General features: G+C 41.6%; 30 protein-coding genes, 2 long non-coding RNA genes and 1 pseudogene across 48 annotated transcripts; 17 read left to right on the forward strand and 16 right to left on the reverse strand.

The window, feature by feature from the left end:
- Nucleotides 1-13377: 13377 nt before the first annotated feature.
- drl (derailed) lies at nucleotides 13378-32346 on the reverse strand. Its single transcript, XM_017178346.2, has 4 exons — nucleotides 31886-32346; nucleotides 14920-16255; nucleotides 14501-14797; nucleotides 13378-14321 (listed from the first exon to the last, which is right to left on the reverse strand). Exons 1-4 carry the CDS (start codon nucleotides 31989-31991, stop codon nucleotides 14210-14212), a joined length of 1851 nt encoding a protein of 616 aa, XP_017033835.1. The 5' UTR covers nucleotides 31992-32346; the 3' UTR covers nucleotides 13378-14209.
- Nucleotides 32347-33430: 1084 nt separating this feature from the next.
- Nucleotides 33431-35695, reverse strand: LOC108082664 (uncharacterized). Its single transcript, XM_041776160.2, has one exon. The coding sequence runs from the start codon at nucleotides 35693-35695 to the stop codon at nucleotides 33431-33433; it is 2265 nt and encodes a 754-aa protein (XP_041632094.1).
- A 215-nt stretch (nucleotides 35696-35910) lies between these two features.
- Nucleotides 35911-39791, reverse strand: pigeon (protein). Of its 3 annotated transcripts, XM_017178345.2 has the most exons (9): nucleotides 39634-39791; nucleotides 39161-39574; nucleotides 38797-39101; nucleotides 37562-38740; nucleotides 37269-37501; nucleotides 36998-37212; nucleotides 36707-36934; nucleotides 36509-36636; nucleotides 36256-36396 (listed from the first exon to the last, which is right to left on the reverse strand). In XM_017178345.2, the coding sequence occupies exons 1-9, from the start codon at nucleotides 39695-39697 to the stop codon at nucleotides 36391-36393; spliced, it is 2772 nt and encodes a 923-aa protein (XP_017033834.1). In that variant the 5' UTR covers nucleotides 39698-39791; the 3' UTR covers nucleotides 36256-36390. The 3 variants fall into 3 exon arrangements, with proteins under 3 accessions (XP_017033833.1, XP_017033834.1, XP_070140308.1); XM_017178344.3 differs by lacking the exon at nucleotides 36509-36636 and having other exon boundaries at nucleotides 35911-36396; XM_070284207.1 differs by lacking the exon at nucleotides 36256-36396 and having other exon boundaries at nucleotides 36469-36636.
- A 1177-nt stretch (nucleotides 39792-40968) lies between these two features.
- On the forward strand, nucleotides 40969-41627 carry LOC108082728 (male-specific sperm protein Mst87F). Its single transcript, XM_017178236.3, has 3 exons — nucleotides 40969-41123; nucleotides 41182-41259; nucleotides 41318-41627. Exon 3 carries the CDS (start codon nucleotides 41321-41323, stop codon nucleotides 41462-41464), a length of 144 nt encoding a protein of 47 aa, XP_017033725.1. The 5' UTR covers nucleotides 40969-41123; nucleotides 41182-41259; nucleotides 41318-41320; the 3' UTR covers nucleotides 41465-41627.
- Nucleotides 41628-41767: 140 nt separating this feature from the next.
- LOC108082726 (uncharacterized) lies at nucleotides 41768-42711 on the forward strand. The gene is made up of 3 exons (XM_017178234.3): nucleotides 41768-41910; nucleotides 42064-42415; nucleotides 42464-42711. Exon 3 carries the CDS (start codon nucleotides 42517-42519, stop codon nucleotides 42655-42657), a length of 141 nt encoding a protein of 46 aa, XP_017033723.1. The 5' UTR covers nucleotides 41768-41910; nucleotides 42064-42415; nucleotides 42464-42516; the 3' UTR covers nucleotides 42658-42711.
- Nucleotides 42712-42802: 91 nt separating this feature from the next.
- On the forward strand, nucleotides 42803-44738 carry LOC108082873 (zinc finger protein weckle). The gene is made up of 3 exons (XM_017178451.3): nucleotides 42803-43105; nucleotides 43167-44545; nucleotides 44607-44738. Exons 1-3 carry the CDS (start codon nucleotides 42959-42961, stop codon nucleotides 44635-44637), a joined length of 1557 nt encoding a protein of 518 aa, XP_017033940.1. The 5' UTR covers nucleotides 42803-42958; the 3' UTR covers nucleotides 44638-44738.
- A 158-nt stretch (nucleotides 44739-44896) lies between these two features.
- Nucleotides 44897-46069, reverse strand: LOC108082874 (serine protease inhibitor 42Dd-like; annotated as a pseudogene).
- Nucleotides 46070-47096: 1027 nt separating this feature from the next.
- brat (brain tumor) lies at nucleotides 47097-86828 on the reverse strand. 6 transcript variants are annotated; one of them, XM_017178256.3, is made up of 5 exons: nucleotides 86344-86828; nucleotides 75362-75422; nucleotides 61030-61321; nucleotides 55473-58680; nucleotides 48166-48871 (listed from the first exon to the last, which is right to left on the reverse strand). In XM_017178256.3, exons 4-5 carry the CDS (start codon nucleotides 58627-58629, stop codon nucleotides 48786-48788), a joined length of 3243 nt encoding a protein of 1080 aa, XP_017033745.1. In that variant the 5' UTR covers nucleotides 58630-58680; nucleotides 61030-61321; nucleotides 75362-75422; nucleotides 86344-86828; the 3' UTR covers nucleotides 48166-48785. The 6 variants fall into 6 exon arrangements, with proteins under 6 accessions (XP_070144821.1, XP_017033745.1, XP_070144820.1 ...); XM_070288719.1 differs by lacking the exon at nucleotides 86344-86828 and adding an exon at nucleotides 79099-79114; XM_070288720.1 differs by lacking the exons at nucleotides 48166-48871; nucleotides 75362-75422; nucleotides 86344-86828 and adding exons at nucleotides 47097-47927; nucleotides 68363-68642.
- On the forward strand, nucleotides 69816-71419 carry LOC108082749 (uncharacterized). Its single transcript, XR_001771002.3, has 2 exons — nucleotides 69816-70763; nucleotides 70827-71419. It is a non-coding gene; the product is annotated as an uncharacterized lncRNA (long non-coding RNA).
- On the forward strand, nucleotides 85535-85989 carry LOC138929282 (uncharacterized). Its single transcript, XR_011445701.1, has 2 exons — nucleotides 85535-85777; nucleotides 85834-85989. It is a non-coding gene; the product is annotated as an uncharacterized lncRNA (long non-coding RNA).
- Nucleotides 86829-87033: 205 nt separating the features above from the next.
- Polr1D (RNA polymerases I and III subunit AC2 l(2)37Cg) lies at nucleotides 87034-87551 on the forward strand. The gene is made up of 2 exons (XM_017178265.2): nucleotides 87034-87168; nucleotides 87226-87551. Exons 1-2 carry the CDS (start codon nucleotides 87151-87153, stop codon nucleotides 87526-87528), a joined length of 321 nt encoding a protein of 106 aa, XP_017033754.1. The 5' UTR covers nucleotides 87034-87150; the 3' UTR covers nucleotides 87529-87551.
- Nucleotides 87478-88290, reverse strand: DCTN6-p27 (dynactin subunit 6). Its single transcript, XM_017178264.2, has 2 exons — nucleotides 88160-88290; nucleotides 87478-88087 (listed from the first exon to the last, which is right to left on the reverse strand). The coding sequence occupies exons 1-2, from the start codon at nucleotides 88174-88176 to the stop codon at nucleotides 87547-87549; spliced, it is 558 nt and encodes a 185-aa protein (XP_017033753.1). The 5' UTR covers nucleotides 88177-88290; the 3' UTR covers nucleotides 87478-87546.
- Nucleotides 88291-88461: 171 nt separating this feature from the next.
- Nucleotides 88462-90536, forward strand: AsnRS (asparagine--tRNA ligase). Its single transcript, XM_017178406.3, has 2 exons — nucleotides 88462-88620; nucleotides 88732-90536. The coding sequence occupies exons 1-2, from the start codon at nucleotides 88587-88589 to the stop codon at nucleotides 90372-90374; spliced, it is 1677 nt and encodes a 558-aa protein (XP_017033895.1). The 5' UTR covers nucleotides 88462-88586; the 3' UTR covers nucleotides 90375-90536.
- Nucleotides 90537-90544: 8 nt separating this feature from the next.
- l(2)37Cd (general transcription factor IIIC subunit l(2)37Cd) lies at nucleotides 90545-92333 on the reverse strand. The gene is made up of 3 exons (XM_017178407.2): nucleotides 92202-92333; nucleotides 91810-92141; nucleotides 90545-91753 (listed from the first exon to the last, which is right to left on the reverse strand). Exons 1-3 carry the CDS (start codon nucleotides 92319-92321, stop codon nucleotides 90763-90765), a joined length of 1443 nt encoding a protein of 480 aa, XP_017033896.1. The 5' UTR covers nucleotides 92322-92333; the 3' UTR covers nucleotides 90545-90762.
- Nucleotides 92334-92492: 159 nt separating this feature from the next.
- On the forward strand, nucleotides 92493-95425 carry l(2)37Cb (lethal (2) 37Cb). The gene is made up of 4 exons (XM_017178442.2): nucleotides 92493-92890; nucleotides 92950-93086; nucleotides 93147-94716; nucleotides 94771-95425. The coding sequence occupies exons 1-4, from the start codon at nucleotides 92541-92543 to the stop codon at nucleotides 95396-95398; spliced, it is 2685 nt and encodes an 894-aa protein (XP_017033931.1). The 5' UTR covers nucleotides 92493-92540; the 3' UTR covers nucleotides 95399-95425.
- Nucleotides 95426-95709: 284 nt separating this feature from the next.
- Nucleotides 95710-97346, forward strand: Phb1 (prohibitin l(2)37Cc). Its single transcript, XM_017178174.2, has 3 exons — nucleotides 95710-95839; nucleotides 96049-96485; nucleotides 96569-97346. Exons 2-3 carry the CDS (start codon nucleotides 96054-96056, stop codon nucleotides 96965-96967), a joined length of 831 nt encoding a protein of 276 aa, XP_017033663.1. The 5' UTR covers nucleotides 95710-95839; nucleotides 96049-96053; the 3' UTR covers nucleotides 96968-97346.
- Nucleotides 97347-99053: 1707 nt separating this feature from the next.
- Ddc (aromatic-L-amino-acid decarboxylase) lies at nucleotides 99054-103090 on the forward strand. Of its 3 annotated transcripts, XM_017178243.3 has the most exons (4): nucleotides 99054-99233; nucleotides 100018-100161; nucleotides 100232-100317; nucleotides 101286-103090. In XM_017178243.3, exons 2-4 carry the CDS (start codon nucleotides 100063-100065, stop codon nucleotides 102631-102633), a joined length of 1533 nt encoding a protein of 510 aa, XP_017033732.1. In that variant the 5' UTR covers nucleotides 99054-99233; nucleotides 100018-100062; the 3' UTR covers nucleotides 102634-103090. The 3 variants fall into 3 exon arrangements, with proteins under 3 accessions (XP_017033732.1, XP_017033733.1, XP_017033734.1); XM_017178244.3 differs by lacking the exon at nucleotides 100018-100161 and having other exon boundaries at nucleotides 99055-99233; XM_017178245.3 differs by lacking the exon at nucleotides 100018-100161 and having other exon boundaries at nucleotides 99055-99216.
- Nucleotides 103091-103636: 546 nt separating this feature from the next.
- On the reverse strand, nucleotides 103637-105533 carry LOC108082877 (protein anon-37Cs). The gene is made up of 2 exons (XM_017178458.3): nucleotides 105402-105533; nucleotides 103637-105320 (listed from the first exon to the last, which is right to left on the reverse strand). Exons 1-2 carry the CDS (start codon nucleotides 105407-105409, stop codon nucleotides 103796-103798), a joined length of 1533 nt encoding a protein of 510 aa, XP_017033947.1. The 5' UTR covers nucleotides 105410-105533; the 3' UTR covers nucleotides 103637-103795.
- A 445-nt stretch (nucleotides 105534-105978) lies between these two features.
- Nucleotides 105979-125981, reverse strand: amd (alpha methyl dopa-resistant). 3 transcript variants are annotated; one of them, XM_017178172.3, is made up of 3 exons: nucleotides 109551-109731; nucleotides 109242-109476; nucleotides 105979-107237 (listed from the first exon to the last, which is right to left on the reverse strand). In XM_017178172.3, exons 1-3 carry the CDS (start codon nucleotides 109628-109630, stop codon nucleotides 106032-106034), a joined length of 1521 nt encoding a protein of 506 aa, XP_017033661.1. In that variant the 5' UTR covers nucleotides 109631-109731; the 3' UTR covers nucleotides 105979-106031. The 3 variants fall into 3 exon arrangements, with proteins under 3 accessions (XP_017033661.1, XP_070142973.1, XP_017033660.1); XM_070286872.1 differs by lacking the exons at nucleotides 109242-109476; nucleotides 109551-109731 and adding an exon at nucleotides 125907-125981; XM_017178171.3 differs by lacking the exons at nucleotides 109242-109476; nucleotides 109551-109731 and adding an exon at nucleotides 107720-108174.
- On the forward strand, nucleotides 112829-142456 carry Lim3 (Lim3 homeobox protein). Of its 4 annotated transcripts, XM_070286859.1 has the most exons (8): nucleotides 112829-112844; nucleotides 113757-114164; nucleotides 139862-140036; nucleotides 140159-140361; nucleotides 140430-140622; nucleotides 140685-140836; nucleotides 141173-141367; nucleotides 141438-142456. In XM_070286859.1, the coding sequence occupies exons 2-8, from the start codon at nucleotides 113825-113827 to the stop codon at nucleotides 141749-141751; spliced, it is 1572 nt and encodes a 523-aa protein (XP_070142960.1). In that variant the 5' UTR covers nucleotides 112829-112844; nucleotides 113757-113824; the 3' UTR covers nucleotides 141752-142456. The 4 variants fall into 4 exon arrangements, with proteins under 4 accessions (XP_070142960.1, XP_017033914.1, XP_017033916.1 ...); XM_017178425.3 differs by lacking the exon at nucleotides 112829-112844 and having other exon boundaries at nucleotides 113738-114164; XM_017178427.3 differs by lacking the exons at nucleotides 112829-112844; nucleotides 113757-114164 and adding an exon at nucleotides 138345-138453.
- Nucleotides 116964-117633, reverse strand: LOC108082852 (uncharacterized). The gene has a single exon (XM_017178428.3). The coding sequence runs from the start codon at nucleotides 117631-117633 to the stop codon at nucleotides 117109-117111; it is 525 nt and encodes a 174-aa protein (XP_017033917.1). The 3' UTR covers nucleotides 116964-117108.
- On the reverse strand, nucleotides 117647-117996 carry LOC108082853 (uncharacterized). The gene is made up of 2 exons (XM_017178429.3): nucleotides 117886-117996; nucleotides 117647-117829 (listed from the first exon to the last, which is right to left on the reverse strand). The coding sequence occupies exon 2, from the start codon at nucleotides 117827-117829 to the stop codon at nucleotides 117647-117649; it is 183 nt and encodes a 60-aa protein (XP_017033918.1). The 5' UTR covers nucleotides 117886-117996.
- LOC138928809 (RING-box protein 1-like) lies at nucleotides 125913-126694 on the forward strand. Its single transcript, XM_070286875.1, has 2 exons — nucleotides 125913-126469; nucleotides 126539-126694. Exon 1 carries the CDS (start codon nucleotides 125971-125973, stop codon nucleotides 126466-126468), a length of 498 nt encoding a protein of 165 aa, XP_070142976.1. The 5' UTR covers nucleotides 125913-125970; the 3' UTR covers nucleotide 126469; nucleotides 126539-126694.
- A 45-nt stretch (nucleotides 142457-142501) lies between the features above and the next one.
- LOC108082663 (apoptosis-inducing factor 3) lies at nucleotides 142502-144416 on the forward strand. The gene has a single exon (XM_017178161.3). It carries the CDS (start codon nucleotides 142643-142645, stop codon nucleotides 144194-144196), a length of 1554 nt encoding a protein of 517 aa, XP_017033650.2. The 5' UTR covers nucleotides 142502-142642; the 3' UTR covers nucleotides 144197-144416.
- A 935-nt stretch (nucleotides 144417-145351) lies between these two features.
- LOC108082731 (uncharacterized) lies at nucleotides 145352-145955 on the forward strand. Its single transcript, XM_017178237.3, has one exon. The coding sequence runs from the start codon at nucleotides 145507-145509 to the stop codon at nucleotides 145798-145800; it is 294 nt and encodes a 97-aa protein (XP_017033726.1). The 5' UTR covers nucleotides 145352-145506; the 3' UTR covers nucleotides 145801-145955.
- Nucleotides 145956-146900: 945 nt separating this feature from the next.
- LOC108082710 (chymotrypsin-like protease CTRL-1) lies at nucleotides 146901-151759 on the forward strand. The gene is made up of 6 exons (XM_017178217.3): nucleotides 146901-147103; nucleotides 147645-148019; nucleotides 148089-148197; nucleotides 148270-148454; nucleotides 150731-151032; nucleotides 151531-151759. Exons 1-6 carry the CDS (start codon nucleotides 147031-147033, stop codon nucleotides 151642-151644), a joined length of 1158 nt encoding a protein of 385 aa, XP_017033706.1. The 5' UTR covers nucleotides 146901-147030; the 3' UTR covers nucleotides 151645-151759.
- Nucleotides 151760-152842: 1083 nt separating this feature from the next.
- LOC108082829 (uncharacterized) lies at nucleotides 152843-157943 on the reverse strand. Its single transcript, XM_017178389.3, has 2 exons — nucleotides 157625-157943; nucleotides 152843-153080 (listed from the first exon to the last, which is right to left on the reverse strand). The coding sequence occupies exon 1, from the start codon at nucleotides 157883-157885 to the stop codon at nucleotides 157637-157639; it is 249 nt and encodes an 82-aa protein (XP_017033878.1). The 5' UTR covers nucleotides 157886-157943; the 3' UTR covers nucleotides 152843-153080; nucleotides 157625-157636.
- LOC108082828 (insulin receptor) lies at nucleotides 152845-157630 on the forward strand. 2 transcript variants are annotated; one of them, XM_070289036.1, is made up of 8 exons: nucleotides 152845-152968; nucleotides 153829-154795; nucleotides 154863-154943; nucleotides 154998-155158; nucleotides 155223-155351; nucleotides 155406-155759; nucleotides 155819-156122; nucleotides 156176-157630. In XM_070289036.1, exons 2-8 carry the CDS (start codon nucleotides 154436-154438, stop codon nucleotides 157601-157603), a joined length of 2817 nt encoding a protein of 938 aa, XP_070145137.1. In that variant the 5' UTR covers nucleotides 152845-152968; nucleotides 153829-154435; the 3' UTR covers nucleotides 157604-157630. The 2 variants fall into 2 exon arrangements, with proteins under 2 accessions (XP_070145137.1, XP_017033877.1); XM_017178388.3 differs by lacking the exon at nucleotides 152845-152968 and having other exon boundaries at nucleotides 153827-154795.
- A 378-nt stretch (nucleotides 157944-158321) lies between the features above and the next one.
- On the reverse strand, nucleotides 158322-159846 carry Dus4 (Dihydrouridine synthase 4). Its single transcript, XM_017178198.3, has one exon. The coding sequence runs from the start codon at nucleotides 159595-159597 to the stop codon at nucleotides 158407-158409; it is 1191 nt and encodes a 396-aa protein (XP_017033687.1). The 5' UTR covers nucleotides 159598-159846; the 3' UTR covers nucleotides 158322-158406.
- Nucleotides 159847-160339: 493 nt separating this feature from the next.
- On the reverse strand, nucleotides 160340-163728 carry Phlpp (PH domain leucine-rich repeat protein phosphatase). The gene is made up of 5 exons (XM_017178233.3): nucleotides 163362-163728; nucleotides 163120-163273; nucleotides 162267-163063; nucleotides 161592-162206; nucleotides 160340-161534 (listed from the first exon to the last, which is right to left on the reverse strand). Exons 1-5 carry the CDS (start codon nucleotides 163644-163646, stop codon nucleotides 160443-160445), a joined length of 2943 nt encoding a protein of 980 aa, XP_017033722.2. The 5' UTR covers nucleotides 163647-163728; the 3' UTR covers nucleotides 160340-160442.
- Nucleotides 163729-165537: 1809 nt separating this feature from the next.
- On the reverse strand, nucleotides 165538-168963 carry LOC108082822 (putative uncharacterized protein DDB_G0271606). 2 transcript variants are annotated; one of them, XM_070286660.1, is made up of 4 exons: nucleotides 167436-168963; nucleotides 166921-167376; nucleotides 166237-166851; nucleotides 165895-166181 (listed from the first exon to the last, which is right to left on the reverse strand). In XM_070286660.1, the coding sequence occupies exons 1-4, from the start codon at nucleotides 168159-168161 to the stop codon at nucleotides 166044-166046; spliced, it is 1935 nt and encodes a 644-aa protein (XP_070142761.1). In that variant the 5' UTR covers nucleotides 168162-168963; the 3' UTR covers nucleotides 165895-166043. The 2 variants fall into 2 exon arrangements, with proteins under 2 accessions (XP_017033871.1, XP_070142761.1); XM_017178382.3 differs by having other exon boundaries at nucleotides 165538-166851; nucleotides 167436-168962.
- Nucleotides 168964-180193: 11230 nt separating this feature from the next.
- Nucleotides 180194-181171, reverse strand: LOC108082662 (uncharacterized). The gene has a single exon (XM_017178160.3). The coding sequence runs from the start codon at nucleotides 181083-181085 to the stop codon at nucleotides 180249-180251; it is 837 nt and encodes a 278-aa protein (XP_017033649.1). The 5' UTR covers nucleotides 181086-181171; the 3' UTR covers nucleotides 180194-180248.
- Nucleotides 181172-192934: 11763 nt separating this feature from the next.
- DIP-zeta (Dpr-interacting protein zeta) lies at nucleotides 192935-211451 on the forward strand. Its single transcript, XM_017178173.3, has 9 exons — nucleotides 192935-193422; nucleotides 196808-196914; nucleotides 198510-198726; nucleotides 199890-200048; nucleotides 200122-200250; nucleotides 204210-204360; nucleotides 204451-204593; nucleotides 209926-210057; nucleotides 210203-211451. Exons 1-9 carry the CDS (start codon nucleotides 193107-193109, stop codon nucleotides 210439-210441), a joined length of 1593 nt encoding a protein of 530 aa, XP_017033662.1. The 5' UTR covers nucleotides 192935-193106; the 3' UTR covers nucleotides 210442-211451.
- The last annotated feature ends 17442 nt before the right edge of the window (nucleotides 211452-228893 follow it).

The following is a 228893-nucleotide window of genomic DNA, read 5'->3' on the forward strand; positions in this document are numbered from 1 at the left end:
GCGTTTATTAACCCATTGATAGCCGGGCGTCCCAACGAATTTATGCGTCTGGGCTCCCGAGCAAACCATTTAGGAGGGTTGATGGATCTAAGGGGGTTGCATGTATCTGACGGGTTATCGTTATACCCCGAGCAGGCGGGGCCAGTGACAAATAAATGTCATATTAATGTCAGAAACCCACAAGCAGAATTGATTCGTTGCGGTGCCTGGACCCCAATTTCAGACCCCGATTCCCGACCGTCCTTCTATTCAAATCTTTGCACTGCCCAACTCAAGGCACAGGCCACGTCGCAGGGGATATTTTTCGTTTAGAGATGGAAACGTGAAATAAAAGGTAAGGAAATTTTGTAAACTAATATTTTTAAATAGGTTCAAGGTCTGAAATTAAATGATACATAATCAAATATTTATTTTAATTTAATCAAAGCTAAAATTTTGTATTTCAAAATAATAATAATTATATATTAGTATCTATAAGTGTGTAAAATAAAATTGTACACAAAGTTTTATAGGCTCATTGACTATTAGTAACCATATATAAAACCCTTTAACCTATTTCCAATTATAAATATATTAAATATTAAATTAAACATTTCTCCAAAGGATTCCAGCCTTAATCGTGTCACGCAAACATCCCCAAAAAACCCCCAAGTATGTGTTCATCCCGCTTCAACAACTTCATGCGTGGCTCGAACGGCAGGCGTTTTATTTCAAGAATGTCTGCGATAAGCCAGCATTATGGCTTTGGGATAGCCTGAATGGACAGGGGCTCCGGTTGTTCCGACTGTGAGTGGCTTAGTGCAGTTGTAGTTATCGCAACACAAATTGTTCTCAGATATTAAGAGGGAAATTATGGGATAATGGGAGTAAACGGTCTCGAATGGGAATTGGAAACGTCTTCATTCTGCCGGCGATGATTCGGATTACCCATTGTTCATTTTTGAATTATCCTCACCGGCTTCGACGCAACTTGTGTGGCTTCGGCTACCTCAGTTCGAGTTGCCGAATTTCTCAATAAGCAAAACAATGGGTTACCCGAGGCCCATTGAACGCCTGCCAATTTCACGTTAATAATACCCGTAAAACGAGCCAATCCCCTAATGAAGCTGTCCGGACCGAAACTCACCTGCCCGGTGCCCGGTTACTGTGATTCTGGAAAAAAAAAGGAGAGAGTAACTAAACCGTGACCAGGATGACCGGGTCGGACCCTATTGTGTTTTTTGGGTGAACGCGTGTGGTCGAACTGTCGGTCTGCTCCAGACAAAAGGAAAGCAAACAGCGTAACAGACAATAAATAAACAATAGATTTGTATGGGTAAACTGCTACCTTGTGTTCGTCCTCCTCCTTCTCCTTCTCCTCTGACTTTTCCCTTTCCAGGACATGCGTTTTAAATTTGTCGCCTGCATAAATTTTCCGCCCGCCTTCGATTATTCCTTCGCATTCATTGTTGTCCTTTCTTGAGTGCGTGTTTGGCCTAACAAATTTCCAGCTAATGCCTATTTCCTTTCCTAGGCTCGCTCCTATCCTATCCAATATCCAATATTGTGTAAACAAATGATGGCTGTAGGTGTCGCCTTACAATTTCCTCTGTCATACCATCCTTTTTCTCTCAAGTGAGTGTGTATATGTGTGTCGCATAGATCATGTCTCGGCAGCAACGGCAGCCTGTTGGATTTGGTTCCGCCCATTTCTTTTGTACCCTGTAACTTAAAATTTCAGGATATATATTGGTATATTGGTGAATATTCAAGTTAGGTGCAAGATTTTTAATTAATTAGTTTTATTATTAATTGAATTTGTATTACATTATTTTTATAGATTTTTATTTTCAAGAAACAAAATTATTATTGTACTTCGAGAGGGATTTCCCAGCGCTCTCGCACCAATATATTTTATTTATAATATGAAAGGTATAGCTGGATTGAGATACAAATAAAATTTTCAGGGAATGGCGGTAATAGGTACCTCCTATTCGGTTCACTCGCTATCCCCAAGGCTGCACTCCCATCTATATCCCAGTGCGTCTCACTGGGTTGACAGTTGCCAGCAGCTGTTCAGACCATTATCATTCAGTGTTTATCTGTCTCCGAATGCGGGCGAACCTATTGACACAATTGTTTTTGCCCAGGAGAGACCAGGGGTTGGACCTTCTTCCTGGAGTCCGTTTGACAGTCGCACAATTTGCGCCGCCATTCATTGCCCAGCCATTGTCTCTCCCTGGGCTATTTTTAATTATTTGTATTATGTTTCAGTTGTTTACGCTGATGCATTTCGAGAGTGTAGCCATAATAACCTCAACCTCTCGATGTCCCCATCAATTTCTCCTCGTTAGCGGCGACCGATAATGTGCCTTTCGGATCGTTCAGGAAAGATAGATATACGAACGGAACGGCAGCTTTTCCAATATTTGTCGATGGTCTGAGTTCGGTTTCACTTACATGGTGGTCTGCCTATAAAGTACTTATACTTATAGGGGATCTCTAATGCGGTTTTTGTGTTAGGTCAGTTGGGTCAAACACTTTCCCAAATGACTTTCGCCTCGACTTTTGCCGCCCGAAACCTTGGATTTCAATTATCTAAACTCCCCCGTACCATCCATCCATCATGATGCCCCGGCTCTCGGGGGTTCCTGAGCCACGTTAATACCTTCAAAATTGCCAACCGACGCGACGGGGGAAAGAATTACGCTTTATTACCAGATAATTTCATTATTTAGCCAAAACATAATCAAATGTGCCCATATCCATCACCGCATCTACCCCTACACACACACACCACACACACACAATTAATTTCATAAGCTTATAAAAACGTGCTAAGGCAAGGGCGAAAAAAAAATCACACAAAAAAATATATATACCTAGCGGATCAGATAAACCAGGAGGTGCCGCAGGGAGGGATTCTGGGGGGGGTGGGGATTTTGGGAAGACCGAAAAACCGAAGAGAAATTATACATAATCCCGCCGTGCAATCAGCGTGTAAATTATATGGGACGAAGGCTGTGAGCCAAAGTACCGCAAAACTTGCTAGCGGTCCTGAAAATAAAGTAATGCGAAATAATCCTCGCCGTGTTATCGCACACACACCCGTACACACAAACACACACAAAGGGAAGTCCTGCCTCCTGCCCAGCACGACACTCGCCGTGTGCCACACAAAAGCCTAATATCATCGGCGAAGGCTGTGGCGGAAAACTGGAAAATGCAAAGTGGAAAACGTTAAGCGGAAAGCGCAGCCAGGACACGGAGACAGGATATTTACACAGCGTACAATATTTGCTCAATGTATGTATGTGGATGTTTGTGTCTCTATGCCTCCTTGGCCACGTATGTTTAATTCGAGACTGGCAATAGATTTGCACAGTGCCTAACGTAATTGTAAGGTTATAAAATATCAAGGCTTTAGCTTAATGTAAAAATATAAATAATAAACTAGTTAAAAACCAACAAATTTGTATAATTAATAGCTTATTTTTGTTATTTATTTATTTTTTGAAAATGGGAAAAAATCAAAAGCATTACATAAAATCATATTGCCCAAAAAATAATTTAATTTAAAGGTTTAAAATAGTATTAATATTAAATTTAACATGTTATTTTTTAGTATTTAATACTTTAATCTTCGCTTTATATTTGCGAAACGCTGTGTATGCCCGTACATATTGAATACATTGTATCCTCTTACCCAAAAAGGGGATGATATATGGAATATCCGATGCTCTGGCTTCGGTGAAAGGCGATCCGATGTGGGCGGAGTCCGATAACAGGCAAAGATATTTATTGAGTACCAAGTTTAATTGGTGGTTAGAAATGGTTTATCTTCAGTGAAATGGCGCAACCAAAATGGATCGAATTAAAACAATTTAAGTGGAAGAGAGATCTTGTGTGAGATAAATAAATCTATTTTCAATGAGGCTTCAATTGGGAATTACGTAAGCTTAATTTAATGAATTTCTTAATGGCATTGGCTTTCAAAGGAAAAATATTGATTAATTAATGAGAATTAACAAACATGGTATTACATTTAGTAATTATTTAAGTAATTACTTAAAAACTACTGCATTAAAAAACCCTTTCAATTCGTTCGAATTATATATTACATTCTCGTTTCACAGCTATTTTTATTAAACTCTCACATAAAGGATATAAATAAAGAGTTCATTGCATTGATTTTTCCAAAGGATCCTCCTCATTATCCGGTTAAGTATAGCAGCTCCTTCAATAGGCGTCTGTTTTTCCACTGAGCCCTGAATTGTAATATTTTCTCTTTCATACATACTCCCTTTTTACTTTTATTTGCCTGCTGCTAAATCAGTTTATAATGGTTTTAATGAAAATTTTTATCTTTTGTTGCCACACACACACACACACACACACACAAATTGAAGCCTGTGCCAGGCGATGAAAAGCCGCATTGTCATCAATTTTGCCTTTGAAAAGGGAAAAACACCGGGGAGTGGATGGAAAATGCTGGCTGACAAGGCAATCTCCTTTGGCAGGGCCGTGGCTGTGGCTCCCGCTTTTATGGCTCTATAGTTTATGTTATGAAGCAATTTTTAATTTATGCACAATTTTGTTTAGTCGCCCCGTAAATGATTTGGATAAGGTCCCTGGAAGGGCCAACAAGTAGGTCATTGTCACTAAATAGTGCGGCAGCACAGGCAATTGCCCAGGGGTAGAACCTCGGGCAGAACACACAAAAAATATATATGTATATAAACCCTAGACAGCCCTTTAAATCCGATTATGTGCGCATGCAACAATTTGGTGACCCTTCTGTGGACCCAAATTGGATTAACGCTTCAGTGGGAATTTATTTCGGGGGAAAAAATGAGCCATGCACCGAATCCTTTCCAATCAATTGTTCACAACGGCCCCTGGCAAAGTCTCGGGTTACGGCCCTGCGCTGTCTGAAATTCGAGCCTGAGTAATTCTTCAACACATCTCCAGATACAAGATTCGAGATACAAGATACTCGAGCTCGTAGCTACAGAGCCCCGAAATGTCCGTGTTCATTCGAGCTCGCAAAATCTGCTCATAATTCGTGGAAGTAACATGTTAATTGAGTTATCAATACGCACACACACCTCTCAATGGTTTCGTTAGTTCCCTTTAAAATTGATCTCCCATTCGAGTGTTGTTTTCCGCACTCGTTGCGATTGAATTACACGGCCTGACAGCCGCATTTTCTATCGCCACTGATTGATTTATCGGATCGTACTTCCTTTCTTACGCGGACAAAAGGTTAAGCGGGAATATCTCCCGGCTGTGACCCATAACATATTTTTATTGGGATATATTCCTGGCATGCCAAGGCCAGTCAACCGCAGAGCATGAATATATTATGCCGCACAAAAAGCATTCTGTGCGGTGAAGTCAAGCATGGAGGCGTGCAACTCCCAACTCCCAACTTCCTACCAGGCTCCCTACCAATCTATCTGTTTATCCATCTATGCAAAAGAAATAACTCGTGTACCGCAGCATTTTATTGATAAACTTCTGGCCAAGGTCCCCTCAGCCCAGCCCTCTCCACTTCCCCCCTTGGCCCAGAGGCACACTTCAATGAGCACAAACCAGCTCCACTCGGAACATGTCTGCCAGACGAAGGACTCCACACTTTTTCCTTCCTCATTGCAGGCCAGAAAAGCCAGACCAAGAAAAGCCAGTTGCCAGAGCAGTTGTCGCAAAAAGTGGAAATAAAATAAAATATAAATCCGTGTCTGCTGAATGCAAATTTAAATCAGTGAAACCAGCAATCTAGTTTCAGCCAAAAATGTTCCACAAATATTGGTAATATTTACTAAAAAATATTACTTTATAATCAAAGAAAGGTGATAGATGATTAGATTGTTTTAGAACACTTTATAAATTGACTTATTTGTAGAAGCCAGTAAAGAAGAATTCTCAAAAATTGAATAGAAAATCTTTCATCAACAATTCAAACGACAATTCTTCTACCACTGAGTAATTGCTTTTCAAGATTGATTTAAATTTCCCGTTTCGAATTTCAAATAATATTAGTTTAGTTGAAAGGGTGCCAAAATGGAATTGCCCGTAAATTTGCAAATGGAAATAGTTAGATCGCTTAGTTATTTTTTATATTTCAGAGATGCACCGTAAATTTCTCCTCAATAAGTGCCAGGCTGGAACTTTATGGCACTTGGAGCAGCTGGAGAGGAGCCAACGGAAGACACCTTTTTGGGAAATTGAAACGGACGTGAGCCAAAAAGTGCAACATCGAAATAAACACGGCTGGCGAGTGTGCGGCGGGGCAGAGGCAGAAATGATTAACTGCCGGAGTGCAGGCCTGGTGAGAACGAGTAATGCGAATAATGTTGTCGCAGTTGGGTGGCAGCAGAAGAAAAATGAATTTAAATCAATAAAAAATAAAATACACACACACACACACAAGGCGGTAAATGTATCTCAAGGAGGTCCCCTGGCTGCCACCTCTCCACCTGGCCGAGAAAAACTAATGAGCAATGCCTACACGTTTGTGGCCCAAAGCCAGAGGCGAGTGGCAAGTGGCAGGTGGCAGTACCAGAACCAGTACGTGAGCCAGTTCGTTCTACTCGACTCCTCGGAGTGTTTAATTTATGCGCCGCATATGTCGCCACCCGGCAGAGACTTTCCAGGTATGCGCACATATAAACTCGCAGAAGAACGCCTCGCTCCTCCATTGCCGGGCACGTAGTCCGGACCGAAACTAGACCATACCGGAATCAACGGGCCTTGGCCAAAATTTAATTAAATTGCCGTTGTGAGCGGCACCATTTCAAGTATTATTGTTTGTTATTTGCGCTTCTCCTGGCCAACCCCCTGGCCATAAACAAGTTGCCAGAATGAATGGCAAACTTGCTCCGTTTGTTCAGATTACGAGGAGTGTGAAAAAGTTTGGTGAAAAGAGTTATAAAGCTTATATTACATTAAGCTGGAAAGTTGAAAATCATATCCATATCGTGGGCGAAACTATTAAAATTAATTAGTTGTTCTGCAGTGTGTTATTTTTACAATTAAATTTCTTTTTTCAACAAGCTATACTTATCGTTATAGCTGTTTTACAAAATTTAATTTCTTGTATCACTTGTAAAGTTGAATTTATAATGTCTTAAAAGTAATCGTGAAAGAAGTCCCATAAAGAGATTGGCACGAGTAATTCCTTTAAAACCTTCTCTGCCTTCGAAGGCTTCAGGTGAGTCCATGGACAACTTAGTCAAGTTTACCCTACGGATTTCCACAAATTAAAAAGCCAAACAGTCGTAGCCGTTGGCATACTCCCCATATCCTGTCCAGGGACTGAATAGGATGCAATGGGGAATTTAATCCGTTTGATACTCCACAAGCAGACTGTACGACAAAACATTTATGCAGGACGACGGCGGCAATCGAAGATGGAACCCAGACCGAGGCAGGAGCACCATTAATCTCCGACCACATTCAATAATCTGGCCTGAACGGGCCAGGATGGATGGGAGAAATGGAGAGCTGTGGAGCACAGAGATAGTGGGCACGCCAGTCATGCATGGCACTTAACCCCTTGGTGGCCCCCATCACAGCAGAAGATGGGGCGCTTTAAATTATGCCAATGATTTGTTGCATAAAACCAAGTGGCAAGTGGCAATATGGCAGCCAGTGGATGGCCCAAAAACGAATCTCCCAGCCGACAAATTGTGCAACTGCAGTCAGCCAAATCCGAAAGCCAAAGCCGAAGCTGTTGCCATTGCCGTAGCCAAAAGCAGCGCCAGAGCCAAAGCCAGAGTCAGAGCCAGAGTCATAGCCAAGTCAAGTAGAGCTAAGCTCCGCCCCACACCCCTTTTCTGGCTGTGCTGATTTTGGCAGCAAGTGGCATGGCCACATTTGTCGGTTGAATGGAGCTGCACCGCCCACCGTCCTTGTTTCGAGTCTGCATAATTTTTATACCAAGCCTTGGCAGCGCTTCCACTGCTTTCCCTTCGAGTATGAGCAGCTGCCTGCCGGAGTCTGTGTAGTCCAAAACTGAAGCTCGGCTTCAGTTCCGGGTATTTCTGCATCCTTCTTGCCTCAAAACATCCTCCCAGCATCGGTAATGGCCAAGCGGCAGCCGCATTGCATTGACAATGGCAAATGATTAAGTTGCTTATTCGACAAATTGATGTAGCGTTCGCTGCATCCCAAAGAGGGAAATATCTGTGTGTGTGGCCGGTTCTGGGAGTCTGTATATTCCCAATATAATGGCTTTAATGGCTATTGTTTCAAGCTGATGCCAAAGGGGAGCAGTCTGGGCGAAACAAGTGCCAAGAACGGGGAGTTAGGAAAGCGAGAAGTGTCAAAAAATCAGTTTGCAAGATAAACCAAGCTTACTGGCTACAGGAATAAGTGGAAATTATGTATGAGATACAATATCTATGAGAAACAAGCTAGGGATGACAGGATAGTATATGGATATAAATCGATATTTTTTTAATTCTGTTTGATATGTTATGAACTGTACTTGTAGAAAAGAAAAATTTGTTTAAATATTAACAATACAAAAATTAGGTTGTATGCCAAAACCCCCGTACATTTTCTTAGTGCTCAAAGACTTTATTAGCCACTTGATGAACTCGCATAAAATCGTACAACCCAGCTGAAAGTGACAACAATTCCAACGAAATTACTTCAGTTCGACAGCTCTTGATTAGCCAAGTTTATAAATCACATGAGCGAAATGGAACTCTTAAAACACAGATGCCTCGTTGGGGCAATCAATTGCTGCTGCCCCAAACCAATCTCAAGTTCGGCGGGTGTTTTATGGGCCCTGACTGCAGAATTTAGCGTCAACACAAATAACCAGAAGTAACCCGACTCACTTGACTCTGGCAGCCAACCCGATCATAGTCGTCCGGCCGCCATACTGGCAACAATTAATCACACCCCGGGTCCGGCATATGTGGGAAATTTTCGGCTAACTCGCAGTCCAAACCGAGAGAGGAAATTGAGGTGGAAGCTGGAAAACAGTTTGCGATGAATAATGACAATTGGCAGAAAGTCAAAGGCAAAGTCAAAGGCGCCAAGTGACGAAAGGCGGCGGTGGAAAATGATAAATGAATGCAGGTGGCGACGTTTTTTTTTCGGGAAGGGGAGTGAAAACAGAGAAGGCAGGAAGGCTAATCGATTGACAACGTCGGCGAAAAAGTGGGGAAAAGTTTTTAATGAATTTTCAAAAAGGCGTTATAATCAAAAGGAAGAGCGCTGCTACATCCTAGCCGAACTCCGTCAGCCACTCGATTTCAAAGACAGTCTGCGACTGGAGGCACGCCCGAGTAATTCAATAAAACTTTGCGACAAATGAAGCGGTAAGGGGGAAACGGGATGCGGTTCCTGTAGACCAGCTCAGCTACGTCTGAAGTTGGGTAACCGTAACTCCAATCAAGCGATGGCTGGCAAATGAAAATCATTTCCTTCCATGTCATTATTATGTATTTTAAGCCAACTCGCGATGGATTTCACTTTCCTGCACACGGAGAGAAATGTATACAAGTTTTAAAGTGATATTGGGGAATTATATTCCAAATAACTTGTAAAACGATGTGAGAAATGTGGTAGGGAAATAGATTACTTCATCCAAAAGCTTAAATTTTATTTATAATATACTTATATTTAATAATTCTAATTGATATCGAATGATTCACAGAAAAATCCTTTCAAATTTAGAAAAAATGTAATGGCTAATTTTTGAAAAATTGTTCTTTGTGTGTCCACTGGCTTTGACTCATCGACACAACTCCAACTCCACAACAGATACACCCACAGATACAGATACATCTACGGATGCAAAGATATTCAAAGCTGAGATATAACGCACCGCCCTTCGTTACACCACCGAGCAAACGAAATTTTCCTTTGGCGTTTGTCTGGCGTTGTATTCTTTCCGTTTCCGCTTCCTTGGCCGTTTGCAGTTTTGTTGCTGACGCTGCTCCTCGGTCCCGGGTCCCCTTTGGTCTCGCCTTATCCTGGAACTTCTTTCCCATTTCCCCATTTCGCATTTGCCAGCGACGGCGGCAATTTGGAGAATTTTTCACATAAAAAATAATAAGAAAAGTTGTATGCTAATGTTGTTCTCTGTTCTGAACGTCAGACGCGCTTTTCGTCCTTTCTGGTCCTCCTTCACGCCGCTGAGCGTATTGAAAAAGAAGAAAAGAAATTGAAAAACAATTTTTGCATTTGGCATTTTCACAGCGGGCGGGAAAAGTGGATGGGGTTTCAAGTGGAGAAAGTGGCTTAAGCAGCTCCCAGCTTAAAACTTAAGAACTGAACTATGGGCATTCTTTAACCATAGAAAAGATGGGGCATTCTAAATTTTTCTATGTTTATTAATATGTATTAAAGTTACTGACCAAAATACTGATCACCTTGTTACCCCCTTTAAAATCCCTACCCCTTTTATTTTGTTTTTCACCGTAAAAGAAAATAACCCCAAGCTTAAATCGCTTTCATCCAAAGCAACTCCCTTCCACCAGTAATTTACGAATTAAATCTTTAAAAGCAATACCAAGCGGCGAACTTCATCAACTTTTTAATTAGTTTTGCAATCGAAAGCAAAAAAAAAAATAAAACTTTTCCAAGCTAACCGAGCTGATGCAACAATCATAGGATTCGTACCAGAAGCTGGGCAAACTTTGCCTTATAATTTCAAAGGTAAATATTTATTTTTGAGCTAATGCCTCGTGGCCATAATCAACAGCTTGAAAATGCCCACCGAACCGCACTGAACCAAACTGGACCGCGTCGCGCTTTCGACAAAGTAATCAATTTTTGAGGACAGGCCAAACCCCGACCGACTTTCAAAAAGTTTTGATGCAGTTAGGCAAAGCCATCAACAGGACGAGCTCTCGTCCTGCCTCTGAATCAGTGCAGCCAGTGAAATTGGGTAAATTATTAAAGAATATATAATCACAAAAGTTAAAAAATTATTTATATTAATAGATATAAAATATATTTCCTTTAATTCGAAACTCCAAGAATTTAATTAACTTAAAGGAATTCCAAAAGAAGTGTCTTGTTATTAATTAAATACTTATACTTTAGGTACAAATTTTGGTATAATATTATTTTCCTTTAAAACGAAATAAACTAAATTATAAAAATTTTAAAATATTAAACTGTCTGCTTTGTTTTGTCGATTAAATACTCTTTTCCTTTACTTGTAATACGAATTAGCCGCATTTGAACTTGGCTATTCGTTGGCATCAAATATCGGCAACACTGACAGCTCCTCGTCAACCCAACCCCCTCCAGCTGCTTCACCGCAAAGTTCAGACATCACCTGGCGCAGGGGGCGGAGAAAGGAGTGGCACTCGCAGGAGCAGGATCTGGGACTCGGGGGCGGCACAGGAGATGGCTCCCCAAATGGCTCCCAACTGACTCCACTCTCGCTGACTGACGACCAACTGTCGTCCCACTCTCACTCACTCTTGATTTCCCGCTTTTCCCACTTTTCTCAGTCGGCGTCTGTTGCTGGTGTTTTATGGCATTGGTGTTTTAGGGGGAAGGGACACCCAGGCGCTGCCGCTGCTCTGCCAAAAGTTTTAGCGCTAAAAAATTGAAATGCTGCCTCACGTGCCACCAAATTTTTTATATTTGTTGATTTTTGGCTTAGAGTGTTGACCGAAAACAAAGTTCCAGTTGGCTTTTGTTTTTCAATTTTCAGTTTTTTTTTTTCAGGTTTTTTTCCGCACTCACTTTTCCGTTGGCTTCCTTTTTTTTCGCCCATTTCGGGGATTCGGTTTCACTGCGACCTCTTTGGCGATTTGGTTGTGTTCAGTTATTTGTGCCCCACCATTTTGTTCGTTTTTTTTAATAACTAAATATCCTTTGTACGCCCTAGCCCTGGGACTCTAGTTTAATTTGATTGAAACGCAACTATTCGAGCTCACTGTTTTTTGAGCCCTTTGATTGGGCTTTTCCTTTGACTCCATAAATCTTTTGCTGACCGCATTGCGACTTTTATGGATATTAAGTGACCGGGAGGAAATTCGCCAAAAAGTCAAAAGGATGCTCTTTTCATCGATGTCACGAGTTCACCGCTCTCTCATCGATATCACTTCAAAGTTTTGAACTTTCAGGAGTTTTTCTGTACGCCAGATTGGCCACAAAGTGAAACATAGAAAAGGGTATGGCTCTTACAGTTTTGGTGAACTTTATTACAGTTTTAAATAACTCTTTGATTGGATTTCCATAGGTTCATTATGTTCGTTTTTTTATGGTATATTAAAGATTGTTAATCATTATGAAATCTCTTAAACTTTGCTCTCTGCATTTCCTGTAAGACTTTAATTTATTAACCATTCAAATGTAAATACCAATTCCATTAGGACGTTTCTTAAATAATTTAAAGCATGCAATATGTAAACCTGACCATATTTCTTACTCCTCTGCTCTTAAAATGAGCTCTGAATTTATGCATAAACCTGGAGATTTGTGACTCTGTATAAGCCACTCTCCTGCTAAACCTCGTGTCCTTGGTGGCCTCGTACTTATTAGCTTTCGATTTGCGTAGTGGCTTTAGCTAAATGCTATGGCTGCGGGCACGTGCCGAAAGAGCAGACCGCTTTGAGCGCTTTTTAAAGGATCTCGCCGGGTAGATAGGGACATTAGGGGGCAGGACGAAAACTAGTCTTTGCTCGTTGATGGTGTGACGGGCATATTAAAAAGGGACGCTGCCAACATCGTGTCCCCAGCATGACGTGCCAAAAACTAAGTAGTGTCAGCATGGCAATCAAAAGGCATGCCGTGACCTGAGCCTTCCCCCGCCCCTCCTCAACGTGTGCAGGTGTGCGGACAAGGACTTTGCCTATGTAAAGTAGTTGCTGCCTAAAGAAGAAAATGATCAGGTTGATATGCTGAAACAAATAGTTTAAATGGTTACGTAAACAAAAAAAAAACTTTTTCAAATTACCTTTTTGTTGAGAAATTTTACTTACTTTAGTTAGGACTTTTTAAAGAGTTTGCCTTAAATCAGCTCTTGCCAGGAAGATGAATAGTTTCCACTGTGGAGGTACCACTGTAGCCAGAGGTAGAGGGACAGCCCGCTCTCAAATAGGCAGTTGGCATTACATGCCTTTTGTGTTGCAAAGAGATTGGTTCGGTTGCGTTGGGCTGGGCTAGGTTCACTTGGGGTTGGGGTGTGGGCTGGGGTTTTTGGTTTGGTTTCGTGAAATAGGGACGTGCGGGGGTAGTAACCAAACAACACATTGCTCTTAGAGTGCGTTGTTTTAGGCTAAGTGACGGGCGTGGTCGAGGCTCAATGAGAATGCTTTCCTTAGGCCATGGAGAGTGTTTCGCTCGTTCCATTTCCCCTTGCCCCACTTGAGTAGAAAAAGTCAGCATATAGTTTTGTTTTTTAAATATTATGCACGGACGTTTATTGAAATCGTTTTTCTTTTGTGTCTTTGCCATAGAAATCATAAGAGTAACTTAAGAACTAATGCAAACTGCTTAAGTATATTACACAAAAACTTACAACTCGAGACTGCAAGGGGCAATAACTTAGGGTTAGGGGTTCTGGTTTGGGGATCGCTTGTGCTCTAACATTAGATAAATATTTCGAGTTCGTACTAGCACTACGGTCTTAGACATTTACATACACGCGAATACATTTACATAGATATATGTTCCGGTATTGGTATTGGTATCCCATTATAATGACAAACTTGCAACGCTCTCATTGAAACTACGATTTTGTTGTGGACCTATCCTAGTACGGGCTTACTTCGGAATTCCGGGTTTTCTGTATGTGCTTTAGCAATGATTACCATATCAATATTTTCTAGTCTCTTGCAACGCAGTTGAAATTTTTTTTACTGGGCTTCTGCTCTGCTTAGCGAGAGAAAGTGTATCTTAACAGGGAAATTCAATTGGTGTATAGTTCTGTTGCGTAATCCTAGTTCTTGCATTGAAATGTCACATGTCCTTACTAACTAACCTACAGCTAAGAGTTATTTAGAGGAGAGTTCGGATGGAGAGTCTTTCGAACAACTGTGTCACCTTTGTCCTCTCCATCCAACTCCTGGCTCACTTGCTTACGGTTGGGTATCTCTCCAGTAAGATGGCTGCTAGTCCCTATATATATCTAAGCGCTACCTTTTAAATATGTCTTTGGGAACAGAGTGGACGAGGTGGTCTGCTGGAAAATCTTGCGACGCCGCCTCTTGTTGTATTTACAGGTCTTGGCATGCTTCAGCACCGCTGGTTAAACATATCTGGTGATCTGAGTGTGGAACTCCGATAGGCAGATCTGCAGCTGGCTGAACGAGGGTCGTTCGGCCGGCATCGAGGCCCAGCAATAAGCCATAATAGTGAATCTAAAAATGGGAAAAACAAATAAAGGAAATTACAAAAAAAGTCTTGCAAAAAGCAATTTAAATTATAGTACTAATATTACAGAAAACATGGATTAAAGTTTATACCACTAAGTCTACTAATTCTGCTTTTGATTTTTTAGTTCAATTAAAGTTTTATAATAATCATTTCTTGTACTTACAGCTCATCGGGGCAGTTGAAGGGCTGGGCCAGCCGATAGCCATCCTTTAGATAGTGCTCCATTTCGTAGGGATCGATCTCAGCGTAGGGCAGCTTGCCCAAAGTGCACATCTCCCACATAAGGACCCCAAAGGACCAGACGTCGCTGCCCTCGTTGTAATGCGACTTTTGCAAGGCCTCCAGCGAGAGCCACTTGATGGGTCGGTACTCCCCATCGCCCAGCGAGTTGTAGTCGCCCGGGAAGAGGTCCCGACTCAAGGCGCTATCTGTGAGCTTTACGCGCAGCTGATCATCGATTCTGTAGAAACAAATATTTAGAGATATAGATTAAATGAGGGTTCATAACACATCTTATGTTAAATAAACTAATGGTGGTCCAATGTCCATTACTAATTAAAAAACTTCCAAATAAATACTTACACACAGTTCCTGGCCGCAATGTCCTTGTGGATAACCCCGTGGTTGTGCAAATGCTCCATGGCCATGGCCAGCTGTGAGGCCATCAGTACTGTCTGAATGGTGGTCACGCTCCTGGCATATGACGGATCCTGCAGGAAGCTCTTCAGATTCCTCACACTTCCGGTGGCGGCATAGAGCACGAAGGGCGTGGCATAGTCCTCAATAGAGATGCCGAGAACAGAGAGAACGTTCGGGTGTGAGGCCTCGTACAGCATCATGGACTCCTGGAGCAGGAGATTTACTTGCAACTGGCTGGCGTGCTGGGCCACGGTCTTGACCAGTACCTCCTGGCAGTCATTGTAAGTGCCGCGATAGATGCGCCCAAAGTTTCCCTCCTGGACGAGGCAGGAGAGCCGGACCCGGCACTTCTGGACTGTAAGCTCCTGGAGACGGCGGTTGAACTCCTCAGGCTCATGCTCATATTCGCGAAAGGGCCGCGTCAGAGTCGCGTATGTGGGTGTAATGGTCGAGGGGCAGACGTAGATCGAGTTGTGGGCAGTCGAGGATATTGTGGGAAGTCGCTGGAAGCTAGAGGTCTTGATCAGGTGCACTCCATTCGAGGGATGTCGCTTGGAGGGACCCTTGGCACAGTAGGCTATCAGTATGAGGGTGGAGACCAGCACCAGAGCCAGTATACCGCCAACGATAAGGGTGATCACACCACTAGCCGGCGGCACAAGATTCTCCCTCAGCATGGGATCAAAGTCCCGTTTGGAGCCTCCGGAATTGCCACGACCCACATTCACCGGCGCCTCCGTGATCACCGGGCGCTTCTTGTCCTTCTCCCGTTCCGGTGACAGGTGTCCATTGGCCACCACATGCTCTTCATTGCGATCCACATAGTGGATGTCGCTGTTGTGTCCTCCCAACGCCGGCTGTAGCACATCCAGATCATCGTCATCGTACTCCTCGTGGGCACTGTCCTGCTCCTCCCGCAAGCATATCTTCTTGCGCTTGAATATCAGGTTCGTGTTGTTATTGGTTGCCCGGTCCAGGATCACCTCAACGTTAATGGTTACGGTAACCTCGGCATTTCTGGTTCCTGAGCATTTCAGAGCAATGCCCCAGGTCTGCGGCTCCATTGGCACATCCCCAATACGGGAGATATTCAACTGGGGCCGTGGCAGCACCTCCGTGTCCGAGGTGGCTATGTTGATGCTGTAGGGCAATGGATGCTCCACCAGCGACTGCCAGGTGAAGGTTACATCGCTGATGTTAGCCGGCACGGGCACGGCAAAGTTCAGGGCGTAGTCATTGATGGCTCCCTCACGCACGTAATATAACTCAGCAGAGACGCCTGGAAAGGATTTAGAAAAAGGAAAATATTTATTAAATAAGATTATAGAAAAAACTGCTAAAAAGTATTATTACAATATTATTTTATAAAATATTTTATAGTATTATTTTTGTTATTTAAGCTTTTAGCTTCTGGCAGGTGTCTAGGCAGTTGAGACTTTCTTTTTCTTTAGTGTTAGTATTCATATTTAAATAAATATCATAAATATTTATTTTCAGTGCTTTGCTTGTTGCACATCAGCGCCTGAACCCGTGCTAATCCCATCCAGTCACTGGCAAAATTAATGATTTATTTGTGGGCCAAGTGAATCGGAGAAAAACTTTTAGCTCAGTCACTCGACCCGGCTGCGTAATCAATCAACAGGGATAACAGTTTTCTTCTGCTTGGCGAGGGCGTGGAAAATTGATTTTCGCCAAAGTGGATCGGGCACAGGACTCGGGCAATATCTGTCCGTCGAGACACTTTAGTGACATATTGAAAGAGTTAAATGGCATGCTGCGCGCTCCGAAAGTGATTGTCAATTTTCAGAGCGCCCCCATCGTCCTTTTTATCGGAGACAATCAACAAATAAGTTGGCTAACAAATAAAAGGAGTGATGGACGAGGACCTTCAAGATCTCAGGTTCTAAGGTTCCACCTTAAAGTAGAGAATACTTCTACCTAATTTTTCTTTGAGTAAATAGTAAGGGCACCCACGTCACACCTCCTGGCACCTGTCCGGGATACCTTTCCCTGTCTTATCTGCAAATTGATCTGATAGTTTTGACAGGTCGTGTTTGTGTGTGCAACCTGCAACTGTTACCTGTCCGGCAAATGCATTTTTAATTAAATTAGCCATACGATTACGGAGGAGGGTTGCCCCTTCACATAATGCCTTTGCATCTGCAAGGCGCCTCCGTGGGATACACAATAAATCAATCACATTATTAAAACCGAACAGAACGCAGAACAGGAAACAGGGAATAGGGAAGAGAGAGAGAGAGAGAGACCCCTGGCCAAGACACGCGACTCCCTAGGAATGGTGGATAGGTGGAGGCGTGGCCGAGTGGGCAGGTTAAATGTTCATGCTTAATTAATGCTGATGTAGTTGCTGGGCGCGTTGCATGTTGCTGCTGCAGCGTGTGTTTATTTTAGATTTTTATCGCTCCCGTCGTCTCCCGTCCGCCGCAGTTACATTTCATACTTGTACATTTTATTTTAATTTATGCCACTTATTCCTCGCTCTATTCATGCCACCGGGAGCCGGAGGAGAGCATAAAGCGGTCCGCATTATAAACACATATATATCGTACCAATTAGTGGGGCAAACCCCCAGACAGCCCCTCCGCCGCGTCGCCCCTTCGCACGCTTCGTTTGCACTCGGAAAATGTAATTAGTAAGAGCAGAGACGGCTTGCAGGAATTCGAGGTCTAGGGGTAGATATGAAAAACTGTCGCATAATGAACCCGGCTAAGCCAGATAGAGAGCTTGCGATACCTGGGCCGCTGCATTGCGGGGGTCAAAGGGTTTAATGGGCCTCAGACATGTGAGTTGCAGCTCATTAAACAGAAAAAGAACTGCAAACTGGAGATGTTAACTGAAATAAATGTGGCGATAAGTGGTTGGAATTATGAGAGCGCTGAAGTTTACTGGCTTCCTCCTAATTATATTTAAAAAAAATGTAATGGTAAGACTGTCAGAATTAAATTAAATAAATCATAAAAGAATGTGACTTATAGTTACTACTCTATGCTACAGTATTTTTACCCACAATACCTATTAGACTTCAACATTTCCGCGGTTAAATATAATTTTCCATGATATATAAAAGAAAAACATTGTTGCTAAACATAATTTCCCAACTAAACTGCAGTCTCCTACACCCACAGCTCTTTCCGCTTTTAATTTCACTCAGTCACCCATTCTAACATTCAACTTTGAAAACAATTACAATTAAAATTCCGCAGATGTAAAACTTTTGCTCCCTCCCCCAGCCCTTAACACAATTATAGACAAGTAATAGCAATTTACTTTGAGCTACCCATCCGTTCCCCAACCCCAGAAGCTACCCTCGCAACGCGTTTTGCATTTCAACTTGGTCTGATGCTAATTAGAGCTGATTGCCCAACAAATGAAGTCGATACCGGGGATGCTACGGATGCCGGAATGCCAGGTGCCTTGAAGGAAAATCGATTTCGCCAACATCAATTCACGGCGAAGGAAATACCGGGGTACTTCCCGATGAAACTTCCACTTGAAGTGCCAGTGACACATAAATTCAGCGCGCTTCGTGAAAAGTAAAAGTTTTTCAAGCTTTGCGAAAATAGTTCCGCCGTTGCGGGAAAATAGCAAGTGGAAAGAAAAGCAATCGCTTTTACTCGCTGGGTGTTGATAAGAGAAATGAAAATACGGAAAAATTGTTGAATAGAAAGAAGAACAGGAATTTTCAGAGGATGCTGAAAAAGAGTTTGAATTCCTCTTAGCTTTTTGCATATTTTTGTAAGCTTTATGAATTTTTGGGAAACTACTAAAGTTAAATTCAGGCTTTATATTCCAATATTTCTTTAAGAAAATTTTCCAATGTACCCGTTTTATTTCTGTGCAAATTCAACTCTTTAAGCCCCCATTTTGTTGGCCAAACGAAAGCGATTTGAATTCATGGCACGACATCTATTTAATTTCAATTACAACCCTAAAAATGCCATAGCAAACGCATCAACCGAAAAGGAAAATTCTGCCACACACACACACTGGGAGCTCTCGGGTAGGAAAAGAAAAAAAAAAAAAGAAGTGAAATGCCAGTTTTTTGCGTTACCAACTGAATATTTTCCCCTGCGCCTCCCTTTTCCTTTCAGCAACCCGTCCAGATCCTAATTTATGCAAACCCAAGGCAGACATGAGCGAGATTTCCAGCCAAAGCCCCGAACCCAGACACAGAGACGGAGACCAGATCACACACATAGTGGGTAGTTTGGATATCATTTTATGCTTTCTTAACATATTTTTTGCCCTTGTTGGTGGCTCGCCCACATTGCGTCACTCGCTGGCTGCGGCGTATTGGGTCCGGGGGATTTCGCAGGCCATAAATCCGGAATTGTCTTTTGACACATGAATATGTTGTGCATTAAAGCAGACCCAGACGGAGGACGATGGCCCAAAAGACACCCCCGCGCCGAAAGTCAGACGACATTTTTATTACGATCTGGGGAGCGAGTTATCCGCTGGATGGCCCGCGGCTGATGATGACATTCGGTTGGGCACTGGCCTAGAAGCTGATGCTGATTTAGGGTCATTACCGCGGGGTCTTGGGTTTGGGGAAGGGCTTGTGTCGACATCTAATGGGCTTTGCCATTGCCATTTCCATTTCCCATCTGCATACGAAACCAGAGAGGCCAGAGTTGGTCTAAGCCAGAGGCAGGCCATCATAACCCAGGCGGATTCAATTTGCTGGCCTCCTTTGAAATCGGGAACATTGCCGAGGCTGGGAACCCCCAACTGCCCATTGTCGTCCCTAACATGCAACTTGCAATTCGCAAAATTATATGTTGGTCGACGAGGCTGATTAAATCTGCAGCCAATCGAGAGCTGACTCGAGAAGCTGAGACTCAATCTTCCCATAAAAGGTTAAGAGAAGTCTCAAAGAAGGTTACACTGATCAAAAAAATGAAAAATTACCGAAGCCAAATAATTAAAACATTAATCCCTATGAGCTTCTAATTTAGAACCTTCCTAAAGATTTCTAAACTTTTCCTAAAATTTGACTTTAAACTTACTAAAATTATATAGTTTAGTTCCCGATAGTTTCTCCAGGTGTAAAAACGACTCAGCAAAAGGTAATTTTTATGCCCAAATGATCATGATTCGTGCTCGACTACGTTGGCCAGACATTTGGCCAAGTCTTGTCTGGCCAAACAACTTTACTTTGCGCGGCTCCGATCCACGGAGCGTCAGAGTGTAAGACAAACAAGCCGAAGGACATGTGAAGTGACTACGTCTGACAGCCAGCCCAGGCAGCCTCCCTCCGATTCCCCGCAGCTCGCAGGGGAACCAACTGTGTGGCAACTTCATCCAGCATCCAGTAGCTGCCAAGTCTTTCTATTTGTATTTCATCGCCCCGGTCGAGCAGCTGCAATTTATTTGCCTTGGTCTTTTGGTCTTTAGTCTTTGGGCTTCGGTCGGATTCTGCTCCGGACTCTTTGGTCGTAGCTCTTCTTTTAGTTATGGCCTGCCCGCAGCACTGACGCAATCATCAAGGCCCCAGCCGAGCCCCGGTCGTGTGTTTTCCTATACATTATCACCTCGGCACAGCCTCTTCATCGATGTGGCGAATGCCCTCTTCTGGTCAAGACCATAAATTCCGCGCAGAAAGACGGCCAGTGATGCATAAATTATGTTGCCAACTGTTGTTGCTGGACTTCTATGACAAAGTCCATAAAAAAAACGCATTACATTTATGGAGTTCTTTGTGAGATGGGAATGTAATGTGGTCAGTCTTCCCTCAAACCTTTGTTAACTGATTCTGGTTCTTCAATTAAGAATGTAAATGCTGTGTTGCAGAACAGATCGTAACTATAGTTACAAAGGAATACATAAACAGTCTAAAACGATTTCCTATTTTCTCATTAAGGATCCGAGAGCTAAAAAATGTAATTTGCTAAGCTAAAAGTTATTTCAAGGTATGCATCATTGGCTTTACCTAGAAAAAAGCTCATTAACTGTTTTTAACCAGGTATTTTTACTAGAAAATAAAAAGGATTCCAAGCTATTAACTTGACCATTAAGAGCTCTTACCAAACTGCAAACCTAAAACATTAATTGTTTGTTTTTACAAACAGAAATAATTACCTCTCCTGACTAAAACCCATTTAGGCCAAACCGCTCAATTATTCAACCACTAATCTGTAATTAATCTAATACCTAAGCTACTTCCCCGATACCTAGGAGCAACCCGTAAGAACCGCAAATGTAAAGTCGATATCTGGCATAAAAACAAGGAAATCCCACCCATCGAAGGCGTGAACGGGGAGTGAAGTGCACTGAGCGGAGGAGGTCTTATTGACTCATAAAAAATCAAAGGGAGCATTAACAGGAGAGCTCTTAAATTTAATGTGATTATCTGGAGAAGTTAATGTGATTATTATCCGAGCGATAGCAACCGACACCTGGCAAAGACAACGGGGAAACCAGGTAGATGTGGTAACAACACCCACCTACACATCCATCAGTCCTGCCTGCGGCAGTGTCCTTCCCCTGACAGTGATTTCAGCCACAGTGTTGCCCATTAACTTGCCACTGGTGCCAAGTTTTCTTTCAATTTCACCAGGTTAGCACTGGGGAAAATATTTTTTAAATCAAACTAATGCACCTTTTTATATTAAGGATTTGGGGTTTATATATATTTTTTCTAATTAAAAATCGAAACTAGTGTAAAGTTTGGAGTCTCCTTTGCTTAAAAGCATCAAGTATTTGCGGAATTTTAAAGCCATAGAAAGTCTTGAGTTAATTTTTTCAGTGTTTAGACTAGCTTTTGAGTCGAGCAGCATTGCGTGACGTAATGAAATTTTTATCACCTCTGGCTGAGGGATCTCCTCCGTCTCATTCTGTATCTGTATATCGGTGTCTAGGCGCTGTCATAAAATTTATGGTAAGTCATAAAGCGAGGGCGGTCCACCCGCAACCGAATGGGATGGTTAGAACTGCCCATGGGTTGGGTTCGGGTGAATGGATGCCTGGGGTTTCTCGAGTTCCTTGCGTTTCTGGGGCAGGTGCCGCCACCACCTGGTCGATCTGGGGGGTTGGAGCAGTTGGAGCAGTTGGAAGCCCTGGCCTGCGGTTTACGGTTCGGCCTGCTCTGGTCAGCTTCTAATGTGCGTTGTGGATTTGGATATGCATGCCAGCCAGCCAGCCTCCGTGGCCATGGGTGGTCCCAGTCAAAAGACAAACCCGCAAAGTCGCATGTGTGTGTGTTAAGTAAACAGAAACTTCCTGTGCTGAAATTTCTGCCGGAGCTTGGGAATTTATGAACAATTTTTGACAAGGCAGTCGAGGAGCAGTTTGGCCAACAGCGGAGCCTCCTCGGGGCATCGTTGCCAGCGAACCGAGCCCGAGCCCGAGCCCAGCCCAAACAAACACACACAAAGGGACGAAAGTGGAGGGAAACGCACATATTTTTCAATAGCACCCTGGGGATGCGGTAATTTATGACTCTGACCGAGTGAGAGGAGCTGCTGCTGGCCCGAAGCTTGCCGCCGCCGCCCGTAGTATTGACTTTTTTACTCGAGCAGCTGCCGGCAGTCAAAACACGAAAAGTAGAAAAAACACACACAGAAAGAACGAGCAGAAGGCACAAGGAAGAGCAGATTAGCATTGTTGCACTGGCGTGGCCACTGAAGTGGACATTGTCACCCAACCTTCCTGCCCAGCGAGGCACCCACTTCCACCCGCCGAAAGTTTTCAGCTTTTGTTTGTGTCAAGTGCGGGTGAGAACGAGTGTTTTTGGGTCAAGCAAATATACATATATGTGTATATATATTTGGGTCCTGTTTCCATTCGCCGTTGAAAAGTGGTTAAGGCTTTATCATCTTGTAAACGTGACGATGCAGAAGGCAGGAAAATAAAACGAAAACCCACCCAACAAAAAAAGGGTAGACTTTGCCACACACGAGGAACAAAGCTTTCGTTCGCTCTTTGCCACTACTTTTCAGCATTTTCCTCTGCGGTTTGCTTTACTCTCATCAGCTCTGGCGGATGAGTGGAATTCAGGAAAAAAAAATCTGTTAAGATCTCTATAATTAACACAGCTTAGCGGTGAGATAATTGGATGTGAGGGTGTTTAAGTAATTTACAGCAAGTTAAAAGCATATTTATTCAAAAGGTTAAATACTACAGAGGAAGTTGTAATGAAATTTACACCAGCTATGGCTACATAATATAGTATTTTCTACTAAATTAACTCCACTTACATCTTAATTATAAAAGAAGTTTATCAGATTTCTTAGTATTCATAAAAATGTATTCCTCAATGGTTTGTTTTCAACAATTAACTATGAAAATCATCTTTCGTTACGTTAAATTATCAAAAAACAAATAAATAAAAACCGTGTCACATTCATTCACAAAATCGTATGCTACTTTTCCGCTCACTTAATAGATTTTCATTTGAATTCATTCACTCATTTATTCATTGGTCGCCACCCTTGGTTTTTCCCATCATTTAAATATGTTAATGATAATGTTGCTAATGCCCATTATGTGTGCCTTTCTTCCCTCTCACAGCCCCAAGTCAGCAGCTGGAACTACCAGGCATTTCACGCCCCACACCCAAACGAGTCCAACAATAACAAACCGAAGTTGGGAGCATAAATATTATAAAAGAAGAGGGAACAGACATGATAATAACCGCGACAAATTCACGGAAGAACGCAAAGCGAATTGCATTCGCCGTGGAACGAATCAGCCGAGTGCCCGGCAAACCTCCCCTCGCTTCCACAATTCTCCCTCTGGGTAAATGAAATTTATAAATATTCTATATCATCGCTTAATTAAACTTAAAATAAACCGCAAAATAATCAGGATTCACTGGCGGCTGGCTCTTCACGTGCCATGTGGAGTTTCCATCGGGCGTGACAGGAAAATTGCCAAGGCAGATGGAAAAGGCATACAAAAAATGAGCAACTCTTCACCGTCGGCGTGTCGTCAGATTGCAGACATAAATTATATAGGGGAGAGACTGATGGTCAGATGGTTATTTTGATTAGCGCGAAATTGTTGGAAAACATTTGGCCCCGGCTTGTATGAGCTCCCCATCCATCCACCGTTGACAAGGCAGATCGAAAAAATCAAAGAAAATTGGGTCAATCGAACGCAACTGGCATCTCGCAATGTTTGCTGCTAAGAGTGTTTCTCTGAGTTCTGGAACTTGGTTTTGGGAACGCATCTGCCGAAAAGTTTGCCTGGGATTTCTGGAAAATAATTTCAAAAGTTGAAGCTCACTTCAAAAGTTTTGGTTAAGGCATTCAACTTTGCACATAAAATTGTTTTATTCAGGTTTTAAGTTTTGATTGTGTGGAGTATTAAGCATAAATAAAAACAGAGACATTCTAATGTGGCAATTTAGTTTGAGAAGCTCTAAAATATTTTAAAATCTGTACATATAGTATACTCTGTTCTTTTAAGTGTTACTTATGATTTACATTATTTACCATATATTTTTTTTTAATAACCCCCAACTTGGCAATGCATTAAGTAGCCATAATCGCCTTATTTTTTGGGTGCACTCAGAGGGGACTCATCCCCTTCTTCCCCACTGTTGCTTTCATCTTTTGCTTGCTCCCCCATAGAAACTCATTATGGAACCCCACATGCGCCTCGCTTTTGCGGCACTTAAGTGCTCCAAAAATGCCTAATTGCCAGAGCCATGTTATCAGGACTCGGTTATATGTACGTTATATGTGTGTGTGCCAGATATAGTTTATTTTCGAAGAGAGAAAGTCCCCCAGGCTGGCTATCTTTTCCCTGTGCGTGGGAAGCTGCTGCTGCTAGTGCAACTTGTGCGGGCGTGTGAAATTTCCCAATGAACTGCACTTGTGGCTATATCTACTTATGGATTTTTTTCTTGGCTGGCAGCATATACATAATTGTGCGTAAAGTAATTAGCATTTTGGTTAATCGATTGCCTGACAGACTCATATTACGCGGTGTGAAATTGTGCCACGAAATCAAGAGGAAAATCGAATGGCACGAACTCCCTATTCTTGTTTTCTCATCGGTGGTCCTATCAGATTCGATTCCCACAATCAATTCCAATATCAAATGTATGCCCAACACGCGCCGTCGTTTTTTCACTCTTCCTGCTTGGTGTCCTGAATGTAAAAGGAGTAGCTCTGAGGAACAATGAAAAAATTAAATACAAAATAATAAAAAATAATGTACGGGCTCATTACGAGAGTCATGTTGAGAGGTGGTGCTGGTGGTGGTGGTGGGTAATGAAGGAAGCACCCGCCCGGAATTCGCCGGCAATAAAAATATGAGCCGCTAACGGGTCTAGGGTACAGTGGAACCAAAGCTAGATGGCATAAATAAATATTCAAATATTGAAACTACAGCTAAGGACCCTAAAATTATTTCCAAAAATATATATCTAAACATTTCTGTGGCACCCCTAAAATCATTATTTCTAAACAGAATATACTTTGCATTGAAATCATTAGAGGCCTGTTCTATTTTCAGTAAATGCCAATAGACCTTGGTTAATCAAAGACCACTGTGCGAGTGCCACCATTGGGAATGTCAGCCTGCAGCTCGCCTGCAGGCAATGGCTCCTGGCTCCTGCCTCTTGGAACACCCCTCACCTCAGCCCGGCAAGCGGTGGCAAATAAAGCACTCAACGCGGGTAGCTGGCAGGGATGAAAGGAGGTCTCTGTCTCACCAGGGGTGGCATGCCTGTCTGCTGAGGGACTGAACTGGGTTTTGGGCCGGCTCTCGGTGGATGGGAGGGGCAACAGGAGTGGAATCCACGGCGTGCTCAAGTGCCGGAGCCCGCCTGCTTTCCATTCAGTGCCGGCGTTTTCTCTGCGATCCTGCCTCGGATTTCGCTTCCGGGCACAGTCCTCCTCCCGTTTGTTTGCATACGCAGCGCGCTGGCAGGACGAGGGTCAGGGACATCAACCTGGGGGATGCATGATGAGGGGGAGCTGCTGTTTGCACAACGCATTTCTGGTCCATTAAGTAGCGACGTTGTTGCAGAAGGAGAGAGGTAGAAGGCAGTAGTAGTAACCCTCCGCCCGGGCCGTTTGTCATTGTTGTGTGCGACTTTTCTCACTTTGGGAAAACGGAGGAGGACGAGGGATAGATGCATAAGTATCCATGAGATACAATTGCTTTTGGCTAGCACGCGTCTCGCTGGCTTGCCTTTGTTTATTCAGACATTTTATTTGCAGCTTAGCCGATGCATTTGCAGGACAACCCTCCGCTAATCACCCATTATGATTGTGGGAAAACGAGATTTTCCCTCAGCTTTGGCTTAATTACCAGCGGCGTTTATTTATTTTATTATTTTTTGCTAGCCCCAGGATCATTTTGTTATTTTTTCTTAAGCCGCTAAGATGATTTGGGCATTTTCCCAAGGCTTGAGGAGATTTATCCTTAAAAGAGAATTTCATTTTCACACGACACTTAAATTGCTTTTGGGAGAAATTTTTGAGAAATTACTTGGGATTTTTAAACTAAGTCTTACATGTTTAATTGAAATTTAAAATACTTTTTCTACACTAAACTTTATAAGCTATGAAATATATTCTACTAACATTTATCAAGGATTATCCCCGGCATAACTTAATTTTATTTTCATGCGAGAATAAGTACATGACGGCCATTTTCCCAAGGATAACTATAAATACAAGAGTCTTTATTTCTGATTTAATCCTCACACGCAATCGTAATTCCTTTCATGGACCTACTTCCCCTGTCCACATGTGGTAACAAAACGAAACCAACCATTATATCCGCCTTTTAATGGACGCAACAATTTGTCTAAGCAGATAATTGCCCAGAAAAAAATAAAACCGAAATTATGAAGTTCAACGTAAATGGGGAAAAGCTCAAGTCAATTGGAAGTTATGCAACTCATTCAGGGGCGGGAATGGAAATGGATATGAGAGACCTCACCCATTTCGTGTCTGGCCACCACCAATCATGCAAAAATCCAAAAAAGCAACCGAAAAAGAACCTCTCCAAGAAGACAAAAAACATAAACAATTGAAACTGATTAAATTAATTTGATAACAAGTCCGGACTGACTGACAGACCGAGCATTGAAGCACTTTAGATACGAGTCCGGTTTCCTCCGAGGGGGTGAAAATAACTCCTCCCAAGAATTGATATGCGGAGCACTTTGGGGAATTCTCTGCGAAGTGTGCGTGTGTGCGTTTATTGCTAAATTGGAATGTGAAATATGATTTTAATTTAAATAAATTTAGTTTAATTGAAAGCCGAGCAAATGGGCTGGCCCAAAGCAATTACAGATAGTTTAAATCGCTTCCGTTTTTTTGTTGACCTTTTTGGGTTCAGATAATGGTTATAAATTTCAAAGATTGCCTTGGTCACTCGGATATGTTAAAGTTATGGTTTTATGTTTATTTTTAATAATTGGCTTTTAAGCTAAGCTAAAAGCCATTAATCAAACAAACTGATCAAAATCTACTAGATAAACACTAAACTAAAATAAACATGAAAAATGTATACTAATAAACAGGATTCTCGTCTTGGCCTGACCAACTTCTGTATAAGCTCCATGAAAAACTTTTTTAATAATAACCGACTGTAGAAGTTTTTGCCATGTTGGTAGAAATTGCCAAAATAAATCAAATATAGCATACACTTTTCTTTTTTTGGCAACTGGTGACTATGAAGTTTGCATTGCCAATAAATGGCAAAAAATGGAAGTGCAGCTGAAAGAGTGTTTTCCTTTTATTACCACTTTATCCGATTAAATTGAAACTATTTTTGGACATAACATACGAGTGTATTCAAATGGACAAGCAGGAGAATACAGTACATATAGTAGCTTTTATAGGGGAAGTGATGTTATGTATGTATTATGAACACCTTATTTTCTTGTATTACAAATCTCATTACAACTTTCGAATTGCTGAACTTCTATTGCTTCTGAGGTTTCCTTGGCGTGCGTGTGCCAGTTAAGGTGTGAAAGCTTGTGTTGTTTATGTTTACGTGGTTATTATTGTCACACCCCGTGACGCATGAACAACAACATCCGTATCCGCAAATCATTTAGTTATTTAATTAAGCGCAAGTGCAGGCGTCAATAGCGGGGGCGTGGTCACCTAACCATAACCGATTTTTTGGTTTTGTTGTTTGAAAATATTTACGCAACACTCGGAGGAGGGTGGTGGCAGTGAAAGCCACTGAAGGGCCGATGACTTGCAATTGCAGTTTGCCAGAGGGGATGGAGATTGAAATGCAGGGCTGAAGATGTGGGTGCCGTTCCCATCGTTAAGCCAGTGAGGCGAACTGGATTATGAGTGGCAACTGAGATTTGGCCAGCCAGCGAAACGTTGCATGTGACACTCGCAATGCTGCCGTTGCCACTTTGGGCTACATCATCATCGGTGCAACAGCATGGGCTTTGCTGCCCTCCTATGTCTGCTGTTCATTTGCCAATTATGTAGCCAGACGCGACAACTTGGCAGCAGAATGAATTCGTACACTTAACGAGAATATAGTAACCCATTTTCCTAATAAACTTTAGAAATTAAATGTAAGACCAAATTTAAATTGAAGTCAAATTGTGCTACATAATAATAAATAATATTTTTTTTATATTTTTCTATTTAAAGATATATTTTTTTGATAATTTAAATATTGAATATAATATTGATTACAAATTGTTTACTATTTAAACATAATCAAAAGAAAAATTAAGGTTTAATCAGAGTCGATCATGGTCGCCACCTAACTAAGTTACATTAAAGTGACTCCTTCAAAACAGATCAAATCTTTTAAATTACTTACTTAAAGTTTATAAACAAATATGCTCTATTGGCCTTTAGTTTCAACAAAGTTTAAGGCTTCTAATAACAATAACTTATATCTTTCAAATTTCAATTTTATGTATTTGAATTGTAAATTGTATATAAAATACATTCTATATTTCCCTATTCCTAACTGAATACAAACTATTTGTTAAGTTTCTCTCTGTGCAGACAGGTGGCAGGGAACAAAGAGCCCAGATTCGGGGGCCGAGAGTAGATCCTTGTTTATGTTGTCGTGGCAAGTTGGCAACACATGCCGCACGCTCGAGCACATCTAATGGCTTCGATTCCAACTGCAACATTAATTATGCCGAGGGTGAAATATTTTTGGCCACGCACACAAGAGATTTAGCTTAAGTTCTGAGCCCCGTGGTGATGCTTCTACTGATGCTGCTGGGCCCCCCTAATTGAGTTCACATTACTTGCCGAAAATATGTTTTGTATTTCGGCCAAATGTTCGCATGCTTTTATTAGGCAAACGTGAGTTGGCAACAATTTCCATTGTGCGCCGGAAAATCATGTTCAGTTGTACAATGATGAATCTTTTGGCCGCGCCAGTTGAAAGTGTCAAACCATTTAGAGAGATGGGGTTGAGATTAGCAAGTGTTGATAGACAGACCCGAAACGTGACTGGCGAATGTCGATGGGTTAGACGTGGACCTGGACCTGGGGATCTGTTCAGACAGCTGCCAGGGATACACAAAGTTGGGAAAAGTTACGCCAGGATTATTGAGCAAGGTGTGAAGGAAACTTTTTGGGGGCTGTAAAATGGTGGCAGGAGTACTGTGAACGACTTTTTTGGGTGGCTTACAATATGGTTTTAATAGGTTGTGTAGGTTTAAGGATAGGTAAGTTAAATCTTAAAAGTCTAGAAAAAAAAATCATAAAAATATAGTTTTATCCCGGATTTTACCTAAGAAATAAACCAGGCTCGTTTTAACTTTACTGATGATCCCATAACTCGCTTCTTTGCTAAATTAAGACTCTTTTAATTATCTAATGGTGTCCCCAAATTATTTTCCTACACACCTGCAAAATTGTTTCAACTGTCTTTCAACCGGAGTGACCCCTTCGGTCACTCATTGCAACCGCAAAATCCATCAACTGTACCGACTTTACATATCCGCTCATTTCACTAACGAGCTGGGGCCACAGGACCAAAACCGAGACCTCCGCCCCCTCTTGATCCGCACCTGACATGGTTTACATAGAGCTCAGCAATTTGGGACGCACCAAGGAGAGGGGATTGGGGGGGGGGTCTGGTATAACCTAACGAACAGTGAATGCCATGCCGCAGCTGCAAGTGCATAAAACTCTTCTTCGGGCTGGATCTCCTGCTGCCGGGTTGGGTTGACAATTTAATTGATGTGCACTCACACAAAGGCTTTTGAAGCGACCGCTAAAAAAATATATGTATAAAAAAAAGTGACACCTACCCGACGTTGCGAACACATAGTGAAGGACCGAAAGTAGGTCAGGCATGCAACCCGCTGTCAGCGCTAAATAATTGGAGAGTGGGTATCGTCGGCAAACCCACCCACCCAATCCCAATTCCAGTCGGAAACCCCAAAAACCCGACACCCCCAACTCGAAACCCCAATCCCGAAGCCCCGAGAGCTCAGGCAACCGCAATTGGAGGAGCTGGCAGGCACCGCTTAATGGGTTTTAATTCTGATTTCGTTTGACACGCGGCTGCCACAACTAATAAATTTCCCGGGGCCATGTCAAGTGGAAAGCCTCAACTGGCCATCGCCCATCCTCCCACTGGCCATAGCACCTTTGATTGATTGTCTGCTGGCGCTCGACGGATGATAAGCGGGCCAAGAAGCCAGGTCCGCGTCCTGAAGCCAAATCAAACATGAATTACGACGAGTGGCAACGGATGATAAGCGGCCAGATAAGCGCCTGATTAGCCCCTGCTGCAGTTGCAGCACCTTCGTACAAATATTTACCCAGTTATTCACAAGTGACGCGATGCAATCTGCGGACCTGCTCCGCCTCCTGCTGCCCATCAATCACCCAGGCCTGTTTGCACACACTCGCACACACGCGAGTGTTGTAAATTTAACAACATAATTTTTGATAATTTTTCCATATCTCCCATATACAACCCGTTCACCCAGAGCAAACAAACACTTTGCATGTGTTTTACGACTCCACATGGATTTGTCCCCACTTGGCCGGTCGGTGGGTCGCCTCACCCCATTCCGGGCTATCCCTTCGGCTACTGATTTATTTTTTATATGCACTGGGTTGTAAATTCTTTGTTCGGGCCCTGTGACACATTGTAAAACAATTTTCCTCACTTTTATTAGCCTGGCAATCTTTTCTGCGGGATTTGTGGGTGTTTTCTTGGTAGAAAAAATATCTTGACTTGGGCTTGACTTGAGATACATAAGAATTTTTTGGTAAAGGAATAAATTGGTGAAAATAGGATAAAATCTTCATTGGTTTATGCTGGAAAAGCATGTATATCTAAGCCAATTTGGTTATTTGAGTGGAAATTCGGCTTTTATATGGAGATAAAGGCGCACACGAGTTCCGAAACGAACACAAACTTCACTTGATACAAGAGAATATATATTTTTAAAATTCAAAGAAAATATTTGTTGTGCTCTCTTGACTTTTATTTTTTGTCTTATTGACCTCGTTAGAAAATATTTGCGTCTTAAAAGATTATTTTGAGTAATCGTGGCCTATGGCTTGAGCAAAAATTTAAATAAAACCAATATTGTGTGAGCAAATAAAAATAGCAATATAATCTCTGACCGAGCTGCTTGTCAGAAAGCAGTATCAGCTTCTCAAATTGAACCTTGTTGTTCTGGGCCAGAAAGCAATTAGCAGCATGTATTATTTACAAAGCAGTAAATAAATCAGGAAAATCTGTCTTCACTCGCCCCAAAGCCATGGTGGAAAACATAAAAGAAACCCACAAAAGATGTATGTATATTTTTCCACAAAACTTGGCTTTGTGTAAATCAAATTTGGTTTTAAGCTCTGCCAGAAATTGGTGAGTTAATTGACAAACAATCTGACGACGACTGGCGAAAAGGGAGAAGGGATTTCCCCGAAAATAAGCCTGGAATAATTGCGTGAAAACTCACCGATTAAACGCAACACCTCGTGCAAGTTCAGGAAGATGTTTAGGTGGGCCTGGCCACTGGCGACCAGGGCCAGAAGTAATCCAATTGTCAGGCAGTTGGGGCCCATCTTCGGATCGGGATGTCCTTTTAGGTAGCTCTAGGGTCTTGGAGTTTATTTTGTTTATTTATTTGAAGCCTTTAAGAGTTTCTCCTTGGCACTGGCAAAAACTTAAACTTTTGGCTGTTCACTTTGCGATTTTAATTTAAAATTTTATGCGGCTTGCATTTCCGAATCCCGCAGATTATTACAACAATTATTTGTCAGAGCATTTGGCACTGTGCCTTATTCTGGCCGTTCTGGGTAACTCGGGCGCACGGAGTTCCCAATACGAGTCGAGCCGAATCAGAGTCTCTCCCGTTTCCTCGCACTTTTCCGCTGCGGATTCACGTTGATGCGCACACCGTGACGATTTCCCAACGACTGTTTCCCAACGACTGTTCAAATTGACTGAGCGCGGCAAAACATCCCGTTAGTGCTGGCAAAAATCGTTTTTCCACTATCGATTTTTCGATGTTTTTTCGGACGATGGTTTCATTGTATATGCTATATGAAAACCATCGATAAAAAAAAATAGCTCGAGTTTAATCGAAAACTTCAAAAAACGGTTCCCAATTTAATGCCAAATTATTTTAAGTTTTTTTACAAAATTCAAAACGATTAGTAAATTTTTCTAGACGCACTCTAAATTTAAATATCTATTTTTCAAATGCTTTAGCTATTCCTCTTTATTTCGGGAAAATCGGCAATGAAATACTATTTAATTTAATTTAAAAAATCAATTTTTTCTTTAAATCCTTAAAATTTGTTATATTTTTAGTTTCTATTTATATTATTTCACAAAATATCCCGCTTTTTAGGTTTCGAAACCCGCCAGATCTAGTGGGAAAATAGCTAAATTAACAACACTGCTGCGCGTATAACAGTTCATCTGGCCTTGGAGGGGAAATCCCCAAACCGTTGCGGTTTGAAGGCGCTTTGACTTTCTCTCTTCAACGAACACAGGTTCGCAGGGGAAATTTTATTAGAATTTACTTAAATTAATAATTTTGTTAAAATAAAACAAGCATACTTAAGGTTTTGTAAACTTAAATTAGTTAAGTTAGTAAATAAGCTAGTCTTCTCTGGAAATTAATAAATTTTAAAAATTATAAACGCATAAAAATATACTTGTGACTTTAGTACAGTTTTTATCCATTAAATATGGTGATATCTAAATGAAACCAATTTTATTTATAAATATTGATAGATTTCCAACTAAATGAATAATTTTATTCTTGTATATCATTTCACTAGTTTAACACAATAAAAAAACTACACAAAGAACTCCGTTGAAAAGCTCCGCATAACTCTGCAACATTAGCTTTATTGAAACAAAATGTTAAGGAAATCAAGCACACTAAATAATTAATAATTTAGGTTTTTTACATAGATATTCTTAAAGCTTTGAAATAACTAAACCAAAAAAACAACCTTATAAGGGGCACAGATGTGAGCTCCCGACCGATTCAGTTTAAGATGCACTCGCACATCCGCTGGCTAATGCGCCGGCGCAATTCCTCAACGCGGCGTAGGAGTTGTATGTCCTGGCGGTCCGTAAGAATCTTTTGCAGATCCTGCACCGCCTCCAGACACTCGCAGTGCTGGGCGAGACGTGGACTTTGGCAGAAGCTATTGTCGTAGCTGATGGGGTCGCATTTGTGCAGAGGAGCGGGAAGGTTCTCTCGACAGCATTTGCTGATGTACTCCCGGTGGCACATCTGACGATAGTAGTCCCGAAGCTTTCGCTTTTGGTCCGCCCGCTTCATGTCCTGGATGAAGGGGGCTTCCGGCTCGCCGCGACCGCGGTCTATTAGGTCACAGATCTCGCACGGGCATCCTTGGGGCGGGCATCTAGGGTCCTGGCACTTTTTCGGATTTTTAATCTTGTCATTTTTCTTGGTCTTGTCCTTTTTCGTGTTTGGTCGTTTTTTTACATTCTTAACCTTGTCCTTGATCCTACTAATGGAATCTTTGGGAATCCTTATCACGTGGGGAACCTCATTAGAACCATCCAAGTCGGCATTTGTTTTCCTTTGACCAGTGGGCCTTCGCGAATCCTGCTCTATTTTTGAATGTTGTTCGACTTTGCTCACTCTCTCATTATCCCGGTCAGATAACCCGGTGCTAGGTACTTCGCTGTCCCGTTCGAATTTGTTCAGGTCATCAGTCTGCTTTTTCTTTTCTTTCTGCTTTTTGTCTTTATTCCGGCTCTCACGTTTTATCTTCCAGTCTTCATTTCCATCTCTATCATCCGAGCTTTTAGTTTTGCCATCTTCGGTCACCTTGTCCTTGTCCTCGTTCTTGTTCTTCTCCTTGTCCTTGTCCTTGTCCTTGGCCGAATTCTTATCCTTGTTCTTTTCTTTATCCATATCCATATCCTTGTTCTTATCCTTGTTTTTATCCTTGTTCTTATCCTTGTTCTTTTCCTTGTCCATATCCTTCTTATCCTTGTCCATATCCTTGTCCTTGTTGTTGTCCATATCCCTGTCCATATCCTTGTGCTTGTTCTTGTCCTTGTTCTTGTCCTTCTTGTTCTTGTTCTTTTCCTTATCCTTGTCCAGATCCATATCCATATTCTTGTCCTTATCCTTGTCCATATCCATGTCCATATCCTTGCCCTTATCCATGTACTTGATTTTGTCCTTGTTTCCATACTTATTTTCGTCCTTGTATTCAGTTCCTCGGGTTCCCCCCCCAGTGCCGCCACAATCACCACCATGCCAATCGCCACCGCCTTGCCCATCGTCGTCACCTGACTTCTTTGTCAGGCAGCAGCTCTCATACATCTTCAAGAGCGGATCAGGCAAGGGATCCTGCTCGAAGCAATTAAGAAATCTTTCGTACAACTGATCGTAGTCCTTGGGTTCGCGACTCCTTATCTCTCTCTGGTTGCACAGCCATTGCCGAAACTCTGCGTTATAGGGCCGGGGATCAAGCTTGTACTTGGCCCACTCGTACTGGGAGCAAGCATTCTGCTCTCCATCGCAATCCGGGGGGCAGTACCAGTGACGGCGTCGTAGTCCGTGAGGCCTCTTTTTGGGAGATCGTTCCATGTCAAGGGCTTGGGATATGGAGACCCTCACATTTTCGTGCTCTGCTACATCAAAGGGATCGTGGGGATCGGGGCAGAAGATCGACTCCAAGACCTTAAGAGGATTCAGCCTCCGCTGAACCATGGGCATCTGCCGCATCTCCCTCTGCAGAGCCCGACGATTGAGGATGAAGTGCTGGCCCATCTGGCCGGAAACAGAGTTCTTCACATGGGTATTTCTTTTCGGAGGCGGCTTGGTAGAACGACGCTTGGTGGCGTCAACGCTTGCCTTGTCCAGGCTAGCCATCAGCACCTGGTTAAACCTCACCGACTCCGGGTGACTAGTAGGCGAGCCGACGCCATAGAAACCCAACGTATTCTTACCCGAAATTTGCTGCCACTGGAGCACTACGTCGTCCTGTTTCACTTCAAAAGGTCGCCCACAACCGTCCGCCTCGATGGAGTCGGCCAACCAGGCGAAGGCCTTGGTCTTGCTGGGATCGCAGGGTGGCACATGCGGACGGATCGAGGGGTAGGTCTCCGCCCGATGGAAGCGATAGTCCTGGCAGTTACCCCGCCTCATTGCCTCCCTGGGCGTGGGCAAAGTCTCGTCTGCCCGGGAATACTGAGAGCTGATTGCGTCATCTTCCTTCAGGCATACAGAACTGTGTTGCCTCACGAATCTCTGGCTCGAACTCATGTGTGATTACCTACTCTGACTTTTTTACTTACGAAATTTAATAATTTATATGTTTGCCCTAAGAGCTCTGTCGACAGAATGACATTTCCCAAACGGACTAGTTCCGGTGAAGTGCCTTGTCGAGCTAAGGCTTTGCGATGATCAGGAAGAAGCTCGCGAGTGGGTAAACATTTCAATTTTGTATATATAAATTAAATATTTTATTAAATGCAAACTTCATGTTTTTCTTTTTATTATTTTAATAACTCGTTTATGGTAAATACAAGCTGCCAGTGTTTTTGACAAATAAATAAATAAATAATAAACAAATATGTACGACACAGATACATAAATTCGTGATATAAACTATAAGACATGGAATGCATAAATTCATTGACATATAAATAATAATAGGAACGAACGTTAAACATAAAATTATTGATTTAAGCTGCACGGAAAACAAGACTTAGAATAGTAACACAAGCGTAACTGCATGTGGGGTCCAATACTTGATATTTTGACACTATACTTTGGCCTTTAGTTAATACCCTTTCAATTACTGTCATGACTGCTATAAGCACGTTAGCCCTCCACCTTGAGGAGATCAATGGAGCTCAAGGTGGTCTCAATAAGCAAATTATAGTCCAATTCGTTTAGACTGGCCTTGGCCGTCAGCAGGTCCAGAAAGGAGTCCAACGGCGTCAGGGCTTCGGCAGTTAAGTCTGTCAAAGAGAATTGTAAGAAAACTGTAAGAATTGTGCTTAGCGAAATAACGAATAATGATTCGTGCAAACGGGACTAGGACACTGGCAAACACTGATCAGCGTTGCTTACCAGTCGGCGATGATTCGATCTACCAAGCAACACATAGCTCGCCATGCTCAGGAAGGCCGTGGTTAAAATAATAAAGAGAAAAACCAAAAGCAGCGAATGGCAGACCACAGTGTTGGGTTTGCCCAAAGCTGAACGAAATGATGTGGGTGAAAAAATATATGCAAATGAAATGAACAAGAATTCAAGTGGAAATCTCACCGCTCCTGGCATTGTTTCGGGATTGGTTTGCACAAGCCGATGGCCGCTGCTGCTGGTTGGCTTCCAGAAGCTGCTGACCGGACAGAATGTTGGCTGCATGCTCCCTGCCACGGATCATGAGGCTATCCGGATGCTGCCAACATTTTAGCAGACGCTGGGCCCGCTGCTTGGGCAGAGCCGACAGCAGGGAAAGCTTACGTTCGATGCCCAAAGGAGAGTCCTCGATATCTTCACAAAACATGTAAGAAAACAATTATAAAATCAACTTGGAAAACAAACTAAGAAACCCACCAAAAACAATGGCCTTCATGACGTCCACCTGCAGCTCGAACACATGGTTCTCCACATACTGAAGGAACATGTTGTAGCCCAGGGCCCGATAGCCCAGGTAAGTGAAGAACGAGGAGAAGCCCTCGGGCAGGGGAAAGGCTATCGATTCCACTGCCAGGCAGTATCTCTCCAGGATAAGAAACAGCGAGTGCTGTTGGCTAGCAGGCATTTTGTCTCTGCAAATATTTCCAAAAATAAAATAAAGTCAAACCCAGAACCAAGTCAAACTCACATCAACTGGAAGCCACGCAGCGTTTCCATGCGAGCATCCAGGCCCGCCGCCCGGCACACGAGAGAGCATAGAGCACGGGACAGCTCCAGCTGCGAGGAAACGAACTGGGAAGCCACCGCATGCACGTGAGCCGGAGCCTGGGAGCGCTCAAAGAAGGTCTCCTTCAGCCAACGGAAGCCTGTGTGCGGTTTGGAGGAATGCTTCACCAAATGCACGCTCAGCTCCCGCAAATACTATAAATATTTTACAATTTAAATGGAAATAGATAATGAGAATAATCTCGGTTAAGTTACCACCGAAATGACGTGCTCCTGCTTGCTGGCCGTGCAGCCCTCCAGCTCAATGAAGGGTAGAACTTCGTTGCTAAAGGGAAACGCACTGCCGCTGCTGTAGTCTCCAAAGCCACCGCCAGTGCCGGCGTCTGGGGAAAGGGGCGTGGTGCACCGGGACAGAGCCTCCGGTTGATAGCAGGCCAGGCTAAACATGAGCTTCTCAGTCACCTGCTCTCCACTAAAACGCGGCTGTTCCTGCTTTGCAGACTCGTTGAGCAGATCCCACAGCCGTGTCCAGATATCCGTGCGGTAGGGTGACAGTCGCTGCTGCGGCGAGAGAAGCATCATGCTGGTGTTGTGCAGGGTTTCATGCGAGAGGCCCACACTTATGTCAGCCACCCGGGCCTGAATGGGTCGCGAGGCGATGGCTGTGGTCAGTGGCAATAGCCTCATCAGCGGCTTGGCCTCCTCCGGCAGACCGCGAACTGCAGCCGCATAGCTGCCAGCCACAAGGGCCTCCTTTAGCAGGGCCACCGTGTCCAGGGAAAGCGGACGTTCCAGTATACTATTCAGCAGCTCGGCCAGCACGTCCATGTCGTTCGAGTGCAGCAGAAAGTAGTGGATTATGCTGATTCTGTTGTCCAGTGAGCTGTCATTGCGAAACGCCTCGATCAAATGCGACTTGGGCACAGTTAAAGAGACCAAATCCAAGGTGGCCACATCGTAGGCCAGGGCTCCCCACTTCCGCAAAGGAACCAGCTGGGTGATATCGGGACTCCGGTTGCTGTGGGCGGCACACACGATGTGACAATTCGGTTCGTGCTGCAGTCCCACGTCCAGCAAATGGACAAAAAAGGCCGACGACACCAGCAAGTGATGCTGTCCGTGCAGAGCAAAAGTGGGCTTCAACAGCCGAGCCTTCTGCCACGGCACCCCGGGCATAACGCAGTGCACCACGCAGCCGTGATGCAGCAGGGTCACCGAGTAGGCGAAATGCACGTCCTTCTGCTCCGACTGCATCGGCTGGTAAAGGTAGTAGTGGCAGACGAAGAACATGCCCGAAGAACTGTCAGCCAGAATGATAAGATTCAGGGAGCTGTCGTGAACACGCAACGGTACCGCATCATCGTCGTAGCTAGGGGTTTCCTCCTCCCTCGAGCCACCAGCGGGAAGCTTGGGCAGATTGAGAGGTATATTTAGCTGAAAAGGAGGAAAAGGATAACCTCAAAGCTTAAATACAAATCAGGGAAACCTACCACCGTCTCCGTGGGCTGCTTTTCGTTGAACTGAAAGGCCGACAGTGTGGGACTTAGAATCGGAGCCGCCTGCTCGCCACCCGCCTCCTCCCTTTCATCCAGCAGGCTGAGGCTTTTGGCCTTTGGCTTCAGATGTATGTAGTAGAGGGCCTGACACTCGGGATCCCACTGAGCCCAGCTGAAGTTCCTGGCCAGAGTTTCGAATGTCAGGATGCTGGTGTCTAGGCGCCAGGCACTGCCCTCGCCGGCACCAGTCGAAGATGTGGTCGAACTCTGCTTTACCACACAGCTGTACTGCCTGATGGCTGTAAAGCGATATTCATTCCATAAAATTCGTAGGAAAAAGAATCTGCTGGATACCTACACTCTTCGTGGGTGAGCACTAGCAACTTGTCCTGCCAGCAGGTGCGCGTGGCACTCTCCACGCGCCACAGAAACTGCGTCATAATTTGCCGAGGCGTAGGCTCCGCATTTATGGGCGTAACAGTGCCGCCCTCCGAACTGCGCACCTCCACAACAAAGGCCTGGTAAAGATTACCCTCGGTCTTCTCCACAAAGGACAAAAGGGTGACGCTGCTATTGACGCTCGCCTGGATGATTTCACAGCATTTGGGCAGGGTCCAGAGCAAGCGGAGCTGCTTTTTGGTGGCATGGAAGTGCCCAATGCAGGTCTCCTTGCGCACCTTCTCCTCCGCATCCTCCACATACTCAAATATCCAGGATGTGAGCATAGAGCCATCTTGCTCCTGCCCCAAAATGCGCCACTCGTTTGCCTTTTCTGTTCAATGGAAAAACTTTTTACATTATTGTATTGAACAGCTGGAATGGCTTACTCACCCTTGTAGCCTTGGGTGGCCAACAGACCGCAGAAGTTGGCCGCCAAGTTCTCCTGGCGCAGCATTTTGAGTTTTATTTATAATTCGTACAATAACATTTAATATTCTAGTTTTTCAATCTTCCAATTGGAACTTTTGTTGCCAGTGTGAACGTTGCACACTCAAAGAGGTTGCTACCGAAAATACTAAAATAAGACAATGGTATGATAAGAAATCGATAAATCGGTAGCTTTAATTTTAAAATAAACGTATTTTTTTGTTAATTTTATAAAATGTCTAATAAATACGGGGCACAGCGAAGATTGTTGCTCTTTTTGGGGGTATACCGATGCAGAGAAACTATGACTTTAATCCAAACTGCAGACTAAATTACCTGATGAGACAACACAGATCTTAAACTTCAGGAAGAAAACTATGTATTTTTATACCCCTAAAGGGTATTATAATTTCAGTCAGAAGTTTGCAACGCAGTGAAGGAGACGTTTCCGACCCTATAAAGTATATATATTCTTGATCAGCATCAACAGGGGAATTATTCTAGATATGCCTGGAAAAAATCGATTTTTTGGCCATTTTTGCAAAATTTTATAAGGGGTTACATCATTAAAATTTTTGATTTTGATAAAAAATTGATTTTTAAAAATGTTTAAATGAATTATGCAGATTTATTAACTGTAGAAAATCATGCACAGAACAGTTTTCCGATTTAAAATTAATGCTCTTTTGGCCGTGTTATGATATTTTTAATTTAAAAAAAAAAATTAAGAAGTTTTTTAATATAAAAAATCCGATTTCATAATACAAAATAATATTTTTCCAAGTCAAGGAATCATTTCCGACCCCATAAACCATATATATTCTTGATCAGCATCAACAGGGGAATCTTTCTAGACATGTCCGGAAGAAATCGAATTTTTTGCCATTTTTGCGAAATTTGATAAGGGGTAACATCATTAAAATTAGCAAAAATGGCCAAAAATTTTGATATCTTAAAATTTTAAATTTGGTATGCAGTTTTTTTAAATTAATAAAAACTAACACAAGACCGCTTTCCGAATCGAAATTAATGCATTTTTGGCTTTGTTATGATATATTTTAATTGTTACCTGCAAGGGTACATATATTTGGCTGGCCAAAGTTAGCTTTCTTTCTTGTTAAGGTTTCAAAAGCTGCTGATCGAAATCCTTAATCGAAAAACCTTACGAAGATGCCCTCTTAAGGATCCTATAATTTCATGTTCAAAGCTTTAGATATCTCACAGTAAAGCACTTCGAAAGCTGGTTTATTATACAAGAAATTTTCTGATTACCCCAAGTAGGCCCTGATATTCATTTAATACCAGTAAATTTTAAATGTCCTAGTTATCTACTTTATATATTCACTCGTTTTACAAAATTCGTTGTGTTAACACCTCTAGAAATAGTTATTGTCCAAAATTTATCGTTACTATTTTGTTTGTTGTAAAATCCTATTTCTGTAACTGAGTTCAACGTGAGTTTAGCTAGCTTAATAATTATAATAATAATAATTAACTATACTTTTCTTACAGCTTTTAAGATTGACTTTTTTAGAACGAAAAAAGGATAAATAAAATTAGGACCCCTAAAAAAGCTAAACCTTAACTAAGGTAAGCAAAACGTCTATCCTGCTTATAAAACTGTATTCAGAGGTTTGATTTTGTTCAGAACATGTGCTGCGGACCTTGTGGACCTCGTTGCTGCGACCCGTGCGGCGGCGCCTACAACTGTTGCGTAGAAATGTGCTGCGAACCCTGCACTCCAGCCTATCTTCAATGTACTATTATGCCATGCGGCCCCAGAGGTTGCTGCTAAGTCATAAATATGGAGCTGCCAAATAGGAAATATTGAGATAAGATCGATGCTCCTTCTGTACAAATTTATAATGGGTTTATATTCGAACTTCTCAACGACCTGCAACAAAATAGTAATATAAACATCGAGAAAAATACAACGAATAAAAAAACGAGTTCTTAAACATTTTCGTATAATATTATTTAAAGACATGACCAAAATCTGCCACCAATTCTAAAAATATTCAACATTTTTTACAAACACTTGTTATGAATGTACGAATCTATTCCAAAGGAACATCTTAAATTATTAGATTTTTTTAGTTAAAATATTTTCCTAACTGAGTTGGCTTTGCTTTCAATTTCGAGGATGTAGTTGAACTCGTTCTATTCCATAATCAGTTTGTTCCCAAGCCTTGTCCTGTAAGGTGTGTTTATCGTCGACTTTTCCGTATAAATATTTTAAATGTGAGTTTATTTAAAAAAAAATGTACATGATTGAAAACCCAACAAAATGGTCTCTCAATATTTTGCAAATACTGCTCCGGTGCATTTACTAACATTTTCAGAGTACACTACAGTTTTTGGACTCGTGTAATATCAGATATTTCGTCTTTCCAGCCACCATGTGTTGCCCTAGCCGCTATTACCGCTCCACTCCCTGCGTCCAGTGCTGTCTAATTGACTGCAGCTACTGCTGTCCTACATCGCAGTGCGGAGGTCCTTACTGTGTTACCGCCTATTCACCAATGCTAGGCAATATTGAATGTCGATGGCAAAAAAACACCTTAACGGGACAGAATCCATCTAGTAATCCCTGAATTCCAGTGCCTGCCAAAATCTTTCAAGTTGCCCAATGACAACGGGAGAAATCATCAGTCTGACTTTGAGTCTCGTCATGAACACGACACAAAAATCATAAATCATCATCAAAATCATTCCAATAGTATAAACTTTTTGGAAATAGGTTGAGGTAAGTGAGGAATTTTATTATTTTAATAATTTAACATTTCTTCTTTAGTTCTTTCGGGTACTCCTTGTCGAACGCAGCCGTCAAATTTTACGAACTCCAAGATGTGCTGCAATCCAGGAGGCTGCTGCAATCTACCCGCATGCATCCAATGCACCAACTTTTGCTACAACTGCTGGACAGGCACTGCAACAATGCCGTGTTGCCGCTGCAGCGGCAGCTGCTGTTGCGGTCCGCGGTGCTGAAGGCTTTAGGTGAACAAAACATAGTGGAACAATAAATGTAAAAAAAAAAAAACAGCACAAAGGTTTTTTATTTTATTTATTATACAGAAAAAGAAAAATTAATACCGTTAGAAAGTTTTTTAACGGAAAATACTACCACGCGCATTGCCTAGTATTTTATTTGAACAAAAAATACTATTTGACGACAATCGAATATTATCGATAGTCCACCGAAACAACAAACAGAATTTAGACGCTAATCTCGCTAAAAAAGTAAACAATTCCTGGACGATGCGATAAGACAACTGGAAACCGTCTAACTATGGCGGAGGACAGCCACTGGCTAAGCTGGTGCCGGCTGTGCGCCAAGGACGATGCCAGGAGGAACGTGAAGGTGCAAATGAGCGACCAGACGGGAACCTGGGACAACGTCCTGGTAATGGCCATTCGAAAGTACTTCGAAGTGCATGTAAGTAGTTATCTGGTTTAAGGAGATGCTGAAGATGACGCTACGCCACTTTCTATCTCAGATGCGGATGGAGGATGAGCTGAGCAGTGTGCTGTGCACCGAGTGCTACACACTGATAAGCGAACTAATTGATTTTTCGGAACATGTGACCAAGGTGCAGGCCATCTTCGAGGTGCTGCGACGCACGGAAAAGGAGCCGGACAAGCGCCTGGATGTGGCAGCTCTGCGACAGCAGTACGGACTTGATGAGGATGACTGGACGCACATTATCAAGCCAATGGCAGTGCCGGAAATGGACGACGTTTCAGAGTTTGGGAAACGAAAGCTAGTATTACAGGAGGAATCTCAACCACAAGGAGCAAGGGAAGAACTCATAATGATAAGAGATGCAGACTCCTCACAGCGGGCTCAAACCAAAGACACTTTAGAAGGCGATGTGCCCAAGCAGGAATTTATTGACATGGATCCCATTTTGCTGGAGAACAACTATACAAATCAGTTGGGAATGGATGATGTGCTGATTGAGGTGCCGCAGCATGGGGAATCTCGAATGTACATCACCTCCACCTACTCGGGTTCCAGCGAAGAGGAGGAGGAGGAGGAGGATGTCAAGCCAGACCTGATGGCAGCTGATCCCGAATTCCTGCCACTTACACCCAATGAAATCTCTAGTCTCGTCTCTTTGGCCAAACCGCTAACGGCCGATAACGAAGTAATCGCTGATGAGAGCGGCAAACGCAGACGCATGAGTTGCGAGAGATGCGGCAAGGTCTACAAGAATCGCGCCTCGTATGAGAAGCACAGGGAAGGCGAGTGCCGCAGAATCGAGCGAAGGGTAAAAGTGGACAAGGCAACAACCGCCAACACCACCTGTGATCTATGCAACAAGACCCTCTCCTCTGCCACAGCCTTAAAGCTGCACAAGGAGGGCATGCACAACAATGTAAAGCCCTTCATATGCGATAGCTGCGGCAAGCAGCTGAAGACAATCACGGCCCTAAATGAACACAAGCTGGTGCATACGGACAATCGGCCGTTCGAGTGCAGCATCTGCAAGGCCAGATTTAAGAATCGATCTCGACTGAAGGCCCACAACCAGATCCATGCGGAGCCCAGCTTCGTATGCAACATCTGCGGCAAGAAGCTACAGACGCGTCGCACCTGGAACATGCACAAGGTGGTGCACAGCGAGGAGCGTCGGCTGAAGTGCGACGTCTGCGGAGCACTATTCAAGCGCTCGAAGACACTCAAGACGCACTTACTCAGCCACACGGGCCTACGGCCATATGTGTGCAACTATTGCGGAAAGTCTTTTGCATGCAATGCCAACTGTCGATCCCACAAAGTGAAGAAGCATCCTGTGGAAATGCAGCAAGAGGATGCCGCTGGCCACTTGCCGTCACGTTTGAGTATACCCACGCTGGAAGAGCTGCGAGTGATGTGAGTAGTAAAGTCTTTACAAAAGTCCATTCATTTTATTGATTTCTTGTTTTGTTTGCAGGACTAAAAAACTACCAAAATCATCAGAATAGGATAAGCCTAGAATAACAAAATCAATAAATAAATACAAAAAGAAAACAAGAAACTATTTTGGTTGAAATTCCAGTTTGGGGACAGGGAAATATCAATAGCTCTTTAATCGGATTGTTTTCTATCCACATACATATGTACTCGCCATTAGTAACCTACAGGCTTTACTACGTGTCCTTGAAAATAGACTGTATTTTCGTCACGAATTATGTAAGCAAACGGATGATCAGCTATGAAATCAATTATTATTTCTCGAGGTTCCTTAGATAGCTGCCGAGACACTGGTATTAAAACCGCTAGATATTAAGAAAATGTATAATATATATATATTTAACAGAAAAGCAAACCCTTACCTGTGACAGCTGCTGCCTCTGCGCCCTCTTCATTTACCTCTATGAAGGCTTTTTGCAAGACTTTATTAATTTTGATGTTTGATTTAAGCACAAGCGAATGGCCAACTGCAGGTACGAGAACAATACTTAAATCCCTTGATAACAAGGATAAAAATATACCAACCATTTTAAGGTAATCCGTTAGTTCCTTTTCAAACTCAATTTTGAACTTTGGCAGCTTGACATACACTTTCCTTTCGAACAAAGGTCTTGAGAAGCCTATTATCTTATCCTCCAATTCGCTAAGACCATCCACCTTGTTCGGGAGAAAGATGAGCATTGACATGGTGGAGTTTCGATATGGCAATTCGATCACTTTGGCATCTCAGTCATACAGGTAAGCAGCTTTAAATGTTCCCAACTGGGACATCATCTGGGCAGGTGAGCGCTCCTCTTTGGATACTTGATACTTCTTTTTTGATTCTGCTTTTATCAAACTTGTACTGCCATTGGCCTTTGAAGTAAATGGCATTCAGGAGCAAGGCTTTTAGACCACGATTCATGTCACTGGAGGTAACTATTTCCCTGATTTTGCCACGAGTCTGATCCGACACCCACTGGTTGACCTTCCCGGCTGCACTTTGAGCATTGCTAAGACTGATGGTCACAGCTTCTGCCTTGAAGGAGTCTCTCAATACTTCATTATACTCTGGCACCAGACTATATTCATCATTGACGTATATCCGGTTAGCCAGTTCAAGAATCGCATCCTTTTCCCGCCCTAGGAGGTCATTAAGGAGTTCCTTGTACTTGCTGGCCACCTGCTTTTTCTCCCCCGTTAGGTTCAGGGCGGTTCGTAGTTCGTCTGCTGTTGTCCCTTCAGCTCCCATGTACGCCATGGCCATAGCTATCTTAACGGAGAGCGGAGAGGAAATTAGATTCTTCTGCGCATTATCCTTGGCTAAGAGTCGATAGAAGTCTTCCGTGAACCGGCCAGCCACTGACTGATATGAGACCTGGGAAGAAGGTATTAAATGGATTGATATGGATCCTCTTGATTTAAGACTCACCAAAGTATTTCATTGGAAACTTTGTTTCAAACACACTGCAGATTGTCGGGCGGGACTCTATATATACCCTTTGTTTTAACCTAATTTGATATGGAAATTGGACATGGAACACTTTCGGAGATGAACTAATTCGTGTTTTCAATTTCAAAGGTAAGAAAAAGTTTTGAAGCTATTGGACTCTAAGGTACAATTGTCTTTTTATACCCTTGCGGGGTATTATAATTGAAGTAAGAAGTTTGCAACGCAGTAAAGGAGATATCTAAAGTATATATTATCTTGATCAGCATCAAAAGCCGAGTCGATCTAGCCATGTCCGTCTGTCCGTTCCCAAACCCTATATCATATAGCTGCCATAGGAACGATAGGAATATTAATAGAAAGAAATTAAAGCTTCGTTGTTTTTCAACGTATTTTCATCTACTCTGAGCTATGAGCTTTCTCTTATTTTATTTTGTATTAAAAAGCCTACCTTTTCTTTAATATTATATGGCTTAGTTTTTTACTCACCTTTAAGATATACAAATATCTTTATGAATATGTTTAAATATTGAATATTGAAAGCCATTTAGTTTATTTAAAAACAAAATAATTTTATTGTGGTTTAATGGAAATAGAAATTCTTACAATACAATTGTTGTTGTTGCTGGTTGTTCTTGGTTGGTTTATTAATAATGTTACACAACATTTTTTAAATGTTAATTAATACCGTATATTAATATAATAATTTCATGTTGTTTTTGTTTTCTTCATTTTTTTAATTACTTCGAAAATTGTGGCCCCTAAGCATTAAAAAGACTTTCATGTTGTTGTTAAATACTCAAATTCACGCCGATGTTGTTGACATTTGCAATGGAGTTATTGAGTAGAAATTCTTGTAGTGTTGTTCTAGAACTCGTCACTCGATCAAATTGCAGCTTTTAACGAATTATCATGCATTTATTTTATTATTTTTTTTTAAGTTTTTCCACATGTATAAAAATATTTATATATAATTTAATGTAAGTTTTTTTTGGTTTTGTTTTGTTTTGTTTTCCCTTACACATTACATTAATGAGTTGTTTTTTATTTTGTTTGCCTTACTTTTTTATATATGTATAAAATGCGCATACAGTTGGAATCTTAGATTATAATAATAGTTAATGAGTTAATAACGTTCACATTCAATTACATCGTATTCGATTTAGTTACGATTAAGTTTATATTTTATTTGAGTTTTCATTATTTGTTCTTCTTGACCAAAAACAAAAAGTAAACACCGTTGGAAAATATAAAATATTCAAGTTAAATGCTTTTCCTCTTTTGTATTACATTTAATTGTGCTTGATTCCTGGGTAGGATTGGTTGATTGCGTGAATGACTGATCGACTGACTGACTGACTGACTGACTGATCGATTGACTGACTGAGTGAGTTTAATGCAGGGTGTATGAGGAGGAGCTGAGCTGAGCTATCCTGGCAGTAAGTTGGGTCAGTTACGAACTTTAACCAAATGTTGTAATTGTTCAGTATCATCAGTACCAGTTTCTGTCTGTGTGTGTGTGTGTGGTTAAATCTTTGTATGCATATTAGAAACAGTATATAGCATATAGTATGCATTTGGTGGGCGTGTATATATGTTATTTTATTTCTTACGTTTTTCTTTTTTATTTTTCTTTTTTCATTTCAACACAAAAAGTTAACAATTTTCCCGTTTCGAAACAGCTGAGAGAATGCCTGACGCGACAAAGTCTACAATGTATTATTTGTAATTATTTTATATACTTATGTAAAGACTAAAAATGCCAACCCTCAATGATATACATGATTTGCTTGTCAGTCCATATTTTCCACATTTTCCTTCCTTATCATCCGTTGCTTTAACATTTTCGTTTTCTTTGTAAGTACTTCTTAACTGTAAAACAAAATTTGAGCGAAATATACGAGTTGTAACCGAGAACGTGTGTGGCATGGTGTAAACAATTAACCATAATAGATAAAACATAATATTTTAGCAGATATTAAATGTTTGTTTTCATATGACAATATAATACATATACGGTATATGAAAGCCATTTAAGCAAAACCCTGTATACACTTGTTTTTTTTTTTATTTAGTTTTAAATTCAAACTGCGGGAGACTTTAAAATCAAATATATAAATCGTTAGCTAAAACATAAATATATATATGTGTATATAAAGAAAACTTAATTATAACGACATTTAACATTAGATTGGTGTTCTTTTTCGGTTTAGTTCATATTTGTTTTCGTTTCGTTTTGGTTTCGTTTAATATTAATTATTATAAAAATACATATATGTATGCATGATGACTAGATGATGATTCCATGATTCGGCTTAGTTGCACTATATAGCTTTATAAATATCTAAAATCTAGATGCGAATGCGTGATTATGAGTAAGATGAGCTAACATTATGCATATTTCCAAATGATTTAGCAACATTCTTTTCTTCTTTGTTTATGTATTGTGTTTTTGTTTTTAATGTGCGGTTCGACCGTAGAGACTCATTTACACTAATTGCAAATATATATTCGTATTTATATAAATTTTTTTTGAGTCCCAAAATTGATTTAAAATAATTGCGTAACGTAAACGTGTTTCATTTCCATATCCTTACATAAGAAAATGAATGGCATGGCATACAATCCTTAATTAATTACCACTTATTTTCTCCAACAACAAATTTCAACACAACTTAACACAATTAAATGGGGAATGTTTTGTTATTAATAATAATAATAATCTCTCTTTTAAATGAAATGTTGCTGTATTCTGTCTGCCAAGTAGCTCTTGTTGTCACTGCTGCTGCTGCTGCTGTTGTGTAATTTGTGCATTACTGTAAGAGATAAAAATAAAAATTAAACAAATTAAAAAAGGGGGAATTTATAATTTAGAAAATAATATATTATAATTGAAAATTTTGAGACATACTTGTGGTAGAGTAATTTTTCTAAGCCAAAAGAACAGGAATAAAAAAGAAATGTGTTAATTTGTAAAAATATGTCATAATTTTATAAACTTCTTATTTAGTTATTGCATTATACATTGCCCATTTGGTTCTCATTTAAAGTTAGATTAACTTTCTTTCTTAAAATGTTTCACTTAAATACATTTTTTTTTAGTTTTCTTTTTTTTTTGCGTGCTTCTGCTTTATTTTTAGTATTATTTTTTAATATGTTGCTTTGCTTCAAAAATTACAAAATGCTTGGGATATGAATTGTGTATGTAATTTTTGGTTTATATTAGGTAATCTTCAATAGGAAGAATAAGCAGCTAACAACAAACATTTAATTATTATGCCTTATAGTTTGTATACGCACTTTAATTATAGATTAAATTTACGGATGTATATAAATATTATATTTTGCACCTAGAAAAGTTAGCGAAAATATTCATTATATTCTTCTTCTCGTTCTTCCTTTTTTTTTTCTTATATTTTTTTCTTGCATTTTTAGTGTTTTATATCGTTTTAGTCAATAAAGAAGTGAAAAATCAGTTGTTCAGCCTAAATCAGTTAGTTAGTTTTAATTTCTCAGTTTAAACAAGTGCAGAGATAAAAGCGGAAACGGAAAATCTTTTCAGAAAAATTCCCTAAACGAGTCTCATATTCATTTTATTTCACAAGAGTTTTTATTTTGTTAAGTTTCACGTTTACGTTTTCGAAGCAGTCTAAGATTTTGTTGTTTTTGAGTGTTAAAAAACTGTTGAGTTCACTACTATATATATTTTGTTTTCTTTTTTAAACACACACATAAATATATATATTCATATATATACTCGTAGATATATATATATATAAGTATTAGCAGAAGTAGCCTAACGTGTAAAATGTATTACAGATGGAGAGGTCCAGGACTTAATCCGGGGCTTCAACTTCAACTCGTCTCGTTTTATATAATAGTAGCAACATTATAAATATAAATATTCATATATATATATGTATGTATATGTGTATAATTTGTTGTGTAAATCTTCTTTTTTTTTCAATTCGTGTATAAAATCAGTCATAGTCATTAATTATTTTGTTTGGTATTTATCATTTATGTTTAGTTGTGTTTCTTGGATTGCTACTTGAATATTCGGTGAAGTTCCTAAACCAAAGCAGTTAATGGTTACAGAAATGATGAATTGATCTTGTTCATGTTTTTGTTCCTCAATTTCTAGTCTAGATAATCATGTTATCAATTCCTTACTCCTAATGAGAAACAAGGAAAACCATACGGGGGGTGGGGGGGGTGATGGAACGAAATCGTTTTACGCAAATTCTTAGTTAGGTTACATACCAATTACATACACTCAAACAGACACTACTCAAGCATGCATATTAAATGTATTCCTATATATACGCTCCTCGTGTTCTTATTCCCTTAAAACATGTGGTTGAAGTAAGCACTACCAAGAATTAAAATCCTACTTATTGAAAGCCGATTTCGATCGAGCTGCGATCGCTTTGCACTAGATGCTAACCGAAACATAGACGACACAGACACACTCAGTTGTTGAGATTATTCAATTGGATGCATATATCTATATGTTATGTTCATAATAATTTAGTGGTTCAAGCATTTCTTTTGGAGCTTTCCTTTTTTTTTACTGCATAATTTCTAATAATACTTAAAAACACTTCTACGAAGCCAGTTTGAATTTTAATTTACTTTTTGGATTTGGTTTTAGTTTTAGTTTTGGTTTTGGTTTGCTTTCATTAGTTCGCTGCCCTTTTGAGAGATATTGAATTCAAACTGCCGCCAATCTCTACTAGAACTTGTACAAAATTTAAATTCCATACAAATACGCTTAACAATGCCGCCAAATGACCTTTGATTTATGTTGTTTTTTTTTTTTGTTTTCTTTGTTTTTGGTTTGGTTTTTGTGTTCCGTTCCTTAATAACATTTATCAAAAATATAAACTACAATTAAAATGATTTTTAGATATGGCATACAAACACCAAATATGTCTGTATATATACATATATATATATCCTAACATCTAGGTCTGTTCTGTTCTGTAACTTGTGCCTGACAGTCTCTTAACCAACCCCAAAAAGAGAGAGGAGCCAATCCGTAGATGGATTGGCCTCGATTCGATTTCGCTTCGATTCCGTTCAACATTCATAGAGAGCTCCTAACAATCATAAAAAATAATAGTGGCAATAATATATATATGGATAATATGTATGGATGTATATGTGGTGTTTTCCAACACTAGCATGCATTGCCATTTATTATACAACACTTACGCTTAACATTACTCAAAATATGACTTTTCTAAATGATTCTTTTTTATCCTTTCCTCCTCTATCGTTTTCTTTTCTTGCGTTTTCCTTTTTTCTGGTGGTTTTTACTTAACTTTTGAATTTTTCCCTTTCCTTTCAGATTTTTCCCTTCCGTTTTGGCGTCCTTTTTTCGGGTAAAACTAGACTTTGCCCAAAAAAATAATCACAAATGGCGACACACGCGAAATGCCCAACTACATATACTATATCGGCAATATTAACATACATAAATCGGTCATATATATATATATATATATATATAGAGCAAGATATCAGAGGGCCTTGACGCTTGTCTGGTTATATAGAGGATTAGAGCACAGTTAATTGGCGGTATAAATCGTTTACATATCGATCTGGAATATCGAAAATAAAAACTGCTAATTATTTAGTAAGTTTTGATAGCTCACACTGTGCTTTAGTTACACAATTTATCTTGTATAAATATTTTATATATTTCTCTTTCTCTGGGATTACGTGCCAAAGAGACTATTTTTCTTTTTATTTATTTATTTTTTTTTGTTTTGTTTTGTTTTGCTCCTTATCCGAGATTTTTAAATATACAGAAATATATATTTAAAAAAATTGTTGTCGGTTTTCCTTATTTTCTTTTCTTTTTTGCACAGTCTATTAGATTCTCAATTCATCAATTTGTTTATCAACATACATTCACATATATATTTATATCCATATAAAGATTAAATAGTTTACCACTAGTACAATAGGGGTGCGTCAGAGACGGACAGAGAAATGGGGTCGGGGGTCAGAAGGGCGGAAAGAAAGGGGCTACGGAAGCGGGACAGTCGGCATCATAGGGTTAATAAACATCGCATCTGTGTTCAAACCAATAATGTACAAATCTAAAAGTGCTAAGAACGGAAAATATAATCAAATCGAACAAATAATAAATAAATTAAACAAATTGTTGGGTTTTCTTTTATCGGAATATGTATAAAAATCTTTAATTGTTTCTCAGTTTCTCAGTTTGTGGCATTTGTTTTGGGTGTGTTGTGTTTTTCGTGTAGGGTTTTACAACAGTTTTTTTTTTTGTTTGTTTTTAAGCAGAGATTGCTTGGCTATTGTTAATGCATATATTTTATATTACTTTATATTCTTTCTTGTGTCCCACTTTTCGTGTTTGTAGTTTGCAGTTTGTTGTATAACATTTTAAAACGTAATAATAAAGATATAATAATAGTTGATAAACATAAAAACAAATTTATGCAAGCACAAAATACAAATAAAAGTCCTTGTCAGAAACGCGGCTTGTGCAAGCTAAAATGCTAATAATAAATATATAATTAAATAGTATGCATTAGGCCATAATAAATACCATCAATTAGCAGTTTCATTTATGTTTTAGGTGTTTTTTTTTTTTTTGTTTTGTTTCAACAATTTATATAAAAAATTTTCAACAGTTTTTATTCTTTTTTTTAGTGTTTGTATTTTGTTTTGTAATTTTTTTTTTTTTTGGTTGTCAAAGAGTTTGTTTTTCTCTCACACAGAAAACGTACAATACTTTTGTTTTTAACCCATTTGTCGTTGTTACAGCTACCATTATACATCGATACATATCAGCTTTAAAATACAATAATAAGTCAAATTCAAGTCAATGAAATTTTACAACAAGAAAGAACTAAAAAATATATTCTCGTATATTTAATAATCTCACTTAAGTAGATACACACAAATAAAAATAATTATATTATAGTACAATCGAAATAATAATAATAATAATAATAAAAATATAAACCAAAGTTTCAAGTTACACAAAGCAAAGCGTTTTTTCAAAACAAACAAAGAGGAAACTATGCTAGTTAAATACTACGTTTTGTTTTTAATACAATATTCGTAAAATTATATTCAAGAATTCTAATACCTGCTTATGCGTGTGGGTGTGGTTAATGAGGGAGGGCGGGGGTAAGGGAGTTTGGGGATACTTCGCGTCGCGTTTCAAGCTCAAAACTAACGAAAAATAGTGATTATTACTTTAAAAAAATTACAAAATAAACATTTTTTAAATGCTGTTCCTGTTAATGTTGCGTTTGTAGTCTCAAAAAGTTGTTTGTTTTACCTTCGCCTTAAATAGTACACACTAAATATTCACTTTAGATATTTAACTTGTCACATCTTCATCCCTCTTTCAACTAACGTTTAACTTAGAGAACACTTTCGTTTAGGTTTGCATTGTTTTTGAGGCTCGGCAAACATAAATGCTTTCATAATCTGAATTATTGCAAGCAACAACAAAGTCTAGCTAAAATACAGTGCGGAACATCATCCTTCCGCACTGCCTGGCCTTCTTTTTATTAAATATTAATATTACTTTCGAAGAAACCAAGAGAGAGAGAAAAACAAAACAATGAAGCGAATGGTCGTCTTGGCTTGGCTTGGCATGGTTTTCTTCATTTTTATAACTATTAAATTATTTTGAGATTTTTGCATTACTTGTTTAAGTGTTTATCATAATTTAATGTATATTTATAAATACATATATGCGTATGTATAGAGACATAGACATATTTAATTGTATAATTATAATAGTTATAAATGTTTTAAGTCTTCTGCACTGATTGCCAACTTTCAGTTAAGTGTTATTTTGTTTAATCCTTAATTTGATTTATCTATGCACACGCTCACGTTCGCTAATCGATTAAAATTAAAAACAGTCGCATGTGTTGGTGTGCACATAACTATTCATTTTCGTCTTCATTTCTTGTTAATATTTATTTAAATTCCATTTGACAACAAATCATTTATCAGGCCAAACAACAAATTTGTCGAAATAATAGGGTTTAAAAAAAAAAATTCCTAAACAAAAAATAGCTTTAACAGTTATGAACATAAATGTGTTATTTTAACTACTTTCAGTGCATTGTTTTGTTGCAGTTGTTGGTCTTGTTGAATTAAAATTAAGAAACGGTGTGTTGATGGTTTTTGTTTTAATAAAATTCTTTTTTCGTTTTCGTTTTGTGGGGGGTGTGTGGTTGTACAATAATATAATAAAACAATAAAAACATAAAAACTAAGCGAGTATAAAAATTTGTGAATTGTTGTTTGTGTGTCGCGGTTGGGTTCGGTTTTGTTTTGTTTTTGTTTTGGGTTCGGTTTTGATTTCGTATAAAAGTAGCAAACATGTCTTAGCGGATATAATTAAGGTCTACAATATAAATAATCAGTAATCAATAGGTTTCTTGTATAATCAAAAATAATTTATAAACGTAAAAAACAGTTATAATAATATATATGTATGTATCAAAATGTGTTTATGCAATCAAAAATAATAATAACAAACAATTTGCGCAATCATATATAGGTATATCTAAGAATTACAATCAATTATTACTTATTTAATGCTCGATACGCGGCTTGTTCCTCATTTGGGGTTGTTAATTGTTAAATTTAGATTATATAAAGTTTACTTTTTGTTAATTTGTTTTAACTTTCGCAGTTATTGCAACAAAGTTAAAAAGTGGAGGGATTTCTTCTTGTATTATTATGATTATTATTATTTTTGTTATAGGTAAGTAGTGTCATTTATTTTGTTTTTTTTTTCTTTCAAAACGAATGCGGGAGAGAGACTTGCACGCGAGAGAGATGGGAGATGGGGGCGGAAAAAAAAAGTTGCTCAGTTTGGAGTCCGATTTATAAAATGAACGTGAAAATTCACACAGAGATATCCGTATATATATATATATTTATCGTAAAACAAATACACAAAAAAATATAAAAACTAAGCCTTAAACAGCGTAAATATACATATATATATATAAAAAATCAAAACAAAATTCAACAATAATTTAAATAGATAATTAATAAAAAGCAATCCAACAGTGTGCGTGTGTAAGTCGTTAGGCTATGAGACGACGACAGTACGACAGTTTCAGAGGAGAATAAGGGGCATATATATGTAGATTTCGATTCGGTTTCAGTTTCTTAATCTCTTCCTGTTTCTCTTCTCAGATTTCGATTCAGTTTAAGCTTTAGATTTAGTTTTTAGAATTATAGCTGGGGGGAGACCGCGCAAGTCAGACTATTGAGAGAACTAGGCTTAGAGCAGAGAGGTGAGAGAGCCGGACGACACCTGACAGTACTCTCCCCTGTTCCGGACTCCCATCCATGGAGTGTGTTTGTGTGTGTTGTATGTGTGTTTGTGTGTTTACATACCCACTGGCGCCAGTTGGACATAGCGATAGATGTAGAGCCGGTAGTCTTTGCTGGCCAGCACCACACTGCCATCGTCCATTAACGCCACATCGAAGCACTGGGCATGCTTCACCTTCGACTCGAGCGCCGAGATCAGCTGCCCTTCCTGCGTGAAAATCGTCAAATTGAAGTTGTTGTGGTTGTCCGCTATCAGGATCTCGCCGTTCGAATTGATTCCGACTCCGATGGGGTAATTGGTGATGCCCTCGCCGCCAATTTGCCTTAGGTATTGGCCCTCGTAGTTGAAAACCTTGACACAATGGGCCCGATTGTCGCTAATGAAGATCTCCTGCTTGTCGTTGACCACCACACCGTTGGGGAACTCCAGATGCTTGGAGCAGCCAAACTTGTGCAGCACATTGCCATTCTGGTCGAAGATGATCACGCGCATCACCTTGCACTCCACCACGATAATGCGTCCCTTGTTGTCCACAGTCACGCCGCGCGGATGCTGCAAAATGGTGGCTCCAAACTTCCGCACAAACTGTCCATACTGGTTGTAAATCTGGATCTGGTGCGTCGGTGAGCGTTCGGTAACGATAATGTCCCCGGAGTTGCGAACCACGGCCACTCGGTTCGGATACAGCAACTGAGAGTCGCGTTTGCCGCACTCGCCGAACTGGAACTTGAAGCGTCCCTCCTTGTCGAAGATCTGGATGCGATGATTGTTCGTATCCGCCACAATGATGTCGTTTTGAGCATTCACCGCCACACCGCTGGGCTCTGTAAACTGTCCCTCCATGACGCCGAACTCACCAAACTTGCAGTGATATATCATCTTCTGGCGCTTGATCTGCGACTTTGGCGGGTAAATGGTAGCCGACAGCAGCTTGTTGGTCAAGTCTAGGAGCGATTCAGAGCTAACGGCACTGCCACCGCCACTCACCACGGTACCGCCTCCCACCGACGACAGACTGGCAAAGGCATCGGCCACGGATGAGCTGCCTGCTCCTCCGCCATTAGTCACAGACGAAAAGAGATTATCGCTGCCGCCATTGCTCCACTTCTCGTAGGGATTATAGTGTGCCACGGTGCTGTTGGTGCCAGTTCCATTGCTTCCGTTGTAGCCACCGCCTCCGCGCTTGGGCATTAGCTCACCAAAGTGCTGCTCTACGGCCAAAGCGTTGCTGCGATCTCGGCCGCTTAAAAGGAGGCTTCCATTGCTAAAGGCTCCGGCGCCTGAACCACCAACAGTAGAGCTGCTGCTGTCTAGCAGACTGCTGCCACTCAATCCCAGACCGAGGCCATGGAGTGAGGATTGCGCCTGCAATTGCTGATGATGGTGCGACGACGCCTGGTGATGATTGTGATGGCCGCCGTGATGATGCGACTGCTGATGGTGACCGCCATGGTGGCCACTGCCCGCGCTGCTGGCGCTGCTGTTACTTGCGCTCTGTGTGGGCCTAGCGATTGGTGGCTGCTTTCCGTGACCGTTGCTGGGGAGGCTTAGGCCGGCATGGCCTCCATCTGAGCTGCTGGCCCGGATATAGCCAAAGGTGTTACGGACGCCAGCTTGAATCGACTGATAGTTGGACATAAACTCCATTTCGAAGGGCAGCTGCATCTCCTGGATGCCCGTTTGCAGTTGCTGCTCCAGGGACTTGCGCAGGAGCAGAGCTTCCGCCAGCAGTGATGACGGTGGAGCAGGACTCCGCTCCACAGCCTCGCAGGTGGCCAGACCCTTGTCGATCAGATCGCGGGAACGCTGCTGCCACGCACTGTTGCTGTTCACCTTGGCCGAGTACAGGGACTCCAGCTCCTTGAGCAACTCCGTCTTGCGCTCATCCAGCATGGAGGCAAAGAACTGATGCGTCTCGTTCAGCTCGTTATGCGCCTTCTGATACTGCAGCTTCACCTTGGTAAGATTCTGATCCGAGTTTCCGGCAATGCCCACAATCTCGCCAATCTTGCCGCGCATATCGGCGAGCAGTGTCTGCAAGGCTGTCTCATTGGCCGAGGTTCCCGCGGTGGAGGCTGGTGTCAATCCCGGAGACTGCACATTCTCAAGTTCGTGCAGCCCGGTTGAGTGCTCCAGGACAATGCACTCCTTGCAGACCAGAATGCAGCAGGTGCGACAGCTAAACTTCAGCAGCTCCTGCTTGTGGCGCGGACAAAAAAGTTGCCTTTGCTGCTGCTGTTGTTGTTGTGGGTGCAGTGAGCCGTAGAGTGAGTTCTCCTCTCGCTGTTGCTCCTGGGAATTCGCCTGGGCGGCAGCGGCTAGCACAATCTTCGAGAGCTGTGACATGGGCTGCGCCGGCAGCAGCTGTTGCTGCTGCTGCTGCTGTTGTTGCTGTGAATCGAGCTGCTGCTGCTGTTGCTGCAGCATCATGGTCAGAGAGCTGGCGTACTTGAACTCATTGGAGGCCGGATTGTTGCTCGGCGATCCAACGGAACCCAGTGGTGAGCCAGCGGTGGTGCTGGCCTCAAAGCCCTTGATCAAGCACACATTGTGGCCGTTGAAACAGTGCATAAATTCGTGAGCAGTCACACAATTGGCGCACAGATAGCTCTGGCAATCGAAGCACTTGGCCACCGCATCGCTGCACTTGCTCTTGCAGGCGGTGCAACGTGGCGGGGATCCATTGGCGGATGTGTTGCTGGATGAGCTGCTGCTTCCGTTGCTGGCACTACTGTTGCTTCCCTTGCCTGCTCCCACGACCAGGCTGCTGATTCCAGAGTTGCTGTTGCCATTGCTATTGCCCTGCAGATTGCTACCAATCACGCCGGGCCCGTTGCTTGTAGTTCCATTGTTGGTGCTGATCACACTGCTGCTGGTGCTGCCGCAGCCACTGAGACCGCTGGTCGAGGAGCTGCTGGACGATGATGAGGACGATGACGACGAGGATGACGATGAGCAGGATGAGGAGCTAGCCGAGGAGCTGGACGAGACCGAGGCCGAGATGGGATGATGGCCATTGATCACCGTCACCTCTGACCGGGACTTGACGCTGCTTCCGCCCGTGTACTCGTCGCTGCAGATTGCCGAATCGCTGGCCGGTGGCGATGAGCCGCTCAGCGTGAGCGGGGAGTCTGATAGGTAGCCGGCGTGTTCATACGATTCAATCGAGTTCGCCCCGCCCCGCATCGAGTCTAGTGATGGTGTCGGCGAGGACGCCATCTTAGCGCTGTAATTGCCGTCGGTGGCCCCGTTTACCTTTAGGAGTAACAGCTGCAAAGAAACACGGCAAGCGCAAAGAATAAAATTGAGAAAAATTAATTATTAACGAGTGCTAATGTGTGTACACGGAAGGAAGATTGTACTATGGTCGCTGCTCTTCATTTAAACGTGCGGTCGTTATCCGAGTACCTCCGACAAGGAGTTTACGATGACTTCATTTATAATACTTTAAAAGCTTTGCTAGGATGCCACAAAAAACGCTGGCGTACAAAACTAAATTAGATTGAATTGGACTCCTCATATATTTTATCCTTTTTAATAATTTTAATTGTACGACAACTTTGGAAAAGTCAGGGATATTCACCATAGCTTAGCATTTAAAATACATTTCTCTACATATTATTATAGCTTTGCTTTTATTCTATGCCTTTTCCCTTGAATGAGTATGAGTCACCTGAGGTCCTTCCTTGTCTCTCTTTATTTAATCCTCATGACTCAGCCGCATTTGGCATTTCCATGGCCCCAACAACAAAAAACAAATATATTCCACAGGCAGCCCCTTTTTCTTAGTCACGGCCTGCCCTCTCTTTGTTATCATAATTTGTAGTTAATTGCCTCCATCCCATCAGCGGTCGAACACTCTAATCCCCCAAAGCTTGACAGCTGTGACCCGTCTTTTATTAAACATCCTCGAAGACGGTTGAAAGGTATGTGTAAGCATGTCTTTTCTCCATCTAAAGGGGATCGAATCCAACTAGGAAACACGCCCCCACGGAATGCTTTTTAACACAATTCCAATTTCTTACGCCACAATGAAGCGAAGCTGTACTCTGGGATGAAAGAACTTTGGCCGCGAGGGGAATCCCCTGCCACACATACCCGTCGCCTTCCCCCTAATTTCCCCCCTATATCCTGCCTTCAGAGACGAAGTCGGAGACGGACACAAATGCAATAAACGCACGCACAGACAGACGGACAACTTCGCCACTTCACAGAGCCCCTCGTCATAATTTTACTCCCCCTTTTTGCTTCCTTCGCGGTTCGCTGCCTTGGACAGACGAAGAGAAGGGAACGGAGCAGGAGCAGAAATGGCGGCTAGGAAAGTAACAGGAGTTGGAAAGCGAACAGGGCAAAGGCCGTTGAAATATGAGGGCAACAGAAGGGGAGTTGTACAACAAACCCCTGTCGCAAAAAAAGTAAACAAAACGATAAAGGCAACAAACTTCGGTAAGACGAAGGATATACATCCTTGCACTTTTGTTACAAGTAATTGAACAAAAGCGCGTTGCCAAGGCAGCATTAAACATTTTTATAGAAAGCATAAATCATGTGACAGATATTGCATTTTTAAGTTATGTTGTGTCTCCTCAAATTGGAATTGTGTCAAAAAGAAAGCTATTAAATATTAAAACGGAATTGAAAAAAATTAAAGACTTGAAAGATTGGATTGATATTCCTTTCATTACAAGTTTGAGCAAAGTAGAAGAACTCTTCTATGTAAGTTAGGGTATCGAATATTCAGGAACTTCTTCCAGAGTTCTAGACCAAGCGAAATTTCCGTCAACAAGAAAATCAACGTAAAAGGCAATTGAAGTGAAAGCAAAGAGAGCCAGCGAAACGAAACGAAATACAAAATCAACCCCGAAAAATGCGCCCAAGGGGGAGTTTTATATGCGAAAGGGATGTGGCCCTGAGAAGGGGAAAGGGAAATGGAGTCCTGCAACTGTCTAGACTGGATGTACATTTATCATGCGCACACACACACACACACACCACACACCGGCACAGTCGGCATACATATACAGTGATCCCTAGAAACTTCCTTTCTTTTGTCTTTGTTTCTTTGATCTTTGTTTCTTAAAATCGAATAGTTCAAAGATCTAAGATATCAAGTTCCTGTATGTTGCAATCAAATTTGATTTTTAGATGCCAATTCTAATGCTTGCAAAAATCCCCATCCTTATGTTCGTTCCACATTTCATTCCGATATTTATAAATATTAATCATTTTTCAACGAATTAAATCCATTTAGGGTTTAATTTGTATTATTAATACATTTTGTGAAATAATTTAGGTAAACAAGGATTATAATAATTTACACTCCAAATCTAAGAGTTGGTTTTAAACAATTATTGGAGGCAAATTGTATGTTAATAGCCTCTAATAAATGTTTTCATTTGCATATTTCATATATTGGAAATGGAATTTAAACTTTCCTTTTCAATATTCCTGTTAAAAGCTTACTATTTTCAGAAAGAATTAATCTAAATCCATTTTCCCTATATCCATTAGGCAACTGTTAATCCAAGATACGCGAAAATACACATTTTCCGGTACGGATTCTCATTTTCAGGAGCGACCACTGTACAATGTGATAAACGGAGATAAGCCAACACTTACCTTTACTTTTTTGTTGTTATTTTGTTGTAGAAATTTCTATATATATTCCAGTTGGTAACGTCGTTTCCTGGTTGTTGTTTTTGCTTTCTTGTTGCTATAGTTTGTTGCTCTCGTCCTTCCTCTCTCTCGCTCTCTACCTGTCTCTGTCTCTGTCTTGAGCGCAGTCTATATGATAAAGTGTGTGGTATGTTGATGGTTGTTGTTGGTCTTGTTCTTGCAGTAACACGTTGAAACAAATTTGTGTAGCATACTTTCAAGAGCTGCCCAGTTATTGCGTCGCGCGCACAAAAGGCTGCAATAGAAAAGAGAATGCCGTTATTGTTATTGTTATTATTAGAAAGGATAATTAAATGCTAAGCAAGGTGACGTCTGCGTGCGTACGTGTTTTCAGTTTTCCTTGCGTCCTTGCTATAACGGAAAAAAATGCTTCGCTATTTATGTACAATTGCGTGACGTGAATGCGAGGTAGCTCCCTGCAAAACTAACTCTGCGCATAATGCAGCGACCCGGGTAAAGCTCACATCTCAGATCCCAGCAGTCACTCCGACAGCGACGCCGGCAGAGGCGGCGGCAGACTAGCGAGAGAGAGCGCCAAAATGTCCTGGGAATTCGCTCTGCTCCACTCACAACAACAACAGCAACCAGGGGGAGTCACTAGCTTGCACAAGTGCAACGCTGCGGCTGCTGTCTGTCTGTGGTTTTCCTCTTTTTTCCCCATAATAACTAATAAACTCTAGAGAAAGCACGGTAAAACCCCGCCAGAAAATCAGGGAAAAATCAATACATCCTATTTACATTTACAAAAAGAGAGACAGGAACAGTGAGAGAGCTCGCGCAAAGAGAGTGCTCTTTTTGCCGAACTGTTGAATGCCGGCTGCAAAAGCAACAATAAAACTGCACCCCCTCACCACACCACCCCCCACAAAAATGTTTAGCCACCCCTAAAACAATATGGCGGCCAGTCACCCACAGCAAAACAAATAAAAGCAACAACAACAGAAAAGAATACGGAAAACCTCCCCAGAAAGAGCAACAAACGGTTTATTTGCGCGCGCTACAGGTTGCGTGAGAGGCAGAAAGGCACGAAAGAGAGAGCACAGCAAGCAGGAAGCGATAACCGATAACTTTGGCCTGCGCATGTTTTTTCCCCGATTTGGGCAACGACCGCAGCCAAAAGCAATAAAAACAAAGCGATGTGCTCTCCCACACACAAACACGTACCTCCCATCTCTTTCTCCTCGCTCTATCTCTGTTCTATGTTGCCGCAGAACTTTCGAGGAGAAGAAGAAGCTATGCTAGAAATGACGTTGCAGCTCATCAACATAACTGCATAGCGAAAAATTTCTGTATACCGGCAGACACGGTAGCCGGAAAGAGACAGAGTTGGAGCCAGAAGAGCGAAGATATGCGGAAAATGGCCAGACGACACACACACACAATAGACAGATTTACACATGTAAAGTAGCGGTAATTTTCGTTTCCTTTTGCCAACTGTTGCGAATCGAGGGGGATGTCAGAAAAGTATAAAAATATGGTAAAAAAAAAAGAAGCGTTGCGGAGATCTTCAAAAGGTATCGATCACTCACTCACTAACGTTAGCACTTTTTCCGCTCACACCTGACACTCGCACACACACAGCCAAAAACATAACCGTGTACAGGCGAAGAAACTGACTCATAAACAAACCACCGGTAATTTCGACAAATTAGTTAATAAACACGAGAATAGCACAAAAACGTCACCGGTTAAAGAGGAAGAGAAACAAGAAATATGCACTATGGAATCTACAAATACCCTACAACAAAAGACATGTTATTTCAGCTTGACGATCAACATAGTAAATGTTTTGTTTAAGCTAAAAATTAATTATGGGATATTTATATAACACATACATAGATATGTATGCTAAAAATAACTTATTACAACAATCGAAACTAAAACTCCAACGATAAGAAATATCTTTAAATAAGAGTAAAATCATAATTCTTACAATATAGTAGATAGAATTGAAATTTGTCTGAAATTTTGGGTACCACTGATCAAAACAAAGTGATGTTTCATAAATTTAAGCCCTGAGAAAGGTATTGAAACCATAAATAATCTTAGTATTGTAGAATTTCTGATGAAGAAATAGAGGGGATAGCTTCTCCTCCTTCCTCTATTGGGTCATAAGTTGATAATGAGTGAATTGTCTATCGATTAGATTACCCAATTTGTGAGATACATAGTTGACGGAAGGCAGACGACCAGGCCAGGCCAACAGGAATACGGGCCAAATCAAACTGACAGTTGGATTGTATATCATGACGAGATTAATATCATTTGGGGCCACAGGCCATCTGAATCGTAGAAATATTGTGTCGTCTCCTCGCTTTTCCGCTTTTCTGGCGGGCGACTGTGCATAGAGTGTGCCATAGCTCAAAGTCGGTGCCATATGTTTTACTTTGCATTTTTCTTTTGGAGGGGCCACAAATTCCAGAGTGCTTGTAAAAGTGTTTAAAAATAGAGAGCAGGCTAATAATCAGAAATGCGAGTGCAGTGCACTGAGGGCGGCGAGCCGCACCCCTTTTTGCTCTACGCCCCCTTCCATCTTTTGTAATTAAGCACAGCGAAGAGGCGCACAAGAAGCAACGAAGGAGGAAAGCAAAACAAAAGGGAGCTGAGAATAGACCAGAACCAGAAAAGAACGGAGCAGAAGAACCGACCCATGTGAGAAGTGGAACAAACTGCGCCACAGGCATTACTAATGCAAAACAATTTGTACAAGATTATAAATTTCATGGCTCAGGAGAAGTGGAAGAAAAACAAAGCGGAGCGGCGGCGTCGATGGCGATGATTATTATGAAGGAAATAATGATCAGAAACAAGAGCGCGGGCAGCAGCACCAAGTTCAAGCCAAAAGCTAGTGTGGGTGAAAAAATAATAAGGGGGGTGCGAGCCATTGCACTACACTACAGTCGTACATCGCAAAGACGCATATAATTCATGTGATTTCCTAATGAGTTCAATATTATTTTAGAAATGGTTTCTACAAGACGCAAACCCTAACTCTAAAGAATATGCCAGCGCTGACGGTGTTTTGTGTTTGTTACCTTGCCTTATGTATGTATTTTCACGTTTTACCATTTTTCTTAGACAAGTACCACTGTAATTCCATAAAATGCAAATCAAGCCAGCAACAAAAATAACGTGGAATATGGCAAAGAGGAAGGGGCGCGTTCGTTCTGGTTGTGCAGCAAAATAAACAAGCGTTCCATTTTCATGCATTCCCCTGCGGTCTGTTTTTTGGGGTTGCAACTGCGGAATCGTTGAAGCAGCGGCTGCAGCAGAGTTCAATGGTACCCAAAGGCAGATTCACAATGGTGGTACGAAAAATTGGCAATGCAAAAAAAGTTTGGTTAATCATTACTAGATTGTATTAAATTATAGTATTTTGTTAGATAAATTTTCAAGTTTACTTAAAAAACACGCTATAAAGCAATAGCTACATTTTGAGATACATTCTTCTTATTTATCCTTTAAATCTAATAATTTGCCCTCTGTCGTATCCACAGGATACAGAATCCACGAAAATGCATGGCAAATATACCAGAAGACCAGCACAAAGAGCATGGCCATAAGACAGAACAAAGCAAACTACGCTTACCTGTTCTGTCCACACACATACACACCTAAATTCACATTCTTCTCAGAGGTACCACAACAACAACAACAAAAACGCTGACAGTTGGAAGATAAAATATCCATCCCGAACCCAAGGCCCAAACACAATTTCAATCCTCATCCCATCAGCAAAATCCCAGGTTCCAAACTCCAAGCTCCATGTACCATCGCTTCTCCACAACTTAATCGCAGACAAAGGCACCGCCAGCCAACATCACGACCGATTGTTGTTCTTGTTGTCTCGGTTCGATGCAAATTAAAATACAGTAGATATTGGCAGAGGGCAACAACGAAAGATCCAAGCTAAGGATGGCAATGCATTGTCTGAGAGAAATTAATGAAAATCATATACCAACATAATTTTGTGGTATCTACTATATAAAATAACATTTTGAGGAAACCTTATTATTACCATTTTCTACCAAATTAAATATCTGAATTCGTTTTATAATTGGATATGCTTAGCAAATATCCACTGTAATCCGTAGCAGAATTCGTCGAATTCTGCGACGTTTGCTCCTCCCGTTTTTTTTTTTTTTTTTTCTCAGACGGTGCCAGCTATGCGTCAGCAGCAGCCGGGCAGCGCCGCGACCCCCAAAGCAGCTGCTGGTGAATGAAATTGACTCGACGCATTTTATTGAAGACAATGGGCGAAAAAAGAAGGAAAGGAAAAGGAAATCTGCGACTGCGACAAGCACAAGGGAGTTTTATTGTTGCAGAGGAGAGATGAAGACCTGGAAGAAGAATAAGGACAGCAGAAGAGCAGCAGCAGCAGCATCCAATTTAGCAGACAACAACGATGTGCCCCGAGATCCCAGACGCCGTGCATCTCTCCTCCTTCTACCTCACCCCACTCCCCGCTCTCCTTCGGGTCGTTCTCCCACGACTAGTTCCGACTCTTTCCCACTCCCGTCAAAGGCCCCGCAGGTCAACGTCGTCGTTGCAGTTCTTGTATTTTATTATTTTTTTTTTTTTTCTTATTTCTTCTTTGTTGTCTCTTTTTTTCTGCACAACATTTTTCTTTCTTACTGCGCTTTGTAGTGTCTGTGGTTCGTTAGCTGCTGGCCCCCTCCCTCGCTCGAGTGCATTGGCATTAATGGGTGCGAGAGAAAGGGAGATAGCGAGTGTCTGCGTGTCCTGGGCTCTACACTGGTGGTCGGAAATAGCAAGGCAACCTTGCACGCAGGTACAGTGTCGGCTGGGAAATATTCCATATAGAGTTTAAGATACAAAAATTGTATTCTCCAACCACGTTTTTGTGTACACCTTAATTGAGCTATCGACTTTAAAATAAGTCTGCAACAGAAAATCTTAGCAGAAATCTAACTAAAAGATTTTTATTTACTATGAAAAACATAAATTTGCGCTATCTCCTAGGGGCTGCAACACCACCACATCATCCAATCAAGTGGAACGTGTTCGCTCGCCTCGTTTGCGTGTTAAGTTCCGATAAATATTTACTATCTTCTTTACATTTTCAATTAGAGTTGTACCAATTTCGGGTTCCCCTCGTTATCTATTACGTGGTGGCAAAGCGACGCTCTGCGATAGTGCAGACATATACAGAACACAAAATATACATAATGGGTACAGCAAGAAGCGCTGGCAAAGATTGGCGGGAACTGGCAAGCGAACGACCCCGACCGAGTTCTAGAAATCTCGGAAAAGAACAGTGTCGCCACGGGCAGGAAATGCATTCTACACAAGAGTTTTCTTTCCGAGTTACGGGAGATGGCCCAAATCGGCCCTGATGAAAGGATCGTTGACTGGAATTATCATTTATCCGTTCTCTACTCTGGCTAGCGAACTTATCTGAATTGCAAATCACGGAAATGGTACATCACAGCAGCACAGATACAGTAAACTCCCTGTTGTTAAACCTTTAATCTTTAGTTTTCAAGGACTAACATATGTACATAAAATGTTCTCAACTGAATCATATTGCAATCTCAATAGTTTTTATAACAAAAATATAAATAATTATATCTCAAACTAATGTAATCTTGCCTTGAACAAGTGGTATACCACCTTTAAACAGGTATTTCACAAGTTTGGCTCAAAACAACTTAAGAATTTCTGGCTTTTTTGTGCATTAATTATAAACATGTTTTCCAAATTTAACAAGAAACCATTGGCTCGCAAACAATACAAACAATAATAATACTTAGAATCCCTGCTAAACGAAATCAGTCCCGTTTAGTTTGAGTACTAGGGAACCTTTGACTTTGGGTTAATCGCTAGTCTTTTCTATCATGTTCTCGCTTTCCGGGGCCCACTGCAATCGGTTCTACATAAAGCACAGCCAGCTGCGACAGCTTTTAATCAGAGATCTGCTGGCGTCGCCAAATCGAGCGTGAAACAAGACACATGGAATATATAGCGTTCGACAGACATGTTATGCTGTATTTCTTCTTTCCGTTCTGTACGTTTGTTTTATGTTTGCACTCACACAGAGATAGGAACAAATTTAAAACACGTTTTTAGCGTTCTCGTATTTTTTTTAGTTGGGTTCGGCGCACACACTCACGCAGTTTGTTTATTAATGAGGAACCCCAAGCGTGGCTCACACGTCGATCAGCCTGTCAGTCAGTCTACACAGTGATTAAATTTAGAGAACATTGCCGTAATAATTTTTTGTTTAAAATACACACGAGAAACAAGAAAACCAACTCGTTATTTTATTCTTCCGCATCGACAAGGCAGCAACAACAATAACAAATAACGATATCAACAACAAAACCCAATGGCGGGGAATTGTTGAAACAGTTGGGTCGCAATAAATAGGCTCGACTCTCGGATTTTATTTTTATACATTTTCTTTATTGTGGACGCGGGAAGGTCGCGTTTCGAGTTGAAGGAAGTGCGCACCCCTCGGGCTTAAAAGGTTGTTAAACTATTTCATTATCAGACGATTTTGAATAATAAAAATTTAAATTACTTTTCAAGTTAAATTATTAGACTATATACAATATGTATATAATAATTAAATAATTAAAGAAGAAAAACTCCCATTTGTTATTATAATTTTAAGGTAAACGGTAAACATTCTAATCTTGTTTTTGGGGATGAAAACTTAAATATTCCATGGATAAATATTGCCGGTATCAATTTAGGTGGACGCGAGTGTTGAAAGCGCAGGGGGCGCAAAACAAAATAAGGAATGAGATAATAATAACAAAATGCGTACAAACGTTAAAAAGTTAATGCAAACAACAACACAGCGCGCCCCGTCAAAAAGAACAAACACACACGCACTGAATGGTAGAAGGAAGACGGAACGCGAAGAAGGAAGGCGGCAAGAAAATGTTTTGTTGCATTGCAACAAACAGAAACAATGCAAGTGATGCGTCGCAAGAAGACAGAGAGCGGAGACGGGCGACTGAGAGCGAGAAAGAATTCGTAGACAAAAGCAATGAAGAAGCGCAGCAGGAAAAGGCAACACTCACTCACATTCACACACACAGATACAGCCACGCACTCACGTACGCGATTCTAAACAAGTTGATGAACTCTACGGCGGCTGCGACGCCAACGTCAGCGTCAGCATCGGGGGAAGAAGAAGCAGAACTAAAGCAGAACCAAACAATTTGTTTCTTTCGTTTTTGTTGGCTTTTTTTATATGTATAATAATCTTATTTGATCGGTTCTCTGTACTCGGTTGCATACGTACATAGGCTAGGTATGTGTATGTTATTGTTGCACTTAGATTTACTTATTATTCCACTAGTATTAATACTTTTATTGCTTTTTCGCACAGTTCACTCGCACGCACGTACACAGGCAGGGACGCTCTTGTATTTTCTCTGAGCTCGACGAAAAATTTACGCGATTGATCGTCTTTCCGTGTTTATCCGGCTTAAAATTCGCAAACAGCTTATAGCCTTAAATATAGCATATGTATTTTAAGCTAATGTAACAAGAACAAACGTGCGTCCGGTCGAAAAATTGCGGAAAAATTTTTTTCGAATGGCCCGCTTGCACTTGTATTTATAGGTTTCACTCAAAGCGGAACGTTCCGTTCTTGTGAATGCTCTCTTCTCTCGAACGTCTCTCTCGCTCTCGTGGCGGGTTGTCAAAGAGAGAGTCGAGAACTGAATGAGAATGAAACCGACGAAGAATTTTTACAAGACATGTCGAACGCGGAACGAGGAACCGGGAACGGACGGAACTGGTACGAACGCCAAGCCGACAACAAAAAAACTCACCCAACCAGTTATCGCCAGCGGGAGAGACAAAGAACCAGCCAGAGAGAGAGGGTGGGAGCGCCAGAGAGTGGTAGAGAGGCGGCGGAGGCGAAATCTAGTTTTGGCTGCAGAACGACGCCAGAGGAATGGAATGGAATGGCAATTGGAACTGAGTGCAGACATATTTATGAACATTTGGATGTACATACAGACATACCCACGGCTAGGCTACGCCAGCTGCGCTGCCCGCAATGAGACTGACCTCTGACAACCTCCTACACACTCAAACGTACATACGGACATATGTATGTACATACATATTGTATATACAACCAGAGTACAGAACATAAATTGCGAGAGGGAGCAGTGCACTCCAAGTATTCCGGTCTCTGCATGTGTAAGTGTGGGAGTGAGTTACAGAAGAAGAGAACCGAAAAAAGGGCTGCACAGAGAGGAGGAGAAGGAAATGGTAAATGCAGAAAATAACACTGGTCGTGGGGTAATTTGTTCGGGCTTTTTGTTGTCGTTTTGAAGTAAAAACCCCATGCATAGAACGGTTGCACGCAGCGAGTCAAAAGATTATCGTTAGCATTTATTTTCGGCTCTGTTTCGCAATAACTGATTATTCGGAAGAATTAGCATAAATTCAAATTTAAAACAGTGTCAAAATTGAATGGAAACTGAACTGGAAGCTTTAATTACAGGTCCCAGTCATTGGAGTAATAAACACGGCCGGATGGGAAGTGCTCAGGGATTCATCCGAAATTCGAAATCTTTAAAAATTTCCAATGAATGGTGAATGACGAATTTGAAATTTGATTTATAGCTTAAAAATACTTCAATATGTTCTGAAATAGTACATTTTAAAATAGTTTTTCTTAGTAGTGAGATTAATCTTTTGTCCAACAATTGATCAATTTAAATGAACAGAAGAAACAAACACAACATTTTTACACTGTAAAGTGTGGCTAGAGAGCCCCAACACGCTGAACTGCTATTTATCTGCTCCAGAGAAAGGAAGAACCCAGCAGTCACACACACACCTGTCTTGTGCACGAATATAAGCGAGTTTAAGCTCTTTATGGTCATTACCAACCTGGCAAGTACAACAATAAGCGACTAGTTTACAACTGACTTTGCCGCTTCCACCGCTGATGCAATAGGTGGTGAGAGGGAGGGAGAAAGGAGCGACGTCGGGAACGGGAATGGAAATGGGAATGTAAAAGTCTGCGCGGGCTTGCGTCATGTGCGTTTCTTCAACTCTTCGATCGACAGCGCGCGGCTCAAAGAACAGCGTGGAATGGCAAAACCGCCGTTTGGCGTCTCTGCCGCGTCGCAGTCAAAGTCGACGTCGACGTCGGACTACGTCCGGAGAACAACAAAACCAGTCTAGAAACGCGCACGCCGCTCAACTCTATAATTATGCTGCCGTTCGAGTGGATACATACGTCAAATATATACAAACATACGTACATATGTATACGCCTGGCACAAAGGGCCTTAAACTTTGCTTAAAGTCAAGGTCAGTGATTTCTTGTTCGCCAATTGCGATAATATCGTAGCAGAGGCTGCGTGACTCACGCACCGCCCACCTACCGAAAAAGAGGAGGTGTCTCGGATTAAGTTCGATCCAATTAAGTGAAATCTCTTTGACTCTGGTATCTACATGAAGAGCTTGAATAGTTTTCTTGTATACCCTATGGGAGCTTAAAGTAACAGGAGGCCGGACTTCCTGTCAAGCCTTTTCGGCTCCGCAAGGTACTAAACTAGCAGATACCTTTAAACTGCCTATAAAGGATGCATATCTATTTCCAAAAAACTTATTCATTTTGGCCTAGTTGAATAACTCAACATATACATTATTTTGAAATCTGGATCTAGCAAATGGTATTTCTTAAAAAATTTGTATTCCTGGTACTCTTTATCGCATCCAAATATATGGATTAACAGGTATCCAAAAGTGGCGCTGTACACTTTAGTGCCCTCCAGATTAGCCCCGCCAAAATTCCAAGAACTGACGGGTTCAAGTGGACGGGATCTGGGAAGCGTGCGATGGGATGCTGCTGTGGCAGGGAAACAAGTGGGATTGTGGAATAAGGCACACAGACAGAAATGTATGCCTCCTCCCCATGTGATCGATATGTCCATGTAGCCAGCTTCTCCATCCCGCCGTCTCCGTAGCCACATCTTTTGTCCTTGCCGGCGGTTCATGAACCTTCGACTTTACTCCTCTGACGAACGACGTGCTTAAAGTAGCAAAAAAGATACGGCCGCAAAAAAAATCCAGAAAATACGACACAAGACAGCAAAAGGAAAAAAACAAAACAAGCAAAAACAGCCAAAAGCCAATGGCAAAGACAAAAGGAAAAAAAAAAGGAAAAAACAATTACGCCAAGCGTTGAAATATTTTTTGCTACAGCCGAACTTCTCCAACTGGAATACATCTGCCACACAAGACGTCAAAGTAACAAAAAGGCATAAAAATGCAGCCAAGTAGTAAGAACTATGTATTTATAATTTTAAATAAATTAACTTGAAGATAACTTAATGGCTTTTTTAGACGCTTTCATTTAAGAACCATGCATATGTTCATATATACACATGGATTGGCACATAAAAACCTTTAGTTTGGTAGTAAAAATCTATGACAGAATATGACAGTTGTAAAATACTTACAAGTAAAAAAATCATAAAAATTTAAAACGCATACATAAATATGAACAAATGTTTTTTTTTAAAGTATTTTTTTTTAATGAGTTTTTAACATTGGATTCTATAGTTGGGACCCTGGCCTATTGACACTTTTCTTATTGTAAATCCTTGAGGGCTTTCATTATTTATTATTATGATATAGCATTTTTTAATTTAGATATCAATCAATAATTTGAAAGTATTCTAAATTAAGATTTTGAGTTTTAAAAAGAAATTAAAAGAACGAGGTAAAGGGGGTAGGGTTTTTCATAAGCAGCCCGCCTTATAAGCTGACCGACCTCAGCAGCCTCAACTACTTTATTGCCGTATTGACAGACAATTCAATCGAGCGGGTTTCAATAATAATCACCCCAACGCAGCTAATTTCAATGTGCCACAAGAGCAAGAGGAACAACAAACGGAACGAGCGATCCCTTTTTAGCAGCTGTCGTACACAACAACTACAAACGCCGCCAGATGTTTCCCTTGATCGAAAGGGAAGAGGGGGAAGCCCAACCCATAAACCATAAAATACGGCCAGCGATCACATATTTGTTATGGCTCTTTCAATAATTTTGGGCTGGAAAAAAATGTGACACTTGAAACCGGAAATTAGCAGGAGCTGTGCAGCTGTCGTTCCCTCTCTTTCCCGCTCTCTTGCTCTCTCTCTTATTTTAAGACCAGGTGATGAGAGAAAGAGAGTAGTTAAGTCTTAATTGGAAGCAGGAAATACTCATCTCTGGTCATACTTGTCAGTTCTTATGTCACTAATGGATCCACGCGTTAGCTCTATAAACAGTTAGTTACACCTCTTAGTTCCGGAACACGGGCAATTTGAGAATGTTGTAATCAAGCCCTCTTAAGCAAGAAAGAAACGGAGAATTCTAAAGAACAGATTAAAACTAATTCTTTCGTAAGCTGTTGCTGTTTTCCTAGCCCAGATACCCAAGACAATTGTCTTGACTGAAGACTCGCAAACTCAATTCAGATTCTTTGCAAAAACTTTGAGTTTTGTTAACTCTAGCTGATTTTAAAATCTGAAATATGCTTTAAAATAAACTTTAAACAAGAAAGGAAGCTAACTTCGGCACGCCGAAGTTTGTATACCCTTGCAGATTGGTTTTGAGGTTTATATTATAGATTTAAATGCTGAAAACACTCACAAAACAGAGTTTCATTACATGTTACCTATACTTATTATGTTTAAAGTTTGACAGTTACAGTTTTACATTTTCTCTACATCTACCGATCGGTTTATATGGCAGCTATATGATATAGTTGTCCGATTTTTATGAAATTTATACCATAATTCTAGAATAATAAAAAAAGCTTATATCTCAGAGTAGATAAACATACGTTGAAAAACAACGAAGCTATAATTTTTTTTCCTATTTATTTCTCGACCGTTCCTATGGCAGCTATATCATATAGTCGTCCGATTTTCATAAAATTTTTACCAAAATTCTGAAATAATATAAAACGGCCATATCTAAAAAATGGTGCAAAAATGTTGAAAAACAGCAAAGGTATAATTTTTTTTCGAAAAATATATCGAACATTTGTATGGCAGCTATATGATATAGTCGTCCGATCCGGCCCGTTCCGACATATATAGCAGTGAGAGCATATAGAAGACTATATGCAAAGTTTCATTCAGATAGCTTTAAAACTGAGGGACTAGTTTGCGTAGAAACAGACAGACAGACAGACGGACAGACGGACAGACAGACAGACGGACAGACGGACAGACAGACAGACGGACAGACGGACATGGCTAGATCGACTCGGCTGTTGATGCTGATCAAGAATATATATACTTTATAGGGTCGGAAATGTCTCCTTCACTGCGTTGCAAACTTCTGACTGAAATTATAATACCCTGCAAGGGTATAAAAATTTCCTATTAACATAATAAATAACATAAGTATACAGTTTCTTAATTGAATAATTGTTAGCCCTACGAAGCTATTAACAAAATGGGAAAGTAGTGGGAAACTATAATAGTAAAGCTTTAATTCATTCCTGTATCTCAAATTGCTCAATTTACGTTTACAACTTAATGCCAAGAACAATAAGCAAATAAAGTGAATGTCTAAAAATGTTGGTATTTTATTTACACTTTCTGATAAGTTTATGTATTTCGGTGGAATGGAAGTCCGTAACTGGAGACACATGTGCCCGCATGAGCTTGGGGGATCCGCTTGGATCCCCTATTGAAGGTTCGAGGTCGGTCGTTCTCAGTTTTCAACGCCCACCATATCCCCTTACATTAAAGCTAATGAGGGCACTTTATTGAACTCTCTTCTGCCGTCTCCGACCCTTTTTCGTAATTTCTTTGTGTGAGTCTTCTTCTTAGGTGTCTTCCCGCTGTGAGTGTCTCAGTTTCTTTTTTTGTTCTTTTATTTTATTTTTTTGTTTCAGCACTGACCTCATAATTCGCATTAAACTAATAAGCGAAGAAGACGCCCCCTCATCCACGAGCAGGAAATTTCAATCAGCTCGTTGAAATCCGAACTTTAGTTGAGCTTTTTTTTTGTGCTCTTCCCCGTTTTCTCATGTTTTCAGCTTTGGTTCTTGGAAAACTCACGAGGTTTGGTTAAAATGTTGCGAAAATATTGTTGCAAAGGGTCACAGACTGTTAACTAGAAAGGAATTTCGAAACTGAAACGAGAACGAAACGCTATATGGTCGATGGCTGCCTTAGAGATACAGGGTTACAAATTTGGAAGAGTTTGGGTTGAAGACCCAAATTTTTTTAATCACCCCCAGTTTGAAATCACAGTTCGAGATTTGATTATACTTTAAAGGTTTGTTATTTGTTATCTCTTAAACTGTTTGCAACATTTTGTTGTTTCTATAGAAAGTAAAGTTTTCAAGATCATGATTCTTAACGCGAAAAACGCAGTATAGCCTTGATATAAAAGGTAGATAGATAGTTAAATACAGACAGCCTTAAAGAGACATTAGTTTGGACACAATAAATATATAAAACGTTAACAGACATGGAAAAACAACAACGGCAAAAGTCAACGAACGGCTAAAAAATTCACGAACTTGAAAAAGTGTGTAGCTTTAACGCTAACGCTGACGTTGCCGTCGACGCTGGCAGAACTTTGATGTCAATAAACCAACTAACCGGCGACCTGCGGACCATGAATAGACACAAAACAAAAAAAAGAGAATAACTTGTTGCTCGCACGGCAACAAAAAACTCATATTAATATATGTATAACCAAAAAGTGAAATAAAATCAGTGATGCCATCAAGAAATCTCTGGATAAATGTCCTGTTGCGAGAGAGAGTGCTTTACTATTGGGGGGGCCAAAGGCCCGGCGCGGAAGTGGGCTTAAAGCGAAAGAGAATAATAATAACAGCATTAGCACATGTTTCGCATTCGGTATGTAGGGTCCGGGTCTTCCTCTGACGGGATCCCGCCCGCATGGCATATAAATCAGAAAAAAAAGAAGAGCTACTCCAGACATCAGGCGCGTACGTGAGATATGATGAATAAGCCCAACGTCCGACCCGTTCTTCTTCTGTTCCCTCTACTATCACTCATTCCGCCTCCACACATCCGCACTTCAGTTCATCCAGAGCTGCTCCTCTTCACATGCTGGCAGGTATTGGGTTTCTAGTACGAAGGACACACGACAGAGAGGAGAGATGCCGAAGCGGTCTCAAGATAGATTTATTGTCTATGCGGATGTGTACAACAAAAAAAAAGGGACCTGAATACTAGATTTTAACGAAACCTTGAATACCCTTTCAGGCATTAGATATATGGTCTAACTTACCCCTTATCTTTCAAATATCAGTCGTTAGATTTGGACCATTTGTCAAGTAAATTGTGATTTTCTGAAAAGATATTTAAAGGAAAGAAAATAGGTTTAGTTGCTGTATTTTTAATATGATAGTTTATATTTATTATATTATTTTCGGGGTTTTGTAAGCCCTTAGTTGTTATGAGTCCCTAAATACGAAGCAATCCTGGATATTTCCGGTAAATATATTTATTTCTTAAATTAGATCAAATCAATTTAATATTACTATTGAAATTATTATTATTATTATTTTTCCCATAGGATTCTTAAGATAAAGTAATTATAATCGATTTCAGACTCCAATTGCTTTCTTTTATAGACGACCACCAAATTGTTGGCCAGATAATGGAGCCATTTGCTAGGGTATAAAAGCCCTTAAGTACACGCATTATTTCTAACATGTCCTCTCGATCTCTCCCTCTTTTTTTTTTTTTTTGTTTGCCATGAGAAACACTTTACGTTAATTATGCACTACACACAAAAAAGGAGCTTCCCTGCGGGGGATGCCCAATGGGATGTTAGAGGTTGTGGTGGGAGTTGGGTGGTTGGGGGCCGCATTTAAGAGCTTTGTCATTGCGGTATGCTGAGGTGGGATCTCCTATGAGTGGGGTGCGGGTGGGTGGGTCTGATGTAATTGATGAACGCTGTTAATTATGGCCGGCTTTAACTGTCACTTTTTTTGGAAAATTTCTCAGCACGAGTGGTTTAATGAAAGGTGCTGGTAAATTGGGGGACACAAAATTGTGACCAAAACTTCCTGTACATCCTCATAGTTGTATTTCAATTTTGTATAGATACAGATGAGGATAATATGAACATAACTATAAAATCTTAAAAAAAAAATAAAAAACTAAAGATAATCCACCTCTGAGTGTAATTCTGGGTAATTTCAGCAAATTGGACTTCATATCATCCACTGTGGAAATGATTGACCTGTGAGGGTAATCACTCCTCCAAAGCTTTTGCCTGCTTTTTCTGGTTTTTCTTCTGTTCGATTCGGTTCGGTTCAATGCCACAGAGCTCGTGTTCCAGTTACCATTTCGTTCCACAGTTCGCGATCTTCACACGCGCGATATTGGGGGAGTTGAGGGCTGCTGTGGAGGGGAGGTTGCCCGTGTGTAGGGGGATGATGGCTGGGAGGTAGAGATAGGTTAGCTAAGCGTCTGTTTCTGTTCTTTTGTTTCAAACTCGTTTATTGGCTCTACCTAGGCAAGCATTTCAACTTTCAAAAAGAGCCAAAGTCAGCGCCAGGTTATAGTACACAGCACAGCTACAGATACAGATACAGGTACAGAACTAAAGAGCCACAGAGGTGTGTATATAGTATGGTGGCTTAGACCCCGTGACTCCGACTCCAGCAAAGTCATTTTTGTTGGCCAAAATTTTGCTTTGTTTTGCACTCAACGGCGCCCCTTCTTTATTATTATCTGTCTCTCCTTTTAACAGCTCTTGTTTATTTGCTTTTCGAAACTTTTTGTTCTTTTGGCGCATTTTCTTCTTGGTTATTTGCCTTGGTTCTTGGCGGTTGGCTGTTGCCTCTTGGCACCCATTCACCCCGCACAGCCTCTTCTGTCTTTCTAATGGCTTTGTTACCTTCATTTTGGGGTCGGTCTTCGTCGGTTGGTCTCTGTTCTTTCACCTTTTTCGGGCAGTGGAAACTTTTTTTTGGCAGAAGGTCAACGTTCATAATTGCCTGTGTGATACACTCTTAAAGCCAACGAACCGCGTGCTTTTCGACCGACCGGCGAACTTCTTCTTGCACCACGCCAAATTGCGATATTAGATGCGGCAAATTATTATAGTAGTACAGTCAAAGTTGGCTAACATGGAACCACACTTAGATACTAAAGAAGAGATCGTTATTTTGAAATACGTTTAAGATCTCGAAACAAATAAAGTTATCCTAAATAACATGTTCTTATGAACATGTGAAAACTTTGTTACCGTTTTGTAAGCAAAAGCAGCAGGTTATTTATACAGTCTGTTTATATTTCAAAACATATCTTACAATATCCAAATTATTTTTTTCTAAACGTTATATTGGTTCTAATTATTTAAAAACTGCACTTAAAACTTATTCAATACTATCAGTACTCTAAAATAACCAAAGAACCATTAGATACCCTGGAAAATATACATGATGAGTGAGTTGTAAAGGTTCACAACTGTATGTATTTCTCTGCTGGTCCAACGGAAATGGCACTTTTGGGTCGGTCTTAGAGCTTTGCTTGCTTTTAAAGATTTCCCCGTACATTTCTTGCCTTTTCAATTCGCACACCCCTTGATTATTTCTTTAATCAGATGTGGGAAGTTCTGTGAACCGAGCCCGACCTCTGTTTCTTTCTCCCAGGGGCTTTGAGGACCGTTTCCTCTGTCGATTCGAGTGGGTTATTCCCCACTAATTTCCCCAAAGAACTTGTGACGGAGACGACAATTCTCGGGAGGGCATTACTCTGGGCACTCGCAGGGTTTGGGGTTAAATCGGTCAAAGGTTCCGCCAGATTACCGATGGGGCCAAGCCCCAGAAACATTAGTTGCCCAAATTGAAACAATTAAATTATTCCATAATTATATGGAAAGACTTTGCTAGAGGTGACGGAGGGCAGGGCAGGAAGGGAACTCAAACAGAGAGCCACGCCTGCAGAAACATCAAATATCATTAAACAACTTTATGGGTTGATTTTCAGTTTAGTTTTTTTTTTCTTTTGTACTTAAATGAAGGGGGACGAGCATCCAAGACTGAAACAAACATAAACAAAAGTTTCCTTGTATGCACTTCTATAATATTCTGTTACTATTTTCTTGAAAATCAATATTTAAAGAATGTTTAATGATAATGACATGTATTTCTGAGCAAAATACACTTTTCATTCACCGAAGCTGTAAATTAAACAACGAAATAATGGAGTGAACAAATGGTATAACCAGTATGTGAACACCTTGGTAAAAATCCTGATAATTAATAAACAAGATTAAAGAGAAATTTATAAACTAAGTGACCGAACGAATGAATAAATTAGTGAATAACTAACAAAACCCGAAGAAAATAAATGAATGAACGAATGAATGAATAAATTAGTGAATAACTAACAATAAGCGAACTGAGTAAACGACCGAATGACTACATGCGAAAAACTGACAATCTTTTAATGTTTATTCAATGTAGAAACAAACTTTTTATTGTTTTTAATCATTTAATATCGACAGAAGTTTGATGTAGAAGACGAAGTGGATACACCTCCAACCTTACTGTAAGTTCATTAAAAATTATCAGCCAAAGCCACAGACTTTTTCATTTTTTTACGAGTGTAATCAGATATGGACAATAACAACAACAACGACAATAGTGACCAATCATCGACAACAACATCCACAAAAGGCAGCGGCAGATGACGGAGAAGAAGCAGAATCAGAAGCAGAGAAGAACGTCGACTGCGGCGTTGGCGTACGAACATTGACCTTCATTAAGTAAGAAGAAGCAGCAGAAGAAAAAGAGGTAGAAGGCAGCCACAAATCTTTGAGCTTGCTCACTCGCTCACACTCAGATTGTTGTTGCTTTTGCTGCTGCTGGTGCTTTGACCATCAATCAGTCAATCACTACGACTCTCCTGCTTACACGCATGTAGTTTCCTTCCAGCCTGTTTCTCTCCCCCTCTCTCTTTCTAAACATCTATCGCTTACTCACGGCTTGCAACGGTAAATTTGCTTACGTTTTTCTGGTTTAATAAACACAATATTATTTAACACTGACATTTTACAACCAAGGAACACAAACACGAAATGCAAACTTATTTACACTTGAGAAAATTAAGTTCAAGTTGTTGCAAAAACGATTAAAAATTAGTACATTTTAAGATAAAATCTTAGTGCCATTAAAAATAAGGATTCAAATATATTCAAAACCCAAACGGGAAAATGAAATATAAGTTAAAATTGTATTTTTGTGCTAGATTGACTTACAACAATCTCTTAACACAGTTTTATATAGTCTTTTTTTTTATAATTTCTGCTACCTGGATTGCATATAATCCAAAATTTGTTCCCAGTGCTTGCTGGATTTGCTGCCGACGCCTACTGCTCTACCGCTGCTTTGGACGAGGGGAGTTGGGTAGCGGGGGCACATTCACTTCTCGTTTTGAGCTGAATCACCATAAACCAAAAGCCACGAGTTGCGGGCCAGCGAAAGAATAAATAATAAGTGTCTTTTGGAGCGGGCCAGCGAGGGGAGAGCGAGCGAGGGAGACGGACAGATGGGAGCAGAGCAGGCCAGGCGGCAAGAATATCTAATAAGAAATCAGCAAAAAGAAAAAAAATCAAACAAAAAAATCCGAGTCTGAAAAACGTGTTTTTCTGTTCTTCGCTGTGTTATTCCTTATTTTTATTTTATTTTTATTCCCCATTTTGTTTTATTTATTCTTTTCGTTGCAGAGGGGCTGGCTGGCTGTTGGCAACGGAGGCGGGCGGGGGGAGCTTAGCTGAACGGAACGGTCAACCGAAGCTCTAAGCGCGACGCCAAAGTACATTGTGAAATCATTTCTATTTCTAAACAACAACAAGCGGAAGCAACAATAAAAACCACAAAGAATTGATAGCAGGCTACAGTGGTCGATCGGAAATTCTCGGTTAGCGGAACCCGGAATTGCAATTACAAACTAAAAACCATTATGCAAAGTTTAAGTGCATGGTGGTAATTGCAAGAATTCTCAACTGGTTCGAGTTATAATATTATAAGCAGGGGGTTCGACCACTTAGAATTAGGGAAAATAATAATAATTTTATATATTTCTGTTATATTATATTTTTGAACTAAATTTAAAAACAATTAGACCGTTAAAACTGGAAGAGTTCCCAAAAACAGTTTTTCGTTTTGGACAGTTCACTGTACATGTGTGCAACTGGCTGGGCTTTGCCCCCTCATTCCCCATTGTCAAATCCATCTTGTTCCACCTCCAAAAGGCATTTTTTGCTTTGTTTTATCAGCAATTTCAGTTTCAGCTGAACTATAGTCTGAATATTTCTACATACAATGTTTCAATATGGATTCGAGTCGACGGTCTGTGACTGTTGTTATTTTTTCGTGTTGTTCTTCTTCGCCCGCCCTGTTTCTTCTGGCTCGCTGTTGTTATTGTTGTTAGATTAATTTGCTTTAACAGCTGTCTTGTCGTCTGGTCTGTGAACACACACACACACATACCATACCCCACACAACCCAAACAAAGTCAAAGACAGTTCCAAAGACTCCGAAAGCAAGCAGCGTGTGAACTTTTAGCGCAGAGGAGCGATTAGCAAGCCAAGTGCAAGAAGACTGAGAGTGAAAGACTGCAAAGAACTGAACATGAAGGCAAGAAGGAAGATAACTCTAAATTCGAACAGTAAGAACTGGCTATGCCAAGATTTGTAGTATAAGATGGATAGGTTAAGCATTTTACCTAATAAATCTGGTGTTTAAATAACTTGCTGCTCTTTTTTTTCAAAAACAATCTTTAAGTAATCTGGCACATTTTCGAAATACTTATGGATACATTTTTGTTAATCTGACAATTCATGATTTTTAATTAAGCTATAAATAAAAAATAATAAAATCTTAAATACCATTATTAAGTACTGATTATATTTTGTATACAATTTGTAACCTTATTTTATGATTGAGTTATCAAAATTATATTTATTTTCTAGTAATCTATTTCTGGTAATCTCTTTAGGTTTTAAAAAATATACTAAGCTGGGCATTCGCACAGTGTACGTTTCACACTATAGAGCAGCAACGAACCAGAAAAACAAATAAATTTAAACAGAAAACACACATGCTGTTTTTTATATTCCAAGAAAAACAAGAACCACACCCAAAATAATCACGTAGGGTGGGGAATGTAATAAAACAATTTTATATTCCACGCCCCCCCAAAGGTAAGATAACACTAAAACAAAAGCTTGAGGGGGACGGCCCTCTCTTTATATAGAGCGTGCAATTAAAGGTGATTCTTGACTTTATGGCGACATAAACCTGTAATCGAAGAGGTCTACACAGTGAATAGAAATACCAACTATATCCATTTGAAATTGGTCTTATACCTAAACAATTTCCATTTTCAGATATAACATTAAAAAGCTAACGAATTTCTGATATATTTTATTATTAACCATATCTAATTTTATAAAACAAATGTTATTCATATCTTAAATATATTTATGCCAAAGAAAGGACCTTTTTGTTAGTTTTATTATTTTTTACTGTGCACTTACTTGCGCGCCCCCACTGCAGAATACATATTTTAATATATAGAATCGTAAAAAAATATTATACAAAAATTCATAAAACTGCCTATAAAGGTGTAGGAATGAAAAAGCGAACGAACGAGGGGAAATCCAGGGAGTTAAATCCATCCATTGCACAGCTATAGTCACCCTCAATTCCCATTCAACATATGAAAATCAAATCAGCGAGGGTTGCCATTGTACTTATACAAACAGATGTGCGTGAGGGTGCACACGTGAGTGTGTGTGTGTGTGTGCGATGTAGGGGAGGAAAATGTTTGTATGGGGAAAGGAAGGGGAAGAGAGGGCTTCCGTCTGTCTGGGGTCAATGCACAAAAATGCGTAGAACGTGCTAGTGTCCGCCGGTTCTCAAAAACGGGGGGGTTGAGCTCTGCTCTGGAAAATCGTTCACTTTTCGCACTCACCAATACATGTGTACAGTACGTGTGATGCTGGGGGCTGGCCCAAAAGTTTGTTGACCCCAAACGCGAACAGACAGCAATGCGTAGATGAACGTACCTATATATATTGCGTACAGTGAACGCTCTCCAATCGCCTCTCTATTTGATTACTTTGGCGAGGTGAATACCCTTGCTTTAGAGAATACATATTGTTTTGAATTCAGCATGGAAATAAATCTGCTATTAGACATTTTCAAAAGAGTTTGGATCGCAATATAAACCATTTGATATTAATAACAAAATATAATATAATATGTATAATATTAATCAAAGTTCATGACAATTTAGTATTACAAATCACTAAACTATCCACACTTCGAGGAAGCACTGTATTTGATGTGCTCGATTTTCGGGGTAAGATGCGTTCCCCTTTCCGTTTGCCACACCCCCAGAGGGTTGATTAGCGCCGCCCGCCATGCACCCACCACCACCCATGTGAACCTTGCGCTACCTTCCTTTCTTCCTTCCTTCCTGGGCATTAATAATATGGCTGACATGACTATTTATTTATTTGCAAGACACTTTCCCTAATGCCGCTCTGTCGAGTCGAGGGGGTGGCCAGACAGACGTAGACGTAGTCGTGCCACCCCCCAAAAGGGGATCAAAGTCAGACGCATACAAAGCGCTATATAAGTTCCATACAAGTCCAACCACCCTTGCCAAAAATAATGAAGAAAGGACGAGGGCGAGGACGATGACGAGGACGCGAAAGGGAAATGCAAGTTGTAAGAGAAATAAAAACAAAATAAATACGAGCGGCAGCTGTAAAGTTCAACAATAAAAGTGGGAAGCAACAGAGCAAAAAAAGTGAAACGAAAATGAAATGAAACTAGGCACAGGGCACACAGGGGATGTTAGTCCTTGGAGGACTCGCAGCAACCACCACCAATGCACGGCAGTGAACTCAACACCCATCAGCAATATGGACGATGGCAACAGACGGCATCGGACACATTTTACGGGCCCTCAACAGCGTATTATGCAAATCTCCTCGAGCGTAGAGCGAACCAAAATTACAAATAATATGCGATACGAAAATGAATAAAACAAAAGCATAGATTTTAAATGAAAGCCAGGAAGAACTCCAGTGTTTTGGTGTGTTTTTTCTTAAAATGCATCTAAACCTACTGAGATCTATGGGAAATTCGAACTGCTAAATGTAAGGCTTGCCCTTAATTCTATGCATATTTTCTAGGTAAAGTTGTAGTTTTATAAATCTGAAAAGATGAATTTCTATTTGTCTTACCTCAGGATTTTTAAAATGTATTTTTATTTATTTACATTTGTTTTTTCCTTTTAAAGGAGTGAATATTTAAATTGCAAAAGGGATATACAAATGCATAAAGCAGACTGTCCCGATTGGCAATCAATGTGCCGAACAAGCCGCAGAGTCCTGGGAACTTGAATTTTGAACTGCAGCTACCTTTGTCCTTTTTTTATGACATTGCGAAATGTCGATATCCTCTGTGGAAGGCAAAGGCAGCGAGGAAACACGAACCGAAGAGGAAACTTGCGATAAACTCAACGTGTATAGTGCAGGTACCATGAACTGCCTGCCTCTCTGCCGATGACGCTGCTGCTGCGTCTGGGCTGCGATCACGCACGCACACCAAGAACAGGGGGGATGGAGGAAATCGAGAATAAGAGTGGGAAAGAAAGAGAGCAAGGAGACGACTTCCTTGCTCTTCTTAGTTGTCTGGCCACCATCTCTCATTCGCTTGGTTTTTTATGTTGATTTTGGGAATTCTAAAAATGCTTGCAGTACCATCCTTCGTCTCCTTTAGCCTGTTTGTTCTCCTTCTCCTTCCATCCGGCGGCAGATGACAGGTTTTCTGGTCTTTCTTCCCACCTCCTGCTTCGTTGTGTTCCCCACCCCCTATATTCGTTCGCTGCACAGGATGCTGGCCTGGCACGTTGTCGTGTCCGTTCTCCGCTCTATGCTCTCCATCTCCATCTCCGTCTTGTGCCATTGCCATTTCGCCTTTCTTGTCTGCTTCTGAACCCGGATCCCTCGGGCCCCCTTACCCGTGCTCTTCTTCCTCTTGACCCCCCTTCTGCTGTCTGCGTATTTTATTTATTTTATTTAGTTTGTGTGGCTTTCGATGTCTGCAAGCATCCTTGGAAATATTCCGCACAGTGGTACCTCGAAAAGACTACTTGCCTCAGAAATGCATCCAACGTGAGTCACCCGAGAAACTGCCTTTTTGTAAGCTTGTTGGTTATTTTTTTCGAAATATCTCAGCTGATCTTTTAGAAATCGGCTTTAGGTGATATGTATCATTGTCCTCATAAAAAAACAGCCACAAAAACATGACAGAAATCGTTTCTTCTTTCACCAGTGCTCACTGTATCAACTGCCTGTTGTCATCATGGCCTCTTGCAACATCCTGGCAAGTATTTCGTATATAAAATAGATTTTTGCAATATTCATGTCCCCAGGTGAAGGATATATCACTCCGGGGAGAGCTCATCGTATGTCTCACATTTATTTGCACGTGCAAATATGGCTTTTGTGCAGGTTTCGCTGGCTTTACAAGACTTACAAGAATACAATATTACCCACGGGTGCGGAGTGCGGAAATTGTTTACGAATCAGTTTCGCGAGTAAATGCTAGGGAAGTTCTTTTCCATATGTACATAATTACATATACATAGGTGTACTGAACACAGTACCAGCCAAATTAATAGGACTGATGTATTAAACAAATTTTCTTCATTTTAAAGTAGTAAATAAAATAATAATGCATTTTCTATAATTTCGAGAGACAACATAACCTGCAGTAAAAAATAAACCTTGAAATTTAAAAGAATACAAAATTAAAGACATGGTAAAAATTAAAAAAGGAGAACCCCCAGCAACTATTATGGTAAAATGGCTTAAACAACCACATAATTTCATTACTGCTATTATTTTGACCGCAGCTGTTCGCCTATTTGCCCATGAGTGTTCTGTTTGTGTGTGTTTATTTGCACGGGCCAAATGAGAACCCCTGTATCGTGTTCCCAGAACCATTTCGCACTTCTTTTATTCTTTTTTTTTTTTTTTTTGCGACGATCGTGACGCTTAAATGCAGTTCCTTTGTTGTAACCACCACAAAGCCAAATAATTGCAGGAGCAAAAAAAAAGAATAGAGTCAGCTAAGGAGAGGGAAAGGGCAAAAGGAAGCGAGAGCGAACCCCTTTTTTGGCCAGGAGAGAGCAGCTGCCTCCGCTGGCTCTGTCTCACACACACTCACGTGGACGTCAGACGAACGCCGGCAGGCAAATATACATACATTCAAACATATTTATGCGCAGCACTGCAGCTATGTAAAAGCAACAACAAGAAAAGGGCGAATGGGGGAAACGAAATGGGAACGGAACACAGCCTAGACCAAATTGCAACAACTGCAAATTGGGGGGAACGCATGGCGCCAAACGAAACGTGAGACAAGCGTGCACCCAGGCACACACACTAACAAGCAGATTATTACAACACAAGCTTTTTGGCGTGGGCGCGCGGAGGGGAAACGCATGAGATAACGGAACATGCTGCCGCATTAGTCACCACCAAACAACAGATGTGAACGGGATGTACCACCTAACAAATGAGTGCAAAGGAGCCAGCAGGATGCCGTGTTGGGGAGAGAGAAACAAGCAATACGGCTTAGCAACCAGTGGAAATCTCATTACAGTGAATATCGGCTAAAAGCAATGAAATAATTATGTATTAACAATTGTTTACTCCAGCTTGGCTCAGAAAAGAATTCATTGTTTTCAGAATAGAAGCCCTAAAAGAACACATTACATTTTGAAAGGAGCTCCATGTACACATGTATGTATGTACAAATGTAAATATGTAAATTTTAAATGTCAGAAAAATAAAAAATATTATGAATTTTTCAATTGTTTATATAATAATGCTTAGTGTATCATCGAAAACGGCTAAAGAGAACAGAAAAGGCAAAGTGGAGCTGCAAAGCTTAAAGCCTGCCTCTGTGAACTGGTATTATTTTTTCGAACACTTCCGCCTTTGTCTGCGCCGGCAGAGAAGTTGACGTCTCGGCTGCCTGCTTTGCGCTTGTGTGCGTGCAACAGTACGCCGCTCCATGAATTTGCATAATTTCGGGACTGACAAGGGGGCGTGGCAGTCATTGCCAAATAAGAGAATTCATTGAAATGACACTTAGTGTCGATCGTTAAATAATGCATACTTATTTATAAGGTATTATTAATAAGCACATTGTGCATTAAACAAACCTGTATTGCAGTTTATTCCTGTCGCGCGCTCGATGCAAAAGAAATGGAAAAAAGCTGAAGTGCCGTTTCTTGGCTGTATGCGTTTTCGGGGTGTCCGTGTTTTTGGAGCAACTTCACGTTCAATGCATTGCAAAAATAATTGTTTGCCGTTGCATTTTTTTTTTTGTTTTTGTGCTGCCGCCGCTGTCGGTGTCGTTCTTCTTTTTCTTTTCGCTCTCCACTTCGCCTCTTTTTGCCGCCTTTTCTGCTGATGCTTTCAAACAATTCGCGCACACACCACACACATACACTCAAAAGCGGCACACTCTGCGTGCGATGCAATTATGCTAATGCGGCTGTTTGCGACACTTCGCTTGGCCTACAACTACGGTTAGCTGATTTCGTTGCTAGCCTGGCCCCCAATATATTGGCCGCAAAATGAATTAACAAACAATATAAATTCACAAACGCAAGCTGCGGCTTTTTTGCTCAAAACGCGTCAGAACTAGAGGCGGAAGTAGGGGCGAGCTTGCAATCGAATAATCGATATTTACGGATTCTATAATCATCGATATATCTTCTGGGAATCGAAAGCAAAACTTATATTATTTTTTAATGTAAGCTGTAAATATAAAATGACTACTTTAAATATATATATAATATATTTAAACTAATCAAATATAGGTTTCTTAATTTGTATTTAAAAGAATGGTTTTTATTGGATTTGGATGTAATCGATGTGTTCTCTGAAATATCGATTCACTTCCATCTTTAAGAGTCAGCACGTTTTTTTGTAAACAAACGGAAAAACCTTTTTAAAAACTTAAAATGGGCGCACTTGCAGAGGTTAGTAACTGATATTATCATTCGTATAGCGTTCGTTAACCGCAAGATTATCCCTAGTTGGCTGGGGACGAGAAGAATGGCGAGGGATCCCGCACGTTTGTGTTCTCCAACGAGGGTCACACATTGGGCAATGCGTTGAAGACCATAATTGCCCGGTACCCGGAGGTGGACTTTTGCGGGTACACCATTCCGCATCCCACCGAGCAGAAGCTGCACTTCCGCATCCAAGCCCGCCGAGACCGGGCCGTCGATATACTCAAGCGGGGGCTGGAGGATCTAGAGGCGTTGTGCGATCACACAATGGTCACATTCGAGAAGGAGATGAAGGACTTTAATGCTACGAAAGAGGAGAATACATGATGGGCCAGAGGCTATAAACTAGACGACACTGCGTGCCTTTTTGGGATCGTAATTGGGCTTGCGAAGATGGTGGTAGTTGGGCAGGACCTTGCGCAAGAAGTCGATCTGGAGTGTCTGCGATCCTTGCTTGTCGATGGCCTCTCGCTGCAGGGCCTGCTCCCCATAGACAATTGTGTTCTCCGACAAGCGCTGGCTGGTGAGCATCTTGATTCCGGCACCAACCACACAGCCACTAGTCACGGTGACTCCGCGGCCCACGAAGCATTTGCTCTCGAATACATTCTTGTCGCCTATCCGAGCTGCCTCCACATTGCAGCCTACCTCGAAGACGTTGTGCGTGCCAATGCTGAGGATATTGTTAGCATCCCAGCTGGCCCCAGGCTCCAGGCGATGAGCTATGGTGGCATACTCCTCGATAATGCAGTTTTCCCCTATTATTATGGGACCCGCATCAGCGATGACTGTCGCACTTGGGTGGACAACGCAGCCAGAGGAGAAGGTGATGTCACCCCGCAGGTTGCTCTCCTCGCAAACTACCGACTTGGGGAAGATTTTGATCCTAAGGGACGGGGTTCAGGGATATATTAGGTGTCAATGAAGTTCCGATATGGAATGGATTAATTAAATTTACCTGTTTTCCGAAGGCATTTTCTGGATTTCTATCTTGTTTACCTTTTCCTCAGAGCTTGAATAGTGCTAAAAATTACCACGAATATCAATTGATAGTGCTGGAAAGCTCTAGAGATTTCCGATATTTTATAGCTAGATAGAAATAATTATTTCCAATTTTATCGAATTTCTCATAAAAAATCAAATTTTAATATTTATGAATATTTCTTACCTGGTTTTATTATTTTAAATCTTAATTAATATTCAAAATTATAACTTTAAAATATTTAAATCGTTATAATTGGCAACCCGGTGTTATCGGACTATCGAATATCCGGCAGCGGTATCGGTATTTTGTACGGAACGTCAAGCTGATGCAATTTTGTGCAGCTTTTACGGAGATAATAAAGCCCAGTTCTTGGTAAAATATTATTCATTCAGCAAACAAGATGTCCGCCGACCAGTTGGCTGAGTTAACCTTAGGTAAGTGCCCCTTTTTGTCGAAATCCGGGAGAAACTATTCGTCCACGTTGTCAGGCCAGCCAAAATTATCGATCTATAATGTGAAATATGTATATTTATGGCCATGTGCAGGTTCTATCTTCACTTCCGAAAAGAAGGGAAGCGATGATGCAGGCGATGGCAGCGAGTCCAAGCCCTTCAAGACCATCCTGCAGGCGATGCGGAGTGCTGGTAAGGAGCCGTTCCCCACCATTTACGTGGACAGCAAGGACCCGAATGCGGCAGAGCCTTTCGAGCCGGCTGCCAAGTCGCAGCTAAAGAAGATCCAAAAGCTGTTCGTGCGTGAGTCCCAAAAGAATGCCGAGAAGCAGCAGCGAGAGGCTGAAGATGCGGTGAAGCGCCAGCAAAATCTGGAGGAGGCACGTAAAGTGAAAATCGCCGAGGATCCCAGTTGGCCGGTGGCGCGCAAGATTCGCATCCTCGAAGGCACCGCCAATCGCGGCTCCCGCGTCAAAATCTATGGCTGGGTGCATCGGCTACGTCGCCAGGGCAAGTCTCTCATCTTCATTACACTTCGCGACGGCACTGGCTTCCTGCAGTGCGTGCTGAACGATCAGCTCTGCCAGACGTACGATGCCCTGGTCCTCAGCACGGAGAGCAGTGTGGTTCTGTTTGGCACTTTGAAGTTGGTGCCGGAGGGCAAGACGGCTCCTGGCGGCCACGAACTTAACGTGGACTACTGGGAGGTGATTGGATTGGCTCCGCCCGGTGGCGCTGACGCCATTCTCAACGAGGAAGCCCAGCCAGATGTGCAGCTGGACAACCGGCACATCATGATTCGTGGCGAGAACACCTCCAAGGTGCTAAAGATGCGTTCCGTAGTGACGCAGGCATTCCGGGCTCATTACGAGGCCCGGGGCTATAACGAGGTGACGCCACCAACTTTGGTGCAAACCCAAGTGGAGGGCGGCTCCACCCTCTTCAAGCTGAAGTATTTCGGCGAAGAGGCCTACCTCACGCAGAGCTCGCAGCTGTATCTGGAGACGTGTCTGCCGGCCCTGGGCGATGTCTTCACCATTTCCCAGAGCTATCGGGCGGAGCAGAGCCGCACGCGTCGCCATCTGGCTGAGTATTCGCACGTCGAGGCCGAGTGCCCCTTCATCACGTTCGATGACCTCCTGGACCGCCTGGAGGATTTGGTGTGCGATGTGGTGGATCGCGTGCTGAAGTCCCCTTGGGGCTACTTGGTGAAGGAGCTCAACCCTGATTTCAAGCCGCCGCAGAAGCCATTCCGTCGCATGAACTATGTCGATGCGATCAAGTGGCTAAAGGAGAACAATGTGACCAAAGACGATGGCACCTTCTACGAGTTCGGCGAGGACATACCCGAGGCCCCGGAGCGCAAGATGACCGATACCATTAACGAGCCCATCATGCTGTGCCGTTTCCCGGCCGAGATCAAGTCCTTCTACATGTCACGCTGCGAAGAGGATCAGCGATTGACCGAAAGCGTGGACGTTCTGTTGCCAAATGTGGGTGAGATTGTGGGCGGATCGATGAGGATACACGACAGCGAGGAGCTGCTCAAGGGCTACCAGCGCGAGGGCATTGATCCCAAGCCCTACTACTGGTACACGGATCAGCGCATCTACGGAACTTTGCCCCATGGTGGCTATGGATTGGGCTTGGAGCGCTTCCTTTGCTGGCTGCTCAACCGGTATCACATTCGCGAGGTCTGTTTGTACCCTCGTTTCCTCGACAGATGCAAGCCTTAAGGGGGACACAGGGAGACGAGCTTTTTCTGCCAGCATTTACACGAAATTTATATCGTAAATATAACAACTCGTTTTAATACTTTTTAGCTTCTGCTCATGAAATGAAACTTAATACAATTTATTTGTATGAATATGCAAAAATAAAGGCCGCGCCTAAGCTTATATTGAATTGAATTTATTTTATCTTACATATGTTTCCTTTTGCATTTCGAATTTGGAATTTATATCAAGAAAAAACGCACAGCAAAGGGAAAGTAAACTCGAAGGGTTTCTTCAAAAACCTTTTAAAAGGAGGCTTTAATAAATGCTTAAAATATAAATTATAAATTCACTTAAATTAACCTTTAAATATCTAAACCAACGAGCCAACTTTCGGTCGCGAATCACCTCAGCTGGTGATATTATCCAAGAGCTGTTCAATATCGGTATCTGGGTACTGCTCGGTCTGCGATTCATCTTGCTCCATGTCCTCTTCTTGCGTGTCTTCCTCCTCTTCGACATCGGCCTCGTCCTCCTCCTCGGCGGCATCGGTCTGGGGAACCGCTTCCACCTCGGCTGTCAGATGCTCCTTGCGGTAGTGACTGCGCAGCAGTTCGCTAATGGTGCTGCACACAATTTGCCGCACTTGGGCATCGAATCCAGGCGGCAGCCAACCGGTTCTCTCATTGCACACGGCTCCTGTTAGAGGCGTAGGTATCTTTTCCAACATTTCCTGAATCCTTGCCATCCGGACATCAGAGTAACGCAGCATGCACTGCCGGGAGCGCGGCAACTTGTGCTCGTCAAAATAGGGATAATCAATGTCCTGGACCAAGTCGGAGGAGCCGTCCTCGGAAGGTCCAGACGAAGCGTTAGCCGCCTTTCGCTGCTTCACAAACTTCTTGGAGTAAACGAATTCCGAGAGGCCAGTGCTGAATCTCAGTCGGAAATCGAATGTCTGGTAGTAGCGACTGTTGAAATCCTTGCGTGGATCGTAGCCAAAGCGTACATACATCGTTCGCCACGGTCCATTGCTGAAGTAATAGGCCAGCGAAGGCGTTATGCACTTCAGCTTGTCATTGGTCAGTCCAGACTCATATTGCAGCGCAATCCGTGTCCAAATGGGGCAGTCATCGAAGAGTTTCTTGACGCAGGCCAGCTGCTCATCGGACACGTACTTCACCTTAAGTCGCTTGAGATTCTGTGAGTCTGCCTGGGTGGGAAAGCTGTCCACCATGTTGAAGGAGATAACGCCCTGGTTATCATAGGTGGCCTTTGACTGCACACCGAGGACCTCCTGCTGGCCATCCTCCTGACTGTCGGTGCGATAGGATCCTGGGTAGACCACGTCAACGTGCGTGAACAATTCTGGGAGGGACAGGAGCTGACTATGGCGGCGTCTGCAGGGTGATAATAATTATTCGTTAATAATTACAAGTACTATATGTTTAACTACTTGAAAAAGTCCAGATCGGCGCTGTCTCTGGGCATCAATTGATCGAGGGCGTATGTGAGCTCCAGGGCAGCGTTGGCACTGTCACTCCTCGGCGTCGACCAGAGGGGCAGGTACTGAAAGTCACACAGGGAATCGAAGGTAAACACTCTGCTGCAGTGGCCCAAAACACGCACAAAGTATTCCGGCGGACGCTGTCTGTCCTTTTTGTGACGTCTGACGGTTATGGAAAGCAGGACACCGGTTTTCTCGCTACAATCACCAAAGGCGGGTTTGTTGTAGGGATTCTCCGGATGGAAACGCAGTGGCAACCGCTTGACCTCATCGCCCAGAACCTGGAATGGGATAGATTCTGAAGGAGACTATGGATATACCATCGATAATCCAATGCTTACCTTGGATATGTTGATTATGCCGCCTAGCGTGGCCAGCATACGGTCGGGATTGACCACTTTTCCAGGATATTCAATCAATTCAAACTCTTTTTGAGGATTAAAACTCAACTGGCGCGACATGGTCCTAAATTGAGATGGTATTTCATAAAAATAACAAAGCCATATGTATCGATTATCGGGTAAAAAATCGATTAGTATAGCTAATAAATTGCTGAGTTGTTTACATTTTACCCATATGTAAATAAAATAGCCAAACTCCCATCGCTGAATATTATCGCTTATCGATAAACAGCCGGTGATTTCCTCTTCTTCCCTCATTCGGTTTGTTTATGAATAAAAATGTCGAGTAAAAACAGAAAACGGACGGCCAGCAGCAGCAGCAGCGCCGAGGAGCCGGACAGCGAGGAAGAGTCACGCCTGAAGGATCTCCAAGAGCGCGACGAGTTTGCCAACAGGCTCAAGCAGCGCGATGAGGATCGCACCAGAAAAGTGGTGGACTCCACTGGCGGGCGTAAGGCCATCGAGGAGGCCACCAAGCGTTTGAAGCTGGAGCATGAGGACCGGGACAAGATTGTGCCCCACCTGCGTCTGCAGTCGCGTCGCCAGTATCTGGAGAAGCGCAAGGACGACAAGGTGGCGGAACTGGAGGCAGACATCCTGGACGATGAATACCTGTTCGATGAGAGCGTGTAGGATAAAAATTAAGATTAATAGCAGTTAAGAGTGACTAATGAGGCATTCATTGCAGGTTAACCAAGCGGGAGAAGGAGGAGCGACAGTACAAGAAGCAGCTGCTGAACATTGCCAAGGAGCATGAGAAGGCCCGGGAACTGGAGCGCGTGCAGCGCTATCGTATGCCGCAGGACTTGAAGAAGGGCGAGAGATGTGAGTAAATGATCTACACCTAATCTTCTCTAAATCCTAATTTCCTTCGCCTACTTTCAGCGGAATATGTGGAAGTGGATGACTTTGAGAAGCAACCAAACTCGGAACAAAAGAAATGGGAGGCCGAGCAGTTGGCCTCGGCACGCTTTCAGTTCGGTGCCAAGGATGCCAAGGCTGAGGAGGAGTACGAGCTGCTGCTAGACGACCAGATTGACTTTATCCAAGCCTTGACTCTGGACGGAAGTCGCGAAAAGTCCACCAGTCGGCAGCCAGAATTAACAGAGAAAGAGCGCAAGCGTTTGACTTTGGAGGAAACGAAAAGATCCCTGCCTGTGTATCCCTTCAAGGACGATCTGATAGCCGCCGTCAAGGAGCACCAGGTGCTTATCATCGAAGGTGAAACCGGATCGGGCAAGACCACCCAGGTGCCTCAATATCTGGTCGAAGCGGGCTTCACCAAGGACAAGAAGATGATCGGATGCACCCAGCCTCGTCGAGTGGCCGCCATGTCGGTGGCGGCGCGTGTGGCCGAGGAAATGGGCGTTAAGCTGGGCAACGAGGTGGGCTACAGCATTCGCTTCGAGGACTGCACCTCGGATCGCACCATTCTCAAATACATGACGGACGGCACCTTGCATAGGGAGTTCCTTTCGGAGCCCGATCTCGCCTCCTACAGTGTGATGATCATCGACGAGGCCCACGAGCGAACGCTTCACACGGACATTCTGTTTGGCCTGGTCAAGGATATTGCTCGCTTTAGGCCAGAACTGAAGCTGCTTATCTCGAGTGCCACCTTGGATGCGGATAAGTTCTCGGCCTTCTTCGATGATGCACCCATCTTCCGGATACCTGGACGTCGTTATCCTGTTGATATTTTCTATACCAAGGCCCCGGAGGCGGACTACATCGATGCCTGCTGTGTTTCGGTCCTGCAAATCCATGCCACCCAGCCTTTGGGCGATATTCTGGTGTTCCTTACCGGCCAGGATGAGATCGAGACCTGCCAGGAGGTTCTACAGGATCGCGTTAAGCGACTGGGTTCCAAGATCCGTGAACTCATTGTCATTCCCGTCTACGCGAATCTGCCCAGTGACATGCAGGCCAAGATCTTTGAGCCCACGCCACCCAATGCCCGCAAGGTGATCCTGGCCACGAATATAGCAGAAACCTCGCTAACCATCGATAATATCATCTATGTGATTGATCCCGGCTTTGCCAAGCAGAATAACTTTAATTCCAGGACGGGAATGGAGTCTCTGATGGTGGTTCCTATATCAAAAGCCTCGGCCAATCAGCGAGCGGGCCGAGCGGGACGTACTGCTCCGGGCAAGTGCTTTCGGCTGTACACTGCTTGGGCATACAAGCACGAACTGGAGGACAACACGGTGCCGGAGATACAGCGCATCAATCTGGGCAATGCTGTGCTCATGCTGAAAGCTTTGGGAATCAACGACCTCATACACTTTGACTTTCTGGATCCCCCGCCGCACGAGACGCTCGTTCTGGCTCTGGAGCAGCTGTACGCCTTGGGCGCTCTGAATCACCACGGGGAGCTGACCAAGTTGGGCCGCCGAATGGCCGAGTTTCCGGTGGATCCAATGATGGGCAAAATGCTGCTGGCAAGCGAAAAGTAAGTGTTACTTTTTAATCGAAAATCCAATCTTAATCCCCACTTCCATTTCAGATACAAATGCTCCGAGGAGATGGTCACCATTGCCGCCATGCTCTCCGTGAATAGCGCCATCTTCTACAGGCCCAAGGACAAGATCATCCATGCGGACACAGCGCGAAAGAATTTCAATCACATGCACGGAGACCATTTGAGTCTGCTCCAGGTGTACAATCAATGGGCGGAGACGGACTACAGCACCCAGTGGTGCTACGAGAACTTCATCCAATATCGGTCCATGAAGCGGGCACGGGATGTCCGTGAGCAGCTCGTGGGCCTGATGCAGCGCGTCGAAATCGATATGGTCAGCTGCCTGCCGGAGACGATTAACGTTCGTAAGGCGGCCACTGCCGGCTACTTCTACCACGTGGCACGCCTGTCCAAGGGGGGCCACTACAAGACCATAAAGCACAACCAGACGGTAATGATTCACCCGAACTCGTCGCTCTTCGAGGAGCTGCCGCGATGGGTGCTCTACCACGAGCTCGTATTTACGTCCAAGGAGTATATGCGCCAGGTGATCGAGATCGAGAGCAAGTGGCTGCTGGAGGTGGCGCCGCACTACTACAAGGCCAAGGAGCTGGAGGATTCCACCAACAAGAAGATGCCCAAGGGCGCGGGGCGGGCCGAGATGACGCAGTAGTTTGGGGGAATTTCCAAAAACCTTAGTTTTGTACAAATTAAAATGCAATTAAAACTAAGTTGTAAAAGATTTTATTTTTAAACTTGAAATCAATTCAAAAAGTCCGCCAAGTTTACTATCGACTTTACGATAACATAAAGTTGGGGTACAGTGGCGACATCTATAAATATTATTAAAATTAATAAAATTATAAAAACACACTTATTATGTTTATAATTTATTCACAGTATTTATACATTTTCAACAAGAATATATCTTAATATATAAATATTTTAATATCTAGAAAAACTCAACTATCGATAATGTGATAACTTTATTGTACCTGTCAACTCAACTATCGAGTTATCGGTCTGCCGTGCGGTTGAATTTCGTGTTTTGTTCGTTTCGAAGGGCAAAATTGCACAATATTCTGATTTAATTTAACTCAAACAGCTTTAATTAGTAAGTGTTTAAGCGCACAGATTGGGTTTTACAAGAAATCCCTTTCAATTACACCGAAAATCATGTAAACATCACGTTGTCGGGCAGCAATGACGTTCTAACCTAAAAATCTGACGAAATTGCTTAATCCAGTCGGCTTTTTATTTATGTGTAGAAGTCTATTGAAGACACCAACTGATTAATTCCATTTGTTTTTTATTTAACCACAGACACAATGGCTGCTCAATTCTTCAATCGCATCGGCCAGCTTGGTCTTGGAGTGGCGGTGCTGGGAGGCGTCGTGAACTCGGCGTTATATAATGTGGAAGGCGGACACCGGGCGGTGATCTTCGATCGCTTCACCGGCATCAAGGAGAGTGTGGTCGGCGAGGGCACACACTTCTTCATTCCGTGGGTGCAGCGGCCCATCATCTTTGACATTCGCTCCCAGCCCCGCAATGTTCCAGTCATTACGGGCAGCAAGGATCTGCAGAATGTCAACATTACGCTGCGTATCCTGTACCGACCCATTCCCGACCAGCTGCCCAAGATCTACACTATTTTGGGCCAGGACTACGACGAGCGTGTGTTGCCCTCTATTGCGCCCGAGGTGCTGAAGGCTGTGGTTGCCCAGTTCGATGCCGGCGAGCTGATTACCCAGCGTGAGGTGGGTTTAAGTTCAGAGAGTTGCCTGAAGGCATAATTTTTGGACTCATATTAACATACATTTCTTGATTTTTCAATTTACAGATGGTATCCCAGCGCGTTTCCCAGGAATTGACTGTGCGCGCCAAGCAGTTCGGCTTCATTCTGGACGACATCTCGCTCACACACTTGACCTTCGGACGGGAATTCACGCAGGCTGTGGAGATGAAGCAGGTGGCCCAACAGGAGGCGGAGAAGGCTCGCTTTGTCGTGGAGAAGGCCGAGCAGCAGAAGCTGGCCTCCATCATTTCAGCGGAGGGTGATGCCGCTGCCGCCGATCTGTTGGCCAAGTCATTCGGCGAGGCCGGCGATGGTCTGGTGGAGCTGCGTCGTATCGAGGCCGCCGAGGATATTGCCTACCAGCTATCGAGGTCCCGCGGTGTTGCCTACTTGCCCAGCGGACAGAGCACGTTGCTCAACCTGCCGTCGACCATTGCACAGTAGCTGGGTGCATCACCTAGTTCCGTTAAGTTGTAACTACCTACATATAGCATTTAACTAAGTACTTTTCGATTCTTGTTTCTGCTGAAATATGCACTTCGACTGACTGAGATTGTGGAGAAAATGAAGCGAAACAACCAAAATTTGTCCCCTGTAAACGGTTCTATTTCATTCTCTTCCCGATCGGGGTCGATCCTCGGTCCTCTGTGCGTGCTCCGCTTGCGGCTCAACGTTTGTTGTACCCTCCGTTGTCTGGGTCGTTCGGGGGCGCGCTTCCAACTGATTTGGTCCCTAAGATCTGGATCTCTGGCTAACCAGTGTGTGTGGAACACAAAGAACAAATTTGATTGTGAACCGTAAACAATAAAATTTAAACCACAAATTCATTCGTTTTTAATTTGGGTTTTTTTTATTTTAAAGTTGGAATTATATTTAAAATCTTTGTTTTTAATATCTTAGGAATATTGTGTCAAAGTTTTACATTAATTATAGCAATGTTCACCAAGTTATTGATCAGAGGTCGTTTGAAAAGTGCCCTATGGGAAGTCGCTGTACTCAAAATCTACTCGACCAATTAGTTTGAAATTTTGGAACATAACATCTTTAATTTATTTTACAACTATAATAACTAAACTACAAAGATTACATTTCAACGTACGAATATCTAGAATAACGCTTAATATAAATATACTTATGTAAAAAGGATACATTCTCCAATTAATGTAACTCCCTTGGCATTTATGTATATTTTATACAATTTAACTAAAACCCACTGATTGTTTCCCTTATCTCAACTCATTTTCACTTCTTTAGCCTGGTTATGCAATTCCCACTTGAGGGCGCCATGAATGCCAAAGTCGCCTTTATTCTCTAGCAACTTCAAGTCAGCCATAAATCAAATAGTAGTATTTCTTTTGCCTCAATCCCAGACTCCAGCCACCCGTAAAGGAGCATAATGGGGGTAGAAAGGGAGTGGGAGTGAACGGGCGGTGCACCCAACGCACTAAAATCGAAAGCAGAGCCGTTGGCATGGCATATAAATCTGTTGATTCAGTCAAGTGATTTGCCAAAGTGGCTTCGTTGAAATGTTGTCAGGCACACACACACACCGACTGCCTGCCTTCCAGCTCAGCAACAGTTGGCCCTAACCCGCAGGTCACCCCACAAGCCCCATACCACACATCCCTTATTCGAAATGCTCCTCAACCTAGCCCACACTCACTTCCTCCCCTAGCACAATAGGAAAGCCAGAGTGAGAGGCTGAAGAGGATGGATTTTTTTGACGTCACTATGCCATGAGCGGATCAGGGGGTCGCCAAAAGCCACATGACGTTTGATGCTCTGAAAACCTGTTCCGCAGATGCGCGTAAAGCGTGCCATTCGCTTACGTTTGATTTCTTGTTTCTTCTATGAATTTTAAATTTGTTTGTTTATCTTTTTTTGCGTACGATCTCGAGGAAATCCCGGCTGGTGATGACTCACGATGGGGGATTCCTGGCATTGTCGTCCAGGTTTTCTTTCTCTCAAAATGAGAGCAGAGTTGGACATAACGTGAGCAGAATATGATCAGTAAGCTTCTGGGAAATGAAGATTTTTTTGTTAAATAAATATTTTTAAATAATTTAATAATTTATATTTTGTTTGTAAATTTAAAATATGATATAGAAACATTGCTTATTCATAAAAAAAAATGTAATCCCAAAGAAGTAAGCAAATTAATTCGTCTCACAAATATTTCCATTTAGTTTTAAATCTTTTACTTCTTTTTTCTTTATTTAATAACATTGTAAGATAGTTAAATTACTTTTTAAATTTATTTTTAAAGGACTAATTGATTGATTAATTCCACAATTAAACCTTTGGCTGTATTTTCCTGCTACTGAGTCACGCCGAAATTAATGTATGTTTCAAAAAGAGTAACAAAATCACCGCACAGAACGTAAAGAACACAAATCAAGTGCAGAATATACATACATAATATATATTTTTACAGCCCGCAAGGTGGAGTTCAGCGGCAGAGCGGCTTGAACCGGTCCTGCGACAGCGGCAGCGCCCGCTGGCCGAGCTTTAAAAGCCTTGGCCAAAAGCGAGTGGCGCTCAGTTAAGAGGCGAATGCCGAGCACAGCACAGCAGCTCCATCAGATCGAACAGATATAGCTGACGTTATACATATAGAGCGAACTCTAAGTTGGGCAAAGATTTAGTTCGGAACGGAAACAAAGCTCGGCGACAAGTGCAAATAATTAAAAGCAGTTAAGTAAAGTGCACGGTGAGTGGCATGTGTGTGTGTCTAAGATTTAAATACCTAAAGTGCTTGGGCAACATAATGAGTGCATGGCAGAGATTCATTTTCGGGGCTAACGCGGCGTATACGTAATGCGCGAACCTGGCATACATCTAAAACTAGGCATCTAACCTTGCCTTGCTTTAATCCACTGTATTTTTTAAGTTTCGGCATTCTTTAGTGGCTTACTTTTTGGGTCTTAGTATCTGAAAGTTTGTGTATTATTCAAAAAAAAAAAAATGTGTGTATTTGCTGGCCACGCCACCAGTTGCCAGTCTCAATGTCAACTTGTTTACGTTGTTAAAAGTGAATTGAGAAAAATAATCTAAAGTTAATTAATGCAAAATGTTAATGGCAATATTCTAATTATCATACAAATTTACTGTGTGATCAAACGAAGAAGTTATCGAGACTAATCTTAATTGTAATTAGTAGCTAAAAGTAAAAGGAATTTTGAAAAATTAACTACTAATAGAGGGTTTTATTTACGAACATAAACCTTTTAAGAGAGGCACTCAAGCAAAACCAAAAAGGCATAAATAAAAGCTTTGGTAATAGCAAATTAATATAGTTAAACCCTTAGTTTTTATATCATAAAAACTTAAAAAGAACAATATTATTCATTATTATCTTATTACAAAATGAATACACAGTTTTTTATTAGTTTTAGCTCAGTGTAAACATCACACTCTGAAATTCGCAGCTGCCCCTGATTAATATTATCTCTTAGTTACTGATAGACTGCTTTTGTGTCATTCTCCCATTAAAGATTTCGATTTCATTCCATTACTAATTATATTTGGACTAACACAACATGAGCAAATTACCCATTAATAACACTAACCAACCAAAGCAAACTAACGGTAATGGTAAAGCTAACAATATGGAAGATAAACTGGATCCCAAGGTCTCGGTATGTCTATAGCTTGTGTCTAAACAATACAAATATCAATCCTGACCTCTTCTTACCCTTTCCCTTTAAGATCGATATGGAGGCACCAGAGTTTAAAGATTTCGCCAAGACAATGGTGGATTTTATTGCCGAATATTTGGAGAACATACGCGAAAGGTAAGTCAGCGAGAACGAGTGTCTCAATTAGCTTGAATTTAATTTAATTTGTAGCAGTGTCGATACATATAGGTTTTATTTATAAGCAACCTGTGTTGCTTGACCTCAGCTGCGTTTTGTTTTCGATTTGAAAGTTCGTTCTGTTCGATTCCGGGCAAGTGAATGACATTTTGCACACGTTTGGAGCATTAGTCATGGGAAAGCCGCCACACGATCGGAAAGGGAACTTTGCTTTATATATAGTACTTAAAGGCAGTTTAAGCGACCTTCTCAATTGCATACTCTATTTCAAAACACTTTCACAGTTTTTGTTATTTTTTTTGTGCGGTTTTTTAGCTCTTACTCTTGAGCCTACGGCTAATTAATCATTACGGCATTAAAAAGGTTTATAATTGTTGGCGTGTCAAGGTCGATTTTTATGTAGATATAATTGCTTATAAGCCTTGGGGCAAAAGCGACAGGTTGCGCATTGTTCTTGTGCGGTTTTTAAAACTTATTTTAGGTTTCTTTAGCCTTGATAAAATTATTAATAAATTTTAAAAGACTTTTCTTTGGGGTTATTAAAATTTTAAAACTCTTTTAACCTGCAAATTATTCTTAGTCATTTTATAATTATTTATTATACAACTCTTTTTTTTTAGAGTAGATAGATAGTAACAATAATCTTTTATTTTGAGCCCCACATAATTTTTCTTATTGTTTAAATCACATATATTGAAAGGAAATGCGTCAGCAACCATCGCCGGCTTCTATGTCTGTTATTCTTCTCTTGACGACACTTTTCAACACATTTATATATTTATATTGATTTTTTATTGCCACAAGGCAACAAGTTGGGGAGGGCAGGATGCTGAGCTTCTTCCTTCCGCCCATTCCCTACTGCCTTTGTGTGATAACGAAGTTTCACAATCAATTAGCTAGAAGCTTTTCATGCAATCAGAGACCTAATAAGATTATTCTCGTTTCAGACGCGTTCTGCCTGAAGTAAAGCCCGGCTATCTAAAGCCCCTCATCCCGGATGCCGCTCCTGAGAAACCAGAGAAATGGCAGGATGTGATGCAGGACATCGAGAGGGTCATTATGCCGGGGGTTACCCACTGGCACAGCCCCAAGTTCCATGCCTACTTCCCCACGGCCAACTCCTATCCGGCCATTGTGGCTGACATGCTGAGCGGAGCCATTGCCTGCATTGGATTCACTTGGATTGCCAGTCCCGCCTGCACAGAACTGGAGGTGGTCATGATGGACTGGCTGGGCAAGATGCTGGATCTACCAGCTGAGTTCCTGGCCTGCTCCGGTGGCAAAGGAGGCGGAGTTATTCAGGGAACGGCCAGCGAGTCCACCTTGGTGGCTCTTCTGGGAGCCAAGGCCAAGAAGGTGCAGGAGGTCAAGGCTCAGCATCCGGAGTGGGACGAGCACACTATCGTTGGAAAGCTTGTGGGTTACTGCTCCGATCAGGCACACTCCTCCGTGGAGCGTGCTGGTCTCCTGGGAGGCGTGCGACTGCGATCGGTGCCCTCGGATAACCACAGGATGCGCGGGGATGCCCTGGAAAAGGCCATAAAGCAGGATTTGGCCGATGGTTTGATTCCTTTCTATGCAGTGGTCACCCTGGGCACCACGAACTCGTGTGCTTTCGATTACCTAGACGAGTGTGGACCCGTGGGAAACAAGCACAATGTGTGGATCCATGTGGATGCCGCCTATGCCGGCTCCGCGTTCATTTGTCCAGAGTACCGCCACTTGATGAAGGGCATTGAAACTGCGGATTCCTTCAATTTCAATCCGCACAAATGGATGCTGGTGAACTTTGACTGCTCGGCCATGTGGCTGAAGGATCCCAGCTGGGTGGTGAACGCCTTCAATGTGGATCCCCTCTACTTGAAGCACGACATGCAGGGATCTGCTCCGGACTATCGCCACTGGCAGATTCCCCTGGGACGTCGGTTTCGTGCCCTCAAGCTCTGGTTTGTCCTGCGCCTTTACGGTGTGGAGAATCTGCAGGCGCATATCCGCAGGCACTGCAACTTTGCCAAGCAGTTTGGAGATCTCTGTGTGGCCGACTCGAGGTTCGAACTGGCGGCAGAGGTCAACATGGGCTTGGTGTGCTTCCGGCTGAAGGGCAGCAATGAGAACAACGAGGCTCTATTGAAGAGGATCAACGGACGTGGCAATATCCATATGGTTCCGGCCAAAATCAAGGACGTGTACTTCCTACGCATGGCAGTGTGCTCGCGCTTCACCAAGTCCGAGGATATGGAGTACTCGTGGAAGGAAGTCAGTGCTGCTGCCGATGAAATGGAAAAGGAGCAGTAAAATGGAGATTATAAAGTTCTGTTCCGGCTTATTTCGAATTTACAGACCAGCATTAATTCATTGTTATTTTAATATTTTAATTTAATGAGTTATCACCAAAATCATGGCTAAGAATGTATTAGCTCCTTCATCTCTCAAAATCTTGTTGATTATGTTTTGCCTCTGATCTTGAAATTGTTTGTCCATCTATTTTATAAAATTCGTTTTCATTTTAAAATCTTAAATTTGGATATTTAAAGCCGGAATAGAACACATTACCTTTGACCAATCGCGACATGTTTAGGGAATTTACATAAATCGCAAGAAAAAGATGGAAGGCCTGTCTTCCATCGCCACATTATAGTTATAGTGTCCTATTCCATGTGTATTGATGTTGTTGTTAATGTTTTTATTGTTAACATGCTACTTGTAATTACCAAAATAAATGCTTAAATATATGAAACATATTATAAATATATATTTCGACTAGAGAGTTCTTATTTCGTTACATATTTATTTCTAATCAATTTCATTTTCGGTGAGATAACTTTTAGGTCAAGAAATTAAATCAGCATATATAAAATGTGTGAAATTTTACATAAAATTGCAATAGTTTTTGCACAGTGTAAACTAAAGTGGCGTTTACCACTATCTGAGCTCCGTAACTGACTGATTAGGATTATTATCTCAAAGTTCTAAGTCGGAGCAGTATAAATACTGATAAAGTGCCTGCAAACGTTTCACTTGTAGTTTTGTAATCCCCCCCAAAGGTTCGCATTCAGTCGCTTGCAAATTAATTTCGGTCTAGGAAAACATGAGCAAATTACCCAATAATAACACCAAAGCTAACAATGTGGACGATAAACTGAATCCCAACGTCTCGGTATGTCCATAGCTATTTCTAATTAATACAGAAATCAATAATTTCCCGCTGTTTACCCTTTCAAGATTGCCATGGAGGCACCAGAATTTAAAGATTTTGCCGAGACAATGGTGTATTTTATAACCGAATATATGGAGAATATACGCGAGAGGTAAGTTATTTTTTATTGTTAACATGCTACGCCTAATTAAAAAAGAATTAACTGCTTAGATATATACAATAATTTTTAACTATAAATTTTGACTAGTGTGTTTCTATTTGTAGGTTCTTTGTACCATTTTTGTGTAAATTTTGAGAGATTCATTTCCATTCAAGATGTACGCTGCTCCTGTAATAATCGATGATGCGTTGCGCTTCTCGAATACCACTGGACCGGGCTGCATCGATAGTGCCAAAGCCTTGGACAGCAGTGGCATCCCCGGCAAAGAGCAGGCTCGGTGATTGCTCCCCCAGCGGTGCCGCCAGTCGCTGGACATCGCGTGCACTGCTGTTCGTGGAGAAGTATGGACGTCCGCCTAGGTAGCATGCCGAAGTACTCCAGCTGGAGCGAAGTAGGGCTTCGGGATAGGGAACCAATTGGTTGCTTATACAGCGTTTCAGCAACGTGGTAATCTGTTCCAGCAGCTTGTCATCCGAAAGCTTCTCGATTTCCTCGTAGTACCCGCCACCCACTTGCACCTCCAGGACATGCTGGCTGTTGGGCACCTGGCTGATCTCCACCACCTGTTGCGTCCAATTACGCTCTACTTGAGGTTCAGTGGAGCGACTTGGGTGTGCCCCTAGTGGTCGCAGGCTTGTCTTGAGCCACTGTTTAATTGGATTCTTGTATGAAAGATAGATCTTCAGGGGATTTCCAAAGCCCAGATTGCGTATGGCCAGCATTTTGTCTAGCGGCAACGTCGGCCGGAACAGTATTCCTGCAAAGCTCTTGAGCACGCCCAGGGGCAGGGTGCAAATAATGTGATCCGCATTATAAAGACTACCATCCAGGCAGCCCACGCCCTTGAGTTGCGACGGTGTCCACTGTATCTGTCCCACAGGCTTGCCCGTCTGCAGCTGCTCCTTGTCCAGCTGTTGTGTGAGCTCCTCCACGATGTTATCCAGTCCTGTGGGCACGTATAGGGGGCACTTTTCCGGCTGCACTGGACACTTGGTTATGTGCTCAATGTTCACGTATTCCAGGCAACATCCGAGGACGCTGCCGAACTCCTTGAATAGCGACTGAAAGATCTCACGCGCCGCCTGTTGCTCCTCCGGTTGCTGGAATGTGGCGGCAATTATCCGATTGCTTTCTGCCCTAAAGTAGCTCATTACGTTGTCTAGGGCCTGCATGTCTTCGCCGCGTTTAACTCGGTCCGAGACCTTAAAGCCGCGACATAGCTGCCGGAACAGGGTGTCGATGAGTTCGGCTATGGCTGGCTTAATGGCTTGGCCTCCATCCTGCTCCATGTGGACGTAGGTGGGCCGCTCGGGCTGCTTTATCTGCTTGCCTAGACCCTCGGTGTTGCGCAACAGCTCGTACATAGAATCCTGCGACCCGTCGATTTTCACCCACTTGGCACCCAGCTCGCAGAAGGTGTCGCCGAATCGCTGGGAGTTAATTCTGCCGCCGTAACGCTCGGTAGCCTCCAAGACGATGGTGCGTCGGAATCCATGCGACAGCAGGTGCTGGGCGGCAGAGAGACCGGATATTCCGGCCCCTATGACCACTATCCGGGCACTTTGCCGCGCTGCTTCCAGATCCGGGCTGTATACATGGGCGCCGGAGTCCGCCTGGAGCACAGTTGCATTGTATAAACTGCGTTTGGTGGCTAGTTTATAACTGCTGGTAACGAGAGGAGAATTCAGTAGGTGGCGCATTGTGGCACATCCGAGCTGCCCGGCCGGTTGATGCAACGCCACTTACCACTGCATGGCAAGCGGTAAACGGAGGAATTAAGAAATCCAAAGTGTTTTCAAAATTTTGTCGAATTTGGTTTGTTTTGTTTTGTGAACACTAGAGACGGCACACTACGTTTCGATTATTGACCTTGCTGTGCTATCGATATATCAAAACGGGATTTCTGGAAGATGCAGCCACACTAAAACGCAAAATTTAAAAGCATGTGAATTTGACTTTTGGAAAACTTAGAATAAATAAATTAAGGTAAATTAAATAATAAAAAAAATGGAAATAATGTTTAAATAATGTTTAGACTAACATCTATAAAACACACATTTCTTAATTTTGCATTAAGCTGCCTAAAAATATTCTACAAAAAGATGCACAATTTTGCATAGCAAGTAAATTCGTAAAATATTTTATTGCATACTTTTGGGCATACTTTATTAATAAAGGCCTGAGATACCTGGTTATCTCTTTATCTTTTATATCTGCGATTGAGGCAGTCCAGTCTTTTATCAAATAAAAGAAAATAAAAATTCATATTTCTTTCACTTTTTATTTATAAACACATGGTAATCTTAACTACTACAATGCACTCTAAGGACATCCTAAACATAAATATGAAGTTAAATTTCAAGTAAAGGGGTCATCTCACTGAGACTTCTCGTGATCGTTCAGATGGATTTTAAAATGTTGCGTCAGATCGGCCACATTTCCCGTCTTGCGAGCGGCCAGTGATTGCTCCGTCAGCAGGGCCGTTAGCTGGGACTCGATCTCCGTCCAGGCAAACTCAATATCGGAGGGCTTTGAGTCCATGCCGCACACAACGAACCTGAGGAACTGGCGACCGGCATGCTCCGCCTTGACCATGTAGATCTTCTTGCGCTCCATGAGCCTGTGCAGGAGTTGGGCCGTTATCTCGTTGTCACCCTTTGGGCGGAAGCAGACCAAGCCCAGGGCTCGAGGAGCCACCAGCTCGAAGCGAGAGTCCTTGGTCACCAGCTCCTCGAATTGTTTGGCCAGCTCAATGTGTTTGCGCACATGATTCCTCAAGCCCTCGGCTCCCAGAGTGCGGAATGTGATCCAGACCTTGAGGGCTCGGAAGCGGCGACCCAGAGGGATTTGCCAGTGCCTGAAGTCGGGGATCTGGGACTGACCCTCGTGTTTGTGCTTCAGGTAAATGCGGTCCACATTGAAGCTGTCCACCACCTTGTTGGCGTCCCGCAGCCACATGGCCGAGCAGTCAAAGTTCACCAGCATGAACTTGTGCAGGTTGAAGTTCAGCGAATCCACCCGATCCAAACCCTTTCGGAGATCGGAGCATTCCTCCAGGGCGAACGCCCCACCAGCATAGGCGGCATCGACATGGAGCCATACCTTGAATTCCTCGCAGACTGTGGACAAGGTCTCGATGTCGTCGTAGGCACAGGTGCCCGTGGTGCCCAGGGTGGCAATGCAGATGACAGGAATCCTTCCCGATGCCACATCCTCCTCGATGGCCTTCTTTAGGGTCTCTCCCCTAAGTACCAGATCCTCTCCAGCTGGCAGGAGCCTGATAGGCATGGCGGCCAGGACTCCGGCCTTCTCGATGCAACTGTTGCTCTGATCCGAGGAGTAGGCCACCAGGCGGCCTCGAACCTCGCTCTCGCTCAATTCCGGATGTGACTCCCTATAGCTAACCACCGCCTGTTCGCGGGCAGCAAGAACGGCCACCAGAACTGCCTCGCTAGCAGATCCCTGGATTACACCGCCACCGGGACCCTCGCTGGCATGCAGGAAGTGCTCTGGCAGCTTCAAGAATTTGGCCAGCCAATCCATGACCACCACTTCCAGTTCTGTGCATGCAGGACTGCAGATCTGCGAAGGAGGGAATGGTGAGATGCCTTTTTAGATTTTGAAAAGTATTTTAAGCTAAAGAGAATGTTACTTTGTGATAATCAATAGTTAAATATCCCTTTTTGCAATATTATTTGTATATAAATCTAAAGACGTTTTCCCCTAATAATAAGCCATTAACAACTCAATTATTTGTATCTTGAACCCCAATCGATAGCTTATACAATAAATGTGCATTGTTAAGATTTGATTGCCGCACAAAAGAATTAATTATGGTAATCTCTGTTCCGGCAAAATAATATGGGGTGTAAACTCGCGATTTCTTGTATGGAAAACTCTTATGAAGGTGCCTGCATCGCAACCTGTTTGTCGAGTTCTTGGTTTCACTTTCACCCAACGCTTACAATGGGACAATGGCCCATTCAGCTGGCCAAAACAATGGATCAGCAGTCAGCGGCCAGATTTCACCGCCAGATACATGGGGGGGACAGGTGACAACATACCCAGCTGAATCCAATGATGCCGAACCCGCTGGCCAGCATCTCACCCACTATGGAGGGATAGGAGGTGCTGGTGGGGTAATAGGCATGCATTTGCGGCGACTGCCAGTGGGTAATGCCTGGCTTGATCACGCGATCGATGTCGCTGAGGACCGTTTTCCATGACTCCCCCTGTTCGGGCATTTGGTTGGGCAGCAGGTCCAGGAGGTATCCCGGCTCCACGGAGGGCAGTACTTCATTGTCACGGATATTCTCTAGATAGTCGGCCACAAAATCAATTGCCGCCTTGCCAAATTCCCGAAACTCCTTGGCATCCATTTCGCTGACACACTGCCTCGAAAGCCGTTTCTATTTGCACTTTTTACGTTCTGTTTGTTTTCGCTTTATTTCTCCGCTTTCGGTTTATTTATTTGTCCAGTTCGATTTCCAATCGCTCCGTTGACTCTTCTCTGCGTAGCCTGAAGTTCACTCTGAAACCGATCGGCGATGGTGACCGGCTTTTTATAGTCGGACGACTCCTCTGGTCAGCCTCCAGTGCTGGCATGCTAGCTGTTTTTCCCGTCAAATATAGTTATGGGTCTTGTATAAAATATAATATATTATGATTCTACAGAATATTTGGCAGGAGATTACAATATACGGCTCGAAAATCTTTCTTATTATTATTCCAAATTTCAGCTTGGCATATTTCTAATTAAATAGTAAGAATAAAATAAGTTCTATTGATTTTTGCTACTACAGAATTATAAATTTAACTTTAGAGTCTATAACATTATAATATTTTCTCCCTTTAACAAACAAACATCTCTGATTACCCCCTCATTGGGTCGCTCCGAGAATCGCTGAGATTAGGGAACGAATTGGAAGCTTGTTTAGTTTTATGATGATCGTATAACACCGGCTATTTATATGATTAAAGAAAACAATTACTTGGCAATTTTCTTAATCATCATTAATTGTTCTTATCTCTGTTCTAGGAGGTAAGTTCGATCGATAAGTATTTCTTATCCAACGCATCGATCGCCCATCGATCGATCGTGTTACCAAGGAAGAAACTATTCCCTCAGTTGTGCTTAGGTTTTCGCTCTTAACTCTAAGCTTTCTCAGTCTTTTGTAAAGCTTTCTCTCTTAACAAACGCTTTCATTATTTACTTAACATTCATATCGGTTCAATCAACCAATCAGGTAGATCGTTATTGGGAAGGCGAGTTCTTGTTGTAAAAACGATTTTAAATGGACTGCTAATGAACCATAATTATAGAGTTTCATTCATTCTTACATATATCATTATATTGTTGGATTACTTAACGGAAGAAAAGATCACAATCTTTTTGGGCTTTTATCTTTCAACTCAACTTAAGACTTAATCTTCTGTTAGGTTTAAATGTACTTTAAAGTTGATAATACTATTATAACTATTTGGTGTATTTGATGTTATAAGACACATAGGTATCCTTTAACCCATATTTGTGTAATTCTGCTGTATGAGAGTTTTGATAATAAACAGATTTTGTTTTTAACTTACCCAACTGAATCCCAGGACTCCGATGCCCGCAATCAATAATTCACCAATAATGGATCCCGCCGAGGAGGATGATGGGTAGAAGGCATTGAAGTAGGGCGACTGCCAGTGAGTCAAACCCGGCAGGATAATGCTCTCCAGATCCTTGAGCACTTCCCGCCAGTGTTCCGGCTGTTCGGGAATCTCCTTGGGCAATTGATTGACCACCGCATAGGGAACGGCGTTGGGCAGGACATTTCTATAAAAATTGACAGGGAGTCAGGCTAAAGACTCAAGGCTTAAATTATCATTTTATCCTCGCCACACACACACCTCTCACGAATGCTGCTCAGGTAGTTGATGATAAACTCAATCGAGGCGTGACCGAACTCGCGAAACTCGTCAAAGTCCATGGCAAAATGGACGATCCTGGTTAATCAAAGTCTACTACACACTATTTTTAGTCAGGGATTTTTGATAGTTAGCCGCTCTCGGTGGGTTCCGCACTTGTTCACCGCTGACAATCGAATCTACAAATGAGCTAGCTGCGATTTAACCAAGCCTCAATGAGCCCCGAATCTCACGACGTCGCGTAGGCCCCCCGAAAATACGTCTTGGGGGGAAAACAACAGCAATAGCAACAAAAATCCGGCTATGTGTGAAAATGTGCAGTGGCAGCAAGTTTTTTGTCTTTTGGTCTGTGAGTGGCCCATTGCCGAGATTTATGTTTATATAACTACTACCGACTGAACGACGACATCGACATCGTGCGAGACGCCACTGAGCTGAGAAATGTCGAAGAAGAAAATTTAAATAAACTGCCTGTTAATTGTCAAATGTTGTCCAAACATTGGCCATCATGGAACTAAAACTATTCATTTTATCGCCCTGCTTACTAATTCCCTTACTTGTCCCTTACTTACTGTCAATCCGGTTCCATATCGTCGCGTCATCGGCAGTTAAGTGCCCCAGGTCGGGCTCATTTGGCAAAATACTTGATGTGGTTAACTATTAACGGCCACATTAGATGGCCACAACAAAGCGCTGACACAATTTGAAAGTCAAAGTCGATTTTGTAACCGCGGAAGTGCAGCTCTGCGGAGCGATCGCATTCGGATTGGATTGTATCTGCATTCGTTGGGTGCATTTCATCAGCCATTCCCCATTCCAGATGCGTTTCAGGGTCACGATGCTGACTAACGGCATGGCCCAATTTTATATATTTTTTATAACGTGGTACTTGGGGGTTCAAGGGTATAATGTTTTTGTGTTGTTGGTCATTGCATATCGTCAAAGGAACCTGAGGCAAACTCTAAATTTTAAGTCACTGAAAGCTGATGAAAGATAAGGATACTCTGTATATAATTTGGAAGAAGGTTATATCTATAAAACAATAACTAACATCTTAAATGGATTCTTGAAATATTGTTAAAGCATATAAAATATCATATTTATTAATGGGTATGTTTTGGTTGTAACTCTCCGTTCAAATAGATTATGACTTATTTTATTAGGTGAATTTTAACTTCTCTGGGAAGGGGAGGTAAGGCAGCTTTGGTTACCCTGTAGTAGGAGCCTGTTTGACTTTTACGATTAAATAATTCTTATAAATATATTGGGAGCAAAAGTCAAAGAATAAATTTAAAAGGTTTTCGACTAAATAATTATCATAAATTTCGTTCTATTCACTTCAATGTTTCAATGATTAATAAATAGTTTATAGGAGCTTTCTATTATATTGATTTATTCTTTATATTATAATTTTTATTTATTATTATGTGTTTCAAAAAATCGACAAACTTATCAAGCGACCCATGCAATCCAGCTGTTCGCGCTGCCACTCCGTCCTTCCCTCGGAAAACCCAACCCATAAACGACCTTCTTCTAGTGACCACTTCTTTTTTGGCGGTGGGGTGTGTATGCGCCATGGGGAATGGGTTCCGTTTTCGGTTCCCGGATGAAACGGGGTTGGGGATCTCGGGGTTCAAAGTGTTTGGCAAAGTATTTGGCGCGCTCTAAGCGGCTCATAAATAAATGCGAAAACAAAATCGTTTTTGCAGACGCAACGCATTTAAGGGGTTTTGCCATGGGTTGTATGTATGTATGTATGTGGGGGGTGTGTACTATAGATAAACCGAGGTCTGAGAGCTTCAGACAGACACAGACGACGACACCACCCTATATGCAGATACAGCGAACGCATGGACACAGGGTGACTCGTGTCCGGGTGGGCTTTTCTCGTTCGTGTGTGTGCCTGTGTGAGGAGGCACTGCGTCGGCGCTGGAACGATTTGAACCCTAGAAATAGATGTCACCCACCCACTTTAATGGCGACAGGCTGGGGCGATAAGATAACGGGCACTGCCTGCGCATGCCCGGACCACGGACACGTTGTTGTTGCTGTCTCTATCAACGATTTCCAATGTTTTCAATATAAAGGGGCGGCGCTTGTTTTCCCCTGGAAAGCCAAAGGCGTTGTTGCTGTTGCTGCCCCTCTCTCTGCCCGCCTGCTTTTTTGATGACCGCGCGTATTGACTTGGATTTTTGAGTTAAGTTTCTCATATTTGTTCGCCTCTGTCGGCGCTGCAGTCACTGCCGGCGTCGCAGCCGACTTTTAAGTGCTGTTTACTGTTGTTTTGGGGCCACGAAGGTGTCGCTCGACGTTGGTTGGCTTTTTGTTCTTGTTCCTCTGTTCTATCTTTCTATCTTTTTTCCTTCTCCGTGTGCAGTTTTGCAGCTTGAAATTCTTGAGGCAGAGGGAAACAGAAAAGTTCCCATTTTTCGGGGCAAAGTTTTTACGTTTTACAAATATTGTAATGCTCATGGAATTTTCGGGTTGTGGGGGGGAATGTATGGAAAGATATGCGCATGGCCAAAAAAACAAGCATAAAAATGTCGTCTCTGCTGTCGCTGCTGGCGTTGTCGCCTTGTTGCCATTGTTGTCCTGCCATTCAGGGCTGGCTGTATGCATTTTACCATATCATTTGTGTCACATTAAGATCAATTGGTAAACACACGCACACAGGCTGCCATCAGCACACACACACACAAACGCCCAGACAAATACCCACACGGTCATAGAACACCCATATGGCCAGCGAAAAGGCAAGCGCGGCGTAAAAAGTATCGTAAAAAGCTCATAGTCCAACGGCAGCGGCGGCAACAAAAGCGTCAAAAAGTGCGCAAAAAAAAAGTAAACGAAAGAAAACACACGGCGACGAAGAAAATAAATAAAGATGCAGCGCGGCAAATAGAAGAATCCAGGCCCAGCAACAACAAACAGCAAACAACGCAGCGGGAAACCACTGTCAGCCGCCTGCCAGTGTGGCCATGCCCTGTGTTGTCGCTGGTACTGGTACCGTTAGCCGTTGGCCTTTCGTCGCTCGTCGCTTCCGTTAGCCATGCCGTCGCCATTTTGTCGTTCGCTCGCATTTGCCGTCGTCATTTCCGTTGTAATTGCCGTCGCTAAAATGGCGTTCGCATAAAATCGCGTACGGGTTCGTGTGCAACCGAAACGAAATCTAGATAAAAGCAAAGCCAACGAAAACGAATTAATTTTTATTGAAATACTAATATTGAGTATTGAAAGTGCAGCGCGTTTCAGTGCCGTTCGACTCTGCCGTTCTGTGTAAAAATTATTTTTTATTATTATTAATATTTTGAACTGGGTAGAAATGTCAGCTACATTGATAACACAATAAATTAAAGGGTATTTGCAAGGATTGGCAAATGAATATCAATATTGAATATGTTTAAAATGAAATACAAATGGCTTTAATTCAGAAATTTGTATTTAAAGCATGCTAAAACCTAAGATAACATTATTATTTACATAAAATAGCAATATGGATTATAACAATGCTTGGTAATCAGCAATTTCAAAGCAAGCAGATATTCTTACAGAAATGTTTTGTAAATGTTGTTTAGAAACACAAAGTATAAAAGCAGTAAAGTAAATTTATAAACGTAAATATTTGTGCATACTTGAATGTGAAATTAATTTGAACTATATCTTTTTTTAAATTCCTTATTGCAACCAAAATCCTTATAAAAAAAAACATAAAGAAACATGAAGCAACTTTGCTATTTATTTTTATATTGATTTTTAATAAAAAAAACCACAAAATATTTCTATAATTAGACGATGAATAAATATGCGCTCATCATACTATAAATACTTCCATTGATCAGTTAGCATATACCCCCGACTTACATAAAGCTCAGCTGACTCTCTTGGTGTCCCCCGTGTCGCAAACAGATTCAAATGGCTCAAGTCCCTGGCTACTTTAACTGATATAGAGCAGCCGAATGAGCTAGCGATCCAACGATCCAACGAACCAAACCGAATAGAAAAAAAACGAAAGCCCCAAGAAACCGTCGCGATAAGGAGAAACATTCAGCGGGTTCCGCCGTTGAGCACGAGCCAATGCCAGTTATCGAGCAGACAGCGATCCCGACTAGCGTCTCCGGCTCGTTTAACGGCTAACGGGACGCGAGTGCGGAAAACTAACCAAGAAACACGGTTTCTGCTCTCTTTTAGGGCTAATATAAAAGGCTAAAACAAATATAACTCATACGCCGCGTGTACAAACCAACGGCCCCTTAGCAATGATGCAAACCCTGAAACCACCGCCGCCACTACATCATCACCACCAACTACAGCACCAGCACCAGCATCCGCAGCAGCCACATCAACATCAGCAGCATCCGCAGGTGCAACATCCGCAGCAGCAACAGCACCTGACAGTCATGGATAATCATCAGCCACATCCGCCGCATATCCATCAGCAGCAGCAGCAGCAGCAGCAACAATTGCCGCCCACGCCGCAGGCATCGCACCTGGTCGGTGGTGGGCAGCTTCCGCACCACAATCACCTGGCTGTCGACCAGGATGACCCAAATCCCGAACTGGTGCTCGCCTTAATTTCCAGGAACCGGGCGCTCGAGGGTAAGTGGCCAAGTCATGCCATCTTTGATTCAGCCTTGTCCAACGGAGCTTTTGTCTAAGAGTTTTACTGCAGTGAGAAAAAAAGGCCATAACAAGTCTTAGTTTGAAGGTGAATTTAGAACATTTTTATATATTTAAAATATTTTGAAGACTATTTTAATTTAAAATTAAACACAATTTCTGTGGCTCTGATGAAAGTCTTAAGAATTCTCCATCATCATTTGGAAAAAACCTTTTTAAAAGAGTGGGAAGAAGAGGAGAAATATGTCACTTTTGTTGCTTTTTGGGTTGTCACATTTTAGTTTTGACCTTTTTTCTCTCTGTGGGCCGCGCTTTAATTATGCAAAGTTTTTGTTTTCCGCTCGCTCTTTGTTTTTATGAACCGCAAAAAGGTCATGCGATGAAGATGGGTTGAGGTTGTAGGGTTCATGTAAGGCTCTTGCGGTCGGCCTGGCTTTAGCATTTCCATTCTCGTTTCCGGCAGCTTAAGTGTTTTTCAATTAAATACGAAAGCTTTCCCGGTGGCCCGCCACCATCTTCATATCTTAACATCTCCGAGGAGCTCATTTCGAATGCCCTTTTAGGAGGGCTCAATGTGGCGGCTTCTTGGTTTCCCGCTCTCCTTTTTTATGCACTCGCTTGAAATGTATGGTCCAAAGGGACGATAATATATAACTTGAAAACTACCGAAGAAAGTTTTCTGCAAGAAAATATGCTGAACAACTTTGTAAGGAGGATGATTTATTAGTGCTGGGTTTTTCGGTTGGTCAAAGGGATTTCGTTTGTCGGAACTGCTTGAAACCGACCAAGGGAGATCCCGGCATGTCACATTTATGATTTCGTTTCATGTCCTCCGACCGCCCCCCACACACACATGCTCGTGTATCCCCACTCGAAAATCCCTCGCTAAATCAATCGAGAATCCCCGGACTAAAAGCCAGTCCAGAAAGTTGACAACTGACTGCGGATTGTAGTCTTGTGGAGAAGATGACATCTCGGACGGAGACACGCGCCGCTGACGATGACAAAAGCCGTAACCAAATCCGAAGGCGAAACTGTTGACAAACTCCGAATGTCGCCGGCATTGTTGCTAATGCATTGGGAATACCCTCAACCAGAAGAGGCGGTACGATGCACGTGCTCGGAGTCCGCTGTCCAAAGTACAAAATCCCAGAGTCGATGTCGAGTTGTGGCATTGAAAAGAGCAGGCTCAGCTGATTTGTCCATTACCCGGGGACTCAAGTGCGGCGGGATTTAGTTTTTGAGCACGCGTAATTACAAACAAATAAATGACGGAAACGGAGTTGGAGACACGGAGGTCCGTGCCCGAAACCGCATGTGCTGGGACTCTCGGAGCGCCTTCGCCACGTGTCACTAATATGCGCTGCATTTCTGGTAAAGTGCGTGTGGACTTGGAGAAAAATTGATAACTAGAAAAGATTGTTACTAAATAAAATTGAGAAAAAGAACTTCAAAAATATATAAATTAAATTAAAATTTAATTAAATTACTTATGAATATATAAAAATTATAAATGCTATATAAAAGATTTAGAAACCTCTCTTAAAATCTCTATTTTTACATACTCTTTAAAACTAAAAGTAGACTTTACTGACTCCTGACCTTGTCAAATAAGATATTGTATTTTATTTTTTAATTTTTATTTTGTAAAAACATAATGTTTTTCCCAGTGTACTTATGACAATTCTCTAGTTTTATTCGGAATTCGGTTCTCAGTGCAAGCAGGCGAGGTTTGGGCTGGTGTAGCGTGGCAGCTCGATGTCCCAGCGGACTCGGGTGACGTGTGCCGGGCGACGTGCAAAAACGAGCAGAAAAATTGAATTATGCGCTTGCGGTGCTTCCTCTCCCTTTTCCCTCTGTCTTCGTCCTGGCAGATCCTGCCCTGCCTTGCCCCGAAGCCAAAGTCCCACCCCTTCCAGCGCCTCGTTTTGGGCAATCGACAAATATTTTGTTATTTGCACATAAACATATTTATCGAGTTTGGGTTTGGTTTTCTTTTCGACTGCTTCAAGTGCGTGCGGAAAGGGGTTGGTAGGGGGGGGGGGGCTGAGGGCTGCACCCACGGGTGTTTTGTTTCACCCGTTCGCCTGTCAAAAATTGTGTAAATATATTTATCATTTCCACTTGCCCACGGACCCGGTGCACTTAGCGCTGAGCAAACAGTCGACCCAAAAGAACTCGTCCTCCCCGACCCATTCCCGGCGCACTTGCCGCTCAACCGCCGTGCTGGCCGCGTGTCCTTCGTTAGCAGTCCTTGTGTGGCTTTCCTATTAACGGGCCTACAAGCCCGAACCACCCCATTTGCCCACTCCATGCTAGCTTAAGCGTATCCGTTTTTGGTTTGTTGTTTCCTTCCTTCTTTCCTTCCTTCCCCTGTATCCGGATCCGGATCGGCAGTGGGAATGGGGTTCGGCAATTGTTGCCTTTAGCTTATGTAATTTGTCATAATGTCAACAGGCGCAGATCACGCAGGAAGAGCAAACACTTCACTTCACTCGAGAACTGATTGTTCATTGAAATGACTGAGGAAAGTTATTAAGTTCCCTCCAGTCATATAACTTTAGGAAGGTCCAAAAATCCCTTTGAAGATTCTATAAATATTTACATAATATCATATCAAAATGTCATAGGTCGGTGAAATTTTAATAATTTTTTATGAAGACAAATGTCACAAATTAATAAAAAAAAAATGGTTAAAAAGTTAAAAAATACTCCGTTTTTTTGTAATACTCCATTAATATTCGTAAATTTATTTAAGTTGCTTAAAAATTAATAGTATATGCATATAGACTCCCTCAAACTACAAGAGGGTTTTTATTGATAAATCTTGAAGTATTTATTGCTTATTACCGTGTGTTTTAAAATCAAGCATTCGAGTTCTCTCAATATGGTCACTGGAAATTTTGAATATCCTTCGAACCGACTACATGTAGTTATAGGCAATAATATAGATGGCTTGATTGTTCCATCCTCCGATATGGAACATGGCATTGGCCAGCAATTCTTGCAAGTCCCGGCGAACGGACTGGATCTCCTCTCCAGACGAAGAGGGGTTAACTTCCACGTGAACCTCGCGCAGAAAATTTGTGGGAGGTGGTCCGTAAAGGGTCTGAATGCTGCCAAAAGAGCTGCTGCTGCCTGAAGTTAGAGGTTCGTATCCAAAGGCGGTCGGGTAATTGCTCTCGGTGGTGAATCCAGAAGTCTGAGACTCCACTGTCGAGAGATGGGCACTGCCAGTGGTTCCTATGGATCTTGTTCTTGAATCCCTTGATTCCAAGGTCTCACTTGAGTGTTCCTGGATCTCCTGAACCGAATCCCCGGATATATTTGTGTTGTCTTGGGAATTGGTTTCGGTTTGCGAATTATTCTTTTTCTGGTTTTCTCCTTTCTTATGATTTGGATTGGGTTTTTCCTCGGGGTTTCCGTTTCCTTCCGGAGACGCTTCCATTGTGGGAAACTTACTAATCCAGTTCTAGGTCGTAAAGTTTAGAAAGAGTTATTTCCGAAGAAGACTTCAAATCAAATTCAGTGCTGGTTCCAATGTCGTCAGTAAAATCGGTTTGCGTAGAGGAATTGAAAGTCCTAAAGATTTTGGCCAGATCGCGTCGGAAGACGTTATAGGCAACCAAGTTGATATCTGACATCTGAGCAGAAATGATTAGTTCTGAACAGTGAAAAAGATTTGAAATTATTTGCTTACCTTAAATATATTTTGAAATTGAAAGTCAGTCCGAAATAAGTTTAATGCTAAGAAGACTAGGCTTGAAATAGAAAAGGTAGCAGACTTTATTGGCAAGGCTACTATAATGAAAACTTAAAACGGATCAAAATCAATAATAAATCTAATCCTATGAGAAACCTCTCTAGTTTCTATGCTCCTAACTCAAGAAACTTGTTTAGTATGCTTTTTCCAGTACTTTTTTTTCGGAATGAGCATTTCCCGTTGAGCATTTATGTCGTATTCACATTCTGGAAGAATGAGTCCCGCCTTCCTTTTGGGTTCTAAGGCGAAGGCTCAGACCCAGGCCCAGAGAAGGCCTTCTCCTCTGGGGACATCAATATCTTATGCCTTTTCGGTGACCCCAATACCATTGGAGTCCGCTGTCTGTTGAGCACGCTTTCAGCATTTTTCATTGCTTGAAAAAAAAAACAGAAGAGGCAGAAAAGTCCTGAAGGGAAGGTAAAATTGTGGGCTTAAGCCCGCGCGCAGGTCTGGCAAACAAAGGCTGCTGGTCCAGAGCCAAGTTGAGAAATCAGTTGATTTTGTTATTTTTCCCGGGTTATTGTTGGCTGTTTCCCTTCCTTTCGTGGCGTTCACATAAATCATTTTTTCGCCATTTTTCCGGACTCTGAGTGAAAACGTGGGGTTGGGCTTTGTACATTTTCCCCATCCTCATCCGCCTCCTTCTTCTCCTGCATATTTCATGGCATTCTGGGTCTGCGCTTAGCATCGACGACAGCTTTTTGACTAGCCAACTGCCGGCTGGCAGGTAAGCCAAGCGACCACCTCACCACCCACATTACTTTACCTACACAATCCCCCACTTTTTCACCGCCCCCCCCCCCACATTTCCGGGGGTTCTTTATTTTTCCTTCGGTGTGTGTGTTTTTTTGGCTACGCTTGGTGCTCCCCTTGGAGGGCTCTTTTTTATCGGGGGGGTTGAAGGCGAATGTTCAAGTTATGTTAAGTAAATAATGGGGCGTTCATATGACGCTGGAAATGTGTGGGCGTGGGTTTCTTTTTGTTTTCTCTCCTTTGCTTTCCACTCTCCTGGGGGAATGTGGGGGATGTACACAACAGCCATACTTATGTGTGTTTTTGCAGTCAACTGTTTACTTTTATATTTCTTCGCTGCTTAATAAAATAAAATAGGAATTCCACTTGCTAAAAAATAAACAGTACGAAAATGGTCGGGGATGTCAGCTGAGAATAGGATAGACATCTCTGTGGATGCCGTGACTTTAATTGGTCGCCAGAACTTGAGGTAATATAACTTTTTTTTTGGGTTAAGAAAACATTTTAAATGTTATATAATTTTGAAAATTAAATTTAAAGGATTAAATAACAACTGTTGTTTTTAGGCTAAAAATGCTATGCATCTAAATTCTATGAATCTCTCTCTTAACTTAAATCAGGTATATGTTAAACCTTGCATTTACCTTTAGTGACAGATAGAAAGACCATATTTTATATAGCTCTATTATAATATTATATAATTATACAAATTATATTTATCTGCAGTTCCATTACAACTTCTTGTACTCCTAAATTAAGGAGATTTCTTATTAATGTTTTTAAGGAATACAAGAAAAATAATTTTGCAAAAATTTAAGTTACAAGTCCTTTAATTTTGTCACTTGATTTGGCCAACGAAAATATTTTATTTTGCCAAAGGCAAATAACAACTTTTTTTCGCTACTTTCAAGTAAATATGTAAGTAAATTCATAGGTACAGACGAATATGTATATGTTTATTTATATAGTATGATATTTCTCCCCCCCCCCCCTCCCCCCCCCCCCTCGAGTGTGTTTGCCGAGTGCCTGTGGCGGCCCCCAAAAAGACAACATTGCGTTGTTGCAGTGCTGTTTGTAACTGAAGTGAACTGAATATACTCATATTTGTGCAGCACACTTTGAGGAGCCGCAGTGCCGTTTTCGCCCCTTCTCCGGGCAACCCCAACGCCAGCCACAATTTCCACAATTTTCCAGCCACTCCCCATTTGGCAGCTGGCAAAAGCTGTCTCAATGTTGCTCTGGCTTCTATAAAAAACAATATCCCGCAGCGAACTTTATTAAATTACACGATTTTGACAGTTAAGCAACAGCCTGCCCCCTCTAGTCTCCCCCGGAACTACCCCGAAATTCTGCTTCCCTCTCTGTACCGTGGAAATCATAATTTTTCTTATTTTATGTAATATGCTCGAAGCTGCCAACAAGCCGGAGAGGAAGGACCAAGGCAGCGCATCCATATTTGTATCCTCGATGCCGAAGGTCTGTCTAGCAACGTGTTGGGGTTCAGGAGCTCCATGGTATTCCTTAGGGGCCGGTTTAGGCAAATACAAGGCGAAAATGCTGGCAATAACAAAGTGTACAGAGATACGAATTCTTATTTTTATTTAATTCCCATACCCTTGAAGAGAGTTTTATGATTTTCATGAAACTCTAAAAGCGCTTCAGGGTTTCTTAGTTTTATAGAAGGCGGAGAAATGTAAAATAATACAAGAATAAAATAAGAAATTGGGAAGAGTAAAAATATCTTAGGGATTTTTTTTAAATAAATACATACATACATATATTTTTAAAGATTTTTAACAGTTTTTAACAGGGACATGAGCAATTCCAATTCCAAAAAATTTCACATCCTTATAAGTTCTATATTATTCTTAAAGATATATTGCATTCTAGAAGCCTTAAATAGTTTAGTTTATTATAATTTAAAATCTATATATATTTCAAGACTTTTTAAAAGGGTATTTTAACGTTCATCTAACAAATAATCTTATTCTTTGAGGCCGCTTTAATTTTTAACCAAATTCAAAAATCCTGGCAATGGCAACCGAGTTGATGGAACATTTGTGTGCTGTTGCCCCCGGGGCAGATGGAAACGTAAGGGGCATTCCGGGGAAACGGTTAGCTACTTTTTGCTTTTATCATTCCGCAATTAGCGCGCCCATGTCCGCTCCCGCTTATCATCCGCTCTGGACTCCGGACTCCGGAGCAGTAGCTGCGGTGCTGGCGGGGTATGAGGCGAAAATCTCTGTGCTCTGTGCTGCCGGGGTGTAAATATTTGAACGGCATTTCAGTCGATACCTTGAATGTTGATAAGGCTTCTCGGCGCAGTATCTAAGTATCTGGGTATCTGGGTATCTATAAATACGCAAGGTAGGCATTCTTAGCGTTTTCTATTTCCATTCGCCTGTATCTGTATCTTCTTCTTTGGGCCGTGTTCCGTGCTCCTCCAGTGGTTATCGGAGTCTGGTACAAGATTCGCCCATTGAGAAGGCAACACATTTTGTTGACACTCTGTTCGCTCTATGTTACAAGGCACTGGTTACTCTGTACTCAGGTGCAAACAACCACACCGAATGTACCAATTGATAACGCTGGAGGAGTACATGAAACCGAAACCGTGTTCCGAAACCAGAACGAGTACCTTGTTTTGCTCACCGATATGTTTTTTTTATCAGAAGGGTATGGAAAGGAAAGGGAAGCGGTGAAGTGATTTTTATGGCTTTATTGGTATTGAAAGTCTTTCGGGGATCACTCAAAGCAGGCAGCGTTAAATGAGCCCTATTAACATGAATCCGCGGGATAATGCGGAAATTTTTCTTTTCATTCCATCCACCCCCAACCAGTGCCAACTCACACTCACCCTTCCTTCTCCAGTCCCAGTTGTAGTACCCATTCAGCCACCCCTTTTTATGTTGGTCCTTTATGCTCTTATTTTATCAGTGATTATTTTCCACGTCGCTATGCTCTTTGTCTCGATTCCGGATCTTTTGTCCGGAGCATATCTAAACAGGTGGTCCCAGCAGGTGGCTATAAAGCCAGCTCGGAAGCCCGAATCCAGATCCCTTTGTCTGCGGTGCGGCCACCACCCATCTCTCCGCTGCGGCTCCTGTCCATTTATGCAGTATTTACCTTTCAATCAAGCCAGGATGTAGTTGTTTGGATTTATGATTTCATCTTTTTGTGTGTGTTTTCCTTGGCCAGCCAAGTCAACCGCATATTATTAGCAGTCGAAAAAGGGAGATAACAGCTTCGATGGCAGTCTTACATGTTCTTTGTTAATATCTCATGTTATTGTTTATTAAATAATCAATATTTATAGCTTTTTATGTAGTTAACAAATGGTCTTATCAGGTATATATTCATGTAAGATTTTGAATATTTTTTTTGCAATAGTTTTGAGATTGTTCAATGCCAATATTTGTTGAATAATCAGTATTTACATTTTAATTTTATTACTTTTGAAGTTTTTTTTTGAATATCTAATAAACTATAACAATAATGCCTTTTTTAATATTCTTAACTTACTAAGAGGTATGAAAAAACTCAATTCAAAAATAACTAAAAACACTTGAAAAGCAGCGTGATAAAAACGTGATGTCAATTATTTATAATTATATGCATTTCTAAGTTTTCAATTTTGTTGCCAAGTGAATGTTCGGTCGACTGAGTCACGATCTAACGATCGAGTAAGCCACTAATTTTAGCTAAAATAATCTTTTGGGTTTTTCGCTAGTGGAAGATAATCAATTGACAGACAATGCTAAACAATCGAGGAGTGTTATTATTCGAACTATTTTTAAGTTTTATTCACGCGGACTCCACTTTTGTGAGTGATGGAAGTGTTGTCATTATAAAGCAATCTAATTCCCGATATGTCATTTTCAACAATAATAGCCGCCGATTAGTTAACTTATCACTCACACCAAGGAGAGCCCAATTCCGCCGCAATCAAAGTATCAAGAGAAATCTTTGCTGGTCGATAAATAAAATAAAAAAGATTCGAAGAAGTTATATATTTGGGATGAGCCTTGTGTTCACAAGTCGCAAAGGTCGACGGGTATAGACACCAAAGCAGATTTGTTTTGATTTTGGAAACCAAACAGTTGGAAGTCGATCCTATGAGTGCGGCCACTTATAGGGGCTTATCGGGTTTACTGGAAGATAAGGAAAGTTTTGCCTAACCCTTGCCGATCACCTATCACGACAGATAAGTGTCACTCGAGGAACAAGTATTGGAGAGCTATAGGAAAGTGTTTCGACTTATGGGCATCCGCTAGATGAGTTTATGACTTTATAAGGGATGAATACCGCGTTCAATATCATATTGAAACTTGCATAAATTTGTATTTATCGAAATTTAAAATATCGAAAAATGTACGATATAATTTAAAAATATTGATGTAATTGAAATTATGGAAAAAAATTGGAAAAATTATATTTAATTGATTAGTTATTCTCCGATTATATTAATCTTATATATACAACATAATATCGATTAATTTCACACTTATCGCAAACTATCAGATATCGATTATAATTTCGGTTCCGCGTTAAACATCGTTGCATTATCGGTACACCGAAGTTTTCTGGCATTGTTTATTTTAAAAATAGCAATAGAAAGAATCAAATTTTTACTAGATATAAAATTGTTTAAAAATAGATATAAAATATCTAGTTAACTTGTAAGATTATAATATTACATATATACCTATGTTACTTTTTTTTGAATGGGTATAAAGACAATCAAAGTTTAACAGCCTTCACATAGAGCAGTTCCTCCAGACCTTCTTCAGTGGTCTGTTTGTCCGGACATCTAAAAGTGCCGCTGAAGGTTCTTCTCCGGGTTCTGGGCCTGTGCATGGGTTCCGATTCAGTTTGCCGTAATATTTACACAGATTGCTGAACTACTTTCCAGCGAAGTCAGTGAGCACTTGAAGGTGTCAAGCAACTGTTGTATAACTAGCGATGGCCTAACCCGCCGATGAGTGCTCCGAGTTGGGTAAAGCTGGCCCCGGGGCACACCGACTATCTCTTTGGGGATCGGAGAGGAGGCAATGCGGCTTGCGATCCACTCCAGAGCCTGAGCTCTTTCGAGTGGCCCCTATAAATGTGTGGCACTGATTGCGCCTCGAGTAGCTGATTAGGGCAATTCAACGGCAGCATAAGGCCCATAGAGCGCAAACACTGCCTACTTGGATTTAAGTCCAATATAATCGTTTATTAAATCTAGAGTAAAGTTATTTGTGCGCTTTGAAGTCACCGCAGTGCAGTGCAGTCGCTATCCGATGTTTGTCTGGAGCCGGATTGCAGTTGACCCAGTAATACCATCTAGGGGAAGGGCAATCAAAGCTCCCGATAAGCGGGCCCCCTCTAGCAGCCAAATCACAAGCTGGCAAATAGATAAATGGGTTTATTTCCCAAACACATGACACCCGGACTTCGATTGCGATTGCGAATGCGACCTGACCATTGACTCGAGCGTATGTCGCAAATTATGTGATGCTTGCTGAAAGCGTTCACTGAACAAAATGATTTTATTGCATGAGCCTTCGCTCTTAGCCGTAGCTGGATCCTTAGCCTTAGCCACTTGAAACCGTTTGCCCATATGTTGCCATTTGTGACAAAACTGCACCAGACACGCCATTTCCGTGAGGGGTGGCATGTGATGGAACCAGAAAGTCGTACACTGAGAACAGTAACTTTTAAGCTTCACAGATTTTAAAAACAAATATTTCTGAGACTTGAAAAAGTACAAAAGATTTTGTAGAACAAATAAATATGTCCTCTTTTAATTTCAGAATTTTTATATATTAAAACCTTTTAAAACATATTTTTTACTATATTCATTGAGGGTACAAAATATTCTTAAAAATTCTAAACCGTTTACTTTTAAATAAAGATGGCAAAAACATTCTAAATATCTAAATTTCAAATCAATTTTGGTTTTAAGTGTAAAATCGGGGCGGGGTGGGATAGTTAAGCGGGAAGGAAGATGCTGGTGCTGCTGTCGTTTGTTGTCGTTAATGCCCAATGGGTGGCAAATTGTTTTTTATTATCGCTCGGGCCGTGGCTGTGTCCGTGGCCAGACAAACTGGTTGTGCTTGGGCCGAGTCGAGCCGGGGGTTGGGTTCCATTTCCCGACAAAGGAGTAAAGCGTAAACGAGTCCCCTTCTCCCTTGCCGATTGCGTGAATAAAACTTTAATGGAACGACACAAATCCCTGTTTGTTGTCTCGACCCTCGCCCCACGTCTTTGGTGTCTCTAATGCAAAGTAATTGAGTGCGAAAATGCCGTCAGTTTTGTCGGAGGTTTTGTGGCTGGTGCTTGAATTTTTGATACTTTATGTCCCCGGGACATCCCTACGGCTATGAGCAGGCATAAAGAATGCACTCCAAGTGCATCCCGCTCCCCAGTTGCGCGCCGCCACATTTGGGAATAGCAACGAGACTCGAAATAAAAACAAGAATACGGAGGAGTGAACTCCAAATGGTCAAACTACAAGGCACAGTGAACACGGGTAAAAGTTGGGACCGGAAACAAATTTTTAACAGCTTCATTGATTTAAAATAATGTTTACTTTACTTAGTATAGAGATTAGAAATTATATATAACATAAATATAATACTATCAACTTTATAAAATATCAAAAGTTTTGTTAATTTTTTAAACCAATTTAGGTCCTTAAATACCAAGAAAATGAATTATATATATTTTATTTCGTTATTTAACCTGAGAATCAGATATACTGTGCACAAGTGCAAGGATTGGTGAGGAGGTGGTGACGTTGTGCTGACCTCCGGGGAGACATGCAGCTGGGTCACGCGTTGTGGGCGTGTCAGGACATTCCGACTCCACTGTCACATGGAGCTCACGTAAATTGGTGATTGCAGCGCGTCCATTGCACGTCCCCATTTTTGCTTGCCGAATCACAACTGGAAACTGGCAGCTAAGTTGAGTTTATGGCTTCAGTCGAGGATGGGCGTAGTCCTGCGGACGTGACCATGCAGTTACGACAGGCAAAAGGGGGCACAGATTGAAAGCTTGGTCCTGAAATTTTTTGTTTTCTTTTGGGGTTTATGTGCATAATTTGAAATTAAATTTAAAGCCTTTAATTTTCTATTTTCGCAATTTGTTTCTTTTCTTATATAATTCTGCGGGAGTGACACTGATTATGGTCACTTTTGTATACGAACACATTAAGAACATACCCGAGAATGTGATTATATCGAGCGGTGGAATGGCACTATTATTTTTGACACTCCAGCCTTGAGTATGATAATTTGTTCAACATCCTTTGGTCACATTGTCAAGTGGCACGTCTTAACTTTTGCATTTCAACGCTATAAATCTATAAAGAAAATAAAGATAGACATAAAAATGAGTCTTATGAAAACTGACGAGGAGGCTTACGCGGAGGCCTACGAGGAGCCTCAGGAGGAGCTTTCCGAAGAACCCTCCAGTATTAATGAAAATTCCAAGACGATTTTTAAAGTCAAGAGATGGGACGCTGTGGCCATGTGGCAATGGAATGTTGAAGTAGACAACTGCTCCATTTGCCGGAACCAGAATATGGAGCTGTGCATCGAGTGCCAGGCTTTCGAGTTGCAGGGCACCAGACAAGAGTGCCTATTAGCCTGGGGCAACTGCAACCATGCCTTCCACTTCCATTGCATTTCTCGCTGGCTTAAGTCGCGCCGAGTATGCCCGCTGGACAACAAAATGTGGGAGTATCAAAAGGTTGGACCAGTTTCGGTGCCCAAGGGATCTTAAAGTAAGGCCATAAATCATATTTTTAAATCTCTGAATAAAAATTAATTGCATAATACCTTCATATAAATAGAACCCCCGCATAAAAGGCAAGCCATGTGCCATGGATCATCTCATATGCCGAATGCTGGTATATAAAATATCTTGAATAATACATAGTTGACACGTTTAGAAGGAAAGGCATTTTACACCTGAATAAACCAGAAAAAATAAATAACCTACCATTTATCATTGGGCCAAAGCGCGTTGCTTTAAATAAGTCTTTTACTTTAAAATTTAATGTTTTTAATGCTTTATGCAGTTACCTAGGGCTACCCATTTTCGTTTTAGGAATTTTGGTCAAGGCAATTTATAAATTAAAATAAATAAATTAAGATTTAGGCCTTACTCTTAAAATTAAAGAGTTAATTTACAGCTTTAAACCATTTTTTAGCATTCAATTTAAGTATTAAAATATAAACAAAAAGTAATAGCTTTTTAAGGCATTGAATGTGAAGCTGTAAAAAGTGAAATGTTCTTTAAATTCCTGTGGAAATTGAATCCACAGTCCCACAATATCCACACAGATTTAAACTTCCTTCTCCACATCCATACAAGCGAACACCAGCGCACCCGCAGGATGTGCACACACAGTTTCCATTCCTGGCCCCTTTATAAATATGGCGACGTCCATTTTTGTGGCTGATAATTCAACAACACAGCAGGCGGGCAGGCTGAAATAGCTCTTTACTCCCTGCTCCCCGTGCTCCCTTGCTCTGGCCATGGAGTTACTCCATCCTCCCCCACGCAGAGCGTAGCCAACCATTTTCTGCGCCATCTTGGCTTCATCAAACGCACACAAAAGACCATAAAGGCAAAGCCAAGATAATGGCTGCACAGCACAGCACAGCACGGAACGGAACGACGGAGTAGAGCTCTCGGAGCAGGCAAATAAAATGGGCACCGAAACGAAGTCGTTAGAGCAGACGAACGGAGCAGCATCTCCCAACCATCTCTAACCTCCAACAATGCCGGGGCTGGGTGAGAGACCCAACCCATAGAATCATAGAATCCCACCCACGCCTAGGACGTTTTGTGCCAGCTTCAAAGGAGGAAATCACCCCAAGTGTGTATTTTTATAGAGACCGCAATAAACCTTTTTCTTCTGCCATTTCCACTGTTGCTCCCGCTTTTGGCTCTGGTTCCATTTCAGTTTGAATCTAAGTACACTTGGAAAGGAAGTTTGTGACTTGTACAAGTTTTTGGGAACCCACAAAATCGGAAAAAAAAAGTTTTATGTTGAACATTTCCCTATGAGGCATACTTAGAAAATTATTTGAATTTCAGCCTCTTACCAAGTCACTTAATATTTTAGCCTTTTTCTTAAAATATATATAGGATAATGATCTGTTGATTCCTTTAAGTGAAACTTTAGGAAAGCCCTAAATTTAGTTATATATAAAATCCGAAAAATGTCCTTATACTATATTAATTTAAATTGAAGTGTAGAAAGTGGTTGTGGTGGTTCCACATCATCCCCGAGCTCCTGGCAGCTTGATGAAGTTGCAGTTGAGACACAATACAGACTGGACGAAGACTACGAGTGGCGGTCGTCCATAAACATAAAGGCGGCTCAACGAGGCGGAGGCGAACCCGATTGATGATGAGTCCCGAGCTTGGGAGCACTCAAAATTCGAAAGCAAGGACCCGGCCATGTCTTACCCCAAGCAGCTAAGCCCGGCCAACATCGGACATGGGCTTGGCATGTCGTCGTCGTTGTCGCCTATTCCTATTCCTATATATTTTTTTTTTTCGCTCTGTAAACCTTTTTTGTGACGTTTTATAGCTACGGTCAAGGGTGCTGGTGGTCGCTTGGACAGCTTGCAGCTCGGACTTGACGCTTCAATGGCTGCCAACGAGAGCGCACGCCTTTTGTTTGTTAACAAAAAAAAAACACAAAAAAGAATATCAGCCAGAGAACAAAATGCTTTTTGCAAAGTAGCCGAAAGCCAAGCGTGCTACAAAAGGCAAAAAAGAGAAATGAATAGGAAAAAAAAAACTGAAAAAAGAATGAAAAATACGGAAAATAGGAAAATGTGTGCGGCGAGTGGATCCCATTGTTTAATGGCCGTCAGATGGAATGTGCGCCATAAATTGAAAAGTTATTGTGTTGCACGGCCCGCAGAGCTGCCTGCCACGCCCTCTTCTCTCGAACCAGCCCCTCTTCCCACCCAAATGCTCCCGTTTTCCTCGTTCCAATTGTCCTGACAAGCAGTTTTTGTGTTAAAATTGTTGAACCAACATATTTGACAGTTAATTTTTGGTTAAAGCAAGAAATTTTCTGAATGCCGGTTTTGTGGGTTTTTTGTTTTCGTACTGAGAGTAATTCAGGCGTATTTTTAAATAAGGATTCGTAATGACCTTTGACTTTATAGCCGTCAATATGAGTTAACCTTTGGTTTGACTATTTTTAATGGCAGATTTCCGAGCTCCCAATGAAATTTAAAATGTTCCAGTTTAAGTAGAAAGAATTATTACTTATTGTTTCCTCTTAACAAAAAGAAATCAAATAAAACAAAAAGAAGGACAGAATAGAACCCTTTTGAAACCAGAATTAACAAATTGCATAAATGCTTAAGAAAAGCCCTAACAAGCTAAGGCCCTCCCTAGGATCCTTTTCATAATGGCTTAGGAGCAGGTATATAAAACAAATGCATAAAGTAAATTATAATAGACATAATAAAAAACGTGCTGAAAGGCAAGGCAAACATGTCGCAGCGCTTTGTTGCCAATTACTTTGAATGCCCCACGGCCGAGAATGGCGGAGGAAATGGGGGCAAGGCCGTAAGTGCTCACGGCCCGGAATTAAAAGCAAACGCATTAAAAGGTGCCCAAAAAGACTTTCACCTTGGCAAATGGCGACAAAACAGGCGACAAAATGGCCCAGCTGCAGATGGTCTCGCTTTGCTCTGCCCTTCTCTTGGGGGTTTGAGTGGGGTCCTGCGTTTCCCGTGACTTAATATTGCATGAGCTGATGGTGGCTGTTAGCCGGTAGGTAACCGGAGAGCATTGCGACCACACGACACCGGCAACATTTTTAATTATGAAACATTAAAAGTGGCAAAGCCAAAGTGCAACACGCCGTCGGTTGAGGCATGGCACGCGCTAATGGAGGGGATTCCGGATACCGGATTCCGGAACGGTAACGATGCCTCCGAGTTGGGGGTGAAGTCAGAGTGGGTCTGGGTAGAGCGGCAGAAGGAGGAGGAGGAGGAGGCCATTGCTATTAACTTAAACGCCTCTTTGCCGGTTAATGGAAATGAACCTGGTAGTCGTTGTAGTTGCCGGAGACCGGCAGTTATATGGTTAAGACACCGTTGGGGTGCCGGGCTCACGCACTGCACAGAGAGAAAAACTTGGGGAATGTGGAATTAGATGTTGGTATATATTTTTTGTAAACATTTAACAAAGGTTTACGAAAAATGTTATAAGAAGAATAAATAAAATAAAGTATTTTATTATTAATAATCTAATAATATATTTATTATTATTAATTTTTTGTACTGCATTTTGTGTTAACGTGGAGGCCACCTTAGCCACATCCCAACTTCGGATTGAGTTACCTTTTCCACCTTAATTGCAGGCACGTGTGAGCCGCTTTTAACGTGGCTAACAAGTCAAGTGCGTGGCTCGCACCTACGAACCAAGCCCTGTTCACTTTGGCTAAAGTCTGCCGTGAAAAGTTAAAGGGAAACTTAAGTCGCGCCTAAGCCGCACGCGCTTAAGCGGAGTTTCCACGCGGCTAGAATTTCCATATGTCGATGATAACTAGCCGGGTCTTGGAGTTGGAGTTGGGTTGGGCTGGGCCCAGGCGCGTGGCCTGTGTGATGAGTCCACTTAGCCAGTTGAGGGTTGCTCGCTGAACTGACTCATCTCTGGTTACCAGAGGTCTGAAGTATCTTTTTTTTATTGCTGCGCTATCGATGGCTGAGCCAGGTTCCAACCCTCGCTCCCTCCGGGTTAAGTGATTCCCATCTCGGAGCAGACACATGCAACAGTTTTGAGGGCTACTGGAAACCGTCTGACTCTGAGGCCCTTCCTCGGGGGTTGCTGGGAAAATTGATTAAGGTCATTATGCAGTTGGGTAGACGGCTTTCGGATCGACTGACACTTAATCCCAGCGGCATAATCAGCAACATATTGCAGCAAAAAGCTTCGCCATGAAAAGTGGCAAGTTTTTGTTTTCACCGAAATTTTTAGCACCCTCGTGTGGAGAGGGCTGCGAAAGGTTAAGCACCAAGCCGTTCTTTTTATGACTTACCCATTTTAGTTTCACAATAAACTTGCCTGCCTGTCTTCACCTGGCGAGCGAGATAGAGGAGAGTCCTGAAAACCAGTTTTCCACTGGTCTGGGCGCTCCCTTTTGGCGGAATCCGGATTATTCATGAGGTCAGTGGGTGGCCAGTGGGAGCTGTGTGTGTGTGTGTATGTGTATTGAGCGAGGGAAGAAGAGGACCCGGAGTATTCGATGTCTAGAGAACACTCATTGCTGACAGGCGACATAAATGACCGTAGCAACAAGTGCCGACAAACCAAAAACCTGTCCAATTTCCTACCACGAAGCAAACCCGAGCTCAGTCCTAGTACGCCCCTTAAATGCTGCAAATGTTTTTATTACATTAAAAGCATTAACATTAACGGTATGTAGAGCAAAGTACCCCCCGTTAACCAGTCCAGAATTTATCGGGGTGACACTCAACCATCGCCAATATGTCATCAATGCGGGGCAGAACTCGAGAGCCGAGCTGCTACGCTTTGTTAACACCCAACAACTCTGGGGGGTGGCATGTCCTTTGGCAGAACGGCAATGAATATTTTTCGGATATGGGCTCTTATTCGGGGTCTGTGCAAACAAACAGCGGGATTTTGTCATAAACGAGAGCTCAACGGCGGTCGACTCGGAAATTCCTTTCTTATTTGTGCATCCGATTGTGGATTAAGGATTAAGTTCGCAACTTTGAAAAATATAAATAGAATTTTACATAAAATATAGGTTTAATTTATTATTATATGTTAATAATGTTATTAGCTGTATATTTATAGTTGAAAGTTTTCGATTTTATAAAATTTTCGCTCTTAGTTTATCATAGATTTAAGGATATTTCCGTGTAGACCTTCAACTTATTTTATACTTATAAATATATTTTTTCTAAAAGGAAATCCAACTTAATTATAAGAGGAAACCTCAACTGTTTATCCTTGTTAAAAGTTAAAAAATTGTCTCAATAAGCTAGTATTATTCTTTAAAAAATTGCTCAAGAATATCGATATCTCAGCGTAAAGCACGATATGTTTCGATACATAAAACTTTACCATATTTTCGATAAAACTCTAAACGCTATAATTATTTTGATATGCTTTATATCAACCTTACTTGAGATGTGTTTATTAAATAAATAATCTTTATTTTGAGGACCTGCCCACTGTGCCAACTCCCTCGCTGTTCCATCCGCTGAAAACTTGACTTTGTCAATGAGGCAGCGCTGCCAGGATCCAGAGTTAGTCTCGATTCGTGCCTGGGCTGGTCCTTTTGTCCGCCACCCTTCGTTTCGTTTCGTTTCGTCCTTATTTAACTTTGTCGAATTGATTTCGTTAGGGCGATAACAACAACAACACCACCACCACCAACAACAACAACAAGGATAAGGAATCGTTGGAGGAAAGCAGCAACACCCTTGAACAAGAGCATTTTCCTTTCGCGCTGAGCTAGCTGCTGCTGCTGGTGATGTTTCCATTTGTACAAAATAGAGCACTTAACGGGGAAAACTGCAAACAAATTATTGCACTTGCTGTCACCAGAGAGAGTGACTCTGACTCCCCTCGTGCTGTGTGTGCCCCGCCCACTGGCACATCCGCATCCGCATTCACCGCCCCCGACCCCGGACAATATCCATCCATATCCATTGCTGGCGCTGCATACACTTAAAGGATTACAAGCGGATCTGTCGCTTGTTTGCCGCTAAATGGACGCATTTACCCGCCGCCAAAGGAATTAAGGAGTGGGAGGAGTGCCCAGTGGGCGGTTGGGCGAGAGTACACAATAGCCGGCGCTTTTTATGGCCAATGAATAGATGAATGAATGCATGACAAACTGACTGGTTGACGGACTGGCTCACTGACTGACTGAATGAGTGCGGCTGTGGAAACGGATGCGGATGCGGAGGCTAAGGCGAAGTTACTTAATGGATTTGGTTAAGTGCTGCATTGACATTTTGATAAATGCTTTGGAACAGATGCGTTGCCAGTCGCGTTTCAAGGAGCCCCGGGAAAGCTTAAAAGGGGGCGTTGCCATCGCGGCGCGCCCATCTCCTTTTGTCCTGGACACCGTCGCTGCCTTATGATAAATAGTTTTTCGCCTGGCAGCCCAAGGAAAAGTCATCCCCCGACCAGCGACTGGGCTTCTTTTTTCAGACAAATCCATTGACCGGAAAAGTATTCTCCTAGGGGGAAGAGTTATTTACCATAGTTCTCTAATATATATTCATTTTATTGCGGTAGGATCTTAAGTGAATTCAGGACAATACACTTGATTTGCATTTGTAATATCAATAACTAATAATGAGAACAAATAAATAAATCAATGTCAATGACATGGGAAATCCTGGGACAGTTAAAAACTATTCAAGTATCTAATAGAATCACCTAATTTGATTACAAAAATAATATTACAAAATTATAATTAATTTGTATACATTTTATTTTACATTATCCCCCTACTTAATTGCTTAATTTGTCTTTAATTGAATGTTTTCATGGTTATTTACCCAAAGTACCTCTGAGCTTAATAAAGTAAAACTCTTTCCAAGGAACTCTTACCATCAGAAATGACTTTCTTTGCGACTTCAGAGTAACTTTTGTAACTTTTTAATGGCCTCTCTTGTCCAAGTTCCGTTTTATTTTTGAACCCACAGACAAAGGACTCATTGCTCTGACCCCAAATCAACCCTGACCAAAGTTAAGTGTCAATTTTTTTGTACATTGTTTACCCTCAAATGGCAAAACTTTTTGTTTCGTAATTTTATTTTCGAGTGCCTCCTAATTAGATAATATGCGGCTGTCGCGACGTTCGTGTCCTTCTGCCTGGAAATCGAGTCCTGCCAGATGACGTCGGGGGCTTTCCTCTATGGAAAGTGACGACGCGTGCAGTGGCTCATTCAACGAATTATGGCTAAAGCCAAACCCATTCCAACTTGGTTTTTGTTGTGTTTTTTTACGATAATGGTAGGGCTATACTCTTAAATATGACTAGTTTAACATTAAGTCGGACAACGGGATCCTAATATCTTAACTTTTAGTTACATATTCATTGAATTTCAATATTTTGAATACTCATTCGTCCATTAATTTTTCTAAAAAAACATTTATTTTAAATGCCACCATAATTTATGTTAAGACAGGTTGTTATTTAGTATAAACCGCTTGTAAGTAGTTCGGCTCTTCTGCTCCTAGTAAATTCCATAGAAGAGTATGTTGAAAAACGAAAAGTAAAAAAAGGGAAAGCCAAAAAGGCAGGCGTGTAAAAAGGACGACGCCACCACGAACAATTTGAATCCTAATGGATGCGTGCGCCGCGGCAAACGACTGCCACGCACGCGATGAAGGCACAGCTGGCGGGGAAAGGCTCGGTGTCCCGGTGTCCCGGCCTGCTTTTTTTTTCTTGGCCCGAGCTGTGAGGGCGGTGTAAAGTTCACGTGTGCCCACTTACCCATCCCACGTTGCGATGCCGTTTTATTAATGCTTTTGGAGTGCTTTCAATATTTTATCGCGCATTTTGCTCTATGACTTGGGTCTGTTCAGTGTTTCCTGGCAGGACGATATCCATCGGTTCTGGTCTGTTTTTTACCCCTTTCGGAGTGCATCGGTCGTTGCGTAATAACTTTTAGTTGGTCACTTTGCGAGGGAGTAGCCTGGCCTGGCCTGGCCTGGCGAGGGAGTAAGCCTTTCAGGGGGCACATAAATAGTTGCCCAACGCCCGCCCACACTTCCACTATTATGATTATGACTTTGAGCTGCGCACTCTTTATCTAAATGGGTCTTTTGTTTGTCATGCGCGGGGGTCTAATGGATGGACGAGGTGAAGCTATATCGTCCTCGAGTGCGGTCCTAGCACGCTGATTACGGTCATTTGCTGTTTGGAGTTCTCGAGCTGCAATTGGTGAGCATTCGCAGTGGCACTCGCACCTCCTGCCCATGGGGCAGAGGGGCTCAATTAAGTTGTCAATCCAATTATATACTTCCTGATGATCCGAACAGATGTCAGCACTGGCCAGGAATCGATCTACGACTTGAACTGGGGGTGTGGGGCTAATGGAATTTTGGGGAGGTTATTGGCTTCTGTTTAAGTGGCTTATGTGTATATTAGCGGTTTGCGAGATTCAATTTTCAATAACTAAAAGCTATTATTAGTATTTTTTATTGGATATTTCATATTATAAAGTACATATAATAATTTAAAACTTACTTAATTGAACAATTTGTAATGCATTAAATAATAAGATAATCTTAATGAAGATCCTTATATGGTTAATATAGTCAAATTGCTAATAGAAACCCTTTCTAAAACAATGAAAACAAAACACATTTCACTTTGAAAAATATTTTAGATAGCTATTAATACTTTTCCCACTGCAGCTGGACGCATATGGCTCAAAGCTTCTATAGATAGCTAAACTACAAATATTTTTATATATATATGTTTATAAAGTAAACCCTAATAATACGAAATACTAAGCTACAAAGAAATAAAGTGGTGGTAACGCTTTTAAGTTTTAACGTCAAAGCAACACGACAAGCTAAAGTCACTAAGGGATTTTGAGCCAACGCGTTGCACTGGAAAGTACGGGGAAGGGAGAGTAACTCCACTAACTAATATTAAATATAAGCTTAAATGTGGGGAAAATACAAATGTAGCAATTATGTAATTTTCAAATATTTAATTTACATAAATTCACATTGAAGCACTTTGTCTTTAGTTTCGTCGGAAATGTGGAGTGCGTAACCATTTGGTCCTCATTCCTGGTCGCACGCATTCTTGAGCATCCTGTCTCTGTCTCTGCATGCTTAATACCTGCCGTTATCCCAGCCAGATCGAGGGTGTGTGCCGTGTCTGCATTAAAAATAGCTGCTTTCGAGCTCTGCGAGACGTAATCCCAGCTTTGGCTGCCTTTTGCCCGTTGCCAACATATTTAAGCTCCACTCCGGAGACCGGGTCCTGTTGTCCTGCTGCCCAGATAATGCTTAGCGACACAGTCCCTCCAACGTACATACGTACACTTTATACATATAAACATACATATGTATATATGATTGTGCATATAGCTGTCTGCCTGCCTGCGTATCGCTCAATTTGCCTTCGATTGCGGAGCCGCCATTTTACCCATGGCAGCCATTCAAAAAATCCCCTTTTCTTTTCGCTCTTTTTGTTGGCTGGGGGCCATTGTGAATCTTGTTGTCGATTCTGACAACGTCGCTGCCGGCTATGAATTTGGCTTGGTTTTCTTTTACTTGAAAAACACAATTGTGTGTGCCGCAGTTCCTTGGGTTGTTTTCAATTTGGTTTTGCAAAAGCCCGCAGAAGTAGACTACAAATATGCGCAAAAATATAATGCCGGGCATCTGGAATAAATTACACAGCACTTATAAGGAATAAGGACAGAAAAGAAGATGGATAATCGATTTTACCTCATAAAAACTAGACCTTTCACATACATAAATAAAAGGGGAAATTAAATTCTAAAATTGAAGAACAAAAATTTTAGGTAATGTGATTTAAATGGGGCAGACCTATTTCCACTCTTAACATTTTCCTGATTAAAATTATATACTTCAATGTATGACCGCAACGAAGATTCAACCTTAAAACCCTACATAACTTTAAACAAGGAAAAAAAAGAGAGAATTTCAGCCAGCCTGTCAAGTCAAATTACAAAGAAGAGACTTTAAAATCCCAAAAGTCCGGTCTCCGGATGTCGAATGCGAGGGTGTGTGTAGGGGCTCTGATTGTGTCGAGTGTATGTGTGTAGGTGTCGGTCTCTTTGGCTACGCACATTTTGGCTTTTGGAAAATGGCCGAAACCAAGAAGACCGAGAGCGCCGACCACTTGGCAGCTCATAAGTGTGCGTCTTGCTTCTCCAAACCAACTGACGGACGCCCCAAAAGCGTTTTGGGGTGTAGCTGCACTGGGAAAAATATGTCAAGGGTATGGAGAGTGTTTTTAATCTGTTGAATATAAATATTACCAGTGATGAAGTCTTCTTTATTAAAGTTAATGTGTAAAATAATTTATAATATAATTTTACAGGGTACAAAAGTTATTTAAAAATACAATTTTTTACCAAAATTATTAAGCTACTTTTGTAAATATGTCTTCGATGCTGGAACTGTCCTAAGGTATTTAAATTTTAAGAGTTTAAGAATAATAATTTAGAGTTTTTGATTCACTAAGTTCCAAGTTTAACCCAAAAAGCGTTGAGATATGTTCGAAGGTCTTTCATAAAATACATTTTGTTTTAAAAACTTTGTATTTGCATCATAATTTGTTGAAATTTAGTATTCATTTGCGATACCATTTCTCTGAGTGGGCGGAGTGCGGGGCAGGTGCGCAGACGTTGCTTTGGATCAGCCGGTCGGACCCGAGTCACTCAGTCAGCAATTTAACGGCTTTAAGGTCATTTTCACAGTTACGAAACAATGGCACAACAATAAGCAATGGCAGCCAAGTGCATAAGCACACACATGTACGAATGTATGTATGTAGTTGTGGCCAGGATATGGGAGGAAAGAAGAAGAGGCAGTTGGAGAACTGCAGCGCAGAACAATACAAATACAAATACAAATATATATATTTATGGGTATTTTTAGTACACTCCAACCCAAAACGAGAGAGAGCTGAAAGATAGAGACGGGCCGAGTTCGAGTAGGAAAGAGAGAGGGAATGAGGGCTAGAAAGAGAGAGCATAGAGTGTGCGAGAGAGAGGGAGGGAAAAAAGCGAAGCTGAAAAGAGCTTTTTCAAGAGACCACTCCCCGAAAACTGCAGGCGACGTCGACGCACACAAAACAACCAATCCCAGGCACAAACACACAAAAAACCCAAAAGAAAACCCCCCACACACACACACACACTCTCGCGAATATGGCAAAGTGTTACAATGCAATTTCCCCGCCGCTATTGTCGTTTATATTGTTGTTGTTGTTGTTGTTGGGCGACCAACCCAAACTTGATTGTTGGAAACAAGTAGAAGAAAACACAACAACAACAAAAACAAGAAAGGGCAGCCTGGAAAACTGGCACAGCCGAAAGCAACAACAATTGGCACAGGGTGCAGCAGCTGAATCGGCTTTCCAATTGGAAGTCCACTTGGCTTTCTAAGGGTTGGGTTGTTGCCCATTCCAACTGTGATTATGTCAGCAGCATGGTGTGCGTGTGTGTGTGTGTGTGCCACCCCCTTCCTACCCGCCGATGAGCAGTGGCATCGGGTGCCGTTAGTCGTCAGTTGCTTTCCAAGCGTCGAAGTTGCCGCTCGGCTTTTTTCCCGGTCATTCGTGCAGCAAAAATTCTGTGATAACGGTAACAAGCCAACCAACAACCAAAAAAAAAAACCAAATAAATAAAATAAATATGATAAAAAATTAATAAGCAGAGCGAAAATCTAGAGAAAGAGAAATACCGTTAACTGAAAATATCGACCGACGGGCGGGTTATCAAAACCGAAATGTGGATTAAATCAACAAAAATCAAAATGTGAATGGTGCAAAGTGGTGATGGCTGAAAGCTTCTTTAAATAAGGATAGCGAAACATCGGCATTTACTAACCAAATATCGCAAAGAATCCAACGCAGCATGGAACTCCTTAAGCTAATGATGTTCAAGAGCGACTTTCTGTCCAACGGCAAATGTGATGATCGCGTACCGCCAATTAATTTGAGTCAATTGCCAGAGTTTTTGCTGTGTAAGTTGCATTTCCCTTATCTGACAGAAAGGATAATGATTGGGGGCCATTGTAACATATAACATGGGATTTTATCCTGTCAGAGGTTCCGGAAAATCGGTCAAAAAATATCTGTGAATCTATCTTCATTCTAGGCAAATATTGCTTGATTACTAAAATCTATTTCCAAATTAATTTTAGGGAAATTTGTCAGAAATGTCTAAGGCAATCATTTTTATTTGCCTGTGCAAATAGTAATGAGTTTAAATAATTGAACATCAAATAAATATGCGTTGAATAAATATAATTGACATTATGAACGTTATGTTCATTCTATTTACAAATTCTTAATGTTAAAATATTCTTGTTTATGCTCTAAATAAACAGTTTTTGTATAGCAAGAAGACAGATTTGTTTAAAAGAATACAATGGGTGTTCTAAAAATGAAAATAAAAAGAAACTTTTAGACTTTTGAGGCCTTGAAAGTATGTTTTCTACAATAAATAATAACATATTTTCAACAAGAAAAAAAGCTGCCTTTACAAATCACATTTTACAAACATAAAATAGCTTTGTTTACATATTACATTGTTTAACTTTTGAAATTAGCCACTTGGTATTGCCAAGCGTGGAAGACTTTTAGGCGATTACAGACAAAAAGTATTTACCATAAAATATTCAAAGGCCATTTAATATAATTCTAATACTTTGTATTTTTTTAACAACAGTATAAGTATTTTACACAGTATAAGTATTTTTTTATAATATTTTTTTATTTACGGGGACAGAACAATGCAGTGCTAAAATCTATATAGACAGATTAGTATTACTTTTAGCTCTACATCTATAGATATAAAAATGTATATGTATGTGCGTGATAAAATCCTTTAAAAAGTGAAAGATACTATTTAAGCTGATGTTACAGACAGCTGGACTAATTTGGTATAGGTAACTTTAAAGTTTACACAGTGTGAGACAGTTCTTTAATTGTTTAAAATTTATATGGTTTATATGAAGATATAGGAAAAAGGCAATTATGCGAATGGAATTTCGAATAATTATATAAGTAATTTATGTAATTATGTAATTTTCATATGTTTAATGGGCTTTCGGTTTCCCAATCATCTAGCTAAATAGCTTAGAGTTCACAATGAAAATCAAGTCATAATCTAGTTAATAATGTTGTCTATAAAGTTACTTTTTAAATAGATGACAAAAGCATTTTCAAATTAGGTTCAAATAGCTCAATTAATATTTGACTTGATTTGTTTTAGTCAGTTCCAAAAATATTGAGGAAAAGAAAACCTTTGAAAAAGAATGATTGCGAGTCAAATAGGTAAAAAAAAGAAACAACTATTCCTGGACTAACGCTGATACGAATAAAAATACACATACACTCTAATTAATTGATACTTATCCTGTCTTACAGCTACGATCCCTAAGTGCGGCGGCTGCCACGAGCTTATCCTGGACCGCTTCATCCTCAAAGTGCTAGAGAGGACGTGGCACGCCAAGTGCCTGCAGTGCAGCGAGTGCCATGGCCAGCTGAACGACAAGTGCTTTGCGCGGAACGGCCAACTCTTTTGCAAGGAAGACTTCTTCAAGTAAGTAAATTTCTCAAATGAAAGGCCAGGCAAAGACTGGACCAACTGGGTGTGGTTAAGCCGGCTTGGTTTAATGAAAAATCTCCTTCCATGTCGCATTTGCCAATGTTTGGGTCGAACAGACGTTACGGTACAAAGTGTTCCGCTTGTGATATGGGCATCCCGCCCACGCAGGTGGTGCGGCGGGCCCAGGACAATGTCTATCATCTGCAGTGCTTCCTGTGCGCCATGTGCTCCCGCACCCTGAACACCGGCGACGAGTTCTACCTGATGGAGGACCGCAAGCTCATATGCAAGCGCGACTACGAGGAGGCCAAGGCGAAGGGTGGGTGTCTCTTCTTAAATTTCTTTCCTCCGAACCCCATTAACCTTGAGGTGTCCACCACATTGCAGGTCTCTATTTGGACGGCTCCTTGGACGGCGATCAGCCGAACAAGCGACCCCGCACCACGATCACCGCCAAGCAGCTGGAGACCCTGAAGACCGCCTACAACAACAGCCCCAAGCCCGCCCGCCATGTACGTGAGCAACTCTCGCAGGACACTGGCCTGGACATGCGTGTGGTGCAGGTCTGGTTCCAGAACAGGTGCGTCGGGTGCTTTGGCTTTATAGTTTTCTTTGTTACTAATTTGACTTTTCCCTATGCAGGCGGGCCAAGGAGAAACGACTGAAAAAGGATGCTGGCCGCACGCGTTGGAGCCAGTACTTCCGCTCGATGAAGGGCAACTGCTCGCCGCGCACCGACAAATTCCTGGACAAGGATGAGCTGAAGGTGGACTACGACAGTTTCAGTCATCATGGTGAGTTTTTTATTCTTATTATGTTTCGAGAAGGAAATATTTACTAGGATCCTACGAGATGTGGGGTTTATGTAAACTATAGATAAGCAAAAAGAGCAACCGAAGTCCTTCCGGAATTCACGTAAGCTCATGGAAGCGAGTAGATCTTTTCTGCTTTTCTTAGAACCCTAAAAACTTGAGAAAGAAAAATACAATTTATGAAATCGGAAATATAATATAAAATATTATATATTATAATATTCATAGTTCGATACTCACTCTGTAAACCAGTATTTTAACGGTGCTAAACCTTAGTGCTTCTTAAGAAAGCTAACTAATTTTACTCTTCCTTGACAGATCTAAGCAACGACAGCTACAGTACCGTCAATTTGGGTCTCGATGAAGGCGCCTCGCCACACAGCATTCGCGGTTCCTACATGCACGGCAGCTCCAGTCCATCGCAGTTTCCGCCGAGCAGTCGCTCGCCTCCGCCAGTTGGCCAGGGTCACACGTTCGGCTCCTATCCGGACAACATTGTGTACACCAATATAGGTGAGTTAAGACCGGGGGGAAAGCAAATTAAAAGTGATGAAAGATAACATCCTTTTCATTTCATCCTTAGATCATGCTGTGGCCTCCAATCTGCATGCCAGCAAGACGCACCATCGCCTGCATAGTAGCAACAATGTCTCGGATCTGAGCAATGACTCCAGTCCCGATCAGGGCTATCCTGATTTTCCGCCCAGCCCCGATTCCTGGCTTGGCGATTCCGGCAGCACTAACAATACCAGCGCCAACAACAACAACAGCACTAATAATGCGAACAACAACAGCAGCAACAACAACAGCAGCAGTGGGGGCGGCGGTGGGGGAAGTGGCAGTGTGAGCCTTAGTGCCGCTGCACCCAATGCTTCAGCGGCAGGTGTACATTACTGATACTCAAATCTGCTTTTGCGTTACTTCGAGATGCAATCGCGTAGCCTGCTGCTTGCCGCAACTGCTGCACAGCAGCATCAGCATCAATCGTCGCCATCTTGAAAGCTTGCGGCAGCTATAGCAAAGCTTACACACTTTGAGACATGTGGCAATGCTGCACACAAACACACACACACACACAACAAACACCCCCTATCGTTTAGGAAATAAGCGTTTTTTGTTTATTTTTAGTGAGAAGAAATCCCCAAAAAACACAATTTGCTCAAAATCCTTGATTTTTACTTCGGTAGCTTGAGATATATACACCCGACACGGCTTGAATGTTACTATCCTTGAACGATATAAACATCACTATCATTTACATTTGTATCCCCTATACTTTAATGTAAATATTGTATATTTGTGTATAGTGAATGGAAACTAAAACTGAATTTTAAATTAATTTAAGTCTGTATAGCGTAAAACAAATGCGGGGTAAACGAGAGCACAACATTGGTTAAGCCCTTGCCCAAAAACAAAAAACCAAAAAACAAAAAAATAACAAAAAAACAAACCAGTTATTTATTGCTTTATATAGGAATACAACCAAATTGCATAGGAGAAATATCAATTACGAAAACGTGATGTCGTATTTATATCTAACAAAAAACCAAAAAATATTTCAACCAAATAGAAATGTCAGTAATGAAGCAACTACGTAAAATGATAAAACGAAATGCGATGAAATAAATTACTATTTGACACATAAGAATAAAAGAAAACAACAAATTGTTAACCAGAAATGTTTATTAATTTATTATTATTTATCACAAAATTACTTCCTTTCCACAAGAAAATGACTATGCGGATCCAGTGGTCGTGTGCCACATTTCCGAGTTGCCGGAGAACGAGATGCGTGAGGTGGACTTCGATGAGCATACTCACATGCTCCTGGTCAATCAAAATGGACGCCTTCGGGCGCTCGGCGGTAGATGTCCGCATCGTGGAGCTCCCCTGCACAAGGGAGTACTTTCCAATGGCCGCGTGCGATGTCCCTGGCATGGCGCTTGCTTCGACCTGGAAACGGGCGACATAGAGAACTTTCCCGGCCTAGACTCTTTGCCCTGTCACCGGATGGCCGTTGACAGCAAGGGGCAGGTGCTGGTGCGTGCCAAGCGATCCCAATTGAGTAAGACCTCGAGAATCAAAGAGATGGCAGTGAGGCAGTGCCGGGATCAGAGATGCTTTGTTGTGGTGGGGGGAGGTCCCTCGGGAGCGGTCTGTGTGGAGAATCTGCGGCAGGAGGGCTTCACCGGTCGCCTAATCCTTGTCTGCCGCGAGAGATACCTGCCCTACGACCGAGTAGAAGTCATGAACTTCCAAGCCAAGAGCATGGATCAGTTGTGCTTTCGCGACGAAAAGTTCTACCGGGACCACGACATAGAGGTACGTCGAGGCGTTTCCGCCAAAAAGCTAGACACTCTACGTAAAGAGCTTCACTGCAGCAATGGAAAGGTTTTGCAATATGACAAGATCTACCTGGCTACTGGTTACTCTGCCGTAAGGCCAGATATACCCGGCGTGGAGCTTGGTAATGTGAAAACTATTCGAGACATTTGCGACGCCAGAAGCATCTTTAATATGGTTAACACTAAAACCCGCGTGGTCTGCTTGGGTTCTAGTTTTATGGCCGTGGAGGCAGCCGCCCATCTGGTCTCCAGGGCAGGCAGTGTTACTCTTGTGGCGCGACAAAATGTCCCATTCAAAACTCATCTGGGAGAACAAATTGGAAGAAGGATTCTGCAGCTTCTTGAGGATAATGGAGTCCATTTGCGCATGAATAGTGACATTGCCCGCATCTTGGAAAACCCCCTGGGCCAGGTGAAGAAAGTAGAGCTGGTGGACAGGTCCCGGATACCGTGCGACCTGCTTATTCTGGGCACTGGATGCCAGTGCAACACGGAATTTCTGATTGACTCTGGCGTATCAGTCAATCCTAATGGCTCTGTGAACGTCAACGATTTTCTGGAGACAAATGTAAGGCATGTGTATGCCGGTGGCGATATCGCCAACGCTTATATCCTGGGTGGGTATAAGGATCGTGTAAACATAAGTCACTATGGCTTGGCCCAATACCATGGACGCGTTGCTGCCATGAATATGTGTGGCCACATCAAAAAGGTGGAAGAGATACCCTTTTTTTATACCATCATCTTTGGCAAAGCGTTCAGATCCGCGGGTTATGGTGATTACCGGGAGGTCATTATCGACGGCAGTCTAGAGGATCTGCAGTTCGTGGCCTACTTTGTGGACAATAAGGATGTGGTGACGGCCGTGGCCTCCTGTGGCCGAGATTCGGTTGTGGCCAAGTTCGCTGAGCTAATTTCACAGGGTAAAGGACTATGGCTGTGCCAAATCGCTGATCCCAAAAAACGGAATAAATGGTTGTCTTTAATAACGCCTTAGTACTAATACTGCTAAGACCTTTAGAAAGTAGTTCAAATAATAATAATTTAGTTAGTTAATTGTGAAATTTTTATAATTTGCAAGCGTAATAATTAGATTTTAGTACCAAAACCTGGCGTCATGAACAATAGCAGTATAACAGTTCGGCTCAAGCTCAAATCTGTTAAATAAAGCTTCCTATATATTAAGTAAAGCTTTATAAAAGCCCTGAAAATAAACTATAACGTTTATCTTATAAAATTACTTAGCTTTTGAAATGTAAATAATTTGTTATATTTTTTTTCGATTTACGATAAGTATAAGTTATTGGATTTTTTATTATTTTCCAGAGCTCTTTAACCCATTTATTATATAGTAATCATATATGGTAGATAGCTCAATAACCTTATAAACTTTTTTGATATTGATGATACCTAATAGTCCTTGATTAATATAAGGAACAGTGTATCCTAATAAAATATTTCTTTATAATTTTTAAGTAAACTCGTAAAATACATATGTACTATGTATAATGCCATCATTCCTCTGTTTTTTGTTTAACTGACCCCAAACAATTAATTTTTTTTTTGGGGTGACATACAGTATAGAAGGTAATTCCCTATGTGTGATTGCTATTAAAATTTTTAGCAATTTACTGACAGTTTAAACACGTTAATAGCCACATCAAAACGGCTATAAGTGTCAAATAACGGTACAGCTTTATTGTTGGTGTTTTGTTTTGCACACAGCATATACCATATGTGAACTTTTTATGTTACAAAATGGGTTTACTTCCGCCAGTATTGAAATCTATTCTTTTGTTAAATGTTTAATGGGTTAACAGTTTAACGGTTAAATTATGTAATATGCGTTGTAAAGTGATCTAAATAGAAACAAAAACCCAGCTAATCAAGTACCTTTTATTTATGAAATGGAATATAGTTAACCAGCAATGATATGAACTTATTGTGTTTAACTGTAGTTCGATTTTGCATTAAATATCGCTAAAAACTTAAAAATATATTATCATATTGGAAATCTTTATCTATAGATGTAAACCCATATTAAAATAATTTTAAATATAAGGATATTAAGTCCAATTTTTTATTTACTTGGTGAAATAATTCATTTTGCTCATAAACAAATATTTTTTGCAAGAATATATTCGTATACCTTTACAGATATTTTTGGCTTTGCTCTTTCTGACAAATTTTCGGAATGTCTAGCTATATTATCTATTAGACTCGGTTAAAACTAAATTAAAAAAACGCCAACAGAATCCAAAAATATAAATATAAAAGGGGAGCTGTACGGACTACCATCTGGAAAGCATGTGCCCCAAGGAACCTGTGGACAGCAGTCTCCTGCCCGACTGTCGCATAGCCAACAGAGTGCTCCTCTTCACGCTGCTGCAAACTCTCCAGGCGGAGGAGCGGCGAATGGAGGAGGTGGACGTCCAGCTGCGAGATCGCTACGATGTGTTCCGTCAGGTGCTGGCCAACTATCCGGTGCCCGTTGAAGAAGACTCCGTTGTCATAACTGCCGGAGGCGATTCATCCGGAAACGAGATCTTCGAGGCCAGCCTGGAAAGTGATTCCAGAAGGATCCCCAACAGAGTCAACTAAATGGTTTGGATGAGTGCTCGTTATGCCAAAAGTACTAAGTAAATAAATAAGAAAGTGAAATTAACTAAAGTTCGTCGCGTGGATATGTATGAGCAACGAAAGTAAAACTTGACCATTAAACGGCAAGCAATAAAAAAAGAAAATTCAACATAAAATTACAAAACAATTTAGCGGCCACAGATGCCGACAAACATACATATGTATATACATTGTACATATTAAGCAATTTAATGTGCGTTTGTTGCGCTTGTTTTCCTGCTTAAAAAACTGGAACCAGTTGGCCGTTTGCCCAGTGAAATGTGAGAGCGCTTATCAAATCTAAATGATCACATTTAACATATTTTATTACAAAAAAAGAGGAAAGAATTAAAAAACGAACGCTAATCTCACTTAAATAATAACATAAAACACAAAAGGGAGGAAAGTTTCAGCCAACTGGAGTTACCAATTACCTACCAAAAGCTATTTATGGCTTAAATTTTAAATAGCTTTTGGTAGGAAATTAGGTTATTTGATAAACATTTTAGAGAAGACTATGTGACAAAACTTTAAAAATTTTGTTTTTATATTTTTTAGGAAATTTTGAATAGGTTATTTATTGGAATTATAGTTATCCAAAACTTTTTTGGATCGAAACTTTGAATTTGATTCGTGAAAGTAATTATAATTAATAATTCATCTCTTAGCTTAAATTTCTTTATTATTTCACATTATTATAACAGCTCACTTGCAGCGCGTTTTAAAGTCATTAAAGTCTACACAACTCCACCCTTTTGCCACCGAAACTCACATTTTCCCAAATGACCAACCAGTAATGGCTAAAACCGAGCACATATTGCAATGAGATCGCTGTCAGCGGACGGACAGATCTGCATGTTCTGCTATCACAAGCCATGGAAATGTGTATCTGCCACACAAATGAACAAATTATAGTATAACCTGGAAATGGTTGCGAATTGAGACCGAGCCGTCATAAAAATCAGTTAATAACCGCAACAGCAGTACATAGGGAAGTGTCACAGTGTGTGTGAGCTGAACCTCTCCGCATGTATATTTTTTAATTTTCATTTTCATTTGGCCAGATCGTTGGGGTATCGTTTCATTTAGTTGACAGAGCTTAGTTCAGCTGCGCGGTTCGAATCGACGGAAACTGAAAGTTCTTGGCTTTTATAATCGAAAGTGAAAAAAAAGTGATCAAGTGCACGCAAAGTGATCAAGTCCTGCGAAACAATGAGAGCACTGCCTATATTTTGTCTGATTTCTCAACTTTTGGCCATAGCTCAAACGGAATCCGGTGAATTCGGTAGGAAATGAGTGAAGAAAGTGTTCAGTTAAGGATCTAAAATTCAAAGGCAATTCAATAAACCACTTAACGCCCATACTTTTGAAAAATATATATAAAATAGCAATGTTTCTGGTGTTTTCTTGATATTAATTTAAGAACTTTTTAAATTGTTAAAATATTTTAACTTAAAATTCGTATAAAGGAATTTTATTTCTTAATGTGATAATTGATATCATGTATGGGTATGGAATACAAACTTAAAGACGTCCTTTATACATATATTTATATGTTTATACATATATATAAATTTATTTTACAACCAAAGCCTCGCTTAGGCACAATCCTTAAGGTCGTAAACACTTCTATATTCATGATTCTCGATTAAATAGTATATATTGTATTAAAACTAGAGCGCAAACTATAAAATATTATACTGGGAACCATCAGCTAAGAGTTTTAAGATCCCAACTATGTGGTTAAGTGGCTACTTAAGAAACCTGAAAAACACCTTAATTTAAGGATGTCTCCTAATAATTAGTGTAATTTAAAAATGTCCTAGAGAAACTACTGATTCCTGGATCGTATGCAAAACCGGGAGCAAGTAGAGCAGTGCAGGGTAATCAAACAAGTGGACACTCTGTGGCTGCACGCTCCTACTACGATGGTGGACACTCCGCAGGACAGACCAGCTGCTCCGTGGGCACAGAGTGCACTCCTCTGCACGATTGTACGGCCCTGATCTATGAGGTGGCTCGGAGCTGCTACTATGGCGACAAATCGCTATACTGCGGCGGGACTAGCGAGGAACTGCCTTACGTGTGCTGTCCCAGCAGTCCGCTGGAGAAGAACCAGGTGTGCGGAAAGTCACTAGTTCAGGGACATTTTTACAAGGGTTTGGGTTCGTATCCGTTCGTTGCCAGAATCGGATTTAAACGTAAGTTTTAATTATTTAATATTAATATTTATTACAAGATTAAGTGATCTCCAATTCCCTTATATCCAGATGTCAACACCGGAGCCTTTGCCTATCCGTGTGCTGGGGCCGTCATAGCCCGGCGTGTCATCCTCACTGCCGCTCACTGTGCCCTGGCCAAGGCCGATGGCCACCGACTGTAAGTGGGTCACCTAGAGCCGCTTATCGGACATGCAGCTATCGATCGACTTTCTCCCCTGGACTCTTGCAGGTCATCGGTGCGCGTGGGTGAGTACGACACGTCCAGCGATCCGGACTGTGCCAATACCGGATTCTGTGCCCCTCGCTCCGTGAACCATGCCATTAGCCACGTGATTGTGCATCCCGACTACAAGCAGGGCCAGTACCATCATGATATCGCCCTGCTGGTGCTCAAAACGCCGCTAAACTACTCGGGTGAGTTGGCTGGGGAGGATCTGATCGAACCTGGGGGACTCGGGGCGGTTACGCTTGGCGGTGTTGGCGTTAATTAAAAATCGTTTTGTTCTGTCATCTTTCCATCTGCTCCACTCGCTCCAAGTTCACAAATGTCAACTGTGACACACGGTGTGTCGCATGCCGCTAATTCTAGGTTGGGGATCCCAACATGTCGTTTAATTGGGCGGCGTTGGGCTTTGGTGCGTGTTTACTGTACCAGCTAATGAGCTGAGCACCGCCTGGTCAGTGGATTCACTTTGATTTTTCGCTTTTCGGATGCAGTTCAATGATCATGAACTTTGGAATTATGATATGCAATTAGTGGAGAGGGGATCTAAAAATAATGCTAAAAATATATAACTTAAAATTTTTAAAATATTATTAACATGATGATATTTATAATATTAACATAATAATATTTAAGAATTTACCTGCCTTTAAGTTATATATTTTCAGTAAACGGAAAGTGAATCCATTATGTTAATAATATTTAATAAAAATAAAGCAAACAAGAAAGAAAGCTAACTTTGGCCAGCCAAAGTTTGTATACCCTTGCAGGTAACAATTAAAATATATCATGACTAAGCCAAAAATGCATTAATTTCGATTCGGAAAGCAGTTTTGTGTTAGTTTTTATTAATTTAAAAAAACTGCATACCAAATTTAAAATTTTAAGAAATCCAAATTTTTGGCCATTTTTGCAAATTTTATCAAATTTCGCAAAAATGGCCAAAAAATCGATTTCTTCCGGACATGTCTAGAAAGATTCGCATGTTAATGCTGATCAAGAATATATATTGTTTATGGGGTCGGAAATGATTCCTTGACTTAGAAAAATATTATTTTGTATTATAAAATCGGATTTTTTATATTAAAAAACTTCTTGATTTTTTTAAAATTAAAAATATCATAACTCGGCCAAAAGAGCATTAATTTTAAATCGGTAAACTATTCTGTGCAAGATTTTCTACAGCTAATAAATCTGCATACTTCATTTAAAAATTTAAAAAATTCAATTTTTTATCAATACAAAAATTTTAATGATGTAACCCCTTATAAAATTTTTCAAAAATGGCCAAAAAATCAATTTCTTCCTGACATATCTAGAAAGATTCCCCTGTTGATGCTGATCAAGAATATATATACTTTATAGGGTCGGAAACGTCTCCTTCACTGCGTTGCAAACTTTTGACTGAAATTATAATACCCTGCAAGGTATAGAATTGATTGATACAATTGATAGAACTGGATTCTGTTTTTTGTTTGTTTACTATTTCTGATTTCTGTCAACAAGGATAAATATTGTTGTTTTGCACAGTCGGTCTATCTATTTTGACATGAAATATAAAATTTAGCATAAAAAATTCCCCCTAATATTCTTTATAATAATATTAAATGGATAAAACCTTTGAAAGTTCATAAAATAATCTTATTTATCCAACTATTCCTTCCGTCATTATTTAAGCCACTGTCCGTTGACTTTCCTTCTTGTTATTCGTAAATTATTGGTTGCCGATCTTGTAGATTGAAATTAACTGAAACGTGCTTTTGATGGCCCTTTCGAACAAATTGAATTTTAAAGCGTAAGCCCCAATTGCAGCACCTCTCGCACAAACCAGAACAAATAAGGGTGATTGCAAGGCAGGACCAAATTGCAATTTGGCCAGATCGTAAACAACACATTATTTTGGTATCCGAAAGGAGGCGTTGCCCAGTTAGCTGGCCAACTTGTTGCTACTTCTTATTATTGCTTTATAATGTCCAATAAAAGACAGCGGTCCGGCATAAATCACTGGGTCAGGCAAGGGCGTTGCCAGGAGGGTGCCTTAAACCGGGTAACAATTACCAGACTTTAACCCGTCTCCCTCTGAATTATAGTTCAATTACGAGTATTATTTTATTTGTTGAATTTTTGTGGAGATTTCCATGTCAAAGAAGATAAAAATAAATTACGAAGTAAAGAGGCCTTTTAAATAAGTTTATAATCTATTAGAGAATCAAACTATTTATAGTCTAGTTAATTATGTATCAAATTTTAATAGAAATAAGTTTAAACTACTGTTACTTCCAAAGGTTATATGACCAAGCAATCTTATATAAAAAAGCCTTTCAAATAGGCCCCCTTCTTGACCATCTTTCGTACGCCCTTTTGGGAGCCTTGCAACAATGTTGCAGTTTTGCCAGGTAGCGATCAAAAGTCAATCTAAAGATTAATGGCCACAAACACACACCCATTTCCACTTTCGCACCGCCAGTGGCCACACAACCGATCTGCCTGCAAAAGACACGCGCCAATTTGGTGGTGGGCAAGCGTGCCACCATCGCCGGCTGGGGCAAGATGTCCACGTCGAGCGTCCGGCAGCCGGAGATGTCGCATCTGGACGTACCGCTCACCAGCTGGGACTTGTGTCTGCGCAACTACGGATCCACTGGCGCCCTGGAATCCCCAAATTCGATTGAGGGCCAGTGGATGTGCGCTGGAGGAGAGGGCAAGGATGTTTGTCAAGGATTCGGCGGTGCTCCGCTTTTCATCCAGGAAAATGGGATTTTCTCACAGGTAAAGCCATAATTGAAATATAATTATTTAAGATATATATTTTTAAATAATACTAGACTTTTATTATGTTAACTCAAAATATCTGGAAATATTTGTGTAAAAAAAATTGAATTTAGATCGCAATATTCTTGTATAATCGCTTTGCAAATTCATTACACAGAAAAAAATGCAGACTCCCTTTTATTTTATTATCATAATTTTTTTTTTAGCTTAAGGTTGAATTGTGGTAATTAAATATTTTATTACTAATTTAAACGAAACATTTTTAAATGTAGTTTCAGTTTAAAAAGAGAACTAATTAAAAAAAAAAGGGACTATAAAATCATATTAATATTTTTAGGAATTCCTATTCTGTAAAAATTTTTAAATTTGCATTATATTTTACATTAAACAAAATATTTAAAATGTATTTCTATAGTTAAAACATTACAAAAACAAACAAAAACATATTACAAAATCAAGTGATTTTCAAGATAATGACACCTCTTTACCCAACAGATCGGCATTATGTCCTTTGGATCGGATAACTGCGGTGGCTTGCGTATCCCAAGTGTCTATACCTCCGTGGCCCATTTTGCCGAGTGGATACATGACAACACACCGCCGGAATAGGCTTATTTCTCTAAGCTTATTCAATAATCCTAACTTAAAATTAAAATTTGCATTATATAAAAAAAAAAACAAAGATACAATTATGCAGAGCTAATATACGACATTTACCTAAGAACATGTGCCCTCTTCTCTGAAACAGTTTTCAGTGATCGTGATATATCTTGATCTGAGCAGACACGCATCCAATAATTTAATTGAATTAATTGAACTCTGACACGAACCACTCGAAGGCGCTTGGGAAATATGAAAATATCTTTTACATAAAAAAATAAAATGACAAACAGAAAAGCGATCGGAGCCGCACTCTACCGAAAGAATCGTTGACTATTCACTAAGTATAGATGGGATTAGGGATTAAAGAAAAGGGAACAAAACAATTAAAATTAGTTGTGTCAAGTTTTAAATTCAATTTATTCCATTATTTAAATTTAAAATACTTTTCTAATATAAAAAAGAAAATAACTTACCATTTAAAAACTAAAATTTCGCCACTGATTTTGTGACCTTTATTTAAAGCTTCTCATTCCTGGTTCGCAATTCGATAAACTTAATCGCTTCTTGGACTGCGTGATTCTGTGTCTGAAGGGAACTTGATTTCCAGAGTGTTGCCTACCTGAGTGCCGGTACCGGTGCCGGTGCCATGTGGCTAATTGGAGTCAGCTGTTTTTATGAGCCACCTTGATCAGCTGGTGGTTTGGCAGGAGTCTTGGCAGCCTAAGAACTGAGCCATACAAATTGAATGGATGCACTGAGAGAAAGCAGCGCGACATATGAGGCGGCAAATGTAATTGCTTGTTGCATAAGCCGCCTTGGTGACACATTAATTTGTTCACATTCCCGCTGAAATCAAACGCTCGCCTAATCAATTTACGGCCGGTCGCTCGCAGATGCTGAAAAGGCACCGCCTGGGGCAGTGTATCACCCAATCGGCGATATTCCAGGGCCAGAGGCTGAAGGCAGAAGCCACTAAATGAAAAATCAATTTGTTTGCTCTCCACACAGTCCCCAGACGGTCAGTCGGCATTCGATCGTCGCGAGTTAAACATCGTCGAGCGCGGCAATCGCATCAATCCCAATCCGCCGGGGCGAAACATTCTTCGAACATTCTCCGCAAACTGTTCAAAATTTTAATTGTATATCGCCGGACGCCGTGTGTGTGGCCAGCCGGAATCCTTCGAAAATTTGAAATGCCTTTAAATATTTTTTTGGTGCTTTCTTATATTTAACAGTCTGGCTGGTTTGAGATTGGCACTAATTAACAATAGTGCCCAATTAGTTACATTTAATATACAGTAGTGAATCACTCTTGGGATTCAATGTGTCGGTACGGCTTATATAAGAAGAGTTACAATTAACTACATGGTCATAAATATGTTTTGCGTTAAACTTATGTGGTACATCCAGTGAGGTAGTGACGAAGAAGGGGTTTACATCCTCTGAAAAATAAGGGAAAAATAGAGAATGTTATTTAGCGTTTTACAAAATGTATGAATAAACAAGGAAGATTGCAATTTTAAATGAATCATAACTAAGCCAAAAGTGCATTACCTTTAATTCGAAAAGCTTTTCTGTATTGGTTTCTATTATAATAACCTAGCTTATAGGGTTGAAAATTTTGCAAAAAAATTTATTTGATATCTTGGACTGTTTTAATGATAAAACTTTGAAAACTCAAGCAAATTTTCTGGAATTTGTTGTTTTTATTTTTATATATTATTATATATTGCCGAAAATTCATATTTTTCATGTATGTATCTTAAAACTCGATTATTAAATATATTAAATGCAAATAAGTTGAAAAATAACTTATTAATGTCAAAATTACTATTTTCCTACTTGTTTTCTAAGTGTTCCAATTGCAGCTATACAGTCGACAAAATTTTATATAAATAATATTTTCATTTTGAAAGAAAAAGAGAAAAAACTGGTATATTTCAATGGTTCAAAAATGTAAAATAAAACTGCAGTTATAATTTTTTTTTATTAATTTTTGCTATAGATGCTGATCATGAATAAATATTTATATAAATAGGGTCCATGTCTACCTTACTGCTGTGCAAACTTCTTCTTAAAGTTATTATAACCTTTTCAAAACATAAATCTAGATCGAAGGTGACTAATTATTTTCGATTGCAGTCTGTAGGCAGTACTTTCAATGTAGATATGTGGTATTTATTTGAACAGCTTCGAGAGCATAATCATCGTTAAGCGATATCTGATCTGATTATATGGCAACCCTCGCGAAGTGAATGTGTGCCAAAAGAGAATAAAACAGAGGCCGCCCTCCGCGAGGCCAATCTAGCGCCAATAAAAAATTAAAATATAAACAAATAATAACGGGCCCGAAAAGTAATTGTTTTTAATGTGCGTAATGTGCTGCTTGGTGCGCGGGTGAGCGTGATAAACTGTTTGTTTACGCCTAAGCTACAGACAGACAGACAAGCAAATAAGCAAAATCCGAAGAAGTGGGCCCAAGAATTAGCAAAGCAAGAAAAAGGCAGGCAAACCCTTCGGACTCGTGCGAGTGCGATTTTTCGCCCACGATTGCGAGAGCCGAAAAGGCCGCGCGAAAAGCGAGCGAGTCATAAACATTCGTGGGCTAATCAGATGGCCAGCGGATCGAGCAGCTAATTAGCCGCCGCACCGCGAATGCTATAGCTGTGAGCGGCCGATCGGCGGATCAGCAAAAGCTAAGCAATATGTTGGTCTGCAGTCAGAAGCAGTAAAGAGAGCTAAAAGCAAAAAATAAAAATTAATTTCGGAGTATTTTCGGAGTTGCAGCTTTAGCAACATGTTGCCAAGCGCTAGCCTCATGTTGGTGGCCCTGCTTGGGGCCATAGCCGAGGCAAAGCCAGAGCACGAGTGCACCAGCATTGACATCCGCAACGATTGCAAGAATATGCATCAACTGGACAACTGCACAGTGGTCACGGGATACCTTATGATCACGTTGATCACCTCCGATGTGCCATGCAACTACTCGCAGTACACGTTTCCCCTGCTGACCGAGGTCACCGAGTTTGTTGTCTTTACGGGAGTGCGTGGCTTGACCAACATTACGGATATGTTTCCGCATCTCACCATTATCCGTGGCCGTCGGCTGTTTCTCAACTATGCCCTGGGTGTGACTAGCATGCCTGACCTGGAGCAGGTGAGTGGCAGCAGAGTCTCCAAAATCAGGCTTTCTTATATTAAAATTCGTTGCTTTTCTTTCTAAGTTGGCCTTCCCGCAATTGATGGCTATACAAAATGGACAAGTGTTTATTGGCAACTGTCCCAAGCTGTGCAATACAGACCGGGTAGGCGTTATATTATTTATTTTCCATCTAATGTTGATTAGAATTTAACCACAGGTCAACTGGGATCTGCTTACCCTGAGCACTGGCGACAACCAAATTATTGCCACGGGCAGCAACTGCAGTTCCCCGGTCTGCACCGGCTGTGCCTCCTCCCACTGCTGGTCGAACCTGTACTGCCAGCGATCCCTAAACGAAAACATTGCCAATCCCAAGGCGTAAGTCCTTACAAAGCAATTCTAACTAAAACAAAGTGTTAACAGCTTCTTAAATCATCCTTAGCAACATAAACTCCTGTCATGAGGAGTGTTTCGGGGGCTGTAGTAATCACTCAACGTCCGCCGCCGATTGTACTGTCTGTCGCGGACTAAGCGATGCCGGAACTTGTGTTAAGAGCTGCCCCAAGGACAAGTAAATAGTCCTGACATCCTTAAAGTTTCTTCACTAACTTCGTCTTCTTTGCAGGTACGTCCTGGAGCATCACCAGCGTTGCTACTCCAAAAGAGACTGCACATTAAAGCACAAATACTACATCTATGGATCGCAGTGCGTGGCCTTCTGTCCCAGCGGCTACAGGGCCAACAGCCAGTTTGAGTGCGTGGAGTGTGGCCCAGAGGAGGCTTGTATTAGCTTTTGCACCCCGGAGTCTCCGGCGAATGCGTTTACCATATACAACATAGCCGACGCCGAGAAGGTGCGCGGCTGCCAGATATTTAACGCCAGCCTGATCATTACCATACGCCAAAAGGTGAACGAATCGCAGCTAATCCAGAGCTTCACCAGCATCCGGGAGATACGTGGTTACCTTAAAGTTTATCGGTGAGGATTATCCAATCTTAAATTCATTTTTACAAGAGATAGATACTCTTTTTTCACAGCTCTTCTGAGCTGCGAAGCTTGAAGTTCCTCAGTAACCTGGTTCGCATTTATGGAGATCCCATGGAGAGTCACCGTTATTCCATTGTACTCTATGACAACAGAAGATTGTCCGAGCTGTGGGACCCGGCCCACAAGATGGAGCTCGGGGATGGCGGCATGTTTATTAATCGCAACAATAAACTATGCAATCGCCTGATGCTTGGCTTCCAAAGGGCGGTGAGCCACGACAGGGCCTTGGACTCCCTCCAGACTAACGACCAGGAAGTACTGTGCAGTCCCTCAAAGCTGCAGTTAAATGTGCAGGTAACTAACATACTTCAACCAGTTTAACTAATCCTAAGCAAAATCTCTTCTAGAAACGCACCTATCGAACTGTTAACCTGAGCTGGCTAAAGTCACAGACCAGCCAGAGACTAGAAATCATCCACCGGCCGCTGCCCCCAGGAAAACTTTATCACGAGGAGAGCGAACTAGAGGCGCCCGTGTGCACGCGCATCAATTGGAAGCGTCGCTTGCTCTTCCCCGACGAGCTTCAAGAGAACGGCACCCACTACCTCTTCGAGTTGGACTCCCTGGAACCGGACACGCGGTACGCCTGTCTGCTGCGTACTTTCAGCGACGACAACTTGCACGAGGCGCGTAGTGATTTGACCTACGTCCAGACGGAACGCGACATTCCAAAGCCACCAGTGCTGCAGTTGCTCAAAAAGACGGACAATTCGCTGAGTGTGCGGATGGCTGGCCAGGACCATGACAGCTTCCTTCTCACAGTGCTCGAACTGGCCGACGATCAGGCGTACATAGAGCAGCGAAATTACTGCCACCAGCCTTCGTACGTTTGGCAGGACATGGACAGTGCCCAGTGGCTGGCGTTCGAGGACTACGACGACTGCTGTGCCCACAAGGAGGAGCAAGCGGAGGACGCACGCTTCATAGCGGACATGCGGGAGCAATATCGCTGCACGCTGGACAATCGCAAGCAGTGCCGCGAACTGGACTTGGCCGAGGCAACCTTACCGCAGTTTCGTCTGCCGGGCAACACCTCGGAGTATGATCTGCGCCAGCTGCATCGCTATCGGTTATACGCCATGCAGTTGCAGGCGTGCAACGAGCTAGGATGCAGCTCCTATACGGCGCTCCACGAGCGCACCAACTACACCATGGGGGCGGATCAGCTCACCCATCTGCAGGCCTGCTACGTTCAGGAGACACAGAAGTACATCATACGCTTCCAGGAGCCCCTGCAGCCCAACGGTCTGGTGGTCAACTATGTGATCCACTATCGGAACAACTTTACCCAGACGCACACTGGATGCGTGACGAGGCAGGAGCACGCCAACGCCGGCTATGTGTTCGCGGAACACTTGAACATCACATACACAGACTGTGCCGTTCGAGTTCACTCCCTGGCCGGGAATGCAATAACGCCCTACGTGCCCATTACTCAGTGTACGGATGAGGAGCAGCAGCTGGCCCACAGCCGGCCGGCCAAGGAACTGGTCACCGACATCACCTATGTGCCAGTGACGGCAGTGCATGCCCGCGGCATTAGTATATTCCTAATTTGTTTCCTCTTCGGCTGCGGTGCAACTCTGGTCTGGGTCCTTTACAAGCGGCGTTGCTGGCAAAAGTGGCCGGGACTGCGGCGCTATATGCCCATCCGGGAGCAGTGGCTGCGCGAGCGTCAGCAGCCTGAGGACCGAGAAATTCTGGTCGATGGCTTTGAAACGGTTCGTTTCCAGAACAACAACATTAACGGCAATGCTGACGATTATCCCATGTAAACGATAATAAATGTAACTTACCACAAATGGGTCCTAGGTGGCCGATGTGCTGGGCTTGGGGGAGAGTGAAGAGGTTTTGGCCTCCGACTCGGACTCTGTGCTGCTGGTTAGCACAAGTCCTCCGCTGGAGGACATCGCTAGTACTTCGCTGTCGGAGGTTGGTGTAGGAGTTCGCGGCGACAGCAGCTGCTTGCGGCTCCTCAGGCGCTCCAGCTTGGCTTCCTCATACTCCTTGAGCTCGGACAGCTTCAGTTGGATCGTCTGTAGTTCACGGCGTCTCATTTTTCTTCGTTTTTCGTAAAATTTGTTTGCAACTAGGGGTGGAAGTGGTTATTGGGATGGCACAAGCGGGCGGATTTCGACCGCAACATCTATCGATTGTTAATCGATATCGGGAAGCGAATAAAAGGGGGATTCTTTGTAGCCTTAAAAATATCGCATCAACGTTTTTTCTGATGCTGCTGCAAATTTTATAATGTGAAATCAGTAAAGGGAATATTAATTTCATTATAATCAAGACATTGTATTATTTTTATTAATCTCTGAAGAAAAGTTTTAAAATAAGAAAATTCCTTAATCACTGTAAAAATTATGGTATTTCACCAATGTTCAATATTTGACTTATTTTAAAGTTATTATATTCATGTTGAAATTATCGTAATATTTAAAAAAATATTAAATCAAGTTTTACCCCCCAAATCGTATAACAAATATCAAATCTAATAATCAATCTTTGTTTATTTTTTTAAACGTCTATTGTACATATTTACATACATAGCTTAGCAATAAAGTTATTTAAAAATTCACTCCTCTTCGCCAAATAGACCCCCTAGTTCCAGATCTTCTCCCCCGGTCCCCGTCAACTGGTGTGCCCTGAATTCTGTAAAGAATTTGCCGTCACTCTTGGCGCTCCATGCCAGCTCGTCCGTCTCGGCAGCAATGTGGCGGGCGTGCTTGGGCGGAGTGAAGTGCGTGTAGGAGCAATCCGTATAGTTTGCCGCCGCTGGGAAAGCCTTCCCAGGTCGCACATCGTAGTGTTCCTCAAGGAAGTTTACCACCTGCTCCTTGGTGCTTAAACTGTTGAATCGGACCCGGAGCTCTCGTCTCATTTCGCCGCTCCACATGAAGGTTAGGTGGTGGTGGAAGCACTGGAACAGCAGGTTATCTCCGGCAGATGCAGCAATGTCTAGCCACTGCTGCACAGAGCTAACAGGCGTTGTCCTGGCCAGCGGATAGGCACTGTTGAAGAGCGCTGGATTAGCGAGGAGTCCACGGGCGGCCATAACGCCAGCAGCTCCCGTCTGGGCATGCAGCTCGCAGGCATCCGCCCAGCTCTCCACATTGCCGTTGACAATTAGTGGGATCTGCAGGGATTGGCGCACCTCAGCCATGGCAGGGATGTTTAGTGTGTCCTTCGAGTGCTTCTGGGCCGGCGTCCGGCCGTGCAGGGTGAGAAAGGTAACGCCTGCGTGCTCCAGTTGGCGACCCAGTTCAATGGTGCGTTGCAGGGAATCATCGCCGGCTAGCAGGCGCATCTTGACCGAGACACTGAAATCGGCGGGCAGAGTTCGCCGCACTTGCTGGACCACGTCGCGCACTAGCTCAGGCTGGCGCAGCAGGCCGCAGCCATAGCCCTTGGCCATCGCCCAACCCTGCGGGCAACCACAGTTCAGATCGATGCCGTCCACGTAGGGATAGATGAGCTGGGCGGACGTCACGAACTCCGAGGCATCCTTGGCAGCGAACTGGGCAATGACTGGCTGGTCGTCGGCTCCAGTGGAGAACTCGTTCTGGCGGGCCTTTTCGCTGTTGTTGATGGAGTCCGAGATCATCATGGGTGTGAATGCCAGCTGGACTCCGTTGAGCCGGACCAGGCGCCGGAACTCCAGCTTGCTGTAGCGCACCATTGGGGCGCTCACTCGCAGGAAATCCGGCTTGGCCTCCGCAAACAGCGTGGCGATGTCGTGGTGTGGCCTATGTTGTGGCAGGTGCATGTCTGTATTTGCTTCTTTTTAATTATTCACAAATGGAAACTATTATTTACAAACAACCCAAAAAGAAAACATATGGGATCGATTTGTTATCGATTGACGATGACGATGACGGTATAGGTCAGGGATTCGAAATAGCCGTTGAAATTTAAAAAATCCTGATTGGAGAAAAGCGTTTAGGGGTGCTTGGAAAAAGCTGATATTTCTGCAAAGAAAAGTTATTTCCAAGGGTATGAAAGTTAAGTTAAAAATAATTTAATGTGAATTTAAATACTGCTGTTACTACTGTCATGATATTAATATTTGTTTACAAATTTAAAATGTATGCCGCATACGTTTAATGGAAGTGTTTATAAATTTAACAATTTAAATTTTTAATAAGAATCTTCTTTTATTAAAGCTTTTATTGTAAAATATAATAGCTTAAAATAATTAAATCTAATAATAAAATCTGAAGTCGGCAATCATCCATAATCTGTATAGCTTTGCAGTTCTTTCAAAATGTATAAGTAAATTAATCAATTTGGCCAGATAAAATTTCAACAGATAAAATATTAAAAGGCCAATATTTGAATTTAATTATATAAACTTTAAAAACAACAGAGTAAAGCGAATAATCAAGGTAATTCCTTAGAGAAATATCTGCAAATATTCTAAGATTTATATAAGATTTATATTTATATAAGCTGATTCATATATTTCTTTTTGTAAACTGATTACTAACATGTCTAGATAGACTTGTCTGGTGATCCTAACATGCCCTGTTTACTTCGTTTTAATATTAGTTTCTTATAAAGATTATGTTAACTATTACCTCAAAAGAGGAAATCCTTATTAAAATAGAAAAACTAGAGTTCCGTGGTAGCCACTCCCCAGTATTTCCGCATGCGGCTCTCATGCTCGTTGAACTCATCCTCGTCGTGTTCCTCCTCATCCAGGATGTTCCGATCCCGCTCTTGAGTCACAGCAAAGTCGTACTCAAAATTGTAGGGCATCAGGCGTTGCAGGGATCCGAAGTAGGCGGAATGGGGTCCTCCTCCTCGCTTGGAAGAGCTTCCGGAGAACTTTCGTGCCTTGGCATCAAACAAGTTGTATCCATAGCTGTGTGCCTGCTGAAAGGAGAGGGCACTGCCAAAATGTCCAGGGACCGGCTGCTTGATGTGTGGAAAAGATCCCAGAGGGACGGAGTTGGGTGTGGAGCAGGTCAGGGGTTGTTGCAGCTGCGGTGTACTGGAGGAAATGAACTTGTTGGTCACGCTGCGCATCAGGTTTGAGGTGAAGTCGTTGCGATCTGGAGTCGGAGCGGCCAGAATGGCACTGGGCATGGGACGCTGCTTGGTAAAGGACTTGGAAATGGTGTTTAGTTCCTTGTCGAAGAGGAGCTGTGTGTTCTGTTCCAACATGTACTCCCAGCACTTGAACTGCTCCTCCGAGAGCACCGACTCCGTCTCGTCGAGCATCTCCAGCTGCTGCTCCTCCTGGAGGACCCGGGCGTGAGCCAGCACGAACTCGTCGCCGCCCCCATCCTTATCCTTGGCCAGCAAATCTCGATCACTTTGGCCACTTGGCGATGACCGTCCTGCCAGGGGCTCCTGATCAATAGCCCGGTGCCGGCAGGCGTTGCTCCGGTCACAGCAGGTGCGTTTGCAGACAGACACACTCGATGCTGGCACGGGAACCGGTGCTGGCTTCTTGCGGACGCTCTGCTTCAACTCCCGGATGAGGTGATCAACGTCGGTGCCCAAGTGCCGGAAGCGCACAACAATCACACTGAGGTTCTCCTCCGCCCCCAGACTCTGGGCGATGTCCACCAGCCGCTTGGCAGCCAGCAGAGCATTCTCCTCCTTGCGAATCTCTCGGGCGGCGCGATCAATGTCCATCACCGACCACAGTTGAGCATTGCCCACCACCAGATACTCGTCGTCATTGCTGAGTGTGAGCTGGGAATAAAAATTAATTTATTAATTTAAATTGTTTAATATTCCATTGAAACGCACCTCTAAAACATGTGGATCTCTTATCGTCTTAGTGGAACTGTGTTCAGTTTCCGTTTCCGTTAGACGCAGCTGGGCGGTTCTGCGCACAAGAAATGAGTCCAGTCGTCCAGTGCAGGCCATACGCAGGACATAACGCTTGCTCTTTAGGGGCCTCACCTTCGAAGGAGCGCGGGTCCGGGTGAGATGAAAGACGGCGGCACTTCTTACCCTCCCGCATTGCTGTTGCGCTGCCAGCAGGGTGAACTTGATGTAATCCTTCATAGCCGAGTCCTTGACCAACTGCTCCTGCTTCATCAGATCGGGAATGAGTTGAACCATTTCCTGAGCCACTCGACCCTGGCCCTCCATTGCCTCAAACATGCCATAGAGTGCTTCATCGGATCCGCCATAGTTGGGAGCCCTTAGCTGGCAGACCGAAAGCTTTCGGCAATCTCCAGAACCTGGAGTTTCCGCAAATCCCATACTCCACGGCGCCGACTTGTTCTGACTCCTTTGAACATTCACCTGTCGGAGAGTGGTCGTGGGCAAAGCGGCTCTGTTGTTGCCAGACACGTCAATAAGGCTCCAATGACGTTGGCTTTGCGTCTGACAAACCTTGAATTGTTGCTCGTCCACCTAGGAAGACAGGATATAATTACTGTGACGAAATGATGGCTTTCAAAATGAACTTTATACCTGCAGCTGAAGGTTCCCTGATAGGTCCAAGTACTTGAGATTCCGCGAGGGTACCAGAGCCACCAGATTGACCCGATCCAGGTGATTGTGCGAAAGATCCAGGACCTTCAATTTGCCCAGCTTGGCCAGCTGTGGCGTACACAGGAGAAGGTTGTTGCAGCAACGGAGCACTTTTAACTGGCCAAGAGTGGCCACCTCTTCGGGCAGTTGCTGCAGCATATTCCCCGACAATACCAGGATCTCCAGATCCTGCCAGTTGCGGATGCAGGTGGCGGGCAGCAGTCCAATACGATTGTAGGCCAGGTGAAGGACCCTCAGCTTTGCCGCATTGTGCAATGACTCGAAAATTGTGTCGTTAAGTTGGTTACCCGACAGGAATAGATTCACCAGGGCGGCGTGGTTGTTCTGTTCGTAGCGGGGCAAAGTAGCCAACTTGTTGCAGGAGACATTCAACGTTTCCAGCCGGGCATGGGTCACTGCAAAGAAGTTATCCGGCAGAGCCTGCAGTTCGTTGCTCTGCAGTTGGAGACTCTGGACACTACCAAAGGCATCCGGCAACTGCTCCATTTGCTTCAAGTCATTGTAAGCCAGATTCAAGGTGGCCAACTGACTGATCCTGTAGTTGCGGAGCAATCCTGTCATGTTGCTTAAGCGATTGTGCGAGGCTTCCAAGAAGGCAAGGGCTGAACAAGCTCCAATCCAGTTGGGCAGCTCACTAAAGTTGTTGTGGGAGATGTCGATGCGCTGGAGCTTCAGCGGCACAGGATGCGTGTTTGTAGTCGAGATGTTGTGCAGGTCTGCAATATATAGTATTATAAGGAAATCAAGGCTTAAGGGAAAGGAGTATCCTTACAATTCCGATCAGCTACTAGAGCCTGAAGATTGGTGGCATTGATTATTAGCTCCATGAGCTTGTTGCGGCTACACTTAAGCATCTCTAGCTGAGCCAGTGAGCTAAGGTCTAAGACCTCCATTTCGTTTTCGCACACCTCCAGCTGGGTCAAGTACTGTGGGCGAAAAGAGAAAACGCCGAGTGGAGGAAGTCGCAGCAACCGGATGCTGTGGGCTCCGAGTATCGGAGTGAATCCAACTTACGTTGTAGTTGCCAATCAAAATGCTCCCCCCCAGCTGGCTGCCCTTCAGGCTTAACTTCTGGGGGGATGTCTGGCCGCCGTTGGTAGCCTCCTCCGGCAGCGGCTCGACGGGCAGTGGATTGGAGCCACTGTGGCTGGCACTGAGCTTCAGCTTCGATTTGTATGGATCCGTCATTTTCCTTGCGGTGGCTTTGAGCATTGTTTCGGAAGTCTCTCTGGCTGGCTTTTTGTATTTCTTAGCTCTTGTTGAGGCTACAACGGCGTTGCACAGCACTTGGCTATGCATCAACGAGCACCCAACCACTGACGTATCGCCCCGAAGTTTATATATGTTTTCATTGGGGAATATATGGACTGCACTTCTAGTTTCGAATTTAGATTATTTACTGCCAATGATATTTTGTATTGTTTTCTAAAGGGTTTTATAGGGAGTATCCGATCTACTCGATGTGGCAAAAAACACCTGTCCCGGATTTGGTAATATATCTGGTAATATACCTGTCCCTCTTTAGGGATCCACACTGGCGCGATGCGACCGCTCAACTGAAGACGAACACGATAACTGCGATGGCTCTGGGTCGTTACAGCAAGACGGACACGCTTGAGAGCCGGCCCGACGGTCTTTCTGTTTCTCTTCGTGTTGCCCAAATCCGAGTTGCGTTTAAGACGTGGAAGTACAGTGGTGCCCAGCGAAAAGAAATAATTAATTCGAACGTTTTTTATACCCTTGAAAAGCTTGCAAAGCAGTGAAGGAGTCATTTCATGTACATGGACAACTCACTGTACTTGAAGCTCTCATAAAACACACTGGACTGGGCAATTCAGTGAGGGTGGTGCACCATGGCAATCCACTTAAAGAGCTCTGCGATCGGTTGCAGCAACGGATCTGTTTCATTTCGGTGGCCCATGGTGGCGGCTGTAGGTGGTGACTCCCCAAAAATGCTGCAAGAGCTGGTAGCAAAGAAGTAAAGACAGTTTGTTTTTTTTGTAGCTTTGTGTTGTTACACGAATTTTAGAAACAATTTGTTTTTTTTTTATTATTTCAGTGAAATATAATAATAATTGTTTGTTATGCCTACGCATTTAGCAGCGAAACTCAGAAAAGTGTGTTTATTTCATGTAAATCTTCTGCTTTTGTGTCCTAATTTCCCGTTGCAGTTCCTCTGCTGACTTTACAAAAATTTTAACAACATCATCTGTACATAAGAAACTAAAGGGCGGGCAGGAAATCATACATATCTCTTTTGGGGGGTGGTTATCTCTTCCTATAACTTGGCCAGTTTATACATATACAGGGGTCAAGTTCTGAGTACATAAAATAATAATTAGACAGCGTGCTTAGCATTAATGTACGCCCTATCCACATGGGAGTGTATCATATACGATTGTTTGCATTAAAATAATATTTATATATATATATAAATATATTTATATGTATATATGTATGTATGTAGGTATTCATATAAAGTACAAAAAAAAAAACATTGCTAAAATACATGTGTAAACAAAGGAGCAGCAAATAAATAGATGGCGAAGATAACTAGAGTGGGTGAGAAATAAGAAAGTCTGTTTTCTGGAATAAGAATAAGTCTGTTAACTAAGCACATTGTGCTGCTACGCCCATTTGTTTATACACATAATAAATTTGTTAAATATTTTTCGCTAAGTATTCCGTATGCTACATGTTTCCGTTTCCGGTTCCGTTTTTCGATTTCCTAGGCTCTTAATTCATCTCATCTTCGTTACGTGTCGCGGCTTACGTAATGAATGGTTCTTTAGCTTAATTCGATCGCGGTTATTATTGTTTACTGAACTGATTCTGCGACGTAACGCGGATTAGGGTTAGGATTACAAATTTTCTCTCTTTTTTTCTTATTGCTCTTTTACATACAACTTAACATTAGAAATATTTAAAGTGTGGCATATGACTAAAATTTGTTATCGACTATGTGTGTGTGTCAGGGCCAGCGTCCGTCTAAATCATTCTTATTTATGGATAAGGGTTGTCAAGATCTCTGCCCTACCTCGATCTCTGAATAATCGAATTAACGCACATGTCGAGAGGCTTGCTTATGGAACTAAGAGACGTGGCAAAGGCGGGAAATTTGATTTCCGCACACTACACAATCTTAATAAATGGTAATTCGTAATAAGTAGGTAAGGATTATGCATAATCATTAATATTATAGCAGTTATTATATTTCCATATACGTCCGCGAATATACGTGCCCTTTGTATTATTTCCCCGTACTGGCCACTGTGCCCGCCGGCGTCGTCGTCGCAGTGCTGATTTGCATGCCGCCCATATCCTTGTGGTGATCACCCGCCGAATTGGCATCCATGCTCGTCTCTGAGTAATCCAGCTTGTAGCTGGCACTGCGCGTCACGTCCTCCATGGACGCCTCCTGGCACTCCCGACCGCTGTGCGTCTGCGATCCGCAGTTGTAGCAGGAGATCACCTTTTGGCCGTTGTTCCCACCACCGCCCGCTCCCGTTATGGGGCACACGGTTAACGCACTGTACGGCGTCGTACTGGGAACTTGCTGCGGTTGTGGCGCTGGAACTGTCTGAACCGGAACCGCGTTCGTGCTCACTACGGCCGCCGTGCTCTGCAGTTGGGGCGGTGTTACCGCCGTCGGATTGCCGCCCGGCTGGACCGGCACGAAGTGGAAGGCCGGATAGATCAGTTCACCGTTGTGCGGCGGCCCCATTGGATAGCGGAAGCCACCACGCACTGTCTGAGGTGCGCCATGCGCCTGGAAAATTGTCTGCTGCGGCGGCGGTGGTCCACGTTGGTGATATGGATAGCTGGCATTGTAGGCTGCGGGCGGTGGCGGTTGAGGCTGCAGAAGGACTGTGGTTGTGGGCGTGCTCACCGGCGACGGACTGATAAGTAACGCCTGCTGCTGCTGCTGTTGTTGCTGCAAGCTGCCGCTGCTAATGGTTTGCGCCTCGCTGACAATGCTGGGCGTGCCCGTCGTGTAGATCTGCTGGTAGTTCTTATCCATACCATTGCGTCCGTTTAGCCGCTGCTGCAGGTTCAGTTGCTGCTGCTGCTGCTTGTAGCTGAGGTGATGCTGCTTCTGCTGCTGGTAACTGCCTAGGTTGCTGGGCACTACAGTGGTGATCATGCCCATGCCCGTATCCACTGTACTGTGAAGTGGCAGTGATAGTTGCGCCGTTGGCGTCGGCGTTTCCGAGGGCGACAGGTCTCCGCAGGAACCATTCGAACTGCCAGACTCACTGCCCGTGGTAGCCGTACTTTTCATCATCGATCCGCTGCCATCATCGTTCATGGTCATACTCTGCATCATTACGTTCATGTTGTAGTTGGTGTTCTGAAAGTGCGGCTGCTGCTGCTGCTGCTGTTGGTGATGGGGTATGAAGGTGTTCGCCTTGACCCGGTGGTGTCCTGGCCGCGGGAAACCGTTGCGTATGAGGCTGTGCAGGCTGGTGCCGCTGGAATTGGTGCTGACGCCTTCGCTGATACTCTGAAAGAATGAATGATACATTTAATTTAATTTATAACAAATTACTTCTGGAATTATATTAATAATTACATCATGTTGCTGCTCGCCGCCAACGGAGGAGGGCGGCGGCGTTGTCTCCACCGAAGGACGTCGAGCATTCTTCTGACCCGCCAATCGTTGCGACATACTCCTCATCTGCTGCTGATGTGGCTGCTGTTGCTGCTGCTGCTGCGCCTGCAAGGGAACATTGATGAGGGAGCGGTCCCGCTGGGGACTTGTTGTGCGACTGCTTGACGGTGAGGACTGCTGGCTCAGCATAGGCGAGCTGGCCGGTGGCACTTGATGGTCCACGCTTTGCGGCTGCTGCTGCTGCTGCGAAGCGGGCACTTGGTGGGGCGGTGGTGGAGGGTAGTGACGCATCGTCCATCCCGTGTTCTGGTGACCGACAATGGCACTGGTGTCCGCTGGAATGGTGATGTTCGACTGCATCAGGTGCGGCATACCCTCCACACTGATCTGATGCGTGCCATCGGAGCTGGGCAAGAGCTGCAGACCAGGGAATAAGTTATCTGACGGCTTTTATCCGATCGTTCGGGTGAACTTACCTTTTGAAAGTGCTGAGGAAATATCATGGGTATGTTGCCCTGCAGCACCTGCACCATCTGAGGGTGCTGCGGATGCGGTTGCGGCTGTTGCGCCTGCATCTGGTGGATCACATGCTGTTGCTGCTGCTGCTGCTGGAGAATCATATCGTGGGGGGACGGCGGTAGCGGGTGCGATGGCGCTGGCGGCGTCTGCGACTGCAGAGCCTCCATCTGCGCTTGCGGTATAAACCGCTCCACCACCAACTTGTTCTCTTTGATCTTGGCCAGTATGGCAAAGATCTTCTTCTGCTCGTCCATGGAGAAGACGGGGTGGATGGCCGCCATAGTATAGACTAGCAGCAGCTCGAGCAGCGTGTCCTGGTCGTTGATGCAGCCAAAGTCACACTCACCCCAGCACTCCAGAGTACGGAAGATCTCGCTCACGCAATTGCGGTTGCAGGCGCGGATAAGGGCCAGGTAAAGGGCCATCTTACGCCGGATCTTGCGGTCGGTGGGGTCGCCCTTCTGGCAGGTGAGCATATCCGCCGCCAGCTCGTGCGGATTGTTCGCCCGCAGCTCCATGCCGCGCAGCGTCTCCGAGTCACACCTGCCCTGCTCCTCCAGCAGGGTGCCCAGGAAGCGCAGCTCGAACGGCAGGCAGGCGGTGAGCAGAGCGTACATCGTTTCGATGCGATTGTAGCTCTCGAGTTTCTCAAACCACACCAGGACGTCCTGTTTGCAAATCATTTCCAGTTTTCCAGTGTTTCAGCTTGCGATCCCAAATCCGTGTGTGATCCTGCATCTACTTCGCGCCTCGCTGTGGATCGCCGATTTCCCTGCTCTGTGGGCCCGAGAGTGCGTGTTTCCGTTCTGTGTGTGAGTGTGTGTGTGTGTGTGGAAGTGTGTGAGTGCTCTAGTTACGTGTGGTGGGTGCAAAGGCACAACAACAACCACAACAACGGCGGCAGAATATCGTTAGGTGGCAGCAGCTGCTGCTGCACCACATCCGCAGTCGACGAGCGCTGGCTGGGATCCGCGCCTGGACACGGGCCAGCTTCCCGGGCACTGCTAATTGGCTTTTCACTGCCCGTCCCTCTGAATCGCTCGCTTTTTCGCCCCGTTTCTGCCGTTACTACTGCTCACAAAGGCTGCCAACAACTACAACTAGTCGCGTATATTTTGCGCGTTAGCGGGAGGAGGCGAAGGCGACGGCGACGTTTGTATCGGTGCGGGCGGCGGAGGACGGGGGGATACACCACATTGGCCAGGCACTCGCTACTTTGCTACTTTGGACTCGCTGTTGGGCCGCTGTTATTTGGGAGACTCGCCGCTGCCAAAAATTCTGAAATTTCCGCGATATTTGTCGCATCCGCGCGCGCTCCACGAGGACAGTTTATGCAGCACTCACGATCGGGGCCTCGCGGTATGGGTCACTAAATGGGGCACTTTAATTATTTCATTTGCATTCTATGCACTTTTTGTCAAATTTTCTATTTCCCTTCCACTTTGGTTCGGTGTGACCGTGGCCGCTGTTTGTGTTGTTTGACCCAATGTGACCATAAAGCGTGTGCGCCATAATACCAATTCGCAAATAATAAGAACAATAAAAAAAAAGTTACATTCATTTTTAAATCAATGTTTTAGTTTTTTTAGAATTAAAAATAAAATGATTTATTACATTTTCATAATTAATATCACTGTGCGAAAAAGTATTCTTTTTCTTGGCATCTGGGCACACTAGAAAGCTTGAAACCATCAAAACCCCACAGTCTGGCAACGCTAGTCGTTTGTCTAAAATGTTTAAAAAAATATTAATTTATACATTCTTTATTGTAGCTTGTTTTTCAGCATTTCGATTATCATATTTGAATTATTTTAGTTTATTTAGGGCATTTGACGTATAAATATATTGTGTTTATTGGGATTTTGGCAAAACCATGGTAATTAAATTATTATTCATAAGAAGTAAGGATATTAAATAAAAAACTTTATTAATCTCTGGAAAGCTTTTCTGTTAAAGTTTCATATATATAAATGGTATTAGTTCTTACTTTTTAACAAATTAAAATAAAATTTTTAATAAATTTTCCGCCATATGGTGGACTTTTACCCAAGTGTGGGGAAAGTACCGTTATAACTGAAAATCAACTAGTTCAGGGACGAAATCCAAGCCTGTTTGCATCCTTGGTAGTTCCTTCGTTAAGTCAGGGCTCCGAATAATGAGTTTCGCAAATGTAAGGTTTCTTCAGCCTTTGTTTGGCGGGAAATTATTTGAAATAAATGACAGCTCAAAAACTTGTAGACCAAAATAATAAAAAAATAGTAGTAGGAAAGGATTAGTAGATACAATTTTAGCAGGATGTTTGTATGGAACATTTTCGGAAAGCAGCCAATTCTTATTTACAATGTCATTCTCTAGGTGGATTGACTGATAGAAAAAAAACTGTTGAAACAGCTACATATGGTATGTATTAAGAAAATTTACATATTAAAAAAAAATATATATAAATATATATTTAACAGAAAAGAAAACCTTTACCTTTACAACTGCTGCCCCTGCTCCCTCTTCATTTACCTGTATTAAGGCTTTTTGTAAGACTTTTACAATTTTGATTTTTGATTTAATCACAAGGCCTTCAAAGTTCGCATTTTCATTGAATGCACGGCGAATGGCCAACTGCAAGTAAGAGTACAATACTTAAATCCCTCGATAACAAGGATAAAGATATATCTACCATTTTAAGATAATCCTTGATTTTGAACTTTGGCAGCTTGACATACACTTTTCTTTCGAGTTAATCTCAGAAATGTATGTTGTGTTATAAATATTTCAAATCTATTATAATAAAGGTCAACGATATTATTGTTTCAATTGATTTAAATTATATCCCATTTATACATGTGTGGTTGAAGCCTAATTTACAGAAATTTACGTTTAGTTTTAGGCACCTTTATTTCTATTCCACTCAGTAAGGACTCTCCTTTACCTCAAAGCTTGCTCAGAGTTTTCCTCGCATCCAGGCCAATTCTCCTCGCCCGAAATCACTTCGGGGCCCCTCACCTAGGCTGTCAGAGCTCCGATGGCCACATGCCGTGGCAATTGATGTCAAATTTATAACGACAAATACTCGAAAAGTTTGCCACGTAGCCCAAACACACACTTGTCCGCCGTAGTGGCCAGACATGCTTGCTCCCCTTCGTTTCCCCCCTGGTGGTTTCCATGCAACCCCTTTAGCAGACCCCCCCCCTCCACCCGGTTGTTCACATTTCGAGCATCATTATTGCTTTTTGATTTTTCGGTGTGAATTTGTTGAGCAGCAGACTGTGCGATTTCGGGTTGCCCCAGATGAATTATGGCCAGCAGATCCAGGCTCTTGGCTGGAACCGTGCCCAGGACACACCACACCGCCGGCAGCTGGGAGTCCTTTTCGACGGAGGGAACATATTAATGCAATTTTATTTAAATTATGCTACATTTATGCCTCTTGTTCGCTTTGATATATTTGTTTTTTATTCGCCGCCAGCGCCCATAGCCATCGCCCTGCCGGCACAATGGAGCGGAGAGACAAGGGAAACAGTCATCGGAACTGGCCTCCTTATTGTCCTTTTGTTGCATTTCATATTGCCTTGTCTGCAAAGTTTTGTGCCTCCGTTCCTCGGCATTTATTTATGGCCATCAAACAGTTTATGCCAGCTGATAATTTTAAATGTTAATTAGACTCCTCGCCCTCCCTGTCGCCGTGCGGCAGCCCGGGAAACCGTCCAATTATTAAAGATTTAATGGATGGCAAATAAATTTCTGTTTCACAGGAAGGATGAATTAAATACAAATTGATATATTAATATTAATAATTAAATTGCAGTAATGCGTAATCAATTGTCAATGAGTTGCAATTATGCAGGCCACGGTTTGTTGGGATGATAGCCTCGAGTTGGGAGCTGAGATTCAAAAATTTGTGACATTAAAGAGGAAACCACACCTGTATATTCCGCAGGGTTAATTTAATCCTATTAAAAATTTCAATTTAAATTGTGCCAGAAAATAATAAGCATGAAACTGGTGGTTATAATATGTTTGTTGTTAAACAATGTAAACATAACAATAAAAACTGTCTTTAATATTGTTTTTATAATGATTTTAAAAATGCAAAGAACGAAAGGAAAACATCTACTTTAAAGTAAGTGCTATTATGGTTGGTGTTGAACAATATAAAAAGGATATATATATAAGGACATATATAATACCAAGTAAAACCGGAAAAGAAAAACACATCTTGTGCCATATTTTAAGGTCTATAAGTAAGAATAGAATGGTTCCCCATTTCCCTTTTTAAACTTCCACAAATTTGGCAAGCAAACGAGCATTAATTATTCGTGTGAATAACTCTGACAGGACCTGCTCAAATTGTAGACAACTTCCGTGCGATTCCGAAGCCATTAGGTGCAGACTGAAGCAGAAAAATGCCTCAGGTATATCAAGATTGCTTAATTTTATTCGCACTCGCATTGAAAATCACTCCGAATTGTTTGCGGACATTCTTTTGGGATGAGCCTGGCCCAGAGCAAGGGGAAGGGATGGGAACTTTGCAATTATGGCCAAGGAATAGAATTCCCGTCGAGCCGTCAAAACCGGAAATGGCAAAGTGGCAAAGCGCAAAGCGGAAATGGCAGGCACAACACAACGCAGCGCAACAGAAAAATGCAAATTTTCACGAAAAGGAAATTATAAAAATATTTGTCGGGGCCACCACCTCCTCCTGCTGCTGCCTTGCTCGAAAAATAGCAAAAGAATTTTTGCACGTGGATCGTCCTTGTTATTGCAAGGGGCTGTCTGAAGTCCACTCGAAGCGAAGGTCCCACAACTCAAGTGCTCCGTCGTCTGGGGCAAGTTTTTATATTATTTTATTCCGCTTTTTTTTTGCCCGCCACTATATAACAAATAACAAGTAGCTGGATATATATATATATATATATATATATGCAGCCCAGATATAAATGGCTGTGTGGGGAAGTAAATTTATGCACTGGCAAGTGAAAGGTGGAGTTCATATTTTAGCCATCGCCAGCTAGCGAGCGAGCGAGCGATTTCAACTTTAATTATTTTTACAGGTGCAATTTATTTACATGAATTTCAATCTCCGCACCGGGGTATAAATTACCATAAACATCTCCTGTATGAATACAGGTGGATATATGGGCTCTTTTTCTGTTTTTTTTTTTTGTTCCTGGGCTTTTTCCATGATGAATATTTAATGCAGAGGGAAGAGGGGAGGAGAGAGCTACTCGAAATGTCAGATACAGCGAAACAGCAAAACGAGCATTACAAACAAAGGCTTGTTCCAGACTTATTTTCCGAGGCTTTTTCGGAAATCATAAATGCAGCAACAACACATACGCACAGGCTGGGCTCGTTGGGGTGTGTGTGAGGGCGAGTGTGTGTGTTAGTGAGTGTGCGGATGCACAGGTGAAAAGTCAGAGAAAGTCAAATTAATTCCACTTAATTTGTTTTAACCACAAAAGCCAGAGTATCGAATGCCAAATGGCTGTCAATTCGGCGGCAGAGACTGCAATTTTCACATTTCCATGGAACTGAGTTTTAACCAGCTTTGATAGGGCATAATGCGAGAGGAAACAATATAAAACTCTTAATTTTATTAAGTTTAAATTTAACTTAAAAACACTTTATTAAAACTTATTATTTTGTATTTTAGGTTTATTTTTAAAGAAATTATAACAATTCAATGCTATTTTAAAGTGTTTGCATTTACATTAACATTTCTGTAAACATTCTCTTAACATAATATGTTTTTTTACATCCCTGTAAAGCTTCCTTAAATCCTGACTGTTCAGTTACATTTTAAGGACATCTGTTAGTGGTAACATTGCTGTTAAGAGCTCCCCCACTTTCCCTGTAAATGCATGTACAGCTGCAAAATAACATAATTTACCACTTTTTGACATAACATTTATGTTGACTAACATATTGAAAATATCCTGAAAGTTGTATAAAATAATGGTAAATTTCCCCTGTGAAAAGCTTCAAGCTTTCAAGCTTAGTTTCACAAAGCTTTTGGCATCAACAACCCCAACAACTTAAGCTGCGCTACCCGCATTTTTTGGAATTTAGAAACCTCGCTTCTTGGCTCCGATTGGCCGAAGGCACATTATAAAAGGCAAGGCCATGTCCAATTAAAGTTCAGTTGGGCTTTGGGACCGTCAAAAGGATGCTGCTACCAGGATGTGCCGGACTATGCTTGGACGCCAGTGAAGGGTAAAATTACTACTTATTTAAGTTAATAAAAGTATTCCTAATAAAATGTTGAATTCTGTTAAAGTGTGATTTATTGTGGGTGGAAAACATTAGGGGATACAACTTGTTTTAAAATTAAAACATTAAAGCAAATACTTTTTGTTTGAAAGATAGTCCTAATCTTATTTTGCTATTGCAGGATATAATTATTTTGAATTGAAAAATCTCTAAAAAGTTTATATATTCCTAATTAGCATTACAGGAGATTAGTTATTATCTTTATAGTTGCTATGAACCTGGTGGCATTTCGGTTTTTCCTAAAAATTCCACAATCGGAGGGCTATATCTCTGTACAGCCGATGCTTTTCATATAACGATATCTTTAGTATATAAAGGATTTTTCTTTTAATTGTAATTTTTGTATGTATATTTGAATATCCTATTAATACATAAGAACTTTCCAACAGCACAATACAACCAGTTTGGTAGATCTTGTAAATAAATTATGAATTATAACTGCTTGATTAATTTTATATATGTATATATTAATTTTAAAGATTTTGGGTTGTCTTAGAAATATTTGATTTTTTTAATCAAGTTTTTGGGGCTTATCATCATTTTTCTATAATTGTGTAGGGTGTAGGATTGTACAATTTTTTCATTTACAGCATTTGCTATATAGAATTCCAAAGAAGGATTTCTAATGAATACGAATAGGAATATAACTTCAAATTATTCAAATTTTAGTAAACATTTGAAAAGAAATTACAAAGCATTTGAACGATGTAAGTAAAGGGTATACAAGCTATGTAGAAATCACAAAATTTCCTTAAGCGTCTTAAACCAATTTAAAAGCTAATAATAATAATTTTATAGAAATTGTCTTGGCCAGATTGTTAGTTTTCATTGCTCCCAGAGCAACCGACACGACTTGCGGCAATCATTTACTTCACCCCCTTTTATTACGCCTAAGTAATGTCTTGGGGGAGTCGTCACCCTCGACTTACTCCCGACCGCTGGCAGCCCGCAACCTCTCTCAAAAACTCCAATTACGACCTAATTAACAGTGCCTAATTACACCCAGCCACGCCCACTTGCCGCCCCAGAGGACCCACCCGATAACCCTAAACGCATTTCTCAGTTGCAGTTCACCAGAGTCATGTGAAAATTAAATGCTACGCGAATTTTCCCTCCTTCTTTATCCTCACCCAATTTGGCAAAGTGGGGGCCGGGGGAGCAGAGCGGGAGGAGGGGGGAACTCCTCGAGGCTGGAAACAATTTATTGGAAATGCAATTGAAAATGCAGCAGGCGTGTCGAGGTCGATTTAGAAAAATGCCAGCCATCGAAATGCTTTGAACTTGCGGCAATAAATTTCTCGATTCTGCCAGGCCATAAAAACAGCCAAAAAAAGGAATAAAAATCCTAATGAAGAGCCAGGGCCCGAGCCAGAGCCTACAAATTGTATTAAAACTTGCACGCTGCTCGGCACTCAAAAGCGTATTCCTTCTGTGGCCTCATATTCATTGGGAAATCACTCACGTAACTTTCCATTCCGAAAAAAGATAGTTGTGCCAAAGAGCCGGAAAAGTTGACTACATCTGAACTTTAACCTCCTTCGATGCGCCTGTCCGGGGAGAACATTAAACTATCCCACAACTAAGTGGACTAATTCCTGTTTTCAACTTATTTACTCTTTTCCATTTCCATCTCGGAAATCCATCTCGACCAACAGGACTCGCACCGAGCAGGCTAGCCCCACAAGCCGTTAAACGCCCACTCAGCCTCCGTCCTGGGTCCTTTGGAGGCCCCGAGCATATGCTACAAATAATTTGTTATTCAATACGAAACACGAAAAAGTACACAAAGCGGCAAACGAGCTTCAACAATTCAACACACACTGGACATTTAGTAAATTGGCTAACAACTTTTTCTTCGCCTCCCCTCTCCCCGTCGCCTTTTTATTGTTGTGGTTGTTGTTACGTGATTTCCCGGTGAGACTGTGAGTGTGTCTGTGTTGTAGGGTTCGGACAACATGTTGTCCCGTGTCCTGTGCCATATGCTTGACCACAGGCAGGGATAACAAGAGCACCGCCCAAAACAAGAAAAAGGATCCACGGGACAGATGTCACGGAGGATTTTCAGACTGGATGTAGATTGTACGGGGCTTAGGTGGACCAAAAGAGTCTGTCGCGGCCAATTAATTGTGACAAATTTAAGGCCTATCGGTGGGATGATCTATTATATCTGAAGACTTTATTAGATAACTTGAAGATTGAATGAGGGTATTGTTTATAATATATAGTATGCCAAATAACTTAGTTTGTATCTTGAAGATACATTTGAGGCAGCAGAAACAGCATAAGTTATATGTCTTTAATAAGTTTAAAACAAGCTTTGTATAAAAATATTTCCATATAAATAATTTTTAAATAAATTTGATAAACATGAAGGCCAAGGATAAAGTAAAAATCTGACACCTTCGCCAAATATAGTCCATGTAAGATCCAAGTACGTAAATGTTTTGCAAGAAAGCTTTGTATTTACCAAATATAAAATATTTATTAAGCCAAAGGTAGATAGCAGACATGGTCATTGAATAAAATATTTGCCTTATCAAACAATTGTCCAAGTTAGTGGCAATCAACTGGCTCTCATCAAGTCAGATTTGAGCCATGTCCTTCTGTTTTTTTTTTACATAGCTCCACTTACCGTTATGCCTCATGTTTATTCTCCCCACAACCATCAACCAGATTGTCTCCTTAGTTTTCTACTGCTTCTAGTACTGCTTTTGTTTACGCTATGGCCACTTGAGCTGCTTTTATTTTATTGAAGATTTGTATCAGAATGTCAACAGGAGCGCATGTCAACGGCAACAACAACACGGGGACAACATCGACATGGAGTGCCGAGAAAAGATGCAGAAGTTGCTCTTTTGATGTGGGTTGTGTGTCTCAAGTCCTTTTCTCGCTCCCCCTTTTTTTTGCGTGTTTTCCTAGCATTTCAGCAAATAAAATGTTTGCTTAAAAAATTGCAGACATGCATTGCCAGTTTCCCTGTCTCCTCCTGTTTCCTTTTTTTTTTTTGTCGGAGGTCCTTTGCTTAAGTTGAAAATGTTGAAATGCTCATTTCAAGCAAGTTTGCCATTCTCCGTTTTCTGGGAATTTTCGGGTAGTCAGGAATTTACTGCAGTCACGACTCCCAGCCTGACACAAATACATTTAAAAATGTGCTAACATATGTACGCTGCCATCCCGGAGCTCACATATTTCTTCTCCATCCGCCGCGTTGACAGGAGCCCCGAACGAGCGTCCCCCCCTTATCACGCATCCTTAAGGAGTGGAATGTAACGACAGTTGGCAGTTAAGTTCGGATAATGCAGGGAGCACCAAGAGCAGCTGGGCTAATCCAAGAGTGCGTGAAGATAATCTCCTAAGCTATGTACACAGAACTCTGATTTCACTCGAAAGTGACTTTCGGGGTAAGTAAGTCCAGCCATGTCAATGGTAATGCCATAATATTTACTCTCGAACCGAAATCCAACTCTTTTCTGCACAAGGTCCTTAAAGAAGAGTAAATATGCAGTTGCAGTTAATCTAATTCCCTCGGAAAACAAACAATAGTGTGAACGTCTACACACCTGACTTCCTGCCCGACATGTGAGATGTGAAATATTTAATATACTTCGTCCTTGTTCTCCAATTCCGAACCCATTCAGCTCGACGCCATCAACATGAAATCATCACAAGCACAAATTCAATTACTCAACACTGGGCCAACATTTGTGGGGCTGCCAAAGGATCCAGGAGGGGTGGGTGTGGGTGAACGTGTCCTGGGAGTGACATTAATGCGATTCCGGCGACTGTCAATCATATTAGTATTTCCAAAGCAATTGCCAAAATAATGTTCGACTCTTGTTTTTTCTGGCACTTTATTTTTATTTACTCGCTCTTTGAAGAGCGACCCAGCGCTCAATTTGCAATTTAATCGATTGCGTCTAAAAATCTACAAATAAATTGCCCCAAAAATATTTGTGTTGGCTGGGAAAGTTTTGAAAAGGAAAATGTACAGGAGATTTAGAAGATTTACACTGACGAGCAAAACTGTAACACGAGTTCAATACTCGAACTTTAAAGGGCTGTATCTTCTGTTCTAATGTATGGATTCTAAAAATCTTAGTCTTGTTTTGTTGGTATGTGTATACACTATGTTTCATAAAAATTTGAAGTCATTCCATAAAGAGAGAAACCTATTCTTAAGCCAAATGTAAAAAAAGTCAAATGTTACAGTTTTGCACCCAGGTTATTTTCGATCAAATATTTTTATTAATATTTTTTTTAATGATGTTTCCACAGCCCCTTTGATTTTTTAAGTTCTCCTATGGAATTTGGCATACTCTGGCTGTAGCCTAGCACAAATTCAGGGGGACTGGTGTACCAGACGTCCTTTGTCTTCTCCAAAAGCTCTATCATTCCATTTGGAGGAACTGCATATCTCGCGAATTGCGATTTAGCAGGACTCCATAAGTTTTCAATTGGATTCATATATGGAGGCTCTGGTGACCACTTTATACACTGGAAATTTTGTGTAGATATCAAATTTTGGACCCAATAGGACAAATGCTTGGGGGATTGTCTTGCTGAAAATTGCAATTTTCAACAGAAAGACCAAAATATTCGATGGCTACTGGAAGATTTTGTCGTAATATGCTTAAATACAGTTCCTTCCGCATTACTCCATCGATTAACACCAGCGGACCAACTCCGTTTTCATGTACGCACCCCCAGACCATAATTGAGCCGCCACCGTGCTTGACGGCCTGCCGCACATTACTTGGTGGGGTCTCTAGTCCAACACCAGGAGCGATCATCTGACTCAAATCGATCAATTTTTGTTTAGTTCGACTATATAACCTTGAAAACCCAAAAATTTTGGAATAGTTTTCATTTTTAAGACGAAAGTTACGGGGACTTACAGTATCCCAATCCGCTATAGTCAGATTTTCATGAGTTACAGCAAATTTATGGCGCAAACTGATGTGCCTTTTTGTCAGGGCTGGTTTCATTTTAATCTCCTTTGCTTTTAGACCTAGTTAAACAAGACTGCGTCGAAATGGCCAAGCAATGACATTTAAATTAAGCATCACCGCCGCTTTACTCGCGTTATGTGGCGGTTGCTCGTGACCAAGTTGGCCTCATAGCGTGTGTCGCGATCACTTAAAATTTTTGGTCGACCACAATAATTAACTGGAATACTTTCCAGACAGTGTTCTCTTGATCACTGCACAGTCATATGGCTAACACCGAATTTATCAGCCGTTTTCCGAACAGATTCACCTGCTATCAGCAAATCAATAATTTTATTTTTTTTCTGACTGCCCATAATTATTTCTTTGCAAAAATTACTTAAAAGTATCAATGCTCAGTGAACCATATGTAATTAAATTAATTTCAACGGTTAAAATAGCTTATAAACTAAAATAAAAAGTTTTGGAACAATGGGTGCAAAACTGTAACATTTGACTTTTATTACATTTGGCTGAAGCATATGTCTCTCCCTCAACCGATTGACTTCAAATTTTTATGAAACATAGTGTATACACATACCATCAAAACAAGACTAAGATTTTTAGAATCTATACATTAGAACAGAAGATACAGAGCTTTGAAGTTCGAGTATTGAACTCGTGTTACAGTTTTGCTCGTCAGTGTATGTAAACAGAAAAATAAACTTTAATTTATACTACGAATTTAAATTGATTCTAATAAAAACTTCAGTAATTTCTGAAGTATACAATGAATATATTAGCTGGGATGTCTATAAATCAGGGTTTGAAATAAGCGATGAATGCCACAATCGATGCTTTCAGCGGCACTATATATAATAATATATTTAGAAATATATTTATACTTATTTAGACTATTATATTTCCAACTTTTTACCAAACTTGTTCTTAAATAAATATATTATTTTAAGCAAAGAAAAAATATATATAAACTAAATATGAAGAAATGTATATAGGTAATTCGGAAACTTTATCCGCTTAAATATAATTAAATTCTAAAAAAAATATATCACTCACATTGTATATTATATCCCTTACAAAATCAAAAGGTTTCAACGATTTCCTAACCTGCCTTCGTTACCTATCGCATAAATAACACCCTTGACACACTCATTAACATCCTCGCTCCCCCAAGCCACCGCATCCAATTGGCCCTGCCGAAATACAAACAGCATCGCTTTCAACATATTCCAAAAAGAAACGAAACGAAATGAAATCGAATGTCGAGCGTTTGTCGGACAGATTAAAAATACAATTTACGGCAAATCAATTGCGGCTAACATGGCAACGGCGGGGAAGGCGAACAAAAAAAAAGGCAAACATTAAAATGGCCACCGCAAGGAAAACAGTTGGAGCAAAAAATGAAAAGCAAACAAAGGAGGACGACCGAATGCCGGAAAATCGAAAGCTGAAAGGCAACACCCAAAACCCACAAAACAAAAAAGAAAAAGAAAGGACGACAACAATAAGGCTGGCGATAGCAACAGCTGCTGGCATAAATTTGTATAAATAATAAACAATTTACGCGTTGGACTCGGCGAACGGCTTCGACTCTGGCCCCGAATCCTGATCCTGATCCGAATGTGACGTCTGGTACTCATCTGCCTGTAAATCCAGCAAATTCTGCAGATCCTCTAGTTTCCGTGTCTTCTCCTCCATTGACTGCTCCTCCTGTCCCGAATTTTGCTGCAGCTCATCTGAATGCACTTCCTGGATCGGATTTTCCGGCATTTCTTCTTGGTGCTCCTTCGACGGCTTATTTTTGGTGATTTTTGAGTTTTGCACTTGCAGCTTAAAGGCTCGAACGGCGAGGAGACGCTGCTCCCTGGTCAGCTGGCTAAAGTAGATAACTCCCATTACATAAGTACGCACATCCTGGAGGTAATTTAACAAGGATGCGGCACCCGCTGGAACGGGCAGGATGTCCAGAACCTCGCCAAGGGAGTCCTTAATCCGAGCTGGGCACACCACCTCGACCACCACGCAGAGTGAGGCAAACGCCCCCACAACGGTTATGATCGCCATCAGTGCGAACTCGCACCACACCTTGTGATAGCAAGCCACTTGCACCATTCTGTAGGTGATACGCTCGTAAGTACACCAGGCTAGATGCATGATCAGTTCCGTGGCGAATACAGTGATCAGGATTTCTGTGACGGCAAAGATCCATGGTGCACGCTGCCGGTAGAGCTTTGGTAGGATATTGCACTTCCACATCAGCAGCAGAATGGCCACCAGGAAGATGCTGCCACCCAGAGTAGGAGCCGGCGAGCAATCGACCATCGATTGGGCCATAAAGAGGGACTTGCCCCACATCTGCAGCAGGGCAGTGGCTGCAATCGCCGTCTGGCTCACCATCTCTGTATTTGGAGAAAGTCTCCAACTCCAGTTGCTGGGAAGTCTTGTGCTTTTGTATCGACTGCCTGAAATCTAGTGGACAGCTTACTTGGAGCGGTGCCAAGTGATAAACATATCACTTGGGCTCACCTGATTTTTATTTTGTCGTTTCCCTTCTTGTTGGCTTTCCCTGAAGCAGTTTAACGGCTTTTTTCTGTAGCTTCTGTTGGTGGATTTAAGCCCTCTTGGTATTTAAACACGTCATAAGTCGCCTGGCCAGCTCAGCTTGGCCTTAACATTTATTGCATACTTTTGAGGCCATGGCCTGTAAAACGCATTCTGAAGTGGCGTAGGTGAAAATATACCCTGCACATTTCAAGTCATACCTATTGAACGTTCATTTCGAAACACATACAATATTTTTGTAACTAACTAACTAACTAACTCTAGTAAATTGGTAGTAAATTAGCAGGAATCCCTGTTTTAAGAATTATTTAAAATTATCATTGAACAAAAAATAAAAAAAGGTAAATGTATCTTTAAAATATCCCTGAAAAAATTATTAAATTATCTTGATAATAATGAAAAAAATCTATATTTAAACATTAGTAATACATATAAGCAATGATTTTATAAATATTTTATTAACAATATAATTAAAATTTTCATCATTGGCTCTTAAATGATCTTTCCACCTTTCAGAAATTAAAACAGAAATCTTTATTCATGAAATTAATTTATTTTAACAATCATTATTATAGAGTATTACAAGTTTTACTTAAATAATTAAGAGTGTAAAATACCTCTGGAGCTTGTCTTTGCTCGTTTGGCTCTTTTGGAATTTATATTGGACACTTTCTGGTTTCGGTTTGTGTGATTTTCACTGGCCTCATAAATTATTTGATGACAGCAAAAGAGCAGAGAAAAATCAAGTTTTAGTGCGCACTTTGTGGCAGGCCCACAAGCAAGCAGACACTTAATGTGCCATCAAACAATTTGGGGCTGGGGCTGGGGCTGGGGCATAAGGCATAAGGCCTCTCCGGCTGTGACATTTAAGCGTGACAAATTTCCGGAAAGTCAGGCACTTTAAATTATCATGGCTCCGGGTTCCAAGCCAAGGCTTGCCGGAGGGAGTGAGACTTGAGCAAACATTGGGCCGAAAGTCAATGACAAAACTTTTGGCGCAGCAATAAAAATCAACATTATTATGTTAATTGGCTGGGCCTTGGCCAAGCCCTTTGGCTATCCCCGGTCGGGTCAAGATTTTAATCACTAAATTAGTTTACAAAATACGCAAGTATTTTCCTGGAATTTTTTAACCGAGTGCCTTAGGTCAGGCACGAACAATCAGGATGCCAAAGCGCCTAAAAGCATGTGGCCTTTATTTGTCTTATGGCACGAAGGCAAAAAGGTAAGTCGCGAGCTCCTTTGTTAACTGCGGAAAGTTCCCTCCACTGCATTCTTTTCGCTTTTACCTTCTTGTTTTTTTTTTACCGCCAAAAATAATAAGTAAACATTATTTATTTTAAAGGAAGCTGCCGAGTAGCTGCATGACCTCGGGCGTTTCAAAGTGGAAACAATGCCGGAAAGGATGAGGACGTGGAAGTTGGCTTGTCATGGTCGCGGGCAGAACGTCAAAGTAATTAAACAAAAGTAATTAAGATTAGCGGACCTGGAGTAGCTCCGAGTCATCGGCGGAGCTCTCACCTCAACCCGCCGCCATTACGCTCATTATCATTATCATAGCGCGAAAAGGTAAGGCTAATGTTAAAGGCAACAATATGAAAAGCTTCCCGACAACTTTGACGTCATTATGGCCGGCATCGCTCACGGTGTCCTTAAATATATATATATATATATATACATCTTAATGTAAGGGCTGACCTCTCTTTCCCTCCCCAGGGCCATTTGGCAAATTATTATTGTTGTGAAAAGTTTCGGTGAGCGGAGCTAATGATCTTTAAAGATTAGTTTCAAACCATAACAGAGCGCTCACTTGAAACCGGACCGGGACTGGGCAATCAGCAAGGGGTCACGACCCCCGAGGAACAATCATCATCAGGCACTAAACTCAATCGACAGCTGACTGGCCATATTTCTCCCACGAATCCTCGCATCCTCGCATCCTCTCATCCTCGGAAGGCGTGCTTCATTAACTCCCGCACACTCGTCCTGCCGTATCAATCCCATCCTTCATTGGCTTAACTCCTGGCTATCATCAACTACGTCTAAATCCCCTCGACTCTGATTCGGACCGCTTGCCAAAGTTTTTGGCCGGGTCCAACACAACTTTCGCAGATATTCGGCCGCTTAAATTATACTTGCCGCTGCCAAAGGTTAGCAGGATCCAGGATCCAGCGTTGATAGGCATCCCGGCCACGCACCGAACGAGATTTATTAGCATTCAAAGAGGCATTTTAGTCCGCCGCTTACCTCCAGTGTATGGGGTAATTTTTCACCAGACCAACTTTTGTTTTGATTAAATGAAGCTTAACGAGTGGACGCACAAGCCTCAAACAATTGCACAGCGAGAAAATAGCTTTCCAAGCTAAAAATATTTATTGAGAGAAATTTAAGGTAATAATCAATGCCCATAAAATTACCTAAAAAAGAAACAGTAAAACAGTAATAAAAATCCGATTATAAATTCTATTTTAAACTGAGCTTATTATTTTCTTATATATTAATCGTTTTTCTCACTGCAAAAGCAGCTACGTGTTACCCAAGCCAGTCTTAGGCGAGCTCGAGGTGCTGCCAACTTAACTAATGAGCTGATTTACAGCCCAACACGTCCAGGACAAAGGCCAAGGACTGCAGTTTGCCGAAAGGTGAATGGCTGCGGAGTGGGTGACGAGGTGGGGCGAGGTCGTATGACAAATGCGCTTTCCTGTTATTTATGGTGACCGCAGGACAAGATGTTCAACGTGCGGTCATTAGGCCTGTAGGCGTTGCGGCTCCGCCGTGCACTGGCAATTTGTGCAGGTTATCGATGTTCTACAATCGACTTTGGATTTCTGGGTAAAGTAGTTCGTCATGAATTTACAAAATATTTAAGTTTATAAATGGAAATTATAATTTATTGCGACTCAACACAAGCTTAAAGAATTTCCTTTATGGTAGATAATCTTGATCATTTACAAAGACTTGAAGATCTTATGGTCCCAAAGATGGTTACTTAGTTATGCCTGCTGCATAAAGACTCTTGCTTAAAGATTTTCAAACATTTTTAACAAAAATACGTAAGTGTAAAACTTAAATAGTAAAACCCTTTAAAAATGAAAGCAAAATGTAACTCATAATAATGTCTGGTGTCACAAACGAGCTTCTTCTTATTAAATCTCTTTCAACGCCTTTCCTTAGCCGTTGTTTGGCCAGCGATTATCCCTAATTAGGCCGTGATACATACCTTTTGCAGGCTATCAAGACGGGCGAAGGAAGACGCAAGCCACAAACCTGAGCCTGAGCCTGAGCCTCAGCCCAACTGACAAATTGTAATTGTGTGACAAACAAGCGGAAATCGGCTTAAATCTGCCGCCCCACAAAAGGAAATCCGCTGAAAGTGGCAGACGGTTTAGGGCATGACTTCCTTTATTGAGTTATTAGCCGAGCTCGACGCTTTTGGGCCATGTGGCAAGTCAATTTGTCAGCGGGAAAAAGTTTCATCAGCCGCGCTTAGTCACGATGGCTAATAAAGAGTAGACACCTTTTACGGGGCTGGGAAGTCAGCCCATTGACAACCGATGGAATGCAAATTTTTATTTGGTTCCGATGACAGAACAGGTTTTACATTTTTTGCAATGGTTGGTTGGTTGGTTGGGTTCCCGCCCCCAATTTTCCACACATTTTCCCTTTTCTAACGGCATTCGATTCTTTTGTTAGTATGCGCTTCATTCGGAAACCTTTACGCGAGGCGCTTTCAATGAATTTTTACCTAAAAAAAAAAGTATTTCAAAAAGGAAAAGCTACTCTTTAATTAGAGAAATGGCTTTCCCTTTTTGGTACTACGAAACTTCTGAATAAGTTATGGTATTTCCTATTAATGAAAATATTTTTCCTTGTAAAGTAACCAATAAAATGTTACTAACATATCCAAATAAATCACAGCTAAAATAAATAGTACAAGGAGAATTTTTTCAAATATTTGCCAGAATAACTAGCATTGAGTGGGCAAAAGAGTGAAATAAAAAGTGTAATACTCGCTAGGTGCCAAGGGGCACTTATGCGTAACATTGCGTAAGTGCAGCTGTCAGATAACAAGGCTGCTTTGGGGGTGGTGGTGGGTGGTGGTGGGTGGCAGCAAAGTGCATGCCAGCTTGAGTGTGAAAATTGCTGGAAAAACGAATGCATGCTTCCGGGGAATCAGTTTTGATTTTCCATTGCTTGACTTGTGAAATGGAAATGTGATGACTGCCTGCGGTTTTTAGTTGAACCCTCGCAAAACGTGATGTTATTACTCTTAAAAGGGTCTGCGAATGTACACCCAAACAACTTTCGATTCCTAAATCTTTCCCTCTATTCCATACTCAAATCTTTATTTATTACTTTAGGTAGATTTTCAACATGCGTTGCTATCCAGCGTAAACTTGAGAATCCCAAGTATAAATCTCCACAGACAGGCCAACGAAAAAACTTTCTCAATAGTATTCCCCGAACTAGTTTACCTCATTTGGACAGTCCTTAGCCCAAAGAGTAGTCTGCAAAGGGAAAACTGCCAGGGGAAATGTGAGTATATCTACGAATGTACAGGAAAACAGGAATGAAACTTTCCATTTTCAATTTGCTGCAGACTTTAGCTAAGTACCAGAACAGGGGGGAAAACATTTCCGTCCCATCGGTCGGTCACTTCCTTTTTTCTTTTCTTTTCTTGTTTTTTATTTTTATTTTTCAGCAGGAGCCATGTCTACTTAAAGTCGCATTGAACCGGAAGAATAACATTGAACAGCAAACAATCAGCAGTCAAAAATTTCATTGTTAGGGGCAGCAGCGGGAAAAAAAAAAATAGCAAAACAAGTGCGGGAAAAAAATAAACCGGAAAACTTTTGGACAAGGCGTGAAAAATACAAAAAGACTGCACAGGAGGAAAAAAAAAAGAAAACTTTTGCCATGGCGAGGAAACTTCACAAAGCAGCCAACAAAGTGTTGTAATGGCTGGCCAGGGGATCCCCCGTCCACCGCTTGACTTTTGACCCAACGAAGCGAATGTGTTGCAACGACCTTTGTGGCCTTCCGCCTCCCTCCTTCCACTTTCTCCTCCCGCCTACCGATTTGGTCACATGCTGGCGCAACAGTCGGCCACGCCCCCTCCAAGGTCCTCCAGGGAATGCCCTCACAATGAACCTGCTGGCGACGCTGCACGTATTTCCTGTGGGCGTGTGGGCACCAGGACTCCCGATGAGGAGCCAGCAGTCATCTTGTCTGCCGTCTAGCCTTGTCAGTTTTAATGTTTTTGGCATTGAGCGATGCCTCTGATTTGAAGGAGTTCATTAAGCTTGTTTGGCATGGCCAACAGGGAGTTACTCCCCCCGTCCCTTAGTCCTTGAAAGGATTTCCTTCCTTTCAGACAATATAGTATAGTGCCTTGTTAGTTCTGTTGGCGGAAAGTTCGAAAGCAGCTTGTTGCTGTCCACTGTTATTTGGCTTTTGTTTTGCTAATTAGTCTGTAGGCCTAAAACTTAATGAAAACAAGTAAATGGCATTCAGGCCTACATTGTTGGCATCGAAAATGTTTTATAGTCTTAAGGTATTTGCAGGTAATAAATGAAGACGTCAAGCATGATTTTGTTCCTTTTGCAGCCAGTAAGAAAATGTTCAATAGGATTAATAAAAGGATTTAAGTAAAATTTGTAAAGACCTAATAGCTGAGAGTAGATTTTTTTCTTATATAAAAAAGCTTGGATTCTAGAAATATATTTATTTATTTATCTTATTTGCTTATATGACTGCAATACAAATTGGCCCTTTAATTTCTCTAATAAAAAACAAAGTAGTCACAGCAATTAATAAACTTTCCACCGGTTGGTCAATTCATTCAACTAAGAAATGCAATTATTATCAGCAATTAGTTGGCTCTTTATCAGCGAAAATCACATAAGCAAAGCGTGCAAATTGAATATCTCAAATTAATTGCATTTTTCTGCGAACCAAACACACTTTAGCACTCTGGCAACCAACTAAAGGAGACTTTGAATAAAATGCAAATAAATTAAATTAACTTGTCTAATTAAAAGCTTGCGTACAAAATGCAATATATGCTGCAAAAGCAGAATTTCACCAGCTGCACAAGGGACAGAAATGTGTTTTGATTTTGCCTCTTAATTTGGCGTAATTCAATTATTTTTTTAAACCAGCCCAAAATGAAGCCCAACCTCGAACCGGGCCATAGGTTCGACACCGAATCGCACTTGCAACTCGAACCCGGAAAAGGGGGGGCGCAGGCATTTTGGGGCATGAGTTTTCGGTGGAGTCTGTTAACATTTTTGTCGCGTGTTTTGCGGTCTGTTGTTGTGGTTGCGGTTGCACGCAAACTACAAGCCCCGGAACACAGCCTGAAACACCGGCAGCCGACGACCGACAGGACGACCGACAGGACTACCAGCAACCAGCCAGCAACAACAACAACAACCAATGGGCCAGCATCCCCGTCCTTTGGTTGGCTCACAACGAAGTGCTGCTTCGGCTGGCTTCGGCCTGTTATCACTCGGCCACCACGGCGTATACGTAACAGCATTTTTCATTCGTTGGATTTTCTTTTCCTCGGCGTTGTTGTTGCTGCTGGCAGAAGAGCCAGAGCCGGGCTCTGGGCGAGCGCCAAGTGGCATCGGCAAATCAGTTTTGCTACGGATTCTGCACGAAGCGGACGCGTTTTACGGGAATTCGTCCTGGCAAATGTGTGTAAAGGATCTCGACCGGCAAAAAGTCGTCTTCTAGTGACACAAAACGCGTTCTTCGTCAAGTGATCGGTGAATAAAAAGGATCTTCTGACTTAAAAAAAGTGTTATTTTAAGAGTGCTGTGTTAAATGTTGATGAAACTGTAGAGGGAAAAGTGCGAAATGGTTGTCTATCTTAAACTTTAAGGAAATGGTATAAAATATTGGGTTTTTTCTAAAATTAAATATGAAGTTTGATCTAAAGGCATGCAATTGATTATGACCATTTCATGAAAGAAAATATTGGAAAAGGAATTAGATTTTAAAATCATGTAAAACCAAACCATTAATTTCAATTTAAAACGTGTCTTCTTTTATTTTTTAAGAAAGATAAATATTAGTAATTTGGAATAAGTTATAAAATCAACAATAGTTCTGAAGTTTAAGAAATTATCTTAAAATCGTTTTGTTTTTAGGTTTTTTTAAGAGTAAAATATTTTAATTATATCAACAATGTTTAGGTTAATTACATTTATACTTTGTTTTTTCATTTAACTTAATTTTATTTATAATCTTATGCTCTTAGCATAGGTTTATATTTATTCTTTTAGACTCAATACCGAAAACTACATTTTTATATTAATTTAAAACTAGTTAATTGAGCTTTGCTGAAAGTGAGACTTGATCGTGATCATAAAAGATTTTCCAATGTGTTGTGAAAATAGGATAAAAAGTTAAATACAAATGAAAGGTATACATTTTTCCACGTTTTTTATCTTTGTCTACTTTTTTGTTATAGTGTCATTTATGAGCTACTTAAAATAATGTCTTAAACCAAAAGAAAAGGGTACCGATCTAATCAGAAGATCAACTTAAAAAGGCTGGCTGTGATCTAATCTATCCTCGAATTTTATTTTATAAAAGTTAGTTTGTAAATTGAAGTACTTAAATTATTTAGCTACGACTTTCTTAATTAGCAAAAGCAATATTTAAAATACTTATTTAGTAAGCCATTAATTGCAAATAAATAGGTATATTTGCTACTATTTCGAAAGAGAATTTTAAAACAGTTTAATTTCTATAATGCACCTTAGTGTCAGCCTTTCCAGCTAACTCTCAAATGACTGAAAGCCATTTTAAGCTAAACCACAAGGACAATGAAGACATGCTCACACACTCACTCGTGCAAGTTCGAACGTCACTTGTCAGGCACTCGAAATGGGTAAACAATTAACAGTTAACTCTGCTAATGCACATTTCATGCCAACAAAAAGCAAACAAACAGTGCTAACACGCACACAGAGGCACTTTTCAATCTCGGAAAAATCGCAAACAAACTTATAAGCGAATAAATGAATCCACCAGAGTTCACTTTGGGACAACTGGCAAAAAAAGAAGTTAAGGAAAAAGGATAGTTCAGCAAGGGGGTTCTCGGTGGCGATTGATAAAGGACTGCTGCAACGCACAACACAGGCAAACACAACCGAAACAGCAACGCAAATATAAACAAAGAATTTAGCTTAAAAATACATTAACCCACTGCATCCATGGAAAGTGGGGCAGTGGAGGGGAAAAGGGCGGCCAACTGCTTGAAACTTGCATACGTAATGGAGTGTGGGAAGCTCTGAGAGCGTGTGAGTACAGTGGAGCTTGGTTAGGGTAGATATTCCGGTATGTTCTGTAAATAAGTGTAGAATAAATAGGGAAATTTCAAAATACATTGTGCTTGAAGGATGAGCGAGCTATGACAGTAACTCTTGATTGAATTAGAAATGAAAAAGTTAGATATTTTGGAAGCACTTTCTCATATTGTAGAACATGTAGATAAATCTCTATACTGTTTAGAAATTATCATTTAAAAAAATATTTTTAAATCTGATAAAACTCTGCAGAGTCCATCTCTGAGAGTCTTTACTGCTCTCGTTCGGTTGTTTTGCATTCAGGCATCGATGCAGATCAATGGCAGGACTCAGCAAACAGAATGGGAGGACGTTGGAAACTCCATGCTGTCAGCTGTTCCCGAACTTTTTGTCCTCCGCCAGTTCAGGGCTTATTGGCTCTCTATTTATTTCCATCCTCTTTTGTAACCTTTTTTTCTATTCTGTTTTTGTGTGTTTGGATTTGGTTTGCAGCAACTTTACAAATTGTGGAGAGAAATGCAAACAAAATTGCGAAAATATGAAGCCATTGTTGATGATGATGATGATGGTAAAAATATGGATATTATTGCTGTGTTTCAGAACTTGTGATCAAAAGTGAAAAACTACTGATGCATCAATTGAATAAATATTTGTATCTATAGTGGATAGTTTAGTTTTGGTTGAATTTAATGTCATTTAAATATGAAATTGTATTAATTTTAATTGAAAAGTAACAGAAATGATTCGTTTTTGTGCTCAAAAATGTAATTTAAAGATATATTATTTAAATTTTTAAAGTAAATTCTTGATAAAATCTAGTCGTACCATGATAATCTTTTCTTTCTTTGTTCTTTTTTCAATTGGGCATGACAAAAATTTAAGTTATCGGTATTAAAATCAATATAAATTCTATAAAAAATATCCGTTTATTAATTATATTAAACCTTTAATACAAAAAGTACAGCAAAATGACTTGGAAATCTTCTTGGCTTCCATTTTCCACACTTTCTATTCCATTTTCGGAGTTTCACGGAAAAGCTGAAAGCTGACAGTGTCCTGTGGCCACAGGAGCACTCCACTTAAGCTGGGGATGCCTGTCAAGGCTTATTACTGTTTGCTTTTCGCAATACCTTTTAAATAATTTTAAGCTCAGCTAAACACAAAATTGTTATTGCTTGTCATCCACTGAAATCCCCCTAATTAGCATGACTAGAATTTTTATAATTTCCTTTTTTTTTTGCTTCCACAGAGTACACTTTTTCTACCTTGTTTATTATTTCTAAAGTTGCTCCAGTTATAAGCCAATTTGTTTTGCCAAAAGTTATCATTCACAAAACAGGACACACACAATCTAAATAGCCTCATTAAAATTTAATTTCCTAGCATAAAAACAAAGAAAAAAATACAAAAACACATCCAGAACAAGTTGCTCCTCCGAACAATTTATTAATTTAATTACAAACACTTTGCCAAACTCATAAAAAAGTGCATAAAATTTGTTGGACTTCTTGTTCTTGTTCTCGTTTTTGATGGTAAATCTGTTTTGGTCTATGCCGAAAAAGCTTCATCATGTGTGAGCTGATGGCCAAGGGGCCGGGGTGTGCTGCCAGAAATTGCTTAATTTCATAAGCGAGCCATAAGGGAAAAAGTTTTGTCTCTCCGTTTGCGAGTGTGTTGGCCAAGCTGCGTGCGGACCCCACAAAAAGCAGAAGCTGAAGGCGACACGCTTAAAAGCCATAAAAAATAAAAATTGTTCAAGGGAAAGTTTCGCTTCCGATGGCCTGGCCAAGAAACAGAAACGAAACAGAGCCAGGAACAGTATGTTTTACAAATATGAACTAGAATTTAAACTATTTTGCCTATACTAAATATATTTTTAAATTGAATTTAAAAATATTGTTATTGCATATTATTTTGTTAATGTTTTTGTTTGTTTTTGAAATTCTGTTACGATCAGCATTAAATTTCATATCATATTCTATCCTAATATTCCTACAGTATGCAGAAATGATATATATCTTAATATTTTATAAGTAATAATAATAAAAAAAGAGTTTCAAACTTTTGGGGCACTGTATGCCAATCATAAAATGCTACACACTCATTTCTCCTAGAGAAACTTAAGATATTACTACAACGTTGTCAAAAAATAAAGTTGAAAAAGTAAGAAATAAAGTCAGAAACGAGGAAAGGAGGAGGCTGGGGGACCAAAAACTTAAGATAAACAACAAATGGAAAGAGCATTTAAATTAATTGGCATAAACTTCGCTGTCTGCACATGTGTGGTACATACTCCTATTTCTCAGCGTTTGCCGACTGTAGTGCCATTTATTTTTGAGAGCATTTTAGATAAGGAATTTTTATTTTTATGGAATCCGGTTGGGCCTTTCCCGACTTTTAATTCTGCCTAAAGATAAACTATATAAAGCAGAAACATTTATCAACTGGTCGCCAAAGGGCGCTCGAGTTCCTGCTTCCGAGGCAAATCTTTATGGCTTTTCGGGTATTTCGTTGGCCCCTTTCCTTTTTGGTGGCTTAAACTTTGCTGCAACACGTGCGACTGCCTACGCAAGGGGGCGTGGCAGGCGCCGGGCATGCGGCTCTGTGGCATAATATTTTGCCAAACTTTATTGAATTCCCCAGCAAATCTGCATGGCATCTGTGTGCACGCGTTGAAAGTTACTAGACGGCAAACAATTGCTGGGGGGGGACGGGAAACGGGGGAAATCCAGTGCATTGAAAGCAAATTTATGGCACCAAAGTCAAATGGAAAACTCGAGAATTAAGGCAGTTTTTCCTATCCTTTTTCTCGCTGGCAGATGGAAAATGTATCACTATAAAAGGGTGCAAATGGAAAAACTAGTCTGGGGCTTAAAGGTAACCTTACATTTTGGTTAGAGACCATATCCTTGTATTTTTCATTTAAAATAGGATACGCAGAGATTTAAAATTAATTATTATTATTTATAGGGTGACTTTTAATATTTTATTTGTTTTTAAGCGTTAAACAGTTTATATATACTGTCGTATTAGATTTTATATTTTTAAAAATGTTTCCAAATAGAAAACTTTGTTTCCAAATAGTTAAGTTTACTTTTTCCAACTATGGTAAACAAGAGTGAATGATTTTAAAAAATATTAGCAACCATTTCCAAAAATTCACCAGCAAAGTCACTTAAATAAAATAAAATTCCACCATTTCAATATATACCAGCCTTTCATAAAATGCATTTACAACATTGACACAGAATATCTCAAATGATTGGCCCACGAAAATAATCCCCGAAAAACGCTAAAAACAAATATGAAAATTTTGGTAAATGCCACTGGCGAAAAACTCCGATAACAAAGCCGCGTGAAAAGCGTCGAGTGAAAGCTGTAAAGCAAACAATCCCCGCGGCGGTCTAAAAAAACTAGAGCGACAGCGGGGCAGCTAAAAGCGAGGCGCCAGATCCGGGAGGATGCACTTTGGCCAGGAGACGAGGCCATCCTTGGGGCTCCTGGCTGTGGCTGAGTCGACCGCAACGGCAAGTTGATGTTGCCCCCGTCCTGGCGTCTAATTGGGGCCCTCCTCGTGCTCGCGGCAACAGCGGGGGACTCCACCAACAAGATCATCCTGCCGCAGATACTCAACGGCGGTAGCGGAGGCGGAGGCGTCGGCATTGCCGGGGGCAAGCATCCGTCCGGCTCCAAGACAGTGGCGGTGGGCTTTGGTGGACCAGGAGTGGGAACGGGAGCAGGAGCAGGCGGAGGAGCTGTGGTTGGCAGCGGCACCGCTAACACGGTGGTCGGGAGCAATGGCCTGATTGTTGCCGGCGGCGTGGCCAATGTGCCGACCTCGAATTTAAACAGTGAGTATCTCGTACATCTCATCTAAATGAAAATTAAGCTAAAGTAATAGAGAATACACTTTTATGAAAATGAAAAGTATAAAGAAAATGTGCCTTTAGTTTACCAATAACCTTTACCATCATCAATGAACTCTATTGTGTAGGGCTTTATAAATACTACAATCCGTTTGCCTCTTGTTTGGCCTCTCAGTGTGGCCTCTCAATATGACATGATGCCGTCAATAACACCCAGATAGTACTTTGGTCTCGTAGGCGTCCTGCCATGGCCACCCCCAAAGCCAATCATATTTGCATTGGCAAATATCAGAAGGGAAGGCAAATACATGCAGTTTGAAGGGAAAAGACGGATGATAAACGGACTCCGCGGGGCATTAGTGATACACGGCTTTATGCCAAAAACTGAGAGGCCGCAGGATTCAGAACAAGAGCCATGCTGATAGATACGGTAGTACACTAGGCGAAATTTAAATCCTTAAAAGAAATAAATTTAAAAATTCAATAAAAAAAAAAACAAAAATAATTCAAGTCCTTTGATAAGCTTCGGACATGAGATTCTGGTTGATTTTCAGTTATTCAAAAATTTAGTTAAATTACCTTTCAATTTTTCCAAGTACACACACATTTGTGTGGCGGTGAAAAGAAATCCAGTACGGTGACAGTGCCTCGGGGTTAACACGCACCCACCTCCGATCCGCCACTCAACTCGTGGCAACCCATGAAAATGCCGGCTGTCATTGTTCTCAGGTGCAGTGGCAAAAACAACAGCAACATAGCCGCTCAACTGTGCGCAAAATTCATTCAGGCAGCGAGATTTATGTCGCAACAGGCGACATCCACCGCATCATCCGCATCCTCAACTCAAACTCAGCTCCATCTGCATCCTGCCCTCCCCCGGGTTCCTGCTGCGATCCCCCAACTGCCGATGGCCAATACGAGCATCATAGCCAGCGTGTTTTATGCATTGTGAGCTGTCAATTTATTCATGAGTCGAGCACCTTGACAGTGCCAGCAAAATTGCAATATCAACTTCAATTAAGTGTTGAATATTTACTTGAAGACAGCAGTAATATTTTCATGCATGGTCTCATTGTTGGGGTTGCTTTTATATATATTTTTAGTCTATGTTTTTCGCTGCAATGAAAGTAATTTTTATTATTACAAATATAGGAATATTTTATTTAAAAAAAAACGGTGTGATCATCATTAGAATAATTCAAATAATAACAAATGTTTCATAATTTTGTGCCTCTTAGAAATAGGAAAAATAGAAAATGAGATTTTAGATTAGATGCATTTTAATCATCCCTAATTCACTTTCTCGCAAAACTGTCATCTCTATCAGGCTTCTCATTCATTCTGTTGTTTTTCTGCCCCCGTGGGGGCGTAGGGGCGTGGCAGCGAATGGCTGGCTGAGACCTCAACAAAATTTATATGCAGACACGCGCTCTGGCGCGAAAATTGCAGCTGGATGAAATCCCATGATTATGCAGAGCATTTCCCCGCTCCTGGTGCCATTGCGTAAACGTTGAACGCTTGACTTGCAGCAAGGGGCAACAGTGTTTGTGCTTTGCATCTATTTTTTGTCACTATTCCATGCAATGATCACACAGAAAGAAACAAAAACAGAAAGTTACAAGTATTTAAAGTACATTAAGCGTAATGAAAATGTGTGCAAATGATGCACCTAGGATTCCCAAGTACAGAGCCAAAAGAGTTGCCTCCGAAGCCACCAGAAACTATGGTAATATAGTTATCTAATTCATATATTTTCCTAAAAATTAGAGAGCTCTTCAGTAAGCTTTCGAATGACATCTTTATAATATCTGATTTCATTTAAATTTCTCTCTCTGCACTTTGCAATGGGAAGAACAAAAGGATGGTGACTTTCGTCAATTTATGCAACTCTTGTGTTATTGTTTCATAATTAGTTAGGCCAGCTGCCTGCTGTTCTGAAAAACGGCCCAAGAGGGCGAGCTGAAACACATTGTTTGCATGCCCCGTGGTTACGTCGAATCAACCGAATCGTATTGACTTGTGCACATTTCAATTCGGCCAATATGTAACTCTATATGTTTGTGGTGCATATACACAGATGTCTGGCAGGCACACGGACATTATAAATAGCTAATTAAGCTAGAGCCAAACGCGATACGATGCCAGTTTGAAACTATTTCAAGAGACGTGCAATTTTGTTGCCCAAATAGAAACGAGCTAATCATAAATTGTAATTAAAATTTGCACTTTCATAGAGCAAATACATTGAAATGAATCAATATATCTGACCAGAGAGATCAACTGAACAGTTTACTTTAAATATAATTTTCCAGAGAACAGTTTTTGATTTAGTTGTAGCTTGACTTTACCCAAGATATATATATTTTCTTCATAATTCAACAAGCTTGGATTGTAACTATCATAGTTATAGGGAAAAGGTTTTATTTGACTTCAAAAATCAATTTAATCTCGACTTTCCTGAATTTATAATAACTTTTATATACATAATGTAAGCTACGAGTCGAATTGCATACATAGTTGCGATGCTTATTCAAAATTCTTTGACTGCTCGGGCGCATGTTGACTTTATTGAAATTGTGCGATTTGTTATGCATAATTGTTGCCTTTTCAGGAATGCGATTAAATAATTGCAACTCAAACAGTTTAATTGAATTGCCAAAGCATTTCCGTGAGGCTATCAGGCTCAAAGCAAACATGAATTGAAAATCTATATTAAATATTTGCTTGGCTCAACTAAATTAGCAGCTAAATGAATAAAGCTAAGTCGCCCCCTTTGTCCCCGACGGAGTATCAATATTTGTCTGAACAATAAAGAAAATGCTGTTAGGAGTTTTCCCCAGTTGCCTTCGTGCCACAATTTAAATGCATTTTCACAGTACGGTTCGGTCATTAAAAGTTTAATGAAAGCATTTGCATTTCCACATTGAGAGCTGGGGAAAAAAAGAGAATTTAACTTGTTGATGTTGCAGGCATATATTGAAACGTGGAAATTCGGTATGCGTCTGTGTGTGCCAACATAAGTTAAATTATATTTGTACACATTTGTTGTTTTCCGATTTTCCCCTCCGGCAAAGCCCCGGGAAAGCATCAGCAATAATGAGTCAACGCAGAAATCAATGGAATAATTATTTTGCACCCCCAAAAGCAATTTTTTTGTGGCGTGTGCGCGGATATAGGAACATTTTTACAATTAATTTTGTGCGCATAATTGATTTTTACGCTTTATTTGATTATGCAAATTCATGGCTGGCATATTGACATAGAACTAAGTCAAATATGAATAAAACTTTATAAATATTTTATGCACTAAATTAAAATAAATTCCACTTCATCTCACTATTTGTATTATTTTGTTTTTTCACATTTTTAGCTGTTGTCGAAGAACCCGAATTTACCGAATACATCGAAAATGTAACTGTACCTGCTGGACGTAACGTTAAACTGGGATGTTCCGTTAAAAATCTGGGGTCTTATAAGGTGAGCATATGATTTAGAATTATAAATTATTTCCACATGTCCCTATAAAGATCTTAAATTAAAAACAAGATGAGTAACGCTGTACAATATTTTTGCACAAGATCTTTAAATCACCACAGAAAATACCCTATATTTTTCCCCCATTTAACGCAAAGGGGAGACTGCCCTGAAAAGTGCTTACACCGTTTAGTTTTTATGCATCATTAGCTGCTCCCCTTTGGCGGTGAAAGGAAATTAAAATAGAGAAAGGAAGACCAAAAAGCAGAAAAAGAAATGCGGAAGCAAAGGGAACGTGAAATGATTAATTAATTAAGCTGCTTGTAATGAGTGCTAATGATTTGATTACTTGGCATAAAATCCGTGTTCAAAAAAGACTAGACTGGGTATGCATGCTAAATGAGCTGGCACCGCGGCGAAGGATAAGTCAACTAATTAATTATTAAACTGCAACCCCAAAATCAGGCATTCAGTTTATTCTATTGAGACCTTTGACAATAGAGAGCCATCAAAAGCCGGGCTTTAAGCAGATCATTAACAAATCCAAAGGCGGATTACACTGCCACCGACTGGGGGGGCATCATTAGGCAGCACTCAAAGTGCTGGATTCCGAGCTCAAGTGGCCATCATCGCTGGCCTTGTTAGCGGCCTGGCTCCTGGATCTGACTCTGGCTCCGAAAAACCATCCAATAGAGTGCCGGAATGCAGGAAATAGAATCAAATTGAGGTGTAAATGAGAGCAACAAGAGGATGTGCAGCTGGGGAAGGCTTCTCTCTCCCCCGTACTCCGTGGACGTGCGGCGCATGCAAGTGCGTCCTGGGAATCTCTGGGCCAAAGGTATAGAAACGAGAGACCTGGTTTAGCTCTAGTCTCGGATGGCATGTTTAAGTAGCTGGGCGTCTGTAAGTAAGGCTTCGCCTCTCCCTAGATTGGCCTCATGTAATTCATAGCTATCACCGCACACACACACTCACACACACACAGGACTGCAGGTCCTTCTCCGTTTTTGAACATCACAGGAACTTGTAACCGGTTGCGTTTATTTTTATATGCGACACTATGATGCAATTTTCTCGCTTCCGCTCTCTGCCATTTTCCAAACATTTTTTTTTTTCTTCTCCTCCATTTTGACTGCTGATGCTGAGCTGTGAAATTGCTGGGTGTTCCATATACTACGTGTGTGCTAGTGACACAATATAAAAAAGAAGAACGGCTACGTTAGGATGTTATTAAAAAGTTCCGGGTCTTTTAAGTACCAGCCATGTCTGAAAGGTTACTAAATAGTCACAAGAGGAGGAACCAAATGCACATGAAGTAAAAGCAATTAGAGTGTTTTTACAAGCATAACCAATACTTTAGAGGATGTTTTGGTAATTTAAATATATAATTATATACATAGGTTGATTTTAAAACAAAACATGACCTTTTTTTAATGATATTTTTCAGCAAAATAAAGGAAAATCTCGGTTGCTGTTTCTGGAGAGTTATCCTTACATAATTTTCCTGCCGCTTGCTTAAGTTATATCTTTATTATTTATATTTTCAATTTCTTTTATTATTTTTTAAGTAAAACATTAAAGTTATATTTTCCTTTCAGGTCGCCTGGATGCACTTCGAGCAATCCGCCATTCTGACCGTTCACAATCACGTGATCACGCGCAATCCACGCATTAGTGTCACGCACGACAAGCACGACCGCCACCGCACCTGGTATCTGCACATAAACAACGTGCACGAGGAGGACAGGGGTCGGTACATGTGCCAGATCAACACGGTGACGGCCAAAACGCAGTTCGGCTACCTGAACGTAGTGGGTAAGTCCCGGCCATCTTTTCGGGGGAACCTAATCAGGGCGGTGAACTCCAGGGATTCTCGGCGGGGCTCACGGAAATCCTGTGCAAATACGCGGTGAATTAAAAAATAATTTATGTGCCTTAAAGCGGCGGACAAACATGGCGAAAAACAATACGGAAAGGGGGGAGGCGTAAACAGGAGAAGGCCAACAGCAAAGTGGAGTCCAGAGAACGAGATCCAGGACTTGGGCTCGTGCCCGGTTCGGAGCCCGAAACGGAGCACAGTTCAGTGAATCCTTTGGCCAGGCGAAATTATTTTCCCTGCCTGGACAAACAACAAACAAATTATTAAAAATGCATGCGATATTTGTGGATAAGGGAGCGAGTGAGCGTGCTTTTAATTAAAAAATGTGAGAAAAAGAAACGAAATTATATACAGACTATCAAATGTATTTTAGGCCCAGCCCGAAAAACCATAGATGTAATAATATTGGCTAACACTATACATGTGTCTAATAAATTTTATCCAAAAAAGGCTCGCTGCATGAAAGCACAACCCTGCTAATTGGGTTAGCATAAAGATAAACACCTTTTTTTTTGCCGATTATAATTGAATGAGCAAGGTTATAATAGGTTTCCCAAATTAAATCGAAAATAAAAGTGCAGACACATGCCGTATATCCCATAAATTGCTCTTCAATTTGATCGAATAATGAGAAATTCAAAAATAATTGCCCTGCAACTGTTGGGCTCATATAAAAGCAATTTCCTGTTGCCAAACTAGAGTGTGTTGGCCAATATTTATCATGCATAAATACAAGAGCAGAGTTCAATTTTAAATGGATGCTGACTTCATCTATTTAAGAGGATTATCGGTGTGCAACAGTTTAGCGGATATTGCCGATTACACTAGTCAACATCAGAGACATTTCTTTTAGAAATATTGGTTATTTATATACAATTATTAAATTCTTAATTATTTGATAACTAAATTATAAACATTAGAAAATCTAGAACTCATAATTGAACTACAAAAATACGTTTGGGATTAAGATACCCTTCGCGATTAACATTTATGAATGACCTGCTGAGTTTCCCAATATTAAATTCTGTGGGCTAAGTGTTGCCACTTTTTCGCTGATTTTCATATTTTCCAATATTCCGAATTTTCCCATTCTCCACAGTTCCCCCCAACATCGACGACTCGCTGAGCTCCAGCGATGTGATTGTGCGGGAGGGCGCCAACATATCGCTGAGGTGTCGGGCCAGCGGCAGTCCCCGCCCCATCATCAAATGGAAGCGGGACGACAACTCCCGCATAGCCATCAATAAGAATCACATAGGTAAGTGCGATTGTCAGCAGGATGCAGTGCATCAATCATTTAACACTGTCCCCGTCGTGTCATCCCTTTGCAGTGAACGAGTGGGAGGGCGATACGCTGGAGATCACCCGCATCTCGCGCCTGGACATGGGCGCCTATCTTTGCATCGCCTCCAACGGGGTGCCCCCCACGGTTTCCAAGCGCATCAAAGTCAGCGTGGACTGTAAGTATCCTCTCCCAGATGCCCCAGACTAGGGACTGCAAATGATGTAGTGACCCCCCAAAGTCAGCACTTTTTGCCAGCCACGTTAAGGGTTTTGTTACCCGTTCGATAACGTATTCGCAGAACTTGACTAAAATCGAAATACAAGCCCTGTTGTTTCCGCTGATATTCCCTATTTTTCCATTCGGCGGTGTTTCAATTTATTTTTGTTACGTGTGGACTGGATATTTTGTTTATCCGTTGTATTTGTCTAGCTTAAAGTTTGTTTTTATTACGAACACTTCGTGATTCGCTGCCACTCATATTTCTATTTGGCAGCCGCGGATTAAAGTTTAACACTCTTTCTGCGTGTAAAGGGATTAAGTTTACGGTAGAAAAAAGTTTTAAACACACAGATTTTTCTTAGAAAGGCATTAACAATTTTAACTTATTCTAAAAACTATTTCATTGCATGTTATTGGGTTTTGCATTTTACATTAAATCCATCCTTGTACCAATCCATGTTTTAAATCATCTCAAACTTCAACTCTTACGAGTCCTGCAGTGCAAAAAAAAAAAACTCGCTAAAGTCCCATAAAGGACACCCACTATGGCGAGATTTTGCAATCGGAAGCACACTTGTAGCTCCTATAGCTTGTGGCTTATACCAAAACAGCTTGGTAAAAAAATGGAGGATGGAATCAAATCACTGCGTTGCCTGTTGTGCACTTTTTCAAGATTTATTACAGGCGACAGACACATCACATGTGCTGTCAAGTGCTGACATCCCTGCGGAAATGGGCGGCTGGGCAGTGGGGCGGCTGGTCGTCACAGAAATTTGCTCGTTTGCTGTCACTTAAAAATGCCGCAAGCATAAATCTATTTTTGTTTTGTACACGACATTCGCCACTGCCGCCAAACAAACCTCGGTCACTATCCTGCAATCCTGCAATCCAGCAATCCTGCAATCCCTTCCTCCCAGCAGTAAACCGAACTGGACGGCACACCGGTCTCTGTTGGCAGTTGCTAACCCCTGTCCAGTATCCTGTAAAAAGTGCAATACAAATTACACTTGTGCGGGGGCTTTTCGCAAAAAACGAACTACAAAAAATGGGAATACAAACAGAACAGTCGAAAATACCTTGATTGCGGCAGAAGTCCTTCATAAAAAATGAAATTGTTCAATGTGTGTGCGGATCCTGTAGATGGAATGGGTGTAGTATCGACTATGAAAGGCCAAGTTTTTTGTGGTTAAGAGGAAATTGCAATCGCAAGTAAATATTAATACTATGTGTAATCAGCTTTCAATAAAAAGAACTAGAAACTATGTCTTTATCAATGACTAAATACATTCAGTAAGCTATTATTTGTAATACGGTTTCATTTATTTCTAAAAGTTGTAAATTGTAGTATTCACTTTTCATTGAAAAGCCTTGCGATATATTTTTCCTACACTCAGATGCTCCAATCAAGAGCAATTTCTTATTATAGCCGACTTCAAAGTCAAGGACTATCATGGCTAGCCATATTCGATTCTCTAATGGCTATTACTACTCCTGATTGGCCAGACAGAAATGATTTTTTAAACGTTGATCCCAACCAGGTGCCATCCACATCCACTGATAGCCGTAACAATCGACGATTGTCGTCGGGATTGTCGGAGAAAGCACACCGTTCTGCCGTGTAATGTTCCGACAATCAAGTCAATCCCATCATCCCATTGCGACTCACTAATTCCACAAATATTGTCCCAGGATTGTCCGCCGGCAGTGCAATCAATGGTGCGCTACTTGGACAGTAATCCACTCGGCTTGGCCCTCCCTTCAACCCCTTAACGAGGCTTCATTAACGGCTAATTTTCAAGTTGTTTACACTGGCAGTCGGGGCCACCTTACCATTTTTTTTTCTGCACTTTTCTATAGAAGAAAAGAATGTCACTCAATGTCCGGGTCCGGCACGGTCCGGCGCATTCTCTCCCCCGCCTGGCTAAATTATTGTTGATTCAACGCGAGTCCTTGTGGCACTTAACAGTTGTAGCTGCTTGGATCCTGCCTTGCTGAATTCTTGGCTTTCGCCAATATTGTCGCCACTCAATTGTAATTTAAATCAGTGACCGAAAGGAGTGGAGGAAGCTGTTAGTCCTGGCAAATGTTTGTCCTGCCGGCCGCGCCACTCGAGTCCTGGCGCCTTTCACTCGGCACTGCTTTTTGTGCGGGCAATTAAAATGAATGGAAATGGTAGAGACGACAACTTCAAGGTGATTTCTGCTTGACTTTCGCTTAAGCTCCGCTCAAAAGTTGTCTGGGGAAAAATCAACAGAAATTATATCAATATAGAATATCTGTGCTGCATACGAAATGAGTAAGGTTTCGGTTTTTTCTAGGAGTGGCACAGGTTAAGGGTCGTTTGCAGCATATGTTGCCCTTTGCTGGCGAACTTTTCCGTTCCGTCTCCGTTTCTGTTTCTGTTTCTGTTTCTGTTTCGGTTGCACAAAGGCAACAAATCAGTATGCAGTCAGAAATACACATAAGAACCGCTCTCCTTGGAGCCGGAAACAGAAACTGAATTTGTTGCTTCCTGCTTGTTAGGCAGCGCACGCCACAAAAATAAATGTATGCGACTGTACGTACTATATACTTACATACGTACATATATGTGTGGGCATCCTGGCTAAAGGACATATGCAAGCTGTCACAGTTGTTTTAACAAATTGTTCGGGACTGTGTGTATAAGTTTCAAGTATCAAAGGAAAATGTCCTTGCTTATGCGGAGGAATCTGCCAATCAAAATATTATCGTTATACTGAAAAATCTGGTAGCAAATTGGATTTGTGATCTCCTTTGGCAGATACTCTCCGAGTGGCACACTTGACCCTACTCGCAGACAGGCTAATTAAGCTGGCCACTTCATCACACTTAAGCTTGCTTTGATTAAGAGGATTATGCCCAACCCTAATGGCGCTGAACACCTCATCAAAAAAAAAACAAAAGAGCCACAAGATACTCCAAAAAAATATGAGCAAAAGAAGGCCGGCAAACCTGGCGCTAATTTGTGTCCGAGCTGATTAAAAATTCAATTGGAGCTCCTCCTCCTCCTCCTCCCTGTGGCATTTCTTTTTTGTCAACCCTTCAGCTTAATTGCCAACTCGTGGTGGACATAAATCAACAAAAGGTAAAACAGGCGGGCAAATGACAAGGCAAAAGCACCATGACTCCCGCCGAAGGATATCCATTGTGCACCTTAATGATGATGGAGATGCTGAAGAAGATGTTCGTCGGCTGACAATAACTATGGAGCGACGTAGTGCCGAGTGTTCATTAGTCCCGCTCTCTGCGACATTTCCCATTTAATATCTTAATTAAAAAAGCGCGCCAAATGCGCCTGAAGTGTGGGACTTTTTGTGTTAGCTTCTTCTTGAGGTGGCAAAGGTTGCTTCTCCATGGATGTCCTCGCATATAATTGCAAAGCTGCAGGCAGGTGCAAGATGGCAGTCGACCCAAGATAAGAAAAATCTCGAATAATGCTATTCATAAGATTTCGTTGAAAAGAAATAGTTTTTTTTCGTTTCCATTTTTTGAGGCTCAAGAACTTTCTCCTGGTGGCTCCTCTTGACTTGCAATTTAAATGAAAATCAGTGGCAGACTGAGAAAAAAATTGCCTGCTTAAATCAAGACATTTGCATAAACCTAAAAACAGCAGGCAAAAATCTATATGAAATATATGCATGCATAATTTGGTTTTGAAACTTTGTTGTTTGCCAATAACAAAAAGTGGGCAAAAATAAGTTCTAACAACGTCAAATGAATTATAGAGAAGTTGACCACAAGTTTACTTTCAGGCTGAGTTTATGAATTCGTTGAGTTGAACTTTTTTGATTACAAAAAGTGGGTGAAAGACAGTTGTACGATTGCCAAATGAAAGTGATTGGATTACATATAAAGTAATTGTGATGCTGATTGTATTTGTATTTGTGATTCTAGTTCCTCCAATGCTGCTGATACCCCATCAATTGGTTGGCGCTCCAGAAGGTTTCAACGTTACCATCGAATGCTTCACTGAGGCACATCCCACATCCCTCAACTATTGGACACGTGGCGAGGGACCAATTATTCACGATTCGCACAAGTACAAGTAAGTTGTTAGCTAACTATAAATTAACAACGGTATTTCTTTTAGAATGTGTTCTCAAAATGTGGAAAACATTTCATTCTTCATTCGCAGAGTTGAAGCAAGCATTGGTCTTCCGGCATATAAGACCCATATGAAGTTGACCATCATCAATGTGGGTAGTGGCGATGATGGCATCTACAAATGTGTGGCCAAGAATCCCAGAGGCGAGACGGATGGCATTATTCGGCTATATGGTAAGTCTATGAACTTAGTATCTTTACAATTCCAAACCTACTTTCAACTCTCAATTGTTATTAAAACAAAGAGATTTCTAAAGTTAAGGCAAAAAACAAGGCTAGTTTCTTAGTATAAGGTGCAACTATCCATTAAAGTTTTTCAACCTCCCATTCGGTCCCAGCTAATTAAGTTCTCCATGTCCAGTGGGTCCAATAAAGGCCCGAGGCATTGAAAAAATACCGCATTGGCCTTAACACGAATTGACAAATCTAAGCCATTTAGATGCTCGTCCGTGCCAGGGACAAAGCCAATTGGAAGGCCAAAAGGAAGCGAGAGCCAAACAAAAAAAATCTGAAAAAAACTCGACCGCATCCGTGGCCGGACTTAATTGCCCAAATTCGAAGCAGGACTCACTCTGGCACCCCGCCCTGGCACTTGCCCCTCGAGTGAACCTACATAGTCGCCACAGAATGGGAAAGGAAAAGCTCGTTGAGCGGGCATAATCAAGCCAGTGAAAAATCAAGTCACGTCTTACGCCCAAGGTGTGGAATTTTTGGCCAGGCTGGTCTTGGCTGGTCTGGCTTAGCCGCAGAAGTTTCCTTTCCTGCGGCTCCATGAACCTTAGCCTGGGCCATCGGCGAAAACTTGGCTTTAAAGTTGCTATGTGGCCATGTGGCCATGTGTGCGATTGCGAGTTAATATCACGTCTTTAGTTTAATTACGTGATGGATTTGATTGAAGGGAAGATTTTTTAGTTATCGATTGGAAACGAATTCAAAGTCATACTAAAAATAAAATAAAAGCAACGCTAAAAATGTACAACCTCGGGTCACCTTTGAGTAAACTGAATTTAATGGTTTATATTTATTACATTTCCTTTTTATTTTCGCCCAAAATTCAATACTATAGCTTAGTTATCCGTTTTTCATAATTTTTTAAATGGAAAATAGTACTTTTAATATTATTAGTTATTCAAAATAATATAAAAGAAAGATGTACTAAGCACCCACTAAATTTGTTTAAATTTATTAAGTGAAGACCACGCGGCGTATGCTTTATATGTTTCATTTTAAATGAAAATTGTAATATACCTCGAAGATTAAATAATTTTATTTAACACGTGTTGGCTGACCGTTGAAAGCCACCGGCTGAGCAAATGTTGGCCAAAGCTTGTTGCTTATTTAAGTTTCCGACAAAGTATTTATCAGATACTATCTAGACTTGGACTAGAACACAACAAAACCTCTGAGAAGAAGTTGGAAAAATGCAGCCAAGCGCGTGGCTGGTCCTTCTAATGGTCCTTGGTATTACCTGGGCTGAAGAATCTACTAAAGCCTTCATTAATGAGCAAGGAAATGAGAGGAGATTTTTGGTCGTTCCACAATTCGCCAAACTGCAGAACGATAATGTCCAAGCCGTTTCCCAATTCAAGGAGGAACTGAATAATGCGGTAAGGAAGTTACTGTCCGATCTACCAAATACCACCGAGAAGAAAAGGAAGAAGGCCCTGCAGGAAGCTCTGGCAGCTCTAACTGGCTTGCTCATTACTTGGCCACTGGATGGAGGCCTCAGCGACCTCCAATCGCTGCAAACCGAAGTTCTTGGGCTATTGGAGCAACAGGAGGAGTGGAAGATCTGGAAGACGAATCAAGTTGCGAAGGTATCAGAGTCTACGTCTGGTCAACGTACTCAAAAAGCCTTGGACGTTACCGAGAAGCTTAATGTTCGCTACGCAATCGAGTTGAATAGGCGTGCCGGTCAGTTTGCTTGGCCCCTAATCCAGTTAAATATTGACTTGGGAGTGTCCCTGTCCGATCTTCAGGACCGCTTCAATGAGGTGACCTATGCCACTGATAACTGTTCTAACATTGAACCCAATGAGTGCTTGAAGGCCGTGAGAGATGCTCTCAAGGGACTAGAGCCCGCGGCACAGACTCTCCAGGAGCTCACGTCTGGTATCGATCCGGTGCAGGAAGGTGAAGTTCAGGACATGGAGTTGGTTTTGGCGAAATATATGGAGGAGCGAATTCAGGTGGAGTTACAGCTGCAGGACACTATCCAGGAGTATCTCGGGACCATAAATTCGGGATAGATAGCGATATTCCTGCAGTTTAACAGTGAATTAAAATATATATTAATTAAACAGCAATATATATATCTTAAATATTTATTATAAGGGGGAGCATTTTTTGATTGTTCCTATAATAGTTATATTTATTCGCTTGTGATTAAATTCACAGCTATGGTATATCTGATACCCAAAGCTTTGTGCATTAAGGTGCCTAAATTAGATTGCCAAAGCTTTGTCTCTAAGACTAAGTTCCATTATAAAAATGTTCTTTGGCTCACTTAACTGGCTGAAAAATATTACTATGCAATTTTCACCTAACTAACACAGATGCATTGGCAACAATCGGAGTCACCCGTCAATATTTATTTCATTCTATTGTTATATATCTTCAAGATTACACAATGCGCTAACAAGGGCCAGCTAAGCAAACATTAATCGGATACTTCCTCTTACTTAAACTTTAAAACAAGGTGCCTACCAGGTAGTACCGGGACTTCGGTCAAAGCGCTACGAAGTCTCTTTTTAAACCGGAAAAATGCAGCGTATAACGTGCCTGATCCTTTTCCTTGTCCTTGCCGAATCCTGGGCTTACTATGATGTCGAGAGTAAAAGTGAAGAACTTGGTCTGTTGGTTCTCCAACAAATCACATCCAGTCAGCAGGCGAATTCAATGCAAAGTTTTGGACTCAAGAGCCGTCTAGAAGATTTCATGAGTAAAGGCCTCTCAATTCTTCCTGATATTATCAAGAAGAAGACGAGGCAAGGCATACTGGAAGCACTGACAGCTGTCACGGAATTAAACATTCACTGGCCAGGGAATGAAGAGTACTACAATAACCTCAGACAACAGGAAGAAGTCGTTCGCTTATTAGTCAGAACTCAGGATGAGTGGCAGTACTGGGCGGCGGATAAAGTCTTACAAGTGTCAAAGGCCTCCTACGGTAAAGGTACTCGAAACGCTCTGAATGTCACAGAAGAGGTCAACCAACGCTACTCTCTGAAGATGCGCCAATGTGCAAATGAATTTATCTGGCTTAATACGGTGTTCAATCGGAACTTGGACAGGGCCTTCAATGGTCTTGACAGCATCAACTTGGATGTGATCAATGCTGGCGTGAATTGTCCATCTTACGAGCCCCAGGAATGTCTGTCGGCCGTGGAAGAAGCTCTAGAAAAATTCAAGCAACCAGCATCTAATCTCAAAAACCTCGAATCACCATATAGAAATCTTGAGGGTGCCCAAATGTCTGCTGTTTCGTGTATGGATTATATTTTTGAGGAACATTTAGAAGAGCGAAGACAGGTGGAGATTATTCTACAGCAAATTATCGAGGAGACCGTAATGGCGGGATAGAAGATACTAACTAACCAAACTCTAATTCTGCAAAATAAAAGCTAAATATTATAATGCATTTAAAATTTTGTCTTCTTATTTAATTTTAACATATAGACAAGTGTATAAGCTACCTTCATCAAAATACAGAGGGTTTTATAGTTTCTAAGGTTTCAAAGTCCATCATGGCAAATCCCCGTATCACATATTTGGCATTTGAATAGTAATTACTCTAAAATTTTGAAAATGCATTCCCTCATTAAATGACATACCGAACAGATTTTACATATTTAAATAGTTTAGAGCTGAAGCTTTGATTTTCCATGAAAATCATCGCTGGAAATGCAATTGCAACAAATCAAAATGACAGCGAGTCGAAGGGTTTTAATTATGGACAACTCTCTGGGAGGCAAAAATGTGCATATTGACACATTATTACGAATATATATATTAATTAGCATTCTGCATAATCCACGAGGCGTATGGAATGTGAAGAGACACAAATGCAAAATTATGCAGAGTTGATAAAAAGCCGGACTGTCACTGACTGCACCAAAATTGAAATAAGAAAAAATGATTGTAAACGCATACAAAACAAATGAAATAAAACGTGCTGGAAATTCTCAATTGGAAAAATGTAAATTTTATGAAAACAAGAACTTCTCCCAGTAAATAGAATATTCATTGTTGTTATTGTTCATCAATGTGATGTATATCTATGGAGACTTGAATAAATTCAAAGTAAATGAAAACACAATACAGTGCAGAAGGGCGGATAAAATTAAATTGCCTATTGAAATATCTCAATTGGGGACAATTTTACAACAATAACAGGCAAAGGAAAATCAAATTTAAACATATAAATATATAAGAACAAGAAAGGAAGCTAACTTCGGCACGCCGAAGTTTGTATACCCTTGCAGATTGGTTTTGATGTTTATTTTATAGATTTAAATGCTGAAAACACTCACAAAACAGAGTTTCATTACATTTTACCTATACTTATTATGTTTACAGTTTGACAGTTACAGTTTTACATTCCCAGCTTTATATATTTTATACATTTACCGATCGCTTCTATGGCATAAGATATAGTTGTCCGATTTTTATGAAATTTATACCAAAATTCTAGAATAATAAAAAAAACTTATATCTCAGAGTAAATAAAAATGCGTTGAAAAACAACGAAGCTATAATTTGATTTCTATTAATTTCCCGATCTTTCCTATGGCAGCTATATCATATAGTCGTCCGATTTTCATAAAATTTTTACTAAAATTCTGGAATAATATAAAATGGCTATATCTCAAAAATGATGCAAAAATATTGAAAAACAGCAAAGTTATAATTTTTTTTCTAAAAATTTATCGAACATTTGTATGGCAGCTATATGATATAGTCGTCCGATCCGGCCCGTTCCGACATATATAGCAGTGAGAGCATATAGAAGACTATATGCAAAGTTTCATTAAGATAGCTTTAAAACTGAGGGACTAGTTTGCGTAGAAACAGACAGACGGACAGACGGACAGACAGACAGACGGACAGACAGACAGACGGACAGACGGACATGGCTGGATCGACTCGGCTGTTGATGCTGATCAAGAATATATATACTTTATAGGGTCGGAAACGTCTCCTTCACTGCGTTGCAAACTTCTGACTGAAATTATAATACCCTGCAAGGGTATAAAAATAAAGTATTATTCAATTCAGGAAATATGATAGGAAATATCAGTATATCGATACTGTATTAATGTTAATTGTTTCATTTTAATAATTTTATATTTTTTATAAAATATTTAAAATTTATTGTTGCCAATAAGGTAGACAAAAAGGTGCCTTATGCTGGCTTTAAATTACAAATATATGTAAAATTTACCTAGATTTAAATTCTTACCAAAACAAAATTTGTAATTAAATGCAACCTTGATCCTTGTTGCAGTGTCCTATCCGCCAACCACTGCCTCATCGGGCCTCTACTCCACAGACTCGCATTGGGGAGAGAATGGGATCAACAACAACTATGCGTACGGCGGCTCCGACTCCACGCGGTCCATCTATGGACAGGATAAAAGTGAGTAGATAGAAGACAGCCTCTTCCTTTGCTCCCTAGCACTCTTCTCAAATCGCTATGTCACTATGTCCCCACTCACAACGACTTCTACGGCTTCTTTGTGCTCTATTTCATTTCATGTCCACCATCCCTGCCATTCATTCAGATACGCGATATCAGTCGAACTTGAACGAAATCGGTTTATCTGAACAAAAATCCTTCCTAGATAAGACGCAGAACCCGTTGCTGGCCACCGGCAATGCCAACGAGGCGGATGCGGAATCCAGCGGGGGCCACAATCCCTCCGTGGACATTGCGTGGCTGCTGCTCCTCGTCATCATCCCGTCACTATTGTTAACAGTCCGAACTGCTGTTGGTTCTAGCCCTAGAGTAAGTCTGTGTTAGTTAAAGCGAATCTAGCCTAGAGTTTACACACTTTACCTATGTACGGAACTATGTGTAAGGCTTCTACGGAAATATATACAAGTACTCGATTAGTCCCTAGTGAAACAGACCCTGATTACGATCCGCCCTTCCCCCATATATATAACGCGAACGTATATATGAGACACCAGGCCCCCTAGAGCTTGGCCAGCATATGTATATCCATCAATCACGACCCTTACCGGGAATCTATATACACTCATAACCACAGCTATGTATAGGAGTTAAGACAAACCAACCAAAGGGTAAATGCAATTTCGTTTTGCTTTCAATGCTGTGCTTCAAAACTGAGAAAGTTTCATAGTTATCACATAGTAAACGACACGATCTAAGTATATATAAATACATACACATCTATATAATCGTGCGTCAAACGCTGCTGACACCCACACTCATGCATATAAGATAGCGAACACCCAAATTAAATATTTATTCGGATAGACGCCTTAAGGATTGCAAGTTAAATGCAAAGTAAAATAGGTAACTAAGCCCGCACACATATCGAGTACTTAGAATACGAAATTACCTTTACCGTTTTTATTTTTTGTAGATATAGGCCAGTTGACTTAAAGCTGCAAATTTTGGATTCAGTTTAAAGTTACAATTCAAGTGAACGAAAGCTTTGGCAGAAGAGATTCCAAAATGGTCAGACGAAGGTAATTTAAAGGAGGGTTACTTAGCATTAAACAATTCTAAAAATACTTATATATAATAAACAACAAATGCCAAATGATTAAAAAGCCTTTGATTAGTTTGCAAATTCTAAACTGAATAAAAAGTGCAATACTTCCACTTCAATTTAGTTTTGTTCATCAAATACTCTTACCAAAGCTCATGAGATCCAATCTTCATACGGTCATCTTCAACAAACAATTTAATTACCATGTACTAAAGGCTTACAATTGATGTAAAGATAAAACAGAATGTTAAACATTAAGCTAAAATAATAAAAACGATAATTGTGTTGCTTTAACTGCGTAAAAATTACACACAAAGAAAAATGTTGAATTGTGAGAACTATATTTGAATTAAAAGCAGAGCTATGGACACCATTGAAATGAAGACACAAAATATATATATATATATAAATATATACCATCATATACAGTTATAGACATATATATATACAGAAACAAACACACTCGTACACGGACTACACCTATGTATCATGTATTTAAGCATATAAAATGAGTTGTAACTGAGGCATTAAATTAAATAAAAATCCGAAAAAGACAAATAAAGGAACTGAATGGGCGGCCAAGGCACTCGGTGAGCAAATTGAAATAAAAATTAAATGCATCAGTAGGATACAAAAATGATGTGTTAAATGCTTAATTAGCAACCAAATTAAACAACGCCCGTTAAACATTAATATTAACAAAAACAAACATCATTTGCAACCGTAAAAAAGGGGAAAAAAATGCAAAACATTAATAAACAATTAACCTGGTTGCAGTTTTTTTTTTTGCTTGGATCTAGCAATTGGTTTGGATCTGGTAAGGAAGACCAATTCACTCCGACCGCATTTTATTCGTTATGCAATTTTATTGTATCCATTTTTTATGCCCTTTCCAACAACAACAGCAGCCATAACAACAGCGGTTAAAAAACAAAATGCTGAAAGAGGGATTTTTTAAATTAACGAAGATAGAACACCCTTGTAGATCTTAGAAATACTGGCATATATTTTTAATGTTTTATTAAACTATTAGAAATCGGAAGAATATCAGTTTATCTAAAGCTCTTTTTGGGTTTTTCATTTTCAATCATTTTATGAATTAATTTAAAAAACCTTGCTTACCCCGAGTCAGGGTATAAAAACAAGTGAAATTGGGTATAATTGCCATATTCAATTTAATTATTATGCGGACGTGTGATGTCTGAGGGTTTAATAGCAGGGATCGTGGGATGGGCAGGGCGGTGTGTCACTTGAATTTCAATGACACAAACGGGCCAAACTTTAGCATGCATTTTTCATTACGCTTTTTAATCATTTGAAAGTGCAACCAGGGCTGCCACGGTTAATGAGGCATCCCAGCGGATGTGGACGACGATCCTGATAATGGTTTATTGAAGTTTGCGAATTATTGTCGCCTGCGGATATTGATTATATCGTTGGATAATATGGTGAATGAAAATAATGTGAGAAAGTCATTTTATAGTTCTGATGGCACAAGCTTTGAATAACTATGCAACTGTCAACTTTTAAGTAACCAAAGATTTTTATTTTACCAAGAACTAAGACGGGAGTAAATAGAAAAAGAATAAGCCAAACAAATGCGGAAATTGAATTGAAATCTCTCCCAGAAGTAACAAGAGGATGTTGCAAAAGAAAAACGTACTTTATGAGGAAATTCGAAAGGCGAAATGAACATAACAGAGCGGAACAAAAACGGAATCAGCTTGAATCGCGGCACGAGATGTCAATTTCATTACAGAAAAGGACACTCTGCAAGCAGGACTCATCTGCATAAAAGGGAAATTATTTTTCCTATTTTTTCGTCGGTTCTTTTTACCCTCCTTCCTTGGTGCAATCTGCTCGGACCAAGTTCTCGCCAAGAATGATGGCAAAAACGATGTATAAATAAATTTCAGGGAAAAATGCAGAAATGAAGTATTCAAAACAATTTCCGCAGTGCACTGCGGGAGGAAATGTCGCCAAATTTATGTAAAATTAACAAACTTTAGCCAGCAAAAGTAAAAGATGAACTAAATTAACCTCGAAGCAAATGGAAAAATGCCATTATTGGGCCAAAAACTGTTCAAAATATTTACGAAATTCTTTAAGAAACCAAGTCCAAACCCACTCCATTATCTATCCATTGTGTTCGCCGCGAGCTCTTTTTATTCGTCGCCCATTGTGGAAAACTTCGGAAAACCCCCGGAATCCGGTACAGAATGGATGCAGCTGCGACTGCATACTTTTAGGCAGCCTCAAAAAAGAAAACAATACGGCGAGGCATGGGGCAAATTTCTTTGCGAATGCCTCGCGAGCCTAACAACAGAGTTATGCCTCCTTCAGATCCCGCCAGACGAGGATGAGGCCAACACATGTGCCCGAAAAAAAAGTTTATTCTGCGGAACATGCTTGCCATACTTTTTATCCTTTCCGGAGGAGGGGCGAGAAAGCCTTTATTAAGGCGGAAGTACGAAAGAAGTCCAGATATCTGGCAAGGCAAGGGAGTAATGGTAAAGGTTTAAAAGTTGTAAGTGCATTTCGCATAAATGGGAAATTGTTCAATTTATCGAGACAAACACAAAGAATCGAAACTAGGAACGTGGCCAAGGGATAACTTTATGAAATTGAAAAGATAAATATTTTCTATGCTGGTCAACTCAGTTACCCCACAAAGTTTGTGCCAGTCAACAGTTTACTTCAATTTAAATAAGGCAACTTGCTTTCCCATTTTCCATTTCCCCCTCATCCCCTCATCCCTTTTCAACCTCTGTAATTGCCACAAATGAGGCATATCAAATTTGATTTGATTTGAGCGTTTAAGCCACAACAAGGACAACAATGGGAGCGGGGATAACAATCGAAGGACAACACTTAAAGTGCAGTAATCTGAGGACGAGGGAACAGTTACGACGGAGGAGGAGGAATGATAAAAATATCAACAAGCCAGCAATAAAACATTCGGGGAGTGGAGTGCGGATAAGAGATCTGCACGGAGGCATCCAAGTGAGCACTGGCGGAGTATTGTCCAAATGACATCAATAAAATATTTAAACCCAACAACAAAGCAGAAGTCTAAAGGGGCTGGTGAATCGCATTCACGGATGTCCTTGTTCCACGCCCCCTGAAAAGGATAGGAAAAGTAAGAAGAAAATGAGGAAGGAAAAAACCTCCACTTGAGTGGCGCCGTGGCAAACGAGCTTAACAGGATAAACAGGAATAAGGATGTGCGGGAGGACTCTCTTGAAGCTGGAATCGGAGACGAAGCTCCATCCAGAGCGGGAGCTGCTCGTCTCGGTTTCATCCTGACTTTGAAGTGGAATGTCGGAATTTGAATTCAATTGCAATCGCTAACCAATCCTCCCTCTTACCACTTTTCCCAACCATATTCCATGTTTTTATTGCGGCTTCCTTCTTACTTTCTCGCTTCTGCCAGAATCATTTGTCGGGCCAGAAGCCTTCCGCAAAGGCTTAGACTTGTTAGCAACGGCTTCGAGCTGTTTACGGGTCTTAGGCTGTTGAAGATGTAAGGGGGTTCCGGGGGATGGTATATAAGTTTGTTTTGCCACTGCGTTGATCCGCTCAAGAAATCGCGCAGGCCAATCAAGAGGAGGAGTTGGAGGGGCTGAAAAGGACTCAGAGATGGGTTCCCGATGATAGGAAAGCCATTGAGATGCCAGATTGCAAATGGACATCGAGGGAAATTGTGGGGACACTTACGGATGCTGTTGCCTTGGTTTCCATTTCACGTTTTTGATTTCTCATAATTTGTGCAGTGCTCTCGGAAAATGTTTCGTCTCTGTAATCATTCCCCTTTGAAGAGCCCGAATCTCTGGCTCAATTTTTGTTGCCAGAAATTTACATATTTTAATCAGAAATTGCCGATTTCCCAACGGCAATCAATTTGTTGGCATCGATTTGGTTCCAGGCTTTGAGCCTAGTGATTGCCTTGATCTCATTTGCTGGTCAGTTGCAGTCCCAGCTTTAGGCTTGGCAAGCCGAGAGACGCTTTAAACTGGAAGTAATCCCGTGTCAACGCCTTGGTTATCCGCCTAGGATTTGCGGGCTGTCAACTGTCCGCCATCGTCGCGACCAAAGCTTAAGGGAATCGCTATGCCTGGCAGGATGATAAATGACTCCACCAGGTTCGCTTGTCTGTTGCTCCTTGGCAAATTTGCATTTAATTTTAAAGTGTCTGTGGCGCGTTTCCTTGGCCAAGTCAATAAAATATCAAATTAGCATTTATCCCCGAAGGCTTTTGCAAGCCTTTGAAGTTGCTGCTTCAGAGTCCGCAGGCGTGACTTTTCCTCACTGAGTAGGCCATAAACTGGCTAGAATCCCATTTGATGGCCTATATTAAATGGTAATTAAGTCCAGCTTCCTTATTTTAAATGGTTATTTAGTTTTGGTAATTAAGTTCTAGGCTAGTCTAGTAATAACATTATTTAATTTAGTTATTTAAATTATCCTTGGGATACATGTTAAATTTCTTGGCAGCAGCTTAAAGTGCTTTCCCAGCTAATCCTTCTTAACACCCTTCTCCCTTTGATATTTAAATTCACCCAATTGTCTGCTTCCGTCCCGGCCACATTGTTTTCCTTGGCTTTTGTGGGAAACCATTGCGCAATTAATACAATTATCACATTTAATGCTCGCGCACAATGCATATGAAATTTTCGTGAGGAAAATCCTTGGTCCTGCCGCACGCTGCTCACTTCAAGCCTCGTGCCAAAAGCGGAAGAGTTTCCCGGGGGAAAACGCGGGAAAGCGGAAGTCTAGGCCATTCAATTACACCTGCTTGCCGTCGTGCCGGTGTCTGGATGTGTGTGTGTGTTTTCCACCATTTTCCTCTTGGCACTCGTCGCGCTTCGGAAGTTTGCCAACAATTTTATTACATTTTCGTTTGTCGACACTTCTGCACTGATTTCGCTACTAACTGATGTTTTTGTTGGTACTTGCTGTTGCGGTTGCTTATTACTTAGCAGCAGCAAGAACAACAACAGCTACAACGGCGGCTCAAAAGTGCCAACAATAATAATTGCAACAGCAGCGACAAAAACAACAGCAAGAGCAGAAGTACGCTGTTGTCTGCCAGGCAAAGTTTTTTGTCAGCAAGTGCCAGAAAGAAAAAAAATAAAAAATTATACACAAAAAGCTTGAATGGGAAAACTAGCTAAGGAAGCTGAAATTTGGAGTACCCTTACTGAGGGATTATTATTGTAAATTGCACAAGTTAGCTTCCTTTCTTGTTATACTTTAGTAGTATCTTTTCGGTTTAAATATATTTGTTATACTTAATAAGTATAATAATTTATCATTATAATTAGTCCTTTCTATATTTTACATTTTATAATCATCATTTAGAGTCTAGAGGTATTTTAATGGAATTTTTTTAAAATTGCAAACGTTCTTATATTACCTATATAGGCTTCATGTCCTTCCAATACAGCCCTCTACAGAAGTATAGTTTAATAAAAAAGAGTAAACAACCTGAGCGGGAAATGCCGCATAAATCATAAATGAATAACAACAACAATTAGCAGCTAAGAGAGGCAGACAGAGACCGGTTGATAGACTCCTCTCGCCCTCTTGCCATTTGGCAGCGGCAGGAAATTTCCGAAAAGAAAAAATCCACTCTTGCTCCAAACATTTTTGGTTATTAAATTTTCAATGGGAATTTGAATTGCTCTCTGGCTGCCAGATCCCTTTACTTCGCCCCATCCTTTTGGCCTCTTGTTTTCCGGCTAGACGCAAAGTGTTAAAACATGTTACACACAGCAGCAGCAACTACTAGGATAGCGGGAAAGATATGTACATGGGTTGTTGGAGGGAAGAAGAACGAGATTCTGCTCGTTTTCCTCCCTTGTTTTGCTTCTTTTTTTTGTACAGATTTAATTAGTTTTTATTACCACAACACAGCTAAAAAAAAAAGAAAAATTGTTTGTTGCTGCATATGGAACTTTTCATGGCTGTCTGGCACTGTCTCTCTTTTTAGCTTCATCTCTTTCTGTCTGCATTGAAGGATTTTCCTAGTAGTTTTATTTTTTGTTGAGTCGTCTAGATTTTGGGTGCCACTTCCTTGGCACTCCTACTTTATTTTATTTAAGTGCTCGTGGTTGTGTTGCTAAGTGTGTCGCAGACATGTTGACACTAATATCCTTGTTAGCACAGAAGAAAAGAGGTGCATTTCGTCAAGGACATCATTAGTCGGCCTCTACATTTTTTAGATTTATGTCAAGGATAAACATTGAGGTGAAATTTTTCAAATTATATCAAAAATATCGTAAATTTGGATAACTTAATCTATTACTCCTCATTGTACTAACCCTTAGAATGTATTTAGTTATTTGCCAAATATCCAGTTAAGCTCACCCCAAGTATTTAGCTCTATGATCCTGATTATACTTTGAGCAGGCTTAATTCAAAACTGCCAGCGGCAAACTTTACTTCCTCCCAAATGTAAGTGGGCGCGGGGCTATGGAAAATGTTGGACTGAAATGATTGCAATATTTGTCTCGGCAGTTTATCATTTTCCGGCTGCCCAACAAGTTAGCTCAGCAGATGCAATTTGCCGAAAAACAACAATCGGAATGAGGATTGAATGGAGAAATGACACCACCACCACCACCACCAACAACAACAACAACATAAGCATGAACAACGGACGATAATGAAAAACCACAAAATTGATGCAAAACTTTGCCACTAAATTCACAAATTGCTCAAGTTTTAAAGTTTCGACAGGCAGGAAGGGTTACGGCGGAGGATTTCACCCAGGATCAAGGGTGTGTATGGGCAGGATGAGAAACTATTCAGAAACAGAGATTTGCAGCATCCGAAGTAGGAGGAGCTGGAAGCGTTCTTGGTTGGGAATGCAGATTTGCCTACACTAAGAAAAACAAAAGTCAAATCTTTTTTATCAGGAACTTTATAAGTTGTTAGCTCGTGCGTGAGGGGAATACTTTTTTCTTTCTAAGATTTTCTGTTTAGGTTTGGACATCTGGAGTTATTTAACTGAACTTTTGTGGTGTATATTTTAAGAATAAAATGATTTTCGTAAAGAAAATGTTTTTATATTTGTAGCTTTTATGTTTTAGAGGCATTGTAGAAATTTCCCGATTTATAATAATGTTGAGGTCACCAAAAATCTTACTAGAATATAGTAAGTAGCCCTATGTATTTGTGGTTCATTTAAGTATATTTATACCCTTGCAGGGTATTATAATTTCAGTCAGAAGTTTGCAACGCAGTGAAGGAGACGTTTCCGACCCTATAAACCATATATATTCTTGATCAGCATCAACAGGGGAATCTTTCTAGACATGTCCGGAAGAAATCGATTTTTTGGCCATTTTTGCGAAATTTGATAAGGGGTTACATCATTAAAATTTGCAAAAATGGCAAAAAATTTTGATTTCTTAAAATTTTAAATTTGGTATGCAGTTTTTTTAAATGAATAAAAGCTAACACAAAACTGCTTTCCGAATCGAAATTAATGCATTTTTGGCTTAGTTATGATACATTTTAATTGTTACCTGCAAGGGTATACAAGCTTTGGCTGCCCAAAGTTAGCTTTCTTTCTTGTTTTTATATACTTTTTATATTATATTTTATTTTTTAGTCAATTTCTGATGTCTTTTGTCGTCCCACAAATTTTAAAGATTTTTTATCCGCAAACTTTTTGGCTTTGTGTATCTTGGCACTGCCTGGGTTGATATTGTTGCTGCCTTCATTTAACTTCCCGTTGAAGGTTTGCTAGTTGTTGGCTTGCTGTTTTTGGTGCTGCCACACTGCGGTTGTTTTGCCTGCGTTGAGTTGGCTTAGTTGAGTTATTAAAAAGCAATTTGTGGTCGTCGCTAGTTTGGGAATGTGTGTGGCAGCAGATTGAGCGAGCAGCTGGGCAAAAAGTTCCAGGCAGCAAACTTGTTAGCACGCAGTAGGGGCATCAATGGGTTAAGTAAGCAGCTCAGCAATATTGAGCAAATCAATTGGCCAACGAGCGGATCCTGGCCAAAACTGATGAAGTGCTTAGAACTTTGTTTCCTTTTAAATAAATCGTTTTAACAAGGTTATTTATATTTATATTTATAAAAATTAAAAACCTTTAAACTATATACATATAGTTTAATAGAACACTTTGTTGTATAAATAAAAAATAGGTTCATAAAACTCTGATTATTTTCCACTAACGGCACCCTGTCGAATTTTTCTTATATTTATTCTATAAAAATTTTAACCCCATTTTGTATGGCATTTATTGAATCCCTTTGGCAACTTGTAAGCTCATTAAATCTTCTACTTATGCGACTGCTGCAAAATCAATGGCATTAAAAATGCAGTCTTTGGCTATACAAGTTCATATTCAAAAGCGGATTATAAATATTTTGTCTGTGAACTATTCTCGCTTTATTCCCTGTTCCTTTTTCTTTTCTTTATCCCGAATTCAGCTTTAGACCAAGTTCATTTGCCGGCTAACAAAAGTGTGCAATAAATTCCACACAGCCAACCAACACTCCAGAGAAAACTAGAAAATCGTTAAATAAAAAAGGAAAATACATAAAAACGGGGAAAAGGAGAAAAAATTGCATGCAAATAAAGCGAAAATCATTATCTGCACATGAAAATCTGGTTAACTTCGTTTAGAGAGAAACCGCGTAAAAATAGAGCAGGATGAAGGCGGAAAGTTCGCCGCGGAAAATGCAAACATTTTTCAAAATGCAGTCAAAAAGCCAGCAAACAAACACGGTCGGAGACTAAAATGCAAATTCTTCTCAAGTGCCGGCAGAGGCGAAGGTAAAAGGTATAAACTAGGTGCCAACAAGTTTGCGGCGTTAAAAGTTGTTGAAAGGGGGCAACTTTCATCATGGAGAGAGCTGCGGCAGTCAGGGGATCCCCCTCATATATTATGTTAGTCGAGGCAGGCAGGCAGCTGGCACCTGAAACAGGACTAACAATAGCAACAACAGCCTTGGCTGGCACTTGCATTAAATAACGGAAATGAAAACAAAGGACTTCAACTTCCGGTCCGGACTAGGGAGGTTGGAAAAAAGAGAGAGAGAGAGAGAGCAGTCGCCGAATTGCACTCGAGTGAAAGTAGAAAGTGGCAAGTGGAAAGTGGCAATGTGGCATTGTGGCTTTTGTTATTTGCCTCTCACCGCTCGCTTTGATTGCACAGCCAGGTGTGTTTCTCCCGGCTTGGCTCCGGATGGGTTATTCCCCCATGTGGCATAAATAATTTGCACTCGGCGGTGGAACAAAACGCGAGGCGAAGTCGGCACTTGTAGCGCTTTAGTTGCAGGCAACCAGGAATCCCGGTGTCGTGGGGCATGGGAATCCCCTTTCGGAAGTGGGATGGTGCACGTGCTCCGGTGGCTTGCCTTTTGCTGCTGCAGAGTTTTTCCGTTGATTGCATTTGTTAGTGCTGCTCAAGTGCAAGGACATGGCCCGGGAACAAGTGCGTCTGTTATTCCTCCAGCCACAATGAGGGATGCCCTTTGGGGAGATGTGCTTTTGCAAATGCTCTGCCTAAGAAAGAAACCTTATTTTAGAATGATAGTAACAAAAAACTTGAATGTAATCTAATCCTAAATTATAAAAACTAATTGACTGCCAGCATTTTATATATTCTTATATATATATATTCTTAGTAAGAAACTGTGGACTCTATTAAGTACACTATGAAGTGTACTCCTGTGTCGATGCAAGACCTCTTTAAGCCCTGCTCCCTTATAGTTTTATGTTCTGCCTGTGAAAAATGCTAAATAATTCAGTCTGGGCCAGCTTTTCCCAGGCTTCCCGAGCAGCTGCCTGGCGTAGCACGTGTATGAATAAGTGGACGGGTTAGCCTGATAACAGCTGAAATTTATAGGCAATACAGTGGCTCTAGCCACTTGCGGCTGAGGACTCTTAATAGAATTGCAGCGGACGAGGGCTTAAAGCCGCCGAAAGTAACTGAATGTGGCCCAAAAATAAAAGGAATAAGGGCCAAAGGCGCGAAGTTCAAGTTGAAGAACAGAAACAAGAACAGGAACAAGAGCAGATGCTTTCAGCCAGTTGAATTTGTATTTATGATGACATTAAATAGCCGCCGAAAAAAGGGAAAAAGCGAGTTGGTAAAGGGCTCAACTGAGGCGACTGGAGTTCGTAACCAGGCCAAGATAAATAGGAAAACAAAAACCACTCAAAGCAACGTAAATTGAGGATCCCCCCCTGTCCCGACTGAAAAGCGGGGGGAAAACTTTTTCCGAGAACTCGGACTCGGCGGTGGTCAACTGGAGGCTCAGACAGGATAACCAGGAAGGGGGGGGGACACTTAGCAAAAATTTCCTTTTCTCATTTTTTGCGCGACTTATTTTCTTATTCATGTTTACTATTTTATTGTGGCCCAAAGGAAGCAGGCGGCCGGAGCGGAAAACTTAGCGTTAAATTACTGGCAACTCTCGAGGGCATAGAACCGAAAATGGAAATTTATGTCCCAATTGCATTTTCGGGCTTCCCGCTCTCGTTATCTCCCCCCATTGCCATCCACAAAGAAAGTTTGCTCAGGCAGATTATTGGTTTTTCCTGAGTTCAGCCTCCCAGTCCGGCCTTCTGGCCTCCCCTCATTTTCCGCTTTAAACTCGGCGCTTTTGTGCTTCCGAGCCGTATAATTGTATTAAATTTGCATTAAAATTGTAAAATTTCCCGGACGCATTAACAGGCCACAGACAGTTTCCGGCCGCAATGAGAAATTAACATAAGTACACGGGGAAATGCTGTAAAACACTTAACTTGTCGGCCGGCAGGAGGGGTGCTCATTAAGCCATGTGGCATATTAAAAGGCAATTTAATACTTTATTGACTCGCTATCCGCCAGAGGAGGGCGCGGGCGGGCCATTAATAGAAATCCACTTTAATGCGGAGTCCAGGGCGGGGAAGTCCACGCGAGTCATTTATCATTCCGCTGCGGACATCCCTGATCTTTGGTCGCGGCGTTGTCGGACACTTGACACTCGGCAAATCCTTGGCGGAGACACGGGATTAGTTCCGTTTTAAAGCTGAAATTCTACAGAGAAATTTGCAAACTGGCCAACAAAATCGGAAGCCGCCAAATCAAAGATGAAATTTCCATTCCGTCTGAGGCAAAAAGTAAAGCTGAAACGATGCCGGCAAATTGATTGCCGTTGGGAAATCGGCAATTTCTGATTAAAATATGTAAATTTCTGGCAACAAAAATTGAGCCAGAGATTCGGGCTCTTCAAAGGGGAATGATTACAGAGACGAAACATTTTCCGAGAGCACTGCACAAATTATGAGAAATCAAAAACGTGAAATGGAAACCAAGGCAACAGCATCCGTAAGTGTCCCCACAATTTCCCTCGATGTCCATTTGCAATCTGGCATCGCAATGGCTTTCCTATCATCGGGAACCCATCTCTGAGTCTTTTTCAGCCCCTCCAACTCCTCCTCTTGATTGGCCTGCGCGATTTCTTGAGCGGATCAACGCAGTGGCAAAACAAACTTATGGCCCATCCCCCGGAACCCCCTTAAATCTTCAACTGCCTAAGACCTGTAAACAGCTCGAAGCCGTTGCTAACAAGTCTAAGCCTTTGCGGAAGGCTTCTGGCCCGACAAATGATTCTGGCAGAAGCGAGAAAGTAAGAAGGAAGCCGCAATAAAAACATGGAATATGGTTGGGAAAAGTGGTAAGAGGGAGGATTGGTTAGCGATTGCAATTGAATTCAAATTCCGACATTCCACTTCAAAGTCAGACGAGCAGCTCCCGCTCTGGATGGAGCTTCGTCTCCGATTCCAGCTTCAAGAGAGTCCTCCCGCACATCCTTATTCCTGTTTATCCTGTTAAGCTCGTTTGCCACGGCGCCACTCAAGTGGAGGTTTTTTCCTTCCTCATTTTCTTCTTACTTTTCCTATCCTTTTCAGGGGGCGTGGAACAAGGACATCCGTGAATGCGATTCACCAGCCCCTTTAGACTTCTGCTTTGTTGTTGGGTTTAAATATTTTATTGATGTCATTTGGACAATACTCCGCCAGTGCTCACTTGGATGCCTCCGTGCAGATCTCTTATCCGCACTCCACTCCCCGAATGTTTTATTGCTGGCTTGTTGATATTTTTATCATTCCTCCTCCTCCGTCGTAACTGTTCCCTCGTCCTGAGATTACTGCGCTTTAAGTGTTGTCCTTCGATTGTTATCCCCGCTCCCATTGTTGTCCTTGTTGTGGCTTAAACGCTCAAATCAAATCAAATTTGATATGCCTCATTTGTGGCAATTACAGAGGTTGAAAAGGGATGAGGGGATGAGGGGGAAATGGAAAATGGGAAAGCAAGTTGGCTTATTTAAATGTAAGTAAACTGTTGACTGGCACAAAGTTTGTGGGGTAACTGAGTTGACCAGCATAGAAAATATTTATCTTTTCAATTTCATAAAGTTATCCCTTGGCCACTCTCCGAGTTTCGATTCTTTGTTTGTCTCGATAAATTGAACAATTTCCCATTTATGCGAAATGCACTTACAACTTTTCCATCCTCCTTTTCTTTGTTCGCATTTTTCCAGCCACATATTTGGACTTGCTCCTCCCTAATAAAGTCCCTCCCTTCCTTTTCGGAAGATAAAGAGTATGGCTGGCATGTTCCGCACAAAAAACATTTAGTCGTTCTCGCATATGTTCGCCTCCCTCTTCATTATGTGGCTGCCACGCCCCCATAATCTCCTAACCAAAAGGCATAACTGCGTTTCCAGGCCGGAATGCATAAAGAATGTTCTACGTTTTTCTTAACTTTTCGTTTGTTTTTTCTTGGTTGGTGCTCGAAAGTATGCTACTATTTTATGGAATTGGCTGGGAAAATTGGCCCAGAATGGTAATCTTCAAACATTCTTGTGGTAATAATGGTTGGAATGCAAATGCATTATCCGTATGTGAAATTTAAGTAGAGCTAAAGTAGGTAATGAGAACAATTAAGAAATGCTTTTTGTTAAGTAAATGCATGTGTTTGCTCATCGGTTTGTTTTAAAGAAGTTTCTTATATTTCAAGAATACTTTAGACCTTAAAATAAAGATATATATTACGAATATAGGATTACTCTTCTCTGAGAAATCATCAAATCATGAAAAACTTTAAGCTACATTATAATAAACAAAATCTTAGGCATATATTTCCGTTAACTTTTGTTTTTAACTTTAATGAAAATCATTTCCAGCTGATATTATTTTTGGTCATGGCTTTAATATAATCTCAAAGGCTTTCCCCTTCAAAGAAACACGCTCGTGTTAAAGACAGTAAAGATTCCGTCATTTAGGCAACCTTTTCCGCGTGGCTCCTCCGCTTCCTCCACTCTCTTCTCTCGATAATCGAAAGCTATTATGCCCACATTAGTCTGAGTCCCAGATTTTTCGCCTCTGTTGTTGTTGTGGTTGCCGCTGCTGTTTTTGTGGGCTGAGATGGTGTCTCCTTTTATGCAAATATTTACATATGCTCAACGACGACATTGGCGGCTGCGGCACGCTGCTCTCTCGTGTCCTTGTCACCCAGGGGAAAATGGGATGGGGGTGGAGTCCTGCATCCCCTACGACATTTATTTTTCGATTGTTTGCAGAGGCAGGCTGCCTTCCTTCCCCCTTCCCCTTGAACGTGTGGCTCCTGTCTCGCTTGTCCCGTATTTTATTGTTATTTTTCCTATTAAATTGCGTCGGCTTATCGCACGTTTAAAATAGCAACAACGCCAACAATATGGCAGGCTGCAGCCCCCCGGAAAGCGTTTGAATTGTAACTTTTAACTCCATTTATTGTAAATTGTTGTCTGTACAATACGTCTCATACCCCTGCCAGTCCCCTTCTTCCCACGCCCAGCGGGCATGCTGCGTGTAGGCGTGGCATCTATCATTACAGATAAGAAAGAAAATAAAATGTGGCGCGTGCTTTACGATTTTCTCGAGGGCAGGACGGGCTCTGAATGGGGACAGAAAGGAGGAAATATCTTCCATCGATTCGATTTTCTTTAAAGGCATTTTTTGGGCTGTCTTTGTAAAAATATTTCGTTTGTTTCATACATTTTTTTGAATTAATATTGAGACATATTTATTAATTAAATTATATATTCACATATTTAAAGGATTATGCAAATGTGATGTGTTAAACTTAAAAATAGCTCGGCTTAAACCAAAATAATAATACCTCAAAGCACAAATATATTTACAGAGGAACATGTATATTTGATCTCGTCTAATTCTGAGGTCAAGAGCATAATTATTTTGCATATTTCTTTCAACTGCTGAAAGGCTGGGAGACTGAGTAGCTGGGTGAAAGGCAAACAAGTTGAATAGCTGTCGACTTGTGGTTGACTCTCTAATACCCACTTGAAGGAACGAAACCCACTCAAGTTCACAACTTGTCTATCTTTTCAGCTGCCCGCCCAAGCATTCGAGTCTTTTCAAATTGAATCAACACAATTTTCTTTGCCAGAATTATCATCATCATCATCGTCATCATCGTCGTCGTCGTCGGCAGCAGGAGCATCCTTCTAGATGTCTCTCCTGCTTTTCTGTGCATATAAAAGTGACCAAAGGACCTGAGCCCATCGTCCGGGGAGCCGAACTTTTTGACAAGCCACTTAATTACAAAATAATAAAGATTTTGGCTGCAGACAGTGGCGCTTTCATTAACACAATTCCGAGGAGCGTGTCTCCACCCGCGAACTTTTATTCTAATTTCAGACTCGTCGCTGTCCATAATGACCTGGTTACCAGGCATTTCCATTTCCATCTCTATTTCCATCGTCGCCTCCCCCGACATCTTGGTAATTTCAATTTGGAGCAGCCTCGGACCCACTTGTGGGACTCACGTGGCACGTGAGTCCTGAGCGGAGGCTCGGTCCGTGGACCTGTTTGTCTGATTTGATTATTAATTGAAATTATGTTTGCCGCGGCAACGCGCATTGAATTTCTGACAGTTTTGTGGCAGCTCTGTGGCAGGGATTTCCAAATTACCCCACGAAAGTCCCTCCAGGCCAGGGCCGTGGCAGAAAATCCATTTTGATTATACGGCCAATGCGAGGTGATTGTTATTGCATTGCAGGGTTAATTAGTAAGGTTAATAAGAGCTTTTCGATTTACATTTTGGAGTTTTAAGTGTATTCTAGGTGATAAAATGGTTGTTTTTAATTGGTATAAGGAGCTTGGCAAAGTGTATATACGGATATATTGAATATGTAATTGGTAGAGTACAAACAGGTAATAGTAGATAAGAGAGAAGACTTGGTTCTTAAATTGTTAATTTTAGCTTTTGTCTGTCTGGCTTCATAGCTCATGGATACGGAGGACTATTTAAAACTTTAGCATTTCGATAGGCTTATTCCACGAATTGCCCGTGGCGGACCCCGTTTTGATATGCAGGAGCGTGTCGGCGTTGGTTTCATCTGGCGGAACCCAGAGCAGCCTCCGCTTCCCGCCTGACATTTATGATGACAGGCGGTCATGTGGCTCTACGAGTGTGTGCCAGCGTCATTCGTTACCATTCCAACTGATGTTGACACGTGCTACATCATCATAGATGGCGATTTCCCCGTTCCTGGCCCTGCCCTGCCCCGTTTTTCCTCTGACGCTTTCCTCGGAGGCACGTACAAAACATAAAAGTAACTGCACTGCGCTTTGTTGAAATAGTTGCAAAAGGAAACGAGCAGCAAAGCACCAGAGGGCCGGCACAGGGCAAAGCCGGCAAAGCGAGGAAAAATTAGACAGAGAAATGGGAAGGGGGCAACGCAGCCCGACACACACAGGACGTCCAAATTCGACTGGACTTCAAAGTGTTCAAATTGCAGCGTCACGGAAAGTGCGAGAGAGATTTCCGTAGAGTCTAGGGTGCAATGCACCCGACACGAACCCAAAAAAAGAAAACAAAAAGCCAAAGAAATGAAAAAAGAATTTCGAAATAGAGATAGACAGCGATAAGCCTGGAAAAAACTGCATAGCCTAATGACGGAAAGGATGCCGAGAAAAAGATGTTAGCAGAGAGGGTACACAAAAGATACAGGATCTTTTTTTGAGTGCCTGTGTCCTGTGGCAAGGAGGTTGGGCTTTACTCATTTGAAAGAGTTTTGAAAAGCATGGTAATTTTAGAAAATTTAATTTTATAGAATTAAATAGTTAAATCTTGAAAAAGCCTATCAAGGAAATATCTTAAGTCTTTCTCTTAGATAATTCATTATGAAAATAATGCCAAGTTGTTTATCTTTAATACATTTTTTTAATATTTTTCTAGCTGCATTTTCAGTATATCGTCTTACCTTATATTATCATTTAGTTACCTTAAACCTATCTTAAATTGCCTAGTTTAAGTCCACTTGGTTTTCCTTCAACCCAATCACATCACCTGTAAGCCACTTTAAGCAAACATTCCCCCCCCTTACAATGGAAGACACACAAGCTTGGGTAACTTATAGCCAAAAGGTTGCATTTCAATGCCTGCAACCGCCCACACAATTCCCAGTGGCTGGATGAGTCCTGGGAGAGAGCACCGATGGCAACTCTCACTTGACTGCCCCGAAAGTGCATTTCATGTTCAAATCAAAGTAAAGGTTGCCGCCAGCCAACCTCCTGCCCCTTGGCCCAGTCGCCGGCCCCACATAGTAGTTCAGTTTGGCTGGCAATTTTTCAATGATGTGATGACTATGGATGCTATGGCTTTAAGAATTTATGAAAATGAAACTGATGGTTGCCATGGCCATCAGATAGGGCCAAAGCCAAAAGGAAACATGGCTGGGGCGAAAACAAACAGAAGTCGCTCGGTGGAACAACAACAAAGCTGCCTCGGCGGAAGAAGGATGGCTGGGTCGGAAAAGGTTCCCAATGCCATTACCACAATGCAGTCATCGTTGTTGTGCTTATATATATATCCTTGCAATGATTTCCAGCGTCCTGTTTACTCACGTCTCCAGCCCTCCGCCGGTCCCCTTGGCTGCTCAGTGAACTGTGCGAGGAACTGACGGCCCTGGCCGGGAATAAATTATTAAATCATATACCGTTTTAGTGCGATTTAAGCCTCGCGGTTCACCTTGATATCCCTTTGCGGGCTTTTCAATATTTAGAAAGCTTTAAATATTCTTGAAAAACAAATTAATTTGCTTAACCAAGCCACAACTAAAAGGATTCATGAAATACCTTACCCTGCTAAAAATTTTTTTAAAGAAGGAAGATGTTTTGACTTTAAAATTAATTATACTTTCATCCTATATATACTATAAATTTAATTATAAAGTTTAAATTACTTCTTAGTTCTTATTTAAGTGTATTAGTTTTTACGAGTAATTTTTTTGAGTGCATTTACGTTCTCTTTCCGTTAGCCAACTTAAGCCAGTTATGAATACGAGAGGCTTAGACGGCGAGCAACAAATTTCACAGTCAGCGCTTTGTGAAAATCTTCATGCAACTTAAACGCAGACGCACAAAAAAATGGTAGATTCCTTCGCTCAAGCGCTTAATTGAAGTGGGATAAGGACGATGAAAGGGAGTGAAAAACTGTGATATTCCTACAGGGCTTCGGCCCATAAATCCCCGTAATTTCAGACAGCGAGTGGAAGGAAGTTCCCGCAATCGATAAGCCCTTAATTGGCCACGCGAAGGACATCTTGATGCAGTCGCAGGAGGCTGATTGGCTTAGCCGTGAAATCAGCAGAGCTGAGAGGACTAAATGATGTTGGAGTCGCAGGATTATCGGGGCTTCCAAGGGTTATTCCACCTCTGTGAG

The sequence above is a fragment of the Drosophila kikkawai genome, chromosome 2L, assembly GCF_030179895.1.
Source record: "Drosophila kikkawai strain 14028-0561.14 chromosome 2L, DkikHiC1v2, whole genome shotgun sequence".
NCBI lineage: Eukaryota > Metazoa > Arthropoda > Insecta > Diptera > Drosophilidae > Drosophila > Drosophila kikkawai.

What these genes read in the sequence shown, in the direction of transcription:
- drl (XM_017178346.2), bottom strand. Translation starts at nt 31,991, where the DNA reads ATGGGCCCCAACTGCCTGACAATTGGATTACTTCTGGCCCTGGTCGCC. An exon ending in CGAGGTGTTGCGTTTAATCG is followed by an intron (nt 16,256 to 31,885) that starts GTGAGTTTTCAC and finishes AATCCTTTCCAG; the next exon opens with GCGTCTCTGCTGAGTTATAT. An exon ending in ATTGCGGCCAGGAACTGTGT is followed by an intron (nt 14,798 to 14,919) that starts GTAAGTATTTAT and finishes TTGTTTCTACAG; the next exon opens with AATCGATGATCAGCTGCGCG.
- LOC108082664 (XM_041776160.2), bottom strand. Translation starts at nt 35,695, where the DNA reads ATGAGTTCGAGCCAGAGATTCGTGAGGCAACACAGTTCTGTATGCCTG.
- pigeon (XM_070284207.1), bottom strand. Translation starts at nt 39,697, where the DNA reads ATGCTGCGCCAGGAGAACTTGGCGGCCAACTTCTGCGGTCTGTTGGCC. An exon ending in AGTGCTCACCCACGAAGAGT is followed by an intron (nt 39,102 to 39,160) that starts GTAGGTATCCAG and finishes ATCGCTTTACAG; the next exon opens with CCATCAGGCAGTACAGCTGT. An exon ending in CTGCGTGGCTTCCAGTTGAT is followed by an intron (nt 37,213 to 37,268) that starts GTGAGTTTGACT and finishes AAATATTTGCAG; the next exon opens with AGACAAAATGCCTGCTAGCC.
- LOC108082728 (XM_017178236.3), top strand. Translation starts at nt 41,321, where the DNA reads ATGTGCTGCGGACCTTGTGGACCTCGTTGCTGCGACCCGTGCGGCGGC.
- LOC108082726 (XM_017178234.3), top strand. Translation starts at nt 42,517, where the DNA reads ATGTGCTGCAATCCAGGAGGCTGCTGCAATCTACCCGCATGCATCCAA.
- LOC108082873 (XM_017178451.3), top strand. Translation starts at nt 42,959, where the DNA reads ATGGCGGAGGACAGCCACTGGCTAAGCTGGTGCCGGCTGTGCGCCAAG. An exon ending in GAAAGTACTTCGAAGTGCAT is followed by an intron (nt 43,106 to 43,166) that starts GTAAGTAGTTAT and finishes TTTCTATCTCAG; the next exon opens with ATGCGGATGGAGGATGAGCT. An exon ending in CTGGAAGAGCTGCGAGTGAT is followed by an intron (nt 44,546 to 44,606) that starts GTGAGTAGTAAA and finishes TTTTGTTTGCAG; the next exon opens with GACTAAAAAACTACCAAAAT.
- brat (XM_017178256.3), bottom strand. Translation starts at nt 58,629, where the DNA reads ATGGCGTCCTCGCCGACACCATCACTAGACTCGATGCGGGGCGGGGCG. An exon ending in TGTCCAACTGGCGCCAGTGG is followed by an intron (nt 48,872 to 55,472) that starts GTATGTAAACAC and finishes TATCTCTTACAG; the next exon opens with TAATGCACAAATTACACAAC.
- AsnRS (XM_017178406.3), top strand. Translation starts at nt 88,587, where the DNA reads ATGTCCGCCGACCAGTTGGCTGAGTTAACCTTAG. An exon ending in GTTGGCTGAGTTAACCTTAG is followed by an intron (nt 88,621 to 88,731) that starts GTAAGTGCCCCT and finishes GGCCATGTGCAG; the next exon opens with GTTCTATCTTCACTTCCGAA.
- Phb1 (XM_017178174.2), top strand. Translation starts at nt 96,054, where the DNA reads ATGGCTGCTCAATTCTTCAATCGCATCGGCCAGCTTGGTCTTGGAGTG. An exon ending in AGCTGATTACCCAGCGTGAG is followed by an intron (nt 96,486 to 96,568) that starts GTGGGTTTAAGT and finishes TTCAATTTACAG; the next exon opens with ATGGTATCCCAGCGCGTTTC.
- Ddc (XM_017178243.3), top strand. Translation starts at nt 100,063, where the DNA reads ATGAGCAAATTACCCATTAATAACACTAACCAACCAAAGCAAACTAAC. An exon ending in AACTGGATCCCAAGGTCTCG is followed by an intron (nt 100,162 to 100,231) that starts GTATGTCTATAG and finishes TTTCCCTTTAAG; the next exon opens with ATCGATATGGAGGCACCAGA. An exon ending in TTGGAGAACATACGCGAAAG is followed by an intron (nt 100,318 to 101,285) that starts GTAAGTCAGCGA and finishes TTCTCGTTTCAG; the next exon opens with ACGCGTTCTGCCTGAAGTAA.
- amd (XM_017178172.3), bottom strand. Translation starts at nt 109,630, where the DNA reads ATGGACTTTGACGAGTTTCGCGAGTTCGGTCACGCCTCGATTGAGTTT. An exon ending in CTGAGCAGCATTCGTGAGAG is followed by an intron (nt 109,477 to 109,550) that starts GTGTGTGTGTGG and finishes CAATTTTTATAG; the next exon opens with AAATGTCCTGCCCAACGCCG. An exon ending in GAGTCCTGGGATTCAGTTGG is followed by an intron (nt 107,238 to 109,241) that starts GTAAGTTAAAAA and finishes CCTCCTTCGCAG; the next exon opens with ATCTGCAGTCCTGCATGCAC.
- Lim3 (XM_070286859.1), top strand. Translation starts at nt 113,825, where the DNA reads ATGATGCAAACCCTGAAACCACCGCCGCCACTACATCATCACCACCAA. An exon ending in TGCAAGGAAGACTTCTTCAA is followed by an intron (nt 140,037 to 140,158) that starts GTAAGTAAATTT and finishes TGGGTCGAACAG; the next exon opens with ACGTTACGGTACAAAGTGTT. An exon ending in CATTGTGTACACCAATATAG is followed by an intron (nt 141,368 to 141,437) that starts GTGAGTTAAGAC and finishes TTTCATCCTTAG; the next exon opens with ATCATGCTGTGGCCTCCAAT.
- LOC108082852 (XM_017178428.3), bottom strand. Translation starts at nt 117,633, where the DNA reads ATGGAAGCGTCTCCGGAAGGAAACGGAAACCCCGAGGAAAAACCCAAT.
- LOC108082853 (XM_017178429.3), bottom strand. Translation starts at nt 117,829, where the DNA reads ATGTCAGATATCAACTTGGTTGCCTATAACGTCTTCCGACGCGATCTG.
- LOC138928809 (XM_070286875.1), top strand. Translation starts at nt 125,971, where the DNA reads ATGATAATTTGTTCAACATCCTTTGGTCACATTGTCAAGTGGCACGTC.
- LOC108082663 (XM_017178161.3), top strand. Translation starts at nt 142,643, where the DNA reads ATGCGTGAGGTGGACTTCGATGAGCATACTCACATGCTCCTGGTCAAT.
- LOC108082731 (XM_017178237.3), top strand. Translation starts at nt 145,507, where the DNA reads ATGTGCCCCAAGGAACCTGTGGACAGCAGTCTCCTGCCCGACTGTCGC.
- LOC108082710 (XM_017178217.3), top strand. Translation starts at nt 147,031, where the DNA reads ATGAGAGCACTGCCTATATTTTGTCTGATTTCTCAACTTTTGGCCATA. An exon ending in TGCCAGAATCGGATTTAAAC is followed by an intron (nt 148,020 to 148,088) that starts GTAAGTTTTAAT and finishes CCTTATATCCAG; the next exon opens with ATGTCAACACCGGAGCCTTT. An exon ending in AACGCCGCTAAACTACTCGG is followed by an intron (nt 148,455 to 150,730) that starts GTGAGTTGGCTG and finishes TCGCACCGCCAG; the next exon opens with TGGCCACACAACCGATCTGC.
- LOC108082828 (XM_070289036.1), top strand. Translation starts at nt 154,436, where the DNA reads ATGTTGCCAAGCGCTAGCCTCATGTTGGTGGCCCTGCTTGGGGCCATA. An exon ending in GCATGCCTGACCTGGAGCAG is followed by an intron (nt 154,796 to 154,862) that starts GTGAGTGGCAGC and finishes TTTCTTTCTAAG; the next exon opens with TTGGCCTTCCCGCAATTGAT. An exon ending in AACATTGCCAATCCCAAGGC is followed by an intron (nt 155,159 to 155,222) that starts GTAAGTCCTTAC and finishes AATCATCCTTAG; the next exon opens with CAACATAAACTCCTGTCATG.
- LOC108082829 (XM_017178389.3), bottom strand. Translation starts at nt 157,885, where the DNA reads ATGAGACGCCGTGAACTACAGACGATCCAACTGAAGCTGTCCGAGCTC.
- Dus4 (XM_017178198.3), bottom strand. Translation starts at nt 159,597, where the DNA reads ATGCACCTGCCACAACATAGGCCACACCACGACATCGCCACGCTGTTT.
- Phlpp (XM_017178233.3), bottom strand. Translation starts at nt 163,646, where the DNA reads ATGCATAGCCAAGTGCTGTGCAACGCCGTTGTAGCCTCAACAAGAGCT. An exon ending in TCTAGTAGCTGATCGGAATT is followed by an intron (nt 163,064 to 163,119) that starts GTAAGGATACTC and finishes TATATATTGCAG; the next exon opens with ACCTGCACAACATCTCGACT. An exon ending in CAGGGAACCTTCAGCTGCAG is followed by an intron (nt 162,207 to 162,266) that starts GTATAAAGTTCA and finishes CTGTCTTCCTAG; the next exon opens with GTGGACGAGCAACAATTCAA.
- LOC108082822 (XM_017178382.3), bottom strand. Translation starts at nt 168,161, where the DNA reads ATGATTTGCAAACAGGACGTCCTGGTGTGGTTTGAGAAACTCGAGAGC. An exon ending in TTCCTCAGCACTTTCAAAAG is followed by an intron (nt 167,377 to 167,435) that starts GTAAGTTCACCC and finishes CCTGGTCTGCAG; the next exon opens with CTCTTGCCCAGCTCCGATGG. An exon ending in GCGGCGAGCAGCAACATGAT is followed by an intron (nt 166,852 to 166,920) that starts GTAATTATTAAT and finishes TCATTCTTTCAG; the next exon opens with AGTATCAGCGAAGGCGTCAG.
- LOC108082662 (XM_017178160.3), bottom strand. Translation starts at nt 181,085, where the DNA reads ATGGTGAGCCAGACGGCGATTGCAGCCACTGCCCTGCTGCAGATGTGG.
- DIP-zeta (XM_017178173.3), top strand. Translation starts at nt 193,107, where the DNA reads ATGTTGCCCCCGTCCTGGCGTCTAATTGGGGCCCTCCTCGTGCTCGCG. An exon ending in GCCGACCTCGAATTTAAACA is followed by an intron (nt 193,423 to 196,807) that starts GTGAGTATCTCG and finishes TCACATTTTTAG; the next exon opens with CTGTTGTCGAAGAACCCGAA. An exon ending in CATCAAAGTCAGCGTGGACT is followed by an intron (nt 200,251 to 204,209) that starts GTAAGTATCCTC and finishes TTGTGATTCTAG; the next exon opens with TTCCTCCAATGCTGCTGATA.